Here is a 220,250-nt window from a genome sequence, read left to right as displayed (position 1 = left end):
CCTTTAACAGTTCTGGAGAACAGTAGAGTATATTGTATAATGTCCATACTTCACTAGGAAACATAGTCAAAATCAAGACATCAGGCCTTAAGAAGAACATACAATGTATTGCTCTTTCTGTACTCCGACTGCTCTCTTGAAATACCTGCTACTTTAAAAACAGCGTCTTTGCTGTAGGATGAATTTCCATGAATTAGGAAAAAATCATTTTCATAACAAAGAAGGATTTTTTTTATTTACAACCTGTTTGAACTGCATTTAAATATGTAAGGATTCTATGCTTGCTGCAGGAAAAATTGCTCTCCAGGTACATTTAGGTCATTAAAACTGAGCAAAATGGTGAGGTTAATCTGAATACAAAAATCAACAGCTGAATGGTGACCAATTAACATTTGCAAAGTATCCGCACTATTTTGTAAAATGTGCACATTTCTTATTAGTAACGTTTCATTTGTTTGCTAAACTATATTTTGTTGAAAATTATGCAGCAAAAGGTTAAATAATTGACCAGTGAGGCAAATCAATAATTACGGAGAAAGCACAGCAAATATAAATAGCATAATTCTAAAAGCTACAATTAAGGGATGGTAAGACTACAAAAATGGAAGCAGATCTTTCTTAATCACATGTAATATATATAATCTAATATAAGAAGTGCACGTTCAGTCATTAAACTGTACACAAATACCTCATTTTTTCATTTATTTCTTGCATTGTTATGTAAGACCCCATCTTGTAATTACAGCCACTTCGTAGTGCTGAGTGCTAAAATTATTCTTTACTTGCCTGTGTGTGTGGCAGGAGTCGGACCAATATTGAGCATCCGGGTACAGACGGGTATGCGTCAAGTGATGATGACGTCAGGGAGGCAGGCCCCTTCGCAGGCATCCCTGCTTTAAGGCGCAGCTGGAACCCCCCCACATTCAGTCTTCCATGGGCATTGAATATGCCCAATCTACAGTTTCCTGCATAATACAAAAGGACAGGGATTAGAGGGAGCAGCCTTAAGGTGGCTGTGTCACTTTTGGTGTTCACGTAATGCTGGTTTGTAGTGATTGTAAACTTGCCAGATGGACAGCATTCAGTAATCAGTCAAAGCACCCCTCAGTGAGCACCAGAGTACTTTCAATTTTCCCCATTATTATCCGGAATCATTCTTTTGCTTTGCATTTTTGGGTTCGTAGACATGATTATCCCATTATAAAATCAGGACAATCCCCATGATGCTCTCGACTGGATGAGCTGTCCAGTCATGGATCTGGGAAATTTGGCAGCTCAAGCTGTATGCAGCTGAAGGACAGTTTAGCTTTCATGCCATTCAGATCCTCGATATCTTGCCACTTAGCGCCCAGTTATATGTTGAATACAATAAACGTAAAGGCCCATTCTGCAATAAATACATAAACAGGCCCCAACCAAAATTGCTTTAAAACTTTCTTCCTAGAGCCAGCATTGAAGTTACATACATTATTCGTCATTAACATAATAAAAACTAATATATTATGGCATGGCACAGAGGCCAATACTATGCATATCCTCTTTATTGGCCTTACAAAGCAGCAACAAAGATAGAACTTGAATCATAATCAGAACCTTAAAACATTCCCATCGTGTATGAATACTCACAACATGCAGCCATCTTCATTCTTTGTTGCTGCTTACGCAAAGATGAGTACTCTGCATGAGACTAAATATTTGTATATGTTTGGGAAGATTATGAATGTATTTTGTAGCAAGTTGTGTAGTTCTGTTTGGGGTTGCAGTGGTCTTGTTTCCTTGAGAATGTTAAGACAAGGGTGTTTGATTTAAATTGGAATTAAATTGGGATGTTCTGATCTTGTTTTTTCTCCAGGTTATAATAGGCTCTTAAATGTGAGATGTTAATTTGATACATAGATGTGCATGGCGGTAGATTCCATGAAAGCTATTTAATTGTGTTTGAACTCATGCCTGAGTAAATGTGTCTTTCAGTTGAAGCACGAGGCATTTGGGAGAAGAGCAGTTTAGAGAGTGTAATTTAGGGGGCTTGCTCATTCTTTGCCGAACATGCAGTATTCCCTCATATATTTCATTCCACACTGGGAGGAAATGTGTTTTCTGGGCCTGCCAGGCTACTCTAAAGAGCACGTTGCTTGGGTATCCGGTGGCCATTTAGAATTGGGAAATTTAGATGGAGGTAAATGCCACTGTTGGTAGCCCTACTTTGGAAGCATAAGGTGAAGGTGAAGTTAATGCAAGGTAACACGGTGAGGAGAGACATCAGTCTGAGGAGTCTTGGAAGTGTTTTTTTGGGGCAAAATAAGAGGTCTGATTTTGATTTAAAGGTATCTGAGGTGTTGTGAGATTTGGAAATGACAGGTTCTGAGGAAAATCTGAGTCTAGATGAGAAGGTGCAGGTAAATGTTGTCAAGGCTTTCATAGTTTTAGCATCACAGTTGGGTAAGAGACAGGATGGTTGTATTGAGAGATCAAAGCCTACATTGGAGAAATCTTTGAAATGGATAGAGAAGGAGCACTTTTGGTTGGCAGAAGAGAATGAAGTGAAAGGTGGTGTATCAGCTGAGGGACACAAGGAGACTCAAAAGAGGAAACGTTTGCCAGCAAAAAAGGGCAAACCCCTAATTTGAGAGGACATGATGGTCCAAAAGGAAATAGGAAAAGGACAGCTCAGTTAGAGTTGAAAGATAGAGCTATAAAGACCACTAAGAGGGGCCACAAAACGATTGCTTTGGCGAGTCGTCAAGTAGTGATGATGCAGAAATAAGTTGTTCTTCTGATTTGGAGGAATCAGATGAGGAAGAACTGAAGGCAAACAAACATTAAAGAGATAATAAAAAAACTGACGAGATGAAGGGCTTTTTGGATCCCTTTGGGAATGATATGTTTGATCTGCACCTTATTCTGCACCCATTATCTCTTCAGTGGACCCCAGCGGATCATGGTGCATAGAATGTTAAATTTTGGTTTAAGTGAGAAATGCCTAAAGAGATGAGGAATCAATTACGATCAGAGTGCCCCAGGCCAACGTTGAGTCACAAGGTGGTTTATATGCCAGAGTTAGATCCTAAGATTATGGCCTTTCAAAATTAATCTGGTTGGGATCCAAAAAAGAGTTTTGACAAGGGCCTTAACTGGTGTGAGGATAGACCACTGGATGTTTTTGGACATTTCACAAAGGTTTTTGGTATGTGCAAGGACACATTTTTGAACAAGACTACAATTAACGCTGAAGAGATGCGCCAATGGGTGAAAAGGGCCATTTGTTTATTGGGTCACACTAATGCAGCCCTTAGTGTTGAAAGGAGGAAGAGTATCCTTGTGAAAATAGATCCTAAGATGGCTCAGCTGGCGAGCAAGGAGTCGGGCTTAGAAGCCAAAGGATTACTTTTCGGTGAGGATTTTGTGAATGATATGTCTGATATGTAGGGTCATTTATTTTGATTCAAAAGGTTCAAAAAGATATTATGAAGGTTTTTGGTGGGGCCAGATGATTGGGGTTGATTTACCGGCCGTGGATATGGAATCACGAAGGCTTGTTTTGCACAAGGTTTTAGACTCTCCAGTGGATACAGAGCACCAGGGTTCTTCCCACAGCTGCAAAGAGCAAGAAAGATAGCTTCAAGAGGTGACAGAAGGGTCAGGGGATCACAAAGTATGCTTGGCAGGAGGCCCTTTATGTATGTACCCTTATAAAGCTGGGTGGCAGACTTGCCCAGTTCTAGTCGCACTTGGAGAGGAAAACAGATCAGTGAGTTTTGGAGATGGTACAGGGTTATTGTATAGACTTTGTAGGACGGCCAAGGCAAAAAAAGAAGCCAAGAACCCTGAAGTTTTCAAAGAAATAGGAGATTATGGTCACTCAGGAGGTGAAGGCTCTTTTGGAGAAGGGTGCTTTAGGAAGTCACAGAGAGATTCAACAGGGTTTGTAAGCAATATATTTTTGGTGGAGAAGAAGGATAAAGGATTGCGACCAGTAATCAATCAGAAGGATTTAAATGGTTGGGTTCACTACAATCATTTCAAAATGGAAGGCTTTCATTTATTGAGACCTTGTAAGGAAGGGAGACTGGTTAACTCACCTGGCCTTGAACATTGCATATTTATTGGCACCAATATGGCTGGAACACAGAGATTATCTGAGGTTTCAGTGGCAAGGGCTGATGTGGAGGTTCTCATATCTCCAAATCAATTCAATGCTGTCTATGTGGTGTTTCACGAAGGTCATGAGGGCAGGATTGGCTTAGTGGAGGTCAAGAGGTCTTTATTTGGCAGTGGAGTTTGACAGTGTTGTGATCATGGCAGAGACAAAGGAGCTTGTGTAACAGCAAATGATCTTAGCAGTTCCTGTTTTGGATGATCTAGGTTTTGTAGTGAATAGAGTGAAATGGTGTTTGGTGCCAAGTTAGGCGACACTATATTTAGGTTTTCAGATAGGAACATTGGATTGTGTGTTGAAAATGACAATGGGGAAAGTCAGGAAGATCAGCAGGGAGTTAAGGAGATTAAGGATGAGCATCTTGGTGTCTTCATGGTAGTTGGCCAGATTGCTGGTTATGCTTCATGCGTCATTTCAGGCTATCTTTCCAGCTTCTTTACATTAGAGCTTTGCAGAGATTGAAGGCTTATCATCTTTGAATGAGAATAAAGTATTCACAGAAGGTAGCACTAGCCCTAAATGCGAGGAAGGAAGGGTCATTTTTGGTGAAGTTCCAGAGTTAGTGATAGAGTTGGATGACAGTCTTCAAGGATGGGGTGCAAGAGATGGTTCTTTGACAACAGGAGAGAAATGGTCTTTACAGGAGAAGGGGATGCATATCAATTACTTGGAATTGTTGGCAGGCTTTTTGTGGGGAAGAGTTTGTCAGGGATCAAGTAAAGTGTTGTGTATTGTTAAAGATAGACAATGTGTTGGCAGTCAGGTATATGAACAGATTCGGGGGACCACAGTTGAATGCTTTGGCAGATTTGGCAATGGTATTTTGGCACTATTGTCTAAGCCATGGTACAGGCCCAGTGATGGACTGGAATTCAAGAAATTTGAGGAAGTCAAGCTTTGGAAGTTGGGCAGGGATGTTTTCAATACTTTAGAAAGAAGATGGGGTGCATTTAAAGTAGATCTGTTTGCAAGCAGGTTGAATGCGCAGATTCTGGTTTTCTTCAGTTAGAAGCCAGATCCAGAGAACAAGGTGGTTGATGCGTTTCTACAGAATTTAAGGTTGGAACACAGTTATATGTTTCCCCTATTGTCCATGATTTAAAGATTGTTGGAAGTGAGGTGAGAGCAGCCAGAAGTTCTTTAAGTGGCTCCGTTCTGCCAGTCTTAAGTGTGGTTTCCACATGTGATGAGTTTGTGGATAGACAATTCAGTGGTTATTCCATGCTACCCGGGGTTGATGGTGAATCCAATGGAAGAGCGTCATGACATGGAGTTCCACAGGCATCTGCTTTCGATGGGATGGATGTTTTCAGGAGAGTCTGGGAGGTATCAGGCTTATCATCAGAGGCTATGAAACTTATCAAGTACCTTTGGTTTGTTGGTGTTCTGAGAGGTGTTTGGGTTCCCTTTTCACCATCTGTAGTAAGTGTGGTCAACTATCTAGCAGAAGTGTTTAAGGGGATAGTTCATATATTTCAGTGAACTTCAGCAGATCAGCAATTTCAGCAGGTCATTTGTTAGTGGATTGATTACCACTATGGCAGCATGATTTGGTAAAGAGATTAATTAGGAGTGTTTGGTTGAAGGCTCCTCCATGTCCAAAGTATACTTTAAGTTTAGGATGTTTATCTGCTTTTGAAAGAATTGGTAAGTTGGGGGGAAGGGAATGAGTTTTTGTCCTTGAAGGAATTGTTGTTTAAACTAGCAATGTTACTTTATTTGCTTTCTTTCTAACAGGTCTCTGACATTAGAACTTCAGAGGTTTCTTCTACAAGATATCTTTCAGAGAGAATATGCTTTTTAGGAGAAGGACTATGACAGTGCTAAAACTATTTTTTATCCCAGGATGGGCAACAAGGAGGATTTGTATGTGGTTAGGTGTTTGAGAGAGTATGAGCGAAGGACTGGTGGTTTGAGAAGTCTTGGAGATTCTCAGTTGTTGGTTTCCTACAGATACCTGCATAAGCAGTGTCTAGTCCAACTGTAGATTAATGGGTTAAGCAGGTCATGAAATATGCAGGAATAGATGTTTCTAGATGTGGGGTGCACTCGGCTGGAGGTGCTATGGGCTCAAAGGGTTTTTTTGGGGGGAGGAAGTTTGGGAAGTATTTTTGCATCAGCAGACTGGGCAACTGATCTGCATTTAAAGGATTTTAGTTCAAGCCAGTGGAGACTGCTGCGGTTAATGTTATGGAAAGGCTTTGAACATGCATAATACTAGCCTTTATGCCTTGTCATAAATGTCAGATTTTCCACAGCAGGGGTGGGTAGAAAATTGTGACTTTATTTCAGACACAGAGGCTAATAGTATCCCACCTAAGATGAATCCCACCCTTATGTTTTGGTTTTTTTTTTTAGGACAAGTTTAATATCGGCTTTAGTGTATGGATGGTGTTGGAATTTTCTGTGGGAGATGTATTCAAAAGAAGTTCACAGAATAGTTTAACAGTTTTTTGTTGAAGGACTTTGTTCATTCACAGCAAGAAAGAAGGAAGATAGTTGCAAGTTCTCATTCTGATTCAATGTTACATCTTTTTTGCTGCTGTGTGAGGGCAATAAAGAGAATATGCATAATATTAGCCTTGGTTTCTTTAATAAAATCACAATTTTCTACCCACCTATGCTGTGGAATATCCTAATTTTGTGCAGAATATGCACCAAACAAAAATGGGATCGATCTGTTCTGCTCAATGTGATGTCTCTAACTAGACAAGGAACAGCCTCACTTCCATGCTAATCAGGGGCATAGCCATCAATGGGGCATCAGTGCAAGTGGCACCGAGGCACACTCGACCCTGATTATTGTTGTATTTTAGTACCCAACCAGCAGTCATGGGACATTTCCCTTTCTCGTGCTGTGGCACACATGCTGACGCTGTGCAGGAACCGGTATCTGTGCATGTGTAGTTCGTTGGGCAGAAGAGAATCACTGACTTGATTCACTTTCGCAAAAGAAACAGAAGTGTGTGCCACTACTTCCATAGTGTGAATCAAATATTATTAAACCTAATGTGTCGACTTTCATGACAATTTAAAAGTGAAATGTTGGTCAAAAGAAGAAAGGCAGAAGAACTGAGTTCCATACATAAAGCATGTAATTAACCAACATACAGCGTTTCAAATGAAAATGAAAACTTTAAGAGTGCGTAGAATTTTAATAGCTGTGTTTCTTCATTTATATTTAGTTGATGGTGTGTATACTTGTTCATTACTGTATACTAAGCAAATTATAAAAATAAGGATTGTTAAAGGTCCTACTGCAGAAGGTTGAGGTAACATCTGGCACCGTGGCTCCGTGGACAGTGATCTGTGCCTGAAGGTTACCAGATGTAATATGACAAGTCGGAAAGTAGTCGGCTGTACAGTCTGATAAGCCTGCTGAGACACTGAAGTTTGATGTTGGTCCCCATAATGTTAAAAGTATATATGGATGTGTAATGAGCCTCCTGAATATGTAATTAGGAAATGTGGTAGTGATATACTACTATCAATGTACATAAGTTAGAACCGTATATCAGCCCCTTGAGCTGCGTCTGAGGGGTAGTGAGGTTGTTGATATTAGTTATGTAGGCGCCTCTTGTGCAGAAAAATCAATGTCTGCTGAGATAATACCATCCTGTATAAAGGTGGCTGTATAACTGCACTATATATACTCGGTTAATGAATCCTAGAATGTCTGAAATGTTGCTAACATCTTTGACGTCGTAATGAACAGAATTATCTTACATTTATACAATCAATAAATAGCAGTTAAAAAAACATGGATTTTGTTTAAATGTAGACTTAGTTATTGTCTAAAACAGATTTCTTAACTTGTGGACCACAGACCTCAGGGGTCCCGGATGCCTACTGAGGAGGTCCATGACTGCTTAGAAAGTTAAATAATATTAATAGATTAATAAGGTGTTAGTACATAAAGAAGCAAAACCTAATTTTTTTTTTTTTTTTTTTATGTGCTATAACTGTAAAAGAATTTGAAACTGGAGGCTAAAAATTAAGTTGGTATCCTCAGATTGATTTGTGGGAGCAATCAAACATAATATTGTTTGTTGGAAAATGGGTGATCTCAATTGAATTTGGAAAAGCTCCAACATTCCTATTAAAATCAAATGTTTGAATTTCCTATATTTGTTTGGGAATTAATTAAATAATATATTTCATAATTTGTATATTTGTTTAATAAATAGTTGTTTCCATATTTTGGTGCATTGTTTTGTGGTTCATGTCATCTAAATCAGTGGTTCTTATCCTGTAGTCCGGGAATCCCTAGGGGTCTAGAAAGCCTACTAATAGGGCATGAGACTGCTTAGAAAATGAAATAATATTAACAGATTTGCAAAGTATGCATTAATATAGAAGCAAAATGTACAATTAAAAATGTTAAAACATTCTGTCAATGTGAAGGAATTTGAAATTGGAGGCTAAAAAGTAAGTTAGTTACCACAGATCGATTAGTGGAAGCAGTGCACCAAAGAGAATATAATATGATGAGTGGCCACAAATGAATTTAGAAAAGCTCAAACTGTCCTATTACAACTCAAATTTAGGAGCAGATGTAATAGCTCCTTGTGCCACTTTAGCGCCGCCTAAGTCTACTTTTTTTTCTAAGATGGATATTCCCTGTGCCATATTTACAAAATGGCGCAATGCATGCACTCCGCCACTTTGTAACCCCTTATGCCACTTTATGCCTGCACCAGGCAAAATGTATGCAAGGGGGTGTTCCCCCGTTAGGAGGCCTGTAAAAATGGCGACGTGAAATTGAAAAGATTTCACTGTGCCATTTTTTCTGTCATTTTTAACGCCTGCTCAGAGCAGCCGTTAAAATGATACACCCATTTAAATCACTGGGCATCCTTGCACTTTGCTACACTAGCATCAAAAATGTTGACGTTATTGTTCTAACTACCGCCATGGTGCGTCGTATCTTAAATACGGCGCACACATGGTGGTGTTCGAGGGATACAGGGGGTGCAAGAAAAGTGGCAGTACATTGGATGCAGTGCCACTTTTCCTAAATTCGACCCTTAGTTTTTTTTCATATTTGTTTGTAAGTTACATAAAATTTAATTATTTGTGTATTTGCTTGATAAATGTTTATGTATTTTTTGTGTATTGTTTTGCTGTTCACTGAAAATGCTTAGACCAGGGTCCTCGTCTTCCAACAATGACTCGATGGGAGTCCTCAGATTCCAGTGATTTAGGGCCAGATGTATCAAAGGGATTTTCCTATTCTGTGTCAATGGGAAATGTGTTCCTACATATGGCCCTTAGTGTGGTCTCTGGATTCCAGTGATGATTAAGTGGGATTCCAGAGAAGTCAAAAGGTTAAGAACCACTGAACTAAATTGCATAGATCAAGATTGCTGGGTTCCAATAATGACTTAGGTCAGGATCACTGGATCCCAATATTGACTAAGTAGAAGTCTACCAATAATGATTTAGTGGGAGTCCCCGATTCAAGTAATGATTAAGTGGTGGCCCGTAGAAGTCAAAAGATTAAAAACCATTGGTCTAAAACATTCACAGCTTTTCAGTCAGAAACAAGAAGATGCACATAAATGTCTGGTTTAGGTATGAAAAAGTGCTGTATACATTTGTTTACATTTTTATATTATAGGTAGAAAAGACTATATAAGCTTTGACTGGAAAATAGTGACATCTATTTTCATGTTAGAGCTGTTGATGCATTCTGACAGCACTTCATGTGATGTCACTTGCTGGGGTGTTATTGCATCACTTGATATAATTGCAAAATACCTATGCTGTTTAATTTCTCACTATTTTTTAAGGTATTGTGCCAGGCCTTGAACCCACAAAAGAGTGTATATTTATGGCTGGGTAATGTATGCTTTTCACTGAACATTCACATTAACATTGTTTGGAATTTACCTAGAATAGTAAGGGTGCCAGTCTCTAAGTCTACTGTAGAAACCTGAAGCATCAGAAAGGCATTCACAGGTACAGGTTTACGCTTGAGTGTGTTTATCACCGCACAGTACTTGAAGTCCGGGCTCCGCGATAGGCTGCTGAGGACTGGAAAAGCCGTAATAAAGGGGCAGTCACTCTGGCCAGAGTTCATGACTTTTCCGATCACCTGGAAAAACAAATGTTTATTTTCATGACTAACAACATTTGCATTGCACCATCTACTGCTAGCCCTGCTCCAAAATACAAACTGAAAGAACTCCCATTAGCAAATCTCGAGTTGTCTCAGGTGAGCCCAAGTGATGGCAATGAAAAACAAGCATTAGCAAAGCCAACAGGTCTCACCTATGTCGGACCTATTGGCTTTGCCGATGTCTCTTAGCCATGTCGTACAGCAGTATTGCCACTGTTCAGCATGGCTACAAGTTAGTGGTATGGGCCAGAGTAGAATGACAAACATTATAGTAGAGTAGAGCAGAGTGGCACAGAGAGTGCGTGGAGTGGAGTAGAGTGGAGTTGAAGTGGCATAGAGTGGAGTGGCGTAGAGTGGCATTGTGTAGAATGGAGTGCCATAGAGTGGAGTGGCATAGAGTGGTATTGTGTGGAATGGCATAGAGTGGAGTGGCGTAGAATAGAGTGGGGCAGAGTGGAGTAGCGTAGAATAGAGTGCCATGGAGTGAAACTGCACGGAGTGGCATCGAGTGGAGTGGTGTAGAGGAGAGTGGGCTGACATAAAGTAGAGTAGAATGACGTAAGGTGGAGTGGCATGGAGAAAGGTTAAGTGGCATAGAGTATAGTAGGGTGGCATATAGTGGAGTAGAGTGGCACAGAGCAGAATGGTGTGGCATAGAGTAGAGTGGCGCAGAGTACAGTGGCATAGAGTAGTGTGGAATAGAGAGGGGTGGTTTGGAGTAGAGCGATGTGGGCGCAGAGCCGAGTGGAGTGGAGTGGGGTATGGTAGGGTGGTGTAGAGTGGATTCAGGAGTGGAGTGGCGTAGAGAAGAGAGGAGTGACATAGAGTGGAGTGGCACATGGTGGAGCAGTAGCATCAAGTGGGGTGGTGTAGAGTGGCATAGACTGGTACATCTGTGGATGTAAGTAACTAAAGTGTCAACAGAGACGGGAGATAGAGAAAAGCAACATAAATAAGAGCTGTATGCCTCTGTTAAAAGTAGTAAAGCACATTGCACACCCAGGAATGATACTAAAACACTTATGAATATAAAAAAATAGTGTGTTGCAAAAAGACGAGGAAGAACAAAGATAAGTAACCACACATGTACTTGGTCAATGCTCCAGGGAAAAGCTAAAACAAAAAAAGAAGGGAAGCATACAGGAGCTAAGCAATCTAAAGACTGCAAATGAGAATGACAACGAAAACAACTAAATGTATGCTGTGGGCAGGTTGTAAATCCACTGAATTGCAAACAGTCTTGCAGCACAGGACATGTGCTCTAGAGGCGAGACATAAAAATGTACATTCCAAATCCATAAACTGGGGTGCGAAGGAAGATTTATGAGAAGCACTGAATATATTAGTTTGTAAACATTTTGCCTCAAAGAAAATAGCAAAAAAGGCTGTTAGTGAATATGTTTTGGCTTGCCTAATTGATCAACGCCACTTTGGATTTTAAAATAATATCTTTCAGGATTAGGCACCTGTTGCAAAGACCGTTGTTTATCCAGTAAGTGTCAAGGTATAATGCTGGGAAGAAAATTCAGTTGATTAATGCACTTGCCGAAGAGATGTGTGTTCAATGTGGTTATGGGTTTAATTTACAATAAAGTAGCATATGTAGTTATTGTGCTATCTGCAGGAGTTTTAAGCACAATAGCTCAGATGGTCCATTCTTTTGGTGCAGCGATCCATGTGCTACCTCCAGTTCATAAGTTACAATCCTGATTTTTTTGGAAAGTATTTTTATTGGGTTTTACAATATAAACAACATAGCACATGATAACGTACAGCACAGGTCAATAATGCAAGTTGTGTAATACCGTTTAGTTGTGTCCAGGTATTTAGGGCCATATGTACCAACGAATTTTCCCATTGACACAGAATGGGTAAAACCCTTTGCTACATCTGGCCCTAAGAGCACATGGGTCCGAAACTTCTTGGTGCCTCTGTTGTACGCCGGACTTAGTTAGCCGTAGGTCATCTTAACAGTACAACTGGGGAGGTGCACAGGGAACCAAATGAGAAGGGGTGGGCGGGATGGGTGGCAGTGATAATGTGCGGGATGGTAGGCGGGGTGGCGTTAACTGTGTGGAGGGGGTAAGAAGACTGCAGGTGAGTAATGGCGTAGGAACTCCTGGTAGAGATTGCAGGTGCCAAGTATATGCGGGACACACAGTGTTCCTGCTGGAAGTGTGCAAGTAAGGTGGCCCACTAGAGGGAGAAAGGTTGCTTGCTCAAGCGATTTACCTCCTTGTAATGAAGGGCATCTTCTTCAGTTGCGCCCTATTTGCGCACTGCTCTGTACTAATCGGCCACTGGGGGAGCTATAGGGGAGCACCAATGAAGTGTAGGTGTGCGTCTGGCCAGAAGAAGTGCAAAGGCCGCAAAGCCAGTGCACACTTTTTGCTGTTTATTATAATTAAATATGCAGAGGGAGCATGCTTCCCATGTGTAAATGTCTGGGCGTCCTGTGACCGTGCGCAGGGTGGTGTGGCTCGAGTGCCAATACCTCCGGTGGGGAGAATAAGACTGAAGCAAATGCATGAGGTCCAATCAGGCACTTGGCAGCATTCAATTTGTGTCTCGGGGAAATAGCGGTTTAGTTGGCCCAGGGTTAGGTATGCCCTATGGAGTATGAGGAATTGTATATTTTTCTAAAACAGGAGTTGCGGGACACTCGTTTGGGAAATTCGAGCACTCGGTCCCACTCCTTGTCATGAAGTACCCTCCAAAAGACATCTTCCCATTTTTTGGTGCAGAGCTGCGATAGGGGGGGGGGGAGGGCTGCCAGTTCATGAATGGCTTTATAAAGCCGAGAGGTAAGGTAACGCCATCACCCTTGGTTAGGGCGGATTATAGAATAGGGCATATGGCACCTTCCCCCCTTTGTGATGTCTCAAAGAGTACATACAGCAAGTGCGACTGGGCTGTCTGTGTAAGAGGACATAGCGCCCAGCAGTCCAACGTGACAGCCATTGGAGGTGCGCTGCCAGAAAGTATGTCTTGAAGGAGAGGGTGCCCAGGTCTTCTCGGTCCACCGGCAGATGTAAATTAGCAAAGGCGATGAACGGTGTTTGGTGCCCCAGATGAATGTGCATAGGAAAGTATCTCTCTCCCTAAAGAAGGAGCGCGGTGGAACGATTGGGAGATTTGTGAAATAACAGAGAATGCAGGGTAAGATAACCATCTTTGCTAAGGTGATTTTGCCTAGAGGGGCTAGAAGAATTCTTGCTAGGGTTTTGCAGAGTTTCCCTTCGTATCGGTCTATGGGAGTATGGCATAAATAAACTCCTAGATATTGGGTTGTCTGTGCATGCCACTTAAGGCGGGTGTTGCCTAGATGTATCTTGCGTGGCTGTTGGTCGAGGCAGAGCAGATATATGGCTGATTTTGTCCAAACAACACGAAGCCAAGCAGCAGAGGCGTATTCGGCGAGAGGGTCTCAGAGTGGTGTGAGGTCTGTTGTTATGCCTCTAATGTATAAGAGCAGGTCGTCTGCACATAGGGACACAGCATGTGTCCTGTCAGTGAGTGGGATGCCCCACTCTCGACCCTCTCCGCACAGGCAAATGGCAAGGGGTTCCATCGTGAGTGCAATTAGCATCAGGGGAAGTGGGCAAAATGGGCACCCCTGTCTCGTACCGCAGCTAATCGGCGAATCGGGAAGGTGGCCAAGACTAGTCAGCTCAGGAAAATCCAGAAGATAGGACTGGAGTATAGTAGTCAGGTATAGACCAGAAGCTTGGGCCCGATCCTTATGCAAGTGAGGCCCGCAAAGAGATAATGCCATGTTAGAGTATCGAACGCCTTCTCCAAATTAAAAATGAGGCAGGCCGCTTGCAGAAACCGTCTTCTTACTTGGTCCTGTACGTGAAAGAGGCAATGGATACTCTGGGAGGTGCTGGGTCCTAGTACGAAGCCAATCTGGTCTGTGTTTATATGTTCTGGGAGGATCTGGGCAAACCTGTCAGTGAGGATTTTATCCAAAACTTTATAGTCAGGTCCAAGAATGGCTATGGGCCTGTAACAGGTTAACTGCGTGAGGTCTCTGTCTAGTTTAGTGATAGAGATCATGAAGGATCTGAGGAGTGAGTGTGGGAGCTCCCCGGTATTTAATGCAGCTTCATACATTTCTGCAAGACGGGGGCTAAGAGTGACAAAGCTGTGTTATAAGTCGACAATCGGCTTTGTCTAGTTTCTATTTTTCATAACTGGTGCTGCTTTATGGCCTTGAGGGCGTGGCCAGAATGCTTCTGGGACCTTCTGGCATCCATTTTCTCTTCTTGCTCTGATGTATTTGGTTTCTCTTTTGCTTTGCAAACCGTTATTAAGTGTTTTTCTTTTTTGTAGCCTTTGCACGTTGTCTTATGGATGGACCTTTACCTTCATGGGGAAATGAAAAGTATTTTTCTTCTTTGAAGACTTCGGCTTGCGTGCATCTACCTTGTACTTGTGCTCACTTTTCATGACCAATGCTGATTCATTTTTCTCTGTTCCAGCTTCCATATCAATAGCTTGTCGATCTGCTCATTCAATGGCTTTTGCAGCCATTAATATTTTGTCTAAACTGAGTGTAATAGAAGAAATACTTTATTCAGTTGTTTATCAGCAACCATAAAAGCACGTAAAAACAGAATAAAAAAATAAACATTACTTATTTTACTTAAAATCCAAGATAGGTTACATCGATTAATAATAATAAAAATATGGGGATATAATTTGTTATAAAACCTCAAAACATTAAAAAAGCTAAAGACATCTGTAAACTTATCTAGAAGCCCTTTCTGGCCTTCCAAACTGCACATAAATAAACTGCAAGACCATTGCAAATTTTGATTGATCGAAGAGTATGTAGGTGCAGAAAGGCAGGGCGGCACTGTCGTATTTGTAAAGATTTAAAAATGGTGTTAAAAATTTCTTTCTCTGGTTAATATAAAGTTTACAAAATAAGACTATGGTGGTCATTACAACATTGGCGGTAAAAGCCGCTTACCGCCGTGCAGAAGACCGCCAACACACCGCCGCGGCCACAGATTTCCGCCACAGCTATTATGACCCACATTTCGGAATCCGCCAAAATTCAGACACCCACACAGGTCCGCCACACCAAAGGTCAGTGATAAACTGGCGAAAACAAAACCTCCACCGTCACGCCAACAGGAATACGCCCACACTATCACGACACACGAATCCACGCAGCGGTCTTTCAACCGCAGTATTCCATTGGCGGTACACACCGCCGTGCTCAAAATACACACACACATACAAAACACTACCACATTGGACAATTACAAATACACACACCTGATACACATACACACACCACTCCCACACACCCATTACAATATAAAACACACACCCACAAATCCCCACGACCAAAAATTCCGAAAGAAGGCCAGAGAGAGACAGCACCAGCAAGAACAACAGCATCCACAGGCACACAACACCATCACCCACAGAACTTCCACGCACCTCACACAACACACCACTACATATCAGCACACTTATCACCACACACTCCACCCCACACATCACCTACACCACCCCATGGCACGGCAAAGACACCCCAGGTTCTCGGAGGAGGAGCTCAGGGTCATGGTGGAGGAAATCGTCCGGGTAGAGCCACAGCTATTCAGATCACAGGTGCAGCACACCTCAATTGCAAGGAAGATGGAGCTATGGTGAAGAATAGTGGACAGGGTCAACGCAGTGGGACAGCAGGAAGAGGTGGAACGACCTACGGGGGAAGGTGCGTTCCGTGGTCTCAAGACACCACCAGGCGGTTCAGCGGACTGGCGGCGGACCCCCACCTCCTCCCCCACAACTAACAACATGGGAGGAGCAGGTCTTGGCGATTCTGCATCCTGAGGGCCTCGCAGGAGTAGGTGGAGGAATGGACTCTGGTAAGACAAATCTTATTTATTACATCCCCCACCCTACCTGCATGCTATCACATACCCCCACCCTCACCCCCAGCACCCCAACTCCTCACATATGTCCCAACATCACAAACCACCCATCCCAACACCAAGCCCTGCATGCAATGACAAAGCATGGACACCCATCACTAAAGCATGGCCACTGCACATACCCATACAACCCCCTAAACCATCATCACACAAGGTCCCACACAGGAATGCAAGCACTGGGGTACACGGTCACCCACCCATTGCACACCATGACACACACAGATGTAATAACCATCCTTTTATACCCCTGCAGGGCCCCTACCCAACGTCACCGGACAGGAGGGTCCACACATGTCCACACCACCAACAGAAGAGGCCCAGAGTGATGACAGCAGCTCTGTCCAACTGGATCTAGATGACCAGCCCGGCCCATCGGGGACCTCGGGACAGTCGGTTCCCCTCACCCAGTCACAGGCCACCACAGACCTTCCCCCCTCTGGAAACATCAGCACAGCACCCACCCAGCGGGCCCATACCTCCGTCCCCAGGACACGTCAATCAGCAGTGTGTCCACCACTACAGGGAACCCAGGATAACCCACCACCCCAACATCAACAGGGAACAAGGGGTAGTGGTAGTGGGCACACGGTCCAGGGGACGGAGGCCCAGAAACACAGGGGAACTGGGAGGGCTGCTGTGCGACAGGGGGCGGACAGGCCAAGGGAACCCACTCTCCACGAGGCCCTCTCCTCCATCGTGGGAGCCTACCACCACTCCCAGGAGACGATGGCAAAGGTACTGGCCAAGTTTCAGGAGACCCAGCGCCTGCAGGAGGAACAGTATATGGGTTTCAGGGAGGAACTCAGAACCATCAGCTCCACCCTGGGCACCATCGTAGGGGTGCTGAAGGAAGTACTCAACACCAGGAGGGACACTGTGGCCCTACAAGGGGCCCCTGACACTAGCATGGACGATGAACTGCCCACCACCTCCGATGGCGCTAGTGGACAGGACGCCCCGCCACAGGACCACCACACCAGCACCCCAACCCCTGCCCCCTGCAGAGGGAGAACCATCCCGCAAACGGTCCCTGAGATCCAGGACAAAGACAGAGCACGATGCCAAGACCCCCGCCAAGAAATGAGACCACCCTGATTGTCATCCTACTGTCCCACTTTGTCACCCTGTCCATCCTTAAACTGCCCCAGCTCCACTTCCTATGCCCATTTGGGCAATGCACCTGTGAGACTAATAGACTGGACTCTGCCATGGACATTCCTCTGCCATCACCCCTCACCATTTCACTACCCCCTCCAATATTGAGCACTTAAATAAACACACTTAAAGCACAAAACAATCTGGAGTCTGTCTGTGATTTCGAAATAGTGTATTAGCAATTACAGTGACAAAATACTCTTTCAATTGTAATGTCAACATACCTATGTCACACAGCTCTAGTCCATGAGGAATCTAAGCAGATGTCACACAGTGGGACCCACATCTGTGAAATCGTAAGGGAAAGTGACAACTCAGTGACCATACACTGGGTGAAAACGACAGACAGTAGAGAGGTAGTAGTGTTAAAGTACATGTAGTAGGCAGGTCTGTACTCTTACCTGTGTCTCACTGGAAATATTGCTGGATCACTGAGTCCCTGTTGTTCATGTCTTCTTCCTCTGCTTCCTCGTCTTCACTGTCCACAGGCTCCACAGCTGCAACAACACCGCCATCTGGACCATCCTCCTGCAGAAAAGGCACCTGTCGTCGCAATGCCAAGTTATGAAGCATACAGCAGGCCACGATGATCTGGCACACCTTCTTTGGTGAGTAGAATAGGGATCCACCTGTCATATGGAGGCACCGGAACCTGGCCTTCAGGAGGCCGAAGGTCCGCTCGATCACCCTCCTAGTTCGCCAATGGGCCTCATTGTAGCGTTCCTCTGCCCTTGTCCTGGGATTCCTCACTGGGGTCAGTAGCCATGACAGGTTGGGGTAAACAAAGTCACCTGCAAATGGTGAGGGACAACTGTTAGACACGCACTAACCTGGAGGGATATCCCCAGACCCAGACAACCATTCCCACTGACTTGCCTCCAGGTGCTCACCTAATAGCCACACACGGTGCCTCTGGAGTTGACCCATCACATAAGGGATGCTGCTATTCCGCAGGATGTAGGCATCATGCACTGAGCCAGGGAACTTGGCATTCACATAGGAGATGTACTGGTCTGCCAAACATACCATCTGTACATTCATAGAATGATAACTCTTCCGGTTTCTGTACACCTGTTCACCCCTGTGGGGGGCACCAAAGCCACATGGGTCCCATCAATGGCACCTATGATGTTGGGGATATGTCCCAGGGCATAGAAATCCCCTTTCACTGTAGGCAAATCCTCCACCTGAGGGTAAACGATGTAGCTCCGCATGTGTTTCAGAAGGGCAGACAACACTCTGGACAATACGTTGGAAAACATAGGCTGGGACATCCCTGATGCTATGGCCACTGTTGTTTGAAAAGACCCACTTGCAAGGAAATGGAGCACTGACAGCACCTGCACTTGAGGGAGGATTCCTGTGGGATGGCGGATTGCTGACATCAGGTCTGGCTCCAACTGGGTATACAGTTCCTGGATTGTGGCACGATCAAGCCTGTATGTGATAATCACATGTCGCTCCTCCATTGTCGACAGGTCCACCAACGGTCGGTACACCAGAGGATGCCGCCATCTTCTCACATGTCCCAGCGGACGTGCCTATGAAGGACAACAGCGAGCACAGAGTCAAACAACTCAGAGGTACGTACGCACAGTTTACCCAGAACACCAATCATACACAAAAGGTGGCCTGTATATGTGTTGAGTCTAGGCCTAGGTATGTGTGACGCAGTTGGAAATGAAGCCATGTGGACCCCTGAAATGGCGGGTGCCTGACCTCTAAAGTGGGACAATGGGATGTGAGGTAACTGCACTGGCGTTGTACACCGTCGCGGTAGGCGGTCGTAGACAGCGGCGCAATGCTGCATTGGTTAACATTGGACCCTATGGGTCCCAGGAGCCAAAGACGATGTACGCCGGCGGTGACGGTACGCACCGCTGCGGACGTGACCGCCATTTTCTATCTGTTCAATCACTCGATACCTGATCTTCGACAGGAGAGGACCTACACTGCAAGTGCTGCTGTGACCTCGGTCTGGAAGAGACAATGGCTCGAGTGTCTGGGGAAAGGGCCCCTGCCTTCACATTGGAGGAGTTGGAGAAACTCGTGGATGGGGCCCTCCCCCAGTACACGCTACTCTACGGTCCTCCAGACAAACAGGTAAGTACCCTGGGAGCATGTTGTATGGGCTATGCCTGTGTGGAGAGGGGTGGATGTAAGAAGGAAGGGGGGAGAGTGCGGCGTGCATGAAACGAAGGTGAGTGCATGTGCCACATGGCAAGGGTAGGGATGGGGGCCAATCACTTTGACGGTGCAGTTGGTAATAACTTCTCTTTTTCCCCTGTACATTTCATGTAGGTCAGCGCTGTAGGAAAGTACCATCTTGCCTGGCATGTTACCCCCATTTTTCACTGTATATATGTTGTTTTAGTTGTATGTGTCACTGGGACCCTGCCAGCCAGGGCCCCAGTGCTCATAAGTGTGCCTGAATGTGTTACCTGTGTTATGACTAACTGTCTCACTGAGGCTCTGCTAATCAGAACCTCAGTGGTTATGCTCCCTCATTTCTTTCAAATTGTCACTAACAGGCTAGTGACCAATTTTACCAATTTACACTGGCTTACTGGAACACCCTTATAATTCCCTAGTATATGGTACGGAGGTACCCAGGGTACTGGGGTTACAGGAGATCCCTATGGGCTGCAGCATTTCTTTTGCCACCCATAGGGAGCTCTGACAATTCTTACACAGGCCTGCCACTGCAGCCTGAGTGAAATAACGTCCACGTTATTTCACAGCCATTGTACACTGCACTTAAGTAACTTATAAGTCACCTATATGTCTAACCTTTACCTGGTAAAGGTTGGGTGCTAAGTTACTTAGTGTGATGGCACCCTGGCACTAGCCAAGGTGCCCCCACATTGTTCAGGGCCAATTCCCCGGACTTTGTGAGTGCGGGGACACCATTACACGCGTGCACTACATATAGGTCACCACCTATATGTAGCTTCACAATGGTAACTCCGAATATGGCCATGTAACATGTCTATGATCATGGAATTGCCCCCTCTATACCATCCTGGCATAGTTGGCACAATCCCATGATCCCAGTGGTCTGTAGCACAGACCCTGGTACTGCCAAACTGCCTTTCCCGGGGTTTCACTGCAGCTGCAGCTGCTGCTGCTGCCAACCCCTCAGACAGGCTTCTGCCCTCCTGGGGTCCAGCCAGGCCTGGCCCAGGATGGCAGATCAAAGGACTTCCTCTGAGAGAGGGTGTTACACCCTCTCCCTTTGGAAAATGGTGTGAAGGCAGGGGAGGAGTAGCCTCCCCCAGCCTCTGGAAATGCTTTCATGGGCACACATGATGCCCATTTCTGCATAAGCCAGTCTACACCGGTTCAGGGACCCCTTAGCCCTGCTCTGGCGCGAAACTGGACAAAGGAAAGGGGAGTGACCACTCCCCTGACCTGTACCTCCCCTGGGAGGTGCCCAGAGCTCCTCCAGTGTGCTCCAGACCTCTGCCATCTTGGAAACAGAGGTGCTGCTGGCACACTGGACTGCTCTGAGCGGCCAGTGCCATCAGGTGACGTCAGAGACTCCTTCTGATAGGCTCCTTCAGGTGTTGCTAGCCTATCCTCTCTCCTAGGTAGCCAAACCCTCTTTTCTGGCTATTTAGGGTCTCTGTCTCTTGGGATTCCTTAGATAACGAATGCAAGAGCTCATCCGAGTTCCTCTGCATCTCTCTCTTCACCTTCTGCCAAGGAATCGACTGCTGACCGCGCTGGAAGCCTGCAAAACTGCAACATAGTAGCGAAGACGACTACTGCAACTCTGTAACGCTGATCCTGCCACCTTCTCGACTGTTTTCCTGGTGGTGCATGCTGTGGGGGTAGTCTGCCTCCTCTCTGCACTAGAAGCTCCAAAGAAATCTCCCGTGGGTCGACAGAATCGTCCCCCTGCAACCACAGGCACCAAAGAACTGCATCACCGGTACCTTGGGTCTCCTCTCAGCACGACAAGCGAGGTCCCTTGAATCCAGCAACTCTGTCCAAGTTACTCCCACAGTCCAGTGACTCTTTAGTCCAAGTTTGGTGGAGGTAAGTCCTTGCCTCCCCACGCCAGACTGCATTGCTGGGAACCGCGACTTTTGCAGCTACTCCGGCCTCCGTGCACTTCTGGCGGAAATCCTTTGTGCACAGTCCAGCCTGGGTCCACGGCACTCTAACCTGCAATTGCACGACCTCCTAAGTTGTCCTCCGGCGACGTGGGACTCCTTTGTGTGACTTCGGGTGAGCACCGTTTCACGCATCCTCGTAGTGCCTGTTTCTGGCACTTCTGCGGGTGCTGCCTGCTGCTGAGAGGGCTCCTTGTCTTGCTCGACGCCTCCTCTGTCCCCAGACGCAATTGGCGACATCCTGGTCCCTCCTGGGCCACAGCAGCACCCAAAAACCCTAACCGCACGATTTGCAGCTATCAAGGCTTGTTGGCGGTCTTTCTTCAGGAAAACACTTCTGCACGACTCTCCACGGCGTGGGGGATCCGTCCTCCAAAGGGGAAGTTCCTAGCCCTTGTTGTTCCTGCAGAATCTCCAGCTTCTACTGTCCAGTAGCAGCTTCTTTGCACCCACAGCTGGCATTTCTTGGGCATCTGCCCATCTCCGACTTGCTTGTGACTTTTGGACTTGGTCCCCTTGTTCCACAGGTACCCTCGACTGGAAATCCATAGTTGTTGCATTGCTGATTTGTGTCTTTCCTGCAGAATTCCCCTTTCACGACTTCTATGTCCTTAGGGGAACTTTAGTGCACTTTGCACTCACTTTTCAGGGTCTTGGGGTGGGCTATTTTTCTAACCCTTACTATTTTCTAATAGTCCCAGAGACCCTCTACAAGGTCACGTAGGTTTGGGGTCCATTCGTGGTTCGCATTCCACTTTTGGAGTATATAGTTTGTGTTGCCCCATCCCTATGTGTCTCCATTGCATCCTATTGTAACTATACATTGTTTGCACTGTTTTCTAATGCTATTACTGCATATTTTGGTATTGTGTACATATATCTTGTGTATATTTGCTATCCTCATACTGAGGGTACTCACTGAGATACTTTGGCATATTGTCATAAACAAAAAGTACCTTTATTTTTAGTATATCTGTGTATTGTGTTTTCTTATGATATTGTGCATATGACACTAGTGGTACTGTAGGAGCTTCACTCGTCTCCTAGTTCAGCCTAAGCTGCTCTGCTAAGCTACCATTATCTATCAGCCTATGCTGCTAGACACCCTATACACTAATAAGGGATAACTGGGCCTGGTGCAAGGTGTAAGTACCCCTTGGTACTCACTACAAGCCAGTCCAGCCTCCTACAAGCGCCCACCAGAAAAAAGATATTTGGCGTGCCATCGCCAAGGACATCCGGACCCTGGGGTCTACCACAGACGGAGCACCCACTGCAATAAAAGATGGGAGGACATTCGCCGCTGGAGCAAGAAGACGGAGGAGGCTCAGCTGGGGATGGCCTCCCAACGTGGGAGGGGTGCCCGTCGCACCATGACCCCCCTGATGTTCAGGATCCTGGCGGTGGCCTACCCGGAGTTGGATGGGCGCTTGAGGGCATCACAGCAGCCGCAAGGGGGTGAGTACACTCTCATTCTGCAGACTTTGCGCACAGTGGAGGGGTCTGGGTGGGGGAGGTGGGCTGTGGGTTTCCCTAGGCCAGGGCGAGTTCCATAGGCAAGGCCCCTCCGTAAGGCAGGCCATGTGGCACCCCACCCCACCCCACCTTTGTAGAGTGCCAAGTACACCTAGTCATGCCCCTGTGTCATCTATGTGTGCAGATGTCGTCCATAGCCTTGTAGGCCATTTCCCAGGAATTGAACAGTGGAGCCCAAGAGCGCGGCGTAGTGCAGGGGGCTTCTGTGTCTGTCGTGTCCGCCAACGGTAGCGGTAATGCATGCACTCAACATGTCTTTCTTCTGTCGTCCCCCCCTTTTTGTGGTCTCCCTGTTCTTGTGTGCATTAGCATCATCAGGCGGAGGAGCAGTGGCACCGGAGCACGAGGGAGCTGCATCCCACATGGCCCTGGAAGGCGACACTATGGAGTCTGAATTCACCAGTGGGACAGAGGGTGAGGGGAGCTCCACGGCGGGGACAGGAGCTGACACCAGCGACACGGACTCGTCCTCTGATGGGAGCTCCCTTGTGGTGGCGGCAACATCTGTGCCCCCCGCATCTACAGGTACAGCAGCCACCCCCCACCAGCACCGCCCTCCCAGCAGCCCCTCAGCCTTTGCCCCGTGCCCGCTCACCCAGTAGGGTGGGCATCAACTTCGCCCCAGGCACCTCAGGCCCTGCCCCAGTCACCCCTGCTGCCCTCAGTGAGGAGGCCATTGACCTCCTCAGGTCCCTCACTGTTGGGCAGTCTACCATTTTGAATTTCATCCAGGGTGTAGAGAGACAGTTGCAACAAACCAATGCATTCCTGGAGGGCATTCATTCTGGTCAGGCGGCCCTTCAGCGAGCTTTTCAGACTCTGGCCTCAGCACTGATGGTAGCCATTGTCCCCGTCTCTAGCCTCCCCCCTCCAACTTCCTCCACCCCGACCCAATCCCCTGTACCTCAGCCTATCCCAAGCACACCTACAGACCAACATGCACACACGTCAACACCCAAGGGAAGCTCAGGCAAACATAAGCACCACACATCCCAGAGGCATTCACGCAAGCATCACACACATGCAGACACACCAGCATCCACTGCCTCCACTGTGTCCCCCTCCTCCTCGTCTCCCTCCTCCCTCCCAGTCTCATCTACACTCATACCTGCATGCACTACCTCTACAGCCACTACGTCCCTCTCCAGCACACCCACCACCACACCCCGCTCACGTGCAGTCACCACCCCCACTACCATTCACACGTCCCCTGTGTCCTCTCCCAGTGTGTCTGTGACGCCCCCTCCCAAGATACACAAACGCAGGCACACACACACCCAACAGCCATCCACCTCACAACCGCCTCCAGCGCATGCACCTTCACCCAAAGTCACCAAACGTACACCTCCTACAACCACCACCTCTTCCTCCACTCCCAAACCCCCTCCAGCTACCCTTCCCAGTGTGTCCAAAACATTTTTCCTGTCCAACCTTGACCTCTTTCCCACACCTCCCCCCATCTCATAGGTCCCGAACTAGCACCTCAGCCACAACATCTCCGGGACCAGTGGTGCCTGTAGTCACCGGAATCTGGAGTGCACCGGCCACCAGGGCAGCCAGTGTGGCACGGAGCCACGGCACAGACAGTCCCCCACCTGTGAAGCATCAGAAGTCGGCCAGTGCCCGGCGGGAGAGGGGGAAGACTCCAGCCACCAAAGCCGCTCCTAGGGGTACAGGTGGGAGTGTGGAGTCAGCTGTGACACCTTCCAAGGTGGGGAAGGGCCACAAGAAACCCGGCAAGTCTGGGAAGAGCAGCACGGCGGAGAAGACCGCCATCATCCCGATGCCCAGGAGGCCACTGCCAGCACCAGCCCAGCTGCCCAGGAGGCCACCGCCAGCACCAGCCCAGCTGCCCAGAAGGCCAGCGCCAGCCCAGCTGCCCAGGAGGCCACCGCCAGCACCAGCCCAGCTGCCCAGGAGGCCACCGCCAGCACCAGCCCACCTGCCCACCTGCCCAGGAGGCCACTGCCAGCACTAGCCCCGCTGGGCCATGAAGGACCGCCAGCAAAAGCCATGCTGGGCCATGAAGGACCGCCAGCAAAAGCCCCACTGGGCCATGAAGGACCGCCAGCAAAAGCCCCGCTGGGCCATGAATTACCGCCAGCAAAAGCCTTGCTGGGCCATGAAGGACTGCCAGCAAAAGCCCCGCTGGGCCATGAAGGACTGAGACCCTGCAACGGAGACCGCCATCTCAAGCACCGCTGAACAGGGCACCGCCGCCTCAAGCACCGCTGAACAGGGCACCGCCATCTCAAGCACCACTGAACCGGGCACCGCCGTGTCAAGCACCGCTGAACAGGGCACCGCCATCTCAAGCACCGCTGAACAGGGCACCGCCATCTCAAGCACCGCTGAACAGGGCACCGCCATCTCAAGCACCGCTGGCCCATGAGCGGCAAGGGCACTGACGCAACTGAGTCCGTCACGGGGTGAATGATGCACTCTGGGCACCATGCCTCCTCCAGAACCAGTGGAGAAAGGCATCCACTATCTCTGTCCTTAGCAGGATGAAGCACTCTGGGGACAAAGCCCCCTCCAGTTCCAGTGGAGAGATACATCCACTACCTCAGTCCTTGGCAGGATGAAGCACTCTGGGCACAAAGCCCCCTCCAGAACCAGTGGAGAAAGGCATCCACTCCCTCTGTCCTTAGCAGGATGAAGCACTCTGGGCCCAAAGCCCCCTCCAGAACCAGTGGAGAGATACATCCACTACCGCACTCCTTGGCAGGATGAAGCACTCTGGGCACAAAGCCCCCTCCAGAACCAGTGGAGAAAGGCATCCACTCCCTCTGTCCTTAGCAGGATGAAGCACTTTGGGCACAAAGCCCCCTCCAGAACCAGTGGAGAGATACATCCACTACCTCACTCCTTGGCAGGATGAAGCACTCTGGGCACAAAGCCCCCTCCAGAACCAGTGGAGAGATACATCCACGACCTCAGTCCTTGGCAGGATGAAGCACTCTGGGAACAAAGCCCCCTCCGGAACCAGTGGAGAAAGGCATCCACTCCCTCTGTCCTTAGCAGGATGAAGCACTCTGGGCACAAAGCCCCCTCCAGAACCAGTGGAGAAAGGCATCCACTCCCTCTGTCCTCAGCAGGATGAAGCACTCTGGGCACAAAGCCCCCTCCAGAACCAGTGGAGAGATACATCCACTACCTCACTCCTTGGCAGGATGAAGCACTCTGGGCACAAAGCCCCCTCCAGAACCAGTGGAGAAAGGCATCCACTCCCTCTATCCTTAGCAGAATGAAGCACTCTGGGCACAAAGCCCCCTCCAGAACCAGTGGAGAGATACATCCACTACCTCACTCCTTGGCAGGATGAAGCACTCTGGGCACAAAGCCCCCTCCAGAACCAGTGGAGAGATACATCCACTATCTCAGTCCTTGGCAGGATGAAGCACTCTGGGCACAAGGCCCCTTCCAGAACCAGTGGAAAAAGGCATCCACTCCCTCTGTCCTTAGCAGGATGAAGCACTCTGGGCACAAAGCCCCCTCCAGAACCAGTGGAGACTGTTATCCACTTGAGAGACTGTGGCTTTGCACTCCCCAGGATTGAACAGTGGGCAGCCCACCCACTGTAGAGACTTGTGAGACTGTGGCTTTGCACTCCCCAGGATTGAACAGTGGGCAAACCACCCACTGTAGAGACTTGAGAGACTGTGGCTTTGCACTCCCCAGGATTGAACAGTGGGCAAACCACCCACTGTAGAGACTTGAGAGACTGTGGCTTTGCACTCCCCAGGATTGAACAGTGGGCATGTGGCCCCCTCGTGGATTTGGCGTCGTGCACTCAAGCGGCTGAGGTGCCCCCCCTTTCCCTCCCCCTGAGGTGCCTGTTTAGTTGCTGTCTGATGCCCCTGCAGTGTTCTCTCCGTCATGGTCGGGGATCTTGTGTGGGCCTCGCCCATACCGTGTGGTTCCACTGACTTTCTTAGAGCACTACCTGGACTACTATGCTTGGTATATATTATGTACATGGTGTATATATATATATATTTCTGCCTACTTGCTTTTAATATATTACAATGGTTACACTCATTTTCTATTGTCTTTGCATTGTTCTGGGGGGTTTGGGGGGTGTAACTGTGATGTATTGATATGCATTAGTGTGTGTGTTGTAGTGGGTGAGGGTGGGGGTGGGGGTGTTGCGTGTGTGTGTCCCTGTTTTTTCCCTCCCCCCTCCCCTGTGTCGTAGGTGCAGTACTCACCGTGGTCTTCGCCGCCGGCGTTCGTGCTCCTGGTAGAGGAGCAGGAAGACTATTGCAGGGAGAATTTGGAGTTCCGGGTCCATGGCGTCCTCGTGGAGTGTGTAGAGGTGAGCGTTTTTCCTTCAGGATTCCTGTTTCCGCCATGTTTTTATCCGCGGTGAATCCGCCCCGGAAAAGCTGGCGGATTGGCCTGTCATAATAGTGTGGGCGGTACATTGTCTGCTGCCTGTCTGTTGGCGGTGACCGCCAAGCTGTTTGTTTGTACGGCCGTGGCGGTCGGAGTGTTAAAGTGGCTGTCTTTGTTGGCGGTTTCCACCACGGTCGTAATTGCAAATTTTTTACTGCCGGCCTGTTGGCGGTCTTACCGCCGCTTTAACACCGACTGCCAGGGTTGTAATGACCACCTATATGTATTGTACTTTGCATCGAGACTGAATCACAAGGACAATTCTCCAATTCCGCACTCCAATCATTCATTACAGGAAAACTAACCAATCAATGGAATGTCTCTAATCTTAAGCGGGTGAGAACAAAACAATGCCTAGGGTTCAAAACATGCTGCAAATATGGTTCCATGCCATCCGTAACCTGCATCAGTTGATTCCTCATAACACTCGTTTTTTGTGCTTCTACAGCCCACCTTAAATCAGCCAGATGGGTAAGGCATTCCATTTTGAGTTCTTTCCTGGTCAGTGTTTCCATTATTTTTGGAGTAGCATAATAATCTGGATGACCCAAGTCCATAAAAAAGTTCCTAATATACTTCAACCAAGGAATTTGCAGTGAATAATTTGAAGTTTGACAATCTTTTATAATCACCCTATTCAGACTTGCATGTTCTGAAGACCAGACTTTATGCCATAACAATACTGGTTGTTTCCTTATTAAATCAGCAATATGCGTAACCCCCAGTTCTGAATGGCACACGAATGATGAAGTAAATTTAGAAACGTTTAAAAGTGACTTTAAGAAATAATTTTCCGCTATCTGCAACACATTACACTTTTTATATCCCCATAGGCCTGCCCCATACATGCCAAGCAGCTCCACCAGACTGCATTTGTGTTCCTGACCCCGCCCTCGCTGCTGCCATGAGTTTGAGGCCCTCCACCACCCGCAGGCACCCGCGCCTCATCCCTGGTGTCTAGTGGTTGCCCTAAGTATCGTGTGTGTGTCTTGTTATCTGTACTAGTGCTTTTTGTGCTGTCTTTCTGTTTATTGCCTTTTTCGTTGTTCTGCCTGTTTACTGTTTACTGTCTCTGCCTGTCTTTGCCTGTTTTTACCTGTTTTTGCCTCTTCTGCTCTGTCCCGTTCTACCTGGCCCCACCACTGCGTCCCCTGCATCCCCGCCCCCCTCGCACCCCCATTTGCCACCGCTTCCCGCCTCACAGCTGCTCCTCCCTCCCACCTCCCCTTCTTAATGGCAGCCTCGGTGCGGCAGCGCCAGAGGCAAGCCTGTCTGCGCCCGTCCGCGCCTGGACTGCGCCCAGCGCCAGTCCCACTGCCCCTTGCACCTCCCACGCCGCCAGATGCCACTACACTACTTCAGAACTCCTCGCGCTCAATCCTGGCCGCCCCAGCGCCTGCGTCCAGGCCTCCCCTAGGCTCACCCACGAACCTTTTTCCTGCCACACGTGCCACTTCATCTGCGCTCAAGCCACCAAGCACCACAACAACGCCACCCACCTCAACCACCTCAGCTGCATCCTCCTCAACACCCGCTCCGTCCACATGCACGCCGTCGAGCTCTGGGACCTGCTCACATCAACCTCCCCAGACATCGCCTTCCTCACCAAAACCAGGATGAACCGCTCATCGGAACCAGACATCGACATAGCCATCCCTGAGGGCTACAAGATTACCAGAAGAGACCGTACCAACAAACTAGGAGGAGGAATCGCCATAGTCCACAGACGCTCCATCAGGATCTCAACCAACACCCTTGACGCCCTAGATGCCGCAGAACACCTGCACTTCCAGATATATGTCAAAGCCAACACCACCCTGATAGGAACCCTCGTCTACACCCCCCCCAGGCCCCCGCCCTTAATTCTGCAACGCCATCGCCGACACTATCAGCTCCCACGCCCTCGCCTCCACGGACTACATGCACCTCAGCAACCTGAATTTCCACCTGGAGAACACCAGCGACAGCAACTGCACAGCCCTACTGGACAACCTTGCCAACCTCAGCCTCAAGCAACTGGTCACCTCGCCCACCCACTCAGCCGGTCACACACTTGACGCCATCTTCTCCTCCAGCAGCCACATCACCTTCACTCACACCACCGAACTCCATTGGACCGACCGCCATTGTGTTCATTATTCCTTCCTGAAACCCACCACCAACAGCATCGGATCTCTCACCGCAAGTGGAACAAGATCTCCAAGGACCAATTGATCTCCAACCTTGCCCAAGCTCTACCAAGCAAAACCAACTACCCAAAACCGCCGCCCTCAACCTCAAACAATGGCTCGACGACCTCGCCAACACCCTCGCTAACAAGAAAGCTCCCTGGTTCACCGCAGACCTTCAGGCCTCCAAACGAGAATGCCAGAAAGCTGAGAAGATCTGGGGCCAAGACCAATCAGAAAGATCTTTCTACAAAGAACGAATTGACAACAACACACACAACAGCAAGGAGCTCTTCAGCATCACCGAGGAACTCACCAACCCCAAGTCCTGCTCCGCCGACCCACCCCACTCGCAAGACCTCTGCGACTCCCTCGCCACCTTATTTCACCGCAAGATCACAGACATCCATGGAAGCTTCGCACCGCCGTCCACTACCAACACCAGTGCCAAGGTCGATCCCAATGCACCCTGCCGCACCAACGTACTGAGCGCCTGGACCCCAACCAATGATGAGGAAACCACCAAGACCATGAGCACCATCCACTCCGCTCTCCCGCTGACCCCTGCCCTCACCACGTCTTCAATAAAGCCAGCCAAATCATCGCTCCCCAGCTCTGGACCATCATCAACAGCTCCTTCAAGACCGCCATCTTCCCGGAGAGCTGGAAACACGCCGAAGTCAACGCCCTGCTCAAAAAGCCGAAAGCCGACCCCGAAGACCTCAAAAACTACTGATCTATCTCCCTACTCCCCTTCCCTGTGAAGGTCATCAAGAAGATAGTCAACAACTGTTAGACCTGACATGCCTTAGGGTGGTCACCCCTAACTTTTTGCCTGCCTCCCTCCACTTTTTGGACCCTGTTTTGCTGGCTTTTAGACTTTGCGCACTTTACCACTGCTAACCAGTGCTAAAGTGCATATGCTCTCTTCCTTTTTAAAACATGGTAACTTTGGATCATACCTGATTGGACTATTTAATCTACTTATAAGTCCCTAGTAATGTGCACTACATGTGCCTAGGGCCTGTAGATTAAATGCTACTAGTGGACCTGCAGCACTGGTTGTGCCACCCACTTAAGTAGCCCCCTTAACCTTGTCTCAGGCTTGCCATTGCAAGGCCTGTGTGTGCAGTTTCACTGCCACCTCGACTTGGCATTTAAAAGTACTTGCCAAGCCTAGAACTCCCCTTTTTCTACTTATAAGTCACCCTTAATGTGTGCCCTAGGTAACCCCTAGAGCAGGGTGCTGTGTAGGTAAAAGGCAGGACATGTACCTGTGTAATTATATGTCCTGGTAGTGTAAAACTCCTAAATTCGTTTTTACACTACTGTGAGGCCTGCTCCCTTAATAGGCTAACATTGGGGCTGCCCTCATACATTGTGGAAGTGGCAGCTGCTGATCTGAAAGGAGCAGGAAAGTCATATTTAGTATGGCCAGAATGGTAATACAAAATCCTGCTGACTGGTGAAGTCGGATTTAATATTACTATTCTAGAAATGCCACTTTTAGAAAGTGAGCATTTCTTTGCACTTAAATCTTTCTGTGCCTTACAATCCACGTCTGGCTGGGCTTGGTTGACAGCTCCTTGTGCATTCACTCAGACACACCCCAAACACAGGGTACTCAGCCTCACTTGCATACATCTGCATTTTGAATGGGTCTTCCTGGGCTGGGAGGGTGGAGGGCCTGCTCTCACACAAAGGACTGCCACACCCCCTACTGGGACCCTGGCAGACAGGATTGAACTGAAAGGGGACCTGGTGCACTTCTTAGCCACTCTTTGAAGTCTCCCCCACTTCAAAGGCACATTTGGGTATAAAACAGGGCCTCTGCCCTACCTCATCAGACACTTGCTGGAGAAGAAACCTGAACCAGAAACTACATCCTGCCAAGAAGAACTGCCTGGCTGCTCAAAGGACTCACCTGTCTGCTTTCTACAAAGGACTGCTGCCTTGCTGTTGGCCTGCTGCCTTGCTGAACTCTTGTCTGGCTGTGAAAGTGCTCTCCAAGGGCTTGGATAGAGCTTGCCTCCTGTTCCCTGAAGTTTCAGGACCAAAAAGACTTCCCTTTTTCACTTGGACGCTCCGTTCGCTGAAAATTTGGACGCACAGCTTGTTCCGTGGCGAGAAAAACGCCGCACACCGACGCTGAGCAACGTGACGCTCGGGGGACGACCGGAAATCCGACGCACGGCTTCGCAAGGACAACGCCCCCCAACCTCTAGAGGAGAAATCGACGCGACGCCTGCCGTGAGATCGTAATTTCAACGCGCAGCCCCGCAGAACGACGCGCAGCCGGAAAACAAGCAGGAAAATCCACGCACAGACCCGGGACATCTGGTAATCCCCGCGATCCACAGAAAGAAACTGTCCGCGCGCCGGAAAACGACGCACGACTTCCCCGCGTGGAAAATAACGACGCAAGTCCGTGTGTACTGGGGAGAAATCGACGCACACACTCTTTTTCCACGCACCTCTCCTTTTGTGGCCCTCTGAGGAGATTTTTCCACGCTAAACCAGGTACTTGTGCTTGAAAGAGACTTTGTTTATATTCTAAAGACTTAAGACACTTTATATCACTTTTCAGTGATATCTGTACAATTTCCCATTGCAACTTTATTCTTTTTGACCTACAATTATCCTGATAAATATTATATATTTTTCTAAACACTGTGTGGTGTATTTATGTGGTGCTATATAGTGGTATTGTATGATTTATTGCACAAATACTTTACACATTGCCTTCTAAGTTAAGCCTGACTGCTCGTGCCAAGCTACCAGAGGGTGGGCACAGGATAATCTTGGATTGTGTGTGACTTACCCTGACTAGAGTGAGGGCTTTTGCTTGGACAGGGGGTAACCTGACTGCCAACCAAAAACCCAATTTCTAACATTGGTGATCAGCGGTGAGGATAGGACTTGTATTTGTGCAGTGACATACAGTAGCTAAGTATTTCACTACCTACCCACAGTTGAAGGTCAACTTGGCTTTTTATCTCTTTTTGCAAATCCGTTTTTTTCTTCCTGACAATTTTCAAAAACTAAATCCTCACTCAACATGTCTCTGACTGGGTCTCAGACAGGGGACTTTGACCTAGTCCAGTTGGATACATATACGGTCAAACAACTAAGAGGATTCTGCAGGGCATTGAGGGTACCCACCCAAGGGGCCTCCAGAAAGGAGGACTTTCAAGTGGCGCTGAGGGCCTGGGCAGAAGCCCATTTAGAGGATGATGAGGAAGAGGAGCCAGAAAATGGCACCTCAGAGGAATTTTCACTATCTGTGGATGGTGTTACCACTGCAATTGTGCCCCCTTCCAGACCAGGGAGCAGTGTCTCTATGCAAAGCCTGACCGCAGAGGAAAGGAGAGAGGAAAGGGAGTTCCAATTGCAAATGGCAAAACTGAAAATTGAGGCTCAACAGGAGGAGAGAAGGGCAGAGAGAGAAGCCAAACAAGCTGAGGCTGAAAGAGCAGCCAAACAGATTGAAGCTGAAAGAACAGCCAAACAGATTCAAGCAGAAGCTGAAAGGGCAGCCAAACAAGCGGAAGCTGAAAGAGCAGCCAAACAGGTGGAAGCTGAAAGAGCTTTGGCTGAAAAGAAACTATTGTTGGCTCATGAACTGAGTCTCAAGGAGCTGGAGATCAAGGCGAGACAGTCTGAATCCAGCAATAATGGTGGCAGCATACAGACAGGACCTGCTGGATAAAAGAAGGTTCGTATACCCAAAAATGTGGTGCCCAGTTTTGTGGTGGGAGATGACATAGATAAATGGTTAGCTGCTTATGAAGTTGCACTAAGGGCTCATGAGGTTCCTGAAGGGCAATGGGGGGTAGCTATGTGGGGTTATGTGCCACCATTGGGGAGGGACACACTTCTCACATTGGATCAACCTGATCAAAACACATACCCACTTCAGAAAGCCACTTTACTTGCCAAGTTTGGGCTGACCCCTGAGGGATACCGTCAGAGGTTCAGGGACAGCACCAAACAAAACACACAAACATGGGTAGATTTATTTGACTTTTCCAGTAAGGCACTGAATGGATGGGTGCGGGGCAACAAAGTAAATGACTATAAAGGGTTATATGACTTGATTCTGAGAGAGCATATGCTTAATACTACTTTTACAGAGTTGCGCCAGCACTTGGTAGATAGTAAGCTGACTGATCCCAGGAAGCTTGCTGAGGAGGCGGACCTCTGGGTTAGCACCAGAGTGTCCAAAAAGGTACCTGGGGGGGACTCCCACAAAGGTGGTCAGGGTTCCCAACAGAAGAAAGAGGGGGGAGATAAACTTACAGATAAGGAACTCTCAAAAGGCCCCCAAAAGAATTCCCAGGGAGGGGGTGGCAACCATTCCTTCTCTAGATTTGGGAAGAAGCCAGGGACATTTGATAAGTCAGGGAAATCCAACCCCAAATGTATGGAGTGTTACCAGTATGGTCACTATAAAGGCGACCCCCAGTGCTCCAAAAGGACACCGTCCACTACTGGACAGACACCTGGGCTAACTAGTGTAGCGCTTGGAGGGGAGATGGACCCAGATAGCTTTGGGGAGCAAGTAGAGATTTCCCTAGTGTCCCTGGGAGAAAGAGAAATGGTGCCCAAAGCCCACATGCCCCGAAATACTTCCAAGTACAGGCAGTGGGTCACCATTAATGGGCAGAAGGTGGAGGCTCTGCGTGACACAGGAGCCAGTATGACTACTATCCAGAGTCAGCTGGTGTCCACAGAGCAGATAGTCCCTAATACATTCCACCAGGTCATAGTCGCTGACAATCGTGAGAGTCACCTACCGGTGGCTCTGGTTCCCTTTGAGTGTGGGGGGGTCTCTGGTACTCTGAAAGTAGCTGTGAGTCCTGCCATGCCTGTAGATTGTCTGTTAGGCAATGATCTTGAGCACACTGCTTGGAAAGAAGTAGAGCTCAGATCTCACCTGGAGATGTTAGGGTTACCTGAGTGGGTCTGCATGACCACCAGGTCCATGGCTGCCCGGGAAGGGAGTCAAGGGCGTCTGGAGCCTGGAAAAATGGCCCAGACCGCCGCCCAAGAGGGGGGCTAGGGGCGCGGGAAACCCGCCTCCAATGTTCCCACGGTGGTAGACGAGGTCCCTGAGGAAGAGGAGGCCCCCGAGCCAACCGGGGAGGACATAGCTGCCCTGGGTAACCTACCTGAACTTGCTGGCTGGCAAGTAGAGGGGGCCCAACCAGGGAAGCATTCTGCAAGGCGCAGAGAGAATGCCCCACCCTTGAGGGTCTGAGGAAGCAAGCCACAGACCACGCAGCAGGTGACGCCTCTGGCGCTCACCATATTTACTGGGAGAATGATCTCCTTTACAGTGAGCGTAGAATTCCAGGTCCTGGGCCACACCGTGTGCTAGTGGTCCCCCAGTGCTACCGGAAATTCCTACTAGGACTGGCTCACGACATTCCCCTGGCATGACACCTGGGCCAAGACAAGACCTTTGACAGGCTTAACACCCACTTTCAGTGGCCCAGAATGAGGAAAGCCTCAGATAACTTCTGCAGAGCTTGCCCCACCTGCCAGGCTAGTGGGAAGGCAGGGAAACGGCTTAAAGCTCCCCTGATCCCACTCCCAGTCGTTGGCACCCCCTTTGAAAGGGTGGGCATCGACATTGTTGGTCCCTTGGACCCCAAAACTGCCCTGGGCAGCAGGTTTATCCTGGTTTTGGTGGACCATGCCACCCGCTATCCAGAGGCAATCCCTCTGAGAACAGTGACTGCAAAGGTGGTGACCAGAGCCCTGATGGGAATATTTACCCGTGTGGGATTCCTTAAGGAGGTCGTGTCTGACGGGGCACAAACTTCATGTCTGCATACATGAAGACCCTGTGGGATGAGTGTGGGGTGACCTACCGGTTTACCACCCCTTATCATCCTCAAACCAATGGGCTGGTTGAGAGATTCAACCAGACCCTGAAAGGCATGATTGGTGGCCTGACTGAGGCCATGAGGCGTAAGTGGGACGTCCTCTTACCCTGCCTGTTGTTTGCTTATAGAGAGGTGCCCCAGAAAGGGGTGGGGTTCAGCCCCTTTGAGCTTCTCTATGGTCACCCTGTCAGGGGACCCCTAAGCATCGTTAAGGAGGGCTGGGAGAGAGCTCCCCAGGCCCCTCCCCAGGATGTGGTCAGCTACATGCTGGCCCTCCGCAAACAAACCCAACGCTTCTGGAAGGAGGCCCAGAGTAACCTCGAGGCCACTCAAGAGGTGATGAAGGAGTGGTATGACCAAAAGGCCACTCTAGTTGAGTTCTCACCTGGAGACAAAGTTTGGGTGATGGAGCCAGTAGAGCCCATGGCTCTCCAGGACCGCTGGACTGGCCCCTTTGAGATCAAGGAGCGTAAAGGGGAGGCCACTTACCTAGTGGACCTCAAGACCCCTAGGCAACCCCTAAGGGTCCTCCATCACAACCGGCTCAAACCTCACTTTGAGAGGTCTGAGGTCAGTATGCTCCTAGTCACCGATAAGGGCATGGAAGAGGAGAGTGAACCTCTCCCCGACCTCCTCGCTGTCAATGAAGGGGATGGGTCAGTAGGTGGTGTCATTCTCTCTGACTCCCTGACTCCAACACAGAGAGGGGACTGCTATGAGCTGTTAGAGCAGTTCTCCCCCCTGTTCTCCCTTACACCTGGACTAACCCACCTCTGTGTGCATGACATTGACACAGGTGACAGTGCTCCTGTAAAGAACAAAATTTACAGGTTGTCAGATAAGGTGAAGGCCAGCATCAAGGAGGAGGTCTCCAAGATGTTGACTTTGGGGGTTATTGAGAAATCCAGTAGTCCCTGGGCCAGCCCTGTGGTATTGGTTCCCAAGGCTACTGCCCCAGGTGCGAAACCAGAACTCCGGTTCTGTGTGGACTACCGGGGTCTCAATTCAGTCACCCGGACTGATGCTCACCCCAAGCTGATGAGCTCGTTGACAGACTAGGCGCTGCCAAGTTCCTGAGTACGTTCGATCTTACTTCCGGGTACTGGCAGATTGGCCTGACTGAGGGGGCTAAAGAAAGATCTGCTTTTTCCACCCCTGATGGCCATTACCAATTCCGGGTGATGCCATTTGGGCTGAAAAATGCCCCCGCTACCTTCCAACGGTTGGTTAACGGGGTCCTAGCTGGTAAAGATGCCTTCTGTGCAGCTTACCTAGACGACATAGCTGTCTACAGTTCCAGCTGGGAGGAACACCTGCTCCACCTCAAGGAGGTGCTTCAGGCCCTGCAACAGGCAGGCCTGACTATCAAGGCTAGTAAGTGCCAGATTGGGCAGGGTTCCGTGGTGTACTTGGGACACCTCGTAGGTGGTGGAAGGGTGCAGCCGCTCCAGGCCAAGATTGAAACTATCAAGGCCTGACAACCACCTAGAACACAGACTGAGGTGAGAGCCTTTTTGGGCCTCACTGGATACTACCGCAGGTTCGTCAAGGGCTATGGTACCATTGTGTCCCCCTTGACTGAACTCACTTCCAAGAAACAACCTAGGTTGGTGAATTGGACAGAGGCCTGTCAGAAAGCCTTTGATTCTCTGAAGGAAGCAATGTGCACAGCCCCGTGTTCAAGGCCCTGACTACTCCCAGGAACTTATTGTTCAGACAGACACTTCAGAGCATGGCATAGGGGCTGTTCTAGCACAGCTGAATGAGGAGGGCTCAGACCTACCAGTAGTCTTTATTAGCAGAAGACTATTACCACGGGAACAAAGGTGGAGTGCTATTGAAAGAGAAGCATTTGCTGTGGTCTGGGCACTGAAGAAACTAAGACCCTACCTGTTTGGGACTCACTTCCGGGTTCAGACAGACCACAGGCCCCTCAGATGGCTCATGCAGATGAGAGGTGAGAATCCAAAACTCTTGAGATGGTCCATTTCCCTACAGGGGATGGACTTTACGGTGGAGCATCGCCCAGGGGTTGACCACACCAATGCTGATGGTCTCTCCAGATACTTCCGCCTTAGCGATGAGAGCTCCCAGGAGGTCGGGTAGCTCTCCCCACTTTCTGCTGGGGGGGACACATGTTAGACCTGAAATGCCTTAGGGTGGTCACCCCTAACTTTTTGCCTGCCTCCCTCCACTTTTTGGACCCTGTTTTGCTGGCTTTTAGACTCTGCGCACTTTACCACTGCTAACCAGTGCTAAAGTGCATATGCTCTCTTCCTTTTTAAAACATGGTAACTTTGGATCATACCTGATTGGACTATTTAATCTACTTATAAGTCCCTAGTAATGTGCACTACATGTGCCTAGGGCCTGTAGATTAAATGCTACTAGTGTACCTGCAGCACTGGTTGTGCCACCCACTTAAGTAGCCCCCTTAACCTTGTCTCAGGCTTGCCATTGCAAGGCCTGTGTGTGCAGTTTCACTGCCACCTCGACTTGGCATTTAAAAGTACTTGCCAAGCCTAGAACTCCCCTTTTTCTACTTATAAGTCACCCTTAATGTGTGCCCTAGGTAACCCCTAGAGCAGGGTGCTGTGTAGGTAAAAGGCAGGACATGTACCTGTGTAATTATATGTCCTGGTAGTGTAAAACTCCTAAATTCGTTTTTACACTACTGTGAGGCCTGCTCCCTTCATAGGCTAACATTGGGGCTGCCCTCATACATTGTGGGAGTGGCAGCTGCTGATCTGAAAGGAGCAGGAAAGTCATATTTAGTATGGCCAGAATGGTAATACAAAATCCTGCTGACTCGTGAAGTCGGATTTAATATTACTATTCTAGAAATGCCACTTTTAGAAAGTGAGCATTTCTTTGCAGTTAAATCTTTCTGTGCCTTACAATCCACGTCTGGCTGGGCTTGGTTGACAGCTCCTTGTGCATTCACTCAGACACACCCCAAACACAGGGTACTCAGCCTCACTTGCATACATCTGCATTTTGAATGGCTCTTCCTTGGCTGGGAGGGTGGAGGGCCTGCTCTCACACAAAGGACTGCCACACCCCCTACTGGGACCCTGGCAGACAGGATTGAACTGAAAGGGCACCTGGTGCACTTCTTAGCCACTCTTTGAAGTCTCCCCCACTTCAAAGGCACATTTGGGTATAAAACAGGGCCTCTGCCCTACCTCATCAGACACTTGCTGGAGAAGAAACCTGAACCAGAAACTACATCCTGCCAAGAAGAACTGCCTGGCTGCTCAAAGGACTCACCTGTCTGCTTTCTACAAAGGACTGCTGCCTTGCTGTTGGCCTGCTGCCTTGCTGAACTCTTGTCTGGCTGTGAAAGTGCTCTCCAAGGGCTTGGATAGAGCTTGCCTCCTGTTCCCTGAAGTCTCAGGACCAAAAAGACTTCCCTTTTTCACTTGGACGCTCCGTGCGGCGAAAATTTTGACGCACAGCTTGTTCCGCGGCGAGAAAAACGCTGCACACCGACGCTGAGCAACGCGACGCTCGGGGGACGACCGGAAATCCGACGCACGGCTTCGCAAGGACAACGCCGCCCGACCTCTAGAGGAGAAATCGACGCGACGCCTGCCGTGAGATCGTAATTTCAACGCGCAGCCGGAAAACAAGCAGGAAAATCCACGCACAGACCCGGGACATCTGGTAATCCCCGCGATCCACAGAAAGAGACTGTCCGCGCGCCGGAAAACGACGCACGACTTCCCCGTGTGGAAAATAACGACGCAAGTCCGTGTGTGCTGGGGAGAAATCGACGCACACACTCTTTTTCCACGCACCTCTCCTTTTGTGGCCCTCTGAGGAGATTTTTCCACGCTAAACCAGGTACTTGTGCTTGAAAGAGACTTTGTTTATATTCTAAAGACTTAAGACACTTTATATCACTTTTCAGTGATATCTCTACAATTTCCCATTGCAACTTTATTCTTTTTGACCTACAATTATCCTGATAAATATTATATATTTTTCTAAACACTGTGTGGTGTATTTTTGTGGTGCTATATGGTGGTATTGTATGATTTATTGCACAAATACTTTACACATTGCCTTCTAAGTTAAGCCTGACTGCTCGTGCCAAGCTACCAGAGGGTGGGCACAGGATAATCTTGGATTGTGTGTGACTTACCCTGACTAGAGTGAGGGCTTTTGCTTGGACAGGGGGTAACCTGACTGCCAACCAAAAACCCCATTTCTAACAACAACCAACTATCCCGCTTCCTGGAGGACAACAGCCTATTTGATGTCTCCCAGTCCGGATTCCGCAAGAACCACAGCACCAAGAATGTCCTTATTGTCTGCACCGGCGACATCAGGAGCAGGCTCGACAAAGGTGAAACCGTTGCCCTCATCCTCCTTGACCTTTCCGGAGCCTTCGACACCAACTGTCACCGCACCCTGCGCACACACCTCTTCGACGCCAGAATTCGCTACAGAGCCCTCGACTGGCTCACCTCCTTCCTCTCTGGAAGAACCCAAAGAGTCCACCTCCCCCCGTTCCTGTCTAAGGCCACCAAGACCTTTTGCGGAGTTCCCCAGGGATCCTCACTCAGCCCCACCCTCTTCAATGTCTACATGACTCCGCTCCCCAACATAGACCGATCCCACAGCCTCCACATCGTCTCCTACGCAGACGACACTCACCTCATCCTCTCTCTCACGAAGGACCCCGCAACCGCTAAGAACAACCTCCACACCGGACTCCAGGCCATCGCCAACTGGATGAAAGCAAGCCGCCTCAAGCTGAACTCGGAGAAGACCGAGATCATCATCTTCGGCCCCAACAGATCAGCATGGGACGACTCCTGGTGGCCTGCCACTCCACGCCATCTTGTCCTCATGCTTCAACACCCTTCGCATGCTCCGCAAGACCCTCAGATGGATCCCCGCGGAAACCAGAAGAAAGGTCACCTATGCCCTCATCAGCAGCAGACTGGAATACGGCAAGGAAGCACCTCAAGACCTGGCTCTTCCAGCAGTAGCACCTCCCCAACTCCCCCCCTCCCCAGCGCCTTGAGACCCTTCTGGGTGAGTAGCGCGCTTAACAAATTACTGATTGATTGATTGATTGATACATTGCAACAGAGACACATTTGGCACTACGCTATAAATTGTCAGCATGTCTTTTGGAGTAACCCTCCCTACTCTTTTAGAAAAAGATTTTATGGCCATATTAGTTTTAATAAAATGTAGTTTCCTAGAGCTGATACATTGAGACCAGGTACCATTATTATCAAACAGGATTCCTAGGTACGAGAATGTCGTTGTAACATCTATTTTCTCTCCCTTTATTGTAATGGGGCAATTTTTAGTAGTCTTAATGCTACATTTCATCACATATGTTTTAGAGCGATTAACTCTGAGGCCTAATTCTTCCATGTAATTGACAAAAGTTGCCAAAAAGGCATAAGAACGGCATCATCAGCATACATAAGGGCTGGTATCGGTCGGTGTCCAATTTGTGGTAAATCCTTGCATACATTAACTAACACTGACTCAAGTTTGTATATATATAGTGAAAAAAGGAAAGGCGCTAACACACAGACTTGTCATACCCCTTGATTTATATTGAATGAGCTGGTGCACTCCCGTGCACCCCAAACCGTACCCTTGCTCTGCTTCCAGAGTATAGCTCCCTTATGAAGAGGATTATTGTTTCGTCTACCCCCAGTTGCAACAGAGTAGACCATGGTTTGCTGTGGATCACACAATCAAACACTGAGGTCAAATCTACAAAGACCATATATAGGTTTCCTTTCCTGACCTTAGTTTATTTACCAATCAAAATATCTAAATTTAGAGCCTCTTCCACCATTCCTATCCCTGCACGAAAGCTATATTGCAAGTCCGTTAGGATGTTATTCGTTATAGCCCACTCCTGTAGTTTGTTCAAGATAATACGACCAGCTATCTTTGCAAGAGTGTCAAGAAGCGAGATTTGTCTGTAAAAGGCAGGATTATGACGTTAGCCTTTTAAAAATATTGGTACTATGATAGACTCTGCCCAGGTTGAGATAAAACCTGTGGAACAACATGCTCTAAGAACCTGTGTCAAAAGAGGGCCCCATAGAGCAATGTTGGACTTATATATGTACCAATTGTTTTTGGTACATGTATATATTATACTTGTATCAAACCGCCAATGTCATAATGGGGCAGTAATTACGCCAATGTCATAATGGGGCAGTAATTACCGCCAGCTTGTTTGCGGTCCTACTGCCAGCATTACACCGTCCGCCAGGGTTGTAATGAGGGCCTAAGTGACTTTTTAGTCCCAAATGTGATTGCTGTGAAAGCTCTAATACATTTTTGTGGATTTATATTATCATTAAGGCAAATCTCGAAGTAATTAGCATGATCGCTAAGCAGCTTCTTCATATAGCCTATTGGTTCAATCTGGGACCAGCGTAGAAAATACACGTTTCTTGAGCCCAATTCTATATTACTAAGATTATCCACAGTTCCCATATACTGCTTTTTATCTGAATGCAGAGCAAGATGTATGCTTTGAGGATAGTGATCACTAAGTGCAGTGTCATGAATCTGATGATTAGATACGCTATTAAAAAAATTATTAGATGTTAAGATAAAATGTATTGTTGTGTTTGCACATCTGCCGTTAAAAGTAGGTTTAAATTGCGAATTACTGCCATGAATTCCATTTGTGAATGATAAATCAAACTAAAACATGGTGCCGTTCAATATACTACCATATTGATTGTGGCTAAAATGGACTTGGGCCTCGTTACCCCCTACATAAAGGCCACAAGCTTTCTCGGTCAAGTGTGTGCATAGGTGTGTATTAAAATCACCTCCCCATACAATCAGAGTCTCTCTCCTGGTAGAGTTATATACTAATCCCAAATCATCCTGCAGTTGTCTAATTACATTAGAGATTTGATCGGAAGGGGCGTTATTGTAAACATTTATGACTAACTGTAATATCTTTTGTAGTTTACACAAAATCAGCTGGTAAAAAACATTTGAAATTAAACTAATCTCCTTCATCAGATCGAACTTGTTTGAGATATAAGTGCAAAACCCACCTTTCGGCCTACCATGTATGGAAGGAATCGCAGGAGTATGGAATGTCCTATATGCATGGAATCTGTACACCAAGTTTCTTGGAGACACAAACAAGGAAATGATCCGATAAAGCATAACCATTCGGTATTTTCGATTTTACTACGAAGGCCTGCCACATTCTAAAACAAAAGATCGAGGCCTGGTCTTGCAGTCCCTGGATCATATGGAACAGGTGAGGCATGATCTACCTCATTACAAGGGCTGAGTGAGTGGGTAATTGGGTGAACAAGATCTCCTCCATCACACACTCCAGGTCTGATATTGTCCTGTTCATTATTGATTCCCCCAGGTACTTCCCCACTATTGCCCACCATACTATTATTATTGTTTGGTGGATCAAGTGAAGGTTCCGCGGAGGTAGCCTCCCTGCTACCACCAACGTGGTCATCCAACAGTCAGTCCAAATCCTCCAAAGGCGAAAGGGCTTGAAATTTGTTATTAGTGGGGACAGCATTGTTATGCTCAGTTCTCTTCCATAATGAGAGGGTCCCATTTCTAGGTTGGTCCTGGCACTTGTTACCTTGATAGAAATAGCCTAATGGGAGTAAAGAAATACTATCATTTGATACCCATCGAGGAACCTATTCCCCGTAAAATTCTTTCTACCAATTTTGGAGATCTGAATGAGAGTACCACACAGTGTCCCATTAATGATTTCTGGCTCCTACCTACCCATTTAACTCTCCTGACCATTTTTATGTCTTCAAATAATGCACCGATCATGCCGGGTTCCATTTGAGAGCCTATCTAATTTAAGGCATTGTTTCTTAACGCCGTCTATGTTTCACAGTTCTCACCAAGTATGGTCGGAACGTTCGCAAGGACAACGCCGCCCGACCACTACATAGCGGGTTGCGTCAGGGTGTTGTTGTAAAGTATCACTCGGTAGGAGTGAGATATCCAAAGGGGAGTGGGACGTATTATAGGTCTCGGGGCCCCTTGTAGTTGTATGCACCGTCATAATTTTGTGTGTGCTATCGGTGCGACCTGCATGTGTACAGGGCTCTATGGGAAGCTGCTTAACTGACAATATAATCGACGGGGTTTGCAGCTCCGTTACTGGATGCAGATTTGGATCGGCATTATTCTCTACTTGGATTAAACGGTTTAGGAGAACATCAAATTATGTTTTGAGTGTGAGTTCTAAGGCTTTAATTGTATTTAAAATGTTTGCATGTGCTTTTGCAGTAGTTTCAGTTATCTTCTGGGGGCGTTTCTTAGTGACGGTTCTAGTTTGCGACTGTCCGATAAGTTGAGTGCTTATATCATCCTTATTACGAGGTTCAGCTATCGAAGGGCTTTTAGAGCTTCCCCTTTGCAATACTCGAGGCTTCCGTATACATTTAGTTGGAGGGGGGAAATCATCAACCTCTAATATGGACTCGTTTACATATTGAATACAGCCATTTTGGGTTTCATCCTGGTTCCTACTTTCAGTTCCATTAAACTGGTGTGCAGAGTCAGGATCTGAGTTTAAGTGGTTATTATGAATGGGTAAAGCCTCTATAGGGCTCCTTTGTAGTAATAACCTTTCTTCTACATTTGTAATCTGCTTATCTATAGCCCCCATTGCACCTGAGATATACTTTAATATTGAATTATGCTCTTTATAAGGGGGTGTGTGTTTTGCATTTGATTGCTTCCTCTTACCCATATCTGGATTTCCAACCTACACTGAAATATCCAAAAAAATGCTTTAATGCACATATTTTCACACTAACCCCTATTAATACACTGGGCATAAAACCAATATTATCAATGTAAATCCGACTTAATGCGTGAATTAGTAAAACATTAATGTTACTTAATATAGAAGCAGTAGAAACTAAACTTTCTAACATTAGTGTTAGAGGGGTGGCCCAGCTCAGTCTCCTCCAGACTCTGATGGGCGCAGACGGGCCCGCTCTTGGCCTGGGCTCACCCATGCGCATCCCGCACAGCGGGGCTAAGATCCAGTGATAAGCGCCTAAGGGAGCGAAATGGCAGCAGGAGCGGCTTCCTGCCGCTAAGGAATCTGGGGAATGTAGTCAGCAGCCCCCAGTCCCATCCCGAAGCATCCCGTGCAGCGAGGCTAAGATCCAGTGATAAGCACCTCTGGGCGCGAAATGGCAGCAGGAGCGGCTTCCTGCCGCTAAGGAATCTGGGAAATGTAGTCAGCAGCCCCCAGGCACCTCTCGAAGCGTCCCGCGCATCGGGGCAAAGGTCCGGTTATAAGCACCTCCGGGCGCAAAATGGAAGCAGGAGCGGCTTCCTGCCGCTAAGGAATCTGGGGAAAGTAGTCAGCAGGCCCCTCTCAAAGCATCCTGCGCAGCGGGGCAAAGATCCGGTGATAAGCGCCTCCGGGTGCGAAATGGCAGCAGGAGCGGCTTCCTGTCGCTAAGGAATCTGGGGAATGTAGTCAGCAGCCCCCAGGCCCCTCTCTAAGCGTCCTGCGCAGCGGGGCAAAGATCCGGTGATAAGAGCCTCTGTGTGCGAAATGGCAGCAGGAGCAGCTTCCTGTCGCTAAGGAATCTGGGGAATGTAGTCAGCAGGCCCCAGGCCCTTCTCGAAACGTCCCGCGCAGGGGGGGAAAGATCCGGTGATAAGTGCCTCGAGCGCGAAATGGCAGCAGGAGTGGCTTCCTGCTGCTAAGGAATCTGGGGAATGTAGTCAGCAGCCTTCGATGGCTGAGGCATATGACTTCTTCATCATTAAATTCACTAAACTTACAATGTTTGACAAGCATATCAAGTCTTTCAACAAACTCATCCCTCTTTTCACCAGCATGCTGTCTTGCTGGATTGAAAATGTACTTTCTATAGTCAACATTTGGCACTGGATTGAACTTGGTACCCAATACTTCTTTAATCTGACGGTACCATATTGCATCAGTCTGCCGGATTTTCTTCAGCACTTCTTTTACTCCATCACCCGCAATGTTCTTTAAATACTTCATGATTTTCATATCATCTAATTCTTCTAGGGCATCTATGAAGTAATTGAACATCTTCATCTATGCAGTCCACCTGCCACCAGTATTTTGCTTCTTGGTGGTGTTGAATGGCATTGTGTTTCACGCTCTTCACCATTCACTATTCCGATGGCAGTTGGTGCACTGGATGCCACCCGCCACTGTGCATGTATCAGCTTCTCAACCGGACCTGGGTCATCACACCAGACTTGGGGTTGTGTGGCACTTCCTTCACTCTTGCTGGTAAGCACATTTGTACTTTCGTACCTGTTTATCACTGCCTTTAGCATACACTTTGCATCGATGATGGCTCTGTGTTATGTAGTGACACAGTATTTCTTCTTTCAGCCTTACCAGTGGATTCTGGTGGGCTTTTTGAATGCGCTCCTCCACAGGGCCTTCCACTTCTATAGGCTGGAGCTGGGCATCAACTCTACACACGCCAACATCGAACTGCTTCTCATCAATTTGGGAGCATGCACAAGCAGTTTGCTGTATTGTTGCAAACTCTCAGGGAGAGCAGTCTTGTTCTTCGGGGCACATATCCCCTACTCGCCACTGGTTGTAGTGCCCTCCCCAGCCCTGAAGCATGTAAATGGCCACACCACACATAGAGCTCTATTACAGATGTCTTTATTCCTCGGCATATGATTACACACTGCCCACACTGCACTCTAATTACATCACAACTGTTAATTACCACACCTTAACACCTCCCAGCAAGTTACGTAATTTCTCTGTTGAGTCCATCTAGAAGTACAAGTGTCCTAGCGCACATAATCTCATGACATTGTGCAGGTTACACTTCATACCAACTATTGGACAAATAAGTGAAGCCAGGTTAGAGCTCCCCATTTTATTGCAGGGCAGTTCGGGACTGCAGCCGAAGCCGTGGCAGTGAGACAAGGAGACTCAAATCCTCAAGGCTAAAGAAAGAGAGAGAGATTTCAGGGCCCTGGTCATCCCTAAAAATTCAAGCCTTTCATCTTCTGGGACCAGGCCCAATAACACAGATTTGCCTATTGACTGTGGTACCACTGACTGCACCCATGCCTCTCAAAGAGATAGTGATAAGTTGCATATGCATCTTCAGAGAGGAACTGCTTGTGCCATGCTGTGCTTAGAAAAGAAACTAACCAACGTGCATGCTCAGTCATGTTCTTGCAGATACATCAGGGCAGTCAGTCTCACCAAGAATTCCAACACCCTCCCACCCTTATATACTTTAAGGAGGCTGTCTTCCTTTCCGATCTGTAGTGGGAACCCTCGTCTGACTCTATCTGCACACCCAATGCTATACTTTTTGCGGCTCCAGTCCAGATTTTTTTTTGCATTATGGGACTTGTAGTTCTTTTTTATAATGGACTAAATAAGACTACGAGTCCCAGAATTCAAACTCAAAATCTTGACTGCGGCAGCACATTAGGCATCAACCTGGGAAACTTGTCAGGGCTGCTGATGGTGCTTTTAGTCCGGTTTCCTAGTCCTACTGGTGGCACCACCATCTCAGGATCCTGAAACTTTAGGTCTGAAAATACTTTATTCTTGTTTCTTGATGAAAGTGTAAGAGGAACTTCCACTTCAGTTGGCAGAGCCCTTATGTGTGCAAGGTGCAAGAGTGAGCAATTGAGCAGTTTTTTTCGTTGTTCCTTCTAATACCTGTAGTTTTATTGTTGTCATTGTAAATCGAGGGCCACAAGTAGCACAATGCAATGGAAAGGACCAGACTGGATCAGCTTCCCATACATAGATTGGGGAAACATGAGAGTTCTCAGCTCTATCTGTTACCTTCTGAGAGAGCTGTGAAAGCAGGCTCTGGGATCTTGTTTTTATGTCTCACCCACACAGCATGTGCCCTGTCTATTTGAGACCTTTTGTTTTCTAACACTGGGCTTGTAGGCCACCCATTGCTTACTAGTGGTTGGCTTAATCGCCACTCTCACTTGTTTAGTTCTTATTAGTCAGCTGCTGTAGGCTTCCTTCCTGTTTGTGTGTTTGTCCTTCTCCTGGACAATGGGTGCATTGCTTGTGTCCTTCCACTCCTAATTTTTTTAGGCACTTCTTTTTCTTTGGATTTAAGCATTCTACGAGAGTGTGTCTTTTTCAGCTAGTTCCTCCCTCCTGTACTTCTCTCTCCTGTGTTCTTTCACTACCTCCCTCTTCTGGACACCCTTTTTCCCTTGTCTGTGTTGCTTACACCTATTAGCACTCTCTCCTTACTTTTTTGTCTATGTTGTTGTGCGTGTTCTTCCATGCTCTCAGTCCCTCTCACCATTTGTTGTCTGTAAGCTTGCCCATCACCCTCCATTATCCTTGATCCCAGCCCCTTCCTCCCATCACCTGATATTTGTGTTTCTGCAGACATGCCCTCCCACAAATTGTCTCCCACCCCTTCCTCTGTGTTGCCTTTCGCCCATCCCTCCATGTTGCTTCCCAACTCCCACTCTACAATAAACTAAAAAAGGCTATGGCGCAGCCAGTGCTGACCGTGGCATATCCCCTCCCCATTCACTCCGTTGCCCCCGGCCCCTCCATCATCGCATCCTTTGTTTACTTTCACCCATGCTGGACAGCAGTCGTGCTGCTGTACAACATGGCTAAAGACCTTGACAAAGTCAATAGCTTTCGCCTAGACGAAACCTATCGGTTTTGCCAATGGTTGTTTCTCATTTTTGTTTGGTTTAGCTCCAAGGCTGCCGGCTGTCACCAACCAGCTTTATGTCCATGTGCAGTACCCGACTACCAGTTTTTCGATGCTAAGCATAACTCTGACTTGCTATCAGATTTTTCCATTGTTTCCTGCCAGTGAGTATCAGTACTCAGCTTATATTTGCTTAATAGTTGCTTTAGGTTTCCTGTGAGTCTCCTTATTTTTATCCTGTGCCAGTCCGGCTTCAATTTTCAGTCTGGTTGCTTTTGTAAGCATCCAGCATCTGTTTTGTGATAGGTTTCCTGCATGATTTTTGCTACAGCATCAACTTAGTGTTTGTACCTCAGATTTTACTGTACCATTGGACATTTGAGAGCTGTCTCTAGCAGTACCGCTTGTGCTGTTGTTCCCAGCGCTAGCTGCAGCATGTATTATTTTTTCGGCTTGATGTATTTTCACTTATCTGTTTGGCATTAGTTATGTGCTAGACACAGATGTATGCATTGCATTTTCTCACCTAGATTTGCAGTGGAAGTGCTGAATAGTAAATGCTGCAGTCATATACCTGCCTAGGTGACACTTCATTGTTACAAGGGCATAGGAGACACTAAGGGCCTGATTTAGATATTGACAGACGAGACACTCCATCAGAACGGTGATGGACATCCCGCCTGCCAAAATCTAAATCCCATAGAATATAATGGGATTTATATTTCGGCGAATGGGATATCCAACACTGTTGTGACAGAGTAACTCGTCAGTCAATATCTAAATCAGGCCCTACATTCTTGGGGCAATATAGACGTCTTTGTGGACATCCGAGCCATCCAACATTGTAAATCAGGCAACAAATGTGATGGAACAATATGATGAAGACTTGGGGTTGATTTAAAGCTTCACAGGAAGCCTGTCCAGCAGTGTTTCTGTGCCTTCATAAGAACCACTTTAACAGGAGAGGACGTTGCTGTCTTGAGAATGGATAATGCTGGCAGAAGGGAACATGTAAGCATTAAAGAGGGTCGGGCTAATGCAGAATTCTTGCAGAACTCCACAGATGAGACCGCAAGCATCAGAGGTGTAGTGAGTCAGGGTGACTGACTGGATCATTTCAGTCAGGAAGGAGCAGATGCCGCAGAGCGTGGGCTCTTGGATAATGATGTCATGTAGGTGTTGGATGACAATGGGGTAGGAGATGGTGTCAAATGCTGTGGAGAGGTCCAGGAGGATGAGGATCACCGTATCTCCACCGTCAAGGATCATGGGGATGTCCTCGGTGGCAATGATGACAGTTTCAGTGCTCTGGTTGGTTCTGAATCCATATTGAGTAGTGTTGGGGAGTTGGTGGTCATTGAGGTGTTTAGTGAGGCATCTGCTGAAGATTTTCCCTAATTACTTGTCTGGGTATGGTAACAGAAAGATAGCGGAAAGAGTGGTCTGTAGCTTGCGAAAGTAGACAGGCTAGCAGAGGGTTGCTTCAGAAAGGGAAGGACTGTTGTGTGTTTCCAAGCATCTGGGAAGGTTGCAAAAGATGAAAGTCATTCAGGATGAAAGTGAGCATGTCACTGATGGGTTGGAGAAAATGGGCCAGTTTGTCATGTTCCCAATTTACATAGCCTGTATTATTATGAAATGTGAAGAAAGATGAAGGCCCTCATAATGAACACAGTGGTGTTTACCGACGTGTCCAGGCTGGCGGTCATTTAACTGACCGCCAGCCCCCCTGGGACCCTGCCGGCCGCATAAAGAACATTCTGCTGGGCCGGCCCAGCAGAATGCATGGCCAGGACATTGCCGGTCAATGCCTCTGTGCGGCGGGTGCAGCTGCTTCTTTCTCCTTATTGGGGTCTGGTCTGGCCGCGCACTACAGCTTTGAATGCCTCCCCAAGGACACAAGCTGGGTTCACCATCCCCTGATTTTCTTTAAAAAGGGTATCTGCCCCTTCCCTGAGCTTCTCTTGCCATGTCCCTATCACGCAGGTTCTAAGGGTCTATTCTGGGACCAGCACGAAGTCTTGGGTCAGTCCGCTCAGCAGGACTCCTACTGCCGAATTTGCCTATGTGTATATGCTAAGATATGGTAAATATGGGAGAAACTACCTTGTGTTGCTGAGAAATATGTGTACTGTCGTAATTGTGGGTTGTACGAGCACCATATATCAGTTAATCCCATTGCTTCTAGAAACGACTGCAGTGCTCCTGACCCACTCTGTGAGGCAGCTTACTCACTCTTTCAATCCCAGGCTCCCTTATAGCGTTTCATGTTGCCCCACCAGTTTAAGGATTCCAGTTGGCATTTCTAAGATTAGGGCACTAATGTATGGAAGGGTCATTGCATGTAGTCTCGGTGGTATGTATAAGGAACTGATATTGAGAGGAATGCCCTCCCAAGGTTCCGACAGAGTCACATAGCGACAGAGGGGGTCAAGTCGTGCGGTGAAGGATAAACGGTACTGATTTCTTGTTTAGGATGCCCGTTCCTCTTGAGTCTGTTGTGTAGCCTGCATGTGCCAGTGGAGTGTAGCCGAACCTGGTTAAGGCCTTATAATGGTTACCTCGAAGATGCCTTTCCTGTATCAACACTAGGTCTGGGACATGCAGACGCAGGTATTGGAGAACTAATGTGGGCTTTATTATGCTACCCAGACCATTCACATTACAAGTCCATATGTTCAGCTCTCGATGTGTTTGCACTTCCATAGGTGTAACAGTAATGCATATGTAGGTCTTCGACCCTCAGGAGATCCCGTGCCTGTGTGTTACCCCTCTTTATTCTGCAATTAAGTCACTCTTCGTCCAGCGTCCCTGCAGATGAGCAACTATTAAAGCAAATCAAAATAGTTCAAACCAAGAACAGTTGACCCAAACCTAACAAACCCCGCTGCCCTGCACTGTGTATCTAAAATCAAACACCACCCCAACTTGGAAGTGCCTGCCGCCTCAACTATAGTGGGTGGGCTAGTGCCGCCTTACCAAGTTAAGTCAGATCGTTTGAACAAATCATGGTACCCCCAATAACATATGCAAAAAACATGTACCCTAATTAAACCCCCCTGGTCTCCTTCCCCCTTTCCGCCACTGGGGCATTCCCCAACCCCTCCCCTGTGAAGCACACCCCTCCAACTGCGGCTCCCACCATAGATTCATCTTTATATTTCTGCATCTCTGTAAAATTACACTGCTGTCCATGCACTGTATCATCAAACAGTTTTAGTAACAAAACAAGCCGCAAGGGTTAACTGCTCTTGTGTCGGTGGAGGAGCCATGTCTCTGCTGTATTTCTGGGGAAGCAGAGGGTCCTGGTTCCAAGTCACCCCCTGGTTTCCGCCTCTCTGCTTCCAAGTGGCTTTCCAGCTAGCAACACTCCATCCAGCTCAATGCCTCTTCTGGGGAGGTAAAATGCCAAGTCTTACCCTCTGCCACTACCCACAGTCTGTCTAGGTATAACATTATGGCCCTCATTACAACCCTGGCTGTCAGTGATAAAGTGGTGGTAATACCGCCAACAGGCTGGCGGTAACTACCGCCAAATTATGACCATAGCGGTGAGAACTCAGATAGACAGCCACCTTACCACACCGACCGCCAGGGCAGATACAACAGCCACCACGGCGGTAGCTGCCAACAGCCAGGCGGAAGTCAATATTCCACCCACCTTATTAAGACACATCAATCCACCACCTTTTCCGGGGTGGTGCCAACGACATCAAAAGCCTGGTGAAATTCTACGTTCTGCTCCACCACGAACACCAACGCCGGCGAAGACGACCACAGTGAGTACAGCCACCTAGCACACAAGGGAGGAGGAGGAAAAAGAGAGTGACACACATACAAGCAATACCCCTCCACCCCCAACACCATACATACAATCAGCTGCAGTAATAAAACATATTTACCCCGTACCCCTGAGGAATAATGCAAGGACAACAGGAATATATTAAAGTGACTGTAATAATAACAACACAGTATAAATACGAAAAGTCAGTCTCATTATATACATATGTACAGAGACACTGCCCAGTACTCATTGTGCGTAGGCCACAGGGCCACAGGCCAAAGTCCAAGGCCCCACTTGTCACCTGCACCGACACGAAGAGAACACTGCAGGGTCATCAGTTGGAAAATAGGCAGGCACCTCAGGGGGACGGGGAACGGGGGGCACTTCAGCTGGCAGATGGAACAAAACCACTGGTTCTGTAGGGGGCAACATGCCCTGTGCTTGATCCTGGGGAGTGCAAGGCCACAGTCTCTCAAGTGGGTGACTTGCCCACATGCTCTGGAGGGGGCAACATGCCCTGTGCCTGATCCTGGGGAGTGCAAGGTCACACTCTCTCAAGTAGATGACATGCCCACATTCTCTGGAGGGGGCATTGTGCCCTGTGCTCTTGATCCTGGGGAGTGCAAGGTCACAGTCTCTCAGGTGGGTGTCATGGCTGCAGGGGGCAAGCCGCACAGCAGCCCATGGAGGCAGGACTACATACCGTTCACCGGCGGTGACTGCTGCTCAGTGGTGGTAGTGGTGCTGCTGCTGGTGGTGGGTGGAGGCTCCAGCCCATCCCCTGCAGCCTCGGACGGCTGCCCACTGCTGGTGGTTGTGCTGTTGCTGCTGCTAGTGGTGGGGGGAGGCTCCAGCCCATCCCCTCAGCCTTGGACGGCTGCCCACTGCTGGTGGTGGTGGTGCTGCTGCCATCTCCTGCAGCCTCTAACGGTTGCCCACTGCTGGTGGTTGTGCTGCTGCTGGTGGTGGTGGGGGGAGGCTCCAGCCCATCTCCTGCAGCCTCGGACGGCTGCCCACTGCTGGTGGTGGTGGTGCTGCTGGTGCTGGGAGGCTCCAGCCCATCCCCTGCAGCCTCAGATGGCTGCCCACTGCTGGTGGTGGTGGTGCTGCTGCTGGTGGTGGGGGGAGGCTCCAGCCCATCCCCTGCAGCATTGGACGGCTGCACAACCATGGTTGGTGGTGGGAGCTCTGTCTGAGTCCCTGCACCAGGCCCCTGGTCCTTCCTGCCTGCTGGTGCAGGCCCCTGGCCCTTCTTGGCAGCACTTGGGGCAGTCTCCTTGCCCTTCCGGGGCAGCAGCTGGGGCAGGCTCCTTGCCCTTCCAGGCAGCAGCTGGGGCAGGCTCCTTGCCCTCCCGGGCAGCAGCCTTAGGCAGGCTCCTTGCCCTTCTGGGCAGCAACCTGGGCAGGCACACTTTCTTTGAGGCTGGCTGGTGCTGTGGATCCTTTCCCACCATGAGTGGGTGTGGAGACTACTAGTCCAGTGGGCTGGGTGGCTGAGGTGCTTGCCTGGGTTTTTGGCACCCTGGCCAGACGTGAAGGAAGGGGGGGAGGAGTAGGGAAGAGGTCAATGGTGGAGAGGAAAAGCTTCTTAGGGATACTGGGGCGGGAAGAGGGAGAAGGTTTGGCAGTGGAGGAAGAGGGAGTGGTTGTAGGAGGTGTCTGTCTGCTGTGTTTGGGTGCAAGTGCATGGGATGGATGCTGTTGTAAGGTGGATGGCTGTTGAGTGTCTGAGTGCTTGCGTTTGTGTACCGTGGGGGGGGGGGACAGACACAGTGGGAGAGGACACAGGGGACATGAGCATGGCTGTTGTAGAGGTGTCTGCAAGTGAGGTGTGTGTTATGCTAGGTGTGATGGTGATGCTGGTAGTGGATGAGGATGTATTGCATGCAGGTGTGAGTGTAGACGCAACTGGGAGGCAGGCAGAGGAAGAGGAGGAGGAGGAGGGGTAGACAGTGGATGCAGTGGATGTTGGTATGTCTGCATCTGGATGGTGTTTGTGTGAGTGCCCGTGGGATGATGTGTGGTGCTTATGTTTGCCTGTGCCACTCTTGTGTGTTGTCCTGTGTGCATGCTCGTCTGCCTGTGTACTTGGGATAGGTTGGGTTGAGGGGAATGGGACTGGGAAGAGGAAGTTGGAGGGGGGCGGTAGAAACAGGGACAATGGCTGCCATCAGAGAGGAGGCCAGAGCCTGGATTGATCTCTGTTGGGCAGCCAAACCAGTGTGAATGTCCTCCAGAAATACATTTGTCTGTTGCATTTGGGCTGCCAGTCCCTGGATGGCATTCACAATGGTTGACTGCCCAACAGAGATGGATCTCAGGAGGTCAATAGCCCCCTCACTCAGGGCAGCAGGGCTAACTGGAGCAGGGCCTGAGGTACCTGGGGCGAAGGAGATGCCCACCCTCCTGGGTGAGTGGGCATGGGCAACTCGATGAGGGGCTGCTGGGAGGGCGGTGCTGGTACGGGGGGTGGCAGCTGTACCTGTAGCTGGGGTGGGCACAGAAGTGTCTGCTACCACCAGGGAGATTCCATCGGAGGCGGTATCTGTGTCCGACTGTCCCTTCCAGTCTCTGCCGTGGTGCTCTCCTCGCCCTCCGTCCCACTGGTGCCCTCAGCGTTGGTCGACTCTGCCTCCTGGGTCCTGTGGGATGCAGCTCCCTCCGTCGCCGGTGCCTCTGCTCCTTTGCCAGATGATGCTAATGCACATAAGGACAGGATGACAAAACAAAAAGGGGGGGGGGAAGAAACAAAGGATACGCTTGGTCAATGGCTGCACCAACACCACTGTTGGCGTACACACCACCCTCGCACACAGGGAACATCCCTACGCACTATGCAATGCACTACCTGAGATAATGCTGGCCACCAAGGCATGGGGAGGGGCCCATACCGCCAAAATCAGCACACCTCGGACCCACACAGCACTGACCAGTTGTGGATGCCTACAAGAACGGTAGCAGGATTATCACTTCAGAAACCTGCACACCATGGGACCTACTCTGCAATGTCAGGCCTGGCCTAGGGGCACCCACTGACACACATCACCCACCCGGGTACCCCCCTACCATGCGTAAGTGGTGATCATAGGCACTGTACTCACCCCCTTGTGGCTGCTGTGATGCCCTCAAGCGCCCATCCATCTCCGGATAGACCACCGCCAATATGCAGGCCATCGGGGGTCAGGGTTCAACGGGCACCCCTTCCTCGTTGGGAGGCCATCCCCAACTGGGCCTCTGCCATCTTCGGTGCCCAGCGTCTCTGGTCCTCCCACCGCTTCCGACAGTGGTTGCTCTTCCTGCCATAGACCCCCAAGGTCTGCACCTCCTTGGCAATGGCACTCCATATACCCTTCTTTTGATGGCTGCTGACCTACAGAGAAATACACACAGGAAATGGTATCAGTCAGACCGTCCTGCCTGTTATACGTATGGCCCACCATACCCCTTCACATCGCCATTTGCACACACAGGGCCCAGCACACAAGCTGCACGCCGCCCAGGGGACATCCACCCACCCCCCTACACGAGGCCTTCACACACCACTCCATGCATTCATGCCACATGCATCGTGCTCACAGTGTACTCACCTGTTGGTCTGGAGGCCCATACAGCAGTCCGTACTGGGGTAGGACCCCATCCACCAGTCACTCCAACTCCGCCGAGGTGAAGGACGGGGCCCTTTCACCAGTCACACGAGCCATGGTAGATTCCAAACACAGGTCACAGCAGCACATGCAGTGTAGGTCCTCTCCTGTTGAAGGTCAGGTAGCAAGTGAGTGATCAGATAGAAAATGGCGGTCACATCCGCGGCAGTGCATACCGTCACCGCCGGCGTACATCACCATTGGCCACTGTACCCCATAGGGACCAATGTTATCCAATGAGGAGTTGCACTGTGGTTAAGGACTGCCTCCCGCAACGGCGCAGAACGTCAGCGGAATTACCTCACTTCCACCTGTCCCTCCACACAGGACCGGTGAAGGCCATTTCGGGGGGAGGGGGCAGGCCCTGGTAATAACTATGTCACAGTTAAAAATAGGACATACAGGACAAATCTCACTTAACCATTACTTGTTAACATCATGCAATGTACTGTTTTGTCTCCAATGTACAGTTTGTGACAGGCTCCTCACTCTTTTGCCCCTCAGACTACAACCACTGCGGATGAATAGGAGATGGAGACATACCCCCGTGTACAGACCCCTGGTGGACTTGGCAACAATGGAGGACAGGCACATTATCCTCACCTATAGACTTGACAGGGCCACAATCACGGAGGTGTGTGCCCAACTGGAGCCTGACCTGATATCTGCTATCCGTCACCCCACTGGGATCCCCCCTCTTGTGCAAGTCCTATCTGTGCTCCATTTCTTGGCAACAGGTTCTTTCCAAATGACAGTGGGCTTGGCAGCAGGAACGTCACAGCCAATGTTCTCAATAGTGCTGACTCGAGTGTTGTCTGCCCTGATTAAACACATGTGCAGCTAAATTTCTTTCCCCCAGGTTGAAGATTTGGCCACAGTGAAGGCTGACTTCTATGCAATGGGGCATATCCCCAACATAATTGGTGCAATTGATAGAACACATATTGCATTTGTCCCCCCGTCAAAATAAACAGGTGTACAGAAATCGAAAGAGTTTTCACTTCATGAATGTGTGCTTGGCGGGCCAGTAATCTCCCATGTCAATGCTAAGTATCCAGGGTCTGTGCATGATGCCTTTATCCTGAGGAATAGCAGCATCCCAAATGTGATGGCCCAACTACAGAGGCACCAGGTGTGGCTAATAGGTGAGCCCTGGGTCCCACCCAGTAGATGTTAGTGTATGGGTATGGTGTGGGCCATATAGGATAGTGTGTGGCTAAATGTTGTCCCTCAATATTTGCAGGTGACTCAGGTTACCCCACCCTATCATGGCTACTGACCCCTGTGAGGAATGCCAGTACAAGGGCAGAAGAACGTTACAATGAGGCACATGGGCGAACAAAAAGGATTATCGAATGTACCTTTTGCCTCCTGAAGGCCAGGTTCTGGTGCCTCCATCTAACAGGTGGATCCCTGTCCTACTCACCCAAGAAGGTCTGCCAGATAATCGTGGCATGCTGCATGTTGCACAACCTTGCTTTGAGACGCCATGTGCCTTTTCTGCAGGAGGGGGAGGCTGGAGATGGCTGTGTAGCAGCATTGGACCATGTGGACAGTGAGGATGAAGAGGCAGAGGATGAGGATGAGGACAACAGAACTGCAGTGATTCGACAATATTTCCAATGATACACAGCCAAGACAGTGTTACTTCACATTTCACTGTCATTTTTAAATTATCAATGGCACTGGCATGCTGTTAATTCCCACTTGTATGCCCACTCACTGTACCCTGTGGCAACTCACTTTGCAGATGTTGGTGCCCCACTATCACTCCTGGTGTGATCACTGCAGCCAACTACAGGTCTTTACTATGTAAACATTACTGTACAGTTGAATTGCAATGTTTGAACCTCTTTAAACAAATACATACTTAAAACATTTGACATACTCCATACTTGTATTTTTTCAAAGTGTGTTTTTTTAAGTGCTAAGAAGAAGAGGGGCAAGTGCAATGGGATGGGGTGATGATGGAGAAAAGTCCAGGGTATTGTTCCAATCTATTTGTAGCACAGGTGCATTGTCCAAGGGGACATAGGAAGGGGAGCACTGGCAGTTCAAGGTGGACAGGGTGACTGAGTGGGACACAAGGGTGACAATCAGGAGAGTCTCATTTCCTGGCGGGGTCTTGGCAATAGTCTCGGGCTTCTGCCTGGATCACAGAGAACGTTTGCAGGGTGGTTCAACTTCTGCAGGGGGAGGCGTGCTGGTGGCCTGTTGGTCCTGTGGTGGGGCCTCCTGTCCACTAGTGGCAGCGAAGGTGGTAGGCAGTTCAGATGTCTGGCTAGTGGCAGGGGCCCGCTATTGTGAGACTGCCGCCCTCATAATGTTGGCCATGTCTGCCAGCACCCCTGCTATGGAGACCAGGGTGGTGTTGATGGCTGGCAAGTCCTCCCTGATCCCCTGGTACTGTCCCTCCTGCAGCCGCCTGTTCTCCTGCACATTGTCCAGGATCTGGCCCAGCATATCCTGGGAATGTGGGTATGCTCCCAGGATCTCTGCAAGTGCCTCCTGGAGAATCGGTTCCCCGGGCCTGTCCTCCCCCTGGCGCACAGCAGTCCTCCCAGTTTCCCTGTTGTCCTGTGCCTCTGTCCCCTGAACCGTGTGTCCACTGACCCCAGGTCCCTGATTGTCTTGGGTATGAGGTGTGCCCTGGGGTCCCTGTAGTGGTGGACACACTGCTGACTGACGTGTCCTGGGGACAGAGGTATGGGTATGCTGGGTGGGTGCTGTGGTGGTGTTTCCAGATGGGGGAGGCTCTGTGGTGGTGTGTGACTGGGCCTGGGTAACCAGCTGTCCAGAGTTCCCTGATGGGCCAGGTTGGTCATCCAGATCCAGGCGACCAGAGTTGCTATCATCACTGTGGGCCTATTCTGTGGGGGGACTGAACAGTGCTGGCACCTCTTCGCCGCTAACATTGGCTGGGGTACCTGTGGGGATGTAAATGCAGTGTTATTGTTTCTGTGTGTGACATATTGTGCATCGGTGGGTTGCCCTCTTGGTTTGTATTTGCCCTGGCATCTTTCACTTGTGTATGTTGGTGTATGGTGGGATGATTAGTTCTCCCTAGTGTGCATGCTTTAGTGATGGGTGTCCATGCAGGTCTGTGAGTGGTGTCCATGCATTGGTATAGCATGCAGGGCTTGGCATTGGGATGAGTGAGATGTGATGGTGGGGGGGTGTGAGGTGGTGGAGTGATGGGAGTGAGGATGAGGGTGGGGGTATGCGATGGCATGCAGGTAGGGGGTGATAGTAGTATAGAGTTGACTTACCAGATTACCAGAATCCATTCCTCCTGCTACTTTGGCCAGGCCCTCAGGATGCATGATTGCCAAGACTTGCTTCTTCCATGCTGTTAGTTGTGGGGGAGGAGGTGGAGGTCCACCGCCAGTCCTCTGTACAGTGAGTTGCTGCCTTGCTGCAATGGAACGTACCTTCCCCCATAGGTCGTTCCACCTCCTCCTGATGTCGTCCCTTGTTCTGGGGTGCTTTCCCACGGCGTTGACCCTGTCCACGATCCTCCGCCATAGCTCCATTTTCCTAGCAATGGATATCTGCTGCACCTGTGCTCCAAATAGCTGTGGCTCTACCCGGATGATTTCCTCCACCATGACCCTTAGCTTCCCCTCTGAGAATCGGGGGTGTCTTTGTGGTGCCGTGGGTGTTGTGTGAGGTGAGGGTGTCCAGGGTGATGTGTTGGGGTGTGTGATGTGGGGTGCGTGGGTGGTGTAAAGGTGTAGGTGGTGTGTGGCTCTGGTTTTGTCTGTAGTCGTGGTGTCTGTCTCATGCCAATGGTTTGTAATGGTAAAGGGATGTGGGTAATGTGGGTGGGTGTTTTATAGTGGTGTGGGTGTGTGGTGTGTGTATGGGTGTCAGGTGTGTGTTATTTAAATTGACCAATGTAATGTTGTTTTGTTTGAGTGTGTGTATTTTGAGCGATGCGGTATGTACCGCCAATGGTTTACCACCATTGAATGTCCGCCGTGGTGATTCGTGGGTCATAATGTGATTGGCGTTGTTCTGTTGGTGTAACGATGTGGGTTTTGATTCCGCCAGTTTATCACTGACCTTTGGTGTGGCGGATTTGTGTGTGTGGCTAAATACTGATGGATTGGTGTGTATGTGTCATAATATGATGAACGGATATCTGTGGCGGCGGTGGTATGTTGGCGGCAGTCAGCATGGCGGTAAGTGGGTTTTACCGCCAATATCATAATGAGGGCCTATATACTTTAGCTCTTTGGCTCTAAGCGCCTTCTTGACCTCATCAAAGTTCCGCTTTTTTCTTTGGACTTGCAGAGTAAAGTCTGGAAAAAATCCAACAATGGTGTTTTCAGGGAAGAGGTCGCCATGGGAATGGGCTGCTTGAAGGATTGCATACTGATCTCTGTAGTTAAATACCTTTGCAATAATAGTTCATTGAGGGCTGCCCAGTCGTGGCGAGGGGCAGGTGCCCTGAATGCTCTTTCTATTGAGAAGAAGTTGGACAGCCTCTTGGGACGAACAGTGTTTAAGATTAGGTCCTCTAGGAAGAGATTGACGCTGGATCCCTCCGCCCCCTCGGGGATCCTCACCACACAAATGTTATTGCATCTAGCTCTCCCCTCTTGGTCCTCCAATTTAGCGGTAGTGACTGCTTTCTTCTTTTGAGGGCACAACATCAATATCAACTCCTATGAGCTAAATCAGGCAATCAGTTGCGAGCCTAGACAGATTTCCTGGTCAGTTATTAGGTGCTGCCTCTTCCACAGCCACTTTTCTAATTGTTGGTCCCCCAGGGCCCCGCGTTGTGGCTCACTGTTGTGACCCGATCCCACGCGCACCCAAGCCAAGACTACAGCACCAGGATCATGTCGGGTGTCCAAGAGAGACTACGCTCAGGGCACAATGACTCATTTCCCCTCTTGTCCCGAGCCCTTCCACACTCTCACCTAAGGTCAGCTTATTTTGTGGGAGGGGGAGATGCTGCCATTGGAGCGGCCACAAGTCCCTCTGTCTTATTCCTAGGCCGCATCTCTGTCGTCCGCCATTGTAGTTACCCCGCACTCCACAGGAGAGTCATTGTTTCTCGGCTCACCCGGCCAGGAAAACGCTTGCAAAGGCATCGGATGGCTGGGCATTAGGTGGATGGTTAGGCAGATTTCGGGGGATACTTTACCAGCGGCTAGGGGGATGTCTCAATGTGTGGACATCTTAGTTGGTGGCTAGCCACGCCCCCATGAGAATCCTTAGGTGAAGCCTGGAAGGGAGAAATGTCACTCTGGCATGTGAGGTATTGTGTACAGCATAGTATTGCAAATTGATGTACCTGATGATAGGAAGTGTTCCAGTTGCCAGTGTCCTGTGGATATCTCTGTAGAAGTTACAATTAAGTTGATGGAACATAACTGTTGCACTGTCAGCCATTTTTGGCTAGCTACATACCAGATTTGTCCTGATACCTTCCCACGCTCTCCTCCCTTCATCCACAGCAACTCATGGTAGATGAGGACATGAGGGCTAAAAAGGAAGGAGTCAGTCAAAGGCAAGTCCTTCCAGGCCAAACATTACTACCCTCCCCTTCCCACGTGAACCTGCCCAAGGCCCTACATCCGTCCAAGCCTCCTCCCACTGGAGGGCAGACAGTGCGAAGGCTCCTCCACTCCTCTCTTTTCAAGCTCCATCTACTATCCTCTAACAGGTAAAGAGAGGAAGAGAAAAAAGCGAATGATATTAAGAAGAGAGAAAGAAGATAGAAATGAAGTAATATAAGCACAGAGGCAAGAGAAGTTGGAGACAGAAATATGAGTGACAGCTCAGGGATGCAGAGATTGGAGATAGAGAGATACAGAAATGCAAGGCAGATGAAAATATATCCGGTGAAAGCAGTGTGAAAAAGGACAACTGAAGCACAAAGGTGAGGAAGAGAGAGAACTAGAGCTTATAGTAAACACCAAAGTAGGAGTTACAAAGGTCAGAGAGAAAAGTCATAAAACAGTAAGAGAGAGAGAGATAATGGACATCAAGATAAAAGATTGAGATCTGAACCAGAAGTTGATATAGAGCACCAGACATTTGGGTGAAAGAAATATTATAGAGATCGATCAATCGATTGATCAATAGTGCAGAGATGGGTAAGATTTCAAAACTGATGACAGAGCAAATAGAAAGGGGAGTACCAGTGATGTAGAGGAGAGCAAGGCATGGTGACAGAGTGAATAATAGGGAACCCAAACAAACATTCATACAGCCATTCCAATCAAAAAACGTTCCTTCATTTATTTGCAGGGGTGGGCAGATTGACATATTAACCACTCCTACAAATACCTACAAATCCACCCATAGATGTCCTGTACCTGAGGGATCTATGCGCACACACCACTACACCTCACACTACTCAGAAAATCAGTATGCACACAACCTCAATAATCTCCAGGGAACACCAATGAACAGACCCACAAGCTCAAATACATAGGCACAGAGTGACCAACAGAGATAATCAGCCCTAAACATACTGTTCTGTGAGGAAAGGAGAAGGAAAAGGTGATATGGCTGAATATGTATTTGGTGGTCATAAGAAAGTTCAGGGAGAACAAATCAAACACGATGTTATCAAAGTGAATGAAAACCTATATAAGGGCATACTAGAGGTGGTACAGACTCAAAAAGAACATTATAAAACTTGCATCATTACTGTAACAAACCAAACAAAGGAGTTATTCCAAATCTTTTGGAACATCACAGAACCAAAGCCCGCCAACCAGGGATATTACAAGTACAGAACTAGTGCTCATCAAGCACAAACTAAGTGGTACACCTTACCACTCAGAAAAGCTGCTTACATCTTTGAGACTTAGGCCCGCATTACGACTTTGTCGGTCTTTTTGAAAGACCCCCGAAGTCGCGGGCGCCCAAAGACCACCAGTGTTGGCGGTCCGAAGACTGCCGTATTAGGTGTCACCCAATGCTTTCGGCCAATTAAAGGGTGGAAATCTGACACCGACAGTGGGTGAGAGGCGCTTCCACCGGCAGCACCACCACACCAAAAGGACTCCGCCCGCCATATCACGCGACGTAATACGGCACAGCAGTGCGGTGCTGGCGGTGGAAATGCCGACACCCATAGCCTCCCAGACGACCACCTCACCCAGACAGGTAGGTGGACCATCCGAAAGGGGAAATGGAGGGAAGTGTGCCTGGGTGCAAGTGAGTCGGTGTGTGTATTGGGATGCATGGGAGTAGGGGAGTTTGTACGGGTGCGTGCAAGCGAGTGGGGGTGTATGTCAGGGAGTGTGCAGATGAGTGGGAGTACGTGTATGTCAGTGTGAGAACGAGTGTGTTAATGAGTGGGGGTGCGTGTATGAAGGTGTGCAGATGAGTGGGGGTGCGTGTATGAAGGTGTGCAGATGAGTGGGGGTGCATGTATGAAGTTGTGTGGATGAGTGGGGGTGTTTGTATGTTACTGTGTGAGCGAGTGGGGGTGTTTATATGTATGCATGCGGACGGTGGGGGGGTGTTTGCATGTGTGCGGTCAGTTGGAGTGGTGTTTGCAAGTGTGTGGATGGGTGGGGGGTGTTTGCAAGTGTGTAGACGTGTGGAGGTGAATGTGCCTGTGACAGGAATGGGGATTCCTGTCGGCAGGTGCGTTACCGCCACAAAAAGCCTGGCGGTGTGTCGACACATAATAACGCCAGCGGTCTTTCGGCCGCCGCCGGGCCAGAGGTACTCACCTCCGGCCCGGCGGTCGGACCACCCTGCCGGTATCAGCGGCCAAACCGCCTCAGTAAACCGCGTCAGTCATAATACGGGGGTCTTCACTGCCGCCCCGGTGGGGGTAAGACAGCTGCCGAGAGTGTGGCGGTCTTCGGACCGCCACACTCCTAATGAGGGCCTAAGATCCTAAAATCGTGCATTGCCATCTAGACTATAAAAGGAGCCCACTTACTATCTTATTGCTCCCCCCTCATGTTGCAAGCTTCACTTCTATTCCTTTAGTCAATAAACGTCTCCAAATGCTCCACACCACAAAGAAAATCAAATTATCCAATCTGCAGGCAGATCAGTGCAATGGCCTTACCACCAGACAGCCTGAATGTACTGTATACATTGCACCTTCAACAACTATATTAAAAAAATAAAACTCACAGATGACCCCAAAGATCTGCAAAACTACCGCTCTATCTCAAACCTCCTGTTCCGTGGATAAGTAGCCTGACATTTTAGAACTTCATGGAAATTCACTCAATAATCCATGATTGACAACCAGGATTTAAATCATTCAAACTGAGGCAGCTACATCATATAAAAAGGACAATTGGCCCACGCTGCCTGTTCAGTAGAAGTTAGTTCAGAACTTGCTTTTATAGCACCTGTGAAGACACTACAACTGTTGTGTTGGGAGGTGAGTGAACTCCTGTATGTTGTCTGTCGGCTTATAGCTCTGTGGTGCTGTTAGCTTAGTATGTGTATGGCACAGTTCTTTCAGCCACCCTTCCCAAATGACATTCTGGTCTTAGAGAAAGATAAGGAGTAACACAATGTTGTCCTGGACCAGGTTCTCATACACCAAAGAAAAAGAGTACAACTGTGTGTTTCAAAAGTTTAAAGTGGATTATTTAGAGCATGCCATCAATGGGACTGGGTTTTGGTTAAGTTATATTTAGAGCACCTCCACTCAAGGACAAACAGCAGCCATAGCCATTCCTGGAGCTCCTACTTATCATTTATTGAACGGTATGCATCCACTGGACCGTACAATTCAATGTCCATGAAATGTCTATGTTTTCTAATAGTCAGATGCCATTTAAGCAGTGTCCTCTTGAAAATCGAAGCCAGGTAGAAATTTGCTGTTGATTTTGCTTCACATAACCTTCACTCCATGGTCTGAAAATATTCCACTATCGAAAAAGAGATACTTGCTTGACCTTTAGTGGAGAAAGAAACGTCACATTTATAGGAGGAATGTTATTTTTGCTTCAGCCTGAACACAAGGCACTGGTGTAAATAATGAAAGGTGGAGATAAACATGTTGTTAGACCTGACAGCCTTAGGGTGGTGTTTAACCTTCCTCCTCCACTTTTCTGACCTCCTTTTTGCTTGCTGTAGGACTCTGTGCACTTTACTACTGCTAAGCAGTGCTAAAGTGTGTGTGGTGTCTCCCATAAACATGGTAATATTGGCGTATCCCCACTTGGCATATTTATTTACTTATAAATCCCTAGCCCAGTGAACTATGGCCCATATTTATACTTTTTTAGCATCACATTTGCGCTGCTTTTTGACGCAAGAGCGGCGCAAGCTTAGTTTGCGGCGCAAGCTTAGTTTGCGCCGCTTTTGCGTCAAAAAGCGACACAAATGCAGCGCTAAAAAAGTATAAATATGAGCCTATGTGTTCCAAGGGCCTGTAAATCAAATGTTACTTCTGGGCCTGCAGCACTAATTGCGCCACCCACCTAAATAGCCCTCTAACCATAACTCAGGCCTGCCATTTCAGAGCCTATACGTGCAGTTTACACTGCAAAGTCAACCTAGCAAAATAGCCCTGTTACCAGGCACAAACATTCCCTTTTAAACAGCCATAAGGTAGGGCTTGAACAACTCAGAGGTGTAATGTATTTGAAAGGCAGGATATGTACTTTTAAGTTTTACATGTCCTGGTAGTGAAAAACTCCCAAGGTCATTTTTCACTATAGCAAGGCCTATCTCTCCCATGAGATAACATTGGGAGTACCTTATTACATGTTATAAGTGTAATTCACAATCTGGAAGAGATAGGTTGTTCAAGTTTGATGTCGCTGGAATCACAATTTAAAATCACAACTTATGGTGAAGTCGGACTTTTAGATAGTTTGCATTTTCTTACTTTAGCTATTTGGTGCCTGAAACAGGAAGCATCCCTCAATCTCACGACCTCTGCAACAGGCTAGCCAAATTTTCTCACCGGAAAATCAAAGACATATACAACAGCTTTGGATCCCAACACCCTCCAAGCCCTCCAACAACCCCCCAGATCCATCCCATCGAACCACCATAGACCCTTCACTGCTGGACCACCCTCACCACAGACAAGATCCGCACCATCATGAGCAGCATCCACTCTGGAGCCCCTACAGACTCTGGTCCTCATCACATTTTCAACAAGGCCAAAACATCCATCGCATCCGAGCTCTGACACCCCCTCAACTGTTCCATGGAGACAGCCATTTTCCCAGAGGACAGGAAGCACGCTGAGATCCACCTGTTCTTGAAGACACCCACCTTCGACCCCCTGCACCTCAAGAATTACCGCCCCATCTCTCTGCTGCCTTTCCCAGCCAAGGTAATCGAAAAGACCATCAACGCTCTCCTCCGCAAGTACATCGAAGCCAACAACATCCTGGACACCTCCCAATCAGGCTTCAGGAGCAATCACAGCACGGTGACCGCCCTCCTCGCCGTCACAGATGACCTCTGCTCACTCCTTGACTGCGGCCATACAGCAGCCCTCATCCTACTGGACCTATTGGCCACCTTCGACACAGTCTCACACTTCATCCTCTACTCCAGGCTCCACGCAGCTGGCATCCGCGAAAAGGCCCTATAATGGATACGGTCCTTCCTGTCTGGCCGAACACAGAGAGTCAGACTCCCGCCTTACCTGTGAGAACCTACGGAGACCAGCTACAGAGCTCCACATGGCTCCTCCCTGAACCCCACACTCTTCAACGTCTACATGGCCCCTCTTGCATCCATTGTCAGGGACCACGAACTGAACATCGTCTCCTACGCCGACGATACTCAGCTGATCATCTCACTGACCGTAAACCTCACTACTGCCAAGAAGAATTTCCACAATGGGATGGAAACCATAGCCACCTGGAAGAAGAACAGCTCAAGCTCAACTCCAAGAAGACCGAGATCCTCATCCTGGGACCCACCACATCAGCCTGGGATGACTCCTGGTGGCCATCGACCCTCGGCAATCCCCCATCCCAACTGACCAAGCACGCAACCTATGTGTCATCCTGGATTCATCGCTCACTTTGACCCGCCAAGGCAACTCAGTTGCATCCTCCTGCTTTCACACACTGCAACTTCTCTGGAAGATCTACAAATGGATCCCAAAGGACTGCCGCAAAACCGTAAGCCAAGTCCTCTACGCCAGTACCACCCAGAAGAACCTCAAGAAGTTACAGCACATCCACAACACCTCCGCCAGACTCATCCTGGACATTCCCTGCAGCAAACGTATCTCCAATCACCTAACAGACCTCCACTGGCTCCCTACAGAGAAGAGAATTAACTTAAAGTTCCTCGTATACAAGGCCCTCCACAACCTAGGACCCGCCTACCTCAACCACTGCATGACCTTCTGCTCCCCCACCAGACCTCTCAGCTACGCTCAACAAGCACCAGCCACCGTACCCCGCGTATGGAAGACCTCGGCTGGTGGGAGATCCTTCGCCTACCTCGCGGCAAAGAGCTGGAACACCCTGACCTTGCACCTCAGGAAGTCACCATTGCTACCCCAATTCATAAAGGACTTTAAAACCTGGCTCTTCAACTGAAGAGGACAAAACCCCTTAGCACCTTGAGACCCTTACGGGTGAGTAGGTGTGCTTTATAAACCCTGATTTGATTTTGATATATATACGTGCAGGCTCCTGCAGATAGGAAGCATGCAATTATTCGTCCCCTACTAAAGAAAACCTCATTGGTCCTACAGTACTGGGGTATTACAGGCCAATATCCCTTTTTCCAGGGCCAAGTAAGATCATGGAGAAGATCATTAATAGTAAGCTATCAGCTTTACTGGAATGAAATAACAACTTCCACCCAACCCAGGCAGGTTTCCGTGCAGACCACAGTACAGAAACTGCTCTACTGAGGGTGCAGAAGATCTTAAATGGGTCCTGTACCAAGGTGGATCGGCACTCTCATAATCTTTGATTTGAGTGCTGCCTTTGATACAGTCTCCCAAGCTATCTTATTACAATGCCTGGAGGAATAGGGATTACTGAAATGGCACTTAGATGGTTTGTTTCCTTCCTCTGTGAGAGGAGTTTCCAATTCAGTGCGGGGTCATGTTACTCCCCATTCAACAACTGAGATGTGGAGTGTCACAGGGTCATCATTAAGCCCTACACTCTTTAATGTTTATGTCCGCCCACTGTCAGATATCATTGGGGACTTTGGGTTCTCTTTGGTCTCCTACACAGATGACACACTGTCCCCTGATACCATGGTTACCTCTGTAACACTTAAGAGCTGCTTGAAAAGGGTTGCCTAATGAATGGCTGACAGTTGCCTAAAATTAAATGGTGAAAAAACGGAGTTGATGTTGGTAGGTAATAATCCATCCCTCTGGCATCAAATCAGCTGGCTTTCCACATTAGGGGATTGTCCGATACCTAACACAGAGGTATAAAGCTTGGGTGTTACCCTAGATAATCAGCGTTCTATGGCTTCTCAGGTGAATAGAACTTCTGGTACCTGTTTTGGACTTTTGAGAGCGCTTAGGAAAATCTTGAAATGGCTCCCGGTGGAGTCCAGAAGAATTGTCATCCAGGGGCTAATACTTTAGGCATCCCTAAGGTGGTGATGAGAAAACTTCAAGTCATCCGAAATGCTGCAGTGCAGACTCTGGAGATTCCAAAATGTCAGTCAGCAAGCGAAGCACTTAGAACACTTTATTGGTTGCTTATAAGAAGCAGAGTCCAGTTTAAAGTACTCTGCTTGGTTCATCATGACAAACAGAAGCAGAGCATTAAAATCCTCCATCAATTGATTAAGAGGGTCATTATGAACCCCGGCGGTTTAGCCCGCCATGCAGGCGGCGGGTGAAAAGACTGCCACCGGCATGGCGGGCTGAACTGCCATATAATGAACACATGGAGGGCCGCCATAGGTGGCCCTCCTCCACCGCCAGGCTGCCTCCGACAGACAGCCTGACGGCAGAGTGAATCATTATCCGACAGGGCAGTGCTGCTGCCCCTCGGATAATGATCCCTAATGCTACCAGACTTTCCCTGCCGGATTCCCCCGCCAGGGAAAGGCTGGGGGAAGGGGTGCTCCGGGGCCCCCCTGGGGGCCCTTGCACTGCCCATGCACTTGGCATGGGCAGTGCAGGGGCCCCTGTGCAGTGCCCCATCGCGCAGGTCACTGCCCGATTTACAGGCAGTGATTTGCGTGACGGGTTCAGCTGCACCCGTCGCACAAAGGCATTGACGGCAGCTCCAAGTGGAGCCACCGGCAATGTCCCGGCCATGCAGTCTGCAGGGCCGGCGGGCAGAAACAATCAGGTGAATGACCGCCAGCACACCACTGTGTTCATAATGAGGGCCTTAATCTTACAAACCTAGCAGGGCCCTTAGAACTTGCTCATTGGACCCTCTAGTCATACTCAGGATAAAAAAAACTCAGGGGTGGTCGGTCATTTGCATATTTAGCTCCCAAGCTGTGGAACTTGCTTCCGTTTATGCTGAGAAAATAAAATAATTGCCTGCATTTCAGGAAGCAGTTAAAAACATATCTTTTCCCCTAAGGAAAATTGCCTGCTGCTAACTGGTCCCCTTTAGCGCTCGAAAGCCCGATTGTGCGTAGTCATATGCTTTATAAATTTGTTGTATTTTTATTATTATTACCAGTGCATGCTAATAAATTTGGTGTTTCTCTTGGCCAAGAGAGAAATGTTATGTACATCGGGATCTGCTATAGCTCCTACGTTAAACTACTGGGAAACAGGAATGAACATTAGCTATAAAAAGGAAAAGGAAAAATATAATGGAAGAGGCTGCCAACAGAAATTTGAAAAGATCAAGAAGGAATGGATGAGTGTTGTATATTTAGTTTTAGCCGGTGACCTCAGTGGGGGGGAAGTGCTTGGGACTGATGGTTGGGACAACATATAGGTATTGTATTGTTTGCAAAAATCAATAAAATATTTTACTAAAAAAAAGAATTATATGGTGAGCAGTAAGGAAGTATCCTATGGAACACGTTGAAATGCCGTGGACATGCTGGGGCCTGTTTCATGCTTCAGCACCTCGAAAATAACATGCAGGGGTTCAGAAGGTGAATAAGCAATAAAGATGCCTTTATATTTTGTTCTTATTTTGTCATAATTGCTATGTGTTCAAAGGCAGTGGTAAAATGTCAGGCTATGTCTTCAACCAAATTGCTGCTTATTCTTTTAAAAGGGAAGGTGGTGTTTACTCTTCTGCCTCTGTCTGCAAAGTTAGATGATTTTTGAAAGTATGGAACAATATTGTTGGGACTGTGCGTATGAAAGAAGCTGTAGGATGTATTTTTCCTAACACACAAAAAATGTAAATACCGGTAAATGAAGTGCCCAAATATTTCAGAAGATATTAGACGATGTGCGAATGAAATATTCACTAAAACTCTATTTCCACACATTGTTTATGCACTGTACAGTTTTATCAGTTAAACTGTATGTCTGTAATAATTTGGTGGCCAATTCAATGACAATTGTGCCGTTTGTAAATAGCAATGCGCCACCACACCATGTTTAGTAATATATTTGTTACTGTGTTTTCCAAAATGCATCACTGGCTACATACCACACCTTTACCACTCTCCTGATAATCAGGTGTGAATCATTTGCTAGATTTGATCTTTGTGTGATGTTTGGATTTTTCACAATCCCTATGATTTCGATGATGTAACACTGATGCCTTCATCACCACTCTCAAAATTGTTCCAACACCACTGCTCATGCTTTGTCCTGGCAGTAAGAGCTTCAGATTGTAAACGTTGATGACTAGTCTAGGTAGATATAGGTATGATCTCTGGAGTGCCACAACAGCGGCTTAGCAGTGAAATTGTTTTCAGATACAGATATGTGCTTCTGTGGTGTCCAGAGCTCGGAATCCAGTGGGAAACAAATAGCTTCCGCTACCTAGGAACTATGGTCACCCACACAGAGGCTAACCATCAACACTTGAGTATGGATAGAGTTCTGAAGGACATTACTCGTTAGAGTTTTGGAACACTCTACCTCTGTCAGTTATGGGTCGGGCAGCCATCGTCAAGATGTTTTTTCCTCCTGAGATGTCTGTACGCGGTACAGAATTCGTTGTGCCTGCTTCTTTCCGGAATACTTCAGCGGCTTAACAGTTTGCTGACCTCTCTGGTATGGGCAGGGAAGAGAAGCAGGGTCCCCTTGTCAGTACGTAAAAGAGAAATGGAAGAAGGAGGTCTAGCTCTCCCTCATATCTAGCTCTATTACTACGCAGCTTATTTACAACATGTTGCTTGGTGGATGGTGGAATACTATAACTAGAAAAACTGGGAAAAAAGACTTCAACAAGGCATGATGGGGGGAGACACGGGCCTGCTTGCTGATGAGACGGGTGCCACTTTGAGATTGTAATCCAATATCTGGTGCGATATACAGCCTCGATATGGGAGACAGTAGTTAAAAAGACACTTTACAGGGTCCCGGTTGATAGAGAGTTGTGTTTGTGGGATCTTGTGCCATTTCGTATTATCGACTCCGATATGTCCATGGTACATTGAAGGGCTGGTGGTTTCCTTCAGGCTGTGAATATGTCCCCGGGGGAAACTTTTATTACTTTTCTGGATGCATGAAAAACATTTCAAGTAGGGATGAATCACTTCCTGCAATAGGCCAAACTGGAAAACACTATGAAAGAAGTGTGGTGTAGCTTCCCAGCGGCACCACTGCTGTCTCAGGTGTTGGGTGGATTACTTGGGGGGAGGGTACACACTTGATTACCCTCTTCTATAAGCCACACTCACAGCCCGGCTGGTGTGGGAGGTAGAATTAGAGGAGCCCCTCAAAGATGGGAACAAGAATCATCCCTGTGAGTTGGTCTGCATGATCTCCTGTGATAATAGATTTAAACCTCTGCATTTTAATTACCTCCATCGTATGTAAGTGATGCCATACATTCTGACAAAAATTTATCATATCAGGAAAGCAAAATGTGCTTGATGTGAGGAGGATGGTGCCAATATTTTGCATATTGGCTGGCTCAGTGAAAAAATCCAAGAGTACTGGAGGGAGGTGGTGCCTAGAGTTGAGCTGACTACAGGAGTCATGATCCCCTTTACTCCTGGGGCCTGCCTATTGGGGGCAGTGGTGTAGCCCAGAGGTCAGAAGATCCCCTATAAGTTTTTACTACTTGCACTTCTCTTGCCAAACGTCTGGTGGCTATTGGGTGCATGGGGTCACATGTGCCACTTACATCCCTTTGGACTAAGAATGTGCTCAAGTGGGGTATTGCAGAGGAACAACATATGTGTTTGTCCCAATTTGATGTGAAAGCTGCTAAGGATGTGGAAACATGGCGGCTGCTAACGCACAGATTCCATAAGCATGGGCCCTCTGATGATGACTCGGAAGACATGGGAGTTTAGACCTGCTACGCATAATACTGTGTAACGGAACCTTAGATGCCAGGAGTTATGATATGAATATACTGGGTTAGCTTACAGGCATGAGGACATATTTATGAGCCCCTTGCTCTACCGGAGCATCACTTTTTGTGACATTCCAGCGGCGCAAACTACAAAATCATTTCTGTCAGGCTTATGTGGCTCTGAATGGCCTCATAGATATGGCGAAGGCAAGGCAGTGAAAATCTCTGCGTTGCCTTAATTTGTGCTCAAGAGGTATTCCACGGGTGTTGAGGTGGGTGTTCCCACACAACACCTATGGATTTGACACTACCCCAGATTTACTAAACCCTGTAAACCTGGGGATGCACCAAAAACGTATACCTCCCGCAGTGAGGCGTAACGGGGAGAAATAACTTTTTATCCTCCTTTTTGCCTCTTTCCATGTGTGCTGCATTCTGCAGCATACATGGAACTGTATAAATACAGCGCATTTCTGACCATTCAGCTTGGTGTAGGATAGAGCAGCAAGGTGACTTGCTGCGCTGCCCTACACTAAATCCCCATAAATGAGGGCCTTGGTCTATTCTGTACCGTTCACTTTAGTTTTCACTTTGAGATGGAAAATTTTAATGAAGCACATGCAACTGATGAATTGAACTGTTTAACGCATATATATGGTTGTAATAACTGGAAAAATAAAGTTTATTGAAAAAAGTGTTTCTGTGCTCTCAGGTAACTGAGGGTACTTTATATCTTCTGAAATGAATACGTTTTTTTGAGTTAGTGTGGAAACACAGAAAGGGTGGCGCTGTTTCAGTACAATAGCTTGGTGAAGTTTATGAACGTGGCAGTCGTCTTTGAGCTATGCCTGAAAGAGGTTAACACTGCATGAGCTGAGTTATAAGCTTAAGGCAACACCCTGCACACTACAACATGGCATACCCTGTTTGGATTGTTGGGAGGTAGGAAAGCTATGATCTTCATAGCACTGGTTTGGTTAAGGACATTCACGGAGTCCAATGTATGTAAACTTGGGGTTAGTGTATTGGAGGAGGGAGTATGAGTTGCAGCTAAGCAAACGAGGACCAAGCAGTATTATGATACTAAGATGGTTGATAAGGCAACGAACACCGAGGTGCATCACTTACAGGCCAGGGAAGGTTGCCTAAATACTGTTCTCCTGTGCTGGTGGACAATGTTTTAGATTAGTAGTGCTAAACGAAGATCACTGGGGGAAAGATGTGCTTACTGGGGAGACTGCTGGACTTTGAAATCTGTATGGAGCAGAGTGGACACTGTTCGATAGAAGAGTTTACACACACACACTGATAACTTTGGTTGCATTTTGTCAGTTGTGCGTGGAGTCAGGACTGGTCTAGGGATTTATTGTCTTCATTTGTTTGTTGTCTTCTACGTAGTTCGGATGATCGTCTTTCTGTTCGTGTCGAGTACTTGGTTCCTGGTAGAGTCTTTCTTTTGTGTTGCTGTATGTAACCGGAGGGGTGTCTTAAGTTAAAAGCAGAGTAGATACAAGTCCATTTCAAGAACTTCGAGTTCTGTGTTGTAATCAGAATGTTTAGACTATAAGGGGGTCATTATGACCCTGGCGGTAGGTGGTAAGGTGGCGGTAGTACTGCCAACAGGCTGGCGGTACATACTACCACATAATAACATTGGCGGGTCGGCTGCAGCCAACCCGCCAATTTACCACTCCATTGGGGTAGCAGCTGCCGGGCCGGAGATAACAATCTCCAGCCCAGCAGCCGCTATAATACCATTGGCGGAATTGTGAGCCAGCCTACCGCCATGGTTTAAAACCATGGCAGTAGGCCCTACCAGTGACAGGGAATTCCTTTCCTGTCACTGGTAGGAGGCTCACCCACCCCCCCAAACACTCCCCAGATGCCCCCCATGACCCCTCTCCATCCACGCTCCCCTCTTCCAATCCCCTACCCCCCCATGCACACACACACTTGCAGACACGAACCACGCATACACCCACTCACTCACACTGGCATACATGCATTAATTCATGCATACATCCATTCATGCTCGCACACATCCGTACACACATTCACACAGACATGCAGATACGCATTCACATTTCCATTCTTACACGCTTTCACACACACGAATACACCCACGCAAAGAACACTACATATACAGACGCATTCACGCACACACTCACACATTTATGCACACAACCCCACACACACACAACACCCCCCATCCCCTCCCCTGTCGGAAGCCAAACTTACCTGCATCCAGGTGGTCTTCTGTCAGGGAACCGGATGGGGCGCTGCTACCACCAGCAGCGCCTGCCAGCAAAACACTGCCAGGCCGTATCACAGGTCATGATATGGCTGGTGGCAGTCTACTGGCGTGGCGGTGCTGGTGGTAGCAGCGCCACCTTACCACCATCCACCAGTATGGCCATGGCCGGATTTCCGCCCTTCTTGGGGCGGAAGTCCGGCTGTGATCATAATCTGGTGAACGGATGGTAGCTGTGGTGACGGTCTTTTGGAGGCCGTCACCGTGGTGGTAAGCGATTTATACTGTGGGCCTAAGTCATAATGTGGGCCTAAGTGTACGAGGCAGCTGCAACTGGCTGGAGAAGCACTGGAGCTAGCTCTGGGTGCGAGTTCTTCTACCAACTAAGGGCCTGATTACGTCTTCGGCGGAGGGGATTACTCAGTTCCAAATGGACAAATATCCCGCCCGCCGTACTACGAGTTCCATAGGATATAATGGACTCTTAATTCGGCGGGCGGGCAGGAAGTCGTAATCAGGCCCTAAGTGCCTTATACTCATCTTTTTTAACCTTGAGTTTTTCTGAATCACAGCAAAACTGAGAGCAATGTAGTATAGATTGGAAAAAAACATCTTCACATTTCCATTTGTATCTTGGCATACAATAACACCTATGAAAAAAAAAACTAGTTGCTACAGAAATACATCATTCGTCTGGGTACATAACAAGACCGAGAAAGTTAACATGAATGAACTAGGCGAAGGTGAACATTTCAAAAAAGGATCTAGGAACTATTAGTGCGCGAACGCCTGGATACTGAATGGGTAGGGAAGGATGGTGGTAAGTTTTAGTCTGGTTTGTGTAAGTACCTAACATGCAACTTGGGTATGCAAAAGGCACGCAGCAACACAGTCGAATATGGATCACCTGACAAACATTCCTAGTTCTTTCAAATGGGACAGTGTACTCACTGATCCTTCAAGACAGCACATCCCGAACCGGTAAAGACCTCTAGCTACACACACAAAGCACCAAAACACACATACTACCAAACATATCAACAAACGCATCCTGTTTACTGTAGGAGGCTGGCCTGGCTTGTAGTGGGTACCAAGGGGTACTTACACTCTGTACCAGGTCCAGCTATCCCTTATTATTGTAGAAGAGGTGTTTCTAGCAGCTTAGGCTGATAGAAGGTAGCTATAGCAGAGCAGCTTAGGCTGAACTAGGAGACATGCAAAGCTCCTACTATAGCACTGGTGTCATATGCACAATATCATAAGAAAACACAATACACAGATATACTAAAAATAAAGGTACTTTATTTTTATGACAATATGCCAAAAGTATCTCAGTGAGTACCCTCAGTATGAGGATGCCAAATATACACAAGATATATGTACACAATACCAAAAATATGCAGTAATAGCAGAAGGAAGTAATGCAAGCAGTGTAATATTACAATGTATTGCAATAGGAGCACATAGGTATAGGGGCAACACAAACCATATACTCCAAAAGTGGAATGCGAATAACGTATGGACCCTAAACCTATGTGAGCTTGTAGAGGGTCGCTGGGACTGTAAGAAAACAGTGAGGGTTAGAAAAATAGCCCACCCCAAGACCCTGAAAAGTAGGTGTAAAGTGCACCTATATTCCCCAGAGAGCACAGAAGTCGTGATAGGGGAATTCTGCAAGGAAGACCAACACCAGCAATGCAACCAAAGTGGATTTCTGGACGAGAGTACCTGTGGAACAAGGGGACCAAGTCCAAGGGTTGCGACAAAGTCGAGATTGGGCAGATGCCCAGTAAATGCCAGCTGAGGGTGCAAAGGAGCTGCCACCGGATGGTAGAAGCTGTGGATTCTGCAAGAACGAAGAGGGCTAGAAACTTCCCCTTTGGAGGATGAATGTCCCACGTCGTGTAGAAGCTTGCAGAGGTGTTCCCACGCAGAAAGACCGCAAACAAGCCTTGCTAGCTGCAAGGGTCGCGGTTAGGGTTTTTGGATGCTGCTGTGGCCCAGGAGGGACCAGGATGTCGCCACTTGGATGAGGAGACAGAGGGGGCGCTCAGCAAGTCAGGGAGCCCTCACAGAAGCAGGCAGCACCCGCAGAAGTACCGGAACAGGCACTTGGAAGAGGAGTGAACCGGAGCTCACCTGAAGACACAAAAGGGAGTCCCACGACGCCGGAGGACAACTCAGGAGGTTGTGCACTGCAGGTTAGAGTGTCGGGGACCCAGGCTTGGCTGTGCACGAAGGAAATCCTGGAAGAGTGCACAGGAGCCGGAGCAGCTGCAAATCACGCGGTACCAGCAATGCAGTCTAGCGTGGGGAGGCAAGGACTTACCTCCACCAAACTTGGACTGAAGAGTCACTGGACTGTGGGAGTCACTTGGACAGGGTTGCTGAGTTCCAGGGACCACGCTCGTCGTGCTGAGAGGGGACCCAGAGGACCGGTGATGCAGTCTTTTGTTGCCTGCGGTTGCAGGGGGAAGATTCCGTCGACCCTCGGGAGATTTCTTCAGAGCTCCTAGTACAGAGAGGATGCAGACTAACCCCACAGCATGCACCACCAGGAAAACAGTCGAGAAGGCAGCTGGATCAGCGATACAAGGTTGCAGTAGTCGTTTTTGCTACTTTGTTGCAGTTTTGCAGGCATCCTGAGCAGTCAGCGGTCGATCCTTTGGCAGAAGGTGAAGAGAGAGATGCAGAGGAACTCTGATGAGCTCTTACATTCGTTATCTAAAGAATTCCCCAAAGCAGAGACCCTAAATAGCCAGAAAAGGAGGTTTGGCTACTTAGGAAGGAGGATAGGCTAGCAACACAGGTAAGAGCCTATCAGGAGGAGTCTCTGACGTCACCTGCTGGCACTGGCCACTCAGAGCAGTCCAGTGTGCCAGCAGCACCTCTGTTTCCAAGATGGCAGAGGTCTGGAGCACACTGGAGGAGCTCTGAGCACCTCCCCTGGGAGGTGCAGGTCAGGGGAGTGGTCACTCCCCTTTCCTTTGTCCAGTTTCGCGCCAGAGCAGGGTTGGGGGATCCCTGAACCGGTGTAGACTGGCTTATGCAGAGATGGGCACCATCTGTGCCCATCATAGCATTTCCAGAGGCTCGGGGAGGCTACTCCTCCCCAGCCCTGACAACTTTTTCCAAAGGGAGAGGGTGTAACACCCTCTCTCTGAGGAAGCCCTTTGTTCTGCCTTCCTGGGCCAAGCCTGGCTGGACCCCAGGAGGGCAGAAACCTGTCTGAGGGGTTGGCAGCAGCAGCAGCTGCAGTGAAACCCCGGGAAAGGTAGTTTGGCAGTACCTGGGTCTGTACTAGAGACCCGGGGGATCATGGAAATGTCTCCCCAATGCGAGGATGGCATTGGGGTGACAATTCCATGATCTTAGACATGTTACATGGCCATGTTCGGAGTTACCATTGTGACGGCATACATAGGTAGTGACCTATGTATAGTGCACGCGTGTAGTGGTGTCCCCGCACTCACAAAGTCCGGGGAATTAGCCCTGAACGATGTGGGGGCACCTTGGCTAGTGCCAGGGTGCCCACACACTAAGTAACTTGGCACCCAACCTTCACCAGGTGAAGGTTAGACATATAGGTGACTTATAAGTTACTTAAGTGCAGTGTAAAATGGCTGTGAAATAATGTGGGCATTATTTCACTCAGGCTGCAGTGGCAGGCCTGTGTAAGAATTGTCAGAGCTCCCTATGGGTGGCAAAAGAAATTCTGCAGCCCATAGGGATCTCCTGGAACCCCAATACCCTGGGTACCTCAGTACCATATACTAGGGAATTATAAGGGTGCTCCAGTATGCCAATGTGAATTGGTGAAATTAGTCACTAGCCTGTTAGTGACAATTTGTAAAGAGATAGCATAACCACTGAGGTTCTGGTTAGCAGAGCCTCAGTGAGACAGTTAGGCATCACACAGGGAACACATACATATAGGCCACAAACTTATGAGCACTGGGGTCCTGGCTAGCAGGGTCCCAGTGACACATACCAAACATACTGAAAACATAGGGTTTTCACTATGGGCACTGGGCCCTGGCTAGCAGGATCTCAGTGAGACAGTGAAAACACCCTGACATACACTCACAAACAGGCCAAAAGTGGGGGTAACAAGGCTAGAAAGAAGCTACTTTCTCACACAACCCCCCCCCCAAACGAAGGACAATAAGGCTAACCTTGGCCAGTTGAGACTTTATTGTCTAAGTGGTGATAAGTAGAGAGTAGCTCTGCAATAGACTGGTTACTCCCTTTATCATCCACTATATGGTTACTTCCCTGTGGGGATGTAAACCACCCTGTTTGAAGTTTTTTAGCTAAGCAACAATGTGAAGATATATTTTCAGAGTTTCTATCAGTAAGTTTTAGTTTAGAACAGTGGGAATTGTCCACTGGACCTATTTCTAGTGATGAGAATGCCAGACAGGGATGCTGTCTCAGTAAAGCCATAGCTGGGCAACAACTTTGTCCATATGGCTGGAAGAGAGAACAGGGATGCTGTTTCTCTTGATTTGGAGCAGGGCAGGGATGCTGTCCTATGAGCTCCACACTAGGGCAGGGTTGCTGTCCTAAGTGTTGTGAGGCAGTGCAGGGTTTCTGCACTAAAGTTTCTCTGGGAGGGTTGGAGGGATTCTCCATGTTAACTACAATGGTGGGTTTCTCACCAATATTAGTTATCCCACAGAGAGGTACTTCCACCTCAAGGAGTACAGCTATGCCAGCTGATGATTCCGTTGGAACAGGTGCCACCCCAGGAGAGGTTTCTCCCACCACAGGAATGGTATCCTGAATGGCAGGGTGGTTAGGGGATACTGTGATACCCTTTTTACCTGTTGTTGGAGAGGGATCCTGAGTTTTCAGGCCTTCTCTCCTTTGCTTTTTCATTTCAGTAGAAATGAGAGGGAACAATTCCTCAGGGATACCCAGCATGGCTGCATGGGTATAAAACTCTACCTCAGCCCAACCTGAGGTCTCTAGGTCATTACCTAAGAGACAGTCTACAGGTAAGCTAGGTGATACTACCACCTGCTTAGGGCCAGTAACTCCACCCCAACTAAGCTGAACTATAGCTAAGGGAAGAAACTTAGTGGAGTTATGGACATCAATACTCTTATACTGTTGTCCAATGATGTGTTGTTCAGGAGCCACTAGGTTTTCAGTCACCAAAGTGATACTGGCACCTGTGTCCCTGTAGGCCTGGGCCTCAACACCATTTATTGAAACTGTCTGCCTGTACTTATCCATTGTAAGGGGACAGGCAGCCAGTGTGGCAAGGCCAATGCCACTGGGTGTGACAGAAACTGTCTTTGGACTGACTACCCCAGTTTCTATGATGGACCCATAAGTGAACCCAACTACACCCTTAGTTTGACTGTTGCCAGCAGTCCCACCACTATTACCACTACTGCTAGGGGCACTAGAGCTTGATGTATTAGTGGTGGTAGGCTCAGGGGGTTTACCTGGACAGGAATTATCCCCTGGCCTATGGCCTCTATTTTTACACACAAAGCACCAAGGCTTTTTAATGTGTGTAGGTTGTGAAGAAGAAGAAGAATTTGTTTTATCCCCACCCCCTGAAGAGTGTTTAGGATTTGAAGAAGGATCTTTGGTTTTACCCTTATCCCCATGCTTATCCTGAGATTTCTCACCATCTTTCTTCTTGCCATCCTTGTCACCCCCTGTATGAACCTTTCTGTTCACTCTTGTTCTGACCCATTTGTCTGCCTTCTTTCCCAATTCTTGGGGAGAGGTCAGATCTGAGTCCACTAGATATTGGTGTAACAAATCAGACACACAGTTATTCAGAATATGCTCTCTCAAGATTAGATTGTACAGGCTTTCATAGTCAGAAATTTTACTGCCATGTAACCACCCCTCCAAGGCCTTCACTGAATAGTCAACAAAGTCTACCCAGTCTTGTGAGGACTCTTTTCTGGTTTCTCTGACTTAGGGCCAGATGCAGGAAAATTGCAAATAGCGACTTGCAATTTGCGAGTCCTTCCGACTCGCAAATTGCAAGTCGCAATTTGCAATGCAGAACGGTGTCTCAGACACCGTCTGCGACTCGCTATGGGGTCACAATGACCCACCTCATTAATAATTATGAGGTGGGTCGCAAATTGCGGCCACATAGCGAGTCTAGGCAATCGCAAACATGGAGGCCTGCTGTAGTCAGCAGACCTCCATGTTCGTGACTGCTTGTAAATAAAGCAGTTTTTTTTTTTTTAAGTGTAGCCCGTTTTCCTTAAAGGAAAACGAGCTGCACTTTAAAAAAAAAACGAAACCTTTAGGTTCGGTATTTTTTCAGGGCAGGCAGTGGTCCCTTGGACCACTACCTGCCCTGAAAAAATTGTTTTGGGTCCATTCACAAACTGGAAGGGTTTCCATGGGGACCCCTTCCAATTTGCGAGTGGGTTACCATCCACTTGAAGTGGATGGTAACTGCGACACCATTTGCGACCGCATATGCAGTCGCAAATGGTATTGCATACCACTCCGAATCGCAAATAGGAAGGGAACACCCCTTCCTATTTGCGATTCTGAAATGCATATTGCGAGTCGGTCCCGACTCGCAATATGCATTTCTGCATGGCAAAGAGGCATTTGCGCCTCGCAAACGGCGATTTTCGCAGTTTGCGACGCGCAAATCCTTTGCTACATCTGGCCCCAAATCCTGTATTGTTCAGTGGTTAAGCCAAATCCATCCAAGAGTGCATTCTTCAAAACTGTAAAATTATTGGCATCACTTTCCTTCACAGTAAGGAGCCTATCCCTACCCTTTCCACTGAAAGATGGCCATAGGATAGCAGCCCACTGCCTTTGAGGGACCCCCTGTACAACACAGGCCCTCTCAAGTGCAGCAAACCACTTGTTAATGTCATCCCCCTCCTTGTAAGGGGGAACTATCTTATGCAGATTCCTAGAATCATGCTCTTTCACAGGATTACTATCTGTAACACTGCTGCTGCCACCATGGGGTCCAAACCCCAACCTCTGTCTTTCTTTTTCTAAGTCTAAAGATTCCCTGTCTAGAGCCAGCTGTTGCTGTTTAAGCTTCAGCCTGGTCTCTTCCACTCTCAATCTATTGAGCTCCCTTTCTAACATTCTGTCATCAGGGTGGGTGGGTTGGGCATGCTTTGACACAGAAGAATGATGTGAATGAAGAGGGTGAATTGTCCCTAACAGTTGGCACTCTAACAACCTGGCCTGCAGGAATGACATCCCTACTGTGATGAGAGGTCACATTAGTACCAGTTATGCTAGGTGGTCTGCTAATGGGCAGGTTGGGAAGGGTACCATCTAACACTCTCCCTAGGGGTGCCCCAGAGTCAGAGTGTGAACCATCTCCTAACTTCTCAACTGATGTGCCAGCTAAGGCCTTATCATTTTCAATGAGCATGTTATTTAACAATTCTCTAGAGGGATTCTTTCCTACCCCTAAACCTCTATCAATGCAGAGACTCCTCAAACCTTTCCAGCTAAGGTGGTCATAAGCTGTGCTGACCAGATCAATAGTAGGACCTGTGCCAGACATGATAGAAAAGGGTTTAGGGACAGATAAAAGAAAGAAAAAGTTTCAGGACTTTTTAAGGACACAGAAAAAAAACTTTTTCAACTTTTTAGCAACATTTTGAAAGTTTAGAGGTACTTTTCAGCACTTAGCAAATAGAGTAAGAGAAGAAAAGCAAAACTTTTTGGTTAGGTGTACATACACTGAACTTGTTTTGTATATTTTTCTCTTATGAAAAGTACAATATGACAAAGTGGTAAGCAGTTACAAGTACTTATCCCACTACTGCACAACCAATGTAGGAGGCTGGCCTGGCTTGTAGTGGGTACCAAGGGGTACTTACACTCTGTACCAGGTCCAGTTATCCCTTATTAGTGTAGAAGAGGTGTTTCTAGCAGCTTAGGCTGATAGAAGGTAGCTATAGCAGAGCAGCTTAGGCTGAACTAGGAGACATGCATAGCTCCTACTATACCACTGGTGTCATATGCACAATATCATAAGAAAACACAATACACAGATATACTAAAAATAAAGGTACTTTATTTTTATGACAATATGCCAAAAGTATCTCAGTGAGTACCCTCAGTATGAGGATGCCAAATATACACAAGATATATGTACACAATACCACAAATTAGCAGTAATAGCAAAAGGAAGTAATGCAAGCAGTGTAATATTACAATGTATTGCAATAGGAGCACATAGGTATAGGGGCAACACAAACCATATACTCCAAAAGTGGAATGCGAATAACGTATGGACCCTAAACCTATGTGAGCTTGTAGAGGGTCGCTGGGACTGTAAGAAAACAGTGAGGGTTAGAAAAATAGCCCACCCCAAGACCCTGAAAAGTAGGTGTAAAGTGCACCTATATTCCCCAGAGAGCACAGAAGTCGTGATAGGGGAATTCTGCAAGGAAGACCAACACCAGCAATGCAACCAAAGTGGATTTCTGGACGAGAGTACCTGTGGAACAAGGGGACCAAGTCCAAGAGTCACGACAAAGTCGAGATTGGGCAGATGCCCAGTAAATGCCAGCTGAGGGTGCAAAGGAGCTGCCACCGGATGGTAGAAGCTGTGGATTCTGCAAGAACGAAGAGGGCTAGAAACTTCCCCTTTGGAGGATGGATGTCCCACGTCGTGTAGAAGCTTGCAGAGGTGTTCCCACGCAGAAAGACCGCAAACAAGCCTTGCTAGCTGCAAGGGTCGCGGTTAGGGTTTTTGGATGCTGCTGTGGCCCAGGAGGGACCAGGATGTCGCCACTTGGATGAGGAGACAGAGGGGGCGCCCAGCAAGTCAGGGAGCCCTCACAGAAGCAGGCAGCACCCGCAAAAGTACCGGAACAGGCACTTGGAAGAGGAGTGAACCGGAGCTCACCCGAAGACACAAAAGGGAGTCCCACGACGCCGGAGGACAACTCAGGAGGTTGTGCACTGCAGGTTAGAGTGTCGTGGACCCAGGCTTGGCTGTGCACGAAGGAAATCCTGGAAGAGTGCATAGGAGCCGGAGCAGCTGCAAATCACGCGGTACCCAGCAATGCAGTCTAGCGTGGGGAGGCAAGGACTTACCTCCACCAAACTTGGACTGAAAAGTCACTGGACTGTGGGAGTCACTTGGACAGAGTTGCTGAGTTCCAGGGACCACGGTCGTCGTGCTGAGAGGGGACCCAGAGGACCGGTGATGCAGTCTTTTGTTGCCTGCAGTTGCAGGGGGAAGATTCCGTCGACCCACGGGAGATTTCTTCAGAGCTCCTAGTGCAGAGAGGAGGCAGATTACCCCCATAGCATGCACCACCAGGACAACAGTCGAGAAGGCGGCAGGATCAGCGATACAAGGTTGCAGTAGTCGTCTTTGCTACTTTGTTGCGGTTTTGCAGGCGTCCTGAGCAGTCAGCGGTCGATCCTTTGGCAGAAGGTGAAGAGAGAGATGCAGAGGAACTCTGATGAGCTCTTGCATTCGTTATCTAAAGAATTCCCCAAAACAGAGACCCTAAATAGCCAGAAAAGGAGGTTTGGCTACTTAGGAAGGAGGATAGGCTAGCAACACAGGTAAGAGCCTATCAGGAGGAGTCTCTGACGTCACCTGCTGGCACTGGCCACTCAGAGCAGTCCAGTGTGCCAGCATCACCTCTGTTTCCAAGATGGCAGAGGTCTGGAGCACACTGGAGGAGCTCTGAGCACCTCCCCTGGGAGGTGCAGGTCAGGGGAGTGGTCACTCCCCTTTCCTTTGTCCAGTTTCGCGCCAGAGCAGGGCTGGGGGATCCCTGAACCGGTGTAGACTGGCTTATGCAGAGATGGGCACCATCTGTGCCCATCAAAGCATTTCCAGAGGCTGGGGGAGGCTACTCCTCCCCAGCCCTGACACCTTTTTCCAAAGGGAGAGGGTGTAACACCCTCTCTCTGAGGAAGTCCTTTGTTCTGCCTTCCTGGGCCAAGCCTGGCTGGACCCCAGGAGGGCAGAAACCTGTCTGAGGGGTTGGCAGCAGCAGCAGCTGCAGTGAAACCCCGGGAAAGGTAGTTTGGCAGTACCCGGGTCTGTGTTAGAGACCCGGGGGATCATGGAATTGTCTCGCATTGGGGTGACAATTCCATGATCTTAGACATGTTACATGGCCATGTTCGGAGTTACCATTGTGACGCCATACATAGGTAGTGACCTATGTATAGTGCACGCGTGTAATGGTGTCCCCGCACTCACAAAGTCCGGGGAATTCGCCCTGAACGATGTGGGGGCACCCTGGCTAGTGCCAGGGTGCCCACACACTAAGTAACTTGGCACCCAACCTTCACCAGGTGAAGGTTAGAAATATAGGTGACTTATAAGTTACTTAAGTGCAGTGTAAAATGGCTGTGAAATAATGTGGGCATTATTTCACTCAGGCTGCAGTGGCAGGCCTGTGTAAGAATTGTCAGAGCTCCCTATGGGTGGCAAAAGAAATCCTGCAGCCCATAGGGATCTCCTGGAACCCCAATACCCTGGGTACCTCAGTACCATATACTAGGGAATTATAAGGGTGTTCCAGTATGCCAATGTGAATTGGTGAAATTAGTCACTAGCCTGTTAGTGACAATTTGTAAAGAGAGAGCATAACCACTGAGGTTCTGGTTAGCAGAGCCTCAGTGAGACAGTTAGGCATCACACAGGGAACACATACATATAGGCCACAAACTTATGAGCACTGGGGTCCTGGCTAGCAGGGTCCCAGTGACACATACCAAACATACTGAAAACATAGGGTTTTCACTATGAGCACTGGGCCCTGGCTAGCAGGATCCCAGTGAGACAGTGAAAACACCCTGACATACACTCACAAACAGGCCAAAAGTGGGGGTAACAAGGCTAGAAAGAGGCTACTTTCTCACATTTACCACACCAAACTACTGATGATCCAACTCAATCAGAAAAATGTGTCCAATTTATAACAAATCCTCAAGACTAGGGTATGAAGGTAGCGGACTCCAGCAGCGCTGCATGGGTATGGTACTAGAATAGTATAACAACATTATTATCTGACATAAACAATGTACCCTAAATGTCAATTACAAACAAATATTGCCCTGTTGGAGCTAATAATAAAACCTCTACTCCTAATGGAGCAATATTTGTGCAAATGATAATTATGACACTATGGGGGCCATTATAACCCCGGTGGTCTATGATAATATGGTGGTAGTACCGCCAACAGACTGGTGGTATATACCGGCACATTATGACATTGGCGGATAGGAATCTCCAGCCCAGCGGCCACTATTGTACTGCCGGCAGCATCATGACCCTGCCTACCGCCATGGTTTTTGTGGCGTTCGCAATGCCACGAAAACCATGGTGGTAGGCCCTACCAGTGACAGGGAATCCCTTCCCTGTCACTGGTAGCAGGCTCACCCATGGTCATAATTTAGGGCAATGATGTTAGCCGTGGTGGCGTTTTTTTGGCCGCCGTTGCCGCGGCGGCAGGCATCATTTACCACCATTGTCTTAATGAGGGCCTATATTTCTGTCAGCAGATAGTTTTGCTAACGATTTTCTGACCTACAATTTGCTGCCAGGCCCTACTAATGGTACTGTGGCATTTACTGTATATCTATGCCCTAGTAGAACATAACATAAATCACTCATGTTTATTAACTGAAGTAACTAAAGCAGTCGCATCTCACCAGGGTTACAGGGGGTGGGGCGGGCGACGCAGGGGCGGATTTTTTTAATAAATGTAAAAAATAAAAAAAATAAACTTACCCCCGCTCCCCTTCTGCCGCGAAGTCGCTCCTCCGTCTTGTGGTGCAGGCACAGGCTCCCAGCTTGCCCTGTGGCCAATCCTGACACTGCTCATGGCAGCGTCAGGATTGGCTGGGAGCGCCCAACCAGGGCGCTCCCAGGCAGGCTGGGAGCCTGTGCCTGCTCTACCCAGCCCAGCAACACAGTGCCGGGCAGGAGAGAGCACACTGCGCATATGTGTTTGGCCAGTCCGAGACGCCCAGCCAAACATACATACGCACTGAAGGGAGTGCACAGTGCACTCACCTCACTGATCGTCACCCTCATGGCCCCGCCCCTTTCACAACGAAACATAGTTAATCATCCCTTCGTTGTGAAAGGTTTGCAGCTTCTGCTGCTGGCAGGGAGGGCGACGCTCCTCCGCCATTGCGGAGGAGCCACCACTGAAGTTGTATTATATGGTCTAGAGCTGAGGGGCTTCCCAAAATGCAGCGGCTGGTACTAGGGAATTTAGTTTAAAAAATAACTTCTGGGAGGTGCAATCGTAACTTCTAATGCTACTGTGAAACACACATTTGGCACTACAGAATTGCGTCTCTAAACCCTTAACATCCCTAGATATTTATTTAACAAATCCTCGTTTACACAGTAAAAAACCCCATGAGATATTCAGCACACAAAAAGTCGATATCATTTCCTGGTTAACTTATGTAAAAAATAGATTTTCTGCCACTGGTCTTGCAAACTTGTGGTTAGTTGCTTTCTAGAGAACTACTGCCCTTAAGACACAGAAATACACCGTAGAACCAGGTACTGGGCGTGGAAGCAAAATAAGTACAGTTCAGTCGCAGGAGCTTTAGTGATGGACATTTAGATGTGAGATCTTTGTTTCTCATAAGAGACATGTAGGGGGTCATTTTGACATTGGCTGTCTTTTACACAGACCGCCAATGTTGCGCCCGCCAAATGACCGCCAGCGTTAGCAGTCTTCAGACCGCAATATTATGGCTGCTGGCTGCTCTCCACCACTATTAGGCGGGTAAGCAACCAGCAGCCATACTGGTGGTTGGCAGTCTAGTGGAGGTTGCTCCACCGCCACGTCACCACAACACCGCCTGCCGTATTACATCACTGTAAACGGCGTGGCGGTGTAGTGGTGACTGGGCCAGTTCACAACCATTGTCATAATTTGCCGGTCCTGCACCGCCACGCTGGACCACCATAGTGCTCTGCTTTTTTAAAACCCAGTAGCACACCTGCCAACTTTGCAAATGGTTCTACAGTGTAAGAGGAGGTGGTAGAGCCCCGAAGTGTGGGATCTGGAGAGGGGGTGAGGTATTTAACGAACCATGGCCTAGCCAATCATGGAGGGAGTGGGGGCCAAGGGGTGGGAATGGAGCTTACAGCGTGGTAACTCCTAAGTAGACCCCACTCGCTCCAAAAATAAATTACAAGTGCTTCAGAGGCTGTCGCCGATGCTCTGGTGATTTTGGCTGCACAGAGCCTCTAAACATAAGCTGGAAACCCTCTTTCTGCAAGGGTTTGCAGCCGCTATGTGCACACTGTGTGATATCGGCTATTCGCAGGAGACTACATGAAGAGAGACAATATCATTTAATACACACAGGTCTCATGTGAGTTGGCAGGCCTCAGGGGCCTAAGAAAAAATAATACTCCACATGGGGTACAGGAGGGTGCATGTCTTTGTGGTGGGACAGAGGTAATTCCTTGTTTCTATTATTTGTCCAGTCTACCTGTAGTGAAATCTTGGCTCACTGTATTATTTAACATTAAACATGAGCACTTTGAATTAAACAACATGGTAACATTCCACACAGTATCACTTTTCATATAAAAAAGGGTGAAAAATTAGCAGCTTAGAATAAAATGCTCCACATGACAAAGATCATTCAGATTAAAATGAGTTTGCAAATGTAAAATAAGCTTGGATGAACAGGTGAATTTTACACAACTATGGCGTGTCATAACCAAACCAAGGCTGATATAAATTGTGGAATTGAGTGTGATGTGTCACACATTAATGTAATAATGATTATGTGTTGTCGGTCTAATCCTTTCTGCATGGTCACCCCAGATTTTTGTCTTTCTTTGCTGAACCTGTTTTTGCTGGCTTTTAGGGCTCTGTGAACTTTCTCTTGCTAAACATTGGTAAAGTGCTTGTGCTCCCCACCTCCAAACAGGGTAAAATCAGTATAAACCTAATTGGCACATTTCATTTACTTATAACTCCCTAGTAAATGGTATTATATGCACCCAGGGCCTGTAAACTAAACGGTACAAGTGGACTGCAACACTCATTTTTCTAGCCACTAAACTAGCATGGAAAGCATGCCTCAGGCCTACCACTGCAGCTTGTAGTGCACTTTCAAGCTGCCATTTCAACTTGGCAAAATAAACCTTTTGACAGGCCCAAACCTTCCTTTTTAATACTTATAAGTCATCCTAAGGTAGGCCTGAAAGTCTCTCAGGGCAGGGTGCATGGTATTTAAAAAGTAGGACGTGTGTATTTAAGTTTTACATTACCTGGCAGTGAAACCTCCCCAAAGTTATTTTTCACTGTAGCAAGCGTAACCCTTCCACAGACTAACACTAGGTTACTTCATTACCTTTAATATGTAATAACTTCAGTTTGAGAACAGCTAGAGAGATACTTCTTCCACTCAACTGAATTGTAATTTAACATCCTCTTTAATGGTAAAGTCAGATTTTAAATTACTATTTTGAAAATGCTACTCTTTGAAAGTTGACATTTTCTGCCCTACACCACGTGTCCTTCTGGCACTGTCTATAGTCACATGATTGGTAATGGCAATCCTGTGGTGTGATGTGTATACCTTCCAAACAGGGGACAAAATTGGGGAAAGGTGTTCCTGGCCTGGGAGGTTGTATCAAGCCCTTCCTGAACTTGAAAGGGTAGGCTGAGGGTTGTACCCAACACCTTCTTGACTTCAAAAGATGCCTGTCCTGCCACTGGCAAATACAGACTACACCTGGGCCTGCCTGGCCTTTGCTTACATAGAAATACTTAAGCCAAATGCAGGGAAAAGAGAAGAACTGACCAGAACCAGTGTGGGGCTAGACAAAGGTGGTGTCCCCTACACATAGGTTGCCACTGGGTATAAAAGTTACACCCTATGAACCTCTCATTAGAACACTCCTGGACCTGTGAAATCTCAGAAGGACTGCCCTGCTGTCTGATGCCTGAAGGAAAACTGGACTTGCTTGCCTTGAACCCTGATGTTGGCCTCTGCTGGAGTAAGTCCTAACCCTCAAGAGGTGCCCCAAGGTCCTAGACCCTTGGTTTGTGTTAGAGTGTGGTCCCCAAATCTGAAAACTGCAAGAACTGGACTCCAGGTGAAAACACCAGAGGCTCTGGGCCCTTCTTGTCGAAAAGAACTGTCTTCTGACTCCCTTCACATACAAGCAGACTACACAGAGGCCAATGCTGGAACTGCATCCGACGAGTCCTCCTTGAATACAGACTCCGAACTTCAACGCCCGGAGCTCTTCCGCGTCAACAATGACCACCCCAGTTTCCTACCAATGTGAAGTTCCGATCGTCGACCAGCTCAGGAGGCAGTATCAACAGCTTTCAATAACAGCTATCAAAAAAGCACAATTATTGGACTGTGCAAATAATGAAGCCCAGAAACAGTGCTAGAAAGTAAATATGTGCTATGGGCTCAATTTCAATATATAATGACCCATATCAGTAAAGTTCTTGGTGTTGATGCTGCCTTTCAGGCATCAGACGAAAGATTAGATGCACAATATGATGTCATGATTTCAGGATGCCGAGCACCTTCCTTTCCATGACACTGTAAAGAACATCTTGCTGAAGGAATGGAAAGAAATAGATTAATTTAGTGTTCCTAGTTTTCTGAGTAAGAGGTATCTGTTCCAAAGTTTTAATGAGACCTTCTCCCAAGAGTTAGAAAAAGTCAGTGCTATTGAGAATGGCCTCTACCTCTTCTCAGACCTCACAATAATCACGATTTACTTTTGTCTCTGGAAGTAAAAAGGACTTTACTAATATATCAGGGAAGGACAAATGTTTTAGAAATTTAGGGCCTAATTTAGATATTGGTGGAGGGGTTACTCCATCAACGGTGGCGCATATCCCGTCCACCAAAATCCAAATCGCATTATGTCCTATTGTGATGGAGTAACCCGTCCGCTGAGTTCTAAATCAGGCCCTTGGACTTGCTATTTGTTTAGTGTGGCCATGCTAATATAGATAAATAGTGCTCAACAGTAACCTTAAGTCGATGACTGCATCAGACAATTATGTAAGCATATTCACCAATGGGTGTTTCATTTCTGGGGAATACCTAAGATAGATCTAGCAGCATCATAGGGAGATGCAAATAGTGTTCCTCTCTGCAGATCTGTAGAGTTGCAACTTGACAAAGCTCTAATCCCTTTGTAAAACATTATCATTTGAAGGTGGGCAATCATTGTGTCTGTTTTGGTTCTGAGGAATTAAGGTATGTAATGAAGTAAATAACAGACTGGAGCTTTATGAAATTTGATTAAGGTATGAATTTTAGCAAATTATAAGAGTCGTAGTATTCAGTGAGTGCCTGCAGAAAATGAGAAGCTTTTGAATATCCTCACATTGTAAGGACACTGAAAAACAAGTTACTTACCTACAGTAACAAGTTATCTGATAGAGACTATCTCGCTGCAGATTCCTTACCTTTGAATTTCCCCAGGCGTCAGACTGGATCTGGAAACCTTTGCTCAAGCAATACACCTGCACGGGCCGTCGGGTAGCTCCAGTTCTGCTTTGCATGGCGTTGTCATTGGTGCCGGAAATTACATTGTGGTCACTTATATAGGCACCACCCAGGCGCGTGGGCGTCAGCTACTTTAATCATGACTTTCCATGCCAGGAGTACAGAGCCATGACAAGAACTGGTGCATTTGTGTGTCCAAGCTAGGGCCCTGAAAGTGACCACCCTGATGCTAGCAAATGAGTCCACAGAATGGGGAGGCATGGGTGGGTGTAAGAAATCTGCAGCTTAAAACTTGTCTCTTTCCTAATTAATGACCTTTCTAGTCTTGGCTTATTCAGTAATTTGCCTATGTTACTTGGCTTGGTTTAGCACTGTGATATCCCGCTCAGGATCAATGCAGTGCTTTATATAACCTGGAAATAAATAAATAGAGTCATTACCAGATAAAGAGTTCCTGAAGGTAAGTAACTTGTTCATCCGATAGAGATTTCTAGCGGCAGATTCCTTACCTTTCAATAGATACCCATGCCATAGCCTCCTGGTGGTGGGCTGTGGACAAATATTTTAACTACTAGAAAGTACTGCAGGACCAAACGGGTGAAATGCCTATCCCTGCGGACCTGACTACCCAGGCAGTAGTGTTTGGCAAACGTTTTTCCTCACAAGTGGATGCAGGGATGCCCACGTTGCTTTCTGCCAGATGTCCAGGACTGGGACTCCACGAGCTAACGAAGTGGTCGCAGCTTTTCCTCTGGTGGAATGGGCTTGTAAGTCCTCAGGAGGCTGCTTTTTAGCCATGGCATAGCAGATCGTGATACAGAGAACGTCCCAGCGTGAAATGGTTTAATTCTGTACTCCCAGACCTTTCTTTGCTCCCACATATCCCACAAGGAGTTGCTCGTCCACCCGGAACTCTTTTGTGCGGTCAAGGTGGAACGACAGTGCTCTTTTTGGGTCCAGTCGGTGGAGTTGCTCCTTTTCCTCAGAGGGATGCAGGGGAACAAAGAAGGTAGGGTCACAGTTTGTCACAAATTATATGGGATCACCACCTTTGGGAGAAAAGAGGCACCAGTGCAAAGCACCACCTTGTCAGGAAACACTGCGAGGTATGGAGGCTTGAATGACAAGGCCTGCAGCTCACTCACCTTCCAGGCAGATGTTATTGCCACTAAGAAGGCTGTCTTGATGATAAGCAGCCAGAGAGGACAACTGTGTAGTGGCTCGAAGGGAGTGCGGATGAGGTATGTGAGAACTAGATGAAGATCCCTCTGAGGCATGATAAAGGGCACAGGGGGAAACATATGTACAAGCCCTTTTAGAAACCTATTTTACAATAGGGGACTTAAATAAAGAGGGTTGGTCAGGCAGCTGCAGAAAAGTGGTTAGGGCTGACAGATAGCCCTTAAGAGTGTCCAGAGCAGAGCCCTGCTGGGCTAGAGCCAGAATGATAGAAAGAACATCAGAGAGAGAAGCAAAAAGAGGATCTAAGGACTTATCTATACAATATTTTACAAATCTTCGCCAACAGCAGGTGTATACAGTTTTTGTGGAGGAACACCTGGCTGCTAAAATAACATTACAGACTTTGGGAGAAAGGTCGAAAGATGTCAACTGTTGCAGCTCAATCTCCATGCATGAAGGCGTAGTGTTGACAGGTTCAGGCGGAGAACCCTCCCCTGCTGCTGCGACAGAAGATCCAAGCAGCCTGCTTGGAGGATCGATGCTCATCTTCAGAAGCTCGGGATACCGGACTCTCCATGCCCAGTCCAGAGCCACAAGGATTACTTGGTCCAGTCACTCTTGATCTTCTTAAGAACTTGGGGCAGGAGTAGTATGGGTGGAAAAGCGTACAGGAGGCCTGAGCTCCACTTGTGAGGAAAAGCATCACAGAGCGATTGCCGCTTTGGAAACTCCAATGTGCAATACTGCTGAAATTGCATGTTCTCTTTGGATGCAAACAGATCTAACCAGGGCTCTCTGCACTGATGATAGAGACCTTATACCATGTCTGGATGGAGACTCCACTTGTGATCTGCTAAGCATCGACGGCTGAGTTTGTTCACCCTGGCATTCAGAGAACCTGTCAGGTGTTGAACCACCAGGGTTATGCCCGGCTGTTCCAGCCATGTCCAGAGATGCAGGGCCTCTTAACAAAGGGTCCACGACCCCGCTCTGCCCTGTTTGTTGCAGTAACACATTGTGGTGGTGTTGTCTGTGAACACCTGCACTAACTTCCCTTTGACAGAGGGAGGAAATGCCTTCAATGCTAGTCAGATCACCCAGAGCTCTAACATGTTGATGTGGAGTCTGGATTCCGCCGGAGACCACAGTCCTCTGATCCCCAGTTCTCCCAGATGGCCACCCCATCCCAGAAGTGATGCATCTGTCACTACCGTAAGGTCTCGTTGGGGAAGGGAGAGGAGTCTGCTTCTGACCCAATCGCTGTTCAATATCCACCACTGCAGGTCTTTCACCGTTCCTGCCGAGATCGGAGAGATTTCCCTGATGCTGGGCCCACTGGAACTTCTGGTCCCATTGCAGAACCTGAATATGCCAAATGGCCTGATTGACCAGCAGGATGCAGAGGCCATGAGGCCCAGCAGCCTCAGAGGCAGTCTCACCGAAACCCAAGATAAAGGCCCATACATCGGTATCATAGCCTGGATATCTTGGACTTGCTGCTCAGGAGGATAAGCCCGAAACTGCACCACGTCCAGAACAGATACTATGAAAAAGAGCATCTGAGAGGGAGTCAGGTGTGACTTTGGCACATTTATAGTAAACCCAGTTAATGCAGAAGGTTCATCATAGTCTGGAGGTGGGAGACAACTGCCTGGAGCAAACCCACATTCAACAGCCAGTCATCGAGGTAGGGGAAGCCTGAAACCCCTGACCTGCGCAGATGAGCTGCATCCACCGCCAACACCTTGGTGAACACCCGAGGGGCACTGGTAAGACCAAATAGCAGCCCGGTGAATTGAAAGTGTTTGTGTCTTACCTTGAACAGCAGTTGGTTATGCCTGTGGGCCGTAGGGAAGGGAATATTAAAATATGCATCCTGTAATTCCAGTGCTACCAACCAGTCTTCTAGGTCTAGGGCAGACAGGACCTGAGCCAACATGAGCATCTTGAACTTCTCCTTTTTGAGGAAGAGATTTACGTCCTGTAGGACTAGAATAAGGTGAAGACCCTTGTTCTTTTGAGATCTCAGAAAGTAGCGGGAATAACAACCACTGCCCACTTCTGATATGAGGACACTTTCTATGGTTCCCTTGGCCAAGAGAGTCGTAACTTCTTTTCAAAGCAGAGACAAATGATCCTCCACCAGCCATTCGAATATTGGCGATATTGGGAAAGGAAAGGATTGGAAAGGCAGGGCATAGCCCTTCCGAATGATCTGCAGTACCAATGCCTCCAATATGATAGACTGCCAGTGAAGGAGATGATGGTGAATTCTCCCTCCTTTTGGCCAAGCATGGTCCAGCAGAACCAAACTAGGAGGGCTTTGAGGCTGCAGCTGCCGGGGGGCTGAGTGGCGGACAACTTCTGGCTTCCAGACCCTCTCGGTCTGAAGGCACCACACCCACGTCCTCGCATAACTTGTGGTTGTTGCGTCGCAGGGCAGCTGGCATAGGGTTGGTGCGGTGCCACGCCCCTTCCATAGCCACGAAAGGTACCAAACGGTGGAAGAGGGGTCTCCGAGAGGCCCAAGGACTCGCCCGTAGCCCAAGATTCCTAAAGCGCTCCAGGGGCGAGTCCGCCTTCTCGCCAAACAAGCGATTCCCATCGAACGGCATGTCCATCAGGTTTGCCTGGACATCCCCAAAAAAAGAGATGTTCTCAGCCAGGCGTGGCGCCATAAGGCCACCGTTGATGCAACCATTCTACCTAGTGAGTCAGTCGTATCCAAGCCACACTGAATGGTGACTTTCGTTGCGTTCCTCCCATCTTTAAATGCTTGGGAGAGTATGGCCTGGGCCTCCTCCAGGACCTGAGGCAGCACTTGTGCAACCATATCCCAAATGGGGTGTGAGAAATGGCCCAATAAGTAAGAGGTGTTCACTGACCTCAGTGCCAGGCTGGTGGAAGAAAACATATTTTTCCCAAAATCGTCTAGCCTCTTGGATTCCCTGTCCAGGGGAGTGGAAGGAAATGTGCCCTGGGAAGTTGAGGCTTGGACTACCAAGCTCTCAGGGGAGGGGTGTTGGCTGAGGATCGCCTGGTGCAGGGCGATGGCGGTAGGCAATCGTCCTATTTACAGGAGCCCCTGTGCTGGGCTTAGACCAAGTTCCCAGCAGGATGTCTGAAAGTGCTTCATTAAAGGGCAGCAGGGGTTCAGAAGTGGAAGCCCCAGACTGAAGCACTTCAGTCAAGATGTTCATCTTGACAGCCAATGAGGGCAGTTCAAGGTTGAGGACCTCCGCTGCCGTAGGCAACACCACTGCATAGGAAGCTCCCTCCTCCATAGCCACAGTGGGGAACAAGAGCAAGCCTGTATCTAAAGAGGTGCCCAGTACACTATGCTATCCTAGTTCCTCAGAACAGTACAAAGCTCTTTCTAACTGGTGTTCTAAAGGGTCCAGTGACCCCTCCCAATCTTCTCCCATGCCTGGCTGTGAAAAGTAAGGCTCAGGCAATAATCTGGCACCTGTGGGTGCCGTCGGCACCGTTCCAGCTCCAGATCGTCCAGAATCAGAATGGGGCTGGTGCCGCCTGAGGTGCCGGGAGCATCGGCGTCGGGTCCAGCATGACAGGAGGTCTTTGGTACGACCGGCCCAGACCTGGAATCGGATCTGTAAGACCCCATTAGAGCCAAAGCAGAAGTCGCCAGCGTGGAAGCTGATGGGCCTCCACCGACTTTGCGGGGCATGAAGGCATGCCAGAGAGGTCAGCTTGCTCAAATACACGGTGCATGGCCTCGTAAAATTCTCTGAATGGAGCAGAGTCGTACTGGACAACGGCTCCACAGAACCGTGCAGGGAATGACGATGTTCCCCGCTCATCTTGTTGGCCGACGGACAAAGAGGACTTTGACTTCTTCTTTTTGTGCCTCTTCCCCAAGTGTCTGAGGACCTCAAGTGTGACAAAGAAGACTTGGGGCTCCCGGAGCGGTCCCAGGACATCCTTCTCAAAAGAGACCAAGACCTCTGAGAAGACACATGTGCAAGTGCCGTCCACTGCAGCGCCTCAAGCAGCTTTAGGGACCGCTCCCTCAAAACCTTTGCACCATGGCCCGGCAGTCCAAGCGTGACTTGGAGTCGTAGTTGCTCTTGAAGCACCAGAGGCAGACAAGGTGAAGGTCCGTAACCAGCATGGCGCAATGACAGGTGTCACACGGTTTGAACCCTGCCTTCTTAGATGACATTCTTGACACATGAACAAGAAAAATCTTCGACAAAATGATGAAAAAAGGCCTGTCAAAAAGTGACAGAGTGTTAGCTCTCTCTGGATCTGTGCTAACTGGCATGGAAAGAAAAGAACTGATGCCCACACACCTGGGTAGCGCCTATATAAGTGACAGCGTGGTCACTTCCGGCACCAACGATGCCACTTGGAGCCGAATGGAGCCCCCTGACGGCGTGCACAGGGTTATTACTCAAGCGAAAGTTTTCGGGTTCAGTCTGACACCTGGGGAAATTCAAAGGTAAGGAATCTGCAACTAGAAGTCTCTAGCGGATTAAGGGGACAGGTGGAGTGGTGATCCAAAGTCTTCCCCCATCACAGCCCGCTCTCTCTGCCCTTTTTTTCTTCGTCACTCAGCCTGGCTAGTTCAATTAGCAGAACGTTGGGAGAAGGCATCTGTTAGTGGAGGGAAGAGTGGAAGGATAGAGATGGAAGAGTTGCTTATTTTTCTAAAGCCTGATGAAGAACCTGTCACAAGGTAACAGGTTACCTCAAATTGTAAAGACTGTGATGGGAAGACCTTTTGGTCAGGATGATGAAGACTGCTGGTAAGTAATAGGTTATTATATATAAGTCTGTGTTTATAAATAAGTCTTGCATTAACGTATTCAATACATTTCATAATTGCTAACACAGCAGTGCTAATAGGTAGACATTTGCAGAACATAAGCATAACATGGAAAGGTCACAGGTGCACATAAACTGAAGTAGGAACAAAATACAGACCTAGGCATATGAAAGACGGTGATAGTATGTATGTATGAACACTCCAATATGTAGGTAATAATAGATATCTATGAGCTACAGACAGCCTAACGTAATGGATTTGAGAGGCTTCTGGGGTTACAGGAATGGATTCCCGGCTAACGAAGAATACTTTTACAGTATTTACCTTGATAATGGTGGCGCTATCTGGGATATAACGAATCGCGTCAATGTAGAGGTCAAATGGATGATCCGGTGGGGTGGGGTCAGGCAGGACGGTTGCGTCGCTATGTGGCACCCAAGCATCATCCTCTAGATGTGGCAGTCCTACATTACTGTAGGTACAAAGGACATGTTTGTAAAGAAGGACAATGCGTTCCAAAACACAAAACATTAATGGTATATTACTTAAATACCAACTTACGTCTTCCTTCTCTTCCTAACATTCATCCACCAAGATTTCATTCAGCAACATTTACTATATGTGCAATATAAGCTACAGTATTGATCATTATAATTAAAATAAATATTATAATAATAGCAATTAAAAAAATGATTTGTACAGCACACAACATAAAATGAACTGATGTATACAAAGTGTACGGTTACCTTATGGCCACCCACTTATTATAAGCCCACAGTCTCTTTCTCAGTATCATCTTCTACGTGTTTTGCCATCTAGTAGTGTGACCAGGTGCTTTGTGTGCCAATCCGGAGTGCACATGTGTGTGTCACACACAGTACACGACTTACTCTGTGCATATGTGCTCCTCACTAGACTCTTACTTGAATAAAGAACTAATGGGTGTTTTTGCTGATGGCTGGCATCAGCATTGTTAAGAAAGGAGGAAAGCACTGTAGAGTATGTGTATGCCATAAAAGTTAAGTACCTTACTCTTGCATCCTGGCTCTTCCCCATTCACAGCATGCGAGTAGATTCCACATCAACTGAGAATGAGAAATAAAGTAGTAGACGGAAACTTGAGCCTCGGGAAGCAGGTTGCAGAGATCTTAAGTTCTGAGAGTGGTGTATTGGCAGAATGAAGAATGCCACTGACGCCATCCTATCTCTGGTAGATTGTGCTCAGACACTGAAAGGAGGGTGCCACTTGGAGCCGAATGGAGCCACCCGACGGCATGCACAGGGCTAGTAGAGTTAGCAATGGGTGAAAAACAATGCTATCCATTTGGCGATGGCGCCCTAAGCATTTGCTCATCCAGCATCATTTCCGCCAAAAATTAATAAAAGTCAGCGAGTAGAACAAATGTTGCTGGTAGGCAAGCTAAACATGGAAAGCATCTCTGACATCTAGATTGTGTGATGTCTCCTTAGTCATGGAAATATGATGTGGAAAAATAGTCAGAAGAACATCTTTCTGGTTCTGATGGCATTCTCGCAGTACCTTTGAAAAAAAAGGGGAGATGAGTTCTAAGGACCGCTCTGGTATTATGGAGCGGAACTAATGGTTCAGCCGCACAAAGATCATGCAACATACTCTTGGGTATTGCCAGTTTTATGGCCACCAAAAAAGAAAACTTCCAAGTAAGAAGTCTTAAGTCACACAAGTTCAACAGCTTAAAGATTAATATATCAACCTGACCTGGTCCAGGTTCAAGTCCCAGGAGCCACAGTACACCTCTCCAGAAGGGACAGAGGAATGAGACCAAGTCACATGTCTTTTGACAGTCTCACTGGCCACGGAGATCCACTATCCCTGTTGCCACAAAGGGTACACGGTAGGTCTTGCAGGTATCCACCATGAGCAGCCGTCTCAGTTACGTGACGCAAGATATAATACCATCCACTGAGCAAGTGAGCAGATTGATGTTCCTCATCAGAATCCGGTGGCAAAATATTAACCATTTGCTTGTGTATGGTACCCAGATGGATACCTTACTAGAAGCCGCCATCAATTCCAAGTATTCCGAGAAGGACCTACATGTACAAAGGTTAGCTTCTCAAAACCCATGCGCTCATGGTGAGCAGTTTCATGGCAAAGTGCAGCACTCTCCTTCTTTTCAAAGTCATGACGTCTTTTTGCTGTGGGTGGTGGATTTAGTCTTTTTAGGGCACATAGAGCAGTCCAAAAAACAGACATAGTAAGGCCAAGCTGGGACCACTATGATGCAAGAGCTTACTGGTGTATTTATGTATCTCTTCTGAATCACTCTGCTGGAATAGGAGGAAATAGATGTAATGAATCTGCCCACTCCAACCGCTGCCTCTCTGCTCGACCAGAAGGCGAAATAGTTGCAACAGGTGTTCATTTAAGTGGCAAAGGCATACATCCCAGGCTTCAAATAAAAAGTATGTCCTGTATAACTTTAACCTTGTGTCATGTCTGCAGATGCCTGCTCAACAACATGGATCCCCAAAATATGGGAAATGAACAGGAACATGCTGTAGTGTAAGGCCCATCTCCTCAGAACCACTGCCAGCCGGCGGAGCTGTGGGAACTGAGTGTCTCCTTGCCTCCTTAAGCAGAAGAGGGCTGAGGAATTCTCAATGTATATCATCACTACTCTGGACTCTGGATTTCACCATTGAAAGAAAGGCATTCAACTGCTATAATTTTATGTGACTAGACAAATCAATGTATGTCACAATGTACTGATGCAAGTTTTCTGCAATCCCCCGCTCCCACTCTCACTCATACTCTGAGGAATCAGTGAAGACCTCCATTCGCAGATAGGACAGGCGAAAAGAGGATCTCATGAAAAGGGTGGGAGCATGTGCCCACCATGGGAAGGTCAGAACCGAACCAAGTACAGCTGGACTGTTTATTTCAGCGGCCTGTCCCAGTTCACTATCAGATGTAGCTGCAAAGAAAGCATATGGAGCTTGCAGAGACATACCAACCACATGCAGGACTCATGTTACCCCAGAAGCCTCTCAAACCACCAGGCTGTCACATCCTCAGGGCTCATGATGGAGTCTGCTGTTTGATTCTGGGTAAAACGTGTTTAAAGGTTGGCAGTTGTGGAGTTCAATCTGCCCTATTGAGAGCATGTAGGCCTACCCGATGCTTTTTGGAAGATGTCTGGCATCCACCGAATTCTCACCAAGCCCTTAAGATCCACATGCCTATAAATGTGTAAATAAAATTGTAAATTCAAAAATGTACATTCATGCTTTTCACTTGAATACATACCAGAGGAGCAACAGCTTGAGCTAGGCTAGAGGTCCGATTTGCCCCTCTTGCTCTGATTCTTCTAGACAGTATCGAGGGGGCTTGGGGCAGTTTCCAGAACTCACAATTGTAAAGAGTCCTGAGGCTCAGAGGAGACTAGCAATCCTGACAATGTGCCTGAGTGCCAGCAGACACCATCCTCTTCTGCTTTTCCTTGCTATGAGGCTTATCCTTTAGTGAATGTCTGATGCTCTTTCTCTAAATGGCTACCTGCAAAGTGTGGGCTGAGTTTCAACCGCAGGTGCAACAAAGTCGGGAGATGGACACAGGTGATTAAGCTAGGACTGTGACATTGAAAATGTAAATGAAAGATGGGCTTGAGTCTCCATTTTAAGGCTTGAAACTCAACATTTGAGGGGGACTCCTTCGCGGTTCTCATAGGCAGAATTAGCCCTAAGTACTGTATTCAATGTTCAAGACCCTTTAATTACCTCTTGACTTTTCTTTCTAATGATAAAACAAAGTATCTGCTCTGGCGTTCAAGCAGCTTTACACTGCATGGCAGCGTAGCAGTTCGAGGTGGACCTTTACTGATGGTAGCGCTCAGAGCTAGGGGTGCACCAGGTGAGTGCTCCCAAGACTAGAAACAAAGTTTATGCAGAGCAGTTGCTGAAAATGATTGGTGACACAACATGGCTTAGTACCAGAGCACTGTGTTGTTAAGCTATGTGAGCTCAGGAAATAAGGGTATGGAAGAAAAACATCAGAGAGTTTCAAAAATATCGAAATATCAAATGGGTCTTGAGTGCAGAAACACAATCCATGTATTCGCTGCATGTGAGAGAAGCAGATTCAAACCCAAAACACTGGGGAGAAAAAATGGACTGGTGACGACATGCATTCTAGGTGGCAAGGTAGTCGTAAAGTTGAGAAGGGCCAGATTTAAGATTAGTCGATGTTATAATTCCCCAACTCCATGGTTCTAATTCTAGAGACCTCAAAGGGAGGAAGGGCTTAGTCAACCCTCCTTAGAGTTAAACCTGTGACCTTCAGATTGCACATTGTCAGACCCTATTTGGTGGTGTTGGGGGGTCAGAAGGCTGACAAGAGCTATTGGGCTCCAAACGTGGTGGTTATGGTTGTTTGCCACTGGTGTCTTGGGGCCCAGCCTACTATGACTGCAAACTGGGACATCGAAATTACGGACCTGGTTTACAGTTTGTCAGACGCCAGCTGCGACCATTTTAGATTGGAGCCTGACTTCAAGTGACTGGGCCAGGATCACGATTTTCAGTTGTATCCAAGCCAAAATTCAAACACAGGTCCCCAGGTTCCAAAGTCAGCCATCTACCCTTTAGACCGCATCTCTTCCTTAGCCTAGGGTCTAGAATCAATTATTTTTGCAATGTGCCTCATATAAATAAAACAGTTATAATTTAAAAGAACGGGAAAGTATGGAATGCTGCGGGATCTCTGTCAGGGTTTAACACAGCGCTACCCGTGGATCGCATTCGTCCACGCATTAACACACTGTCCTGTCAATCAAACACCGAAATACCTCAATAACGGTGTACCGTATCGCATGACGCGACCGTAGGACGTTAGCAGAGGGATGACAAAGAAACCATTACAGCATAAGAAGGGGAAGGATAAATTGGGTCGCAACAGCGGGTTTGACGTCAGACGGGCTGCCAGCCATCGCATCCGGCAGGGCACCTCGTGCGTCTCCTGCACAGATGCTGCGGGTTCTGCGCGGCCTCCGGGTCCGCGGATGAGTCACGGTGCGCTGTGAGCTCGCGAGCCCACAGGGGCTGGAGGCATCGCACCTCCGAAAGCTGTGCGTCATGCATCTCGGCGCGCCCCGGTTCGGCAGCGCGAGGCTATTGTGGGAATTCTTCATCCCTGCGCGGTAGCAGCAGATGCGTTAGCACAGCGGACATGTCAGGGGCATCAGAGGTAACGAACGGAGACGCTAGGTTAGCCAAGGTGTCTTCCTCGCATACACCGTCTCAGACTCCAGTGTCACTCTTGCTGTTGCCTATATCGGGAGTATTAGGCATTTTTACAGCGAGAACAGAATTGAGCAACTACTGAAAAACCCAAGAGCGCTAGCTCTCTACAGAGAAATGTCTATTTGAGTGTAAATATGCGCTATGATAGTTCTGTAAGAGTTCACGTGGCAAGAGTGTGTTTCCGGCCCTGGTCGTTAGACCAGCCAAGGGGGCATTGTTTGGCTGGGCGTGCAGTCCAAACGCCCCCATAAAACCTTCTGCGCATGTATACAGTGTACTGCGCCAGTGCAGGGCTGGGAACCGAAAGCAGATCTGACACAAACGCTCAAACCTCGAGTGGAGTGGAGAAGTGTGGCTCAATGGTTAGAGCGGCAGACCCTGATGCAGAAATCTGGCCCGGGACCAGGGTTCAACTCCCGCCTCTGCCAGTCTTGGGCTCAATTCCCACTCTGTAACTCTGGGCAATAGCTTGCTTAATCTCCACAACGGCGCTGGGATGCCTGGCTTCACCTGAGTGGGCACCTCACAGGGAAAAGTCAGGAGGGGTTCCACAGTGGTATAATAGCGCCTTGAGACCCTAACGGGTGAGTAGTGTGCTATACAAGTGCGAAGTTTGTTTCAAACCAGTCCCAGTCCCTTCATCCGCTGCTCCAGTACTGTGCCGATCCTTCCCTCTCTTTTTCAATCAGAGCTTAATTTGGGGCGGTGTTTTCCGGTGTGGAGCACCTCCACTTATTTTTGAGGACCGGCACTTATTTTTCTGCCTCATGCATTTACTGCGAGCAAAAGGCACTGATGGGAAATACGGAGGAAGAGAAAGACGGAAAAGCGCCACAAAGGGAGAAAGCTGCAAGAGTGTGCTAAAGCGGCAGGGAGTGGCTGGAAATGGATTAAAGGGGCCCGAGGTGGCTTTAGGATTAGACTGCTTCAGTATTCTATGATCGCACATTTAATTGCAGCAGCTGTGTGATTCAGAGAAGAGCTTTGGGCGCCGGCACATTTTTATATACAAATTAAGTACCGCTTACAATCCATCCTCCCTCTTAGATCCATCCCTGCTCCCTCTCACTTCTGAATCCCTCTTCCATGCCTGCTGCAGTTAACCTCAGTGAACTGGGGGAAAACTGTATTTGAGTTCTAACCCCTCATCCCACGCTTGGAGTAAACTATGACTGCTCACCACTGCAGCTTCTGAGACACAAGTCTACACAATGAACAGCCCTGGCATCTAAATGGAATGGCAGTCGTTAGCTTTGAAACATGCATAGTGCAGTGACCATTTACTGCTAGAACTGGCCCAGTGGGTCTGTTTCAGTAATGAGACTAGGATTCTTGCATCCACTCTCTGCTTTACCACTTCAATTAAATATGCTAGAAATAAACAATATGTTAAAAACGGAGGGGAAGCCCACAATAGTGACGTTTCCCTGGCAAAGGCAGCCTTTTGGTCTTCATGTCACACTCACTGCCATTCAAGATGTGGTTAATTGGACTAGCTGGAGATGTAGAGCCAGAAAAGACAATTTTTACCGCTCTTAGGCAATCATTTTCTGAACGTATTCATCTGCTCTTTTTTGGCAAGATTGGGAGTATTCACAATGTAAAAGCTGCTTGTTTGTGTGTGGTTAAAAAATGGACTGCATAGGGGGGAGGGAGGTGTTCAGTGTCATGGTGTATTCACCAAAATGCAGTATGGTGGTATATGTACAGCTTTAGAAGCAAGTAGCAGTGTGCTGCACCCTCGGGTCTACTACTTTAACAAATTGTTTGATCCTGGGCAAATTATCCTGAGCCTCTGTCCACTGAGCTGACAATACACCAGCACTCTGAAACATGCCTAATGGCAGAAATAAACAACATGGGCATACTTCCAGGACAAGTCTGAAACATGCTATTCATTAACACACTCAGGGCTGTTTATCTGCAACGGCTGGATTTGCATCTCAATAGCTGTCCATGCTCCGGGAGCTGCATTGTGCAGGACCCCACCTGTGCCACAGTTCCTCTCTCCTACCAACCAATAGGTACCCCTTTCACAGCTCATAAGGAGATTAAAGTTACGTTGGTTGTCCTTTGAGTATTAAAAGTGGTAGGGAACTAAATTGTGGGACACTGGGCATCTCACAGTGCATCTGTGTCGGCAATGGGGATGAAGCAACGATTGCAGGACGGACCTGCAAAATTCAGGAATGTTGGCCACTATAAATCGCACAGAACCTGCAGCATGCAACAGGGCCAACACACCTTTAATGAGACAGCCACAACACTCTCATCTCAATAAGACGGCTGCTGCTTTATTGTAACAGAACCAGCACTACTGAGCGAGGATCCACAGGTCAAGATTCAGCTACAGCACAGATAACAATAGTACACAGGGTTCTTTTACACAGAACAAGTACTGCAAAAGGCAGATGATGTGAACGTGTCCCTTATATGCAAGGACATTGCTGGCAGTGGGAGTCTTCTTCATAGACAGAACAAGAAGTATTCGGACATAATCTGTGCAACCTGCCATTAGAATAGGAGACAATAGTGCAAGCTTCCATAACACACACTGAGCAGACACAGGGCATACAGCCCAACCTTCTCTTGATCATATATCACAGCCAACGCATACAGTAGTAGAACAGGAGCATCAGTCGTGCAAGTTTCCCTTACATATACCGTAGAAGTACAGCATTGACAGAGCACCAAAGTTTCCCATACAAGCATACATTCCCCACTTTCTAATAGATAACAGACTGTCTAGTCGTGAAATGCCAGTGCCCTAGAGCAGTGGTTCTGAACTTGTTCTCCAAAGGCCCCCACTGGGGAGTCCACGAAGCCTACTCAAGTGGTCAGGTCCACAACTACTTAGAAAAATAATATTAACCGATTTATAAAGTGTATATAAAAAAAGAAGCAAAATGTAGGATTGACGTTTTTAAAACGTTCTATAAATGTAAAATAATTTGAATTTGGAGTCTAAAAATTAGGTTAGTATCCTCAGATTTATTCGTGTGAACAGTGGAAGTGCATCAAATAGAATACAGCATGGACCATGAGTGGCCTCAAGTTGAACTTAAAAAAGCTCCAAACTTCCAATGAAAATTAAAATTTAGATTTGTTTCATATTTGTTTGTGAATTGAATAAAATATTTAAGCATGTGCATGTTTGTTAGATGAATGCATATTTCTTTATGCTTAGTGTATTGTTTTGTGGTTCAAATCATTTGAAATGTTTAGGCCAGGGTTCTTGGCGTCCAGTAACGTCGCAGAGCAAGGGTCCCCGTATTTCAATAATGATTCAGTAGGGATCCCTAGGATCCAGTAATGATTGAGTGGGAGTCCACAGAAGTCAAATTATTAAGAACCACTGCCCTAGAGAGTATGTGATTAGCCCTTCTTTTTAGGACCTTGTGAGAAGGCAGTAAGATTTATGGTGAATATCCGCATGGAGGTGGCAGGTGAGTCACCTCTTCTTTAAAAGTAGAAGGAGAGGCTGCTTATGTTTTTATGGGCACTCACAGCTAGATGGTCCCTTCGCTGGCGAAGGAGCACTATAGCTGGGGATGTACCCCATCCTATCATTACATTTAGATTAGCTGTCTTAAATAGAGTGGTTGGAGGTTCCCTTGGTCCCTTCCCCATTTTCACCTTCTATGAGGTATCCTAACTTTACTTCTTCTATAAATGGTCTTTTTTTGAAAATGAAGAGATTCAGGCTGGGTAAAATGGGGAGACCTATTCAACACAAATGTTACAAAGCCCTTCGAGACTCTCAAGATGCAATTTGCACTCCTGGAAACAGGCAGATTCCATTACTATTGGAAATGGACACCAGGCACACCAACCGACGCAATTTAAGGCCAATGTTTATAAACTCCTAATACATAATACTGATCTTTACATGTCCTAGAGGTAGAGGGGACGGGAGGAGGACCTAGGAAGAGTACTTACCAAAGGAGAATAGGAGTACATTTACATTCGTAACTACAGTACGCCTAATGTTCTACTGGAGGAGCAGCTATGAGCAAAATAACCTTATATTGGCACTATACAGCAGCTTAATTACATGCACGGGACTGATGCTGATTAGATAGGTGTTGGCAAGGCTGCATGAACACAAGCACACTGATCAAAGGTTCACCTCTTTTGGGCAGACTTAGGTGGCTGATGCTATAGATTAGATGTTCACATCCAAGATTCCCTTATGCACCTGCCTTGTGCTGCCTTCTCATTTCGCAGAGCTTGCCAGGAAGAATATGCTAATGATATTAGCTTTACTTCATAGTGGAGCAAGATCGTCTTTCTAGGCTCTGTAGAGTGCTTTACACCATGTGTGGGAAGTCCCTGCTATTGAAAACATACACTCGTAGTTGAGCATAAGCTGGATACCTTTGTGACTGATTTGTTCCTGTTCCTAGGTTATCTAGCTACAAAACGTAAGAAGCACCAAATATCTTAGGGTGCTGAGTCATGCAGCCACACTTTTATTGTGTTGAGGGGAAGGCACTGATGAATTGTTATGAGTGTGTTACTGAGGGTCGGACTTCCTTTTGATCTTGAGAACTTTGCAGCATTGGGGGGAATTGGATGGGTTGGTACGGCGGTGGTTAATTCATTTTATAATCTATTTCGTAACTTGGGTTTTGGGTTTGTGCATAAGGATACCTATTGACAGGTTTTGTTTTCACTGTCCAGTGAGTTTTAGATGAGGATACGTGTTCTGCAAAAATTAAAAATACAATATGTGATCTGCAAGTACTTTTCCTACTAATAAAAGCATTGGAGTGGACTGAAGGCATACATTCTATGACCAGGCTAACTTTGGGAAGCTTTGGACATTTTTAGGTTGAGGCTTGCCAAGAGCTTACGGGGGCTTCCAGCCCACCCACTGCTTACCAATGGTTGACTTTATTGTTGCTCCCATTTGTTTGACTCTTATTCAATAGCTTTCTTTGTATCAGCTGGTTCAGCTTGTCTTTCTCCCTCCCCTGAAGTGTAGCTTATTTACGATCTCTCTGAATAGCTGGCTTCAATCCTTCCGCAGCTCACTTTTAGAAAACTAGTTTTGTTTTCTTTTAGACTTAGCACTGCACGAGAACACAAGTGTTTTCCAGTTCTCCCTCTTGTGCTTCTGCCCCACACAGATAGCCATACTCGTACCGCTATCTCCCATGACTGCTGCGAGCTCTGTCTCTTGTACTTACTATCCTTGCCAAACGTCTCCATGCTTCATGTTTATTTCTCCCTTGTGTGCTTCTCCCACATCTTCGTGTTGCTTCTCCCTCGGGGGTGGTGCTATCCGCCACCCCCCCATCCACTCCTCGTCGCTTCCCCCACAGCCCCCACCCCCCGTTTAAAAGTATATTTTATTGGGAAGGCCAGGCAGCAAATTACTGACTAACCCTCTGCCTTGAAAAGCGCTTTCGCACTACTTCAATGTCATATCTTTTTTATTTACCGACTTATCTCATTTCAGCTAATAAAATAAAATGGCACCCGCACAATTTCGTAGACACGCCTGTATGATGATGCATGCATACATAGAAAATGACAATGCTGACCACGTCTTGTGCTCCTTTTTAAATTTATCTTTTTAAAGACCTTACATAATTTAACAAAAAATAAAGATGGCATCCGCGTAGGTGCACATGCATGGTGATGCATGCACACATACAAAATGATATGGCTGACAACATTTCATGCTCTTTTTAAAATGTCTTTTTTAAATGTATTTATTTTTTTACTTTTGTCCATGCTGTACATCATCTTGCTGATGCTGTACAGCATTACCAAAGGACACTGGCAAGGCAAGACCTATTGGCTTTGTCAATGTTTTATATCACAGACCTTAAACACCTTTGGTCTACAGAATCAAAATCAAATGTCAAGAATCTTTACAAACGCACATGCACTAAATGACTGAAACCATGAGACTGGTAGAAGATATATCAACATTGCATATATAAAATAGAAGAGTTATGCAAAATGCAACTGGTAGACACCTACAAAAAGCCTTTATCAAGCGTGCGCGCCCTTAGCCTCAAAAAAGCTGTAAAAGTAGTGTGGAAATGCACAAAGTGGAAAGGGACTGAAGAGAGTCCTCAGACAACAGTCTATTATTGCTGGCAATCAACATGTGCCTACATTAAACTATATAAGGCAGTTGGGCAGCTGTGCAAGATGCATAGTACGCAATGAATCAGTGCTGTTTCTGTTCTTCTACTGCATCCAGAATACACACCTTTTGAAAAGACTTGTAACGGAGTATGGGTTCTGTGGCCAACCGGGTGTTGCTCAAAGACAGCTTTTCCTGATTGGGATGATTTCTTCTGAAATTCCCTAGACCAGTCACTTTACAATGCACCTGCATAAAACTTACCTGCAACCTGCCAGTAAGCCTATTTGCATCTTACCTGCTATCTACCATCCAGTTTCTGTGTTTCTCCGCACTACCACTAGTAAGCTGATTTGGAGATAGGAACACACAGAAAAATTTAATAGGCTGGTGACTTACTGACTGTGAAAAAGGCTAGAGAACATTAGCGACACACTGAGAAGAGGCAGCCCGAGCTGGACTGCGAATCTCTGAGGCCCAAACCTTACCACATTCAAAGTGTATCAAGCATTACAATGCTCAGAACATTGCCAGTCTTGTCGACATGACAATCCTTCCCTAGGGTATTGGCTGTCTGAGCCTCAAGGTTGGATGATCCGGTCACAAGCGTGGTTCAACAGCGGAGAAGTCATCAGGTTCAATTCACGGAGATGGTGCATATACAAGAAGGTCTCCTACCTCCTTGGCAATGCTGGTAGAAATGCAGTGCAGACAATGCCACATTAGGGTCTGGGCACAGGAACGTATGGGATGAGATGCACAGAGTCACCCCAGATCCCAACAGAGGGATTCCTCGAGGGGATAAGGGCAGAAATACAGACATATGTAATAAATCTGGAGGCAGCCATGCATGTTGCTGCACACAAACAAAAACTACACCATGCATCTGTCTTTCTAAAGATTGCCCTCCCCACGCCCACACACACATGCTTCAGCTACATCATGCAAGTCCTCCCTAAAAGTTGGGAAGGGGAACATACCATACACAACCCTCTGGGAACCAGACATATAGGCCCTCATTATGAGGCTGGCGGTCTTGAGACCGCCAGCCTCACGGTGGCGGTCAGGACAGCCGCTGCTGTGTGGTTTGACCACATTAAAACCAAAGGCTGTTAGACAACCAGCACCACGAGAACCATGATCTTGATGGGCTGGTGGTGGCAGAGACCACAATCAGCCAGGGCAGCACTGCATGCACCGCCGCCCTGCTGATTACGACCTCATTTTCCGCCAGCCTTTTCATGGCAATTTTAAACCGCCATGAAAAGACTGGCAGAGAACAGGTGCAGGGGGCAACAGGGGGACCAATGCATTTGCCGGTGCTGGCGTTCCTCATTGCGAAGGTGCTGGAACATCCTGTGGCGGCAGCATTGCTGCCGGCTCGATTACAAGCCGTTGACAATGCAACCGGCTGTTTCTCACTAGGCTGGTGGGCGGAAACCTCAGTTTCCGCCTGCCAGCCCAGTGGGAAACTCTTAATGGGTCCAGTGGGGAGGTAGCTAGTGTGGCAGCAACCTCCCTGTCGGAAGTTCAGAGGACAGTTCAAACCCTTCGCCGAACTCCTAATGAGACCCATAGAAACTTCTGGACATTTTGCTCACTTTTATATCTAAAGAGAAGTCACGAGGCAACTGCCAGTTTTGTAACATATTGTGTGCCCATTCATCTATTTACTTGATTTTGACTTCACTTATAGCATTTTTGTTATTTACTTTTGAACCTTCCCTGGTATCATGTATCTGTGTAATTAGTCAGTGAACACGTTTGCAATCTAGAACATATATTAATCAAAGGCCTGAAACTTGGTGAAAATGTTTCTCCTTTTAGATACTGTATTCAATGGCTACTCTTGTAACCTGTATCAAATAACTTGACTTTGTGTAAAATGTTCTGTCACTAAATGGGTCTAGTCGGCCCAATAAATAAAGTAAAATAAATAGATCGGCCTAGTAAAGAGCGCTGACCATTCCACTCTTTTGGACATATATAATAGTGCGTCAAATTGAATACTTAAATTAGTTTCTAAATGGCCTAGCAACCAAAAGTGTTATTTCTTTAATTTATTTCGGAAAACTGGAAGATATAACTACCACAAATTGTTTGCTTTCTTTTTTTATTCGTTTGTAGTCTTCTTTCTTCTTTGAAATTACAACTGGCGGGTGGCTCAGAAGGACCTTCAGTACGGCAATGAAACCTCAGCATCAGTGTGGGTATGCACTTCTTTTTACTTAGCCTTGGAACATATAGGACGTGGTTTGTATTGTATTACTTAATTCACTGGCCTTTGGTTAGTAAATAGTATGGTATGTAATTAATTTATATCCCAAATTAATTTACTACTCGGCACTGCTTGCATTGAACCACAAAGATGCGGGAAACTGTACTCATCTTATCATTCTGGCAAACTGGGTGCGTCGTTTCTGGCAGGAGGCCCATGTACTGAATGCATCTCCTGCTCACTAACAGAGTGTTAATGCTCTTGAGGTATTAGAGTTCACCAAAAGTGGGACTCCCGTTGACATGGATGGCTACCATTCCAAAAGCAGGACATGAAACCACTAATAGTACATGACATGCGATTATGGTAGATGGATACAGCTCCTTTTACCTTAACTCCGTTGGAAAGATAGTCTACTGGCTCTCCCAGGTAAATACACATATTATGTCATGATTGGGACCCCGCATTACCCACAAGGATGCAAAGGGTATATAAGGGCTCTTGGGCACATTATTGGTGGGGCACACGTTTAGGTCTTTCAATTAATCTGTGTAACCACTAATGAAGTAGGATGCTTCATGTTTTTAATGGAAGCCAATGCTGTTGCCTCCACTCTCCAGTGCTTAATTTGTAAAAGAAGAAATGCAGGGGCCCAAAGTTTTGTTCAGAAGCTCGTGGCAGGCGCTATTGAAAGTCGGGGATGTCGAATACCAATGCAGCAGTCTACATTTCACCTCATGCCACTTTAATATCCCACGATACACTTCCTGCTTCTTTATATCACTCTGGACAGGTCACTTTTTCTCCGCTTTTTCTCTTTGTCACTTTTGTCCTTCTTTCTCTTCCACTTTCTTTCCACAATCAAAGTCTGTTGTAGGAAAATAGGTACCAGTGGGCCCACTTGCAACAACCAGCTCAAATTAATCACTGTTCATCTGCTTGCAAGCTCCCTTCCTCTGATTTCTCCCTTCCTCTAAGATTCTCTGGAAGCCAAGTGCAACTGTATGACGTGAGTCATTTTCCAGACAAAGGGGAAGGAATGACATGTTATTGATCTGGGCATGGACCAGGTAAGCTAGACCAATTGTCATGCATCTCACTGCAGCACATTCTACTACCAAAAAAAGATTAATATTTTATCTTTATTTCTGCTGGAGTTTTTTAAATGACCAGTATGTGACACTGAAACGCAGAAAATTGGTGATGTTTGACTGTTTGCAAGGCTGCTTTCTGAGCAGGCAGAATGATGAATCTACAGACTGCGATACCAAAAAGCTCCTGTGAGCGGGTCAAATATAGAAATGAAAGAAAGCAACAAATAGGAGCAAGGCAACTGAGCCTAGCACAAAATCTAGTCAATCTTGAACAAAGACTGGCTCGCAGGGACAGTTAATACATTGCTGTATCGGGACAGACAGCCTGAACTGTTTGTAACGAGTTCGCAAAGAAGAATGTTCATACGATTTCCTAAAGGGAAGTTGTCCACGGGCACACCCTTTGAGGAGTAGTATCTAATCAAACCTTTGCAACCGCAGTTGGGGGTCACAAAGCATTAATTACATTCCACTGCCACTCTCAAATAGGAGGGGGACAGTCATGTCACACCCTCTCCTATATGTGATTCATAAAGCATGGCTGAACCCTTTTACGAGTCAGTGTATTGTGGTCTCAAACCCTTTGTTTTAACAAACTGTACGCTTTATGACTAAAAAACACCTTTTTTCACAAGCACTCAGTGCTTTAAAATTTCTGGAGTTTAAAAACAGGGGGCCTGATTTACAGTCTGGCAGATGGGGTCACTCGGTCACAAACGTAATGGATATCCCTTCAGCCGTATTACGATCCACTTATTTCCTATGGGAATCATAATACAGTGGATGGGATATCCATCACGTTTGTGACTGAGTAACACATCCGCTGAGTTCTAAATCAGGCCCAGAATCTGTACATCAATGTCTACCTGTCTGTCTGCAGATGAGTTCTCCTATTGGTGGCTTGCAACCTGTGAGCAAACTTAGGGCCTGATTATGAGTGGCGGTCCGACCGCGATGGCTGTGGCGATCCGACCACCACATTACATCCCTGGCGGTCCTACCGCAAGGGAACCGCCTTCTCTGCCAGGATCTCTGATCTCGACGGACTGACAGCAATCTTGGTTATGATCAGCCAGGGCAGGGCTGAAGTCAGCGCCGTCCTGCTGATTACCACCATGTTCTCCGACATCCTTTTCATGGCATTTCAACTGCCATGAAAAGGCTGGCGGAGAAAAAGTGCTGGGGCCCCCCTCCCTAACACTGTCGGAATGCAGACAGTGTGCATTTCGAAGGTGCTAGTCGGCCCCTGTGCTACAGCATTGTACTCGGCTCCATGTGGAGCCGAGTACAATGCTGCAGCACATTTTCCACTGGGCTTCCGCCAGTCAGCCCAGTGGAAAACCTGTAATATGACAGGTGGGGAGACCACCAGATCTGCAGTGGTTTCCTCACTATAGGTCTGGCGGTCTGGTTTTCAGACCGCCAAACTCGTAATGAGGTCCTTAATGTTATTAACAGACCTCTTTAGTTTGTTAACTCATAAAACAGCCACCATTTGTGTTCTGAGGTCTTCTTGAAATCGGTTGTTTGTTAAGTCCTGCATTCCCACACACTTACCATTTTGGCTTCTTGTGTCAGAAAAATTTAACATACGATAGATATGTTTATTGAAGTAATAACTGAACTCGTGAAAGAAAACAGTGTAAAGGATTGATTAGCACTTAGAGTTAAGTGGAAGAGAAAAGAAGACATCCGTAGCAGAATTGCACAGTATGACTCTAAAACCTGGTCTCACTTTTCAGCTTGCCAACATGATCGAATTGTGTGATCTCAGTCAAACCGTTTACTTCTCTGTACCTCATATTTCATGATCGACAAATTTGAAAGCATCTATTAAATAATTCAGTTCAGGATGTGTGCTATACACAACCCTCACTTGCATATGGCTTAATATCCAATAATGGTACTGCATATATAATAACATTTTCTAGTTAAAATGTTGCATAATAAAGTGAGTCACCAATCTTGGTTTAGTAAAGGCATCATTGTTATACGATGCCATGGGGAGTTCATAAATGTTTGGAAATTAATTTTGAACTCTTACTTCTACATGTGACTCTATGAAGTAATATGAACAAATATACTCGACTGAAATATAAATGTTAAAGATAGCTAATTTTTTAATTTTGAATGGACTTGTTGTGAGATTTATACTTCAAATATTCTCATGTCTCAGATTGTGCTTTGGCATTCAGGGCCAGGTCAGACTGCTACATCGGTTCTCCCTGGTGATCTGCTGGCTTGCCTGCCTCTACAAAAGACGTAGCCCTTATCACCCTGTCCAATGTGAATTATTGTGCCATCATTGACAGGGTGAACCCAAGAACTCTTCACAGATACCCAAAGGTAAAACTGCAGGCTACACACAAAGTAGCTCTTAGCTCCTTATTCAGCATTCAAGAACGTACTTTAATCCGCTCAAGGAGTTTAGAAAAAGCTTGGGAGCAGGTAAAGATGATAACTAAGGCCCTCATTACAAGATTGGCGGCAAATGGCGCCTATCGCCAAGGCGACAGCCGCCAACATACCATCGCCGTGGCTACCGACCGTCCATGCCATTATGACCGTAGACAGAATAACGCCAGAAGGCTGGTGGAATTCCGTCAACGGACATGGCAGCAGACCGTGGTAAGGTGGCCCTGCTGCCAGCAGCAGCGCCACGCCAGCAAAACACCACCTACAGTATCATGCTCCATGATACGGCCTGGCGGTGTTTTGCTGGCATCCCGTCTCCTGCTGGAGGACCTCCTGCATGCAGGTAAGTCGGGTTCTCCGACAGGAGGGGGGGGGTTGTGTGCGTGTGTGGGGGTGTGTGTGTGTGTGTGTGAATGCGTGCATGTGTGTGTAATGCGTGTGTGCATGAGTGGGTGTGTGTGTACGTGCATGTTGTGTCGTGAAATTGTGTGTGTGCCTGGATGTATGTTGGTGTGTGTTGCTGTGAGTGTGTATGAATGCATGGGTGAATGTGTGTATGGGTGTGTATGTATGTCCGTGTATGTGTTTAAATGTGCGAGGGGGTATGGAGAGGGAGAGGGGGAGGGGGTGAGAGGTGGGGGAAACCCCTATCAGTGCCAGGGAAGGAATTCCCTGGCATTGATAGTGCCTACCACCATGGTTTCAGTGGCAGTACAGAAACCACTGAAACCATGGCGGTGGGTGGGGTCATAATGCCATGGGTGGCCTAGTGATGGCCGCCAGGCTGAAGGCTCCACTATTCCACTGACCACCAGGGTTGTAATGAGGGCCTAAATGTTTTATTCTATAAGGCCAGACCATGTAAAGTCTTACCGGCAACAGCCAATGCGAACCAAATGTTCGGCAACAGATTCTTCAACCTTTGCTTTCCAGTGACATATATCGGTTCCACCAACCCCGAAAATTCTACTCATCAACCCAACACAGCCCCTTCCTTCGACTCTTAAAACCTAAAACGATAAACTTATCACAAATTCTAAAATATGAAGTAATTTATCCTAAAATGAAAATCACATTATGTAGTTATGTAATCTACCAGATACAATGAAGCACTTCTGTCCATTTCACTTTCCCTACTAGACCTCTTTAAGTCCACAGAAACCTATTTTCTCTTTCACCAAAATTACAGTAAAACCCTATCTCTCATGAAATCAGGTATTACCGAGAAAAGGTTACTTTTCTACCAAACATTTCCATCATCCAACACCAAAAATTCTCTTTCACCTCAGACACCCTACGTTCCTTATAAAAGTTGCTCCTGCTACTCTTTACCATACACCGCTTTTTAGGTTCGAGCTTGCGAGTGAATGCACTAGCGCATGCGTCTCGCTTGTGAGACTGTTGTGTACAGTAAAGGGCTTCAAGCCTGTCTGTCCCTCACCATTTGTTGGTTTGCATGGCACTCTTCTTTACAGCCTCGTCATTCGTCAAGGCAGGCCACTTTAATCCTCCCCACTCCAATACACCTCACCCCAATCCAATCCACCCCTCTCCATCCCAGTTCACCCCACTCCAATCCACCCCGACCCCATCCAATCAACCCCACACCAACTCAACCCACCCTAATACAATCTGCCCCACTCCAATTCAAAACAATCTGCCCCACTCCAATTCAAAACAATCTGCCCCACTTCAGTCTGCTCTACTCAATCCAAAATTATCTGTCCCATTCCAATCTGCCCCGTTTCAATCCAAATCAATCTGCCCCACTCCAATCCAAAACAATCTGTTCCACTACAACCTGCCTCACTTCAATCCCAAACAATCTGTCCCACTCCACTCCAAAACAATCTGCCCCACTTCAATCTAAAACAATCTGCCCAACTCCAGTCCATTTCAATCTGCCCCACTCCAACCTGCCCCACATTAATCAAAAACATCCTGCCCCACTCCAATCCCAAACAACCCACTCCAATCCATACCAATCTGCCCCACTCCAATCCACTTCACCACAATCCAATCCAACCCACTCTGTCCCATTTCACCCCACTCCAATCCACCACAATTCACCCCACTACAATCCAGTCCACCCCACACCAATTCAATCCGCCCTACACCAATTCAATCCACCCCAATCCAGCCCACTTCAATCCAATGTATCTCACCCCAATCCAAGCCACCCCAATCCACTCCAGTCCAATTCAACCCACTCCAGTCCAATTCATCCCACTCCAGTCCAATCCACCCTTCTCCAATCCAACCCACCCTACTCCAATCCAATCCAACCCACCCCACTCTAATCCATCCCACTCCAATCCATCCAGCCCACACAATCCAATCCACCCCACTCCAATCCAATCCTCCCAACTGCAATCCAATCCACCCAACTCCAGTCTAATTCACCCCACTCCAATCCAATCCACCCCACCCCAGTCCAATTTAATCCACCCACCACAATCCAATCCACCCCACCCCTATCACTCCAATCCAAACCACCACCCCAATCAAATCTAAACCACCCCACTCAAATCCACCATAATCCCATCCACCTCACCCCATTTCAATCCACCTCACTATACCCCAATCCAATCCACCCCATTCTACTCCAATCCAATCAAACCCCACCACCTCAATCCACTCCTCCCTATTCCACCTCACTCCACTCTACAACACTCTCTGCCACTGGAATCTACTCCCCTCTGCTCATTTCTATGATACTCTACTCTCCCTACTCCACTTCACGACATTCAAATAAATCCACTCTGACACTCTACTCCCACATCCACTCTAACACTCCATGCCACTAACTTTTATACATGCTGAACAGCAGCCACACTTATGTACAACATGGCAAAATACATTGGCAAAGCCTATAGCTCCTGTACAGGCGAGACCCATTGGCTTTGCCAATGATTATTTATCTTCCCCCAATCTCCTACCTTAACTGATATCACACTTCAGTTTTGCCTTTTGTACCTCTCCTGAACTGTGTCCACAGTGCCCACAGTACATTCCCCAGTTCCTCCTTCCATTCCAAACCACTTGCCAAGGCTAACTGAAGTTGTTCCTTGATAACATGGTTGAACCGTTCCACTAACCCATTACTACAGGAGGGGATGCAACTACATCCTGAAATGCTTTACTCCCACATGGGTTAGTAATCATCAAATATCTTGGATGCCAACTGTGAGACATTCAATCAAGATTTTCTCTGAATATCCTTCCTGTTGAAGACTTCCTTCACTAATTTTACTTCCAGCCACCATGAATGATTATCTGCCACCACAATGGTATACAAATTGCTCTCACTAAAAGAAGCTGAGGTGTCCATGGCCACCATGCACTTAGAACTATTTGGAATATACACAACCACTGACAACCGTCTTTCACAAAATGTTTCACCACCCTATCCAGAATAATCTAACAAACATCCTTACATAATCTACGTATTATAGCCATGGTACCCACGTGTCCCTCATGGAATAATTTCAACACTTTGGGGGTCATTACGACCTTGGCGGGCGGCTAGCGCCGCCCGCCAGGCGGTAACCGCCGTGCGGCCGCACTCACGTGGCCCCCATTATGACATTCCCGCTGGGCCGGCGGGAATGAGGCCGCAACATAGGAGCCGGCTCCTAATGGAGCCGGCGGTGTTGCGGCCGTGCGACGGGTGCAGTTGCACCCGTCGCGCTTTTCACTGTCTGCTATGCAGACAGTGAAAAGCTGTCCGGGGCCCTGTTAGGGGGCCCCTGCACTGCCCATGCCAGTGGCATGGGCAGTGCAGGGGCCCCCAGGGGCCCCCAGGGGCCCCAGGACACCCCTTACCGCCAGCCTCTTCCTGGCGGTGCAAACCGCCAGAAACAGGCTGGCGGTAGGGGGTCATAATCCCCAGGGCAGCGCATCCTAGAAAGAGTGACTTCCCTTTTCAGTTCTTCCAACTATTCCTGTTACCTTACACCCCACATTGATACTTCTTCCACACTACTCACTTTCTATTCATATTCATCCGTTGCCTCCAGAGCATCTTTATCTTGGCTAGGAAGTGGCAATTGAGAGGCAGCCGCATAATTTGTTTCCTAGAAACATACTCCAACTTATAATCGAATTCTTGAAGGCAATATTGCCGTTCGGCAGTGTGTAGCATAGCTTGTCTTTCTCGGTGGAGACCAAACAACTCAACTAAGAGCCTATGGGCAGTATTAAATGGTAAATATTTGAATCTATACATTTATTATAACGTAAATTAATAAAATGCACTAATATGTAATACTATATGTAAATATATAAATATATGTAACCATATACCTATATAAACACAGAAACATATATATGTATATATATTTTCTGCTTACATAACTATATAAATATAAATATTTACTTTACATGATATATATTTTTTATATTTTAAGCTTATTACTATGAATATATATATATAATCACAGTAATACATTTCAAACAATACAATATATTATGAAAAATAACTATCTTAATATCTTAATTATGTTACACTATATATATCTATATAAAACACATACACAATGAAAACATACAAAATATAAACAATTAAATGAGAACAAATATATTAATGTAGACAATAAATAAAATATTCCAAATTTTAAATGCCCAAAACACATTTAATAAGAATACTAAAAACATTCAAATAAATGTAAAGAAAAAACAAATACTATAAAATATATTTTTTTAAAACAATGCTATAAGATCTACTTAGCCAATATTATGAAAACTATTGGAGTATAATAATCAGACTTCTGATTAAGTGTTGGATTTACTATTCCTACTCCAGTCAAAGCAATAGTAGGGAAAGTGATGGACTTTGGATGAGTTAGATGTACTATTCCTACTCCAGTCAGTGCAACACTAGGAAAAGTGCTGGACTTCGGAGGGGTTCAATTTACTATTCCCACTTCACTCTAAACAACAGCAGGGAAAGCATTAGACTCTGGGTGGGTGAAATTTACTATTTCCACTCCAGCATGAACAACAGTAAGGAAAGTGTTTGACTAAAAGGGTTGAATTCACTATTCCCAGAGTGGTAAAATTTACTATCCCCACTCCAAACAGTGCAATAGTAAGGAAACAGTTGGACTTTGGAGGGGTAAAATTTACTATTCCAACTCCAGGATGTGCTACAATAGGGAAAGTGTTGGATTTCAGAGGGGAGAAATTTGCAAATTCCACTCCAAACAGTGCCACAGTCGGGAAAGTGTAGGACTTCGGAGGGGTTAATTTTACTATTCCTACTGCAGTCTAAGCAAGAGTAGGGAAAGTACTTTACTTCAAACAATTACATATATGAGTAACCTCATGAATGTAAAAAAAACTCTTAATATAAAAAATGATAAATTAACATAAAAAATATATATAGTACTAAAAAAACTAAAAACAATTAATTTAAATAATTACTATTCAATAATTGTCAAATATAAAAAAATTGTTTTTCAATTATTAATTAACTTCCTACCTTAGACCTAGTGGCCCACAACTAAAATGTAATCAAATTAAATAAGTAATTTATAATTCCAAATTTGATTAAATAATGAAAATACAAATAATAATAGTAAATTATGGCTTATTTACCTTCCCACATTATACCCCTACAAAGCTCACATTCCCCAACTAAAATATATGTAAATTAAATCAGTATTCCATATTTTACAATTTTAAAAATCAATTAAACAGTTAATAATAAATTGTTAATTATTACTTAACTTCCCATCCTAGAATCTGACAAACCTAGCAGCCCACAACTAAAATATAAGTACAAAAATAAGAATTGCCTAAATTACATAATTAAAACTAAATTAAATAATTAAGTAACAAATAATAATTGTTAATAATTACTTTATTAACTTCTGACCCTATACTACTACAAACATAAAAGCCCACAAATAACATATAACAAAAATAAATCAGTATTACATAATTTACATGATAAATATCAATCACATAATTAAAAAAAAAATATTTAATAATTCCTAATTGATTATTATCTAATTAACTTCCCTCCCTATCCCCCTACAAACGCAACAACCCACTACAACACTATACATTAATATTACACATTAAATTTAAAAAATCGAAATCACTTAAAATTACATGCATATAAACTACAGTAACACATAAAATTAATAGTTCAAACAACAACATTGTTAACCACTTTATTACTGACAATCATATTAAAAACATCAGTATTATTTAGACAGATATTATGTACCTCAAAAAACGATATTGTTGTCAAAGGTATTCTTGCATCACAATATTTCTGTATCACAATATTTTATTTCCGATATTTCTATCTCTCAATATTTACAAATCAATATTTTGTCCAAACACCTCTTTGTTGTTAGTGTCAAAGGGTTTTAATAGTCCGGTTTCCACAATGACCTTATCAAATTGAAGATACTCTCACATTACTAAGTTACTTACCTTCGGTAACGCCTTATCTGGTACACACAATGGGGGTCATTTTGAGTTTGGCGGATGGAAAACTCTGTTCCCCAAACTCCTGGCAGAGTGGCTGCCGAATACGCAGTGAACTCCCCGCCAGACTTACTAAGGGTTTCCAGCTAGCTCAGCGGTAGGAATCCTACGTTTCCGCCACTGCCCTAGTGGGAAACAGGCTACAGCATTGCCTCTGGCTCATAATCGAGCCGGCGGCAATGCTGTAGCCGGCATGGTGCACCCTCGCAATGTTCACTGTCTGCAAAACAGACAGTGAACATTGCAATGGTGCTGGGCAGGGTGGCCCCTGCACTGCCCAGGTCAAGTGCATGAACAGTGGATGGCCCCCATGACCTCTTCTCTGCCAGCCTTTTCATGGCTGTGTTACCGCCATGAAAAGGCTGGCGGAGAACAATGTTGTAATCCCCAGGGTAGCGCAGCTTGCAGCGATGACCCTGCAGATTAGGATCTCTGCCACCGCCAAACCAGCAGGTTCCAAGATCCTGGCGGAGCTGCCAGTTTCCTGGCAGTCCAACCGCCAGGCTTGTTATGTGGAGGTTGTAAGACCACCACACTTATAATCAGTCCCAATATCTAGTTGCAGATTCATTACCTTTGAATTCCTCCCAGGCGTAAGACTGGATCTGGAGATTTTCGTGAGCAGTACCCCTGAGGGGCCGTTAGGTGGTGTTGATCGGCTTTGAAGCCAGCAGCGGTGGTGTCCACGCTGAATATGACATTGCGGTTTGAATACAGGTCCCAACCCGGCACTCTGACATCAGTTTCTTTTCACGACTTTCCACACCAGAAGCGTACAGCCATAAAGAAACTGACTACTGGTGCCTCAAAAGCAAGGCACTGAAAAAGGAGCCCCTGCCCCTAGAAATCAGTTCGTAGAGCGGGAAGGATGGATGGGTTGGTAAGGAATCTGCAACTAAATATTGTCTCTACCAGATAAGGCGTTACCGAAGGTAAGTAACTTATTCATCTGATAGAGACTTCTATTTGCATATTTCTTACCTTTGAATAGATGATACCGTCTCCGGAGGTGGGTCTGCGAACTAAGTTCATACTAGAAAGTCCTGCAGGACCGAACGGGCAAAGTAGGTGTCCCTACAGACCTGACTGTCCAGACAGTAAGGTTTGATGAATGTGTGGAGAGATGCCCATATTTCTATCTGACAGATGTCAAGGACTGGAACTCCATGTGCTAACGCAGTGGTTGCAGCTTTAGCTGAGGTAGAATGAGCACACAAACCCTCTGGGGGTTGCTTCTTGGCCAGTGCATAGCAGATCTTAAAATAGAGAATGGCCCATTTGGAGATGGTCCGCTTCTGCACTACCTGGCCTTTCTTTGACCTACATCACCGACAAAGAGCTGATCATCCACCCGGAACACTTTTGTACGATCAAGGTAGAACGCCAATGCTCTTTTTGGGTCCAGGTGGTGGAGTCTCTCCTTTTCCTTGGAAGGATGTTGGAGAGAGTGTAAAAAGTAGGCAAGGTGATAGATTGGCCTACATGAAATAGCATAACTACTTTTGGCAGAAAGGAGGCCCTGGTGTGAAGCACCACTTTGTCAGGCTAGATGGAAAGGTAGGGCGGCTTACCCTGCAGGCAGATGTAATGGCCATAAGGAAGGCTGTTTTCAAAGTTGAGGCATTAGAGGACAATTGTGGCGAGGCTCGAAAGGAGCACACACCAGAAATTTCAAAACCAAATTCAGATCCCATTGGAGCATATTGAATGGGGATGAAGAAAAAAGAGGAGCCTAGGTACAATAGGGGACTTAAAAAAAGAGGGTTGATCAGTCACCCACAAGAAGGAAGCCAGAAATAGCAGACAAATGACCTTTAAGAGTGCAGAGGCCTGCTGGGCCAGGGAAAGGATAAACAACAGGGCCTCAGAGAGAGGGATAGAAAGTGGGTCAACAGACTTGTCTGTGCACCATTCCACAATTTTCTTACAACATCAGGCGTATGCCATTTTAGTGGAGGGGCGCCTGGCAGCCAAGATTATGTTACAGACTTTAGGAGGAAGGTCAAAAGCTGCCAACTGTCGCTGCTCAATCTCCATGCAAGAAGGCGGACAGTGGACAGGTTCGGGTGCAGAACCCTTCCCTGCTGCTGCAACAGAAGATTCTCCAGAAAGGACACTCTGATCAGAGGATCAATGGACATGCTCAGTAGCTTGGGATACCAGACTCTCGGTGCTAACTCCAGAGCCACAAAGATTACTTGAGCCCAGTCGTTCTTGAGCTTCTTAAGAACTCTGGGCAGAAGTGGTATGGGCAGAAAGGCGTGTAGGAGGCCTGAGTTCCACTCAAGACAAAAAGTCTCTCAGAGTGATTGCAGGCTTGGAAACTCCAACATGCAAAACTGCTAACAGTGCGTGTTCTCTGCAGAGACAAACAAGGCTCCACCCACTGCTGAAAGAGACCCTACGCCACCTCTGGAAGCAGGTGCCATTCGTGATCCACTAGACATTTTTGGCTGAGTTTGTCTGCTCTGGTGTTCAGAGATCCCACCAGATGTTGAACAACCGGGGATATGCCTTGCTGTTTCAGCCACGTCCAGAGGTGCTGAGCCTCTTGACAAAGGGTCCACGACCCCACCCCACCCTGTTTGTTGCAGTACCACATGGCAGTGGTGTTGTCCATGAAGACCTACACCATCTTTCCCTTGATAGAGGGAAGAAATGCTTTCAAAGCCAGCTGGATTGCACAGAGCTCCAACAGGTTGATGTGGAGTCTGGATTCCGCCGAAGACCAGATCCCTCTGATTTCCACCTCGCCCAGTTGGTCTCCACATCCCAGGAGTGATGCATCTGTCACTACTGTCAGATCTGATTGGGGAGGAGAGAGGGATCTGCCTCTGACCCAATCGCGATTCCTTATTCACCACCGCAGATATTTCACTGTTTCCTCCAAGATCTGGACCTTGTCGGAGAGATACCCCTTATGCTGCGCCCACTGGAACCTTAGGTCCCACTGCAGAGCCTGCATATGCGATAGGATAGGATAGAGGCTAAAACATTGGTATCATAGTCCGAATATCCTGGACTTGCCGCTTGGGAGGATAAGCTGGGTCCAGAACAGCTCCGATGAAAGCGAGCATCTGAGAGCGAGTCAGGTATGACTTTGGCACGTTTATAGTGAACACCAGCTAATGCAGGAGGTCCGCCGTAGTCTAGAGGTGGGAGACAACAGCTTTGGGTGAGCTAGCATTCAACACCCAGTCATCGAGATAGGGGAAGATTGAAACCCCTGATCTGTGCAGATGAGATGCAACCATCGCCATCACCATTGTGAACACACAAGGGAAGCTGGTAAGACCAAAAGAGAGCACAGTGAACTGAAAGTGCCAGTAGCATACCGTGAACCACAAGTACCATGGGTGTGCAAGCAGGGCGGGAATATGGAAATATGTGTCCTGCAAGTCCAATGCTACCATCCAGTCTCATGGATCTAGGCCAGATAGAACCTGAGCCAGAGTGAGCATCTTGAACTTCTCCTTCTTGAGGAAGAGAATGAGGGACCGAACGTCTAGGATAGGGCAGATGCCCTTGTCCTTTTGGGTACCAAAAAGTAGCGGGAATAGCACCCATGACCTATTTCTGGCACAGGAACCCGTCCAATGGTTCACTTGGCCAAGAGAGACCTAACCTCTTCGCGAAGAAGGGACAAGTGATGCTCCATCATCAGATCATAGGAAGGTGGTATGGATGGAGGGATAGTCTCAAAGGGAATGGAGTAGCCCCTTCTGACTATCTGTAAAACCAACCTGTCTGACGTGAGGGATTGCCAGGGGAGCAGCTGATGGCTAATCCTACAGTCAACTGGTCCTTGGTGGGGGACAGGCAGACTAGGAAGGCTTAGAGGCTTCTGCAGAGGGTGAGGGGAAAGGTTGGACTGTCCAGACCGTTGGCCACCTGATCCACGAGGTCAATGGATAAAATGCCCTCGGCAACACAGAGGCTGAGCAGCATGTGCTGGATGGTGGCTTGCCGGGAATGGATGCGTTTGGAGGCCCCTACCCTAGCCACGGAAGGGGCAAAAGGGAGACTGGGGAAAACGTGGGCCACCGCAAGGCCCACAGACTTGGCTGTAGCCTGAGAATCATTGAAGTGCTCAAGCGCTGAGTCTGCCTTGTCCCTGAAGAGACAGATGCCATCAAAGGACATGTCCCTTGAAAAGCCAGATGTCCTCAGCCAGGCGTGGTGCCTCAGGGCCACTGTTGATGATGCTGCTTTGCCTAGCAAGTCTGTTGTGTCCAGTCTGCAACGGATTGTGAACTTTGCTGCATCTCTCCCATCAGCAACAGCCTGAGAGAGTACAGCCTGGGCCTCCTCCGGGACCTTTGGCAGCATTTGCGCAACCATATCCCACAACGTGTAATAATAATGGCCCAAAAGGCATGCAGTGTTCATGGACCGCAATGCAAGGCTGGCGGAAGAAAACATCTTCTTCTCAAGTCAGTTCAACCTTTTAGATTCCCTATCTGGGGGAGCAAAAGGGAACACTCCCTGGGAGGTGGAGGCTTGGATAACAAAGCTCTCAGGGGTGGGGTGTTGTGTCAGAAAACCTGGGCAACGGAGTCAGGAAATTGTCCTGTACACAGAAGCCCCTCTGCTGGTTCTGGACCAGGTACCCAGTAGGACGTCCGTAAGGGCCTCATTAAACGGGAGCAGGGATTCTAATGTGGAAGCTCCTGGCTGTAGCGCCTATGTTAGGAGATTAGTCCTGAAGGCCACCGAGAGCAACTCAAGGTCCAGGACCTCAGACGCCCTCCTCACCACCATAGTGTAAGAAGCTCCCTCCTCCATAGCCATGGTATGGGGAGAAGCATGGCAGTATCTGGAGAAGTATCCAGTCTGCTGGCTTCACCCAAATCTGTACGCCAGTCCATAGGTTCTTTGTGGAGCTGGTACTCATCTCAGAAATCTAACCCATAAGAAAACGGCTCAGGATCCAACCAAGGAGACAAGGCTCCTACTGGTGTCAGTATCAATATCATACATCGCCCTTCTTGCTCCGTGTCAGAATCGGGTATTACAATGGGGATGGTGCCACCTGTGGACACGGACTGCAACTGGCGTGTCAGAGTCGGGACCGGTGTTGTTGAAGTTTGAGGTGGCACGACCAACGCCATTTGGGATCTAGGCCTGGATCCTTGGGTGCCCCTCAGTGCTGAAGCTGAGGCCACTGGCCAGGAACCAGAAGGGGTCCCTTCTGACTCGGTAGGGCCCAAAGGCACTCTGGCAGTGTAGGACTGCCCAAAAATGAGGCGCTTGGCCTTGCAAAAAAACTTTGAGTCGCTCCGGCTCCTGGAAACTCAGGGAGGTGCGGAGTAAGCCCAGGTGCAGGCTCTACAGAGCGAGGCCTAGAACATCAGCGCTCCCTCATCTTGTCAGCTGACAGACGAGAAGAAGTTGAAGAACGATTCAACTTTAGATTTCTTTTTGTGCCTCGACTTACCTGATTGCCCCGAGGATGTGGAGTGGGACGACAACAATGGAGGACTCCACAACCTATCCCAAGACCTTCCTCTCGACTGAGATCTTGACTTGCATGGAGTCGAGCATCGGGCCACCATCAGCTTTAGGGACACCTCCCTCAAAGTCTTCGGATGCATGACCTGATACTCAGAGCACGACTTTGGGTCGTGGTTGTGCTACAGGCACCAAAGTCACACAAGGTGCGGATCCGTTATGGACATCGCCCAATGACAAGATCCACAGGGCCTGCAGCTGGTCTTTCTGGAGGACATCCTCGACACACCAGAAGTAGAACACTTGAAAATATGTTTGACAAAAATCTCTGGATCCAGTCTGACGCCTGGGAGGAATTCAAAAGTAAGGAACCTGCACCTATAAGTATCTCTATCAAATTCCTTATTCTTCTTAAGTAGTTTTCTAATGGGGAAAGTATCATCAGCAAAGTGAGGCATGAATCAGACATAAAATGCAGATAGTCCCAAGAAGGGTCATGATTGGTATTTACTCTCTGAACTGGGACCTTCACTTATTGCCTTCAACTAGCTGTCCTTAGTGTAAGAAATCCGATTATTATTTTGGGGTGGGGACTGCCCACTTCAAGGAATAATCACAGATCTTGTTAAGGTGAACCTTTAAAGTCACTAAATTAACCTGAGCTCAGCTCCCTGGTAGTTATGTGATAGAGCAGACAGGCTTAACTTAGGAGAGTGTGCAAAATATTTATGCAGTACAAAAACAGTAATAAAGTCAACACCAAGCAATATAAATTGCAAACCAAATTATTAAAAACAGAGTCAAATGTAATAAATAAAATGACACGAAAACAACAAAAACCAAATAAAGGGATATTAATTTTCAAAATTAATTAAAAACTAAGTACCAATGGTAGTCAATGGTCATGGTTAACTTGGACCAATTTACCACCCAGGTCTGGCCTGGTCAGAGATATATCTTGGACTTAGGCTCTCATTACGAGTCTGGCGGTGTTAGACCGCCAGACTCACAGTGGCGGTTGGACCGCTGTGCTCCTGGCAGTCTGATCGCCAAATTACGACCCTGGCATCTGGACTGTCAGGGGACCTCTGCCACCGCCAGGAACAAGGTTCCCAAGGGGTGGGCAGCAGTCAAAGTCATGCTCAGCCACTGCGGTGTTTAAAGCAGCACCACCGTGCTGATCACAACTTAATTTTCCACCAGCCTTCTCATGGCAGGGACCCCACCAGGCTGGCAGAAAGTCAGTGCGGGGCCACAGGGGAGCCCCTACACTCCCCACGACGATGTTGTGGGCAGTGCAGGGGCCCCCCTGTCCAGCACCCTCTGAATGCGCACTGTCTGCTGCGGTAGACAGTGCATATTCCGAGGGTGCTGGGGACACCCTCTGTGCAATGGATGAGGCCAACTGCGCTATACGGGTTCCACTGGGCTGACGGAAGCCTCAGATTTCTGAGGTTTCCGTCGGTGAGTCCAATGGAAACCTTGTAATTGGCCTAGGGGGGTATACTGCCAGCTCCGAGGCGGTCTCCGCGGCACGGGGCTGGCGGGACGACAGTCGGCCTGCCAACCTTGTAATGAGGCCCTTAGTCTTTTTTCTTGATATCCTTTAGCAGGGCAAGGCAGTAGTTCGATAGGTGCTGGCCAAGGGTCGAATGAAGCCAAACAGGAGAAATTCTGGCTCCAAACAGGAGAAATACAAATTTTGTGCACAGGGAAGTCCTCTCAATAGTTGGATATTTTTGGTGCCATCACCTGGTCAAGATTTTTAACTTCAGACTTAGGCCCCGAATTAGAGTTTAGCAGAGAGGATACTCAGTAGCTATGGTGACAGAGTACCTTCTCTGCCAAACTGAAGTTCCGCCCATCTAATTTAGAGTAGGGCAGAACATCAACTTGTCAGCGATGGAGACTACTCTGTCTCCATCACCGACATACACCTCAGATGGCCCGATGGAGTTAGGGCCATCAGAGGTTTGGCCATTTGGCCACCTGTCCAATTCAGAGTGGGTGGTCAAATGGCCAGTTTTACTGACCGTCACCATCTACCCGGCAGTATGGGGCAGTAAAAACTGTAGAATGACCCTCACACCATGGGAGACAAGTCTCACGGAGCAGAGGTCTTTAGTTTTTTTTATTTAAAAACATATATGCTGCTTTAGGATTTTGTTTTTGAAAATAAAAAAAAACAGGTTAAAAGTTTGGTGGATGTTACCATCACGCTGACGGAGCCATCTGTCAAACTTTTAGTACATTGACAGAAACAGTCATGATGGTGGTTCCAGCCAATGTAAAAAGACATCTTTAGGTTTAGAGGATGGGAACCCTGTGAGGGCGAAAGAGTGTTTTTCATTCTGTCGCCCTGACAGAGTAAAGCCCTTTCTCTGTGTTGAAAGGCAAGCACTTAGGGCATGATTTCGAGTTTAGCAGACAGGTTACTCTGTCACAAACGTGACGGATATCCCGTCCACTGTATTACGATCCCATTATAGCCTATGGAGATCATAATATGGTGGATGGGATATCCGTCACGTTTCTGATGGAGCAACCCATCCACCAAACTGTAAATCAGGCCCTCAGTCTCTTTTTGGGGGCTCAGAATCCTTCAGCAGGGCAAAACTAAGGCTGCATCTGATGCTGAATTCCACAAGGCTGGATACATCTCACCGAAGTTCAGGGGAATTGGATATGCTGCTGTGAAGCTCCGAGTAGGAAAAAACAGTTTTTTTAGTTCACCGAAGTCATGCCTTGATTGTGTAGGTTGGGGTGGTTTTGTCTGAGTCCTCTGGAAGTCTAAAAATGTTTTAAATCCCATGGGTTTTAGGGGTGATAGGAGAAGTCCGGTTAGACACAGTCAAGAGTCGGCGGACCTCAGGAATCATTTGTGGGTCAAGAATGACGTCAGTAGAGGCCACCAGCAGGGTCCAGGTGGTACTGGCCAGCTGTGAACTTCAGGAAAAAGGCCTCTTGCAGCTTTTGGTAGCCCTCTAGCCACACAGGAGGAATGGCCACTCCACTGACCATTGTTGTCCACTTCTTTGCCCTAGGTACATGAGGTAAGAGGTCCAGTCCTTCTGGGCTCCTCTCAGGTCCCAGACAACAGATCCAGTTTGTTTCTGTTTTTCCAGAGGTTCAGACAGTGTTCTGAAGAAGGTGCATTGCATTTCCACATTTATGACTGACACTATCTGGCAGGTGGGGGTGCTTCCTGGTTCCTCTTTAACAAATGGAGTAAAAGTTCTCAGGAGCTAGCCTACCCACTTTTGCAGCAATTCCTGTCTGTCCTACTACAAACAATCCCTTAGTGCCCCTTCATCCTAAAATCCATAATGGGGAAACACTTTCCCCTTGTGCAGAGCCTGTGTGCCCACACACAGGTGAGGCCAGGGTACTTACTGTGCATTCCCGTCCTCTAGGGTCACTTTAAACTAGTCCTGAGGGGGTGGAGCATCTTTCCTGCCACTGGGTTTGGTGCCTGTCAGACTAGAAATACAAAAGCTGGGGCCATTCCCGGTGTCACCTAAATGTGCTTGTGACAGGGAAAGCTCCTTTTAAGTAAAGTACGTTCAGAAGTGCACTTCAACAGATCTTCCTCTCAGGGGAAGCGAAAATAACTCTCTACACACAAGCTATTGTCTCTGATACTGGGAAAGCTTTCACACTTCAATGGTGCTAAACACCCACTGGGCTACTGCTAGAGAGCTAATGAAAATTAACCTTCAGGATCTGAAGGCAGAGAAAAGGTAACTTTTGTACAGTTACTTTCCCTTAGCATTTTTTTGAACATTTCAGTTCATCACTAAGTTGGGCTTTAATCAATATTAAAAAGGGTGATTTAATCATATTTCCATCGGGCCCAAATCCAGAGGTAGCAGATTAATATTTAATCCCCCTTCCCATTGTTTCCTAGGGGCAAGCCAGAGCCTTCTTACACTGAAAATAGCATGTGGGGGTTAGTCATTGTAAGTGCATGTTGTCTTTAAACTTCTACATGTCCCACTTCTAGATACCATGCACCCTGCCCTGTGCCCTACAAGGCCTACATAGGAGTAACTTATTAACGTATAAAAAAGGTTTCTCCTGTCAAAAAGGGTTATTTTGACAGATTGCATTAGAGATTTTACACTTCAACAAGCAGGCTACACAAGATAGGCCTGAAGTCATGTTTACCCTACCACTGTAGTGAATGGCACAAAAGGCACTGCAGCCCGCAAGTGGCATTCAACTTTCAGGGCCTCTGTCCACTTTCTACACCATATACTATGGACCTATAGTCAAGTTTCCAATTTGTACCTATTATGAATACCACCTCATCTATGCTGTAAAGGGGAGGGCACATGCACTTAAGCTCTGGTTAGCAGGCGTAAAGTGCAGAGAAATCTTAAAGCCAGAAAAACAGTGATTAGAAAAAGGTAAAATATACAGGGTGACCACACAGAAAAGTTGGATTTCCTAAACTTAGGATCAAAGCTAAAACTTGATACAGAATTCCCTAAAGAATTAAACACGTTGACTTCAGTCATACATTTTTCTCTCCTCATGGTCACACCATTTAAAAAAAAAATGAACAGCACCTTCTCAAATTCCTTGTCATGTGCATCCACATTAGCTCCAAATATCATTACATCTCACTGGAAGCATGTCATTCCCTCAGCATCATGAAAAAATGTATGCATAACTCATTGAAATACAGAAGAAGAGAGCATCAGCCCAAAGAGCATTCTTTAGTGACTTAATGCAGCTTCTCAACTCACAAAAGACGTTAAACTACAAGTGCAATTCCAACTGGTGATAAGAAAATGACATATCCAGTGTTGAGAAACTGCTGACAACTTAAGGATCAGCAAAATCTCAGTGATGTTGGAAAGTGGGTGATGATCAACCCAAATGTACTTGTTTAGGTTGAATAAATCGCCACACATTCTTAACACACCATTTGGTTTGCGTGAAACACTACTGTACCCAACAATTCTGACTTTCTATTTCTTCAAAAATGTACTTATCCATCACTCTTCTCAATTCCTTCCAAAGTTCGTCGTCAGTACCGTTCTCAATGTGTGCACACGTGGAAGGGATCTGTATTTTAACTTTATTTTAAGGGTGACATTTCTCAGCTTGCTCGATTTCTCAGAGAAAAATCAGAATCTTACATTACTTATCTGCAGACACATATCGGATTTCATTGGAGAATATGTCCTAGTCAAGATGATTCGAATCAATACTTGTTTCCACCACCACATGATCCATCCAACATAAATGTAGCCTCATCTGCACAATTTCCCTTAAAGCTCATTTTTCCCACAAACTCTCCAACCACTTGGTTCATTTTCCTGCCACATGCAAACAATTGCATCATAGATTTAGACAAACTAATGCCATCAATGTGAGAAAATGCCTCTTTTTGGCATGGTTAGCCCCCACCTTTTCCCTGATGTATGGTGTAGTCTGTAGTGCCCAGGGCCCTTGCTAACAAAGTTCCCTGGGCCAGAGCTCTTTCCCTGAAAGTGTTGTGATGCATTGGCACAATTGGATACACCTTTAACTACCACTATAAATCCCTAGTAAAAGGTACGCAGGTACGCAGGGCCTGGGGTACTAAGGGTGGGCCCCTGAAGGCAGTAGCACTGAAAGTGCCATCCTCTAGGGCCATGCATCCAGATGTACCCAGCACTGCCATTGCAGGCTGAGTGTACTGGTGCAAATCTAAAACACAAAATCGACATGGCACACTGCCTGTGTGCCCTGTCCACTATACACTGCATACACTATGGGTAAGACACCCCTCTGGAAGGCCTTCCAGCCCTAAGGAAGGGTGCACCATATTATATGTGAGGGCATAGCTACATGAGCAATATCCCCCCACTGTGTCCTTGCCAAACCTGGGTCATGGTGAGTGAACAGAGCAGCCATTTTAATACATGTGCTGGACATTGGTCAACATGAGTTTCCCAGCTATGTGATGGCCACTCTGAACCCTGGGTTGTTTGGTATTAAACAAATCTGAATGATAAATCCAAACTGGTACCAGTATTGGATTTACCCCTAAATGTACCCAGGGGTCACCTTAGAGATGCCCCCTGCAAAAGCTAAGTGCACTGGCATGGCTGCTGATTTGTTCCATCCAGCCTGCCACCTCCAGACACTAATCTACAAACCTTGGGGGAAAGATCTGTCTCTCTGGTTTGTGGAACAATGCCTTTCCTGGGTGGAGGTGCTAACACCCCCACCCTCAGGAATGTGCACTTCCCTGGCGGCAAGCTTCAAAGGGCTTACCGCCTTTGAAACTCGACACCCAGGCCTGCTGCTAGCAGCAGATGGTCAACCCCCTTGCAAACCTCTGCTTCTGGCAGGAGGAAAGGCGGGAAACTACACAAAGATTAGTGGGAGTGGCCCCACCTGGCACAACCACCCCTAAGGTGTTGCCTGCGAGGTTGGCACTCCATTTCATTTTCATCCATCTTAGATGGAAGGAAAATAGCCAATCAGGGATAGGGAAGTGACCCTTCCCATAGGAAGTGGTCACTATAGTGGGTATAGCCACCCAAAGGTAGGTGTCCCATTAGACACTACCAGGTTCCCCCTAAAATGCCCACTAAATTCAGAATTTTGTGGGTACCCCTAAGCCAGGTAACCAGAGTCGATGGACTAAAGAAGACCAGCACCAAGAAGATCTAAGGCACGAGAATTGTGGACCTGCTGTAACAAAAAGGTGCCAAACCCTGCCAGCTGTACCCAGGACCTGACAATCGCTGCTGAGGAGCTGCTGGACACAGGAAAAACTCTAAAGAACCCCAGAGGATCTCCAGGCTTTGAAAATCTCCCAAGAACTCTCTTGGAGTGGAGGTACCATTCTTCAACACAAAGAAACTAGCAAACCAGTGAGGGTCACTTCACTGACCATCTGCTAACTCCCCAACTGGAACTCGCAGCTGGACCCGTGACACACCGACAACCGCGAGGACAAACCCTGCAAGTGTGCCAAGTTTGGTGGCACTGCGTCCTCCAATGGTCAAACCGTACCAATACCCTGGGTATTGGTCAGCTGACGTCAGACACCAGTAAAACCAGCCTGCTCAGGGCTGAAAAAGGACCAGGAGGAAGCCCCAGTCGAGGGACTTCAGTAACACCATGGACCCCCTGCCAGAGTGCCCCCGTTGCCCTTGAACTGACTCACCTCCAGCTCACCTCCAGCTCTAAAGGGCATCCTTGCACACAGCTTCTAGCTCACCGTTTCGCTCTGTACCCAGCAATGAAGAACCTGCTGTTTCCCAAGGGTCCCTCACCCTTGCAACCTCAACACTCCAAGGGGACCCCCAGGAACCACCTCAAAACTTACCTGTGCAGTGCTTTTGCAAGTGGTGCCTTGCAGTGGCCTTGCACCAGCTCTACAAACTTTTCATCGCTGCTCCTGCTGGAACCGGGAGCCGGCCAAACTGCTCCAGCTGGCACAGTGTGCCCACTGACGACCTCGACCCACTTGCAAAAGAAGAGCTTTGTAACTCAACTGTACGATTTTATATGTATTTGTAAAGGTGACTTTCCATTGATTCCTATGGTGCGTAATTACGCACAAAAAGAAAATTTTTATTAAACTTCTAACATCCATATCTCAAAAAGTACTTAACCAAGTTTGATAATCTTTGTCTTAAAAATTATATAAAAATCTGCAATTTGTTCATAAATTGGTCTCGAGTTATTCCTTTGAATGTGTGAGTTGTATGATAGATACTGTGAGTGCTTTGCACTTCTCCCAGATTAGCCTAACTGCTTGACCAAGCTACCTTAAAAATTAGAGCATTAGGTGATCTAGTTTTACCCCTGTAAACCAACGTGTGGTTGCCTGGCCCCCCTGAACAGTGTGCCTAGGTTTTCACACTACATAAAGGGCCAGCCTTTTACAATTAAATCTCTTGTTCTCTTCTTCACCAACTAAGATATATGGCACCCCTGAATCTACCAACATTTGTACCTCTACAACCCCATATAGAGTAGCACCCTTCCCATCTTCAATTGCCAAAACATACCCAGCATCATCTTAATCCTCTAACCTTAAAGTCTATATTCACACTATTTGCTGGACTCTACCATTTCCATTGTTTTCCTCTTATCTCCAGATACCTTGTATACCCGGGCAAAGTGACACTTTTTTCCACATTCGAAACATACTATATGCCACTCATGACAATTTTTTTGAATTGCATACATAGTTTTTGTAACCGCATGGACAGTGTGTACACTCTTTGGCCATGGTGGGTGCCTTCTTCTAAAAAAGATGTATTGTTTGTTCAATAGTAGTCATAAATGCCACCATATCAGGAATATTGTTCATAGCTCATGATGACGTTCTCTAATAGCGTCTTCTATTGATAAAAGTCACTCATGCACTTTCTTGCCATCTGTCTTTTCTACCAATAGGTCTCAAAGTATGCCTTCCATGAAAGTGCCATAATTACATGTGGCTGTTAGAGATCTAAGCTAATTGCCACACAATCCTCCATGAGCTCCCATGGAAGTGGAGCCATCTGAAATAAGTCTCTCAAAAACTACAATTCATTTGATTGTAACTTTTCTCCACATTCCAATTACAGTAGCATACCCATCTACCCTGACTCCATCCCTCAATGTCACCTCAACTCTGGAAAGATGTTTCAGAACATTTCTCCCTTCAGGCCTCATAAAGACACTTTTTTTTTTTATAAACACAACTCCTTCAAAGGTGTATAACTATGTCAACACCCTGCTCACATTGCCACCAGTCTAGTGGAGGAGGGCCAGCTATGTTAAAACGTTTGATCTAGAGTAGATACACCTTCCATTATCCAATAGTGCAGTTGCTGCCTTTTTACAGTTGTAAAGACAACACTATGACATGACTGCAAAGTCAACCCAAGTGAAACCTACAACAGAATCCTAGAACAAACTGTAATATAGCATCCACAATTAAAATTGTCCAGCTATGTCCTCGTATGCAGGCTAAGGACATCCTTTACCTGCTCTAGGTTGTGTTGAAGTTCAGGCTGTATGGTGAGCATGAAACGTGCTCCCACCTTTAAGCCTCTGGTTATTTTTTTCAGGGGATGCAGAGGTAGCCTTGCTCATGTCAGGGTTTGCAAAGTGGACTTGCAGGGCATATCTGCACAGTCATACCATTCTTAGGCAGCAGCAGCCCTTGTTGCTGGCTGCACACTGGTGATGACACACAATAGCTATGCCTTCCAGCTGAGTTTCTTCACATAGGCCCTCATTATGACATTGGCGGCAAATTCTGAATACCGCCGCGGTGACTGCCGCCAACATACCGCCACGGAAGTGAACATCCGTCCACCAGATTATGACACATGCAGACAAAACTGAGAGAAAACAGCCACAACCACAAATCCATCAGACCCACTGAACGTGATAAACTGTCGGAACTACCACCCATACCGTTACGCCACCAATACTTCGCCCTCCAAATAATGACCCACGAATCACCCCAGCGGACATTCAACTGCGGTAAACCACTGGCGGTGAACACCACCGCGGCGGATATGGCCACCCAAATACAAAACAAGACAACATTGGCCAGAACAAAAAACCCACACCTGACACAAATACACTCACCCCACACACCCACCAACAGCCCTATAAAACACACACCCACATCACCATCAATCCTTTGCTAACACGACAAGACGGATACACTTTGCGATGTTAATCCAAAAGAGAACTGCACAAACATATCACAACTACCTATTCATCCCACACACACCACACACCCCACCACATCACACATCACCCTCTGCACAACCTACACACACACCACACAACACTCATGTCCCTACAAATGCACCCCCGTTTCACAGATGAGGAGTTGCGGGTCATGGTTCAGGAAATAGTCAGGGTAGAACCACAGCTGTTTGGAGCACAGGTCCAGCAGAAATCCATTGCCAGGAAGATGGAGCTATGGTGAAGGATCGTGGACAGGGTGAATGCCGTGGGACTACATCCACACAAGGGACAACATAAAGAAGAGGTGGCACGACCTACGGGGGAAGGTGCGTTCCATTGCAGCAAGGCACCAGCTCGCCATCCAGACGACTGACGGTGGACCCCCACCTTCTCTCCCACAGCTGACATCATGAGAGGAACAAGTCTTGGAAATCCTGAATCCTGAGGGACTCTCTAGAGTAGAGAGAGGACTGGACACTGGTGAGTCAACATTTACTACCTATCAACCCCCGTACCTGCATGCCACCACCACCCCTTACCCTGACATCCATCACCCCACTCCATCCCACACAGTGCACCACCACATTTAACAAACCTAAATGCCAAGCCCTGCATGCCATACCCACTGCATGCACATCCCTTCCAGCCCTGCATGTACACCCACCACCAATGAATGCGCAGCATGGAGAACAAAAAATCCCACAATTCCTCACCATACACAAAGGTTGCAGGGCAACAGCAATAATGCAGGGGAAGCTAGTGATGCAGAATATGTCCCAGACATGTAGCATAATACACCACTTACATCACCACAGGTGCCCCAGACAATCTCAGCAGCAAGGAGGTGCCACGGCTACCCTGTCCCCCGTCAGAAGATGCCCTCAGTGATGACAGAAACTCTGGAGCTCTGGATCTGGATGAATTCCCTGGCTCATCAGGGACCACTGGTCAGTTGGCTACCCCAGCCCACACCCAGCCCACTACAGAGCCTCCCCCCCCTCAGAATCCAACACCACAGCAGCCACCCAACGTTCCCAGACCTCTGTCCCCAGGACACGTCAATCAGTAGTGTGCCCACCTGTACAGGGACTCCAGTCCACACCTCACAGGCAAGACAATCAATCAATCAATCAATCATAGTATTTATAAAGCGCGCTATGTACCCGTCAGGGTTTCGAGGCGCTGAGGGGGGGGGGGGGAGCGCTGCTGATTTAGCGGTCGAAGAGCCAGGTCTTGAGGAGCCTTCTGAATGCGAGGAGGTCCTGGGTCTGGCGAAGAGATGTGGGGAGAGAGTTCCAGGTCTTGGCGGCGAGGAAGGAGAAGGATCTGCCGCCGGATGTCTTGCGCTGGATTCGGGGTACGATGGCGAGGGCGAGGTTGGCGGATCGGAGTTGACGTGTTGGAGTGTAGAAGTTAAGTCTGGTGTTGAGGTAGGAGGGTCCGGTGTTGTGAAGTGCCTTGTGAGCGTGGGTGAGAGTCCTGGGGTCAGTGACATTGGGCACACCGTTCAGCGGACACAGGCACAGGGGGCCAGGGACGGTCAGAGGACAGCTGTGCACCAGGGGGAGGACAGGCCCAGGGAAGCGACTGCCCAGGAGGTATTCACTAATGTCCTGGGGGCTTACCAACAATCCCAGGACAAGATGGGTCAGGTGATAAAGATCATGCAGGAGAACCAGCCGCTGCAGGGGGAACACCACCAGGAGATCAAGCAAGAATTGCAAGCCCTGAACACCGCCATGGCCTTCATTGCAGGGGTGCTGGGTGATATGGCCAACATCATGAGGGACTACACAGCACACCAGCGGGCCCCTTCCACTAGTCAGTGTACTGACCAGCCCTCCACATCTGCTGCAGCTAGTGGACAAGAGGCCCTGCCACAGGACCCACAGGCCACCAACACCCCTCCCACTGCAGAAGGTGAAAACCCCCGCAAATGGTCCCAGTGACCCAGACAGACACCAGAGACAGTTGCCAAGACCAAGCCCACCGCCAGGAAAAGAGCCCCTCCTGAATGTCCCCCTTGTGTTCCACTGTGTCACCTTGTCCACTTTGAACTGCCATTGCTCCCCTCCCTATGGGTCCTTGGACGCTGGACCAGTTCTACAAACCTACTGGCCCACTACACTGGACAATTCTCAACCATCACTCCACTCTATTGTACTTTGCATTGTATACACATTTTTAATAAACACCCTTGGACACAAGTTGAGTAACAGTGCTTTATCTGAAGGTATTATACAAGGTATTAATCTGTAATGAACTGCATGATCCTGTGTAAATGTCCAGTAATATGTTGATCCATCCTATAAATGTGTCTCAGCAGTCTGTACACATCACAGCATTACACTGTTGTAACCACAGCAACATCTGCAATAAGGGAAGGCATAGGTGACAGACAGGAGGGATGCAAAGGTAATGACTAGCATTATGCTACAGCCACACAGCAAAACATTGAAATGGAAAAATGTTTAGTTCAACAGTCTTACCTCAGTGTCATTGGAAGTACTGCTGGATCATAGGTGTCCTGTTGTCCACATCCTCCTCCTCTTCCTCCGCACTGTCCTCAGTGTCCACTGCTGCCACAGCTGCATTGTCACCCCACTCCTCCTGCAGGTAGGGCACATGCCATCTGAGGGCCAAATTGTGCAACATGCAGCACACAACAATAATCCTGCAGACCTTCTCAGGGGAGTAGCATAGGGATCCACCTCTCAGATAGAGGCACCTGAACCTAGCCTTCAGGAGTCCAAAGGTCCTTTCAACAATCCTCTTGGTACGCCCATGAGCATCATTGTACCTATTCTCAGCCCCTGTTCTCTGATTTGTAACTGGGACAGGAGCCAGGACAGGTTTGGGTAGCCGGAATCACCTGCAAGAAGTGAGTGACACACATTAGCCATGCACAATGGCATGGGGTATGACTCCTGAAGGCATATACTGAAATACATTGGATGGGGATTCAGGCTCACCTATAAGCCACATTCTATGCCTCTGTAGTTGTGCCATCAGCTGTGGGACGCTGCTATTCCTCAGGACAAAGGTATCATTCACCGACCCAGGATACTTGGCAGTGACGTGGGAGATGTACTGGTCAGCGAGGGACACCATCTGGACATTGAGTGAGTGGAAACTCTTCCGATTCCTGTACACTTCTTCATTGGCCCTGGGGGGGGACTAAGGCAATATGGGTCCGGTCAATGGCCCCAATAACATTTGGTATATGTCCCATTGCATAGAATCCAGCCTTCACAGTGGGTAAATCATCTGCCTGGGAGAATGCGATGTAGCTGCACATGTGTTTTGGCAGCCTTGCTCAATAGCACAATAGAGAGCATTGGCTGTGACATTCCTGCAGCCAACCCCACTGTCACCTGGAAAGAGCCAGTTGCCAAGAAATGGAGCACTGAGAGTACCTGCACAAGAGGGGATATTACTGTTGTGCAACAGATAGCAGGTAGCAGGTCAGGCTCCAATTGTGCACACAGCTCTGTGATTGTGGCCCTGTTCAGACGATAGGTGAGTATGATGTGCCTGTCCTCCAGTGTAGCCAAGTCCACAAGGGGTCTGTACACGGGTGCTTGCCTCCTCCTCCTATTTCTCCGCAGTGGTTGGTACCTAAGGGACCCAAAAGTTAGAAGGGAGTGACAACAGGAATCATGAACACACTACAGCAGTGTATACAGAGCATGCTTGTATGTTGGACACTGGAATTGTCTAGGTGCGTACATTCAACTACAATGACGCACTTAGGCGGTCATTCTGACCGCGTGGGCGGCGGTCGCCGCCCGCCATGCGGTCACCGCCGAATGACCGCCCCGCGGTCAAAAGACCGCGGCGGCCATTCCAACTTTCCCGCTGGCCCGATGGGCGACCGCCAAAAGGCCGCCCGCCGGCCCAGCGGGAAAGCCCCTGCAACGAGGAAGCCGGCTCCGAATGGAGCCGGCGGAGTTGCAGGGGTGCGACGGGTGCTGTGGCACCCGTCGCGATTTTCACTGTCTGCTAAGCAGACAGTGAAAATCTTTGTGGGGCCCTGTTAGGGGGCCCCACAACACCCGTTCCCGCCATCCTGTTCCTGGCAGTAAGAACCGCCAGAAACAGGGTGGCGGGAAGGGGGTCGGAATCCCCATGGCGGCGAGGATTCCCTGGGCCAGGGGAAAACCGGCGGGAAACCGCCGGTTCCCCTTTTCTGACCGTGGCTTTACCGCCGCGGTCAGAATAGCCCAGGAAGCACCGCCAGCCTGTTGGCGGTCCCCGGCCCTGGCGGTCATGGACCGCCAGGGTCGGAATGACCCCCTTATTCATCTGTAAATGTGAACTAGCATTAGAAAATGGCAACTGCCTGTCCTGTATGCAGGGACAGGTGGAAGTGACCCCATTCCACCGGCGTTCGCGTCATGGCGGGAGGCGGTCTGTACCGCCGTGCAATTCATCATTGGGCAACATGGCCCTCTATGGAGTATGGGAACGAATGATGATCAACACCAGCAGTGACGGTGTTCACCGCCGCGGACGTGACTGCCATTTTATTTCTACCACTTCACTTGATTCCTGACTTTCCACAGGACGCCCTCTCCACTGCGTGTGCTACGGTGACCTGTGTCTGGAACCTGCCATGGCATGTGCAACATAGGAAAGGGCCCCAGCCTTCACGTCGGAGTAGTTGGAGAGGCTCATGGACTGGGTCCTACATCTGTATGGGTAGTTGTATGGGCCTCCAGACCAACAGGTGAGTACACCATGGGTACGTTGCATGCGACATGGCTGCATGAAGATGTGTGTGTGTGCTGGCAGTGTGTCATTTGGGGGGTATGGTTGGTGGCAGTGTTAATGCAGGGTACGGTTCATGTGTGTGCCTGATGAGGGGCTAATGCAGTTTCTAGCCCATATGTGTGACAGGCTGGATTGTCTGGTTCATGGTGTCCCACTGTATGTGTTTCCTCTGAAGGTCAGCACACATCAGAAGAAGGGGTTGTGGCGTGCCATCGCCAAGGACATGCGGACCCTGGGGGTCTATAGCAGGCGGAGAACCCACTGCAGGAAATAGTGGGAGGACCTGAGACGCTGGGCCCGGAAGACCATGGATGCCCAGCTAGGGATGGCCTCCCAACAAGGGAGGGGTGCCCGTCGGAACCTGACCCCCCTGCCCGCATACTGGCGGTGGCCTACCCAGAGCTGGATGGGTGCTTGAGGGCATCACAGCAGCCACAAGGGGGTGAGTACAGTGTGTTTCACAACCATCTCTGTTGCCTGGCAATGGATTTGGGTGCAGGGTACTAGTCAGTGGATGCCCCAATATGCCAGCTTAGACATTGCTGCGTGGTCCAGCTTAGGTTAATAGGGTGAAAAGCATGTTTTTGATAGCTAGGTAGCTGGCTTTCAGTGGCAGACAGGGCTTAGTTGGTCCCAGTTTGTGTGTATCTAGCAGTGCCTGCTGTGGTACTTAGCCAATGGTATGCCAGTGTGGTCCATACTGCCCATTCTCAGTCTCAGTGTGTGACAGTGATGTGTATGCCATCTGTGCTGTTTGACTCTGTGCTCCCTTTCTTTCTCCCCCCTCTCTCTCCTTTTGTCATCCTGTACATGTGTGCATTAGCATCATCTGCATCTGGCGAGGGAGCAGGGGCACCGGCGAGTGAGGGAACTGCAGCCCACGGGACCCAGGAGGCAGAATCAACCGACGCTGAGGGGACCAATAGGACAGAGGGCGAGGGAAGCACCACGGGGGGGACAGGAGCTGATACCACTGACTCTGATTCCTCCTCCGATGGGAGCTCCCTGGTGGTGGCAGACCCCTCTTGGACCACCCCAGCTACAGGTTCTACTGCTGCCCTGTACCAGCACCGCCCTCCCAGTAGCCCCCCACCGAATTGCCCATGCCCGCTCACCCAGGAGGGTGGACATCTTCTTCACCCCAGGCACCTAAGGCCCTGCCCCAGTCAGCTTGCTGCCCTCAGTGAGGAGGCTATTGAACTCCTGAGATCCATCTCTGTAGGGCAGTCAACCATAATCAATGCCATCCAGGGGCTGGCATCCCAGATGCAGCAATACAATACCTTCCTGGAGGGCATTCACAGTGACTTAGTGGCCCTACAGAGATCGTTTCAGTTTCTGGCCACTTTACTGACGGCAGCCATTGTTCCTGTTTCTTCCGTCCCCCCTCCAACTACCACTTTCCTTTCCCGCCTTAAACTCTTCCCTCCTCCTCACCCCCACCCCGTCCTCCCTGTAAGAGGAAGGTCCCACCCCCCAGCCCAGTACCTCAAGCAACCAGTCTGATACTGTACCACCCCCAAAGTCTCCAGCTGCCACTAAGGGGCACGAGTGCGACGTTGGTCCCCCGCCCCAAGGACACTCCTCGGCCCCCAAAACGGAGGTTGAAAGTGTTGCCCCTCCCAAACAGACAACCAAGACCATGGAGTCACCTCCAAAACCTAGGGCCAAGGAGACCTCTCCTAAGACAAAGGCTAAGGAGACCCCTCCAAGACCAAGGCCATGGAGGCCCCTCCCAAAACTAAGGCAAAGGAGGCCCCTCCTAGGACTAAGGTCAAGGAGGCCCCTCCCAAGACTAAGCCCAAGGAGGCCCCTCACAAAACTAAGGCAAAGGAGGCCCCTCCTAGGACTAAGGCCAAGGAGGCCCCTCCCAAGACTAAGCCCAAGGAGGCCCCTCACAAAACTAAGGCCAAGGAGGCCCCTCCCAAAACTAAGCCCAAGGAGGCCCCTCACAAAACTTAGCCAAAGGATGCCCCTCACAAAACTGAGGCCAAGGAGCCCCCTCCATCACCAGAGGGCAAGGAGTCCCTTCCATCACCAGAGGGCAAGGACCCCCCTCCAGAATCAGTGGGCAAGTAGCCCCCTCCATCACCAGAGGGCAAGGACCCCCCTCCAGAACCAGTGGGCATGGAGCACCCTCCATCACCAGAGGGAAAGGAGCCCCCTCCATCAGCAGAAGGCTAGGACCCCACTCCAGAACCAGTGGGCAAGGAGCCCCCTCCATCACCAGAGGGCAAGGACCCCCCTCCAGAATCAGTGGGCAGGGAGCCCCCTCCATCACCAGAGGGCAAGGACCCCCCTCCAGAACCAGTGGGCATGGAGCACCCTCCATCACCAGAGGGAAAGGAGCCCCCTCCATCAGCAGAAGGCAAGGACCCCACTCCAGAACCAGTGGGCAAGGAGCCCCCTCCAGAACCAGTGGGCAAGGAGCCCCCTCCAGAACCAGTGGGCAAGATTCCCCTTCAGAACCAGTGGGCTAGGAGCCCCCTCAGAAACCAGTGGGCAAGGATCCCACTGCAGAACCAGTGGGCAAGGAGCCCCCTCAGTAACCAGCAGGCAAGGAGCTCCCTCCAGAACCAGTGGGCAAGGGTCCCCTCCAGAACCACTGGGCAAGGAGCCCCCTCCAGAACCAGAGGAAGGAGCCCCCTCCAGAACCAGTGGGTTAGGAGCCCCCTCCTAATGAGAAGCACCACCCCACCCCCTAGCACCCTCATCACCGCCCCCTGAGTTGCCTGCCCATTTCCAACATGATGCCCCTGAACAGTGGAGTCCTGATGTTGTCAGGAGTCAGGTTAGGGCTTGGACTTTGCCCTTTGGGCATTAGAGACTTGGAACTGGCCTTTGGGCCTGCATGTACATATGCAGTTGTGTATATTTTGGGATTTTGAATTTTCATCCACCATGATGACAGTGGTTGGAACAGAGGTATGTGTCCTGGAATTCTTTGCTCCTGGGTACTGTTACAGTTGATTTACTCTGCAGCTGGTTCTGGGTGTGTGGTGTGTGTGTGTGGTGTGTGTTGTGCATTTGTTTGTCACTCTCCCTTCCCTCTCTCCCTCCTTTGTGTGCTAGGCGGCTGTACTCATCGTGGTCGTCTTCGTCGGCTTTGGTGCTCCAGGACAGCCATGTCGTAGTACAGCATTGCAAAGACTTGCAGTTCTGGTTCCATGGCGGCCACGGACTCCCCTGTGTCCCTGGAGGTGAGTGCCTCCTTTTAAATGATGTGTGTCTGCCAGGCTTTTGGTGTTGTTGCTACCGCCCCGGAAATCCTGGTGGTGTGCTATGTCATAATATGGTGGGCAGATCCTTGTCTTCCGCCTGCCTGTAGGTGGCTACAGCCGTTTTCAGTGGTTGTACCACGCTCGCAATTGGTGTGGTACATGGGCTGTCTATGGGAGGGATCACCGCCATGGTCATTATTTGGCGCAATTACAGCCAGCCTGACGACGGTACTACCGCCATCACCGGTGTGGCAGTAACCTGACCACCAGGGTCATAATGACAACCATAATGTCTCTGAGGCAGTTATGGACCCCAGCCAATCCGGGCTCCCTGCTTTAGTGGTGGTGCAACTTTTGTTTCTCTGCCAGCAGCGGCAGTACCAATACCTCAAACCTGCAGCAGACTGCCAGACAAGAGAGGAATCCTCACTCTGGTAGTCAGATACTCAGTAACTCTGCTGAGAGACTGAGGGATCCCTTTGCAGCACATCTCACTCATGGCTTGCTCCCTTTGTTCGTCATCTTCCACTAAGTGCTCTGCATGCCAGAAACATGCTGGAATTCTCCTCCTGGATGTCTCTCCTCCTACAGGGCCAAGCTAACTACCTTCTCTTTCTCAGCTTCCCAGCTTCTAGGCTCTATAGGTGGACTTTCAGCTCTTCCAGCACATAGTTCATAATTCAGGTGAAGTTCACTCATCTCTGGGAGGCTGACCCATGGTCACACAGCAGCTCTTAGAGTACTCTACAGAGCACCCCTTTCTTGGTCAACAGGAACATGGGCCTGGAACAAAGTGGTATGGTTACACATTTTTCAGACAGGGGATGTGGATCTATTGTCTGGGGCTTCAGAACTGTTTTGGTAGGTTTTTTTTTAATGTCTTTACAAGGCTGTTCTGCAGACATAGCCCTTCTGTAAAGTGATAGTTTGAATAGCAGGTAACAAAACAGGAGTATATATAACATCAGCCTTCCTGAAGCAGTAATTAGAGACAGAAATAAAGGGCAGGGCCTGCTTAGAAACTTTTCTGTTTGACCAACAGAAACTACAGTTCCACCCTTCCCCTACAAATCTACAAAATTGCCATGCTTAAGAAGAAATAATCAGGAGTTCTTTGCAAACAAGAACTTTATAGAATTTCTAAAGGCAAACCTGTCTCCATCTTTTTCACTTCAGTGATCTGAATCTCCATCATCCAGGCATGGGAATGCAGCCAATACACGTCCACTGTCTGGAGAAGAAAATCTCTTCCCTTATCTTGTTGCCATGCTATACTAGGGGCATCCATAATTGATCCCTTTATCAGCAGTACTCAGACTCACGCAACAGAGTCTTTCTACCCTGTATGTCCAGCACACTCACCACGCACATACAATCGGTTTGTACATGGGATGTCAGGGCCAACATCAAGGTTTCAAATAACAGCAGATCTTTACATGACAAGAAACAGAGAAACAGGTCTGGTCAAACAACAAATCACAAAACATATTACACTGCCACCACTGCTTCACATGACGTACCCAGGACAGGGACTGTAGTCTATTGTCTAGTAAAAGTGCACGCTTAGTGCACCTCTCCATGTCACTGAACAAGTGCTGGACCTTGATTTGTCAGGCACAGGCCTAGGCATCTGTACCCATGATAGATTAGTGCGACATCAAGGCCAAAATAAAAGTCAGGATACCAGTTTTGCATGAAGTTGGGTATTCTGGGAAGGGGTACAAGCCAGCCATTGCTGTCCCAAAAGTATATGTAACTATAGTGGCAATGGCTCTGCTCCATAGCCTTCTGGACTTCAGACTTGCACCCCTTAAGCACAATCTACACAATTCTGCATGTGTCATCCTGGTGCTGAAGAAATACAATCACATCACCTCCATTCTGATGGAACTCCATTGGCTCCCCTTGCAGTCCACACCATCTTCAAAACCAGCTACATGATGTACAAAGCCATAATGACTAGCACACTTGGTTATCTTGCAGACAAGCTCATCCTTTCTTGTGACTCTCAGCACACCCACAGCTAGGCCACCATCAGACTAAAGACTAAGAAGTGTAAAAAAAGAAAAAAACAAAGCAGCAGGTCTTTTCCTTCTGTGCACCCAGAATATGGAACACTATCTTTGTATCCATAGGGACCACTTCAACAGTGCTCGAATTTAAAGAGATGAAGCCACACATCTTTAAAGAACACTGTATCGCAATGCAGTAATAATGTAATAATCAGTTACCTCTCCTATCATTTATTTCACGTGTTGTTTGCCTTGGACCCTGTATAACACCTGCTGCCTTTGCAGCTAGGTTTGCCTCATAGTATAGAGTGTATACAAATACTACATACATGTAGCGTTTGGTGGAGTAGGTGAACAACTGTACACTGGCCATTCACCCATCATGACAAACATGCACTGTCCCTGCTCCATTAAGAGGTGAGGGAACCACAGTGTTTCGAGGCCAGATGCTTTGCCAGTACAAACTACTGACCTGGCAGTATGTCTGCCACAGGGTTGTCAGGTCAACCCACCCTATTTAGAGCAACTGGTTTCTCTGCCAGGAACAGTCTTAAGATGCATTGCAGTCTGGGAGAGAAAATACATTACTGGAAACACTCCCTGCACATCATAGCTATAGACTGCTTACCCTCCCATCAGACCAGGAGAGTACTGCAACACTTCATGAATGCCCTTAAAAGCCTATGCGTTTTTAGAACATTTAAATGAAAAGTCTGCTATAAAATCCATAGTTTGAGCCCCTTAAATTAAAAAAAGAGAACCCCAAATCTAGATTCACCTTTAAAGAGGGAAGGCTCGCTGTAATCTAAGTTTATGTTTTGGGCGGTGTCCATGCCAGCACTGACTGCAGTTGAAGAGGGCTACATCAGAGGTAGAAGTGGGTGTTGTATTGTCACTGGTGGTGGTGTGTGTGTGAGGGGGAGGGGAGAGGGCGCTGAAGACTTCTAAATAAAATTTGGGCTGCTACACTTTTTACTTGACTTTCACTATATTAACTAAAGCTACAAACAAAAAGGTCTTGCGGATGGACACTCAATGAAATGTTTGAAAAATTCCTCTCGGCCAGACTGAAGTTAGGCACTTCGAAAAGCAGCCCTGTTGGTAACACTAGGAATACCAACGTGAACAAGTATCAGATTTAATGGGACAGTGCGAGTCTTCGGTGGAGCGCCCACATACATTTGCGTAAATGAAATAGAAACATATTTCACTGCGTGAGGATGTCGGGTGAGCTCCAGAAATTGCAATTTTTCCTTAACATTTAAAGTTGTTGAAGGTGCTTTTCTGCTTGTGTGCTTTCAACAAAGGCTGCGCACCTGCTGCTGTGGAGACTGTCCGACCACATGATTGATAAGGCACGATTTGCATTGTCGCTCCCCGAGGAGGAACTCCTCCCCACGGCTGCCTGCCTGGGAGTGGGAAAGTCTACAGAAAGTTGAGAGATGCATGCAACCCACCAGGCCTCTCCTACACCTCGTTATGCTGGTCATCTGCAGCTACACTAAGGGAGTCATTATGACCCTGGCGGTCACTAGACTACCAGGGTCACGGTCGCGGTCGGACCGCCACCAAAGTGGCAGTCTGACCGCGACAGGCCGTCACGGTCAAACCGCCGACACCAACAGGATGCCGCCAACCTGCAGCCTGGCTGTCCCGGCAGTTGTAATCCGCCAGGGCAGCGCTGCCCTGGGGATTATGAGTCCCCATCAGCCAGCCTGTCCATGGCGGTAAACACCGCCATGGAAAGGCTGGTGGTATGGGGCCCTCGGGGAGCCCCTGCACTGCCCATGCACTTGGCATAGGCAGTGCAGGGGCCCCCATGACCAGTCCAATCCCGCATTCCACTGCCTTAATTACGAGCAGTGGATCGCGCGGCATGTGCTGCTGCACCGCCACATTTCCGCCGGCTCCATTAGGAGCCGGCTGCAACGTTAAGGCCCTGTTCCCTGCTAGGCCGGCAGGCGGAAACTCTGTTTCCGCCCGCCGGACCAGCGGGGAAGCCATAAATAGGGCCGGCGAGGTTCAGATTGCACAGGCGGCCTGATGGCGGGATGGCATTGGCAGGCGGAATGCCATAATGAGGACCAATATGTCTTCAGTTAAAAAAAACGCACAAGATACTGGTATAAGTAAGCACACAGTGATTTAAGCCACAAGACTGGACATACTGGTGTATATGCATTAAGTCGAAGGCAGCTGACAAATGGCCCCATGTAGTGTGTAACACAACAAGCCCCTCATCGCCTTTACCGCACACCCCTTCTCAGTCTGGATCTGGAGGTTTCACTGTTGGCATTAAAGGCCTAGGTTTACCGATCCCAGCACGAAAACTGTTGTAGGGCAGGCTGGAAGTATCACACATGCGCAAGGCCCCTACCAGCTGTGCAAAAGTGGCTTCTTACCGCCCCTCCTACGAACAAATATTAAAAACCTACTGCTCTCGTTTTGTTAACAAGCAGTTGCAAAGCCATTGGTCCTCGCCTCTGGGATATACTGGCTCTGCCAATGGTTTATAGTGATGCTGTACGGCATTTTTGACGCTGCTGCAGTATAGATAATATGGAAAAAATCTGCTCTGATGAAGCAGCGTAACTTTTTAGGCAAGCACGTGCATCACCAGGCATGCACACACCTACAAAATGATGTGGGTGTTTTTTTCTTATTTCCAATCAAGGATAGTAAATGAAAAGAAAGGTAGCACAAAAGAGACCTGGGGGGCACGGGTGAGGGTAGCGACTTAGAGAGCGTAGGTGAAGTAAAGCTACACAGGGAGTGGGAGGCAGAAACAACATAGAGGGTGGGGCAAGCAACATGCAGGGCAGGTAGGGTGGAATGGGGTAGATTTGGGTAGACTGGTGTGGAGTGTGATAGACTGGAGTGGAGTAGATTGGTGTCAGTGGGTTGTGGTGGTCCATTGGGTTGGATTAGTGTTGGTTAGGATGGAGTGTGGTAGACTAGGGTGGAGTGAGGTAGATTAAAGTGAGGTACGCCGACACAGAAAGGTGTGGGTTAGATTGAAGGGGAGTGAGGTAGATTGTGGTGGACTGAAGTTGGGTAGATATGGGTAGAGTTTATGGAGTGGTATAAATTGAAGTGGAGCAGACTGTGGTAAATTGGAGTGGGGTAGATTGGAGTTGGGTAAAGTGGGGTTGATTGGTATGGAGTGGGGCAGACTAGAGTGGAGTGGGATAGACTGAGGTGGAGTGGGATAGACTTGGGTGTACTGGAAAGGACTGGGGTAGATTGAGGTGGAGTGAAATGGAGTGGACGGGGTAGGATGGAGAAGGGTAGACTGGGTAGGGTTGAGTGGGGGTCGACTAAAGCAGGGTGGAGTGGGGTAGACTGCGATAGACTGGAGTGGACTGAGTGGATTGGAATGGGGTAGATTGGTGTAGGGGTAGATTGGAGAGGAGTGGGGTAGATTGCAGTGGGGTGGGGTAAACTGGGGAGGAGTGGACTGGGGTAGACTGGAGTGGAGTATAGTAGACTGGGGTAGGGTGTAGTGGAGAGAGGTCGACGGGAGTAGAGTGGAGTGGAGTGGGGTAGATTAGGATAGGCTGTAGTGGAATGTGGTAGATTGGAGTGGCGTAGATTGGAATAGAGTAGGTTGGTGAATGGGGGCTTCTGGTGGAGCAGGTGGACTGTGGTACATTGGGATTGATTGGGGTGGAGAGGGTAGACTGGAGAGGAGTGAGGTAGATTACAATGGAGTGGGGTACACTGGGGTAGAGTAGGGTGGGATAGATTGGAGTGGAATGATGTAGAATAGGTTGGATTGGAGTAGGGTAGATTGGGCTACAGTTGAGTAGGGTGGAGTGCAGTGGGGTAGCTTGTGGTAAATTGGACTGGGTGGATCGGAGTAGAGTGGAGTGGGGTAGATTGGAATAGACTGAGGTAGACTGGAGTGGAGTAGGGTAGACTGTGATGTATTGGAGTGAATTGGAATGGGGTAGATTGTAGTGGAGTGGGGTAGAATTGAGAGGAGTGGGGTAGAATGGTGTGGAATGAGGTCAATTGAATGAATGAGGGGTAGAATGGAGTGGGGTAGGCTGCGATAGACTGGAGTGGACTGTGTGGATTGGAATGGGGTAGATTAGTGTAGGGGTAGATTGGAGAGGAGTGGGGTAGATTGCAGTGGGGTGGGGTAAACTGGGGAGGAGTGGACTGGGGTAGATTGGAGTGGAGTATGGTAGACTGGGGTAGGGTGTAGTGGAGAGGGGTCGACGGGAGTAGAGTGGAGTGGAGTGGGGTAGATTAGGATAGGCTGTAATGGAATGTGGTAGATTGGAGTGGCGTAGATTGGAATAGGGTAGATTGGTGAATGGGGGGTTCTGGTGGAGTGGGTGGACTGTGGTGCATTGCGATTGATTGGGGTGGAGCGTGGTAGACTGGAGAGGAGTGAGGTAGATTACAATGTAGTGGGGTACACTGGGGTAGAGTAGGGTGGGGTAGATTGGAGTGGAATGATGTAGAAGAGGTTGGATTGGAGTAGAGTAGATTGGGCTACAGTTGAGTAGGGTGGAGTGCAGTGCGGTAGATTGTGGTAAATTGGAGTGGGGTGGATCGGAGTAGAGTGGAGTGGGGGTAGATTGGAATAGACTGGGGTAGACTGGAGTGGAGTAGGGCAGACTGTGATGGATTGGAGTAAATTGGAATGGGGTAGGGCAGACTGTGATGGATTGGAGTGAATTGGAATGGGGTAGATTGTAGTGGAGTGGGGTAGAATGGTGTGGAATGGGGTAGATTGAATGAATGAGGGGTAGAATGGAGTATATTGGAGTGAACTGGGGTAGATTTTGGTGGGATGGGGTAGACTGAAGTAGAGTCAGGTAGAGTGGAGTGGGTAGATTGGATAAAAGTGGACTGGGGAAAATTGGGGTAGACTGCAGTCCAGTGGGGTAGATTGTAGTGGCATGGGACAGACTGGGGTAGACTGGAGTGGGGTAGAATTGGAGTGAACTGGGGTAGATTTGGGTGGAATGGGGTAGACTGAAGTAGAGTCAGGTAGAGTGGAGTGGGTAGATTGGATTAAAGTGGACTGGGGAAAATTGGGGTAGACTGCCGTCCAGTGGGGTAGATTGGAGTGGCATGGGACAGACTGGGGTAGACTGGAGTGGGGTAGAATGGAGTGGAGTGGGGTAGATTGGAGGGGAGTGAGGTGGGGTAGAATGGTGTGGAGTTGAGTGGGGTAGACCGGATTGGAATGAAGTGGGGTAGATTGGAGTGGAGCTGGGTATCGCTATGGCTGTTAGGCTACATATCTTTCACTTAAGGGCGTATGAATATAGGCGGCCTGAAAGCGCTTTCAGTGCAATACATATGAGAATGAAGACTTAGCCACAGGGTTTAAGGAGAAATAGAGTAGTTGCTGTGCTGCACAAAACTGAAGCACTTTCAACAGACACATACTTTGTATGCACAGAGAAGAGGTGTAATACATACAAGACTGGGGACACAGGTTTTAAGGAGAAATGGATTAACTGTAGCACTTATGAAATGCCACATACTTTGTGCTTGAAAAAGCATAGATGACTCCAAAATGTTTATGTTACTTAGTGGCAGCCTGGCCTCATGTAAATGACTGGACTGCTTGACTGAAAATACTAGCGGAGCCCAGTTTTATACCAGTGTAAGCTTTAAACAGACACATACTTTGCATGCAGAAGAGGCGCACCTTACAAGCACATGCAGTCACACGGACTACTTCAATATGCCATGCCATTTGTTTGGTGCTATAAAAGGAAGCACTGTACTGTAAAACAAAGTCATGAACTGCTTCAATAGTCTGTGCCATTTGTTTGGTGCTGTAAAAGGAAGCGCCGAATTCCAAAACAAATTAAGGCAACAACAAACAAACCTGTAGGATGGAAATTAAAAACAACCCAAAGGTGTAGTATGGAAGTAGAAATGATGGTTATAAAAATTAAAAAGTATCCTGAATCAAAGTGTGAGCGGGGGAAGGACAGTAATCAAATGAAATCAATTAGTACTTGACCATGCTTCGGAGAAATAAAAGGAAGTAATGTGAGGCATATGCTGGCATACTGGAAGACAGCTAAAAAGAATGACAATCATGCGAACAAATGGTAAGTAATGGGACAGCTCCAAGTCTTTCACTGTATAAAATACCCCTTGCAGCACCAGTGCATGTGCACTGTTAGGCGAGACCTAAATATGGCTCAATACCTGACACAATTCATATATTACTATTTGTTATTGGATAGCTGTCTACTAGAGCAGCCTCTAATTACCTGCCATCTTTGTCACTTTATACTGACTTGGGCCCACATTTATGATTCATAAAAAGAGGTCTCTTACTGGAGGAATGTCTCCCCAAGCCATATTTGGAGCAAGAGTATGTGCAAATATGTTGTTTGTAGTATTAGGCGTACTCTTATGCAGGTGTTTCCACAAGGAGGGGTGTGTCTTGAAATGAATCAATCTGACCCACATAATTTTCAACTTTTTTGTGTCTCTGGAGGATTTTTTGCAGTGGGGGCTTTGGTCTTCTCGCTCTCTACCTAACCCATGTCAGCTGATGTTCTATTGTCAGAAACTGGAACTTATACATCTGCTGCAAAAGATGTCCTTCATTTTGGAACTGAAATTTATAGGGAAGTTCTATGGTTTGATTTTCAGGTGGTTGGTTTTAGAGAAGTCAAGCCAAAGTTGGTCACCTGGACTTTCCATTTACAAATCACTGTATTCAAGTACATGTAGTGCAAGTCGTTTAACAGAAGGTGAACCAAGACTGCAACTCACAGAAAATATTTAGTTGGGTAAATTAAAATTGAGAACGGAAAAGTGTTCAGGGGGCATGGAGCCACATTGTCAGTCTATGCCTTTGTATTAATTATTGAATTATTCAAGGATGAAGCTAGAAAAGATTGAACATTGCAGTGATTAGCACCTTAGGCGATGTTGAAAATAATGCCCTTAGCACCAAGACACCAAAGTGTCCTGTGTATGTAAGAGCTATTCTACGATGCTCTCCATGTTTTGGGGATCAGAGGGGAGCGACAAGAATACAGAGTTAACATTCAGTAGCTTCAAAGTGATGAAACAAAATGTTATCCAAGTTACATCTTACACCTTTATCAAGTTTGTTTTCTTCTAAGCCACCAACTTTCCAGTATCTTGGGGAATATGAGCAATGATACGGCATGGTGGAGTTTTTCTGGCAGACGCTGCTGCTGACAGCAGCGTCGCGTCCCGTCTCCTGCTGGAGGACCCCCTGCAAGCAGGTAAGTCGGGTTCTCTGACAGGAGAGGGTGTGGGGGGGTCGTGTGTGAGGGTGTTGTGTGTGTGTGGTGGGGTGTGTGTCTGTTTTTGTATGCGTGCATGCAGGTGTGAGTCGTGTTGAATGCATGCGTGAATGACTGAATGTGAGTGTACGTGTATGTTGTGTGTTGTGAATGCGTGTGTGCAACAATGTATGTTGGTATGCGTTGCGGTGTGTGGGTGTGTATGAGTGCACAGATGGGTGGATGTGGGTATGCATGTGTGTATGATTGTGTATGTGTGCGCGTGTGGATGTGTAAATGTGGGGGTGCAGGAGAGGGAGGGTGGGGGAGAACTCTGGGGAGGGGGTGGGTGAGACCCCTATCAGTGCCAGGGAAGAAATTCCCTGGCACTGATTGCGCCTATCGCCATGGTTTTCGTGGCGGTACACTTGCCACGAAAATCATGGCAGTAGGTGGGGTCATAATCCCGAGAGTGGGATTGTGACGGCCGCCGGGCTGGAGACCGAAGTCTCCAGCCCAGCGGCCGTTACCACCCTGGCGGCCGGAGTGGTACATTGGTGGTTTGGCTTGAGCCAAACCGCCAATGTCATAATTTGGGGAAAGGTACCGCCAGCCTGTTGGCAGTACCTTTCCCCAAATTACCGCCGACCGCCAGGGTCGTAATGAGGGCCATAGTGTATTCAAGTCAGATGTTTGCTGATAATCCTGTGTATTCACTTCTTTTAGACTATTTTACAAAATGCAACCATCATGTAAAAAACACATGTGAACTGGGTTTTCATTGGCATCAGCCACAATGGAATTATTTACTTTAACTGAGGTTTTCTTCTGCCATAGATTGTGCACCGAAGTAAACACAATTTTTCTAATGCTGTAGTTGATTTCAACCCCTATGACAATAAAATTGTGAACCAGATCCCTGCACCAAACAAATCTATGAAAAGTGGATGAAGCAAAGAGTGCAGTGAAAGATGTGGTATCAACCAGCTCTTTAGGCTGACGCCCAATTACAAGTGACCTAACCATAAACATGTAATAAATTATATAAAGTCGAAGAAAAGTGAAAGTATTACATAAATACAAACAGCCTGATTTACAGAGCAAACAGTAAATTCAGACGTGGTGCATGACCATAACTTTTGACTCCCTGTATGAATTACAAAAGTGCCTGGCCTTTCCATGCATACCTGCAGGTCCTCATTTTTTTGTTAACTTGTATTTGTATAACACACATTTTGCCATTAGCATTGCAGTGCACCCCACCCATTGCATGGGCCTGGTATTCACAAACACTTCTGACCTATGCATCTTCTCTTAACCTAACATGTCTGAAGTATACACAATGTATTACACACATATTTGGATGATCAAAAAAAATGAATTTAATGCTACTCATTTTTCTTTTGATTAACTTTTTGTTCTGCATTTTGCATGAAATGTCTATCCTTCTTGCACAAGCTGTGTGAAAACCGGTGTTTGGCACACTGTGCCACTTCCATCCGGATTATTCAGATGTAACCACTGCAAAAAGCTTTGAGTACTCACAAGTCAAGATGGCTGTGCTGGTGTTAACTGTAGGAAAGTACAATTTTTTGGCATGGTTACCCCACTTTTTGCCTGTTGTCAGTGTGTTTTTGACTGTATTCATGGGGATCCTGCTAACCAGGGACCCAGTGACTGTGCTCCATCTCTCTAAATGTGGTTGCTTAGGACTTTGCGCATCCCACAATTGGCATACTGGTGCCCCCATATAAGTCCCTAATGTATGGTACTTAGGTACCCAGGGCATTGGGGCACCAGGGGTTCCTCATGGGCTGCAGCATGTATTGTGCCACCCATGGGAGCCCATGCAAAATGTGTCTGCAGGCCTGCCATTGCAGCCTGCATGAAAAGGTGCATGCACCCTTTCACTACAGGTCACGGCACCCGGTCACTGTCAGTCAACCCTATGGCAGGCCCTCCAAGCCCAGAGGACAGGGTGCAGGTACCTGTGAGTGAGGGCACCCCTGCATGAGCAGAGGTGCCCCTACGACCTCCAGCTCCATTCACCTGGACTTTGTAAGCGTGGGGAAGCCAATTTACCCGTGTACTGGACACCTCTGTCCAGCTACATAATGGTTACTCCGAACCTGGGCATGTTCTATACCAAACATGTCAGAATCATATCCCAATACTGTTGCTAGTATTGGTTGTATGATTCCATGCACTCTGTGGGCTCCTTAGAGGACACCCAGCATTGCTCCTACCAGTCTTCTGGAGTTTTCCGGGCAGCCCACACTGCTGCCCCCCGCACAGACGGGTTTCTGCCCTCCTGCTGCTTGACCAGCTCAAGCAGAGGAAGGCAAAACAAAGGATTTCCTTTGGAAGAGGGAGGCAACACCCTCTCCCCCTGGAAATAGGGGAAACATGGCTTGGGAAGGGTAGCCTCCCCAAGCCAAGCAACCAGTATGCTTTTAAGGGCACATTTGGTACCCTCCTTGCATAAACTGGTTTGCACCAGTCCAGAGACCCTCGGTCCCTGCTCTGGCGCGAAACTAGACAATGGAAAGGGAACTGATCACTCCCCTATCCATCACCACCCCGGGGGTGGTGCCCAGAGCTCCTCCAGTGGCCACTTGATTCTGCCATCTTGAATCCAAGGTGGGCAGAGGCCTCTGGGAGCATCTGAGTGGCCAGGTCAGGCAGGTGATGTCACAGAGCCCTCCTGATTGGTGGTCACCCTGCTAGGTCTACTTTCATGCAGACATAAGTTTTTTGCAGTGGTTAATATGTTCAGAGGGGAATGGATATATCCAAATCTTTCTTTTTTAATGTTGTATAGATTAATGTAGCTATTGTCTTCTATTTGTATCACTGTCCTTAACTGCTTAGATGTGTTGCTCAGTTGTTCTATTATGTGTTCAACTTATAATGATATATGATGTTGCAAATGAAAACCATGAGTATTTTATGTATGTTTGTTCTTTACTGCCCTGAGGAAGTTCACAGGTGGTGGACGAAAAGTGTTGGCTGTCTTCTGTTTTACTGAAGAAAATAAAGGCTTCTTTGGAACGACGCGCTTGGATGATTCTACTTTCCTTTAAACTTTGTGGGTGCCCTGCCAATTGTAATATATAGGCTTTGGACCTCTTTATGGTTGCACCTTGGGAGCAGCAGGTGCCTTGGTTGGAGCATGACACAACAAAATATTTGGGACAAGGGGGAGGTGGGGTTGGACTATTTGGCTCGCTACTTTGGTAGGATGAGACTGTCTACACCTCACTAATAGGGGATACCTGGCACTGGTATAAGGTGATAACAACATAGGTGCTCACCACACACCAGACCAGCTTCCTACATTAACCACATTTGTGATACATGTCCCACACCACTCCACTGACAAACCCCCTGCAAATTTCCATTTTTACAATATTCATGAGAAAATATAAATGCACAAGTTATCCTTTCTGTAAATTAAGGGTAACCAAGACGAGGTCTCTGCCTTTGCAAATCCCCAAAGATGTACTTAAACAGGGCCTGTAATGTGGCCTGTGGCTAAGCGACTAAGTGTGAACTACAAAATGCACAAACGCCGCTTCTTACCATGTCACCTATACTGTAAAACTGTTACAGCTTTAATCAAGCATTAGTGATGTTCCCCTTCTCCATTTAAATAGAAAATGTCAGTGATTTCTACAATCATCGAGTAATGCCTAAACTGCTTGTAAATGTTCTACATAAACGTGCCAAAGAGCACTATTCACAAGCTCCAAGTGTCAGGTCTAGGTCTCGGAGGTAGGTCTAGGAGGTTACAAAGCCTTTCCCCTGCTGTCAGCTACTTAAAGGGTTTTTTAAGTTTGCCCTTCATATTGATAGCAAAGGCCACAAATATGTAAATCATCGTGGGTAAACTTTTGTGGGTCCAAAGCACACAAAAATAAAGGAAAAAGGCCTTTTCATGTTTACTTGAATTTTTAACCTCTTCAATTCTTGGACTTTCATACTAATTTCACATGCTCACAACTTCAATAGTTTCTCTGACAGCGTTTTGAGATATTATGAATGTCTTTATCAAAAGGAGATTTTTTTTTAACTTAGAGAAACCATTATTGTGGCGGGGATGATATATCTTTTAAGTCCACAACTTTCTCACAGTTGATTCCAAAACCTCAACACATCTGAAATTCTATTTAACCCATGTTAATTGAAAACAGACATCAAGTTTGTAACTCTGGGGGCCCGGCCCAGCAATTATATGCATCAGACTTCTTGAAACTGGCCTGACCTCACAGCCGGCTTTTGGGCCGGCGACCGCACTAGGCCCTGGCCTCAGGGGGCGCTGTGTTTAGCAATAACTTCCGAAACATGCGATGTAAAAGCACCAGCTAAAAAGTTCCTTGTGCGTTTAGACTTCGAGAAACAATTAAAATGTCAAGATACCTGTTGTGATTAATGTTTCTGATATAGAGAGAGATGGGAGTTTTGCCTAGTGGCAGCATTGACTCAACATAAATTAGCATAGAGGGTTAATATGACTGCTGCAAAAAACAGAAATATGGGGCATATTTTAAAAAGTGGCGCTGCAAACAGTGCAGCACCACTTTTCTCACACCCCTTAGCTCCCCCCTAACGCCACGAAGTGTTCGTCAAATTTAAAATACGGCGCACCATGGCGGTAGTTAGGGGACTAGCATCAGAATTTTTTATGCTAGTCCGGCACTTAGCAGAATTAGCGTCAACAATGTTGACGCTAATCTTGCAAAGCACCCAAAGGCCCACTGTAACCAATGGAAGCCTCCTTTTAATGCCTGCTCTGAACAGGTGTTAAAAGGCCCTGAAATAAATGACGCAAAGAAATCTGACAGATTTCTTTGCGTCATTTTTTTGCCCCCCCCCCCCTCCTCCCAAACGGGCGGATGCCCCCTTTGCATACATTATGCCTGGTGCAGGCATAATGTAGCGCAAAGGGTTACAAAGTGGTGCAATGCATGCATTGCGCCTCTTTGTAAATATGGCACAGCGTTTTAGGCCTTCTAACGCCACATTAGTGTAAAAAAAATGGCACTAATGTGGCGCTAGAATTGCACTAGGGGCTCTTAAATATGCCCCTATGCAGTGCTTAATTTGTGCTTGTTGTTTCCGGTGCAGAGCACCAGCACTTATTTTTGAGGGCCGGCGCTTATTTTTCTGCCTCAAGCATTTACTGCGAGAAAAAGACACATATGGGAAAGACAGAGGAAGAGAAAAACAAAAAAGCACCTCAATGGGAAAAAGCAGAAATGTGCAAGAGTGAACTGAAGGGGCAGGGAGTGCCTGTAAATGGATTGAAGAGGCCCGAGATGGCTTCAGGATTACGCTGCCTCTGTATTCTGTGTTCACACATTTTATTGCAGAAGCCGCATTTTTAAGAGGAGGGCTTTGGGCACTGGCACCTTTTTATTTACAAATAAAGCACTGCCCTATGGGGAATATTTGAAAAAAGTGGCACTGCACACAGTGCTGTGTCACTTTTCTTGCGTCCCTTAGCAACCCCTAGTGCCACCTCTTTTTTTGGCCCCTCTAACGGGGAGATACCCCTTAGCATGCATTATGCCTGGCGCAGGCATAATGTAGCGCAAAGGGTTACAAAGTGGTGCAATGCATGCATTGCACCACTTTGTATCTATGGCGCAACGTTTTTGGCCTTCTAACGCCACATTAGCTTAAACAAATTACACTAATGTGGCATCGGAATGGCACATGGGGCTCTTAAATATGCCCCTATGGGACATATTTTAAAAAAGTGGCGCTGCACATAGTGCTGCGCCACTTTTCTTGCTTCCTAACGCCACCATGTGTGCATCATATTTAAAATACGGCGTACCATGGCGGTAGTTAGAGGACTAGCGTCATGCTAGTCCAGCACTTTGCAGGATTAGCATCAAAAATGTTGACGCTAATCCTACAAAGCGCCCAGAGGCCCATTGTAACCAATTGAAGTCTCCTTTTAATACCTGCTCTGAGCAGGCATTAAAAGTGCTGGAAAAAAATGACGCAGAGAAATCTGTCAGATTTCTTTGCACCATTTTTTCACCCCCCAATGGGGGAATGCCATCTTTGCACACATTATGCATGGTACAGGCATAATGTAGCGCAAAGGGATACAAAGTGGTGCAACACATGCATTGCGCCACTTTGTAAATACGGCACGCCGTTTTTGGCCTTCTAACACCACATTAGCATAAAAAAAATTACACTAATGTGGCATTAGAATGGCGCCAGAGGCTCTTAAAATGCCCCTATTTTTATGTGGCTAGCTGAGTGGATTAGTAAAGCCAGCCTTTACAAGTGCTTTAAAACACATGAATGTATGTGAAAGGGGAGCGATGGAGAGATGAGGGGCACATTTGCGGGGTGGTAGTGAGTGAAACCGAGGAGGAGGTCATGGGGTGGGGGCACCACAATAAACTGTCGCATAGGGCGCCACCAGTCCTAAAGCCGGCCATGGCTACACGGTAAAGCAAAGAAACATTTCCAACTCCTTTGTTAGCAGAAGAAAAGGAAAAAATCATGTTAAAGAAGATTCAGCCTCATGTTATTGAGGATCATTCCTCGACAATACAATTCAGAGAGCGGGCTTTGGGTCAGCATCTTGATCATGACTTGATAGTGATCTTGTTTATTTCAGTTCCCTGGTCGTTATTCAATAGCTTCCTTGATTATATTTTGGTATTAATCCCTCCCTTTAAGCATGTCTTGTTTGCATAATTGTTGAGTTAACTAATTGTACCATTAGATGGCTGAAGTGAGGGGGCTATTTTTTCAGAACTACATGGGAGTGCATCACTTTCCTTCATCTCTTCCCCTACCTCTCACCCTATTTTTTATTTTTTCTTGTCCTGTAGCGAGGGCCCTTCAGCTGCACAGTGCTCCCTAGATGCATGCATGCTTCGTGCAGATGGTGGACACGTTGGTAAAAGTTTCTCTTATGCTTTGAGAAAAATAATTCCAAAATGGCCTGTGTGCACAGACGTGCTGGCCACCGAGGAGAACAAAACACAAACAATGTCAAAGTAAATAGTTCTCATGGGTAAGACCTATTGATGCATTTTAAATGTACCAACCACGCTTAAAATTGTGTCACATTGTGTCACTTAAAGGCAAAAATACCCATCCCTCATAATGTGGAAATAATACCAATGAATTTGCAATAAACTTACCTTTAAATGTCGTTTACACGTTTTCGAACATGGTAATATAAACTTGATTATTTTGTTATTTGAATAGCTCTCACGATGTCAGGAGGCAACTCTGGCGCACTAATAAAGACAGACTAAACTCTGAGTACCTGGATGGAAAACTGCACTTATGCTCCATGGTACACTTTCATTTATCATGAATCAATGTATATGACATGCTGGTCATCATTGATATTAATTTGATGAGCTTCAAATAGAAGGGACAATTGTAAAAGAGTGTACAGCGTATTACCTTCAAAGTCCTTAGTGTTTGTTTTATTGTATGGCATGTATGATGGAACAGTAATAACATCCAAATGTTCGTCCCCATATGCTGTGGAAAATCGACATTATCTAAATATAAATAAATACTTGAATGGAATAAGATATCAATACAAAAAATAGCAAAGATCTATAGATACCGGAGGTGTATGGGCGTGTTAGTGACATACTCATCAACAGACTGAAGTCCCTGAAAGGCAGAGACGACTGGGGCTGAGTCAATCATAAGTTAGACGACAGGTGGGTCTTTCCGGAAAGCAAAAAGGATGGGCGGAGGGAGTCAGGCTAGAGGTCGGTGTCTGTGAACAAATAGGATTGCTCTAAGCAGATGCTGTCAGACGGAATGCTGATGCCTCTATAAAGTTGGGGTTACAAAAGTAACGAAAATGACACCAGATGTGACAGGCGCTGCCGCTAAAACACTGGAAGGTCATTATCAGGATAATGGAAGGCTAGTTCTGCTGGAACACCGAGACGACTAGGCAAATGTCAGTCACTCAAGCAAGATTCAGTCACGTTAGGATATAGAATGGTGCCTCTGATCCGATAAAAGGACTGACGTGCCAGGTGAATACATTGTTTTATTTAGTATATGTATGTCTTCAATTACGGTATGGATCTTTAGCATAACAACCAGATGCACATCATTCACTCAGTCGGCGGTGCCATCCGTGGGAAGGTGTTTACCTCTTAGGTTTGTGTTTCTGATCATGCATCATCCGTCCCCAGGTGTGGAACTGTGACGTGTTAGTGTATTATTGTTCCCTGACCTCAAGTAAATCCATTAGGGCTCCCAAAATCCCTGGGTCTCGCCTTGGGGTGCATGAGATCGCTGTACTCCTCTGTGGCTGTACAGCTGAAAGCCATGTGTGCCAGGTGAATACTTGATGTCTCTGAAAGTGCGCAAGGTATTGGGCAGAATTAATTACATGCTAAGCTACACGATGGTGCCTCTGTAAGGCCAAGATGTATGCTTCTGCCACAGCCCTCCAAACCTTTTAGACGTTCTAGGATATCAAGTTGTAATAAGAAACCTGCTCCAGTAGGTTATACTCGGATATCTGCAGGGCGTATTCAAGGGCGGAGCTTCCATTCAGAAGGTGCGATGGCCCAGTCGCCCAGAGGCATGAGGGGCCCATGGTTATTATTGCAGCATTTCACAATTCTAACAGCGACCGATGTTTTGGGGGAGGGGAGGAAGGCATAAATTCCTTGCACAAGGGGCCATGACAAAATAGCTACGAAGCTGGGCTTATTAACCTACAAAGCTATGTTACAACAAATATCACAATAATGAATCTGGACATCACTATATTACCCCTCATCCTTTCTTACCTCGTGGTCTCTTCCGTCACCACGCTATCTGCATCGGTGGCGCTTTTTTTCAAAGGATCATACACGGTCAGCTGCACGAGTGACAGGCCGCGGGGTTGTTCTGTGGATACAGTAAATAACTTTAATCCGTACTACATAAACAGTAAAAGGGCAACGGCATATTTCAGAGAACAGAATGCGTTAGCATGTATTTTAACTTTATCACCCGGAAACAATAATTGTTCAGACCAGAAAATAGCATGCGTGAATTAATTCTCCTTTTATTATTGTCCGCGCCTAAAGAGGCCCTTAGCGGCGCTCTACGCGCGGCCGTTTAATTATCCCTTTCGCTGTGACTGAGCGTGGCGCTGACATTTACAGAGAGTAAGTAGATTCAATGCCCTGCGCGGCGCCGGAGATAATTAGAGGAGCTACTGTTTCAGGTCCCAGCTGCGGGCTCGGGCGCAGGATTCCGGGACGCGTCACCTCCGCTGCCTCACTTCCTGGCCGAGGCTAAGGTCGCGTGCCACGCCAGAGGGCACGTAGTGTGGTGGCTGCGCGGAGGGTCCAATGAAGTGGCTGAACTGACAATGGCTCTATCATCTCACCGTGCCAGGTGGCCAGCTACCTGTCGCTCTAATAATAAATCCTCTGTTTATTGATTGCAATACGCTGAGTGCCGCGCATAACTGGCTACGGCTGCTGTATAGTATACCTGCCCAGTGGCCCTGCGCAGCGCTTAAAGTGCTTTAAAAAGGTGTGGTAACGGTGACCTTAAACGCGATGGGCCGGGGTCAGTGAATTTCGGGGCAGGGTTGAAGCCGGGGTTAAACTGGACAAAGATTTCACACCATATATTATGTGCTACGTTAATTCGCCCTGTGGCGCAACAATTGTGTGATGGGCCCTAGTGCGAGTAAGGGCTGGCCCCACCGTCGCCGTTTGAATTATAATATACCGCACTAATCAAAATGTGATGGGCCCCTTATGCTTCTCTTATTGCGACTACAGCAGATGTTTTTTATGTGTAACCATAGATCCACATAATTAAATCCTGGATGGGTCAGTGGGAAATAGTGACTGGTGTAATTTTAGTGCTACTAGGTCCCAGCCCGTGACAGAAAGCACTGATAATAAAAGCATAATTTTAAAAATAGATGACGCACGCAGTAAAATAGAATGCCGAAATTGCGCAAATACGTTTAGGATTAAGATAAAACAAGTGGTTTGAAAATACACATTTTAGTAATACGCAATCAGACTGTAGCTGTTTTTTTTACAAGTAGTCCTTAAATGCACACATTCCAGAACTTGACTGGTAACACCCTTGCATTACCTCTTAGAATAAAAGTTTGTCAGGAAGCTCCAAGTGGCTCTTATCAATAAAAACCAACGCTGACTCCGAAGCAGCGTTTAAATGTGTTGACTAACCAACTGCACACGTATACGTTTCTTTCAGGTAGCAGGTATCCTGGCAAGAAGGTCAGTTTAATTTTTAACAATCTGTTATCTTCTTTGGCCCAGTGGAGACCTCCCCACAACGCTTTCACTTTTAGCCAAGGCATCACAACTGTCAGCATTAACAATTCAAGGAAGGTTATTTTTTTAACAAGGAGTAGGGAAACTATTTTGTAAAATTGAAAAAAGTATGGCCACGTCATTCTCCATATATCCCGCCCACTTCAACATCTGCCTCTAAACCAGTGGTTTTCAAACCTTTCAATGCTGCGCCACCCCCCGTGAAAAAATAAAAATCATCAGCCCCCCCTTCAGAATTTTTCACAGTTATTTTAATAAGATGGCAATGTTTAAACATGTCTAAACATATTTAAACATTGTAGTTTAATTATGTTCCTTTTTTAAAAATAAATAAAGTACTTTCTGCTTAAAATAAAGCATGTTTATCTAGATAATGCTTCTTTTGGCCAGAGCCTGGTGTCCCCCTGAGATCACTTGAGGCCCCGCTTGGGGGGCTCGCCCCCCAGTTTGAAGACCCCTGCTCTAACCTATGTGTCATAATTGCAGCTAGCCCTGACATTTAAAGAACTGCAATAACATACTCTCACTCAAAACTGTACGTACGAACGCGATAATTCTAGCTTGCACAGTGCCATTGACTAAAACGTCAAGTCCGGTTAAAAGTATCACACTCAATCAAGGGTCATTTAACAGATATGTTATACTGTTCTAATGTCAGACTTTGTAAATCATCATGACATCAGCTTTTGTCATGAAATACGACTGGGCATCTTCAATTCCCACCCCTCGCGATCGCCTAGAATTCAACCTCCACAAGACCATTGCAGTGGGGAGCACTGGACATTATAAATTCATTTCAAGAGGAATCTACAACACTAGTAATCTTTTAGTACCTACAGCAGCCACTACCTATTAAGCACATTCTAATTAGAAGTCATACTAATTAATGTAATCTGTACATAACTAGAACAATTATGAGGACCGTGTAAAGCTCTGTAACGTTACCAAGTTTACCCCATTTCTCTGTATGTTCACATTATGTGTACTGCTCTACCGACTTTGGATTTAGGTAGGTGCTAAACAAACACCTTAAGTGAAAGAAATAATACGTTTCTATATAATAATAAATATAACTACATCTTTGTTAATTGTGCGTGTTTTCCCCAATTTTGCTAAGGGTATTTGTACCACGCATGCCAATACTCTCTTCATTCAGGAGCCTCACAGTTTTTTAAATCTAAAATGGTTTTGTTTTAGCTTTCCCTAATTTAAAATTTACTCTGCTTCAACACACGTTAATGACTCGCCCTAGGTTATCTGTTAGTGTTAAATAACATTGCAGTGGTCCATGGGAGTTGGTATGCAGCAGTTTTAGACAATCTATATTTTACATATTGCTATTACAAGCGTTATTTTTACAGCGCTTTACTGCATAACAACATTAAGGTGCCTAATATTCCTCAAACCAATTAATAATTTTAAATAAAAGCAGTTATATTTTAGAAAGTGCCAGACTTATCCATGAGAGCATTCAAGTAACCAATGATAAATGATAGGCATAGCTAGTGTGGACATAATATTTGATGAATAACATACTCTGCACTTTGACTGTCCTTGACAACTTCCTAGGGTTCACTCCCACATTCCAACATTAGCCTCTGAACAGATTCCTATTAGCTGCTCAGGTGTGAAGAGTTATACAAAAAGTATAAGATACAGAAACTAAACAAGACTACTGGAACCCTTTTGATTTTCTTCTACTTTCTTTTTGACCAATGAGACCTGCGTTGATAGGGCTGTGCCGGGTACCAAAGGGTAGGCCACTGGTAGCTACTACTACCCCTAACATATATCAGTTGTCTGCTTCTAATTTCCAATCAGCACTACAACCCTTTTTCTGTCACACATTGATCCCATATTCCAAACCCTGGTACTTGCAGATTCCACTCTCACTATAATAACGGCTTTTCTTCATGCCCCAGTTAGTGTCCAAATTTCACTTCTCTATTTCGTCTGTCAGTTAGTTCCCTGCTGCTATGTTGACAGCACCTTTACTTTGTCTGTATTTACCGAGTTGCACCATTACTTCATCCAGCGTATCAGCAAAACATTTTTTTAAGTTAAGTACAATTTAGTATGAGTTTAAAAAATAAATAAGTTACAACTAATCCATTTATATGAATGTACTTTTGCTTAAGTTAGTGTTAGTGTAATACATTAGTTTAATTATATTGACTTTCAAAATAGATCAATACTATTTTTAGTTAGGGTTAGTTTGTGCTAATTGAAAGAAAATAATAATTGTATTTACTATATGGTTAATAAAATATAGGGTCAGAAGGTTTACAGTTATTAATTAATTTAATTTTGTGGTTGGACAAGAATGTATTCGGTACAAGATAAGTTTAGAAGCAAGATTCAGGTAGACTGCCAGTGAACTCTTGAACGGACCCTGTGCACAGCGGACAGTTGGGGCCGTCAATCCCACTATTATTCAGATCAAGTCCTGTTAGCTAAAAACAGGGGCGGGCTCGCAGGTTTTGTGTGGAGTACTCTTTATTGTTATACTTCCAATGCGGTCGGATCAACGCAATTTTGGCTTACAAAAGCCTAGATCACAATAGGTTTCCTTTTAGTTTTGCCCCTTTTTAAATAATATATACGTTGACAGACATTGATGGACATACAAGATATATGTAAATACATAACAGAAAATATATATAAGAAAAGACACAAATACTTATCTCCTAGCATCTCCTTATTAATATATGTGTATACTTATTTTGGACATTAAGCCTAAATCATTCATTGTTTTCAAGTCCTATCATGATCTAGTTGTGACTGATTTTTTTAAACACACACTTTATTTAACTTTTTGGAACAAAAGGAATATAATACATATGGTGTATTTATAGCCATACAGTTCATTGTAGGTGTTCGAATTCATATACATTTCTAGAAACAGTCGGAGCAAGGAAGAACACAATAAATATAAGCATACACTGACCAATGCCACACGATCGGCACAGGTGGAAGAGAGGGCATTGCAGAGGGAGGAGGCATGGATAGTCAGACACCAACCCATAGCCCCCGGTAGACAGAGACCAAAGGTACGGCAGATGCTTCGATGGGGGACGAGAGTGCTGGGCTGGCAGGGGAGGTAGGGTTGACTAGTGACAGCAACGCACAAGCCTCTGTTGAGAACGTGTAACTGTTCAAATTGGTGGTCTGCTGACGGGACGAGACGGGGTGATGTGGCCCTGATATACCACCTAGTGCTGACCCCCAATAAATGGTGTGTCGGCACCCCTATCTATTCTATTAGTACCCCCCTCTGGCACGGGGACAACAACACCCATGTTTACAACATCCCTTTGAACCTAAACATACGCGATTACCGAGACTGCAACATTTAAGGACACAGTTATAAGTTAGTAGACTAGCATGTCGTGTATTTTTAAGACACGTATTATACTGTGGCATGCAGATATTCTGAGAATGTACCAACGCCTCTGACCCTGTAGGAGGAATGTCAGCACTGGCTCCCAATATGAGGAACAAATAGATATGCTTCTTCTGTAGATGGTTTAATGTACCAAAATTTGCTTCTCATGAAACACATTCATACTGACTATTGTACCGACTCAGAAATTAAATGTCAGTAAGTAAAAACGTAAAAAAAATAAATATAAGCAAACAATAAAAGAGCTTGTAGGCCTGCCAGAGAGACATTATGAAAAAGAAAACAAAATGAAACGCAATACAAATTTCCTGCCCCCTCCCACCCAAACCCCAACTCATCACCAGCTGTGCATATCATTGAAGGATAATAATGATAAGAGAATAGGGGGAGAAATGGTAATATGATTAGGATAGCAGAGTCGACATGAACCACAGTAGAAGCACGAAAATTAAGGGCTTGTTACAATATACAATAACATCTATGTTGAAGGTCAGGTGACATTAGCAATACATTGAAAAAGGATCTTTCGTTCCCTTAATAACTATTAATTGTTGTTTGTCTGGGGCCTAAAAGTTTCTAGTATAGACTGTTTCCAGAGACAACAATATTCTTTTCTCTGTAAGGCAAAGCCTTTGGCCGTACCCCAGTGTATAACCTCATCTTGCCAACTGGATGTAAGGTGAGACCTGGGAGATTTCCAGAGTCAGGTGATCTGATGCTTGGCGAGGAGAAGAAGCACCAGATCTACAAAGATCATCTTGGGTTTAGAGTTTTTGGTTGGTTGATACAGGCCTAGAAGACAGTGTACTGCAGTATCCCAGTGGGTAATCACGGCAAGCGCAGCTAGAGTGGTGTGCCCAGAAGGGCGTCAAGGAGAGACACGCCCAAAGCATGTGTAATAAGTCTGCGGGGTCTGCTGGGCATCTGGGGCAGTTCCGAGAAGTCACTGAAAAAATGTTGTGCAGCTTTAATGTCGTAAAGTAGGCCCTGTGCAGAAGTGAGAATTGAATAAATGTAAACTGTGAGTTGCGAGGACTCATACTGGGGTATTCGATGAGAAAGCGTCATTCTTTATCATGTAGGGAAAGACCCAAGTCCTCCTCCCAACAGGGGTGCCAATGAACTGTGTAGGTGCATATGTAAACCTTTGTAAAGCCATTTAACTTGGTGTCTGCCAGTGCCCATTTCATGTACAGCCTGAACAAAGGAGTGCATCTCTGGTTCTAAACCCGTCTGTGCCCAGTGCATGCGAATATAGCGGGAGGTGTTGTCATGTGTCAAAAAGTTGAACAAACCATGGGTCTAAGTAATATCCTGGAGTGACATCAGTCCCCCATCTGAGAACATTGCCCCCAGTGATGCTATTCCTGCAGTTTTACAACCTACTTCCCCTGGTACAGGCGTCTGATATTTAGGAGGTACTGTGGCGTGGAAAAAATCCGCACTGATCAGCGTTAATTAACTCAGGGAGCAAAGGGAGTAATCACATTGCCAGCACTTTGCTCAATATCTTGTGTTCTGTTCTTAGTAAGGATAGAGATCTAAAGGAGAACATGTCCTCTGGGTTGCCGCCAGGTTTAAACAAGGAAGAACTAGAGCTTGCCGTGTGGATGGTGATAGAGAAACAATCCCCAGAAAAGCCTTGTGAAGTTTTTCCATGTGTGGAGGTAATTGGGTTGTAAAGGTTGCATAAAACTTGATGGGTAACCCATCCATCCCAGGTGTTTTAATGTGTGGAAGTTCATTGATTGAGTGATGGGTTTCGTCTTGTGTTAGAAGGGCCCCATTTCTGCCTTGCGGTGTACGGGGACCTGGGGATATTGTAAATCATTAGCAGTGGGGGACAGGAGAGGGCAAGATCCATATATGGGGCGCAGTATTCCCGAAACGCAGTATTAATATCCACTTGAGTGGTACAGTAGGTATATTTGTGGTTGTAAGCAACGAGAGAAAGGGAGCAGGGGGATAAATATGGTTGAATCGTACTAGCCAGGAGCCCACCCACATTGTCACCTTCAGTATGTAGCTTTTGTGTGTGTGAACTGTAGTCTGTGACCCTCAGGCATTCCAAGAGTTCTGCGTAATTAATACAACGTTCTTGCAGGTCATCCGCATGGGTATCATCGTGGGCTAACTCACATTCCATCATCCCCCCGTCATAATGTTGCATGTTTAAGGTCACATAAAACCGTTTGCCGCACCCCTGCCACTGTGGATATGGATATTCCCTGTATTGTTTTTTAAATGCCTCCTACTCTATCAGTGGGGAGGAAGCAGTGTCAGTGTTTTCTGCAAAGTAAGTGGTAATAGTAGTGGCCATAGTGTCTTTAAAAACAATGTCTACTAGTTGCAGAGTTTGCAAACGCCAGGTAGGGACTGTGGTAGGAATTCAACCCCAGGTCATTGTGAGTTCAGGGGGATAGTGATATGGCAAAGATTTACCCAGGTAAGTGGAATCAGCAATGTGCACTTGCATGTGTCAAGGACATAAAATACGGTCCAGACGGGTGTGTGGATTGTGTGGTGGGGAATAAAATGAGTATTCCGTAATGCCTACATTGAGTGCCCTCCATGCATCTGACAAGGACCACCCTGATACCCAGTCTTGTAGCGCCTTTGCCTGTTTGACTGATGGAGCATTTGGAAGAAGGGGATGGGAATGATCAGGGTAAGTGTCCAGACCGCATTAAAGACTACCCTAACTAGCCATGGGAGATGAGACGATACAGCCAGTACGGAGGATAAGTGTGTCAGAAAGACATCCTGCTGTCATAAACACTGACCAGCACTAGCTGTTTGCCATCTAGGGCCCGACGGAAAAAACATATTGACCATTTGAAACTTTTTTAGAATCCGTAGCCTTAACTCCCAACCGCATCCAAACCTCCACTCCACAGGCAAAGGCAGCATACGCAGTAGCAAACAATGGCCTCCTTCACTTCATACTAAGTTTGAGAAACTCAGTAGAGTAGAGGTGAGTTTCTTGTAAATAAACTATGTGATCTTTACAGCAGTTAAGTTGGCACTGGATTCAATGATGTTTATGAACTGAGCCCATGTCCTTGATGCTCCATTTTAAAACTTTATAATTATTTGTAATAGTCAACATAGGAAGAAAAAGCATTAAACATATCAAACAGGACGATCCATCAAGCATCCCATGTCTCTTGAATCATGTGTGCTCAGCAAACGGCATAAAGAAAAAACCACAATACCCCAATGCTCAGTCCAGTGAAGAACAATCGTTCAACCAAAACTGTAAACCTAACTCAACTGAGCATAAACTTGAGCAACTGCTTTGAGGGTAGGTCAGCAAGGCTGTCAGCACAGAACAGTAAAAAGCAACAGTGCAAGAAATTGCAGCGTACAAACAGGGCGACAGGTAAAACCCAATATTAGTGCAGCATAATGAATACAATAGTTATGTCTGAAGGGGCGATGGGCACCATGAACAACAGATAAGCCTCCTCAAGTGCGGGCCAGCAGGGCTGGAAATAATAGTTAAAAAAATCATACTCACAGCGTCAGATTACATGTCTGTTATTTGTGGTGTCACAGAGGGGACGAGAGCCATGCTGGTATTAGAGTCAGAGTCTTAGACAGCGCTTCTGGAGGAGCTGGTTGGAGACAGTTGGGGCTGTTGCCTGGTAGACGACACAGTGGCAAGGGGAAGGAACTGCCCTTGAAGAAGGCAATCAGGGGATCCCATGCCGTCACTGTCGAGGAGGTCGCTGCATATTCTGGGATGATGGTTAAGAGGGAGTATGGTGATGGGCATTTGGATAATGTCCTTCTTACTAGTCTTACTAGTCTCATACAGCCTCAGGGGAATCAAAGAACACAGTTTGCTGATTATGGACCACACTCAAGCGTGCAGGAAACATAAAGGCGTATGTTAGACCTTCTGATCAGAGTTGCTTCTTTGCGACAAGAAGGAAGCCCTCCTGCTCTGAATTGCCAAGGTGTACTTGCAGAAAAGGGCCACATTAGAACTATCAAAAACAATTGGGGAATTCTCCCTGGTTTTCTGTAACACAGCCTGAAATTGGAAATGTGGTCCACAATGAGTCTGTGGGGTGCTCCTTGAGGTGGGTGACGTGTTGGCACTCTATGTGCTATTTCCACTGTAAACAAAGCAGGGTATCCTTGCTGGGCCACGCTGGTCTTCAGCCAGTTCTTGATGAACAACGTAGCACCAGGTACTTCTGTTCGTTCAGGTAGTCCAATACTACGCACATTGTTGCGTCTTGCACGACTTTCTTATTCCTCCGCCCTGTCAGGCAAGAGGCGCAGTTGGTCACGAAGATCATTCAGTTCAGCTAAGTAGACTGTCTGTTGTGGAGCCAGGCTAGATATAGCTATTCTAGTTGTTTCGACCCTGTCAGACAGTTTACAATGACCGTCTTACAGGAGGCCTAAGTCCGCCGCCAGTGTACCAGTGCAATGTTCTATAGTGGCTCTCAAATCTCGGATATTTTGCAGGATGACACTGAGTTTGTCTTTAGCAAGGCCCAGTACAGTTGGTGAAATTTAATCTTCTCTTGTACAGCCGGTGAACCGTCTGACTGGGCTTGTTGTGATTGAGAGGCCCCTCAGTCTGGCGTCTGTGCTGGCCTCACACCCTTGGTGCAGCCCGTGATAGCAAGAATCTGCTAAGGCAAGTAATGCGGGGACCACAGAGAGGGACCAGTATCTAAGGGCAGATGCAGAGCCACAGGTCTTACCACTCTGCTGAGATTTGGGGTTTGGGTCGCGCCCCAGACACTCACCAGGGCTCAAGTGGAGGAGCTGAAATGAGCAGGTAGAACATGGAGGCATGACGTGTAGACAGTGGGAGACTAGAGAAAGAGGCTCCCTCAGAGGCTGGTTGTTAAGGCTGGAGACAAACACAAAAGTGCCTGCACAGCTTGGAATCAAGTAGCCGGGAAGGCTCTGCGAAGAGAACGGGCACATATATTAGTTCATTGCATATTGCAGGGAGGTACGTTAGGTCAGCAGTCACAGGAGACGCTATGGGGGTCATTCCGACCCTGGCGGTCATGGACCGCCAGGGCCGGGGACGGAGGAAGCACCGCCAACAGGCTGGCGGTGCTTCCGGGGCAATTCTGACCGCGGCGGTAAAGCCGCGGTCAGAAAAGGGAAACCTGCGGTTTCCCCCAGGTTTCCCGCCGGTTTCCCGCCGGTTTTCCCCTGCCCCAGGGAATCCTCCACGGCGGCGCTGCAAGCAGCGCCGCCATGGGGATTCCGACCCCCTTCCCGCCAGCCTGCCTGTTCCAGCCTGTTCCTGGCGGTGTACTGGCGGGAACGGGTGTCGTGGGGCCCCCTAACAGGGTCCCACTAAGATTTTCAGTGTCTGCAAAGCAAAGCAGACACTGAAAATTGCGACGGGTGCCACTGCACCCGTCACACACCAGCAACTCCGCCGGCTCCATCATTGCTGGGGCTTTCCCGCTGGGCGGGAGGGCGGCCTTTTGGCGGTCGCCCGCCCGCCCAGCGGGAAAGTCAGAATGACCGCCGCGGTCATTTGACCGCGGTACGGTCTTTTGGCGGACTCCGCCCGGCGGGCGGTGCCCACCGCCCGCCGGGGTCGGAATGACCCCTTATGTCTTATTAAGTCCTCCAGGGCGGGCCCGCTTCCCATTGGCGTAGCGCAGCATAGATAGGGAGCACCTCTAGGCCATGCAATAACAGGTTGTTGGAGGCCATGTATCAGCAGCAGCGTGTGCCCCTTGATAGTTAATAAAGGTCCAAAGTATGTGAGAAAATGCGCAATGGTGGAGCCCTTTTGAGTAGCAGTGATGTGAGGCAGTCTTTAGGTGATATCATAGCACAGGGTGGCTTGCAGTAAGTCTATGCCTCCTGTTATTACAGCATGGGACTGCTGGCCTCGTAGACGGCACAGTTCGCGTCAGCCTGTGTGGCCCACGTGTTTTACTGTGAGGCTGGAGGATGGCTCTGGTAGGTCGAGGAGCAGGAGAGCAGGCCATAAGTAAAGTCCCCAGGGCCAGCTTGCTATGCCTTTGCTCAACTAAATAGCACTCAGTAGGTGCAGGCAGGCAATGGCATGCGCAGACCATAGCCACACATGCAGCTGAGGAGCGCCCTCTTCTGATCCTAGGTTACAGCTGTAGACTCCTCGGGCCCCACCGCAGAAAAAAGGTGGGCCCATAGTCTCTAGGGGGCCAGTCATAGCAGCCCAGCTCACAGCAACCAGGCGCCAGCAGCCGCGTAGTGCAGGGCGTATGCAGTGTATCGGGGAAGATCGGGGTTAATCGCCAATGGAGGGGAGGATAGCCCCTCTCGAGTTGGCAAAACCCAGCAATTGCTGTGCCGAGGGAGCAGTAAGGCGTGCCGTGAGACCACAAAAGGCAGGCAGGCTGCCTGGGCCCGCCAGGGCACAGTCGTGTCCTCAGTCATGCAGCCTATCTTGCTTGATGGCAGTCTATGGCTTTGGCACCAATTTAATGCCGGTTGGAGCAGTAGTGGGAGATGTACAAGCAGACTGCCCCTTCAGTGCTGCAGTTAGACGCTGCGTAGGGGCAAGGATGGTGGCAGATTAATGGATTTTCAAGAGAGCTCTAAGTGAGTCCACACGCCATCTTCAACAGTTAGCCATGCCCCCTCCTGACTGTGGCTGATTTAATGAATCTGTAACATGAGACAGGCAGCAGAACCAAAATTAACACACAGAGAAAGGATTATATAAGGATGGTATGCTCTCTTAAAAAGGACACTAAAGCGGTTGTGTTGGTTCTGCTACAGAACTAAGGGCCTGTTTTAGAACTCAGCAGATAGGTTACTCTGTCACAATGGTGACAGATATCCTGTCTGCCGAAATTTCCTATAGGATAGAATGTGACAGAGTAACCCATCTTCCAAGTTCTAATTTAGGCCCTAAATTGTATCAGTTCCCGCACAGGCACCTTTACTCCAGTTCTGATTTATGAAACTTTTCAAGCATGCAGGTAACTGCTAATTCAGTCATGGAAAAAATTCAAGTCTCTTTCAATTCCACAAAATTAAGCTTCACCTTCACTGAGGGATATGACAAATGTAAACAATTAAAGTTGGCTTATTGATCATATGCTGCTTCCATAATCCTGGGGCTGAAATCAAGGAAATCTTTTTTAGCAATATTTTTCATATACTATTGTCAGTCTAAACATGGTTTAAAAGTATGGTCTCAGGTCACGTGTCCAGCCGAATGAAAAGTGGAAAAGAGGCACTGAAATGATCTCAAACTTCTACTTTTCTTTGGTTAAACAATTAGTGTATCTGTAATAATATTTCAATTGTAGAAATCTCAGCATCCTCCCTGTCCCTTATAGCTAAAACATTTTGAGCTATTCTGTTGAACTATTGCCCCCTAACAATCATTTCTCTTTTGCCTCCACCCTAGAAGACCTCACATATAGTTTCATTGCATACAACAAATTCCCATTATTTTGGGGAACATAAATTAACATTCCAATTATCTGTCCTCTTGTGCCAAGCACCGACTTGTTGAATGTGCCACTCATCTGGCTGGCAAACATTCCGTTTTGCACCTTATCAATCTCTTTCTAGCATAAAATTTACTATGATATTTTGGTCACCTTATGATCACATTTGTCATTCCTGTTCATCCCTCTCTTTCATCAGGTTTGCCACTATGTCAGATGTCTAGAAACTGGGAAAAGGTCATGCCAGAAATCTTACACTCTGTCCTCCCATCTCCACCTTTATTAGACAATCCCATTACTGGCTAGTCCAACTATTGCTTTAGGCTCACATAAATCCATTGTCATATCAGATCATCCCTCTGGTTCCTTGAATTTCAAGCCTAAATGTATGACCATGAAAACTACGGTGGCTTGGCACCAGAAGTATTATTCTTTGAAAAGAACAGGCTACAAAAACTATCTAGCCATTTACATGTCTGACCATAAAAAATATAGTACCATTGTTTGATTAAAACAATGGATGTATGTGGTGTCATTCTTTATTCTTTCTTCATTTTGGCAGTAGGGAATAAACAAAAAAAACTAGAACTTCAGGAGACGTTGACATTGTAACTGACATATCACATTTTATACCTTTTCCCCCCATAATCATTTTGTGAGGATTTACCAATTTTCTTTATTAAGGAAATACCTCAGGGCCTGATTCACAAACTGTATTTTGTAGCGTATAAATTAGTAACGAAATAGCGTTACTTGCTACAAAAATCATTCCACAACCTACAAGTGGAAATCTGCACCTAGCCTTTCTTTTCTATGGGGAGCTCTCTACATATGTAAGTTTACTACTTAGTAGTAAATGTGGGCGGGACGGTGGAGGTGGTGGAAATAGAGAATAGCTACTACAAAATGGGAAGGGTGTAGGGAGAGACAGGCTACTATAAATGCTGATCCTCAAAAGAGTAAGTACATTTCTATACACAACTAAACTTCTAAATTACAGCCCTAAAGGTGATAAAACAGCTGTAAATGTCCCCCAGACCAACCTTATAGTAAATCAAGCAATAGGTACTGCAACACATTTGACAAAGAAAGTAAAGTAGACAGGGACTTAAAATAACAAACAGTAGGAAATAATGTTAACTAAATAAAATAATTTGATTTTTAAAATATATATACACATATATAGAGTGCTTAATGTTAAAAATATAGGTAATAATTAAAGAGTAATTTTATGTTAAAATCTAATAAACTTAATTGAAAGATAAAAATGGAATTAAACCTTTACATTTTTGTCAAACAATTTAAAATAATTTGAATTAATCCAATATATAACGTAACATAATTTAATACCTATTAAATAAAAATAATGTTTCTGTGGGTGGGAATTTCTTTTTAATTCTTTAAGAAATGTACATGACAAATATATTTAATGAATTATTTAATACACATTTAATCAGTTAACATGCTGTAGCATTTTATTTTGTTTAATTTATTCTATAATAATAAATATTTTAAATTATTTTACATTTTAAATGCAAATGTAATTTGTTTTCAAAGCATAATAAACTTTATTGATATTCCTTATACTTTCTCAATGGGTGATGTTTGCCCTTGTGTGAAAAGTTATAAGTAGTAACTTCACAGTGGTAAATTCAGTCTGAGATGTCTGCACCAGATAAACGCGAGGGGGTGGAGACATGTAAGCCTACACTTAGGTGTAGATATACACTTGGAAATTGTAAATAACACAGAAGTTTAGATTCACACGGAGGAGTAGATTTACACATTAGTAAATGTATATGGGTTAGACCTGGCAGCTTTTTGGCGTGTCTCCACTGTCTTTTTGCCTTCTGACCTCCTGGTTTTATGGTTTATGGACTCCGTTTTTGATGGTTTATTGTCTCTGCGCACTTTACCACTGCTGATCAGTGCTAAAGAGCAAGTGCCCCCTGGGTAAATTGTATTGTTGATTGGTTTATCCATGATTGGCATATTTGATTTACTGGTAAATCCCCAGTAAAGTGCACCAGAGGTGCAAAGGGTCTGTACACCAAATGCTACTAGTGGGCCTGCAGCACTGATTGTGCCACCCACATAAGTAGCCCCGTAAGCATGGCTCAGATCTGCCACTGCAGTGTCTTGTGTGTGCAATTTTAAACTGCCAATTCGACCTAGCAAGTGCACCCACTTGCCAGGCCCAAACCTTCTCTTTTTGTACATGTAAGGCACCCCTAAGGTAGCCCAACGGCAGGGTGCAGTGTATTTTTAAAAGGTAGGACACGTACTAGTGTGTTTTACATGTCCTAACAATGAAATACTGCCAAATTCGGTTTTCACTGTTGAAAGGCCTATCTCCCTCATAGGTTAACATGGGGGCTGCCTTTAAATAACTTTAAAGCGCAGATTCCCGTTGAGGGCAGTTAGAAATATGGAGTTTGGGGTCTCTGAACTCACAATTTAAAAATACATCTTTTAGTGAAATGGGTTTTTAGGTTGTGAGATTGAAAATGCCACTTTTAGAAAGTAGGCATCTTCTTGCTTAAACCATTCTGTGACTCTGCCTGTTTGTGGATTCCCCGTCTGGGTCAGTTTGATAGTTGGGCTGTTTACACCTCTCCTCTAGACAGTGACACAAAGGGAGCTGGGGTGTAGCCTGTATATCCTGATGAGCGACCCGAGCTAGAGTGGAGGGAGGAGTGGTTGCTTGCACCTGAAAGGACTGTGCCTGCCCTTACACAATGCAGTCACCAACCCCCTGGTGTGTGTGTCTGGGGCCTGGCCTGGACAAGGAAGGATCTTGCAAACACTTGAGACTTTACTTTGAAGTTTGCCAACTTCAAAGGCAGAAAGGGGTATAAGAAGAGGACCCAGAACCCCAGACTTTTAGAATCTTTCTGGAATCAAGAGGAACCTCTGCCCAGGAGAAGAGCTGAAGAGCTGAAGGAGTTGCTGCTTCTGCCTAAAAAGAGTGCAAAGGGTGAGAAGAGCTTCCCTCCTGTTTGAAGTCTCAGGGACACCAAAGATTTCAGTTTCCTTTACCTGCAGCACTGGGAACTGTGTGTTTTGTGCTGTTCAAGAGGAGAAACCATCGCACCGCCGCCAACGATGCTGCTGGCCTGCATCATGACCTGCCAATGCCGCACAGAGCCGCACTGCCCCGCTCTGCACCGTGACCCTGGTCTCACCGACACCATCATCGGACGACTTCACCGGGCCCCACACTCCGGCATCGCCGTGCTCACACTGCAGCCTGGGCATCCCGGACGCCGCCGCTCCTGCTGACACCGGATGCCGCTGCCTGCACCGTTGCCTGTGAACACCACTCGTGAGGAGCACAAAGCACCGACCTGCACCGCAGAACCGGTCCTCGACACCAGCACCATCAACTCCAGTGTCGTCACCAGGGATCCCCGCCTGCACCCTGGCCTGTGGACACCGCTCATGAGGGTCACGAAGCACCATTCTGTCCTGCACCACCGGCTTGGGTCTACCGACGACAGCGCTTCAGCAAATCAAATCATTAACATTTATAAAGCGCGCTACTCACCCGTGCGGCTCTCAAGGCGCTAGGGGGAAGGGGTTACTGCTGCTCGAAGAGCCAGGTCTTGAGTAGTCTCCGGAATGCGGAGTGGTCCTGGGTGGTCCTGAGGATGGTGGGGAGGGTGTTCCAAATCTTGGCTGCTAGGTAGGAGAAGGATCTCCCACCCGCCGTGGAGCGGCGGATGCGAGGGACGGCGTCGAGAGCGAGGCTGGTGGAGCGGAGAAGACGGGTGGGAGCGTAGAAGCTGAGGCGACGGTTGAGGTATTCTGGTCCCTTGTTGTGGAGGGCTTTGTGTGCGTGGGTGAGGAGACGGAAGGTGATTCTTTTGCTGACGGGAAGCCAGTGCAGGTGTCTCAGGTGTGCAGAGATGTGGCTTTTGCGGGGTATGTTGAGGATGAGGCGGGCGGAGGTATTTTGAATTAGTTGCAGACGTTTCTGGAGTTTAGCGGTGGTTCCTGCGTATAGGGTGTTGCCGTAGTCCAGGCGGCTCGTGACGAGGGCGTGGGTCACGGTCTTTCTGGTGTCGGCGGGGATCCAACGGAAGATCTTTCGGAGCATGCGGAGGGTGAGGAAGCAGAAGGATGATACGGCGTTGACTTGTTTGGTCATGGTGAGAAGTGGGTCCAAGATGAAGCCGAGGTTGCGTGCGTGGTCTGAGGGGGTCGGTGCGGTGCCAAGGGCCGTGGGCCACCAGGAGTCGTCCCAGGTGGTCGGGGTGTTACCGAGGATGAGGACTTCCGTTTTGTCTGAGTTCAGTTTCAGACAGCTGAGTTTCATCCAATCTGCGACGTCTTTCATTCCATCTTGCAGGTTGGTCTTGGCGCTGGTGGGGTCCTTGGTGGGGGAAAGTATCAGTTGAGTGTCGTCGGCGTAGGAGGTGATGATGATGCTGTGTTTGCGTACGATGTCGGTGAGGGGGCTCATGTAGACATTGAAGAGTGTCGGGCTGAGCGAGGAGCCTTGTGGGAAGCCGCAAATGATCTCAGTGGGGTCTGAGCGAAAAGGAGGGAGGTAGGCTCTTTGGGAGCGATTGGAGAGGAAGGAGGCGATCCAGTCCAGGGCCTGGCCTTGGATCCCGGTGGAGCGGAGGCAGGTTATTAGGGTGCGGTGACAGACGGTGTCGAAGGCAGCCGAGAGGTCGAGGAGGATGAGGGCGACTGTTTCTCCGTTGTCCATCAGGGTTCTGATGTCGTCTGTGACTGAGATGAGGGCGGTTTCTGTGCTGTGGTTGGCTCGGAATCCGGACTGAGAGGGGTCGAGAAGGTTGTTGTCTTCAAGGAAGTTGGTAAGCTGCTTGTTGACGGTCTTCTCTATGACTTTGGCAGGGAAGGGGAGGAGCGAGATGGGGCGGAAGTTCTTCAGGTCGCTTGGGTCAGCCGTAGGTTTCTTCAGTAGGGCGTTGACTTCAGCGTGTTTCTAGCTCTCGGGGAAGGTAGCAGACGAAAACGAGGTGTTGATGATGGTCTGGAGGTGCGGGGCGATGATGTCGTCGGCTTTATGGAAGATGAAGTGTGGGCAGGGGTCCGAGGGGGCACCGGAGTGGATGGAGTTCATGGTGGCTTTGGTCTCTTCTGTGTTGATGTGGGTCCAGGCGTTGAGGGTGATGGCTGGGGTTGTGGGTTCTGTGGTGGTCGGCTGGGTCTGGAGTCCGAAGCTGTTGTGTAGGTCGGTAATCTTACGATGGAAGAAGGTGGCAAGGGAGTTGCAAAGGTCTTGTGAGGGCGTGATGGCGTTGGGGATGGAGAGCTCTTTTACGATGGTGAAGAGTTCTCTGCTGTTGTGGCTGTTTTTGTCCAGTCTGTCTGTGAAGAAATTCCTTTTGGCGGCGCGGATCAGGTGCTGGTGTTCGCGGGTAGCGTTCTTGAGGGCAGTCATGTTGTCTGCGGTGTGGTCCTTACGTCAGGCTTTCTCGAGGGTGCGACAAGTTTTCTTTGATTCCTTAAGGGTGTCAGAGAACCAGAGAGGTTTTTGGGTGTTGGATTGTCTTGGAAGGCGTCTGAGGGGAGCGAGGTTGTCTGCGCAGTTGGTGATCCAGTTCGTGAGGCTGAGGGCTGCGTCGTTGGGGTCGGCGGAGAAGGTGGGTTGGTTGTCGATGAGAGTGGAGAGAAGCTGTTCTTCGGGGATTTTGTTCCACTGTCGACGTGGGATGGGTGGTGTGCGGAGGTGGCGAGTTTCGCGTCGGAAGGTGAAGTGGACACATCTGTGGTCGGTCCAGTGTAGAGCGGAGGCGTGGCTGAAGGATACGTGTTTGCTGGCGGAAAAGATGGGGTCGAGCGTGTGTCCGGCGATGTGGGTGGGGGTGTTCACCAGTTGCTTGAGGCAGAGGTTGGCGAGGTTGTCGAGCAGGGCTGTGGTGTTGGGGTCGTTGTTCTGTTCCAGATGGAAGTTGAGGTCGCCGAGGAGGATGTAGTCCGGCGAGGCGAGGGCGTGCGGGGAGATGAAGTCGGTGATGGAGTCGCTGAAGAGGGCGCGCGGTCCGGGGTGACGGTAGATGAGGGATCCTCTGAGGGTGGTCCTGGGCGGATCTGGAAGTGCAGGTGTTCAGCGGCGAGGGGGGTGTCTTCGGTGGAGGTGGTGACGTTGATGGAGTCTTTGAAGACAATGGCGATTCCTCCTCCTACTTGGTTGGTGCGATCTTTTCTGGAAATCTTGTAGCCTTCGGGGATGGCTATGGCGATGTCGGGGGCCGAGGAGGCGTTCATCCAGGTCTCAGTGATGAAGGCGATGTCTGGTGCGGTGGAGTCCAGGAGGTCCCAGAGTTCAACGGCGTGCTTGTGGACGGATCGTGCGTTGATTAGGATGCATTTGAGGTGGTTGATGGCGCGGGGGCTGGCGGTCATGGTGGTTTCGTGGTGGAAGGTAAGTTTGCAGGTGTGACATACGAAGGGTCCGTGGGTACGTTTCGGGTTGGCTTGGAAGCAGGTGCTGGAGCGCCCCGGGTTGAGGGCGTGGAGGGTGATGGGGTCGTAGCGGTGCAGCGGGGTTTGGGAGTGCTGAGGGCCAGGGGTCGTGGCGATGGGCGCGGGCCAGGCGCAGACGGGCTTGCATTTGGCACACCAGCGGCGCGGCCGCACAGCAGCCGCCATAAGAGGGAGAGGGCGGGACGGGTGGGGTCAGCTGGGGGCAGGGGACGGGAGTGGGGCGACGAATGGGAGCTGGGGGGGCAGGGGCGTGCAGGAGGTGGCGGCGGGAAAGCGGAGGGAGGGGGGACAGGTAGAGGGGAGAAAAAATGGGGGAGGGGGGTTAAGGGTGGCGGGGAGTTAGGAAGAAAGTTAGGAGGAAAGTTAGGAAGATAGGGGAGGGGGGTTACAGAGGTGGAGGTGAGTGAGGGAGAGAGATAGAAGGGTAGAAAGATAGGAAGATGGGGGGGTTACAGAGTAGGTGGCAAATGAGGGAGAAAGATAGGAAGATAGGGGCGTTACAGAGGGGGTGGCGAGTGAGGGAAGTCAGAGAGACGAGTCAGGAGCAGGAGGGCAGACGCGGGAAGATCCAAGAAGAAGGTAAAAGAAGAAGAGGAGCAGAAGAGAGAAGAGCAGAAGAGAGAAGATCCAAGAAGAAGGTAAAGAAGAAGAGGAGCAGAAGAGCGGAAGAGAGAAGACCACAGAAGAAGGTAAAGAAGAAGAGGGGCGGAAGATCAGAAGAGAGAAGATCACAGAAGAAGGTAAAGAGGAAGAGGAGCGACGAGCAGCAGAGAGAAGAGCCAAGAAGACGGTAAAGAAGAAGAGGAGCAGAAGAGAGAAGATCACAGAAGAAGGAAAAGAAGAAGAGGAGCGACGAGCAGCAGTAAGAAGAGCCAAGAAGACGGTGAAAAAGAAGCGGAGCAGAGGAGAGAAGAGCCTAGAAGAAGGACACAGAAGAAGAAGGCACACGCAGGTCGCGGTGCAGAGGAGAGAGAAAGAAGCACACAGAAGAAGAACACAGATGAAGACATAAGAAACAACACGCAGGACGGGGAGCAGGGAAGAAAGAAGAGTACAGATGAAGAATACAGATGAAGAGCACAGAGGAAGATCAGAGATGAAGAAAAGAAGCAGGAGAGGAGGTGAGTAGTGCGGGGCAGGGCGAAGGGCTGGGCGGTGGGGGGGGTACTTACTGTGATTTCGCTGGGCTTGCTAGGAGGTTTCAGGAGCCTGGGCTGGTGGAGCTGCAGCGGCAGGGGGAGCGACCTACCCTTGGGTCAAGGGTCGCTAACTCTTGTCGCTGCCTGCACTGTGACCTGGTGACACCGCACATCGTACTGCCCCGCTTCACACCACAGCCCTGGTCTTGCGACGCGCCTGGATGCGTAACCGAGCCGCTCCCTGCACCGTGACCTGCGGGCACCGCACGTTGCATCCTCCTGCTTTGCACCACAGGCCCAACGCCATCCATTCCAGCGCTCCTGAATTCATCAGCCTGGAGTTCGATCCGCAACACATGTAATTTCAAAGGCCCATGACTCATGCACCGACTCTGGAACTGACATCCTGATGCCAGCGACGCCGCTCTCCAGAGCTCACCGCGAGAATCATGACACCCTGCAATTCCAAAGGTACTGTTTGCGGGTCTTTCTGAAACCGTAGATGGCCCACCACGCAGCTGCTGGCCTGAACTGTTGGTTTTGTTGATCACAACACCATGACAGCCCCAGGTGAAGTTATCGACTTTAAGGAACTGTATTGTTGAGTAAATCTTGCAGATTCATATTTTTTGTTACTGCATGTTGGAGTTTTATCATATGTGGTCTTGTTTTATATAGATAAATATTGGCTATTTTTCTAAACCTGGTGTGGGTTCCTTTTATAGTGTTATGTGCAAATGCTTTACACATTGCTTCTGAAATAAGCCTGACTTCTCGTGCCAAGTTATCTGAGCTGGTATCTCCCTTATCCTGACTAGAGTGAGGGTCCCTGCTTGGGTAGGGTAGAAATCAACTGCCAACTAGAGACCCAATTTCTAAGAATATGTATACATTTATCTTTGTCAAGTAAGCCCTCAAGACTCACAACATCATTTATCCAGAGTTCCAACATCTGCCATGTCCCCCCAGTTCACCCTTCTTGCTCTAACTGGACCAATTTTGTTAATACCTTACCTTTTAACTCACGAAAAGCTATACCGAATTGGAATCCACAGCTGAACCCTATTCTGGTCCATTTGTTATGCTACATTGGCTCCAGTTGCCTAACTCCTAAGTTGTCTTCTGAAGACCACTTTAACTTCTGGAGTTGTTCTTAGCCAATTAAAGAAGGGCTTGTGATACCCTTAATAAAGAATGCTGGCTTTGATTCCACTTCTCGTTCTACTTATATGACCATCAGTCTTCCTCCAGCAGCAGCATAAATTCTTGAACAACATTTGGATACTCAACGTTGCTCTTTTTTAGAAAGCAACAGTTCACTAGATGCTGCACAAGGTGGACGTCTGCCCTGTCTGTAGCATGAATGCTGTGGTTGTGAAGCTGATGATGATTTTTTGTCTGGCTGCTGACTCCAGCTGTGTCTAAGCTTTGATTATACTTGTTCTTTTTGCAGCATCTGACACTGTTGACCACGTCACTGTAATATCGTCCTCACCAGTCAAGTGCTTGCTGTCAGGATTCATGGCGCACCTCTCATGGCTCAGCGGCAAATGGAAGCAGTACTCCAAACACATGCATGATAGGCTCATTTTGAGGAAGGGAAGACTGGCAGTGCTCACAGAATGTATGTGCTGCTTCTTTTCTCTGGAAAAAAGCACTACCCAACAGCACAAAACAAGAAAGCTACATTTCCCAGGAATCCTTGAACTTTCACTTTGTTTACATATGGTGGTGGGCGTTTTGAGTCATTGCATATAAGAATCATTATTGTGTTGCTGCAGATGGGGCTTTGTTACTTGGATTCATGAATCAGTTGGAGAGTATTTATCTTTTCCTTAGGAGCTTGCTGGAGAACAGTTTGGGAATACAGAGAAGTATTCTGGAAATTGAGTTGTATTTGGGGAAAAACTGCACGTTTTGAACATTGACTTGTATATCTGAATGCATTAGACAGTATTTACTGTGTGAACTTTGGGTATTATTCTCAGGAAAACTAAAAACAAATAAAGAACAAAAACATATGTATGTGTGTGTGTATATATTTATAAAAACAAAGGTTACAGGGACGTTATAGTTAGGAAATAAAATTTTAACAAATATAAAAATTCACTAAAACAACAAAGGTTAGAGGGACTTTATAGTTATAGTTAGGTTCACATTTTATACAAACAAAATCATAGAAATTCAGCAGTTAAAGTTAAAGTTAACTTAAGTAACTATAACTTGTGCCCTAAGGTAACTAAGCTTGCGCCCCTGCCATGCACAGCTTTCTCATCAATAATTTTACAGGAAATGTTGCAGTGATATTATCAATGATGTGATAGAAGATGTCATGAGTGATGTATTAAGTGTGGGATTAGTGGTGCCTGCGGCCAACCCTCCGCATGCAGCCAACCCCCCAAATGAAGTCAACCAGAGTGAAGGGCAGGCAGCACCCCTCCCCGGGCTGATTTCAGCCTCGGGGACTCCATCCCCTTTGGCCAGCCACCTGTTTTTTAAGGGACGGGAGGTACATGGCCCCCTTCCACTGGCTGTAGTAGGCCCATAGGGACCCCATCCCCTGGGGCCTATAACTTAAATTGTGGGGAAGGAGGCACAGAGTCCCCACTTCCCAGACTGATTTAGGCCCAGGGAGACCATCTCCTGGGGCCTGGCCTTATAAAGAGGAGAGGCCACACAGCCTTTTTTCCCATGCCAATATTTGCCCCAGGGAACCCATCCCCCGGGGCCTGCCCATTAAATGGTGGGTGCTGTGGATACCAGGGGCTGCCCAGTAAATGGTGGGTGCTGTGGATCCCACCTAGGGCACCACTTTATATTTAAAAAGGGGAGGGGTATGCTGCCCCCCACTCACCGGAATATTTTGGCCCCAAGGACCCAATCTCCTGGGGCTTAGCCTTACTCTTAATGGGGAGGGGAGCATGCAGCCCCACTCTATGGGCCAATATTGTCCCTGGGGGCCCCCATCCCCTGGAGCCTGACCAGTATACCAAGGGGAGAGGGCATGCAGCACCCCTCCCTGGGCCAATATTTGCTCCGGAGACTCCATCCCCCTGGGCCTATCCACTAAATGGTGGGTGCCCTGGAGCCCTCCCAGGGCACCCACTTCATATTTAAAAGGTTGAGGGAGGCACGCCTTTTCCCTCCACATCGATTTTGACCCCAGGGACTCCATATCCTGAGTCTTGGCCTTACTCTTAAGGTAGATGGGGCATGCAGTCCCCCCCTAGAGTGATCAATATTGGTCCTGGCGACCCCATCCCCCGGGCCTGGCCAGTATGCAAAGGAGAGGTGGCATGCAGCCTCCCTCTCTGGGCCAATAGTGGCCCGGGAGCCCCATCCCCTGCGCCTATCCGCTAAACGTTGGGTGCCCAGGAGTCCACCCAGGGCACCCACTTCATATTTAAAAGAGGGAGGAGACATGCTGTCCTCGTCACTGAGCCAGTATTGGCCTTGGGGAACCCACCCCCAAGTGCCTATCCACTAAATGGTAGGTGCTCTGGAGTCCACCCAGGGCACCCACTTCATATTTAAAAGGGGGTGGGGACAGACCGCCCCATTCCCTGGGGACCCCCATCCCCAGAGCCTATCCACTAAATGGGTTGTGCCTTGGAGCCCACCCAGGGCACCCACTTCACATTTAAAAGGGAGAGGGAGGGACGCTGCTCCCCGTGTTCTGAGTTTGACCCCAGGGACCCCATTCCCTGGAGCCCAACCTTCCTCTTAAGAGGGAGGATGGCATGCATCCCCCATCCACGGGCCAATATTGGTCAGGAAGACCCCATCCTCTGGGCCTGGCCAGTATACAAAGGGGAGGCAGAATGCAGCCCCTCCCCCCCCCCGGGTCATTATTGGCCTCAGGGTCCCCTCCCTCAGGGACCATGCACTAAATGGTGGGTACCCTGAAGTCCACCCAGACAACCTTCTTCATATTCAGAAGGGGAAGGTGGCACGCTGCCCTACTCCCTGGGCCAATATTGGCCTTGGGGACCCCATCCCCCTGGGCCTATCCACTAAATGGTGGATGCCTTGGAGCCCACCCAAGGCACCCACTTCATATTTTAAAGGGGGAGGGGGGCATGCAGCCCCCCTCGCTGGCCCAATATTGGCCCAAGGGACTCCATCCCCCAGGGCCTAGGCCATATCTAAGAGGAGAGGGGGGCATGCAACTCCCCTCCCTGGACCAATATTGGCCCTAGGGATCCCATTCCCTGGGCTCTATCCACTAAATGGTGGGTGCTCTGGAGCCCACCCAGAGCACACACTGCCTTTTTGCTGGAGGAGAGCCCCAATGCCCCCGCTGCCCCAGGCAGCTCCTCGCCTCCAGCAGGAGCTGCCATTCCTGCCTCCTGCAGAGAGCAGGTAAGAATGCTGATCCCTGCGGATGGGACCATTTTTTCATCTGTTTCACAGGGAGCCGGGAAAGAGATGAAAATTCTGCTCCCAGTGGGCAGGAGCATTTTTCCTGGTCATGCCCACTGGGAACTGACTTACTGTGTGCTTTTGCTTGGTGGGAGCTTCAAGTTGCTCCTGACAAGCAAGAGCAAACAGGTTTCCTTGCCTGCAGTAGTGCGGGCAGGGAAACCACTATGTCGTGGTTGGGGCACTGCAGACCCTTCTGACCTTTTAATGGCACTTTCGGAGGTTGGTGTCCTTGGACTGAAAACGGCCCAAGGAGGCTGACCGCATGGCTCCCTCTCCCTTTTTGTCTATGGCTGGGCCCCAGGGGGTGTCATTCCCTGGGCTGAAATCGGCCTGGGACACCCCCCACCCCCATTTTAACTGTTAGTCGACCATGCTTGTTGGTTTTTTTTTTTTATAGCAAATTTGCGGATACTCCATGAATTTGTTGAGAAATAAAAAAAAAAACATATTTGGCTCCCGGTGGTGTTCCTGTGAGACCCCGGCACCAGGCTTAGGGTGCCGGGAGTATTCCTACACTGCCCCCTTTCCTTTTTTTTGCAGCTTATCTGGGACCTGGGCTCAGTACTGAGTCCCGATATGGCTGCCAACACTTCCTGGTTGAAGTGGGGACAGCCAATCAGAGCCCATTTTGAGATCTGTTGGATCCGTGGACCCTCCGCATTACTAGATATACAATTTTCTTTTTTCTTTATTAACTCCAAAACTACTAACGGATTTGCACCACTTTACAAAAAACACTCTTTCTGGACCAAGATCTAGCTTTGTGCCAAATCTGGTGTAATTTAGTTCCAGGCTGTAGTCGTGTCTAAAATCCCAATGGGAAAATGCATTTTAGACACCCCCCTTTTTCTCGGGCCCCGCTTGACGAATCACCCCAAAACTTTCCACAAAGTGGCTGAAGTGAGTAGCATACTAGTTTTAAAAATTTCATGAGAATTCATCAAACTGTAGCAAAGTTTGATGACTCGTCACAAAACTTTCCAAAAAGAGGCTACTTATTGACTAGTTTGTGCATGAATGTTTTGAGGTGATCCGTCAAGCAGTGGCTGAAGAAATAAATCCCCATGCAATTTCCATGGACTTCTTTAGGCAGGGCTACAACAAAACACGCTGAACGAAATTACACCAAATTCGTCAGGAAGCTAGATCTTGGTCCACCGATTTTGGGTTTTGTGATGTGGTGTACATCAGTTCAGTCATTTTTGAGAAATTAAGGTTGACATGTAATTCTAAATCTGAACCACTGGGTCCACAAGAGTCTCTTGAGACTGCTCACAGGAGGAGCAGTTTAAAAATAGAGCATTCTAATTAGCCCAGGGAGCTGTATTTCCCTTGGGCTTTCTCACTCCTGTGAGAGTCAGTCCCACGAGAGCGAGCGCCCAGACTGAGTGCCAGCAACATGAGAAAAATGTTGCAGGCTGCCATTACAGGACTTGGGCCTCATTATGATCATGTTGGGATGCCCCGCCGCAAACCGTGCCGGCGGTCACCGGAAGACCGCCAGTGGCGGCGGTCGGCATCCTGCCAAATAATGACACCTGGAGCCTCACTGCCATTGATGGCGGTGAGGGCTGCCAGGCACCATGCTGACGGTCGGTGGTGGATGATGCTCCACCCTCACCACCACGTCAGTCCAGACACCGCCACGCCTATGATGATGCATTCATAGGCGTGGCGGTGCATGGAGACCCAGCGATGGCGGTGGAGCAGCAGCCAGGGAGCCCGTTCCTTCCTGGAGCAGCGCCACGGAAGAGGTAAGTGCTGTCCGAGAGGGGAGTGGAGGTCTGTGTGAGAGTGTGCGAGTGCATGGGGGTGTGTGTGAGTGTATGTGTGGGGGGATGTGTGTCTGAGTGTATGTATGCAGGTGTGGATGTAGGTGAATGGGTGCATGAGAATGTTGGGGTTGAGGTTTAGGGGCGACCTGTATGTAGGGGTGGAGAGGGTTGAGCTGGGGGGCATACATGGGGTTTTGTGGGTGGAGGGTCAGTTTTCGGGGTTTGGATCTAGGGGTTTGGGGAGGTGGGTGGTTGTAGTGGCAAGGGGGTGCTGGCATGTCACATACAGGTGACAGGAATGGTTATTCCTGTCACCTGTATGCTTTCCACCAGGGATTACCTGGCAGGGTATTCTGCCAGGAAATCCCTGGTAGAAATGGGATCAAAATCCCACCGCCGGTCCGGCCTCCACCGCCGGGTTGAACGTGCCAACCATGGCCCAGCAGTCGATTCTGGCCTGTCGGTGGGTGGTAGGGAACTGGCTGCTTTTTTACATTTTTATTTTACAGCAGATTTGTGGATACTCCATGAATTCTGGGTGAAATAAAAAAAAAAAGTTTTGCCTCCCAGCAGTGTCCCTGTGGGACCTCAGCACTAGGCTTAGGGGCCAGGGATATTCCTACCCTGCCCCCTTTTCTTTTTTTTGCAGTTTATTTGGGACCTAGGCTCAGTCCCAAGTTCCAAGATGGCTTCCAACACTTCCTGGTTGAGGTGTTGGCAGCCAATGAGATCTCATTTTGAGATCTGTTGGATCTCAAAATGAAATCCAACACTGCTACGTGCCCCCCACCCCCTTTCTGAACCTCAGAAGACCCTGGGGAGCCCACCTAAAGGGTCAGTTACTTTAAGGGAGGGTGGCTGCGGTCCCTGAACCATTAATGGCCCTGAGGATCCCATCCCCAGGGCCGGCTTGCAAGGAGGGAGCAAACACCAAGGCGGTCATTCCAACCGCGGCGGGCGGCGAAGCGGGAAAGCCCCTTCAACAATGAAGCCGGCTCGGAATGGAGCCGGCGGAGTTGAAGGGGTGCGACGGGTGCAGTTGCACCCGTCGCGATTTTCAGTGTCTGCTTTGCAGACACTGAAAATCTTTATGGGGACCTGTGAGGGGCCCCGCGACACCCGTTCCCGCCATCCTGTTCGCCAGGACCAGGATGGCGGGAAGGGGGTCGGAATCCCCATGGCGGTGCTGCAAGCAGCGCCGCCATGGAGGATTCCTTGGGCCAGGGGTAAACCGGCGGGAAACCGCCGGTTGCCCTTTTCTGACCGCGGCGGTCGCGGTCAGAATGGCCCAGGAAGCACCGCCAGCCTGTTGGCGGTGCTTCCGCGGTCCCCGGCCCTGGCGGTCATGGACCGCCAGGGTCGGAATGACCCCCATAATCATAATAAAAGAAACATTTTGTGCTAACAAAAGCTGAACACAGTAAACCAAACCTTCAACTTACAATGGTGTAAATGAAATATTCCAACTCCAAACTAAAATACATAAATACATTATTGAAAATGTCAAAATTAAAATATGAGGAGTTACTCTTCCTTCTCCAGTCTGAGTCAGATTACAGAAAGTATTGCAGTTTGAGAGGTGTAGGTTTACTATTCCCATTCCAATCTAATAAAAATACTTGGTAGATCTTTAAATGATATTTTATTATAACCTAATAAAGTATAAATGATTAACCACTAAAATAGTTTAAAAGCATATACTAATATAATTACCAATGTAAAAACAAATATTGCAAAACTATATTAATTGATTAACAAAACAAATGAAAACAATATATATTTTAAAACCTCCCAAGTCAGTTACACTAGAAACCCTTTATCCTGTCTGCTCCTAATACATTTTATTCAATATAATATAAAACCAAATACACATAAAAATTTACATTAAAACACAAGAAAATACAAAAATTAAATTATCACAAATAAACAACATTTTTTCAAAGCTGAAAAAAATTACTTTTCACCCTGGTCCCCTATAAACCACGCAGTCCTTTCCTGACTACTTAACAATAACACATACCTAGACAAATACATTAACATAAACAACAATAGTTTAACGTCTATATTGTTAACAATATTAAATATCACTTAAAACAATCATATTCTAACATGGAATATTAAAGTCTTACATGTTATTGACATCACAATATTATTGCAATGACATTCTTGTATCATAATATTTGTTATTTAAGATTTTGGGAAATGAAGCTTTTTGTATATTCAAAAGTATGGCTATTACTGGACTTTTATTATGGGTAAACGTATCTCTAGCTTGAATTAATTAAAATGTATTAACAGATAGCTGTCAATCAGTAATAAATTTACTTTGATCCGTATGGATCAACAAATCTGTGACTGCTAATAATCTATTGATAATTTTATAATCTATGTGTTTTAGAGGTATCAGATATATGAGTTAAGCTCCTATGGGATTTTTCCTAATTTTAAAAACCTTACCACAGGTCCAATATATAATGACTGAGGTACTTTATAACCTCCTAAAATGTGATTAGCTAGACTGCTTAAAAATTTACTCAATATCTCTCTGAATGGTTTCTAAAATTCAACAGGATAACCGTCATTTCTATGTGCTTTTCTATTGGATATGCTTTGGATCACTTCTAGTATCTCTTCTTGTTTAACTGTAGTGACCAATAGATATGAAACTTAAGGGGACACACACGTAAGTGGTAGAGAAAGGGTTCTAGGTGTGCAGAATTAACTAACCTTATAATGGTCTAAAAATATTGAATTTATCTCTTTAGTGTTACAAGACCTTTCACAATATTAGGGAATCACTTTGTTTTTAATTTCCCCCTTGCTAATCAACCTAAACATTTACCTCTGGATTCTTTCTCCTCATAGCAGTTCTATAAATATGTTTGTTTATTCATTGCTTTTCCTTATAATACTATTCCTTCAGATCCTCCTTCACTTTTTCCCAATCAGCTCTGTTCCTAGGAGAATTTTTATGAAACCAATTTATCATAGGTATTACAAATCTTTGCCCTTAAATGCACAGTATGTTATCTTGTCTTTTCTTCTGTTTGCCACTTTTTAAGAAATAATTATGTCTTACAGAATTGCTTTAAAAGCTTCCCAGATAATCAAAAACCCTGCTGATGTCCCCATTCCAATTATAATACTATTTGAATGACTTAATTATATTATCTTTCCATTTTTTATCTTGGAACATGACTTTATGAAAAAAATCAATTTTTTAATCTGTGTTTCCAAATATTTGATTATAACATTCTGTGGCTGGATGATCTGTGAGGCTATTTGGAAAACATTCTGACCCGTAAATTCTAAAGGGCAGCTGTGTTATGTCAATGATTAGCATATCATTTTTTTTGTGTGTGTTGGTTAAGGTACATGTGGTATTTAGGAAAGTGATTATTGTTTAGCATTTATGATTGTTGATTATATTTAATTTGCACACGTCACCGTAGAAACTAAGCCTATGATAATCAGAAAGTGCTTATCTGCAAGGCATAAGGTAGTTATCTTCTCAATAGGGAAGAAGGTTTAGTTCAATTATATAGTTACTTAAATATGGTTATGCTTCAGTTTCAGGAAAACCATTTTCACACTAGCACAGGGAGTTTGGTACATACAGATAATCTTAAGGTAGATCCTTCCTACTGTTAAGGTTATTTGCATTATCTTAATAACAGAATATTAAGATATCTCAGCTTGTTTTTAGAAATGCACTTTGACCTGCAGACGTCAGTGCTTAGCAGTGTGATGCGTCAGAGTGGTGGAATTCCAATATCTCTGTATTCTCTCCTCTTCTCCTTCCCCATTTCTGCTATTGGCCAACATATTCTTGTTGTGTGTGAATGATAGTGAATGTGGTTAGGGCAGAAGAGAGTATCACTCCTGTAAGGTTCAAAGTAAAAGGTTAGTGCTTTTAGACAATTACTTAACATTGACAAAAAGGAGGTGTTGGAGACAGGCTTCAACACAGTTCTCAATGATCCCACTTTGGTGGCTCCTGAACTCATCCTTTGTCCTCTGTCAACAGTTGTAGATTCAAAATTGACTCAGAGTTGCAGATGTCTGTTCAAGTATCTATGGTTGCATCTTCCTTTGGAGAATTTGCCTCTGTCTGATCTTCAAGGGGACCTATTTGGCAGTGTCTTATTGGAGTTCAACTTGAGTGCTGTAATGCAATGTATTTACGTACAAATACATCACGTAAAGGCTGCATTACCTTAGGAATCAAGCACCCAGCCTGATAACATCTTCCCCTGCTGTTACAGAGCCATTCTCACCATTTGCCAATTTCATTGTCTACTGATTCCATCCCATGATGCTTTCAAAACCCTGTATCTGGTTCCTGAAGTGTTTGGACCTGTTTTTCTTACTTTGTCCCCTCTGCTTGGAATGCAGTACCTCTTGACATCATGGTTTACCAGCATTCACTTTGCTTTTAGACAGAAATGGTATATTTTTAAATATCTGACCTGTCCTTGGTTTTGCTCCTTATCAGCACTAAGACTTTTTAACCTAATCTCTTTAATGCAGTGGATGAACGAGTCACATGTACTGCATTACCTCTGTAGTCTGGTGGACGTAAAATGTTTGTCCAGCAAATTAAACAAGAAAATCCTTCTGGTGCAAGCATTAGAAAGATTTTCTTTTCACTACAGTAATTCAGGCATACCTCTGCTCCTGAACACGGAACTTAGCAGGAGAGGTACTGCTGAAGTTCCATCAGTATCTTTCCAAGTGGATTCCTGGTTGGATATTGCCCCAGGAACATGATCCGCAAGCAGGGATTGCCCCAGAACTCCCATGTCCAAGCAGGGATCCATCCACTAGAAACCAGGGAAGGTGTTTGTTGGGGAGTGAACCCTCGCCATGGGCTAGTGCTGCACATGCTTTAAACTGTATAAAAAAGTTATTTTAAGTCTTTCTTCCACCCCAGTGGAGCGATTGGTGGGGGGTTTGGTTATCCACTATTTGCCCAACTAGGGAAGCGGAAAACCCAGTGGCACAAGAGGAAAAATATTATTTTAGAAAAAGAAGGGTGGGACAGCCTGCTTAGGCACTAGTCTTTTAAAAAACAAACAAAAAAGTAGGAGTAGAGGTGCCTACCCTGGCAAAAGGCCATGCCACAAACCCTTAATGGGCCTCGCAGCTTTCTGCCACCCCCTCTCCGGTGGGCTGATTCAGTGGCTTTATCCCAAATATGACCGTATAGTGACTTTACCCCAAAATGCCTGCACAGAGGCAGAAATTCCCCTGCATGCCAGGGCTATTTTTTAAAATAAATTGGGTTGTGAGCTGGCCCTTCCTGACATCAGGCCTTTTTGGCCCTCCCGGATCCTAGAGCATCCCCATCCCTTTAGCAAGCAAGAGGAAAGTTTGATTCTTTGGCAATAATTTTAACGTATGGGTCAACAGACAGAAGGTAAATCCCACTTGCTATAGTGAGTGGCTGCAGTATTTGAGCTCTGGGCTAGCCAGCAAAATGGAACTTTACGAGCCATTGGCATGACTGAAACTCCCATAGGAATGCGGAATGGTAAGTATGTTTAGGAACCCCACAGATTCCGGGAAAGAGAAACTTCAGGAAATGCAACTGCCCTGACTGAAAGGAGATTATGTTTGGCCTTCATTCTTGTCCTGCTCCTGCCACTGATTTGGTTAGATGCCCCTCTACCTCAGCAGCACTTCTTAGGCTTAGGCATTCCATTGGTGCACCTGATACTTGCCACCCCCCCCTGTTGGCCGCCATTACGGACAGCTCGGGGTATCTGGTTGTCAAAAGAAAAAAGAGGGAGGTGAAAGCTTCTTGTTATAAGGAAGTAAGTCAAGGGGGAATTTGTCTGAAAACTAACTCCACAGAGTCTATCACCCAACGTTTATTAGATAATTGGCGTGATAAATTTTGACCTATTCTTCAAGCGGAACTTTCTCCGATTGTGTACCGGCTCCAGGATATTGGAAGCCAGCATGAGTTTCTCCTAATTTCTTACAGTGCGGTTGTCTCAGGGAAAGCATCGCCAAGCTCTAATGTGGGACATACTTTTGATTTAGGAGGCAGTTCTGATGCATATGCTGCCCTATCATCTAATACAGGCTCATCAGAAGGCACCCTTTCAGTACTTCAACCCCTCTACAAGTCCATAATGTGGAGGCTGTGAAGAGTATCAGGATGGAGATACCTAGCAATGAGGTTTTTTAACCCATGGCTCAATTATCTGTTGTTATAAAGACCAGGAAGACGAAGCCCACGTATTGGGGCTGGGAAGTGCACCAGGCTTGGGCAGGAGTCTTGTAGAGTCAGTTACCATCAGCCTTCCTCCAGCTGCCTGTCGCTTTGTGGCAGTACTTACAGGGGTCCCCAAACTCCTGCATGGCCAATCTGGACCACTGACAACTTACCAAAAAAGTGGTGAGTTTGTTGGTTAGGAACAAAGGTTTCCCATTTTCTGCTACTTTGGATCACATTATGGCATGTACGTTGTGCTGGATTGGAGTATACCCGAAAAACCCGCAAAGTGGATTATGCCATCATCAATTTTAGGCACTCCCAGATGACCTGTAGTTTGTTGAGCTATCCTTTTGATCAGGAGTATAACGCAAGTGTGTTTATCTGGGGGTAGCTCTTTAGCTAATTGCTCTGTAGTTCTTTCAAGTTGTTCCCATATTGAATGCCTGCTCATTCTTCCTTCAGAGGTTGTAGCTAAGCATGTTTCTGTTATTTCATCCACAGAGCTAAGTCACCCTGCGCCCAAAAAGGTGCCTTAGCGCTAGGGCCCCTTTCTTTTCCATTGATTAATAGGAACATAGCAGGGATTAGTTCCAAGATTAGTAATCCAGATTGGATGATGGTTATTAGCTGTTTTAATATTATTCTTTTTCAAGTGACTTGGGCCACTTGCCCTTTATATTGTGAAGGTTTGCATCTTTTTCAGTTGCCGCCACTCCTTCTTCTCACGGCCGAGCTAAGGATGATTTTTCAATCTGGATTCATTTCTCACGAAATATCTTGGTAGATGAAAAGTATACTCGTTGCTCTGCCTTTCAGACTGTGTTGATTCCTTTTACTTTTATTTGATTTATTTTTTTAACAACAATTTTATCAATCCAGTCTGTGACAATTTAGCAAAATTATTTTCTTTCATAGAGGAACTTAAGGTCCCAAGGTATAGGAGGAAATCACAACCAAACAGTTTTATATGTGGTGACTTTAAGGCTAAGGTGATTTATGTGATTGTAATTTAACATGTTGTGGATTCTGATCATAGAGGTTTAACAAAAAGCGATTCATCGGTGCCAGCGTTTAGAGGGTGGGCTGCTCTTCCACCACTGATTATATCTTTTCTGCACGCAATCTGTCTTCTGTTTTCATCAAGGGCTACACACTAGTAACACACTGGGGTGATCACAATGCCTTAATGGCAACAAGGCGCTTACCAATACTAAAATTGGTTCCCCCACTAGGCAGCTCCCATTGCCATTTTTATCTAATAGTGGCTGAAGGCTATGTTAGTCCTGTCTGCACCTGAGCCTTTCTTTGCTTTCCTTTATTGCTAACAACTTAGAGATTTTTCTCTCATCTTTATGAGAAGTTGCTAAGGGGGAAGATATGTTGGCTCATTTTAGGAATCTCTGTCTATGTATTAAGGAAAGCCTAATGAAGCCAGTGGTGGATGCTCCTGCTCTGTAGCTAACCATAACCTTAGGAAGGTTTTGGCAGGCAAGCCTAGGATTCTGGATGAGCTTACAAACAAGCTGACAGTTTACAAAAACATGTTAAAAAGGAAAAGAAAGGACCTGCTAATGGAAGATTGGGAACAGCTGGAGGTTGCAGCAGACCATAAGAACAGCAAAATGTTCTGGAGCTTAGTTAATAGACTTCATCAGAGGGATGCCCCGGCTAACTTGCTGCGATGCAGCCTCACTGGTACTTAGTGTGCATCTTACTTTGAGTTTGTTTATCAAGCAAAGGCAGATGAGAGGTTAACTCAGTTGTTACCAAGCAGGCTGGAGGGTGCTGCATGTTTGTCTTTTACATTGGCCGAAGTCACCGTGGCTATTAAGCAAAGTCCAGGGGGCAAAGCCCCTGGGCCTGATGGTATGCCCACAGACCTGATGAAATGTAAACTTGAGGTCTGGGGCCCTCTGCATACCGATGCATTTGACATCTTTTTGAGCAATAGCTTACGTAGCTCATGGTCTTATTCCGTGATCTTCCCAATTTTTAAGAAGGGTGACCCAAATGCCCGCGGGTGTTCTAGACCAATTTCACTGATTGACAGCAGTGGGAAGATTCCAGGCACGGTTGTGTTTTCTCTCCTTAAACTCTAACATAAAGAAACTAAAATCATCAACTTCTGTCAGTATGGCTTCAGGTCATGGCTGGGTGGAGTGGAGCATTTCCTGAATCTGCATCTTATACTGGACAAGTACAACATTGCCAGGCGCTGTTCACTGTACCTTGCCTTTATGGGCCTGTCCACCACTTTTGATTTTGTTAATCAAACCAAGTCTTTGGTCAGTTTTCTCCATGTATCCTGGTTCCGCTATTGTTCACTGTCTATATTAATAACCTTATCCCCTGTTTAGCTAATGCCTCCTTTGATGTCCCGGTGATGAGAATAACCCGCATTCCAGATTTATTATAAGCAGAACTCATGCCCGGCAAACCTAGAGGGGCTTTTGTATATTTCATGGGTGAATAAGATCTAGTTACCAACTTCAGCAAGTCCTACATTATGGCTTGTGGCCCAGGCAAAACTAAGGCCCTCATTATGAACATGGCGGTCTGGGCGGTTTACCCCGCCAGGGAAAAGCTGGCGGAATGGGAGCCTCGGGGTCTCCCTAGGGGCCCCTGCACTGCCCTGCGCATGTCTGATATGCGGGACGGGTGCTGCTGCACCCGCCGCACTGCTACATTGCCGCCGGCTCCATGTGGAGCTGGCGTCAATGTACAGGCCCTGCATTCAGCTGGGCCGGCGGGAGGAAACACTGTTCCTACCTGCAAGGCCCAGCTGAATGAACATTATGTGGCCAGCGGGGTCTTTCTTCTGCGCGCTGGCAGTCTTTTGTTGACCGCCAGCGCTGAACTTGGTGGGTTTTCCCGCCGCGTTCATAATGAGGGCCTAAGTTTTGAATTTACCCATTGGTGGTAACTTCCTGACCTGGATGAACAGTTTCCCATACCTAGGTATTTACTTCAACTCTTCGAGTACGTAGTGCCCTCAGGTTCATAACTCTTGTTCGAAAATGTCCAAGTCTGCAGCAGTCATACTCAGTTTTCTGCAGCCCCTAGGCCTCAATACAGTGTTGCCTTTACTGTCAGTTTAAAAAGCTAAGTGTGTGCCAGCTGCTTTATATGGGGCTGATATGTGGAGGTACTCTAATTTATCATTGCTTCAGCATGAAGGAAATCGAGTCTGCAGGTGACTCCTCTCAGTCCCACAAGCCAAATCACAATATATTTTGCATACAGAGCTATAATTGCAGTATTTTTGGGATTTAATGCTCTTGGCACCTTTGATGCTTTGGATATCAAGTTGGTCCTCACAGGAAGCAGGCCTGAATAGAGAGATTACCAAGGACCGCATAGCTTGTAAGCATGGCCTTAGGTTACAGTGGCTTGCCTGTTTGAAGGATTCTCTATGTAAGATTTGCCACCTGCCTTTTTTTCATATGCCAGAGTCACTTTCTAAGAATGACAAATGGATTGTCAAGCTTACTTTTTTGGAGTTTAGTCGGACAGAGGGACGAATCAGTGAAGACCTCTGTTAAGGGAAATTAGTGCCACAAGTGTATATTTAGATCTCCCTTTAACTTGGCGGGAAAGGTTCCCTTTAGCTTTAGGGCTGAGACTGTTTGGCGATTACTATGTTTTCCGCTTGGTCCTGTTACTTTCAGTAATAGCCCGCAAGTTTGCCCATGAGATGATGCATCTCCCCAGTTCCTTCTACATTTTGACCTATTTTATAAACCTTTTTCAAGGCATTTATTTAGTTTTATAGTCAGAGCAGAATTTTGTTACTCTATTTGCAACTTCTAGATAACATAGAGGTGTGATTTAGCGTTCGTTTGTTTTGAAGGTAGTGGTTCAAGCATGCAAATCTTTGGAAGGATAAGTGGCTAACAGTTTTGCGGTTTAATGTTCTATAGCTGTTCAGGCAGATAATTTTCCCGCACAGGTCTAAATTCTGTTCATAGTGGACCCTTAGAGGTTTTTTATATTAGAATTGTTGGTTGTTGGCGGGTTTGTCCTCTTTTTTGTACAGCTGTTTTCTATTCCAAAGAATTCTGCACTTTTGAACTGATCATTGTATATGCATTTTAATATGTTCCATGGAATGCCATTTTATAATTGTATGTATGATGTATTTTGCAATTGTACTTTTATGATCTTCTTCAAAATTCAATAAAGGTCTTTTGAGATTCGAGGAAATGCATAATTGAAGTCAAAGTTTGATGTTTGCAGCATTCTCATGGGATCCACACAAGTCATACCCCTTTTTGCCCCCCGGGTATCGAGTTTCATGAAAAGATTGCATTTAGTAAGTTCCCTGGGTGGCGCCCACTACTCACATCACCAAAACAGATAATTCTTTATGGCAAAAATATGATGTCTTCATGTTGGGTTTTGGGGCCTTTCCTGTTGCGGGCGTGTTAGGCATCAAAATGTACGCCAGTGTGCAAAAAGGAATATATTGTGCAAAATGCCCTCTGAATCACATGATAATATGGGTAACCCCCAAACTCAGAGTTCTACAAACCACTAATCCTAACATCAGTCTCTTGTTGTATCTAAAAATGAGTAGGTTTCCTCCATACCCATTAATTAGATTTTTCCATATGAATTGAAGCATGGTACACAATACAAAATCATTGTAAGTTGCAGCTTAGTTGTTGGATCTAGGTTTATCATATTTTTGGACAACCAGCAGACGAGAAGAGTCTTACAGACATAATTATATATACCTTTGAAAATCCGCCAATGGAGCAAAAAATTATTCCTATTTCATTTTTTTCGGACATTTTTATTATCATTTTATTCATTTATTTTGAAAAAATATGAGTGATCTCTACACATCACCCCTTGCTAAAATCCGACTTTTGTCTAATTTTCAGAAATGCATAGTATAGCTTTCTGGATTCACCCATAGGTTTCACTGCAAGTAAGTAGAAACAATAAAAAATAGGAAGTATCGACTACCACGTAGAAAAATGCAAAATCTGTGGTAAAAAACTGTACAACTCTGCTTATTCCTGTAAACTAGGAAGAGTGTAAACTTAGCACATTGAACGTTTTGTTGACGGTAGTTTTTTTTTTTTTTTTTAAGTGCTTTCTTGCACAGCACTCATTTGACGTTTTTCTGGGAAAAACACGTGTCGATATTTTGGCTATTTTCTTGGCTCCCTCCAGGCAATGAGTAATACTTTTACTACTTCCTAACGGTCAGAAGTGGGAGTATGGTTACATGGTGATAATACATAAAACTCAATAAAGTATTCTTTAAAAAGTCACCTTCTGGGGTGTGATTTGCTTTGGGAGCAATCATGTTGACTGGCTCTTTTCCCGGGCAGACTGGAAAAAGCAGGGAGAACTCTCTTGGTGCCCAAATCCCTGGAATACCAGCAGGGTCCTTTTGAAAACTGTCAACCTTCACCCATCCTAGAGTCAGCAATTCTGTGAAAAGGCAAACAAATGAGAGAGATTCCAGTCAGAGAGATAACTTGATATTGTGCATTATGTACAGATTTGGTACTCACTGAGATGCAACATGACCTTGGTAGGTCGTGCTTCAGATGGAGACAGCAGGTGCAGTTTGACAAGGACAAGACATGAGCACAAAACACTCGTGCAGCATTTACATTGATGCATGTGGTAGATGGCAAACAAACGTGAATTAGGTATATATTAAACATTGGAAGGGAGAACCAAAAAGAAAGAAACCTTTATTTATGGACAGGTATAACAAGATTGTTTCTTATTGTGTCCCCAGCAGAAAAGCATATTACATTTGTATCCTAGGCAAATAAAAGCACATAGACAATGCTCTGTTAACATCTTACACCCAGCCTTGTGTAGTGTCTCACTCTATGACACAAGATCGTATATCCCACCTAGAAAGAGCTGTTGACAGCCCGATTTTAACATATTCGTAGTCATTATAGAATAAAAAGTGACACTGGTTGCAATATACAACACCGTTTAAACAATAACTTAAATTAGACATTTGCATGCATATCTCATCAATAAACACAAGGACAGGGGCATTGAAACAGCATTTCTGCTATCAGAAAGCTTGTATTGAGAAACACTCCATCCACCAGAAACATTTCACCAGTCAGGAGTAGTGTGCCCAACAGGAACATTTTATTGTATTTCAGAAGGACGTCTTGTTTCCGATGCGCACAGGATTCCAGAAGGATACCGTGATTCTGATAGTGGTTCATTGAGCATTGCGTTTCTGAAAAACAATGTTTTTCATAAGCATACTGATTCTGACAACACATTGTTTCCGGTGAGCACGTTTTTAATTTGCGTAATGGTTCTGAAGGGCACACTGCTCATTAGGAGATTGTGCAAAATGGCCACTAAGTATGACGAGCACAGCATTTTTGATGTGCAGTGTTTCTGATTAACAAAACACATCTGATAAGCAATGGCATTCCGATAGTCACTGTGTTTTTGATGAGGACAGTGTTTTTGACAAGTACCTTATTTCTGATGGACACAGAAATTGAGATCCCTACTATTTTTAACACTTTCTAATGGCATATTGTACTGTGTCTGTGACATTGAGTCTGAGGGGTGAATTGGTGCTGCGGGCACATTTCTGTTGAGTGCAGGGTTTTTGACGTGTACATTTATTCTTCTGAGCGCTGTGTTTTTGAACAGTTCAGTGATTGTGATGGTACCCTATGTCTTATAAGGTCAATCATTCCAGTAGTACAGTGTTTTTCATGGTCACAGCGTTTATGATAGGTCACAGTTTATGAGAGCAAAGTGTTTCTGATGGTTAGGTTGTATGATGTGCACAGAATTTCTGGTAGCTATAGTTTTTTTCTGAAGGCTTAGTGCTCATGAGGTCAGGGTTTTTCCTGGGTTTGCAAATTCTGATGGACATAGCTTTCTATGAAGTGTTTCTGATCAGGGCAGTGGAACTGTGAACATACTGGCCCTGCTGGACACACTGGCCCTTATTACGAACCTGGTGGCCTTCGCGGTGGTGGTTGGACAGCGGTCAATGCGGCAGTCCTAGAGCCATATTAGGACCGCAGCGGTTGTGCCGCGGTCAGACCACCAGCACAGCCAGGATTAGTTGTCTCGGCTGTCTGGCGGTCATGGCGGTCCTATTCCGCCAGGGCAGAGCTGCACGCAGCACTGCCCTGGGGATTAGGACTTTGTTCTCCACCAGTGATTTCATGGCTGTACCACTGCCATGAAAAGGCTGGCAAAGAACAGGTGCAGGGGGCCCTCGGGTATGTGCAGTGCAGGGGCCACCCTGGCAATTATTTGCAGACAGTGAACATTGCGAGAGTGCTAGTGCACCCTGCACAATATAACATTGCCACCAGCTCTATTACGAGCCAGAGACAATGTTGTAGACCGTATCCCACTGGGTCAGCGGGCGGAAACTGAAGTTTCTGCCCGCTGGTCCAGCAGGAAACTTGTAATGGGCGCGGCGGGGAGGCAGCCACAATGGCAGCAACTTCCCTGTTGGAATTTCGGCGGACATGCTTTTCCATCTGCCAAAATCGTAATGTGGCCCTCTGTGTCACAGCACAGTTTCTGATTATGCAATATTTTTGATTTGCACAATAAATCAAATGAATACAGTGTTTCTGTTGAGTACTATGTTGATCTGCACAGTAAATCCCATGAATAGGGTGTTCCTGTTAGGTACTGTGTTTCTGATGGGCACAGTACTTTTGGTAAGTACAAAGCTTCTTCTGAGCATAGTGTTTCTGAACACATGGTGCTTCTGATGCAGACACCTTTTCTTATGGATGCAGTGATTCTATTAGGCAAAGTGTTTCTGATGTACACAATGTTTCTGACTTGCAGACTCTATAGCTTGGCTAATGGGCGCAGTGTTTCTGATATCTTGGTATTACAATATATACAATGTTGTAACAATGTTTCTAATAAGCATGTTTTTTCCAGTGGCCAAGATTTTTTAGATGGGCATAATCCTACTGATGAGTACAGTGACTGTGACTGGTACATCTTTCACAATGGCCATACTGTTTCATATTGGCAAATGGTTTCCTAAAGAGGCAGCATAGTTTTGGGTGGAGATACTACCCCAGAAGCACAAACATTTTCTTAAGGGCATAATGCTTCTGATGAGCAATTAATTTATCCTAGTGGATTCCTGAAACACTATCTCTTCATAATGTGATCAGAAATATTTTAAGGATAAAGCAGTAAGAAAAGACAAGCAATATTAAGCTTTGTGAAAAGTAAAATGCCTGAAATGTTTCTGGCTTCTATCACCATTTTCTGACAAAATCATACAAATTCCTTCCTTAATTTCCGTACTAGAACAGTGGTTAATGTAGTGATAACTGTCATCTCCATGTAAACTGCACACCCGCTTTGATTTATGTATAAATGTATATGGTATTTCTTTAGTGCAAATCTAGCAAAAAATTAGTGGAGGGCCGTAGAGGGTCAAAGACAAGCAAAATGTCAACGAGTGATAGGAGAGGTAGCTGGTTTGTGTTTGGTTAACAGATTGTGATATAGGCTTCTTAAAAGAGGTGCATCTTTAACTCTTTCCAAAATTGAGACAGTGTCTGATGAATACAGGGATCTTGTTCTAGATCCTGAGTAAAAAAAGAAACAAGACAGCAAGCCTTTTCCATGGATGGAAAAGGCTTGCTGTCTTGGTTTTTTTTCTACTCAGTCTGCAGACTGTGACGTACTGCCTTGTTTTTTCTTTTTTACTTATTCTGCAGTCTGATGGTGTTCTGGCTGTGGGTGTGCTAATAACCACCAGAGATGGTGAACCTGTCTGCAAGATAAGCAGAGGTGCTGGTCATGATGGCTTTGTAAATGATGCATTTGGTTTTGAAGATGCAGTGGGCCAGCAAGGGGCACCAGTGGAGTTCCTTCAGGAAGGGGGTGATATGATCATATTTCTTCAAACCCTGGATGTGACATGCTGGATGCCCTTAAGAGGATGATAGATTCTTATTGAGAATAGGAGTAGTACAAATAGTTAATTCAACTGAATACTTGTGCAAAACAAGTTCTCACTACAATCCCTTATTGATGACAATCAAATGGGGCAGACTTCTTTCACTCATTCTATATCTGAGCTTGCAGTTAAGGACTCTACAAGATCTGGCTTTGCAGGGTAGTAGGCAAAGCAGTAGATCATTTTTGTAAAGTTCTGTCGGAGACAATGGAGTAGAGTAAGAAGTTTTTAAAATAGTATTGAGATTAGAATTCATTGAGGCATCAAAAGAGATAAAAGATACCCTCCTAAAAGAACTAAAGAAAATAGAAAAGGATATATGAGATAACTAGACATTAGTAATGCCCTAGAGCAAACTCTTGAGCATAACCTGCATGAAACTCGCCAGTCTGTAGCTGCTGTGTTGCTTCAACTACATCACATACACCAATAGAATGCCTTGTGAAGGGGACAAAGCGGGGACCTTACTGGTCTCTAATCATGGCAGATCAGAACACATACAAACTTACATCTTCAAGAAAACATGCAGGGGAGACTGTTTACTCTTAAAAGGAGATTAACAATATAGTGACTACTGTCTGTCAAATATTATATTCTCAACCCTCTGCTCCCCCCCCCCCCAGGACTTCACCAGTGAGAGACCCAGCATGATGCACATTACCCAACGACCCCACGGAACAAGCCATAACAGTTGCTGAAATTAAAAATGCATCAACACAATTTGCAGGAATATATCTTCAGGGGCCGATTGTTCGTTCATCTGTATAATATTATGATACATTTACAATTATGGCCCACCTACTCAAGTTATACAAGGATGCAATGATAAGAGTACCACAGTGATGGTGGTCCTGCTTAAACCTGGTAAAGATAAAGTAAAGAAAAACCTCATGTATACCTCTCTCACTTGTAAACCTAAATGATAAGATCGTAAGTTAACACTGTCAAATAGGCTTCTTCCAGTGCTCTGATACCGATACATTTGGACCAGAGTGGGTTGGTGCAGGCTGAAACATGCCCTCTAACCTCAAATGGCTTTTCATGTATTGTCCGCTGCCTCAACTGATTGGCTCAATCGACATAGAGAAGGCCTTTGATTTACTAGGCTGGCCTCATTAATATGCAGTATAAGAAAAATTGGGTTGTATTATGTTACTATACTCAAGCTTCACAGCTAGGGTGAAAACCAGTCACGTTATCTCTACTGAATGGAACACTAAATTAGGGCACAAGACAAGGGTTTCCACAATCACATACTCTGGCCACAGAGCCTCTTACATGGCACTTTAGAAAATTTGGGATCAAAAACATATAAGACAAACTGGGTATGTGACACATAATCTCACTGTACGACAACTATATTCTCCTCTACATTAGAGACCCTTGGGTGCAGCAACTCAAGATACTGAGATTATGAAAAATGTTTAGCGCACTTTTGGGACTAAAAGAGCCCTATCCACTGGGCTACTTCAAATGGCAAACCACATTTCAACCATTCTCAATTGACAGGAAAAACCACAATATTTAAATACGTAAGAATGCAAGTCTGCTATATGGATTCAGATTTGATAGCGAGTGATATAAATAAATTCTTAAACCCAGTCAGGAACTCAGTCTAATTTTGAACATCACTATGAATGATCAGTAGAGTTGCCCTGTCCAAAACTATTTACAGATGATTCTGCCCTGCTCTTTTTTTAAAGAATTGGATCCATTACTTACGGCACTAATTTGAATAGATGGTATGCACAGAAATGCACTAGATAAGTTGCTCCTCCCATTATCTTAAGGAAGTTTTTTGGGGAAACTACGAGAACATTATCTATTATGGCACAATTGCAATACACAGCGAAACGGGCACTTGCCTCACTAACTCTCATGTGCAGATTCTTATCTGAAGATACATACCCAGACATGCTGGGTTTGGTAAATACTTTCAGAAACAGGTTGTTCTCAAATTGATGGCCACAGCAATGTGTTGATTGAACAAAGACCTACAGCTATGTAGGATAGTAAAAGCCTGTGTCCATGAGCTACTCCTTCAGTGCTTAAGGAATTAGAGAGGAACACATCCAGCCATAGGCTTGGACCTGTGTGGACGTTTTGTTTTTTTGGGGCAAGGGGAAACATGTATTCCTCTGAGGTTTACACTACTTTTAAAGTAGTGCACGTCGAGTATGGAATACCACCAGGATGGTCCTGCTATATGGTGCACTGACACACACTGTTAGCATACGGTAGGAAAATGCCATCATTGAATCAAGCACAGATAAAATTATGCAGCTTCTATTGGAGAACGGGACAACTGATAGTGCCTCATTTTTTCCGCCTGATACTTGAGTTCGTGTAAACCACTTGCAAGACTTTATGCACTTTGGGAAAATAACGTAGGTAGAGAAATTAGAAATGAAGGATGAGAAAGAATAATGGCTTTAGTGGGTTGGGTTTCCGGAAACACAGGGCTTATGCTGATACAATTTAACTTCCCCCATCGCACCAACCTCACTCCCTCCAGAATAAGTAAGTTATCTAGAGCTGGGTTGACTAGTAGTCCTAAATGCCACTCTCCTACTTTCATACGCTATGGAAATGCTGAGTACCCTGATATTGGAATGAAATCTTTATTCAAGTTATAAACAATGTATCGATATTGTCTCCTTAAGTATGCCTATTAAGTTTGTTTCCACATAAGGGGGCTGAAAAATATGCAAGTAAATTTGCGGACTTGGCCCTGATTCTAACCAAACACATAACAGCCTTGGGTTGGAAATCACCACATTTGCCACTGATAAGAACACAAAGATACAATTTAATTTGGTGGGCATCTGCTTAAATTACCTTTATAATTACCATAACCACAGGAACCTTTAGGCGTATTGCAGTAAAGACATGTGAACCTGACCTGCGTGACTCTGAGAAGAATGGCATGCCCTCTTGAAATTTTGCAATGTCGGCCTTAAATTACTATTTACACAGTGTGTTCTACCTTTGTTTCCCCCTCATTTATCAGCGTGGAGTGTCTCACTGGCTGTTATTATCTTTGTCTAGCTGCTGGCAACATGTTTGGAGATATATACCCTTTAGCAGTGTGTAAGCTCGAGTGCTGTTAGCGATTTGTTATATGAAAAAGTATATACAACGTGTTTAAAACGTTTCGACACTCGGTATAGCAAACAGGCCTTGAATTATTAGAGTATACAGTATATATCCACAGAAGTCAGTAAGCCATGTCAAAGAATCTGCCCTTAATTGGTGTCAGGAAAGTAGAAGCCAGAATTCAGAGCGGGTTGATTTGGGCTGCAGTACAACCTGGCCCAAAATAGCATCTATAACATTAGATGCCCCTGCCCGAATGATTACCACCCAAGCTAACTTGTGAAATCTAATACAGCTGTCTCACCACTTTCCATGTAGTTGTAGAGTATTCGAAGTACAATAAATGGAACAGCGTCCAGTCCAGTGTCTGCGGCATCGGTAAACTCGGAAGGATCCAGAGAGTCGAATGTCCACCGATCTTCAAACAACAGAACAAAGGAGAGGCAAATTCACTTCCAAGTAATTAAAACTGCAACATTAAACTCGCGTGCTTCTTCAGTTATAATTTAACAGTCAGCCAGAGGAAACCATGAGGGACAGGTGAAGGGCTCGGAAATAAGGCTTCTTCTGTTTGAAGCCTGCGTCCAACAACCGAGGCATGAGATGCTCGAGGATGGGACTACCAGATATGAGTCTCGCTGGGGCTGGAGGAAAAGAGCAGCGATTAAAAGGATCTTAATAAGGTAATGTAATGTACCACAGAAGTATAACATATCCACAGTCTGCATGACTTTTGTAACACGCATCATCTTCCCTTTGCCCTCGTGCAAATTCAGCTGTATTTTGATATTTAAAAAATAAGTTTAGTAGGGTTCCTAAAAAAAAGCTATGGGGACCTCTTACCACATGCAGATGCACTTCGAGGTAACGTTCACCTCTTTCACTCACAGCATACACTAGTGTTGTAGTATCCGAGTACGGAGTATTCCTCAAAAGGCAAATACTGCATTCCTCTAGCCATACACTCCAGTTTAATTTCCCTTTGGAAATGAATGCAGTTTATTCCTCTTACTATTATATAATATAATAGCAGGAGAAAGAGACAGGTGCCTACCGGTGAACTGCAAGGTGATCACGGGGTTTTCGATGTCGCTTGCTTCCTTTCTGGACCTCTGTATAACAACTGGTTTTGCAGTGTTTGTTTGAGTACGAAGCTTCACATAGTCGTAATAAACGGTACACGTTAACTTCACGTCAAGAGGGTTAAATTCATTGAGCCAAGTCTCCTGGGAAAAAAGAGGCAAGGGGCACAAATAAACATCTTCTTGAATGTAATGAGGAAGAAGAGAATGTTCGTGAGAGAGACAGGATACAAGGGAGAAGTACTAGAGGGAGGGAAAGACCACATAAGCCCCAATTACTATTTGAGTAATGTGGAATTCCTGTGTAGCATTCCACTCTGCTCAATCACATTTGCATTGTTGATCTGGCAGCAGATTCACTGGGTTGGGAGACGATGGATCCAATTTTACCAGCAGAAAAATCCAGCTGGGAAAATTACCTTAGCAGTGGCAGTCCATTCCCTGGTCCTCATTATTTAAAGTGGCAGAAGCATAAGTTTATTGTATGTAGCTCACATTTTCCTATGACACCATGGCCTATGTCTCAGTCACACTCAGATGATCAATGTCCCACATTAAACTAGAGAGGATATTACAAAGGAAAATCCACTGCTGTTGAGGTCTTTGTCATGTGACTTATAGGCTCTCATTACGAGTGGCCCAGAAAAAGCCCAGCTTTTCCTCACCTTCTGATTTACCGATACTGAGGGATTAGTACCTCTGGGCGTGGGTAAAATCTGGGCCATTACAAGTTAGATACTAAGGGTAGACTTTGAAATGAGGATTTACTGGGGACATTTGTAATTCCAGGTGGGATTCATCTGTTAATTCCCAATTTTCCTCTGGAAAATTAACCGATCCACAGAAACACTGATGATCTCATATTTTTGATGGGGCTGGTAACTGCTGTTATAAACTCTGTTGGAATTAAGAGGGCACTGAAAATGAAGGCCATAATTGCTAATTCATGTAAACAGTCTTCTAAAGTGCACGCAGTGACTCTCACACTGTTCTGGGGGCGTATTCCAATGAAAGAATCAGTGGTCTGGGGAATGGAATTAGGACTAATCCATTTTCTGATTATTTTACTTCAATGTCAGGGTGACTTTCTGTGTAGCTCTATCTTCTATGGAGACATAAAATGCACAGAATTAGGGGCCAGATGTATCATTCTTCATAATAGCGATTACCTAATTGCGATTTTTTGCAAGTGCTCGCAAATGGACCTACCTCATTAATATTCATGTGGTAGGTCGCAATTTGCAAGCCATTGCGAATGGCTACAATCACAGGGATAGTGGCCTGCTGGGTGCAGCAGACCACCATGTCTGTGACTGCTTTTCAATAAAGCAATCTTTTTTTTTTTTAAATGCAGCCCGTTTTCCTTAAAGGAAAACGGGATGCGTTTAAAAATGAAAAATGAAAAGTTTTCTTTTCATTATTTAAGAGTAGGCAGTGGTCCGTGGGACCAATGCCTGCTCTTAAAAACGTTTTTGCATGCATTCACAAAGGGGAAGGGGTCCCTTTGGGACCCCTTCCTCTTTGTGAATTGGTTACCACCAATTTGAAATTGGTGGTAACTGCGATTGTTTTGCGACCGCATTCATGGTCACAAAACAATCATACATACCTCTGTGATTCGGTATTAGGAAGGGACACCCTTGACACGCCCCTTCCTAATACCGAATCGGTATGTAGTCACAAATCCAATTTGCGATTCGGTAACAAGTTACCAAATCACAAATTGGATTTGTTACATACCAAAATGCATGTTTGGGATCGCAAACGGCCGATGGCAAAATTGTTTGATACATCTGGCCCTAGGTCCTGTATTTTTACCATTTGGTGCAGTGATTGTATACTGTTCCCGGAGCAAACAAGTGCACCAGCAGAGCAGTAATAGGTCATTCATTTACAATATGATTTATATTCTGCATCCACATCTCTCCAATCCCAATTCATAAGTGGCTAAAATCTCTACAACATCTATGGATTATGCAGTGGTTCAGGTTAAAACTCTTGGCTTTCTCCCAGACCAACATCTCAACCTTATAGACTATCTCATCAATTTGACTAGATCTCCTCCTATCAGCTTCACTTGCTCTGAAAACTACAATCATTCATTCCTCACTCAGAATACAGATCAGCAATATATGTCCTGGTAGATGTTTGGATGGAGGAAATGCTGTCATGGCAGTCCTACTCAAATCCTCACAGGTGTCTCTATAGTCTCTTACAAGCACCTGCTTGCCTATTCACAGGTCTCAGAAAGTCAGACCATATCATACCCACGATAAGACACCTCCACTGATTTGCTTGGAAGCGAGAATTGCTTGTGTGACTGATAACATGGAAAGGCTGGCAGAAACCTAGTGCTGGGGGCCGCAGGGGGCCCCTGCACTGCCCATGCCCATGGGCATTGCAAGGCCCCCCAAGCCCAGCACCTACAGTAGACAGTGGGTATTCTGAGTTCCTCTGTGGGCCGGCATTGGCCTTGGCTCCATTAGGAGCCGAGGCCTAAGCCGCTGCACGTTTTCTACTGGGCTGATTGGCAGAAACCTCAGTTTTCTCAATTTCCACCGGTCAGCCTTGTGGAAACCTTGGGCCGGGGGGGGGGGAGGGAGACCGCCAACTCCACAGTGGTCTCCTTTCCATGGGGCTGGCGGGTCAACAGTTGGTCCGCCAACCTCATAATGAGGCTTTAAGTGTTTAAGTTATCCTCTCATAGTTATATGTTAAGCACTACACTGCTCCCTTGGTTAGGTCCGCACTATAGAAAAACTGCTAATAAATTTTAAAAAAGTTTATCGTGCAGCACATATCGATGTGAAAAGGAGCATTCATTCACCTCATGGACACTCAACCATGTTTCAAGATTGTACTTACTATCCAATAGAGTGCACTTTACACTTTTTCTAATTTCTTGTTCTGTGCTTTGGGACCCCCACCCATTGCCACTATGGCCCTTACTGAAAGTATGCTGGCTTTACCGGCTATGAATCTCCCACAGCAAAATACAGATACCAGGGGTTTCCACTGTTGCTGGGCGGAAGTTGCAGTCCTCAGAATGAGAAATAACCAAAGATTATGATGTTTGCACACTGATTTTTGCAAGTTCTACCTTCATTCACAGAACTTGTCTTCAGATATTCAGGTGGTCATTCCGACCCTTACGATTGTGGCGGTTTGGCTTATGCCAAACCGCCACTTTTCCGTGCTTACCGCCAGGGCGATCGGACCGGCGGGCCACCCAATACCGCCAGTGGTATCACGAGTCCCCTTTCTTCAAGGGATGTTGTGGTGGTAGCACTGCCACGAAATCCCTGGCGGAAAGGCTACCGGCGACAGGAATTTGCATTCCTGTCGCCAGTAGAGGACTCCCCCCCCATCTACCCAAGAGCCCCCTATCCCCCACCCCTTACAACATTCCCACACCCCACCTCCCCAAACCCCCAGTAACCCTCCCACCCCCAGTAGTGACCCCCTCGCTCCCAGTAGTGACTTCCCCACTGCATACATGCACCCACAGACACGCACACCCTGACACTCACTTACTCGCACTCACAACTTACACTCACACGCACACAGATACACACACGCAACACCCCCCCAAATCCATACCCCCCAAATCCATACTCACACAACACCCCCACTCACACAAGCACTCACTACATTCATCACATTGACACGCATACACACTCCATCCCTCACCCCCTCCTTTCCTCAACATACATACACACACAACCCCCACCCTGTCTACATGCATGCACACACGCACCCCGACTCATCATTCACCCACACACGCATCACCACATTTACACACAGATACACACGCACCCACAAACACTCCCTGTCCCTCCCCCCATTCATGACACGCTTACAAACACACTCACACACCCCACCCCTCTTTCCTTGCAGAGGACACTTACCTCATCTGAAGAGGTGCTTCTCCCTGAGGGGACGGGACCCGGCGCTCCCACTGCCTGCAGCGCCCGCCATCAGGACACCACCAGCCCGCATTAAAGGTTGTAATACGGGTGGTGGAGTCCTTTTGGTGGGGCGTGGCCAGCGGTGTAAGCGCCTCTGCGCCACCGACCGCCAGCACGACTACTGGAGGATTTCCGCCCAAATTGTGGCAGAAATGCTTCAGTACTCGTAATATGGTGATCGGAAGACCACCAGCATTGGTGGTCTTCTGGCGCGCGCGGCTTCGGCGGTCTGAGGAAAAGACCGCCAAAGTCAGAATGACCACCTCTGTCTGTGTCAATTGAAAAAGACAAGGCTGCAGTTTTCACTACAACACTCCTGATTAGGGTAGACACTCCTGTTTCCACTCATATTGGCGTTACCTCTATCGTTCATTGGGAAATCCTCCACTCTGGATTTTGTTTTAAAAAAAATACACACAATTTTAAATAATATGTTAAGTGTAACATTTGGTCCATATCAACGCATGATCAGAACGCCTCGAGAATACTGCATGCAGACTGTTGTCCTATACAAAACAAAACAAGTAAATTGCAGACTGACTTACGCTGAGCGATAATGGCACCAACAGGGCTGATAAATTAAGGGTCAACTGGACGTCCTTTACACCAACAGGCAGGATCTCTCTAAATCCAACGGCAACCTTTTCATCTACGAAAACAAAATGGCACACATGAGATCACCATTTATCTCCATAGGAAGGATAAACCATTAAGGGTGAACCTTAGCCAGCACACAGGTTTCTGGAGCAGACACATTACCTCAATACGCTGGTTTAAAATTCATGTAAGTTTGATCTGGAGAAATAAAGTGAAATGTATTTCTAATGAACAAACATCACTTGAACTTCATTACGAAAATAATAGCTGTCATCAAATGTTAGTGACCAAATCAATAGAGAGGCATCTGAGTTCCTAAACAACTGAGAAAGTATTTGTTACTTTGTTCTACAAAGCATTAATGATACTCCGTGGTTTTGATGACCAGCAAAACGGGGAAACAAAAGCAACCATAAATCACCACGAAATGCAATTACGGGCTCATTATGAAAGGTCTGGAGGACTTCTCTATTAACTTATTTTAATTTAGTATTATGGGAAATAATTTTTGATTTATTTGATGTAACACTAACTTGTTGAAGAGTTACTGAATTCATAATATAAGTTAAGATTGGATTAATGGTCTCTTGTCATAAGTCAAAATCATGAAAACGTCTTAAAAAGTGTCAGATCTGGTATGTCCGCCTTGACATATACCATGCTTGACATTGTTAGGGTTGATTTATCTGTTGATCGGGACTGACAAATGCATAACAGGGCAGGCACTTAAAAAATAAAAAATATTATTTTACAAGTGAGGTAGGGACTTCGCTGTCACCTTTTTAGTCGCTCTCACCCTCTCCCTTTACTTCATTCTAGGTTGTTGCGCCTCCTTTTTATCTTTCTACATCTACATATCTATTCTGTTTTGATGCACCCCCCACCCCCACCCCCGTCCTCTGGCAATACAATTTTTTTTTATGACAGTGTTTTTTATGTCTCCTGTTTCATGGTTTCTTACATAAATATATGCATGCCATAGGGATCCAAAGAACTATACTAAAATGGATTACTTTCTACCCTGAGGACAGGACCGTTGCGATATCCCTTCCACTCTTCTCCTCTGAGCCATTCAGATCCACAGCTGGTGTATCTGAAAGCTCAATAATTGCCCCCTCCTATTCAACATTTACCTCTGCCCACTACTAGACATTAGCTAATCCTATGTAAGCTGCTATAAATATGCCGATGGTATGCATATCATCCTAAACCTTGAAAGTCCACCTACTTTTAACTCCTATAACTTTCGAAAATGCTCACAACAATCAACCAGTGGACTTTAACCAGCCATTCAATCAGTCAATCAATCATTCATCTGTAGAGCGTGCTATTCACCTGCAAGGGTCTCAAGGCGCTGAGGGGGGCGGGGGAGATGCTACTGCTCGAACAGCCAGGTCTTGAGGTCAGCAGGTCCTGGGTCTGTCATAGGTGGATGGGGAGGGAGTTCCATGTCTTGGCGGCGAGGTGGGAGAACGATCTGCCACCGGCTGTAGTTCGGTGGATGCGAGGAACGAGGGCGAGGTTGGCATAGCGGAGTTGACGGTTGGAAGTTAGAAGGTGAGACGCTCGTTGAGGTAAGCCGGGCCGGCATTGTGGAGTGCTTTGTGGGCGTGGGTGAGGAGCTTGAAGGTGATCCTCTTGTTGACGGGGAGCCAGTGTAGGTCTCTCAGTTGGGCTGAGATGTGGTTGCGGCGTGGGATGTCGAGGATGAGGCGTGCGGAGGCGTTCTGTATACGTTGCAGTCTGTTCTGGAGCTTGGCCGTGGTTCCAGCATAGAGAGCGTTGCAGTAGTCCAGTCTGCTGCTGATGAGGGCCTCGGTGACCGTCCTTCTGGTTTCGGTGGGGATCCAGCTGAAGATCTTGCAGAGCATGCGGAGGGTGTTGAAGTAGGAAGATGAGACGGCGTTGACTTGCTGGGTCATGGTGAGCGATGAGTCCAGGATGAATCCTAGGTTACGTGCGTGGTTGGTGGGCGTCGGTGCGGTTCCTAGAGTGGCCGGCCACCAGGAGTCGTCCCAGGCGGAGGGGTTGGAGCCGAGGATGATGATCTTCGTCTTGTCTGAGTTCAGTTTCAGGTGGCTGCCCTCCATCCAGTTGCCAATGGCCTTTTTTCCGTTGTGGAGGTTGATTTTGGCGGTGTCAGGGTCCTTGGTGAGTGAGAGGGTCATCTGGGTGTCATCGGCATAGGAGACGATGTTGAGGTTGTGTGATCGGACGATGTTGGCGAGCGGTGCTATGTAGATGTTGAAAAGGGTTGGGCTGAGGGAGGATCCTTGGGGAACGCCGCAGATGGTCTCGGTGGCTTCAGATAGGAAGGGAGGGAGGCGGACTCTCCGGGATCTGCCGGAGAGGAAGGATGTAATCCAGTCCAGGGCTTTGTGGTGGATCCCTGCGTTGTGGAGACGTGTGCGAAGGGTGTGGTGGCAGACGGTGTCGAAGGCAGCCGAGAGGTCTAGGAGGATGAGGGCAGCAGTTTCGCCTCTGTCTAGCATGGTCCTGATGTCGTCGGTGGCAGAGATGAGGGCGGTCTCGGTGCTGTGGTTGCTATGGAAACCAGATTGAGATGTGTCCAGCGTGTTGTTGTCTTCAAGGAAGCAGGTCAGCTGACCGTTGAAGATCTTCTCTATGGCTTTCGCCAGGAAGGGGAGGAGGGAGATGGGCCGGTAGTTCTTGAGATCTCTTGGGTCTGCTTTGGGTTTCTTTAGCAGGGCTTTGACTTAAGGCGAGCTTCCAGCTTTCCGGGAAGGTGGCGGTCTCGAAGGAGCTGTTGACGATCATTCGGAGTTGGGTGGCGATGATGGAGATTGCTTTGTTGAAGACGTGGTGAGGGCAGGGGTCGGAGGGTGAGCCGGAGTGGATGGTGCTCATGGTTTTGATGGTATCCTCGTTGTTGATGTGGGTCCATGAGAGCAGGAGGTTGGTGAGGCTGGGGTCCGGTGAGTCGGGGTTTGTGGTGACAGTGGCTGTCGTGGGGGTTGAGGTGTTGAAGCTGGCATGGATGTCCGTGATCTTGCGGTGAAAGAAGGTGGAGAGGGAGTCGCAGAGGTCTTGCGAAGGTGGGTTGTCGTTGGAGCAGGACCTGGGGTTGGCGAGTTCCTTAACGATGTTGAAGAGCTCTTTGCTGTTGTGTGCATTGTTGTCGATGCGTTCCTTGTAGGAGGATCTCTTGGTGGTTTACGGCACTCCCATTTGGAGGCCTGAAGGTTGGCGGTGAACCAGATGGCCTTAGTGCTAGTGCAGTTGTTGGAGGGTTTCTTGATCGGGGCGAGGGTGTTGGCGCAGTCGTCTATCCATTGTATGAGGTTGCGGGCGGCTGTGTTGGGGTCGGTGGTGATGGGTGGCGGGGCTCGGGCGAGGATGGAGATCAGTTGGTCTTCAGTGACCTTGTTCCAGCTGCAGCGGGGGATCTGTTGTGGGTGGTGGTGCATGGTGGGGTTCTTGAAGTTGAAGCTGACGCAACGGTGGTCGGTCCAGTGGAGTTCGGTGGTGTGGCTGAAGGTGACGTGGCTTCTGGCGGAGAAGACGGGCTCGAGCGTGTGGCCGGCGGAGTGGGTGGGTGTTGTGACGAGTTCGTTTGAGACCGAGGTTGGCGAGCAGGGCGGTGGAGTTGCTGTCGCTGGTGTTCTCGAGGTGGAAGTTCAGGTCGCCGAGGAGGATGTAGTCTGTAGAAGCAAGGGCGTGAGCGCTGATAATGTCGATGATGGAGTCACTGAACTGTGGCTGGGGGACGGGGGGTCTGTAGACGAGTGATCCTCTGAGGGTGGTGTTGGCGTTGATGTGAATCTGGAAATGTAAGTGTTCGGCGGCGTCGAGGGCGTCTTCGGTGTTGGTCGAGATTTTGATGGTGTTCTTGTGTACTATGGCGATCCCTCCTCTTGGAGGTGCGGTCTCTGCTGGTGATCTTATAGCCGTCCGGGAAGGCTATGGCGATGTTGGGTTCCGAGGAGGGGTTCATCCAGGTTTTGGTTAGGAAGGCGACGTCCGGCAAGGATGAGATAAGTAGGTCCCAAAGTTCGACGGCGTGCTTGTGGGTGGAGCGGGTGTTGAGGAGGATGCAACTGAGGTGGTTGTGTTCGGTTCTGGCGGGATGGTCGGCGGCTCAGGGGCTGGTGAAGCTGCAGTTCCGGCAGGAGAAAGCTCCGTGGGTGAGCTTAGGGGTGGCTTGGAAGCAGGTGGCTGTTCGGCCGGTGTTGAGGGCCTGGAGGGCGTTGGTATTGTAGCAGCGTCGGGCGGCGTGGGGATCGCAGGGGCCAGGGGGTCTGGTGCTGGGCACGGTCCAGCCACGGATGGGCGCAGACAGGCTTGCCCCTGGTGCATCTCTGGCGCGCCTGCGGCACAGCCGCACAGCGGCCGCCATTAAGAAGGGGAGGTGGGAGGGTAACTCCGGTTAACTCCGGTTAAGAGCCCCCCTTCTATTGAAGGGGTTCCCGTCAGACATTGCAGCGCCGGTCTGACGAGGAGCTTGCCCAGTGATGATGCTTTACATCCAAATGGATGTGTGAGGGCTTTCTCTGCTCCTGAGAACATGTCCCCCTTTGTCTTTTATGTAGTTCTGTTTCTGCAGGAACAGTGTACTTCACGATTTATATAGGTTATGTTGGGAGACTGTACACTGGACCGATAACCTCCCTGTCCCCCCTTTTTTGGATTGACTGGATGCAAGCTAGCCTGGCTGATGAAGGGTGATACCCTGACACCGGTCCCAGGATGCTTGTTTCTACTCCAGGGAGGACCTGGCCTGGCAGTTCGGGCTGGACTGTTCCCATGGGGAACAGTGTCAAGACTGATTTGCATATGGCTGGGTCAAAACTGGGGTGGCATGGTGAGCAAAAGAACGATGGATTAAACTCAGATCTGTGACTTGGGGTGAGTGGTTGAAAGGTTTCAGCACTCTGTCCATCATCATTTTGTGTTGCATCTCTGAATTTCACACACCTCAACCAACATCCTCCACATGGGACATACTTCACCCAACACCCTTCTAACTGTGCACTCTGAAAAAGGGATGGAATCAGAGTGCTTCAAGGCCTCATTATGATTGAAACAGGCTTTACAACAATATAAAGCCCAAGCCACTCCAAAGCTCTCCACTCAACCTCATTTTCCTGTTTCCTTGGTGGTCTACAGACACCTACCCTGGTCATGGTAGAATGGAATACAGATGATCTACCAACACCCTTTCCATAACATGTTCCCCTTATTTGGGTAACCCTAGAAAGTTTTCTTGTGTTTTTTCTCTTTTATTTATTTACCCCTGGAGCCAGGATTTGATAACAGGTCAGTGAGTATTTTTCATACTATTATCTTCTTTTTGGAATCCACAAATGCCATTTACCAGAATGTGAGATCTCCATAAAGGATTCTTAAAAAACGTATCCTTTAATGCTGTTTTAGGTCTGCTGTGCACACCTTCATTACTAGTATCCACTCATACTAATTTATTTTAACAGTGGTTACATTTTTAAAGCATGTACCCAAGTCACACAACTATAAATGTAAACACCTTATAGTTTGTAGAGGTAGATGGTTTAAAATTACAGAATTAATACAAGAGAAAATACCTTTATTTGATTTCACTGAGGTACTTGCCCAGTTTTTTTCCGAATATTTATTTTTCTTTGTATCGTACCGAACAAGTTTTGACAAAAATACTGACACAATTTTTCTAAAATTTGTGCTTTAAGTAGATTTCTTGATAGACACAATGGGGGTTATTCTAACTTTGGAGGAGGTGTTAATCCGTCCCAAAAGTGACGGAAAAGTGACGGATTTACCACCAGCCGTATTACGAGTCCATTATATCCTATGGAACTCATAATACGGCTGGTGGTATATCCGTCACTTTTGGGACGATTTAACACTCCTCCAAAGTTAGAATTAACCCCAATGTCTTATTCATGTAGAAACAACATACAATCGAGACTGATAATTAACAATCCATTTCTGGGACCTTGAGACACTACACTGAGGTATACAAATTACTGTAATAGCTACATAGGATGAACCCGTTCATTCTTAATATTTCATATGCTGGGAGACAAAGATCAAATCTCCATGTTCAGACCTAGGATGCATTACCTTGTGAATGAAAACCACTATGGCTCTGATTCGGAGCTGCACAAGCAAAGTTACTAATGCCATGTGGTAAATGTGCTCAAGTCAGTTACAAGTTAAGCACCATGGAATGAGAAATTACTACGTGGGACCAGATTTACAGGCTATACAAACATGGAATTCCCATCCAATGGAGTTTCATGTATAAATTTCCCACCTGCTGTAAGGAGGTGCTAAATGTATTCTGATGCCCCAGGCTGGGATGGGGAATGAGACGCGGGGTGGTGGATTGGGGAGTAGAGGAGGAAAGAGACAAATAGGTTTTCACACTGTTACCTCCCCCGGGAATAAGGTTTGGCTGCTGATACAGCCAGAACCTCATGAGATATTTTCGGGCAACATTACCACCTGGAAGAATCGCGTCCTGTGTTCCCACAAACTGTAAAACCAGGTGCAGGAACACCGGCCCACTGTGAATCATGTGGGGTGGAATTCCATGTCGGAATGCAGGGTGCAGGTATGCAGTGAGACTCATAATTAGGGCCCATTGGGTAAAATGTAATTTTAAAACTGGCAATACTAATAATTGCAATAAAGCAGGAACATCTCAACGGTCAAAGTTTGCAATGAACTTTCAAAGCATTTCGGCCCGCCTTTGTCAGTGGCATTCATCCGGGCTGTTGGTTGACCACCGTGAGGTGTATCCGTCATATAATGAAGCATTGTTTCTAGATGTAATGTAAGTGTTCGATCCGAATTGATCTTTGCTTGCACGTGTTATCATCAAACAGATTACTTTATCACTAGATTATATACATTTTGCAATGGGCCAAGAGGAGGGACAGGATTTAGTTTAGTTTTCAGCCTGTAACCCTGAATACATGATGGTTTGCATGACGAATGCAGCCATTTTCCCTTGATCTAGCCGTGTGTCAACTTGATAACAGTTATTTAGAAAGCTGTGTTTGATCGCAGCACACACATCAATTCCAACCTGTCTGATATGTTGCACCCTGAGACAAGGCTTCATAATTGTACCTGCATAGTCCTAATGTAGGGAAGAAATTAAAATGGACTAAATTGCTCCAATAGCGGCTAAAATGGATACAGACTGGTTACAACTTATTAGTGCCTCATTACAAATGGCTCAGTAACTTGCATGTTTGCAGTGTTTATTGCACTGAGTAATTACAGTGAGCGATAAAGATCACAAACCGTGTTAAAATGTGCCCAGTTAAATGCCTTTTAAATAATGGGGCATGTGGATTCGGTATAGTAAGCACTAAACTCTGCATGTTATGCCCCATTCTGAGGGCAAAGCTTGCACCAGCTGATAATTATTGCATCCGATAAGTTCATAGCACAATGGTGTAGTTTTATGGGTGCGGCAATTATTACACCAAACACTGTCCCACTCTTAATGAGGGCCTTGGAGTTTTTGCTATTCTACACCATCAGCCCACAACTTACAGTGACCACATGAGATGCAGTAAAGGACGTTGACTCCTAAAACCAGCCTAATCTAGAGGAGTGAACACAGTCATCGCATCTGCTTGCAGAGAAAGTGAGTGTGCCACTCAACGCTCAGAGCACACGGACAAAGATTCACCTCGTCTGAGGGTGTTGTATTTGAGGAGACGTTTCTCCATAATAATGAAATAGTCCCCAGATCAAGATGTTCCAGAAGCATAATTGAGATGCCAGCCTCTCAAGCCTAAATAAAAATAAATAGCGGCACCAAGGAGACCCTTCTAAAACCTGCCACCAAAATCTCCAATCAAGCAGAAAGAGTCACATTTTGAATCAGGCATCATAGGTTGGTCGCCAGGGGACGATCTTAAAAGTTTTTGTTTTAGCTGAACTGCCACCAAAGCCTGGAATCACCACTAAGGTGTGTAGCTTGGTAGGAAAGACCCAGGGTACCAATTCAGCAGCCCAATAGAAAACAGGGTATTTTTCAATGATAAGCAGGTGCCTCACATATAAATATAGCAGTTGGCATTCTTGGGCTATAGCAGACTGTGACTAAAAGCAAAAATCATGGATTTGTTTGCCTGTGCAAGGATGCTACACCTTTGAAGGTAGTTTTGCTGGATGCATCTGGTACTTTTTTGCAGGACTCGTTTAATAATTTCTTTTAATTTCAATGAATTTATGGAACGTTTTCTCTCTAGTGCAGGACAAGTAAATTAAAAGAGTTATAATGTAAATGATACGTTTAAGCAGCAGAGTGGGAAACAATGAGAGGGAGGAGTGTTCCAGTGTTTATGGCACAAGTTTAGAGAATGGTCAGAAGTGGGTATGGGAACAGCAGTAAGTGGACATTTTGGGCCCCATTATGACGCTGGCGGCCTTAAGACCACCATCCTCGTGGTGGCGGTCAGGACCGCTGCTGCTGTGGCTGGCAGTGATCCTGACGGGTTGATGGCGGGTGGAGGTCACAATCCGCCAGGACAGCGCTGCATGCATCGCTTGATTCTAAGCTCATTCTCCGCCAGCCTTTTAATGGTGGTGTCACCGCCATGAAAAGGCTGGCAGAGAAGAGGTGCTGGGACCACAAGGGGGCCCCTGCAATGCCCA

At 47.1% G+C, this 220,250-nt stretch overlaps 1 protein-coding gene across 1 annotated transcript; it reads right to left on the bottom strand.

Annotated features, from left to right (window-relative positions):
- Positions 1 to 275: 275 nt before the first annotated feature.
- On the bottom strand, positions 276 to 215,571 carry LOC138283655 (uncharacterized). The gene is made up of 10 exons (XM_069221590.1): positions 215,475 to 215,571; positions 211,565 to 211,668; positions 207,024 to 207,195; positions 206,274 to 206,387; positions 199,189 to 199,350; positions 161,516 to 161,615; positions 97,007 to 97,154; positions 10,049 to 10,253; positions 787 to 965; positions 276 to 350 (listed from the first exon to the last, which is right to left on the bottom strand). Exons 1-10 carry the CDS (start codon positions 215,569 to 215,571, stop codon positions 276 to 278), a joined length of 1,356 nt encoding a protein of 451 aa, XP_069077691.1.
- Positions 215,572 to 220,250: the final 4,679 nt, after the last annotated feature.

The sequence above is a fragment of the Pleurodeles waltl genome, chromosome 3_1 (genome assembly GCF_031143425.1).
Source record: "Pleurodeles waltl isolate 20211129_DDA chromosome 3_1, aPleWal1.hap1.20221129, whole genome shotgun sequence".
Taxonomy (NCBI): Eukaryota; Metazoa; Chordata; class Amphibia; order Caudata; family Salamandridae; genus Pleurodeles; species Pleurodeles waltl.
The sequence above is the reverse complement of the archived record's forward strand: the minus strand, read 5'-3'. Positions and strand labels throughout refer to the sequence as shown.

Coding starts and splice junctions, on each gene's coding strand:
- LOC138283655 (XM_069221590.1), bottom strand. CDS start 215,571: ATGAACCCCTCCTCGGAACCCAACATCGCCATAGCCTTCCCGGACGGC. Junction 97,155..161,515: donor GTGACGGAAGAGACCACGAG/GTAAGAAAGGAT, acceptor TTGTACCTACAG/TAATGTAGGACTGCCACATC. Junction 10,254..97,006: donor ATAGCGCCACCATTATCAAG/GTAAATACTGTA, acceptor TTGTTTTTCCAG/GTGATCGGAAAAGTCATGAA.